General features: G+C 40.3%; 4 protein-coding genes across 7 annotated transcripts; 3 read left to right on the forward strand and 1 right to left on the reverse strand.

Annotated features, from left to right (window-relative positions):
* Window positions 1-15,223: 15,223 nt before the first annotated feature.
* Window positions 15,224-161,739, forward strand: PHACTR2 (phosphatase and actin regulator 2). Of its 2 annotated transcripts, XM_040238607.1 has the most exons (13): window positions 15,250-15,483; window positions 54,332-54,499; window positions 94,908-94,988; window positions 99,760-99,918; window positions 105,388-105,627; window positions 109,515-110,040; window positions 117,416-117,600; window positions 119,166-119,322; window positions 124,572-124,627; window positions 129,657-129,718; window positions 132,670-132,807; window positions 144,199-144,275; window positions 155,062-161,739. In XM_040238607.1, exons 1-13 carry the CDS (start codon window positions 15,438-15,440, stop codon window positions 155,075-155,077), a joined length of 1,911 nt encoding a protein of 636 aa, XP_040094541.1. In that variant the 5' UTR covers window positions 15,250-15,437; the 3' UTR covers window positions 155,078-161,739. The 2 variants fall into 2 exon arrangements, with proteins under 2 accessions (XP_040094543.1, XP_040094541.1); XM_040238609.1 differs by lacking the exon at window positions 105,388-105,627 and having other exon boundaries at window positions 15,224-15,483.
* Window positions 161,740-167,618: 5,879 nt separating this feature from the next.
* On the forward strand, window positions 167,619-184,544 carry LTV1 (LTV1 ribosome biogenesis factor). The gene is made up of 11 exons (XM_040238610.1): window positions 167,619-167,851; window positions 168,824-168,955; window positions 169,820-169,993; window positions 175,673-175,760; window positions 178,435-178,576; window positions 178,928-179,180; window positions 181,202-181,329; window positions 182,217-182,356; window positions 183,085-183,137; window positions 183,326-183,526; window positions 183,650-184,544. The coding sequence occupies exons 1-11, from the start codon at window positions 167,849-167,851 to the stop codon at window positions 183,758-183,760; spliced, it is 1,425 nt and encodes a 474-aa protein (XP_040094544.1). The 5' UTR covers window positions 167,619-167,848; the 3' UTR covers window positions 183,761-184,544.
* A 10,777-nt stretch (window positions 184,545-195,321) lies between these two features.
* On the forward strand, window positions 195,322-225,610 carry ZC2HC1B (zinc finger C2HC-type containing 1B). Its single transcript, XM_040238614.1, has 7 exons — window positions 195,322-195,662; window positions 199,637-199,756; window positions 200,299-200,437; window positions 212,202-212,341; window positions 217,445-217,550; window positions 224,826-224,910; window positions 225,412-225,610. The coding sequence occupies exons 1-6, from the start codon at window positions 195,579-195,581 to the stop codon at window positions 224,894-224,896; spliced, it is 660 nt and encodes a 219-aa protein (XP_040094548.1). The 5' UTR covers window positions 195,322-195,578; the 3' UTR covers window positions 224,897-224,910; window positions 225,412-225,610.
* A 1,940-nt stretch (window positions 225,611-227,550) lies between these two features.
* Window positions 227,551-283,965, reverse strand: PLAGL1 (PLAG1 like zinc finger 1). Of its 3 annotated transcripts, XM_040238611.1 has the most exons (7): window positions 283,645-283,965; window positions 279,270-279,339; window positions 272,233-272,276; window positions 258,110-258,176; window positions 249,604-249,693; window positions 233,499-233,979; window positions 227,551-229,923 (listed from the first exon to the last, which is right to left on the reverse strand). In XM_040238611.1, the coding sequence occupies exons 6-7, from the start codon at window positions 233,648-233,650 to the stop codon at window positions 228,693-228,695; spliced, it is 1,383 nt and encodes a 460-aa protein (XP_040094545.1). In that variant the 5' UTR covers window positions 233,651-233,979; window positions 249,604-249,693; window positions 258,110-258,176; window positions 272,233-272,276; window positions 279,270-279,339; window positions 283,645-283,965; the 3' UTR covers window positions 227,551-228,692. The 3 variants fall into 3 exon arrangements, with proteins under 3 accessions (XP_040094545.1, XP_040094547.1, XP_040094546.1); XM_040238613.1 differs by lacking the exon at window positions 233,499-233,979 and having other exon boundaries at window positions 249,604-249,670; XM_040238612.1 differs by lacking the exons at window positions 258,110-258,176; window positions 272,233-272,276; window positions 279,270-279,339; window positions 283,645-283,965 and having other exon boundaries at window positions 249,604-258,052.
* Between the last annotated feature and the right edge of the window lie 4,393 nt (window positions 283,966-288,358).

Below are 288,358 nucleotides of genomic sequence, written 5' to 3' on the forward strand. Positions count from 1 at the left end.
AAATGGGAATCCCATTTATTATTTTTTATTGTTTTTACTTCAGCTTTAATTCATCTATTATTAATATTGAAATACCAAATTTCCCTTAGTAAGTATTTGCTTAAGGATGTATTTTTCATGCTTTTATTTTCAGCTTTTGCTGTTTGGGATGTCTCTTCTAAAATTGGCAGATAGAGACATGTATTATATTTCTGCTCCCTCCAATCTTTTACTGTCATTAGATATGAGTATTCCTTTCACATTTTTTGCAATTACTGTTTTGGACTTAATTTGAAATCTTAATTTGTGTCATCTCTTTTAGCCAGCTCTTTTTCAAACTTTCTCTCATTTTCTTTTTTCGTTATTGGATTAGTGAAATATTTTTTATTCCCCTTCCTTTTATTTACTGATTTGGAAACTTACTATTATATTTTTCTTATTATTTGAAATAGCACATTTTTCTGATAAACTCAAGAAGTATTTAGTTTGTCTATCCTCCTAATGTCAAAATCAGGACCTCAACATATGTTAAAATTCACTGACTACCTCTCCATTTTGCACAACCAATGGTTTATTAAATTCACCATAATTTTATCAGTTATCCCACGTTGAAGGTCAAGAAGGGTGGCGGGAGGAGATACCCCTCATCCAAGGTAAGGAGCAGCGGCTGTGCTTTGCTGGAGCAGCTGTGAAGAGATACCCCATGCCCAAGGTAAGAGAAACCCAAGTAAGATGGTAGGTGTTGCAAGAGGGCGTCAGAGGGCAGACACACGGAAACCATACTCACAGAAAACTAGTCATTCTAATCACACTAGGACCACAGCCTTGTCTAACTCAATGAAACTAAGCCATGCCTACAGGGCAACCCAAGACGGGTGGGTCATGGTGGAGAGGTCTGACAGAATGTGGTCCACTGGAGAAGGGAATGGCAAACCACTTCAGTATTCTTGCCTTGAGAACCCCATGAACAGTATGAAAAGGCAAAATGGTAGGATAATGAAAGAGGTACTCCCCAGGTCATTAGGTGCCCAATATGCTACTGGCGATCAGTGGAGAAATAACTCCAGAAAGAGTGAAGGGATGGAGCCAAAGCAAAAACAATACCCAGCTGTGGATGTGACTGGTGATAGAAGCAAGGTCCGATGCTGTAAAGAGCAATATTGCATAGGAACCTGGAATGTCAGGTCCATGAATCAAGGCAAATTGGAAGTGGTCAAACAAGAAATGGCAAGAGTGAATGTTGACATTCTAGGAATCAGTGAACTAAAATGGACTGGAATGGGTGAATTTAACTCAGGTGACCATTATATCTACTACTGCAGGCAGGAATCCCTCAGAAGAAATGGAGTAGCCATCATGGTCAACAAAATAGTCTGAAATGCAGTACTTGGATGCAATCTCAAAAATGACAGAATGATCTCCATTTGTCTCCAAGGCAAACCATTCATTATCACCGTAATCCAAGTCTATGCCCCAACCAGTAATGCTGAAGAAGCTGAAGTTGAATGGTTCTATGAAGACCTACAAGACCTTGTAGAACTAACACCCAAAAAAGATGTCTTCTTCATTATAGGGGACTGGAATGCAAAAGTAGGAAGTCAAGAAACACCTGGAGTAACAGGCAAATTTGGCCTTGGAATGCGGAATGAAGCAGGGCAAAGACTAATAGAGTTTTGCTAAGAAAATGCACTGGTCAGAGCAAACACCCTCTTCCAACAAACAACAGAAGAGAAGACTCTACACATGGACATCACCAGATGGTCAACACCGAAATCAGATTGATTATATTCTCTGCAGCAAAAGATGGAGAAGCTCTATACAGTCAACAAAAACAAGACTGGGAGCTGACTGTGGCTCAGATCATGAATTCCTTATTACCAAATTCAGACTGAAATTGAAGAAAGCAGGGAAAACTGCTAGACCATTCAGGTATGACCTAAATCAAATCCCTTATGATTCTACAGTGGAAGTGAGAAATAGATTTAAGGGACCAGATCTGATAGATAGAGTGCCTGATGAACTATGGACGGAGGTTCATGACATTGTACAGGAGACAGGGATCAAGACCATCCCCATGGAAAAGAAATGCAAAAAAGCAAAATGGCTGTCCGGGGAGGCCTTACAAATAGCTGTGAAAAGAAGAGAAGTGAAAAGCAAAGGAGAAAAGGAAAGATATAAGCATCTGAATGCAGAGTTCCAAAGAATAGCAAGAAGAGATAAGAAAGCCTTCCTCAGCCATCAATGCAAAGAAATAGAGGAAAAGAACAGAATGGGAAAGACTAGAGACCTCTTCAAGAAAATTAGAGATACCAAGGGAACATTTCATGCAAAGATGGGCTCGATCAAGGACAGAAATGGTATGGACCTAACAGAAGCAGAAGATATTAAGAAGAGGTGGCAAGAATACACAGAAGAACTGTACAAAAAAGATCTTCACGACCCGGACACTCACGATGGTGTGATCACTCATCTAGAGCCAGACATCCTGGAATGTGAAGTCAAGTGGGCCTTAGAAAGCATCACTATGAACAAAGCTAGTGGAGGTGATGGAATTCCAGTTGAGCTATTTCAAATTGTAAAAGATGATGCTGTGAAAGTGCTGCACTCAATATGCCAACAAATTTGGAAAACTCAGCAGTGTCCACAGGACTGGAAAAGGTCAGTTTTCATTCCAATCCCTAAGAAAGGCAATGCCAAAGAGTGCTCAAACTACCACACAATTGCTCTCATCTCACATGCTAGTAAAGTAATGCTCAAAATTCTCCAAGCCAGGCTTCAGCGATACGTGAACCATGAACTTCCAGATGTTCAAGCTGGTTTTAGAAAAGGCAGAGGAACCAGAGATCAAATAGCCAACATCCACTGGATCATGGAAAAAGCAAGAGAGTTCCGGAAAAACATCTATTTCTGCTTTATTGACTATGCCAAAGCCTTTGACTGTGTGGATCACAATAAACTGTGGAAAATTCTGAAAGAGATGGGAATACCAGACCACCTGACCTGCCTCTTGAGAAATCTGTATGCAGGTCAGGAAGCAACAGTTAGAACTGGACATGGAACAACAGACTGGTTCTAAATAGGAAAAGGAGTACATCAAGGCTGTATATCGTCTCCCTGCTTATTTAACTTATATGCAGAATACATCATGAGAAACGCTGGACTGGAAGAAACACAAGCTGGAATCAAGATTGCCGGGAAGAATATCAATAACCTCAGATATGCAGATGACACCACCCTTATGGCAGAAAGTGAAGAGGAACTAAAAAGCCTCTTGATGAAAGTGAAAGAGGAGAGTGAAAAAGTTGGCTTAAAGCTCAACATTCAGAAAATGAAGATCATGGCATCCGGTCCCATCACTTCCTGGGAAATAGATGGGGAAACAGTGGAAACAGTGTCAGACTTTATTTTGGGGGGCTCCAAAATCACTGCAGATGGTGACTGCAGCCATGAAATTAAAAGACGCTTACTCCTTGGAAGAAAAGTTATGACCAACCTAGATAGTATATTCAAAAACAGAGACATTATTTTGCCGACTAAGGTCCGTCTAGTCGAGGCTATGGTTTTTCCTGTGGTCATGTATGGATGTGAGAGTTGGACTGTGAAGAAGGCTGAGTGCCGAAGAATTTATGCTTTTGAACTGTGGTGTTGGAGAAGACTCTTGAGAGTCCCTTGGACTGCAAGGAGATCCAACCAGTCCATTCTGAAGGAGATCAGCGCTGGGATTTCTTTGGAAGGAATGATGCTAAAGCTGAAACTCCAGTACTTTGGCCACCTCATGCTAAGAGTTGACTCATTGGAAAAGTCTCTGATGCTGGGAGGGATTGGGGGCAGGAGGAGAAGGGGATGACCGAGGATGAGATGGCTGGATGGCATCACTGACTCAATGGACGTGAGACTGGGTGAACTCCGGGAGATGGTGATGGAGAGGGAGACCTGGCGTGCTGTGATTCATGGGGTCGCAAAGAGTCGGACACGACTGAGCGACTGAACTCAACTGAACTGTTGCTCACTGTGGTTTCTTGTCCAGCTCTTTTGAGAACCCATTGACTGTATAGTCCATGGAATTCTCCAGACCAGAATAGTGGAGTGGTTGACATTTCCTTCACCAGGGTATCTTCCCAACACCAGGATCGAACCCAGGTCTCCCACATTGCAGGTGGATTCTTTACCAGCTGAGCTGCCAGGGAAACCCAAGAATTCAGGAGTGAGTATCCTAGCCCTTCTCCAGGGGCTCTTCCTGACCCAGGGATCAAACCGTGGTCTCCTGCATTGCAGACAGATTCTCTACCAGCTGAGCTACAAGGGAAGCCCTGTATCCCACCCTTATTCTGAACTCTTTCTTTCTTGCTGACGAATTTTCTATAGACGTTCCTTTAGTGATTAACCACTTTCAGTGAGTGAGTTTTTGATTTGATGAATAATTATTTATCTGGGTATGGAATTCTAAGTTATGTCCCTATAGCACCAAGAATATATGATTCTACTGTCATCTTGGTTTTACTGTGATTCCTTGTAGTGGCATCTGACTTCTCTACCCACTACTTTCTCTTTATTCTTAATACTCAATGTCCTACGATATATCTAAGTATAGGTTGATTTTTTCCCTTGGTGACATCTAGGATTATTTTCATTCTGTACTTGGATGTCTAATTGAATATTTCAAATTTGAGCTTCTAATTTTTTATGCCAAACCCACCTCACTCACTCTTGTCTCAGACTTAATTAAGAACAACTCAGTCCTTCCAAGTGCTCAGACAAAATTTTGAAGTCATCCTTGCTTCATCTCTTTTCTTCCTTACTCCACATTCAATCTATGAAGAAATTTGGCTCTACCTTAAAAATGTATCCAGAATCCAGGTACATTTCACTTCTCCTATTGCTGCCAACCTGGTGTAAGCCCCTGTTATATCTTGCCTTGCGTATTCTTGTAGTTTCTCCTTGTCTCTCTGCTTCCCACCTCGTCTCTTCTATCCTCTGCTCAGAAGCAACAGTTATTTTAAAATATAAGATAGATTATGCCATTCCTTTGCTCAAAACTGTCATTGCTTCCCCATCTCACTTATAGTAAAAATCAACGACTTTATGGTCAGTTACAAGGTCTTACATGGCTTATAATCCCCTTCCCATCTCCCCTTAACTTACTGTCCTCCAGTCACACTGGCCCCTTAGTGTTTCTCGCAGCATGCTCTCATCTTTATATGAAGTGGTCTTTTTTGCTTAGGATGTGCTTTTTCCAGATAACCATGTGGCTAACTCCATCATGTCTTTTGGGTCTGTGTTCAATGATTGCCTTTTCAGTGAGGACTACTTTAACTATGACATACTAATTCATCTCTCTTACCCTTCCCTGTCTATTTCATAGCACTTTTCATTTTCTAAATTGCTATAAATTTTATGGATTATGTTCATTGCTTATTTTCTGTTCTTTCATAAAAATGTAAGTTCTCTGAGTGCATACATTTACACTTTTTGTTTTAATTCTATATCTCAAATACCTAGAACAGAACCTGGTACAAAGAAGATGCATAATAAATATTTGTTAGATGACTGGTATATATGTGTATGCATGCTAAGTTGCTTCAGTCATGTCCAACTCTTTGTTATCCTATGGACTGTAGCCCGTGAGGATCCTTTGTCCATGGAATTCTCCAGGCAAAATTACTGGAGTGGGTTACCATGCTCTCCTCCAGGGGATCCTCCTGACCCAGGGATTGAAACCGCGTCTCTTGGGTCTCCTGCATGGGCAGGTGGGTTCTTTACCACTAGCACTAACTGGGAAGCCCAACTGATATATGTATATATATGATATGATATATATATATATATTTATCTTCTGTATTTTTACAGAATAGAAATACAGTGAAATATAGTTACAACCCAAATGCTCATTAACTGGTAAATAGATAATCAAAACTTTGATATAGCCATACAGTGGAGCTTGACTCAGAACAAAATACTGATATAAAATACAACATGGAAGAATATCAAAACATTATGTGAAAAAAAAAAACAGATATAGAAAATGTCATATGCTGTTATTCCATTTATATGAAATTTTCAAAAGTCTAAACTATGAAGATGAAAAGCCTGTCAGTAGTTGCCTGATGCCAGGGGGTGGGAATGGGATTAACTCCAAGAGGTGATGGAACTCTTTAGGGTTCTCAAAATTTTCTTAAATCTGACTATGTTAGTGATTGTACTATGCTGCTGCTGCTGCTACTGCTAAGTCACTTCAGTCGTGTCCGACTCTGTGCGTCCTCAAAGACGGCAGCCCACCAGGCTCCCCCGTCCCTGGGATTCTCCAGGCAAGAACACTGGAGTGGGTTGCCATTTCCTTCTCCAGTGCATGAAAGTGAAAAGTGAAAGTGAAGTCACTCAGTCATGTCCAACTCTTCACGACCCCCTGGACTGCAGCCTACCAGGCTCCTCCGTCCATGGGATTTTCCAGGCAAGAATACTGGAGTGGGTTACCATTGCCTTCTCCGATTGCACTATATGTTAACTAAAACTCATTGTTTACTTAAAATAGTAGAATTTAGAGTATGTAAATTATTCCTCAAAAGCTATAAGCAATAAAAAAATTACAATTCATATTAACTGCATATGATCAGAATTTAATTAGGACGCATTTGACAATCTTTAGCTCATCTTCAGAATAAGTTGCCGACTCTGTATTGGAAAGATGTGGACTTAGCAGTTCATAAAGTTCAGAGCCTTCCCTGTAACCATGCAGTGTTCATCCTTTACTCTTGTTGGAACACACCTCTATCACAGTACTCACTGTTATAGTCATTTACTTGTAAGACCCAACACCCACCCTCTACCATATATATATTATATATATATATATATATATATATATATAAACTCCAGGTATGGTCTGATCTTGAACAGGTATGGTCTACCTTGAACTCTAGGGTATGGTCTGTCCCTCACTTATCCTCACGTCCTATGCCCTAGAGGTGTGAGACCCATGGGAGATCCTGAGATAATTCTAGCTAAAGGACTAGATGATTACGAGTAGAATGGCATATAAAAGGAAATTTACCAGTGACAGAAATTGATATTGTCTTGCTATGCAGTCCATATATTACCAAAATCATACACTTATTCCTAGCTGTATTTTTTCATCCATGCTTCAAGCTGCTATAATTGAAGACATCACATAAATGCTTATTCTTTGATTTATCATGTGTGTATTGAGTGCCCTCTATGTGCCACACACTTTTTTAGGTTCTAAGGATGGATATGATAGTTAATAAAACAACGATTTGGAACTTATTTTAACAATTACTTTCTTTAAATTGTATGGTAATTATTAAAGACGTCTTGAGGGAATATTCTCTATAGATTTTGGTTAGTAACTTAAAGATTATTAATTTTATACAGTTGTCAGAGTTTTAAATGCTGTGGATAAGTATTTTGTTTTTCTTGTAAAACGAAGTGTAGCAAACTACACTCTTTCTCCGAGGGTGAGGGAAAGTTTCTGGAAAAGGAAATTCCAGCACCACCCCTCGAGGTATTTATTTTCCAGAGTAAATCTTCCAACCATCCAGCTCAATCACTAAGTAAGCACACATGTGACACACCACGCCCTCTGCAGAGACTCACTCAGGGCAAAACAGAGTAGGTATTTTGTTAATCCTTTTAGCCTGAACAAGCAGTAGAAGAAAAACTCAGGAAATAAATCATATAAAAATATGAGAACAATAGGAAAGAAAAGCCTGTCTTACAGGTTTGTTTCCTGTTCTAATACTTCTGGAATGTGGTTTTCTCTCCTATTAATGCTGAATATAACTAGAATGTCTAAAGTTGTCATTCTTTTCTTAGCCAGAGTTCTCCTTTGTCTGTGTATATTATTACCCTGTTAAAACTAAAATCTCTCAGAACTGTCCAAACAAAAGTTATAGGAAGCATTTGGTGACAGTTGCTATAGGGTAACATTTTTTAAAAAGGTTGCATATACAGAATTTCAACTGAAATTATAACATTCTATTTGCTTCTTAGCAGTTATATGTTTCTAAGTATGCTGACTTTCACAAAATGTAGCCAAGTTTTGGAGTAACACAAACTTTTTTAAAACTGAAAGATATTCTAGTAAAAACCTACCTTAATGCTTAAAAACTTGCACGCCACTGTTTAGTTTCTGAGTTATATACTTTTTTTTTTTACAGGATTATTAGAACCTCTTGTGTTAAAACTAGCCTTCTAACTTAAAATTTTGCCCTTTAGCACCTCCATCAGAGAAAGGGAAAAAAGACAGTTTTCTGTTCTTTAATAAATCTGATAATGGTAGGTAGAAAAAACTGATACTTTCAGATGATCTGTGAGTGTCTGTTGTTTCTTCTGACCATTGTATCTAGAAAACAAATTACATTACATGCTCAGTCATGTTCAGCTCATTGCGACCTCATGGACTATGGCCCGCCAGGCTCCTCTGTCCATGGGATTCTCCAGGCAAAAATACTGGATTGCATTGCCATTTTCTCCTCCAGCGGATCTTCCCAACCCAGGGATCCAACCCGCGTCTCTGACATCTCTAGCATTGGCAGGCGGATTCTTTACCACTGCACCACCTTACTAAATTTTAATTACTAAATTTCCTTTCCTTCCCACTAGGAGAAGGTTTTCTGTGTCTGTAATTCGAATTACTCAGGCAAATGTCGGTCATTCACTAGATCTTCATGGCCAAGTTCAGGAATGTTGTGATGTGCTCAGTCATGTCCGACTCTTTGCGACCCCTGTGGACTGTGGCCCACCAGGCTCCTCTGTCCATGGGATTCTCCAGGCAAGAACGCTGGAGTGGGTTGCCATTTCCTTCTCCAAGTCTAGGAATAAGTGTAACCAGTTAAGAGAGCTTCACCTACTTGTACATGGCCACCACCAACCACTATTCTTCCCGAAGCACCACTGCTCTGATCAACTGTCTCATCTTCTGAGCTCTGCCTAATCCTTTCCCCAGCCCTGCGCCCCTGCCCACCTGCTGGTATCTCAAAATGGGGTCCTAGCAGACATCATCTGAGAGAGAAGACACCCAGGATGAGTTCTCATGGCATGTGTGCTTTGAGGGTAGATCTCACTCTTTCTCCTGCTCCAAGCTAGATTTGGCCACTAGAAAAGCCTGTCAGTGACCTAAGTTAGAGTTAAAGTGAAAGTGAAGTCACTCAGTCGTATCCGACTCTTTGCAACCCCATGGACTGTAGCCAATCAGGCTCCTCTGTCCATGGAATTTTCCAGACAAGAGTACTGGAGTGGGTTACCATATCCTTCTCCAGGGGATCTTCCCGACCCAGGGATCAAACCCAGGTCCCCCGCATTGGAGGCAGACGCTTTACCATCTGAGCCACCAGGGATGGTAATAATGACTGTCCTTATTGTAAACTGTCTCTCTGGCCACCAAATTGTATGTCTACAATTTGGACTTTGACCTAGTAGGAAAGGACTTTTCCACAAATCGATTGCTAAAGTTTAAGTTTATGTCTGCTTTTAACTTTTATCTAATGTAATGAGTGTCTTCCACCCATGAAAAGTGCAAGTGTCACTTGGGTACCCCAGATGGATGAACTTAATAACCCCGACATTGGACAAGCCAGTGAAATCTAACAAGCCAGTTATAGGGGAGAATGCTTGAAAACCTCAAGAAGAGCAATCTCTGTCAAAAGGCAAACAAGTTTCAGGGAGAAAATTCTCTCTAATCCACCCAATTTAATTTCTTTCTGAAGGTAAAGAAAAAAAAATCATAGAAGATCTTTCAGAGGTTGAAAAATATTTAGACTGTATTGTGGAAAAAATCAGTAGATGCTGTCAATCTATATTTTTAGGAAGGTTTAACGTACACTGTTCCACACAGTCAGTCATGATATAATTTGATGACCGCACGCTATGAAAGATGAAATGGTGCTATGCTGAAGACAGCTTATGTAGGCCAGTTGTTATAGTTCCAGAAATTTGGCAAACCAGGTGATATAATCTTGTAAGCCAGTTGACCCTTCATTGAATTGGTCATCATAGGAATATTTATATCATAGAAAAATAGGAAACCAGTTGTTGAGCATTTGCCAGGATATCCCTGGATAAGAAACTGGTTTAGAAATACAGAGCGAAGAGCAAAACCAATGGGATAAATGCTGAAGATTTATGAACAGATAGTTTCCTCTGAGTTAGATGTTGGCACTAATTTCTTTAGCACTTTTATAAATTCTCTGGAAAGAGGTAACACACAGAGAAATGTCCTTTTTTTTTTTTTTTCAGATGACAAACATTTGCACAGTTAAACTATAAATTCAAGGAAATAACACCCAGAGCTCTTAGTAAAATTGTGAATTGGCTCAGTAATAGCAGATGAGCTGTAATAAAACAAGAAAAAGGCAATTGGGGGAAGACTATCTTAGCATACGCTTGTTAGATGATAGATTCTAACCTTTATATTTCGACCTATAAATGAAATTTAGGGATTTCTGTAGACTTCTGTGTTCACTAATATAATTTGTTAGTTGTGCTAAAAAGGATGTTAAAACACCATGCCTCGTCAGAAGCACTGGAAACAGAATAAACTGTCCCACCCTTATAAAGAGATCTTAATGCACAGTTCCTGCAGTTTTGGTTGACATGCTTCAAGGATAATGTAATGGAACTGGAAAAATTTCAGAGGAAAGTGTGTAACCCGATCGAGGGATTATAAGAATCCCAGATGAGGCTAAGATTATATTAACTAGCAAATCATGAAAGGTTTTGAATAAAGTAAATATAGATGGATTTAGCAAATCCTGAAAGACCAGAGCTATAGTGTACCCCTTTGATGTTTGAAATACAAATTTGGAGAAGAAATAAAAGGAAACACATTATTGTTTCTCAAGGAGGAGTAATGATAGCAAAAATAACATTGTACCTCAAAGTTTAGCTTTTGTCAATTTCAAAGAAAATCGTTATATTTACGTATAATGTAAATGTACCAACAGATAGAGCCAACTCATTGGAAAAGACCCTGATGCTGGGAAGGATTAAAGGCGAAGGAGAAGGGGGTGGCAGAGGATGAAATGGTTAGATAGCATCACCAACTCGATGGACGTGAATCTGAGATAGTGAAGGAGAGGGGAGCCTGGCGTGCTGCAGTCCATGGTGTCGCCAAGAACCTGACACTACTTAGTGACTGAACAACAGCAACATATTCTAATATGCAAAATTCACTGTATATTGTCTCTGATCAGTGACCTCCCCTCAGTTAGGCTCTATCGATAGGAAACGGAGTGAGAAGCTTCCTTTTGTCAACCTAGATTGAGAGAACACACAATCTGCCTTTTTATGGTTGTTGTTTTAAGGCGATTTAAAGGAAGAAACAGAAGAGCCGTAGTAATTGTTTTCTCTCACTGCCGAACCCACCAGGTAGAATGTGTTCCCAAAGCACACCAGTTTTCCACTTTATAAGGAAATTTAGTTGGGATTAATTTCATTGTCCTAATTAGAACTCACAGTTTGGTTAATTCTCAAATTCATTGAAAAAAAAAAAAATCAGGGTTTCTTTATGGCACTGATCCACCAGCTCTGCAGTGGCAGCTTGGATGGAGCATTCCCACCCCACCTTTCCTGGATCTGCTCCCAGCCTGGCTTCCACTGCAGCCCCCCTCACCTGCCCTCGGGGTTTGGGGAGAAGGCAGCACCTCTAGGCTAGGTGTTTTTGCTTAGGAAAGATGTCAGGCTTCCTGGGCATCAGGCTTTGAGCTCTACCAAGGTCCAGCTGGCCTGGCACCAGGCCTCACCTAGAGACGTGCCTCGTTCAATGCCTCTGTAAGGGCTGTGTTTGTGTTAATCGCTCAGTTGTGTCCGAGTCTTTGTGACCCCATGGACTGTAGCCCGCCAGGCTCCTCTGTCCATGGGATTCTCCAGGCAAGAATACTGGAGTGGGTTGCATTCCCTTCTCTGGGGGATCTTTCCAATCCAGGGATCGGACCTGAGTCTCCTGCATTGCAGGCAGATTCTTTACCTTCTGAGCCACCAAGGAAGCCCCTGGAAGGACTAGGGAACAATTTTGTTATTGTGTCAACTTCACTCAATTAACTCACTTGAGAAACTAACCATTTTTTACTTTGTCTAGAATGATAAATGTGTAGGTGAGTGAACTTTAGTGCTCCCAAAGTGCCTTTTTTTCTCTGATATAAATATGTTTATAAAGACCTGGTCCAGTGATTCTTGGATGCGTTTGATGCATTGAGATGTTAGGGACTGGGTTTGTATGCAGTGGGGATACAGTCTGAAAGTGGGTCCCCTTCTGTGAAGATGGGCAAGGAGCTCAAAGTGGAGATCTGAGCAGTGGGGTTAAGCCAAACCCCTGAAGTGACCCTTTCCTTGTCACCCAACTTCTCTCAGGTTCTTAGGAGGATGTTTTTCAAAGCCCAGTGCTCCAAGCCTGGTCTCATCTGAGTCCCTGGTAGGTTCATGTGTGAACCACATTAGACCCCAGAGACCTGAAGACTCTGTGTAATTGTTTTATGTGTACACGTGATTACATAAATGCCAACATTTTAAATAATTTGAAAATGTCTTTGTAGCCATTCAAAAGAAATATCAGTTTCTTCAGAGTGAATTAGAAAAAAGGAAGTAGATAATTGATCATACTATTCTAGGGAAAGAGTTTTCCCCACCATAGAGGGTGGGCTATTTGGGTATGAAAAAAATAGGGCAATTTATTTAAATGATGAGACAGATAAGCAAACATCTTTCAAAAAACAAAACTAGGCTCTATGTGATCTTAATAATACAAACTTTAGGAAAAAAATTGCATGTGTAAAGCATTAATAATTTATTATTTTATAAAATAAATATACTATACAGATTTATTTTGAAAACAATTTTATTGGCATATAGTTGATTTACAAATTGTGTTAGTTTCTGCTGAACAGCAAAGTGAATCAGTTGTACACATTCATATATCCACTCTTTTTAAGATTATTTTCCCATATAGGTCATTACAGAATATTAATTGTGTTATACAGTAGGTTCTTCTTAGTTATCTATTTTATATATGGTAGTGTATATATGTTAGTCCCAATATCCCAATTTATCTTTCTCTTTCCCACTCCTTCTCCCCTCCTCCCAGCAATAATTTTTTTTTGATTCCACATATAATCGATACCATGTGATATTTGTCTTTCTCTGACTTACTTCACTCAGTATGACAATCTCTTAACTCATCCATGTTGCTGCAAATGGCATTATTTTGCTGTTTATTATGGCTGAGCAATATTCTATTGTATATATCTGCCACATCTTATTTATGCATTTCTCTCTTAATGGACATTGAGATAACTTCCATGTCTGGACTACTGTAAATAGTGCTACAGTGAATATTAGGGTACGTGGATCAGTTCAAATTATGGTTTTCTCTGGATATATGCCCAGGAGTGGATTGCAGGATCATATGGTAGCTCTATTTTTAGTTTTTTAAGGAACCTCCATACTATTCTCCATAATGACTATACCAGTTTACATTCCCCCATCAACAGTGTAGGACAGTTCTCTTTTCTCCATACCCTCTCCAGCACTTATTGTTTGTAAATTTTTTAACGATGGCCAATCTGACCTGTGTGAGGTGATATCTCATTTGATTTGCATTTCTGTAATAATTACATACTATATAGATTTTTAATAGTTCACAGTCGACTGCCTGCTGCTGCTGCTGCTGCTAAGTCGCTTCAGTCGTGTCTGACTCTGTGCGACCCCATAGACGGCAGCCCATCAGGCTCCCCTGTCCCTGGGATTCTCCAGGCAAGAACACTGGAGTGGGTTGCCATTTCCTTCTCCAGTGCATGAAAGTGAAAAGTGAAAGTGAAGTCACTTAGTCGCGTCCAACTCCTAGCGACCCCATGGACTGCAGCCTCCCAGGTTCCTCCGTCCATGAGATTTTCCAGGCAAGAGTACTGGAGTGGGGTGCCATCACCTTCTCTGAGTCAACTGCCTGGGATAACCTAAAATGTGAAAGCTATGGCAAGTGACCTAAATATATTTTTTAATAAAATACACTTTTAAGGGAAGGGGAGGGATAAATTGGGAGATTGGGATTGACATATACACATTATTGTATATAAAAGAGATAACTAATGGGGACCTACTGTATAGCACAGGGACCTGTACTATATGGGAAAAGAGTGAGTATGTGTGTATGTATAACTGATTCACTTTGCTGTACAGCAGAAACTCACACAACATTGTAAATCAACTATACTTCAATAAAAACCAGTTAAAAATTAAAATATACGCTTTTTTTTGCAATCCCTTCCTGGTCCAGTGGTTAGGGCTTGGCACTCTTACTGCCAGGGTCCAAGATTTTCTCTGTAGTAGAGGAGTTAAAATCCCATAAGCCTCGTAGCCCAGCCCCCTCAAAAAAAAATACACTTCAAAAACTTTTTAATGAAATATATAAGTTCATAAAAATGTACAAATCATAATATATGGTTCAACGAATTTCCACAAAGTGAATCACATTTCTGTAACCACCACCCCAATGCCATATCTATCTCTATGTACCGATCTATAGATGGAGATAGACATGGCATCTAGAGTTCTCATCAATCTTAAATACCAAGAGTATTTACTTTTATTCATATTTTTAAGAAGTTAGAGGTTAAGATTTAATTACAGTAGGATTGTTTAACTTTTATGGAATTTTAGCTTCTAAACTAAATTACTGTGGTCTTCACCTTTAGGACATTTTAAACATACAGTTTCATAGTCTCACAGTGATTCTTTTGAACACAGGAGAGGTGAGCATCGCAGAGTGTAGACGGTAGAGAGCAAAGTGTATCCTTTGTTGATCTGACACATAGACCCATCATTCAGATTCACTGTTCAACCTGATTGAGGCCACTAATACTGCAAAATTCTATTTGTTAAAAGGAAGATTTTTAAAACGAGAAAAAAAACGCACACATAACAGCAATGAGAGGAAGGAACTAACTTTCTAGAAACAAATTTTCTTAAATTAAGTACCGTGACTAAGTACTTTAATTCCTTTTCTTCCAGCCCTAAAGGATCATTTGCCAGTGAACCTTTTAAGTTTAATGGGGAGTCGCCCGAACTCTCTGCTATTGGGGGGTGGCGGGGGTTGCCGGGCTCACAGACCCCGCAGGCGCGGCCGGACCAGCCCGAGCCTCTCCCCTGCCCACTTCCTCGCCCCCCTCATTCCACCGCCCCCGTCGCCCACTCCCCCTCTCTCCTCCCCCGTGACCCTTGACCCCAGCTAATCTGCATAGAGGAATGACAGGCATCCGCTGGGCAGGATCCGCCGCGCCGGCTGCGGCCGGCCGGACTGGGAAACCCGCGAAGGGGGAGAAGGTGAGGGGACTCGGCGGGCAGCTCCGCACCAACTGGGAGATGAACGCTTGGAACTCTGTCTGCGAGCGGACCCATGATCCAAGGACCGAAAGAGCCGCTTGATCGCCGGAGCTGGCCCTGCGACCCGAGACATGGGCCAGACCTCGGTCTCCACGCTGTCCCCGCAGCCCAGCAGCGGTGAGTCCGGGGCGCGCGCGATGCGCTCCCGCCGTGCGGGCGCGGGACCGGCTCGGGGCAGCGGGGGCGGCCGAGGGCTCCGCGGCGAGCCGGGCTCTGCCCGCACCGGCCGAGTCCCTCCGAGAAACCCGAGAGGTAGCGCTCCCCCAAACTCTTTGTCGTGGAAAAGTGGAATGCCTTTTGGGATCCAGCCGATTTTACCTTAAAGGCACAGGCTCCATTTTCTGTCGGAGATGCCTCGCTTTCGGGTCGGTCTGAATCACTTCTGAGCCTGAAATTTACGAGAAACCCCATATGCGTATTGCTTTGTTTTTAAAACGCGAAACTTAAAGAGCAAGATAAACGCGCCAACAGGTTTCTCTGTATTTACACTTGGCTTCTGAGCAGACTAGAACTGAATTCTTTCAAGCTTGTCAACTGATTTATGGTTTGTTTTTTCGGAGTAGAGTGCTGATTGCCCTCTCTTATCCAGGCAGAATGTTGAATACTTAGTAACAGAAAAAAGCTTAATTGTTTTAAATGGTACTTTTTATTAGACAGGCTATAAAACTAGGGGAAACTTTTCATGAACTCAGTTATCTAGTTTTATGGAAACGTGTAATGTTTCTGAGCTCTATTGCCCCGTTTGAAGTATCATTTCTTCATTTTCTTAAAAAAAAAAAAAGGGAAGGAAGGTACGTATGTCTGGCGTTTCTCCAGTAGTGTAGGGACAAACAACCTTTTGGTGGGGATACTTGTGCTTGGACAATGAGACAAGTTTAAAAGGTACTATTTTGACACTTTTTTCCCGTCAAGAATTTAAAAAATCCTCAGAGGGAACATTTACGTTATTTCTTGAGATATTTGATGCACTTTGCAAATTGAGTAAACGTCAACGGGATCTTGCTGAAAGGAAATGACAGGGCGCAGATGAAGTTTTTTTTGTTTGTTTGTTTTTTGTTTTTAATCAGCTCCAGGATGTCTCTAACTCGATAGGATTCTACCATTCCAGCTTCAACCCACTTGGGTTGGTTTAGATTGCAGAACTTCACTCCTTGATATATTATAAGATTTTGCCTCAGGAGAACTAACCCCTCTGCAAAGAAGAGAAATCAGAGTCCAGAAGAAATCACACCTTCCCTTACTGTTCATGACAACGTTGGAACAGAAGAGACTTCATATTGATAGTGTTTGGGGGGATTTTGGAGGGGAGTGTTCATTAGGATCTTAATCTTAGTATAAACTATTTTGTGCAATTAAGACTTACTCTCATTTGTCTTACTTTAAAGCAGTGTGACTTCTTTCAAGAAAGAGTTATATATTTAAATTTCTGCACTGGCAAAACATAGAATTAGATGAGTACTCTGGTACAATAGGTATAGAGTACTGCTCTGAATTTAGTTCTTTAGCCACACAGTATTGTTAGGGTTAATATGTAAAAAGCAAATTTTGCTTTTATAAAAATCAAGGAATGTTACATAAATGATGCTTAGATGCAGAGTAGAATCCTAAAACACAACCTCTTGGGTTGTGTGAGTGTTCAGCTCTATTACAGTCTGCTACCTCATGGACGGTAGGTAACCCCGCAGGCTCCTCTGTCCATGGGCTTTTCAGGGCAAGAATACTGGAGTGGGTTGCCATTTCCTTCTCCAGGGAATCTTCCTGACCCAGGGATTGAACCTATTTCTCTTGTGTCTCCTTCATTGGCAGGTGGATTCCTTACCACTGTGCCCCCTGGTAAGCCCTCCTTCCTCTTACCCAGTACAGCAAAAAACACCCAGATTGCTATAATTCCTAATACATTGATTAATCATGTCAAGAGATTGGGCAGTTTATTAAGACAAAAAGTAACTTAAAAAATTATGCTTGACCATAAAAGATATTTCAAAGAAATATCTCATGGAATAGTGTTATAATTAAATAACAGGTCCTCTGTTTAGTTGATTAAAAGCTTGTATATATTGAAATGTCCAATCCAGACATCATGAGTAGAGGGTTTCTTAGTTTGGTTGGTTTAGGGACGATGGTTGCTATGACTGAAGTTTTTTGATGGTTAAAAGCAGTCCGATTTTCTAATGATACCCGCTTACTTAGGTCCTCTAAGTGTATTATTATCACTCCATTTCCCTGAAGTTTTGCCATCAGATTCCAAATGAAAATGAGAAAAACAACAAAAACAGAACCTGTGGTTGCCATATCTAGGTTTTGTATTCACGTTGGTGTTCTCTGAGTCTGAAAACACCAAACCCTCTACTCTTCCAAGTATCTTGTTGATTCCTTGTTAGCTGTTTGCCAGTGCTTCATGAGTGGTGTGAAGATACTTGTTCCGTGTGATCTCAGTTATCTACTAGGTGTTTTAGTCTAGAGTGGATGCTAGGGATTACAGTGGTGAAGATAATTCCCATGTTAAATGCTTAACAGAATCTGAGTCTAAGGAGTCAATAGTAGCACAGAGTCAGATAGTTTACAGCTGTTACTCGACTTGGGCTTTTGTAAAAATCAACTCTATGGGCCACAGGTTAGCTTGCTTCTCTTTGTCCGTTTCAGACCCTCTTGAACCCTTCAGTTTAGGACCGCGTCTATTTCTCCGGGCTCTAAGAAGACCAGTGATAATTAATTATTGCTGAAAACATGCAATTAGAGTCATTGTTTCTATTTTTTTAACAGCTTTATTGACATATAATTAGCATATCGTTTTTCAGTATTTTCAGTGTTCTGCAACCATCAGTCCTTATTCCCATCCTCCTCAACCCTCCATTCCTAGACCTAATTAACCACTAATCCACTTTCTTTCTCTGTAGGAAGAATATATGTAAGTGGGATCATACAACACAACATGCCTTCTGTGACTGGCTTCTTTCACTTAGCATGATGTTTTCAAGGGTCTGCCGTGTGTAACCTGTATCAGTGCTTCATTTGTTTTGTACTGCCTAATGATATTCCATTGTATTAACGTACCACATTTTATTTATCCATCTGTCAGTTGGTCATTTGGGTTATTAATATTTTTACTTCTTGTCTCTCTGAATAGTACTGCCATGATCTTCAAGTAAAAGTTTTTCTTGAGTGTATTTTCATTTCTCTTGAGTAACGGCAGTATTTCTAGGAGTGGAATTGCTGGGTCATATGTTAATTCTACATTTATGTTATGTTTTAAGGAACTACTTGCTTTGGAGAGTGGCTGTACCATTTTCCATTGCCTCCAGCAGTGTATGAAGGTTCCAGTTTCTCTGCATCCTCATCAACATTTGTTATTATATTTTGATTATGGCTATCCAATAGGTGTGAAGTTATATTTCATTGTGATTATGATTTGCATTTCCCTGATTTCTAATGAAATTGTGCATCTTTTCGTGTGCTTATTGGCCATTCGTATATCCTCTTTGGAGAAATGTCTATTCAGATCTTTTGCCTAACTTTAATTAGCAATTTGACTTCCTATTATTGCGTTATAAGAGTTCTTTGTATACTGGATACAAATCCCTTATCGGATAATGTGATTTGCAAATATTTTCCCCTTCTCAGAATCGTCTTTTCACTTTTTCTTCCTTTTCACTTTTCTGATCCTATGATTTGCAACTGAAATTTTTTATTATGTCCAGTTTATCTGTTTTGTTGTTGTTTGCATTTTTTGGTTTCCTTGCTGGGAAACCATAGCCTAACCAACAACAAGATTTACACATATATTTTCTTTGAAAAGTTTTATAATTTTAGCTCATACATTTAGGTCTGTGATACATTTTAAGTTAGTTTTTATGTGTAGTATGATAGGGATTGTGTTGAACTTGTAGATTAATTTGAGTGATACTGTTATCTTAGCAATGAAGTGTTTCAACCCATAAAGGCAAGGAATGGAAATGGACAGTGTCTTTCCATTTAATTCAGTTCTTCGATTTTTTCCCCACGATGTTTATTATTTTTCAGTGTATTAAGGCTTGTCGTTCCTTTGTTAAATTTATTGTTTATCAGTATTTTTATCATTTTGTGCTAGTTTAAATGAAATTGTGTTCTTATTTCATTTTCAGAATGTTGCTTGCCAGTGATAGAATATACATTTTTATATATTGATTTATACATTGAGTTTTATATATTGATCTTGTCGCCTGTAAATTTGCTGAACTCAGTTTTTTAGCCCTAATAGTTCTTTAGTAGGTCCTTTAACATTGCTATATACAAGATCATATTATACACAAGATATGTAGACAAGGTCGTGTGCAAATAGAGATACTTTTACTTCATCTTTTCCATCTGAATCTCTTTTCTTTTCCTTGTCTAATTGCCCTCACTTTTTATACAGTATAATGTTGAAGAGAAGAAGCAAGAGTGAACATTCTTGTCTTGTTCCTCATCTAAGGAGGAAAGCAATCAGTCTTTCAACATTAAGGGTCACGTTAGCTGTGGGTTTTTCACAGATGCCCTTTATCAAGAAGTTTCCTTCTAGTCTTAGTTTTGAGCATCTTTATCATGCAAATGTTAGATTTTGTCAGAGGCTTTTTCTTTGCCCTTATTGAGATGATCATAAGGGTTTTGTCCTTCATTCTATTAATATGGCATATAACATTAATTTCAGATGTTAAACCAACTTTGTATTCCTGGGATATAAAGTCTACTTGACTTTATTTTATTGAGGATTAGATTTATTATTTCTAAGCACAGGCTAAACAAGTGTGTCCCCAAATAGCGTGGTTTCCGTGCCCTTTAACCTCATGCCTTAGAAGAGCTGAGACTTTTGATAATCTCACTGCCAAGTACAGGGCATAATAGATTGGATACAAAAGAAGTTTGTTGAGCATATGAATTAGTCAACAAATATTCTCAATGCAGTCTGACTACTTTAAGCCAATGATTATGTGAATGAGAGTTTTGTATTATTCTTTTTAACTTCAAAAATTGCATGCTATTCTGGCTCTGTTGTTGGAAGGATGGTATCTGAGCCTAGTAACTATTTCTTTTAGTCTTCAGCCCCACCCCATGCTCACTGTGCAATAGATCAGCTCTTGGGTGTTTTTGCATTACCCCTTGAAAGGGCAGTCAGAACCTCTTTTCTCACTTTCAGGAGATGAGAGAACAAATGAATAAAGTATATAAGTTCATACCTAGGCCATGGTAGAACCTGTATCTCTCTGTGTTTCCGTAGTTTGATCAGAGACTTATTTTTGTCCTGCCCAAGATGTTTATCCATTTCCTTGCAAAGTCCATATTAGAAGAAATCATAAAACAAAAATTGATTGTTTTTCTTAATGAAAATAACATGCATAAAGTTCAGAAGTCAAACTTTACAAGACAGTTCAGACAGGATAAAAGTGAATTTTATTCCTTTCTAGGCCCCTCTGTCCCTTTAAAATTATAACTAAGCATGAACAACTTTTTTTCACTCCAGTTTTATTTCATGTATGTATCTTTATCAAAATACCAGCAATAATAGTATGCTTACTGCTCTAGAGGCTAAGTTTTTTCACGCAATGTAACTTGAAAATATTTCATATTAATGCTTTTAATCTATAAACAATAGTGTAATATGTGGATATATCATAATTTCCTTTAAAAAGAACTCTATTGTGTTTTTATATTTTGTTTGTATTTTTATATTGTTTCTAGGTTGTTTTGTGTGTGTTATTAGAAACAAAGTTGAAATGATCATCCTTATCCAAACTTCTTGCACTCTATGTACCAGTAAAATCATAGCAATGAAATTGCTGGGTTAAAAGATTTATATGTTTTATTTTGATAGACTTTGCCGAATTACTCCCTAAGAGCTGTATCGGTATATTTTCTTGCTAGATGGGATTTCCTTTTTCTGCCCTCTCACCAGCACTGCTATCAGGATCTCTCTTGAAGCACCTGGTCCTTTGTGAGAAATAGAAGTCACTCCCTCTGGGTGAAGCAGTACTGCAGGGATATTGTTTAACTAGCAGTTCCGTAGCAGGACTTCAGTCCCAACTCACTCTCTTGTCTGGTTGTCTTTGCGCAGTGAACATTCTTGCACAATTCTTGTTGTTTAGTCGCTAAGTTGTGTCCGACTCTTTGCGACCCCATGGACCATAGCTCGCCAGGCTCCTCTATCCACGAGATTCTCCATACAAGAATACTGAAGTGGGTTGCCATTCCCTTTTCCAGAGGGTCTTCCCGACTCAGGGATAGAGCCTGGGTCACTTGCATTGCAGGCAGATTCTTTACTGACTGAGCCACCCATATTGGACCACAATATTGTGCATAATTAACTTTTAAAAAATCCTTGTAAATCTATATGTAAAAAAGTGGTATCTCATTTTGGTTATAAGTGAAATAGGATGTTTGTATTTCTTTTTCTTTGAACTGCTTATTTATAGCCTTTCCTTATTTTATATTTTCAAAGATTTGTATGTCAAGATTAGTCTATATCTATCATATATTGTGAATATTTTTCTGTTTTTCTTACCTCATGTTTGTTTGATTTTTTTTAATGTTAAAACTTCAAAATTTTATAGAGTCATACCTATCCTTTTCTTTCTTAACTGGAGTTATTAAGAAACATGTTCTCCTTTGCTGTTTTTCTCATATTTGACATTTAATCTCTGTAAGTGATTCTCATTTAAAGTGAATAATGATATTAAATCCTTAAACTGCCTGGCAAAAAACCATCAGAAAATTGAAAAAGGAGATCATAAAGTTGACAAAAAATGTGCATTGTATATAGAAAACAATGATTAATATTTTAATGTAGTAAGACCTCTTAAAAATCTGAGAAAGAAATCAGTAAGAAAAAGGTAAATACCCAAATAGAAAACTGAATAGAGATCATGAACAAAAATTTTTCAAAATATCTATTGGCCATAATTGTGAATTCATATGAGTCAGGAATTATTCCAAGTGCTTTACTTGAATTAAGTTTTTAATCCTCACAACATCCATATAGAGTAACTACCATTAATATCTGCACTTAAATTTTTAATAGTACATTTTATCTAACGCAATATATCTAGTTATTATCACTCATCATGTAATCAAAATAAAGATATTAGTGAGATATTTTGCATTCTTTTTCATATTAAGTCTTTAAAGACTTGTGTGCATTTTATACACACAAGTATATTAGCCTCATTTCAAGTGCTCAGTAATACCATTCATGCTGTCTTAATAGAGCACATCTAAATGGTTCAAGGAAGGCCTTAGGCAAAATTAGAAGATGCCAGCCCTTTGTCCTCAATGCTCCTCTTCTCTCTCTTCTCTGTTGAGACACCTTCCTGCTTCCCTTCTCGCCCCGTGCTCTTGCCCTTCACACTCTGACTCTGGGAAAACGAGAGCGTAGGGCATGGAAATACGTTGTGATTCAAGCAGCCCTGGATATAAACCCGAAGTGCTGTTTACTAGATCTTGTAACATAACGTAATTTGAGCTTAAAATTCTTCATCAGGACATACCTCGCTACCCTTCATAGAGTTTCATAAAGTTTAGTGCAGTGATATCCGTAAAGGCATTTAACACAGTACTTGGCACTGTAAAAGAACTGTGAAAAAGCTACTGTCAGTTTTGCTTTTAAATCATATCTGCCAGAAGGCAGTGCCCGTTATTTAAAAAAACAACAACAGGATCGTTTTTAGAATTTCAGGCACCAGTCACAGGCTTTAGAGGGTATTCTTTGAGAGGAGGAGAATAAATCAGGGATGTAAACAGATTGTGGGGGAAAGTATGTTACAACAAGGTGTCCTGTGAGATTGGTGATACTTGTAGATTCTTCTCTCCTTCTGATACTATAAAAGGAAAATTAGGTCTTAAATCACATTTCATATGTTCATTCAACATAACAGTTATTTTCCTAGTGAAGACTTATTTTTTTAGCAAAGTATGGAATAAAGTATACTTTTGGTTTAGTTTTTTTAAGCCAAGGAGCATACTGATTTTCCAAACTTGGACAAGCTGCAGTCTCACTAAATATGGCAATGAAATCAAGACAAAAGGACAGACTCATGGATAATCTATAGTTGTTTAAACCTCACAGTTTTTCCTTCAAGGTAGGCACAGCTAAATGCTGCTACATGAAAACAGCATAGTTCATACTGTGAATCACTGCCCTTTCAAAAATGAACAAAAATATACAATTACTAGCTTCCCAGAAAGTGAACACAGCGTTGGCAAATTCAACTATTCGCTGTGAGTCAGTGTTCTTAGGTATTTCCAAGACATACGGTCTCAATTGCAAACATATTGTCCTTGGTCTTCAGCCCATGTGATTGGGCACCAAGTTATCTGACAGATATGACAGGGGCAAGTGATAACTATCTGAGAAGCGCTCGGGGGCTAAACAGTCAATCTAGGCAGACACTAGAATGTGTTTCTAAGTTACTTGGTGTATTAGTTTCCCAGGGCTACTGTAATGAAGTACCTACCACTAACTTGGGGGCTTAAAACAGAAGAAATATGTTGTGTTAGAGTCCTGGAGGCTAGAAGTCCAACATTAGGGTTTGGCAGGGCTACTCTCTAAATCCTGTCGAGGATCCTTCCTTCCCTCTCCCCTAGCTCTTGGTGGTTTGCTGACAATCTTTCATGTTCGCTGGCTTGCAGAAGCATAACTTCAGTCTCTGTCTTTGTGAACACATGGTGTTCTTATGTCGTCCTCATAGCTGTCTTTTTATAAGGATACTGGTCATACTGGAATAGCTACGTTTTGCAGATGAGGACTGCTGAAGCATAAGAGTTAACTTGCCCACGTTACTCAACCAAAGAAGAAATGCAAGCGACCATTTGATATAATGAGTAAAATTTAAGCAGTTCAGTGAAAAAAAATGGATGCTAGTGATCACCTATGAATTTAGTAAAGATTAAAAGGAATGATTTCTGGGAGATGTCTTGTGGTAGTTGAAATTGGTACAGGATGTGAGAGCTGGACCATAAAGAAGGCTGAGCACTGAAGAATTGCTTTTAAACTGTGGTGTTGGAGAAGACTCTTGAGTGTCCCTTGGACTGCACGGAGATCCAACCAGTCCATCCTAAAGGAAATCAGCACTCAATATTCTTTAGAAGGACTGATGCTAAAACCGAAGCTCCAATACTTTGGCCACCTGCTGCGAAGAGCCAGCTCATTGGAAAAGACCCTGATACTGGGAAAGATCGAGGTTAGGAGGAGAAGGAGATGATGAAGGGTGAGATGGTTGAATGGCATCACTCCAATGGGCATGAGTTTGAGCAAGCTCCAAGAGATGGTGAAGGAGAGGGAAACCTGGATGTGTTGCAGTCCATGAGGTCGCAGAGAGTCGGACATGACTGATTGACGGAACAACAACAACAATCAGGAGAGCAGCTTGGTATTATGTATTAAAAATCTTAAAATGTGCATATTATGCTCAGGCCCAGTATTTCCACTTTTAGAAGCATATTGTAAAGGGAGTAATTATTTGCTCACTGGAGCAATGTTTCTCAAAGCCCCAAATCGGAAATACCTGAATAGTCAAACAATATAATTAATTAGTTGAGATTTGTTGTTGTCTAGTCACTAAGTCTTGTCTGACTCTTTTGCAACCCCATGGACTGTAGCCCACCAGGGCCCTCTGTCCATGAAATGTTCCAGGTAAGAATACTGGAGTGAGTCACCATTTCCTTCTCCAGGTGATCCTCCTGACTCAGGGATCGAACCCCTGGCTCCTGCATTGGCAGGCAGCTTCTCTACTGCTGAGGGAATCCCAACTGAGATATAGTCATGTAATAGAACTGGCCAGTTAAAAATGATGTAAAAATATTTTTGTAAAGCGATTTTCATAATAAATAGTGTAAGAATGTGAAAAAGCAGTTATTTGAAGTTATATAATTCTATTTAAAAAATATGTGCATGGAGAAAAATCTATACAGGCAGAGAAAGAGGAAATTCATTTATGCAAAGTGTGACAGTCATGGCTTTCCTCTGCTTTGGACATGATCAAGGCCAGAGTTTCTATGCTCAGCATCCACTGGGACCTCCTCTGGAATTAAAGCCATAGCTGACCTCCAGGTGTATCAGTTTTTCTCTAGCTGTCATGGACTCTGACTCAGCTTTAAGGTCAATGACTGTTTTTCAACCAGTTTTACTATTTCCTGTGAATTCAATGATGAAAACAAAAATAGAGGTTCTATTATAGCCTATAATGGAGAAGGCAATGGCACCCCGCTCCAGTACTCTTGCCTGGAAAATCCCATGGATGGAGGAGCCTGGTGGGCTGCAGTCCATGGGGTCGCTAAGGGTCGGGCACGACTGAGCGACTTCACTTTCCCTTTTCACTTTCATGCATTGGAGAAGGAAATGGCAACCCACTCCAGTGTTCTTGCCTGGAAAACCCCAGGGACGGGGGAGCCTGGTGGGCTGAGGTCTATGGGGTCGCACAGAGTTGGACACAACTGAAGCGACTTAGCAGCAGCAGCAGCAGCATAGCCTATAGTAAACCTGCTTTTTTAGTTTTTTTTCTTTGACTAAGAAAAATGTCAGTCCACTGGAGAAAAAGAAAATGAACACAAATTTGAACCTTATTACTTCTCTTTGGTCTGTTGCTCATCAGGTCTGGCCAGTGAGTAATATCCTAAATGTTTTTTTGTTGTTGTTGGGTTGCTCAGTTGTGTCTGACTCTTTGTGACCCCATGGAATGCTGCACACCAGGCTTCCCCATCCTTCACTACTATCTCCCAGAGTTTGTGCAAACACATGTCCATCGCGTCAGTGATGCCATCCAACCATCTCATCGTCTGTCGCCCCCTTCTCCTGCTGCCCTCAATCTTTCCCAGCATCAGGGTCTTTTCCAATGAGTTGGCACTTCCCATCAGGTAACCAAAGTATTGGAGCTTCAGCCTCAGCATCAGTCCTTCCAGTGAATATTCAGGGTTGAGTTCCTGTAGGATTGACTGGTTTGATCTCTTTGCTACCCAGGGGATTCTCAATAATCTTTTCCAGCACCACAATTCTAAAGCATCAGTTCTTTGGTGCTCAGCTTTCTTTATGGTCCAACTCTCACATCCATACATGACTGCTTGAAAAACCACAGCTTTGACTCTGCACCTTTGTCGGCAAAATGATGTCTCTGCTTTTTAGTATGCTGTCTAGGTTTGTCATAACCTTTATTCCAAGGATCAAGCATCTTTTAATTTCAAGGCTGCAGTCACTGTCAGCAGTGATGTTTTTAACATAAATTTATTTTATCTTCAGCTGTCTGAAAAGATAACAACTGATGGGCGAGTCAGACTTCATCCTTTGCTTACTTAATGCAGGAGGGAAGGAGATAAGAAACTTGAATTGTTGATCCTTTAATTAAGCCTGTTTAATTTAAACAGAGGAAAGGTTCCAACATACTTTTTTGTCCTAGGGACTTTAGTGTAACTGACTGTGAGTTTCTATTCTTGGAAATAAAGAGTCATATTTAGTGAAGACTCAACTTATAGAAAAGTGATATTGAGATGGAAATAGTCTTAAGAAAAGAAACACTTCTTGGTTGCCCCACCCTACCCCCATCTGAAGCAGGGGAACCAAAACTGAAATAGCTTTTGTTTCCCAGAAGGGAATGGGCAGATAATATGACTTCGAAGTCGGATCTGACCATTATCACTTATGTTTGTAAATTACTCCTTCATTTATCTCCATTTCAAGGGACTGGATGTGTTTATTCATGTAAGCCTTCTGTCAGATATAACACTGGAAGCCTTAATACTAGGACAGTTTTGAGATATTCCTACAAATCAACTCATTTTGTGAGGGGATAATGAGGAGAAAGAGTGGCACCTTCATCTAACAAGCAGTTTCTGGAACTGGAGTAATTATGTGTAAGGTACCGGGCTAAACTTTGGGGGAAAGATTCAAAGATAAATCAGGCACAGAGCTTGCCCACAGGATCCAAACCAAGGAGACACTTAGTGAAGATGTACAGAAATGGGGCTGGAAGGGAAAGGGATGCCAGAAAACTGTGGGGGCAGACCTGGGAGGCTAAAAATTACAGAAGAGGAACAAGAATTCAACCTGAGCTGGAGAGGGCAGGAAGGCAAGAGTGCAAGACATGGTGGGGGGCCGGGTGGTGAGAATGATGGAAGGCTTTTTATTAAGTGAGAGAGATGATGAGAGGTTTTCTTTAAAGGGCTGAATTTGCCTGCTGCTTGCAGTACTGATTTTGTGGGGGTAGACTGAAGACAAGAAGCAAGAGGTAGACTTCGAAAATCCAACAAGCTGGAATGAACACCTGACCTGGCGGGGGAGGTGCCTGGGTGATGCCCAGGTTTGTATCTGCAAATCTGCCCTTTCTTCATGCTCCAGGCTCAAATAGACAACTGCCTGTTTCACAGATCTGCTTGAATCCTTAATGCGCATCTCACAAGTGAAGTGAAGTCGCTCAGTCGTGCCCGACTCTTTGCGACCCCATGGATGGTAGCCTGCACCAAGCTCCTCCATCCATGGGGTTTTCAAGGTGAGAATACTGGAGTGGGTTGCCATTTCCTTCTCCAGGGAATCTTCCCAACCCAGGGATCGAACCCAGGTCTCTCACAATGTAGACAGACGCTTTACCATCTGAGCCACCAGGGAAGTCCAATGGAAGACTTGATTTTGCCCTCCCAACTGGTTCTTCCTTTGACTTTATATATTTCACCAAAATACCTCTTAATCACTCACTCATTCTAGCCAGAAATCTAGGATTCATCCTTGGGTTTTTCCCTTTCCTCTTCATGTTGATCTATTAGAATATCCTGCCCATTCTTCTTTGAGAGTACATCTCAAAGTCTACTCACTTCCCTCTTGCTCTGTCTACTGCCACCGTCCAATCCACCGTCTCTCTCTACGGTCCATCCATTGCATGCCTAACCATGGTAGGTTCCCACTTATATCCTGCTTGTGTTCTCAACCTTGTGTAATTCATTTCCCACACAACAGCTAAAGTAATTTTTTAAAAGCATAAATCATGTCATTCCTTACACAAGACCTTCCTATGTCTTGCTGTTGCATTTAGAATGAAATCTGGATTTCACCCTGGCATCCTCAAAGCCATATATGATTCCATGTGATCCCTGATTTCCTCCCATCTCTCTGACTTTCCTGGTGGCTCAGTCAGTAAAGAATCCACCTGCAGTGCAGGAGACCTCTTGCAATGCAGGAGACCCGAGTTTGATCCCTGGGTCGGGAAGATCCCGTGGAGAAGGAAATGGCAGTCAACTCCAGTATTCTTGCCTGGGAAATCCCATGGACAGAGGAGCCTGGTGGGCTACAGTCCTTGGGGTCTCAAGAGTCAGACACAACTTAGTGACTAAACCACCAACTCTTGACTTCATCTCCACCACTTTGCCCCTCACTATCAACCCCAACAATTTCAGTTCCATTTCCCATCATCTCACGAGCCTGGCTCACCCTACCCATGACTTTGGCAGTTGCTTCCTGTAAATCCAGGAGATCTGAGACACTCTGCCTCTGGCTCTTTCCAAAGCTGGCTCCTTGTTTTTAGCTCCTGTATCACCCTCTTCACCGGAACCTCTCCTGCCCACCCCTCAGTCACACTTCTCTGCTCTGTCATTGCACTTATCACTCAGATTATCTTGTTTATGTGTTTGTTTTTTCTTTGCCTCCCTTCACTAGGACCTAAGCTCCAAGAGCGAAGGACTTACCTGTGTTGTTTACCAGCGTGTCTTCTTATTCCTGTGAACACGAGCGTGTTAGTCACTCAGTCATGTCCGACTCTTTGCAGCCCCATGGACTGTAGCCTGCAAGGCTCCTCTGTCCATGGGATTCTCCAGGCAAGAATACTGGAGTGGGTTGCCATGCCCTTCTCAGGGGATCTTCCTGACCCAGGGATCAAACCCTGGTCTCTTACATTGCAGGCAGATTCTTTAATGTCTGAGACACCAAGGAAGACCCTTCTTATTCTTAGATGGGTCTGGACACAAAAAACTGCTGAATAAATGAATAGTCTATTTGACCATGTCATATATTAGTAGAGTGATAGGCCGTGATTGGAAAGTGAAGTGGCATCCAAGAAACGTAGAGTCATTTAAACTGATTTAGTATTTTGTCTCCAATCTCTAAATACTGTGTTTACAATATTAATTATTGGCTGTTCAGCTTGACACATTGCTTTCTCAAACTGTCACCCCTGCCCCCACCCCAGTCATGCATTTCCCATCCTTTGATGATGTTCTCATCTTCCCAACATTTTTCTGTTGTCCTTTAGATTAGATCAGTATCACTTATAACTACATAAAAGCTGAGGACAGCTAAGCCTTGAGGTAAACCATGGTTCCTTTTTCCTTCCTGCCTTGCTTTTGCTTTCCCTACTAATGTTTTGGCTGAGGATCCTGTATTCCCGTCCCCAAACCTTCCCCCAGTTACATAGGTCTCTTCTCAGTGTGTCCAGACAATTTCGTTATTCTTTCAAGTTCTTCTTTGAGAAGTTTATCTGAGGTCTTTGTTCCAATTTGGGCCCTATTTCCTCTAAATAGGAAATAGGCTGTTGCCCTGGGATCTCTCGTCACATCATTCTGGGGATTTCTACTATTTCCCTCTTCTGTTGGATCTCCAGATAGCTAGAGCCATGTCTGACTTTTTCCCTGCATCTGTTTCCTTATTTTGGCCGAGCACACAGATAGCTTCTTGAGAAAAGCTCTTGGGGATTTTCTTTCTTTTATTTTTTAAAATTTATTTCTTTCTCATTTTTGGCTGCACCATCTTCGTTGCTGTGTGCGAACCTTCTCTAGTTGCGGTGACAGGGGCTCCTCTCTAGTTGTGGTGTGTGGGCTTTTCATTGCAGTGGCTTCCCTTGTTGCAGAGCGTGGGCTCTAGGGCGAGTGGGCTTTAGTAATTGTGGCACACAGGCTTAGTTATCCCATGGATGTGCAGTCTTTCCCCAACCAGGAATCGAATCCATGCCCCTTGCATTGGTGGGTGGACTCCCAGCCACTGGACCACCAGGGAAGCCCCTCCCCCTTTTTTGATTATTTACTTGGTTGCACTGGGTCTTTCTTGCTGCCCATCAGCACATCAGCTTTCTCTTGTTGCGGTGAGCAGGGTCTGCTCTTTGTCGTGGTGCGTGGGCTTCTCATTGTGGTGGCTTCTCTTGTTGCCGGGCACAGGCTCCAGATGCACGGGCTTCAGGAGTTGCAGCACCCAGGCTCCGTAGTTGAGGCTTCAGTTGCTCTGCAGCTTGTGGAATTTTCCTGGACCAGGGATCAAACCTGTATCCCCTGGGCAGGCGGATTCCTATCCACTGTACCACCAAGGAAGTCCTCTTCCCCACCCCCCCCCACCCCCACACACCTTGTATTAGTACCTGTTTTTCCTGCCTTCATACTTGATTGCTTGGGTGGGTCATAAAGCTAGCAAAAGCAAACTTACTGTATATGTGCAAACACCCATTGCCACTTATAATCCATCATGATTAACTTTTTCTTTTTTTGTAGAAGACTGTTGTATTTTTTTAGAAGTTTAGCGGATTTTTATTCATTTCAAAAGACTTTCTTGGATGATTGTCCCACAAGAACTTGACTTTGACCTGCTTTTGTTATCACAATGTAAAAAATGTTTTATGAAAGTTTATAAGTTTCATAGATGAACAGACTTATTAAAATATGTTTGAATAGTGAAAGTGGTATTTGCTCAATCATGTCTGACTCTGCAACCTCAGGTAATGTAGCCCACCAGGCTCCTCTGTCCATTGAATTCACCAGGCAAGAATACTGGAGTGGGTTGCCATTCCCTTCTCCAGGGGATCTTCCCAACCCAGGAAATGAACTTGAGTCTCCTGCATTGCAGATGGATTCCTTACCCTCTGAGCAGCCAGAGTTTATTTTGATAATAATCTGCTACCATTTTTTAAAAAGATACATGTTTAAGGTCTGTTTAGAATAACTGTAATTTTCCTGTATTTTGTGCATTTTAAGGATGTGGGATACTGGTCCAAACAGAAACCTAGTGTGTTACAATTAAAGGTTAGTATTTCATGAACTTGTCCAATTGTGAGAATCACCTACATGCTTGCTAAAAACACTCAATTTGGGGCTCTATATTCTAGATGAGCAAAATCAGAATCTTTTGAAGAGGAGTCTTGGAATCTGGTTTTTCAACAAGTGTTCCAGAAGAGTCTTGTGAGAAAGCTCCTTTGGAGATTAGTAATATTCAGAGGGTGGCTTCAGATCAAAATTTCTTTGCCAGCAATGTGTATCTTGTCTTGACTTGAGGTAAAAATTACAGAGCGTCCAGTTAAAAAACACTGATGTTCTGTACCCAGTGCCTTGATGGATTTGCTCATTAACATGTCCCGTTCAGAAGCAAGTATTCCCATTTCCAAGTACAATTTTGGTGAAATCTCATTGCCAGAAAATCTTGCGTACATTTTATTAATATTATTAGCTGCAAAATACTTCATTTCCCACAGTAGTCACGTTTGAGCTAAATGTAGGTACACACGAAGGAAAAGAGGCTTCAGAAGGTCAGTTACTATTTAAGGGAAAGTCACAGAATTTCAATTCCCTTGCCTTTTCAGGAAGACCCCTGTCAACTTCATTGGAGGTCGCTGTGTTCTAATTACTGAAGGAGGAACCAAAGTCAAAGAACAGGGCACTGGATGAAAACAGGTGTTTAATAATGAGTGGGAGGAACTGTAAGAAAGATATGACTGAAACGTATTTCTAAAAAGAAGGCCGAGCCCTTCAGAGATGTGGGCAGCACATTCTGAAAACTCCAAAAGGAAGCAGTCGTTTATTTAAAAATTCTTTTCATATGTTCCTTTTTGGAAACGTTTAGCTTTTTATTTTTGCCTCTGTACTTCAGGGGTCTTTCCTGTCAACGGTGGGCCTATTTGCAGTACCTTGCCCATTGTGAAGTAAATTCTAGTCAGTTCTCTTAAAAGCTTTTTCTAAAGAGTCTCTCAGGCTCTCCTAGGAAGGCCTCCGTTGACTGCCTGAGGTGTTCTGAGGTGGGCCTGCTGAGTTGGCCTCGGACCTTCCTTCTAGAATAAAAATGCTTCTGACCATAGCTGGGTAGCCGCCACAGGGCTGAGAAGGGGCAACGTGACGGGACAATTCAGGATCGCTGTTGCCGATTCCATCTATTTTTGTGTTTTTCAAAATTTCCTCTACATCTGTAAAGTTTACTTGTGCTGATGTGCCAGGCTGTCTGTGGAGGAGCCGGCTGAGGATGGAAACTTGGAAGAAGGAGTTAACAGAGCTCACGTCGAATGTTCCTGTGGGCCAGACTGAGCTGAGCCTCATTTTCCTAACGTCTTCTGAAACGGAATTGTATACATATGTGCGCGACTGGTGTTCTGTCTCTTGGAAAGTACTTGGCTGCCAGTTTTTGGAAAGAAAACATGAAAAGGATAAAATCGAACTGGAGATTTGGAAAAGAATCTAGAACTGTGCACTTTTAGAAAACCGACCCCCTCTTGAGTCATCCAACCACAGAATATCAGAACACTTTATACCTCATTTTCCAAACGATGATGTTTTAATTTACAAAGCCGCCATCCAGTCGGCAGAGCAGGAGTCTTTAACGAAGCTTTCTTTTCCCCTCTTTTCAGTGGGGAGAGGTAGAGGTGAAGTTGAAAGCCATGTGGCGTTTTCATCACTTTCAATGTGTTCCTGGGATTTTTCAGGCAGGAATACTGGAGTGGGTTGCCATGTCCTGCTTCAGGGGATTTTCCCAACCCAGGGATTGAACCTGCGTCTCCTGCATTGCAGGTGGATTCTCTACTGCTGAACTGTCGGGGAAGCCCATGAATAAATAGCTTTACAGACAATGGTAAATGTCTGTGTTAGTTTGCCAGGGCAGCTATAACAAATGGTCAGAGACAAAACAGCCAAAATTTCTTTTCTCAGTTTTGAGTCCAAGAGCTGAGGACTCAGAAATCCAAGATGAAGGTGTGTTTTCTTCTGAGACCTTGTAGGCACCCCCTTCTCCCTGTGTCCTCTTGGGGTCTTTCCTCTGTGCATACACATGTCTACGTCCAAAATCATCTTCTTATAAAGACATCAGTCATATTGGATGAGGGCCCACCCATAGGACCTCATTTTTACCTTAATTATCTCGTTGAAGGCCATATCCAATATAGTCACATTCTGAGGCTTTTGGTGTGACTTCAACGTGTGAATTTGGGGGGACACAATTCAGCCTGTAACCCTGTTCTTGAAACAGGTTTGCAAACTGGGGTCCATTCACAGTGGCCCATAAAGCGCCTCAGATCTGTTATCTTTCTCCTGGTTTCTTCAGTTCCACTCATTAACGGATCCCAGCCTCTTCTCTGCTCACCTCCAGCAATACCACATATTCAACAGGAATGAGTTGAGTGGGAAGATGCGCTGAAGGGGATTTTCAGCAATGGCAGTCAACGAATGTCATGAGGCAGCGCCACTCAGGAAGTGAAGCGTAGAATGTAAAGTGTCTATAGGGTGAAATCGGGAAATAGTCTACGTGAATATTACATTGCCACCATAATTGCGTAGGAAATAATTACCAGTGTCTTGCGACTGGAACACCAACTTGATTTGAGTAACACTGAGAGAGAAAAAAATAGCTTATCAAGATCCTAATTCCAGTGTGGTCATCCACTATATATGTGCTACCTGATTGGTTTCATAATCTTCTTCAAGGCCCCTGGAGGGTGAGGCATGCTATATAGAGAAATGTTTTGTTTCCAAATGTCACTCCATAGATACTTTTTCTTTGCTGGGTTTGATTTTTCTTAGCTGGTATGCTTTCATTGTCTTAGATGTGTTTGGTATCCCGCAGAGTGACATGTCTCTTCACAAAGAGCTGCTAAAATAAGAAAGGAAATGAATAGGGATGCTAAAGAAAGATAGTGTTTAAACACCTGTCAAAGTAAAACCCGAACAGGAATGTTCTCACAGCCCCATTGAATCACGTTGGTAATCCAAAGATGATTCGTGTATGACTAAACACATTTGTGTTATATCCCATCACATTGCAAAATACTCAGAAGGCTTTCATTGATACCTTCCTACCTCTCTTTTTGTTAATGTGTGTTTGTTTTTATTGTGGTAAAAGTCACATAATATAAAATATACTATTTTAACCATAGTTAAGTCTACTGTTCAGCAGTCCTAATACATACACATGCTGTGCAACTCTCACCTTCATCCATCTCCTGAATTTTTCACCTTCCTAAATTGAAACTCTGTTCCCATTAAACACTAACTCATCATCCCACAACAACACCCTCCCACCCCACCCCCGCCCCCCCGCTAGCCAGAAAACATAAACTAGATGAAAAGACAACCCTCAGAAAATATTTGCAAATGAGAAAATATTTGCAAATGAAACAACTGACAGGAAATTAATCTCAAAAATATTCAAACAGCTCATGCAGCTCAATATCAATAAACAACCCAATCAAAAAATGGGCAGAAGACCTTCCTATCCTGTATTAAAAGACATTATTCACTGGGATGCACAGTTGGGTGGACTTGCTCATCACAAATCATGAAGATAATGCTTCAAAAGCACACTCATCTTTTTGAGGTTCAGATTTTCTTAATTTAAATTGAATAGGTCCCTCCAGAGAGTTAAGCACACAAGTAAGATTTGGGTGCATCTGAATCTAGCAATCTGAGGTCCTCTCTGAAAAGGATTTAAAATTCTCCAGTAACCTCAGAAATTATTTCATTGTTTAAGGCATGTTCTGGACCAGGAGTTTCCTGGAATTAAGGTGTGTGTGTGTGTGTCTGTGTGTGTGTGTGTGTGTACACTCAGCCCCTTCATTAGTTTCCAACTCTTTGCGACCCTGTGGACTGAAGCCCGCCAGGCTCCTCTGTCCATGGGATTCTCCAGGCAAGAAAACTGGAGTGGGTTGCCATGCCTTCCTCCAGGGGATCTTCAGACTCAGGGATCAAACTCACATCTCCTGTGTCTTCTCCATTGCAGGTGTATTCTTTACTGCTGAGCCACCGGGGAAGCCCAGAAGTGAGTTAGACCTTGATATAGCTGAGATAGAAAACACTGCCCCAAAAAAGCTGCACAAAAGACCTGGTTCTTTGGGGGCCTTGCTGATAGTGATGGGGTGGAGGTGGGGGCATGCAGAGACTCTTAGCCAAGCCCCCTCTCCCACTAATTGTGACTCTGTCAGTTTCTCATCTTTTAAGGCATTTTGCAGATTAGAATCTGCTAAACACGCAATATAAGGAAGGTTAAAAGTCGCAGAACATTGCTGTCTTCCAAGTGAGAACATTTCACCTGGCCCAAGACCCTGATATTTCAGATGCAAAATTCAGTAGCCTCAGGTTTAGGAATGAACTTCTTATACAATGGAAATAACAGATCAGGATTTAATTAATAATTACTTGTGGTCTCACAGTGCCAGTCTAACTTTATTTTTCTTGCTGGAGATCTGGTCCTAGGGGTGAAGAGAATGGGCACAAGGTTCTGGTTAACTTTGAAATAGGGAAAGGTGCAGAATAAACAGAGGCTTCCTTTGCAGCAATTTCTTACGCAGTCCAGTGGATTACCTGTCCCAGTAAACTAGAGTCCTTAAGGACTGAGCTACCTGTGTTAAACCTAAAGGCCTTAACTGCAAAGGATCTGAGGTTAAGAATCATAAAGCGGAACTTTTTTCCCTCTTTAGATTTTGACATTAGGTATATTTGGAAACAGGAGTAAAATGCAACTTCCTGTGCTTGGCAGCTATAACAGCAACAACAACAAAAGCTAAAGGAACAACTTGTAGCGCTACTACATGTAGGCAGATCTATAACTGGGTTTTCAACATGCATCACTAAGTATTATATTAACCAAGCAAGCAGCCAGTCTTTTGAATAAAACTTTTTTTTAACTCTTTAAATTTTTTGCAAGTTTAAGCATAAAAATAAATTGTGCAAAAATAAATAAATAAATAAATTGTGCAATTTCCTGCCTGGTGGGAAATAGAGCCGAGTCCAGAGCTGGGTTTGTTCTCTCATTCTTCTCGGTGATGTCAGCTTTCTTGCTTTGTTTCTTCCCTGAGTCCAGAGCATTTCTGCTGGAGGATAACAGGGGTCTCCCCTGAGTACTCATTCTCCTCAGCAGCTCCCAGCAATTGTCTGGAGACCAGTGGAGATTGCAGGTGGCTCTATGCAGGTGTCTATTGTGCAGGGAGATGTTTTTGTTTTCCTGGAACCCTCTGGAAGACCAGAAAAATAGCTTTCAAAGACATCTCATTGCTTCCATTGCTCCAGATCAGAAATAATCCATTTCTATCATTTATTCCCCTCCAAACCTTTTCATAGCTCCTTTCTAGTTGCTTGGGGCTCCCCCCATGGCTCAGCTGTAAAGAATCTGTAGTGCAAGAGATGCAAGAGATGTGGGTTCGATCCCTGGGTTGGGAAGATAGGCAACAAGATGCTTGTGGTGTTCAGAGAAGGAAAAAGCAATGCCAGTGTGGTGTGTGTGGATGAGTAGCTTCTTAAAAACTGATAATTTTCACCACTCATGCTGTGTGGTGAAAATAGGAAGTCCTTTTTTGGTGGGAGTTGGGGAGTGCCATGAGGCATATGGGATCCTAGTTCGCCAACCAGGGATCGAACCCACACCACCTGCATTTGAAGTATTGGACTGCCAGGGAAGTCTCAGTAGGAAGTTCTTGAAAGAGAAGTTCACCTCTAAATGATTCCAACTGTTTTCTTTTTTCATGATTTATCTTTAATGATTGTCTTTTTACATTATTTAAAATTGCACAGTAAGCAGCAAGTGTTTGTTCACCTGAAAAGTTTGTCAACAATGTATGTACCATTCTTCTGAGTGTTAATCACCCTTTCTGGTGGCTTTGATATTTTCTTAATTTCAAACTTTAGTGTCTGTTATATTATCTTTCAAAATATTTGGAATTCTACAGGAAAGCGCTGTTGGAAACAATTTCCCCTGTGTGAAAAATCTAAAGACCTGCTAAAATAAATCATAGCCTAGATAGGCCAGGCTTTGTAAATTATTGCCAAACGTTTGTGCATGACTTAGTTATTCATTTTGTAAATATTTATCAAGTACCTTCTGTGGCTTATGTTCAGGGTGGGGGGTATCACCGGGAATCATGGGACTCCCGATATAGCAGGGAAGACTAGTCCTTTTCTTCTTTTTTTTCACGTCCTAACTCTTCAAAGAGGAAATCTTTTTTCCCCTACTCACTTGATAAGAACAGTAGTTAAGAATAATTCTGTGGCTTCCGGGAAGTCTGTGAGTAACACAGACTAGCTACTTCTGAAGCTCAGTTATGGGCATTTTTCATCATTCTAGTACACAGTCAACATTCCTTCTGGCCAGTATTGAAAATCTTAATAAAAATAATATCAGAAAAGGACTTTGGAATCAGCTGGTTGGCTCGATGGTGCCCTAATTGGATTCAGAGGCTTTCTGTGTAGTATTATATCCAAGTCCTGCTGGTACAACTCGTTCTCTGGAATGCTTGCTTAACACACATGTCATTTTCAAGAAGGAAACCGAAATAGAACATCTTGTAATTGGGATATCTTTAGTGACTATATTGGAGGAAAAAAAAATCAACTTTGAAGGCATCATTACTGTAATATTATTTTTTCAAAACACAGCTAATGGAATTCTGTCTTTCTTGTCTCTGGTCTCTGTAGTTAGAGAATTAGGTACTGTTCAAACTAAGGAATGTTAATCCTTTGCTTTTCAGTGAGTTTTCAGTGGTCTCCTGCTTAATTGAGACAGGGTGTTTTTACTTTTTAAGTACTGTTATGAAACTGGGCTAAATCTCTGTACCCCTCAAACAACTTTAATCTGAATTTTAACTCAGAACTGGGAGACCATTTCATGCTATGCCTGTCCCAAGAACTAGTGCTGCCCTGCCTCACTGGAAGCCCCTCAGCCGCCTCACCCCCTGTGCTCTCAGTACCTGCTGTATTTCTGCGCTGGAGTGAATGTTGCCAGGATAATGTCAGCTCCCATCAGAGACCATAAATAAGCGTCCTAAGGGCAGAGATCCAGTCCATTTTTGCTCACTCAAAGCCCCAGTGCATTACCTTGTCTCAAGCAATTAATTACGGATGGATGACTCCATTCCACAGGAAGCAGAGTTTCCTACATCCTCATCTCTTTGTGGACTTCTCCTTCCTCTTCTTTTTTGTTTGATCAGAAACCCACCTCTCCTTGGCAACTCTGCCCTGGTGGAAGAGGCTGTGTTCCTTCACCCCTCACTACTGACCTTCTATCCATTCCTGATCGCCCGCCACTCCTGCCTGTTTTGCTTCTAGTATTGCGTGGAAGAGGAGTTAAGTTGCCCTCCTCCAGGGAATCTTCCCATCCCAGGCATTAAATCCTGGTCTCCCATATTGCAGGTGATTCTTTACCGTCTGAGCCTCCAGGGAAGCTGCTATCGCCTTAATGTAATCATCTTCTAGGAGGTCAACTTTGCTTTTGAAAGTTATTTCTCATTTGAAATATGTGCCATCCTGCTGAGTTTCTCTTCCCACGTCTTTGCTGCTGTTATTTCCTGACTTTCTGGTGACTTCCTGATATTCACCATGTGAGGTTCAGGCTCTGCCCCTCCACCCACGCCTTGCCCTTATCCTGCAGGCGTTCAGTTCTCACATTCTAGTGTATTCTCTCTCAGATCTTCACTTTCTCTCTCCCTCTAGGCTTTCTTCTTAGCCCATAAACACGGTGGAGCAGCATCCCCCCCCCAACCCCTCAACACATACATACACACAGTGTGAATTTAAAAAAATAAACTTTTTCCTTTACCTGATGACTCTCAGTACCAAAGATGTCCAAGGTTTTTGGAATTTAACAAAACATTTGCTTACTTCTCTGGAAGTTTTCATATAGAGCAATGTAAGTATCAGTCATTTCTCGATTTATGTTTACCTGCTTTAACAGACTGGCATCCCAGGAGATATTTGATTCTCAATTGAGAATTGAGATAGAAGAGGTGATGTTTTCTGTTTAAAATGGAACAGTAACTTGTGGGTTGCCTGTTTTAAAGAATGATTCCTGATAATTGAGCATGTTACATTATATAGTCAGATATTTGCCACCAGACACTGGGCTGCTATGCAAAGGGCCTTGTAATTCTACCAGTTTGCAATGTATTGAGTGAATCAAAAGTTTTAAGTAGCAACACATAGCTCAATACCCCTAATAATGTTATGAAAGAATATAACAGGTTTTAAAAAAATGGTTTCATGGTTTTCTAGCTGGTTTCCTAATATGAGAAACTCGAATTCTCATGTGTAATCCCTGAAAAATAGAAAAAACAAAAGCAATTGGATTTTAGCTCCAATTTAGTTAGATACCTTTCCTAGTAAAAGCTGTGTGGGTGTGCTTAGTCGCTCAGTCATGTCTGTGCTTAGTCGTGTCTGACTCTTTGCAACCCCATGGACTGTAGCCCACCAGGCTCCTCTGTCCATGGAGATTCTCCAGACAAGAGTACTAGAAGGCTGCTATCCCCTCCTCCAGGGGAATATTACCAACTCAGGGATCAAACCCAGGTCTCCCGCATAGCAGGCGGATTCTTTACCATCTGAGCCACCAGGGAAGTGACTGTCTCCTTCATGTAATCATCCTCTAAGAGGTCAACTTAGCTCTGCTTTTATTTGGAAAAACCACCCCTAATAACTTCTTTAACTTCACCTCTGTTTTCTTGCTAATATCTAGTGCTGTTAAATGTCTTTTTCTTTTTAACATAGATCAGTTTCTGTAATGGAGAAGGCAATGGCAACCCACTCCAGTACTCCTGCCTGGAGAATCCCATGGACGGAGGAGCCTGGTAGGCTACAGTCCGTGGGGTTGCTAAGAGTTGGACACGACTAAGTAACTTCACTTTCACTTTTCACTCTCATGAATTGGAGAAGGAAATGGCAACCCACTCCAGTGTTCTTGTCTGGAGAATCCCAGGGACAGAGGAGCCTGGTGGGCTGCTGTCTATGGGGTCGCACAGAGTCGGACACGACTGAAACGACTTAGCAGCAGCAGCAGTATTGTATTTACTCACATCTTCCCTTGAATGTTCAGGGTGCTTGAACTCAAGCCACAAACCTTTTCTCTAAGCCTTCATTTATTTACATCCCACTGCATCCTCGGAGAGGTTCAGACCCTGGAGTTGCCTGTGTCTTTTCCAGGCAGCTCCTTGGCCTCCTTACTTCTTCCTGCTCAATGTCTGTTAGAGGCGTCCATCATCTCTAGTCCTTTTTCTCCGCTCCAGTCCAAGTTCAGATGCCTGGGTTGTTACAGTCCCCTCGTTTAACTGAATGATAGGGATGTAAAGCTGAGTGCATTGGGGACTCTTCATGACTAATTGACATAAATTCTCCCAGCTTTCTGCCTTCTATTGTATAAGCCTACAGCTTGTATCTCCTAGTGTCCTGCGTTCCCTTGTATAAGGTTTCATTTCTGCCTTGGGGGGATAGTCCAGAATTTTACATGTGGCCACCCATCTCTTCACAGAACTTGGTGTGACTCCCAGGGGACTGTTGGACTGCAGAGAGGGTTAGTCACAGTATAAGTTGACTCTTATGGATCTTTTGACCCAAAGCTACTAGTCCAGATTTAATGTGTTATTTTAATAATATTTCTATTACATTCATCCTCTACTGGGAAGTTTTTCATAATTTTGTTTGGGGCAAAGTGGATCCAAAATCATTACATTTAAAAAATTTTAATTGTCTTTAGCATATTTTTTATTTAAAAAAAATTTTAAAGACTTTTTTATGTGGACCATTTTTTTAAAAAAAAAGCCTTCATTGAATTTGTTATAACGCTGTTTCTGTTTTATGTTTTGATTATTTGGCTGCAAGTCACGTGGCATCTTAGCGCCCTGACCAGTGATTGAACCCGCACCCTCTGCATTGGAAGGCGAAGTGTTAACCTCTGGACCGCCAGGGAAGTCTCTTGTATTATTTATTTATTTATTTTTATTTTTGGCCACACCACTAGAAATGTGGGGTCTTAGTACCCTGACCAGGGGTCAAACCTGTGCCCCCTGCAGTGGACGTGCAGAGTCTTAACTGCTGGACCACCAGGGAAGTCCCAGATGTTGTTAGATTTTATTTTACAGTTTATTTTATAATTTATATCTAAGGTCTTCCAGCTTCTCTCCTAAAGTTTCCTCCCCAAGTACAAGCTCAGCATAAAGGAAATAGTCACCATCTTCACTTAGAGGTGAGATTCTCTCTTACTTGGCAGTTTGCCCACTGGAGGTGTGTCAAACCTTTCCACAAACACAGCACACCCACCACACACCGTGACCTGCTCTCCACCCCGGTCTCTGAGGGCTGATGTAGGAGATGGCTCAGGAAGGGAAGGAAGGTAGGAAGTGGGTTTGTTCATTTCTCTGTAGCACACGTCTCACTATTCCTAAACACAGCCATCCTGACTCTTTCTAGAACCCTTGACTTGCAGCAATAATAGTGATATATGAAACTTACTATGCTTTTGTTTATATTAAAATTGATTTCCCTTTTGCCAGGTGACCTTTTTCCTGTTCAATCAGCATTTCTTCCAACCCTAGCACGAGTGACATTATTTAATCTGTTAAATGTCCTGAAGTAAGTCTAGGGTCTGTTGTTCATGTCAGTGCGCCAGGTTGTCACACAGCTGCACAAACACGCCCCTTCTGCAGCCCGTCAGCCCGCAAGTTTAAACTCTGAAATTCTCTCTCAGTGTTTGCGAGACAGATGGAAGTCTTTAGTCGCTTTTCCCTTTGGGGGTTTAAAAATAATGGCTGCCTCTGTTAGAAAAACAAGTCCAAAAATTGATGGTATCAAATTTCTAAAATTAATGCTGTGTTAAATAAGGATTCTGTGCAATCAAAGGACCATAGTTATTATAAGCGAAGAGGACACACTGCCTGCAGCCCACGTGAACTTAACTGTGATGACAGTGGGCATCGTTTCAGAGACTAGAACAGTATCTGCCCTGACTCGTTAGATTAGTCCAAAGAAGCAGTTGGGCATAGACTTGAATTATTATTCATCAGGCTTTATGTCTTGCCTTCTCTTAAAATATAGCCGTATTCCCACCCACAAGCCCCTGGCCCATATTGTGCAAGGGACACTCAGGAGGTAGACCATCTGGAGTTTAAATCTCTCTGATGGGCTCTGTGACCTTGGGTAAACTGCTCAGTCTCTCTGGACTTCAACTTCCTCATTTATAAAATGGAAATACTAATACCACCTTACTTTATAGGGTTGTGATGACAACAAGGCAATAATCATGAAGCACTTAGAACAGGTCTAAATGTGACATAAAAGTATATCAATTTTATTGAGCCTAGAGACCCTTTAACTGAATCTGATAATCTCAGCAATGAAATATTGGGGTCTTTGCTCAAGGTCACAGGGCCAGTTAAGTAGCAGAGCTGAGTCTGGGACTCAGTTCTCTTCTCAGATTACAGTGAGCCATCCCAACTGGATGCTCAAAATTCCGAACATTAACTGAGATTTATTGTCTATCCTGATTATGTGATGTCTTCTTTGCTTTTTGCTCTATAAACAGAGTCTTACTGCTCGTTTAGAGGTACTAGGATGTGCTGCTGGTTCACCTTGAGTTTAGCTATCATATTCCAATGAGGACAGCAGGGAGAATGGGAGAAAAGCCCCTAGTCAGGAATCAGATGACCTAGACTATGTATCTGTGGCTAGTTAATGATTTGGAAAGCCACTAACCTTCTTGGGTCTCAGTGTCCCCATATATAGGCCTTTAATACACTTAAGATAGTGGAAGACTCCTGTAATAACACAGTTGATCCTTTAATGGATAATGTTATACTCAGTGTTTCTCTGAACTGCGCTGCTCAGACTACTGCTGCTGTCAGATGCAGAATAAGACTAAAAAGCTGTCATTATTTACAGAAAATAAACTGCTTCTCCATCCCTAAGCTTGTTGAGGTGAGCTTCTAATTTAGCATGGCTTCAGGGCAATCTGAAAAGATGGTTGAACGGTCTATTAGTTTTCTCATAAATCTAGTAAGGCAAAGAAGTTATTATTTATGTTTTCCAGATAAAGAAAGTGGAAATGATATCCTTTCTTAAAAGAAGAGCTGTGAAAAAACTCATCATGTTTAAGTACTCTCCCATCTGAGGTCTTGCTGAGATAGATGGCATACTTTTCATTTTGTATCCAGGTAGCTCTGCTTTGAAATGCGTATGTATTTAGATGAGCCTCTCAGGCCCAATGCTCAGTGAAAGGCACATACAACAAAGAGTAGGTTGTATAATTCCGAGAAGTTGAAGTTCTAGAACAGGTAAAACAAGTGGCGATGGAAGTCAAAACAGTGGTTATTTGGAAATGTGGATATTTCTTGGGCTCTAAAATCACTGCAGATGGTGACTGCAACCATGAAACTAAAAGACGCATGCTCCTTGGAAGAAAAGCTATGACAAACCTAGACAATGTATTAAAAAGCAGAGACTTTGCTGACAAAGATTCATATAGTTAAAGCTATAGTTTTTCTTGTAGTCGTGTATGGATGTGAGAGTTGGGCCATAAAGAAGGCTGAACACTGAAGAATTGAAGCTTTTGAGTTGTGGTGTTGGAGAAGACTCTTGAGAGTTCCTTGGACTGCAAGGAAATCAAACCAGTTAATCCTAAAAGAAATTAATCCTGAATAACCATTGGAAGGACTGATGCTGAAGCTGAAGCTCTAATACTGTGGCCACCTGATGTGAAGAGCTGACTCACTGGAAAAGACCCTGATGCTGGGAAAAATTGAAGGCGGGAGGAGAAGGGGAAGACAGAGGATGAGATGGTTGGATGACATCACTGACTCAATGGCCATGAGTTTGAGCAAACCCTGGGAGATAGTGAAGGACAGGGAGGCCTGGAATGCTGCAGTCCATGGGGTCACAAAGAGTCAGACACGACTGAGCAACTAAACAACAACAACGTGGATGGAGAGGATGGTATTGATTGGGAAGGTGCACAAAGAAATTTTCTAAGCCTGGAAATGACCTAGACCTTGATCTGGATGGTGCTCTCATGTACCAGGTCATTTACTTGCTGTGTGCATATTATTTCTCAAACATTATTTTGAAAAATCTTCGTGTATTCATCTCAATGACAGTGGGAATACTGATTTAATCCCAAACCTATTTAGATAATTATAGTGACAGTGAAATGGAAATTGTCAACTTGGGAGGCAAATGATAGTCTAGTACATAATTAAATAACTAGTAAATAAATATTAGTCTTCCTCTAGAGGGACCAAATTTCTTCTATTTAACTATTACTGGAATGTTTTTCACATTCTTTTCTTACTTGTTTGCATTCTGTTCTTTTACTCTTGCTGGATTTAAAAAGATGATGGCTAAACATTAAAAAAAAAATTTCTAGCCATGATTATTACCTTAATGCTAATTATTTTTAAAGGAACAATCAGCAGATGAAAAGCAGTTTTCTTCTGCATCAACTAAGATCTAACTGATAAAATTCAGATTTTTAATCTGGTTTACATACATTAATATCTAGAAAGTACAAAAATTCTCTATTTTCTTTTAAAATTTTTCACATTTAACCATTTCACTTGTTTGAGGATAGGACTTTATAAATTAGCTTTGTTTTTTCCCCATAAATATGTGTCTGATGATGAGCTCAGCACTGGGATAATAAGAACATTTTTCTTGGCATTACTTAAAGTCAGCCATCCTTGATTTTTCACTTTTAGAGCATTTCTCTTCCTTGATTTCCCCTGCAAAGGCTACTCTCTTGGCAGTCCCAGTTCAAGTTCCCTATGTATTCATGTTCAGTTGCTTGGTCATGTCTGACTGACTGCAATCCCAGGGACTGTAGCCCACCAGTCTCCTCTGTCCATGGGATTTTCCAGGCAAGAATACTAGAGTGAGTTGCCGTTTCCTTCTCCAGGGGATCTTCCCAACCCAGGAATTGAACCCATGCCTCCTGAGTCACGTGCATTCAGTTCAGTTCAGTTCAGTCGCTCAGTCGTGTCCGACTCTTTGCGACCCCATGAATCGCAGCATGCCAGGCCTCCCTGTCCATCACCAACTCCCAAGTGAATAAGTCTCCCACTCCCTGTGAAATCGCCCCAAGCCGTGCCGGCCAGACCTCACTGCTCTGCTGCTCTGCTTTTGTCTTTATTCTAGCACCTTCTCAGTTGGCTGGTGTCATTGACCACTGATCACTCCTGCTTCCCGAACTTTACTGTGAAGTCTTGTAAGGGGACGAATCCTGTCTTACTCTCCATCACTGCCCTGACCTTTACAGGGTGAATCAAAGCACCAAGTTGGTTGGACTTCCCTGACTGCCCAGTGAATAAGACTTCACGCTTCCACTGCGGGGGACACGGGTTTGATCCCTGGTCCAGGAAATAAGACCCTGCATGCTACAGGGTGTGGCCGAAAAGGGGGGGAAAAAAAAAAGCACTGAGTTAAAGGGGACCTTGCAGTACAGTGGTTAAGAGAGCCACCTCTGGAGGCAGGCAGACATCACTTCTCATCCAGATCTCTGCTATTTCATTTAGTTTTGGCCATGTCATGCAGCTTGTGTGATCTTAGCTCCTTGACCAGGGATTGAACCTGTGGCCCCTATATTAGGAGTGCAGAGTCTTAACCACCAAGCCACCATGGAAGTCCTGGAAGATACCTATTTATCCATAATCTAGTTATGTATTTAGTCAATAGATATATATTTAATCTTCCTCTGTCTGAATGTAAGCACACACACAAGTTACCACATACTGAGTTAGATGCTTAGTCTTTGTGTTATAGTTTTCTTGTCTCAGAAATGGGACCGATGAATGGTACCTACCTGAGAGCTATTGTAGGCATTGGCATGAGCTAATGAATGCAGGTAAAGTACTCAACACAATGCCTGGCTCATAGTAAATAATAAATACTAGTGATTATTAATTCTGCCCTTAATAAAGTGCTTGTGAATTTCCACTTTCAGGAGAGCATGAAACCCAGGCTGAGTCAGTGACTCGTTCACTGTTGGTTCTGCTCACCAAACCTTTCACACCAGTGTGAGCTCTGGGATTTCTGTTCCTGAATTATACTACTCTTCTCCCGTACCCATGAATTCAGGGGAAAAAATGGATGAGCTGGAAAAGGTATCCTCCATGATCATAAAATAAACTTCAGTCTTTTAAGTTTACTTTTGATTCCCAAAGAGAAGTTTGTTGTTGAAAATAATTGAGCTTCAGTGCTTTAAAAATAAAGTACAGATAACTTTAAACATTTATTCCTAGATTTGTCATTCTCTGTAGGCAGGTCATGCTACTAACCCAGCACGTGTGCATGGGAATTGCCACTGTGTGGTTCCTCAGTAACTGGGATCAGTAGTTACTGGGCCCACGGTCTACTCTTTTGTAGGATGTTAGATGCCACTTACCTCATTAGAATTCATCAGGTAATACAAAGTGTTGAGACAGCAATTTGATGACCTGTAAATATTGTCTAGTCAAGGCTATGGTTTTTCCAGTTGTCATGTATGGATGTGAGAGTTGGACTGGGAAGAAAGCTGAGTGCCAAAAAATTGATGCTTTTGAATTGTGGTGTTGGAGAAGACTCTTGAGAGTCCCTTGGACTGCAAGAAGATCCCACCAGTCCATCCTAAAGGAGACCAGTCCTGGGTGTTCATTGGAAGGACTGATGCTGAAGCTGAAACTCCAATAGTTTGGCCACCTGATGCAAAGAGCTGACTCATTTGAAAAGACTCATGGTCTTAAAGGTATACTGTGGGGTTATAGGTTTTGAGGTCTGATTCTCATCCATCATATCAAGGGTCCATGCTCTCAACATGACTTAGCAGTGATCAAGTCAACATCCGTCACGTGGCTGAGGCAGTGTTTGTCAGTTTCTTCACTGTAATCCTCCTTTCCCCCACCTTTCCATACTGAAGTCTTTCAAAGGAAGTCACCATGTAAAACCCACACATTTCAGGAGTGGGAAGTTAAGACCCACCTTCTTGAGAGTGGAGCTTTGTATAAATTAGTTGCAATTCTTCCATACAGATGTTATATCCCATACTTATTTATTTATTCACTGTTTATCAGTTTGGATGATAGTCTAAAACTGCACTCTTGCCCAAATTGTTCTGTCTTTGGCCCATGGAACTCTCTGTTGGCTCCTGTGTGACTTTGGCATTCTCTCATGAGAATGTGTTTTGAGCACTTGTTTCCTTTCTGAAAAGGAAAATGCTCCAGGCTTATCTAGTAATTTCCTTGCCCTGGCCCTGGAAACAGCCATTTCTGGAAAGAGGTCTGATTCCTTTTATTGGAGCATGCTGTTAGAAACCAAAGGCTGAGTGCTCACTGGGATGTCACTGCTTCTAGCCCCTATAATGAATGGAAAATACAAGTATGTATACCAAACCATGTGTATACATATGCTTATAATCTATCTATCTATTTCTTTCCTCTCTCCCTCCCTCTCTCTCTCTATTCAAAACAGAAGTTCATATTGATATCTCCAACTCTAATCCAGTCCACATCAATCATTCTGGCTTCCCCCTTTGCTTATCTGTAACCTCCATTTCCAAGAATGAGAAATCTGGCTCCTAACATCTATTATCCATTGTTCCATCCTGTTTACAAGCATACCAGTTTCAGGATTAACTCCTAACCCCATGTAATACCACACATTTTTATTCTTCTGTTCCTTTTCACTTTCCTTCCACTGGTTATTCATCCTTCCCCCCAAAAGCAAGAGATTTGATCCAACCCAAAATGTCGGTGCTGATTAGCAAGAGTAAGGATCTTCTTTTGTGGGCTTCCCAGGTGGCTCAGTGGTAAAGAAGCCGCCTGCCAATGCAGGAGACACAGGTTCAATCCCTGGTGCAGAAAGATCCCCTAGAGAAGGAAACGGCAACCCACTCCAGTATTCTTGCTTGGGAAATCCCATGGCCAGAGGGACCTGGCAGGCTACAGCCCATGGTGTCCCAAGAATCATAGTGCCTAAACAACATCAACAAGAAAGATCTCCTTTAGATGACTGAAGACAAGGAGAGCCACCGGCTTTCCTAGAAACTGTTAGCCAGTTTCATCTGCAATGGCGCATAGCGCCAGTTCCCTCTGACCTCATTGTCTACTTGGTTCTGTGCCCAGAATTGCATGTCTGCCCCTGTCTGACAGCATATTTTTTAACTCACTTTCGTGAGAGAGAGGCCTCACGGAAGGGTAGGAAATAGAGTTAAATGTTCCCCAAGTGCTGCCCTATGTTTCTTTGCTGTGTGTTCTGTAGCTTTTAAAGAGGAAGGTGGCAGAATTATAGTGGAAATGTAAAAAAACTGTAATAGAAATTAAAATGAATATATTTATATATGGTGATAATATTATGTAAGCATAATAATTTACAAATGCACGAAGAGGATAGCCTAGAAGCCATATTTTAAGGAAATAAACATTGGTTTGCTTGTTTTCTTACTTCCTTTAGGTTCTTGATTTTTAAATGTCAAATATTTTTGTACAGTGCCCTTTTAATAGGTACATTCTTTGATACAGTCAAATCACTATGAGTAGTATTGTTAGTGTATACTTAGTACAACAGAGAATTATCAACATTTTTCTTAAAATCACATATGATTTCTCTTTGTTTTTATTATTATTGGGCTTCAAAAATGTATTCTCATTAACCTTAAGATATGTAAGGATTTCAGGGGACAGTTGAGGCCATCTTCACCACTTGTTTTCTCATAGAGTGGCTATCACTTTCTTTAGAATCGGTCCCCAGGAATTCTTTTATTGAGGTTCTTTTCTAAATGTTCTTTCACCTATGAAATCTGCGAGGTGGAATGCTCTGTCACATTTGTCTCACTTTCTCAATGACTAAAATAATTGGAGAAAAATCAGAAATGAGTATCTGGAATATCAGAACTATCAAGTATTATAAAAAGTACAACACACTCTCATATTAAATAGTTCCATTTGTCTAAGAGTCCTTGTCATTCAGTTCTCAAATATCAAAGAAAAGATTCTCCCAAGTCTAGAATTTAATGTATACGATAATTATCTAGCTTCATTTATTTTTTGCTTCTGTGATCACATTAGCACTGCTACTGCTAAGTCACTTCAGTCGTGTCCGACTCCGTGTGACCCCATAGATGGCAGCCCACCAGGCTCCCCCATCCCTGGGATTCTCCAGGCAAGAACACTGCAGTGGGTTGCCATCTCCTTCTCCAGTGCATGAAAGTGAAAAGTGAAAGTGAAGTCGCTCAGTTGTGTCTGACTCTTAGCAACCCCATAGATTGCAGCCTACCGGGCCCCTCCCCCCATGGGATTTTCCAGGCAAGAGTATTGGAGTGGGGTGCCATTGCCTTCTCCCACATTAGCACTGGGATTGCCTAATTGATAAATTTCTGCTTAAATGAAAGAGAAAACCTTCATGTGTTTTCTGGATCTTACTGGTTGGTGTGGGCAAGTTCTGTTAGGAATGGATTGACTTTGGTAGGAAGATAGACTGAGCTGTGTCATTTGAATTGTCTACATTCAAAGAGCTAATGACTGGTTTTAACAATACTTAAATAATATTTAAATTATTTTATAATGTTGATTTTCATTGTGAAAAAGGAAAACCTGATGAATGTTAGGTCTCTCTTCATAACATGTAAATCAGTCAAATTAACATTTAAAACAGGAAATTCAGACTTTCATCTGGGATTTACCTGGTGATTTGTTTTTATCTGTGGGTAAAGGCCAAACTCACTAGACTTGTTGTGAAAACAATTTTAGAAAGTTTCAAGTCAACTTTAATGGTACACTGGCCCAAAAGAAAAATAGTAGAATGATCAATGGTCCTGGCAGTATCGTAGGTGTTTGGGGAAAAAGAGTAAAATTTCTGTTCATATGACTCCAAAGCAGATGACTGTCCCCTTCATGTTCATAACTGAAGAGAAATACCATGGCAGGGTGGCCAGCTATGCCAGTATATGGTTCCTAATTGTAAGTGTGGTTTACTGTCATCGCCCGATAATTACAAAATTATGGGTGGATTCTTTCAATCAGGAAAAAGATATGTGTGTGTGGACTGTGCTGTGGTCATTGGCCCGGGACACTGCCCTGGCAATTTCCAGGGCAGAGATAAAGACTAAAACTGTAAATGCAAAATGAAAAAAGGTATGGCAGTTGATGTCTCGTGTAGCTATGAATTTAACTTTAAGACCTTCATTTTTCATTTTTCAACTACCTCATTCAATCTCCCTACCTGTCACATTCTGTCAACTAAGGAACTATTTAATTTTTGTTTTCATTTGCTTTTCTTTTCAGGAGAAAAAAAAAATAGGTTATTCCTTAGTGGTTCAGATCAAAAGCAGAATTTTGATGGTGTGTCAGGGTTGTTGGTTTAGAGAAAATGAGAACTAAATGTATGTCTGTAGCCACAGTGAATTGGAGATGGTAGCTTTAGTTCCCATGTTTGTAGTAGTCCTTTTATATTTCACAACATTTAAATTGTTTCAAAATTGAATCTTCAGCATAAAGTCTCCGTGAAGAAGAAATATCATACACTCAGTTTTTCCCTGGTTTTGCTCCTAGTTTAAGGAAAGCAGTTGGACAGGAGTGGAAGTGAAGTAAATAAGGATTTTACTTTTAAACTCTGACTTAGCTTTACGATTAGTCTGACCCATCTCTCTCTCTGCCTGCTGCACTGTGGCCAGCAAGGGATCATTTACAAAAGACTCAGTCACTGCAATTCTTGCATTTCTGCCTGAGATTAGAGTCGACGTTCAGAGTGGGAAGAATGGGATTTATCATTCTTGTTTGGAAGGAGAACTCCTAAGGATTTAGGTGTTGGTGATTATCTTTTCTCAGTTTAAGATTTTCCTGGTTTGTGGTATGTCAGGTGATTTTTGATTGAAGCTTCAACACTTTTGTATTGTGTTAGACTGTACATCTTTATGGAAACCCTTTGTTTTAACTGGCTTTGTTTGACACTTCTCCGGGCAAGGAGGCAAAGGGGGCTGCCTCACTCCTGCCAGGAGGTTAAAAACCCAGGTTCACCCCTTCATTCTCTGTTGTTATCTCGTGGCAGAAACAGGGAGAGGGGTCTTCGTTACTCTGGGCATAGTTCGATTTCCAGATCCCCACGTGGTCTCTAGTGACACCATAGTGGATGGAGGTTGTCTTGTTCCTCTGGGCAGTGGTTTGGTGTGATCCCAATTTGGGGAGGGAGGGCGAAGAAGAGATGCCTTGTGCCTGGGTGTGGGTGGAAGTCCAGGCTCCCGTGTGGTCTCCACTGACTCTGTAGACGATGCTTCGTTATAGCTGGCACGAAGGAAGGTTCTGGCTCTCTACTTGGTCCTCTCTGACACCACTCTCTGAGGGGTGTTGGGGCTCCTCATTAGAGCTTTGTGAGGACGGACATCTGATCTCCCCACTCAGCCTTTGTTGGCTTGGGTGGTCACAGTTCCTTCTGTGGTGTTTGTCTGGAGTGGAGCTGCTGCTAAGTCGCATCAGTCGTGTCCAACTCTGTGCGACCCCATAGACGGCAGCCCACCAGGCTCCCCCGTCCCCGGGATTCTCCAGGCAAGAACACTGGAGTGGGTTGCCATTTCCTTCTCCAATGCATGAAAGTGAAAAGTGAAAGTGAAGTCGCTCAGTCGTGTCCGACTCTTCGTGACCCTATGAACTGTAGCCCACCAGGCTCCTCCGTCCATGGGATTTTCCAGGCAAGAGTACTGGAGTGGGTTGCTTTGTTTGTCTGGAGTGGAGCAGTTTTCGTCTAAAAGTTCTCTGTTTTGCTAGCCTGTCCCTTTTGGCTCGTTTGACTAGAGGGAGCAGGCTATTTGTTGGTGACCACTTCAGCTGCAAGTCGGGAATACATGAGACTAAAAAAAAACGCAGGTATCTTACCTCTGTGTTGTTTCTTAGGTCTTGAGGTCCCAAGCTGATCTACTTTCTTTTCAGCTTGTTAGTCTATTCATGGTTTGTTTGTTTGTTTTTGGCCACCCCACACAGCATACAGGATATTAGTTTCCTGACCAGGAATCGAACCCCCTGCAGTGGAAGCATGGAGTCTTAACCTCTGGACCATCAGGGAAAGTCCCTTGTGTTTGTTTTATATATAGCATCCAGGGTATCTTTAGTTGTATTTAGCAGGAGAAATAGTAAAAAGTAAGTCTATTCCATTTTCCTAGAAGCAGAGGTTCTTGCCATTCAATTTTTGTTTTATTTATCCTAGTATTTCCTAATATTTTATTTTGAAAGTTTTGAAGATGGAAGAATTATACAACTAATCACCACACATCCACCACCTAGATTCAACACTTAGCTACATTTTACTATATTATATATTTATCTATCCCCATTCTATCCATCAATTTATTATTTTTGATGAACATCAGTACACTTCATCGCCATTAGCATGCATGCCATTAATTGGACTTTACTATTTATGGTTTTTTAAAGGTAGATTTTACATAAAGTGAAATACACAATATCATAAATACCGTTTGATGTGTTTCATATGCACACACGCTAAGTCGCTTCAGTCGTGCCTGACTCTGCAACCCCATGACCTGTAGCCCTCAAGGCTTCTTTGTCCATGGGATTCTCCAGGCAAGAATCCTGGAGTGGGTTGCCATGCCCTCCTCCAGGGGATCTGCCCAACCCAGAAATCGAACCCACATCTCCTGCATTGGCAGGTGGGTTCCTGACCACTGGTGCCACCTGGGAAGCATGCGTTTTGTGTAGTCCATCCTTTACTGAGATAATTTCTAGGACCCCAGAAAGATACCTCAGATCTCTGCTCAATTAATTCCTACCTCCATCTCACTCCAGGAAACAACATCTGTTCTGACTGTTTTCTTCTTTCTTTTCTCCAAAATTCATGTTGCCTTTTTAAAAAACTTCATATAAATAAAGCCACACAGCACATATTCTTTTGTGTGTCCCTTTTTTTCGTTTTTTTCAGCACGGTGTTTCTGAGATGCATTCATGTTGTAGGTACCAATAGCTCCCTTAAAAAAAATTGCTAAGTGCTGTTTCATTGCATGAAAAATACCATCATTTATTCATTCTGAGTTGCTTCCAGTTTTTTGTCACTAAAATTTGATTGTTGGGTAATATACATTGTCACCATCTTCTTTCAGTTATGAATGTAGTACAAGACAACGTAAAGTTCAGGGCCTTTCTTCTGGTTGACGAAAAGATTGAGGCACATAAAAATGCATTCTATTACCTAAAACATCCACCTTCCTCACATATGTCTTGTCATTTGTGATAGCTATCAGTTTATTTGAAGCTAAAATTTTTTTTGGTAATAGAAGCAAAAGAGTTTTGGTGTGGTAAAATTTAAATTTAGCTTCTCGGCATTAAATTTTATTTTGTGAAGAAAAAAAAGCCTGGTTTCAACTACACCATGACTGTCATATTCATTACTGAGAATGCCAAATTAGTCTCTGGAAGAACATCCTGTTTCACTTACAGTACTCTGCTGCTGCTGCTGCTGCTGCTAAGTCACTTCAGTCGTGTCCGACTCTGTGTGTCCCCATAGACGGCAGCCCACCAGGCTCCTCCGTCCCTGGGATACTCCAGGCAAGAACACTGCACTGGGTTGCCATCTCCTTCTCCAATGCATGAAAGTGAAAAGTGAAAGTGAAGCCGCTCAGTCGCCTCCGACTCCTAGCAACCCCATGGACCGCAGCCCACCAGGCTCCTCCGTCCATGGGACTTTCCAGGCAATACTCTACTTCTGCACAAAAATATAGATGTAGTTGTTACAGATGGATTCAGCTGTGTTTTGCAGACCCTTATTTATCTGGCCTTAACTTTTCTGTAAGTCTTTTGCTTCTTTTCTGTTACCTCAAAATGAGTATATAAAGGACTTTAGTTTCTGAGTGATTGATTTATTGACTGATATTAGAGGAGAGCTCTACCAGCAGGCAAATGGGCAAAATAAACTTTATGTGAAATTCCAGTTAAAGTGGGTATGCTTACTTTGAACAATGCAGGAAGAAATAAATGATGTTGTTTCAAACTTTTATTACAGCTTTTCTCTTACTTGACTTTTCTTTCTGCAGTTGATGGGCTGGACAAAGCTTCTATAGCAAACTCAGATGGCCCAACAGCAGGCTCCCAAACACCTCCCTTCAAGAGAAAGGGGAAACTCTCCACCATTGGTAAAATTTTTAAACCTTGGAAATGGAGGAAAAAGAAGACGAGTGACAAATTTAGAGAAACATCAGCAGGTATGAATATCATAACTTTATTAAAGGATAAATTGTTAAATTTTCCAAAAGGTAAAAGACTGTATTTTGCAGATTTTTTTATTCTGGGAAAAAATTAATCTGTATTTGAAATGAAATTATTTCATTTAAGGGTGATACAACTTGAGGTTCTGATTTGTCTTCTTTTTCTATTCACTTTGGCTTTTTAACATAGTCTTGTTTTTAAATATGTACTTGTAAATTCATATAAAAATTAATGTATAGGGAGAGGAAGACAAAATGGAAAATTAGAAGTGGAAATGTTATTTGTCAGTATTATAGCTGAAAGTATCCATTTACGTATATACACACTCTATTATCTCTGTCTGCTTAGTTCCATTAGCATGATCCTATTTGTTAATTAAGAATTTTCAAAATGTCTTTCAAATGTACTTGTTCTGCGGGCAGACTTTAAATGTCTGTATGAAAAAGAAATGTTGCTATATTTATTAATTTTAAATTTCTATCATGTCCTTAGGACAAATAAATGGTGTGTGACCTGGAGGACACATAGTGGTATTGGTGTGAAAACTTTTTATTGTTATTTTATTTTGTGGATTTGTTAAGCCTTAAAAATTACATTATTTAGTACCTTTCATATGGACTCATGGATGAAGTTGGCTTTAAATCTCAGGCCAGAATTAAGCTTGATTTAAACAAGTGTACAATATCAGTGGTATTGTTTAAGGTAGAAAGACATTTTATCTCTTGGTGTAAGTTCAGCTTTTTCCATGTTTGTTGTCTAAAATAATCCCTTCATCAAAAATTCCTCACTGCCCCAGAATCTAGTACCGTCCATGGATTACAGAGCATGTCTTACCAGTCTGTGCTGAAATAAGAGCTGGCCTTTAGTTCTAGAGCTGTGAAATAAAATGGAAAACACCACCAATAGCACAATGGTATAAGATAGAGACACCAGGATTTCCTAAAGAAAATTGTCTCTGCTGCATCTACAGCTATATCATTTCTTTGAGCATTTCATATTTAAAAAGTAGTAATGATAGGTCTGTCTAGTCAAGGCTATGATTTTTCCAGTAGTCATGTATGGATGTGAGAGTTGGACTGTGAAGAAAGCTGAATGCCAAAGAATTGATGCTTTTGAACTGTGGTGTCAGAGAAGACTCTTGAGAGTCCCTTGGACTGCAAGGAGATCCAACCAGTCCATTCTGAAGGAGATCAGCCCTGGGTGTTCTTTGGAAGGAATGATGCTAAAGCTGAAACTTCAGTACTTTGGCCACCTCATGCAAAAAGTTGACTCATTGGAAAAGACTCTGATGCTGGAAGGGATTGGGGGCAGGAGGAGAAGGGGACGACAGAGAATGAGATGGCTGGATGGCATCACCGACTCGATGGACGTGAGTTTGAGTGAACTCTGGGAGTTGGTGATGGACAGAGAGGCCTGACGTGCTGCAGTTCATGGGGTCGCAAAGAGTCAGACACGACTGAGCGACTAAACTGAACTGAATGATACTATTTCTGGTATTTGTTTTAAAATAATCCTGGAGGGAAGGGGAGGATAGATGAAAGACGATCAGCCATAAGTTGGTAATTGTTTAAGCTGGGTGATAGGTGTATGGAGTTTATTATTCTATCTCTATTCGTGGGTATTGGAAAGTTTCTGTAATAGAAAGACAGGCAAAGAAAAAAGACTTGACTTAGGGGCAATAATGATAGCTTGCTTATTGAATTCTCTTTAGCTCCTAATTGGCTTCTTGGGTTAGGAGCAGTGGGAAGTGATGCACTGAGCCTGGTGCTAGGCAGGATACCTGGATTCTAGTTGAGTCCTTGCCACCAAGATGCCATGTAACCTTGAACAAGTTAGATCAGAGTTGAATGAGTTGAATGCTAATGTGCTTTCAGTCCCAGATTCTGTTGTGGGTCCTAGACTCCTTTGAACTCCTGTCTGGGCATCTTGTTCTGCCTTGTTCTTCAGTTGTAGATGGAATTACACTGGTCTTCTTAAGTACATCCCACTCAGGTTTTCCTAAGCATTGGAGGAATCTGGCTTTTCAAGTCACCATGGAAACCCAAGATGGAAGTAACTCTGGACAGTAGCAGTAAGAAGACATTGAAAAGAGGTGATGGACATCTCTTCAGTTGTCTCTCTTACCCTTTTCCTGAATCTCGTCTGCTAACTTCTGTCCCTAAAGCAGAAGCAGTTACAAAGAACTGCCCTTCATCTTTTTTTGTCACCTCTTTTTAATTATTTTAATAGTAGGGAGGCTGTAACATTTCTATCAACCAAGAATATTTAAGAAAAGTCATTTTAAACAGCACTAAGTGTTGTTTTATATTATCCCATATTTATTGAGGATAGCCTATCCATCTTTGTATTGTTTCCTTTTCAGATTCACACAAGATTTTATATAGAAGTTGTTTATGGATACGCTATTTCTAGTTCCTAAGACTACTGAATTACATTAAAAACCCGAGAAAGTTATTAGATGCCTCACTGGGTTGTTTTTTGTATTTGCATCAAAATTGTGACATAACAGAGTGAAAACAAGCCAAGTAGATGTATTAATAATTCATTGTGAATTTTTCTGCTGCATTGACTCACATCATTTCTTTTTAAACCCATGTTATTACTGATATTTGGCTCAAATTTTCCTAAGATGTTATCAAGTGTCCCAAGTACTTTGCTGTCACTTTATATATAAACATATGTATATATTCAGCTCAGCTCAGTTCAGTCGCTCAGTCGTGTCCGACTCTTTGCGACCCCATGGATCGCAGCACGCCAGGCCTCCCTGTCCATCACCATCTCCCGGAGTTCACTCAAATGTATATATACATATGCTTATTTTAAGGCTTCAATTTCTGCTGAGCTTTTTGGAATGTATTAGTAAAGCCTAAAATAAAGGGTGGAACGAAATGGTATAACATGTTTTTTTCACATTGAGGGAAGATATCACATTTAGAGGAAGACTGATGCATTTGGAAATAACCAAGAGAAGGGTGTTCTCTTCTTTCATACATTGTCCCAGGCTGTGAAATCTAGGCATTTGGATATGACCGAGGCTACCTGCAGTCAAAGATCACCTTACGCAAGATCTACAATATTTGGGGATATGAAAGAAGATTAATTTCTTCCAAGAAAAGTAACTCTTCTTTGTTTTGCTTTCTTCTAAACTCTTGGCTTTAGAGTCATAAGAATGTGAATCTTACTGTCTTCCTTTACACAGTGATTATTACCACTTTTCCTAGTCTGGGTGTCTGTTGTAGGAATTTTCTAAAATTAATTTTTATTGGAGTATAGTTGCTTTACAATGTTGCATTAGTTTCTGCTGTGCAGCAAAGTTTTGTGTGTATATATATCAGTCATACATACACATATATCCTCTCTTTCTTTGCATTTCCTTCCCATTTGGGTTGCCACAGAGCATTGAGTAGAGTTCCCTGTGCTATACAGTAGGTTCTCATTAGTTATCAGTTTTATACATAGTAGTGTATATATGTCAATCTCATATACTGTATATATCCCCATCTCAAATTCATCCCACGTTCCTTCTCTTCTTAGTAGCGTTATGTTTGTTATCTACAGCTATGTCTCATTTCTGCTTTGCAAATAAGTTCATCTGTACCATTTTTCTGGATTCTGCATATAAGTGATATTACACAATATTTGTTTTTCTCTTTCTGACTTACTTCACTCTGTACGATAGTGTCTAGGTTCATCCATGTCTCTACAAAGGCACAATTTTGTTGCTTTTTATGGCAGAGTAATATTCCATTGTCTATATGTACCACATCTTCTTTATCCATTCCTCTATTGATGGGTGGAATTTTAATTGGTGGTAGGTAGGATGCCACACTGATTTATTAATTCCATTGAAATAAATGTCATTGTTCTCACACGTTTATGGCAGTGGAAGTTAAGAAAGGTCCTGTCTTCTGCCTGCTTGATCATCCTTGAGTCAGTTAGATTTGGAAGGCTGTCTTGTCCTCTTAAGGCAGGCTGGGCCTGTGCACTGACTTCAAGTTCTCTGGATTTGTTTTATAGCAGAAATTTACTTGTGTCTTCAGTTCTGTTTGGAACAATCTGTAGGCTGTTTGGTTTTATGGAAGAATAGTCTTTGTCTGTTTACTCTCCCTCAGTGATTCTTTTCTTCACTTTTCATCTCCTGAGTGAAAGGACCCTTCTTGGGTCCCACCTAAGCTCTGTCCCTTCCCTGTCTTTAGAATTCACAATCTCATTTAGACTTTTCCCCTATGTAATCATTTCTTCCCCTTTTTTGGGGGGTGGTGGGGTGGGTAGGTAGTGATGGCTGAGGTTCCTCCCTGCTTTCATCTCCCCAAAGCTGACAATACAAACAAGCCCCCTATCTAAACATGGCTGTTCCTCTTCTGCATGGCTGTTTATGACCGAGACCAAACGTCTTGAAAATCCAGCCTTTTCCTCTGCTTCTGCTTCCTCCACAGTATCATCGCTTTCCATCTGCCGTCTGCCCCTGCACCCAGCACTCACTCCATCCAGGAGACACCAAGCCTCCCAATCCTGACTTTCAGTGTTACTCTCATTTTCATCCATCTCATTCGCCACCACTTGTGCCTTCTCTGGCATGCCTTCCTTCTTTTACAAAACAGCTCTTACTGACTTTCAAAAGATGCCTTTATTTTGGTTGTCTTTGACTTTTCTTTCTCTTTTGTCCCCTCTCTTCCCCTCCCATTTCCCCTAAACCCATGGGAGAGGTTTGGCACCTGTCTCAGCCCTTCTCTTTCTGTGCATGTACCCTTCCTCACCCCACGCTCTTCTCAGTGTGCACATCTCTCAAACCCAGGTTCCAGCGGAGGCCCAGGCACATTGACCCACGTACCTGATGTGCAGCAGTGCCTGAGGACCACGTGTTAACTCAAAATCCACTCATATGGTCTATATAGTTCTATCCATACATTGAAAAGACAGTACATGCCAGGCATCGATTAATTTCCTTCCAGATGTCAATTTTTTAATTAAAAGAAAATCAGATATTTTGGTGAGACTTTTCTTTTAAGAAACATGCATCAGATTTTGCTTTCACACAGTCAAGGGAGACATTCAGTTAAGTTGGACTGTAAGATTGCAGAGTTAGACTGAGAAGTTTTTACAGTGAGATATTTTGATGTCTGAGAGCAGTGCTGTGAATATCTGCTGTATGCCCTGTGGTTTAGAAGAGAGGGTCTGTGGATCTCTGACCACATTCAGTTCTTCCTCAAACTGCTGAGTGATGGGGCAGGTGCCTGGAGTAGTAATCATCTAATTCCATTCCTCCCAAAAGGTATCACAAGATGTGAACAGAGTATGAGATACCAGCAATAATTTTTTGTGAGAATGATTCTTCAATACTGTTTAAGGCAGTGGCACCAGAGATCTTACAACTTGATTCTTTATTCTCTTCAGCACATAGTTAATGCTTAATATTGGCTTAACATCTAAAATGTCTTCACTTTAATATCTTTACTTTTCTGTGAGAGTTGGACCATAAAGAAGGCTGAGTGCCAAGGAATTGATGCCTTTGAGTTATAGTGCTGGAGAAGACTCCTGAGAGTCCCTTGGACTGCAAGGAGATCAAACCAGGCAATACTAAAGGAAATCAACCCTGAATAGTCATTGGAAGGACGGTTGTTGAAGCTGAAGCTCCAACATTTTGACCACCTGATGTGAAGACCTGACTCATTAGAAAAGACCTTCAGTTCAGTTCAGTTCAGTTCAGTCGCTCAGTCGTGTCCGACTCTTTGCGACCCCAGGAATCGCAGTACACCAGGCCTCCCTGTCCATCGAGGCAAAAGGGTGGCAGAGGATGAGATGGTTAGATAGCATCATTGTATCAATGGACATGAATCTGTGCAAACGCCAGGAGATAGTGAAGGACAGGGAAGCCTGGCGTGCTGCAGTCCATGGGGTCACAAAGAGTCAGACACAACTTAGCAACTAAACAGCAACAGCAAACTTCCACATTCAGAAATACTTCTGTGTTTTGGGATGGTATTAAAATACAATTTCAGGAATAGAAACAAATTATTTTTAGTGAAGCGAGGTAGAAAATTTAAAGTTCACTTGGCAGCAGTAGCGGTCACCAGAAGGTTTCATTCTGCTGCTGCTGCTGCAAGTCGCTTCAGTCGTGTCCGACTCTGTGCAACCCCATAGATGGCAGCCCACCAGGCTCCCCCGTCCCTGGGATTCTCCAGGCAAGAACACTGGAGTGGGTTGCCATTTCCTTCTGCAATGCATGAAAGTGAAAAGTGAAAGTGAAGTCGCTAAGTCGTGTCCGACCCTTAGCGACCCCATGGACTGCAGCCCACCAGACCCCTTTGTCCATGGGATTTTCATTATGCTAGCCCTACTTATTTCTATCTGTTTGTTAACTTAAAGAGAGGAAAGGGTTTTAGAGAGGAAAGGGACGACGCCTGGTCTGAATGAGCACAGAGAGGGAGGAGACAGGGAGGGGGAAGTTCTGTGTATAAATGCTTTCGAAACCAAAGCAGACCCCCCGCCTTCCCCAATCTGGCTTTCTTCGGCATCCAGACTTTGACCATGGAGTTCTTTGATCTGTCCTTGCCTGTTGCTGTCTCCTGCATTCTTTCAGGTCCTGAACCGGTGATTTATTTGATTTCTTTCTCCTTGTGCAGGTCTCTACTCTCGGCCTTTCTTTCGGTTTCTCCGTTATCTGGTCCTTATCACTGAAGGTCTCAATGATTGCAGGTTGCCTCTTTGGTCTACTTAGGTATGAGCCATCCTGGCTCTAGAAAGCTGTGGAATGCTAGAGGAGCAGGGAGGGGCTGGGTTCTAGCATTAGGCCTCCCTGTAGGGGGAGAACCTGACCCACCTAGTGAGGCTGACGGAGAAGATTCAGGATGGTGCAGGCTATCAGGAACCCTAGAGTAATAGAACAGTGTTCGGGTTTCAGACCAGCAAATAGGGCAATGGGTCCTTCACAATGAAATGGCACTTGTTCCACCAGGAAGGGTAACAGCACCCAGTAAGAGAGCAGTGCAGGCAAGCTTTAGGAGCCAGTGTGTTCTTTATTTAGATGGTAGTATTCATGGGCAGATGGTGCCGGAACCAAAAAGACTCAAACAGGCCTCACCACCCCCACTTTTTTTTTTTTTTAAGGAACCAGGCAATAGAGTAGGTAATTAGGACAGGAAGTTATCAAAGGATTCAGGACAGAAACTCACTGTTTGAAGTGGAACACGGGATAGGTCTGCAAGAGTGGCCTCCTTAGATGCCAGATCTCAGATACTGGAGCTCCTCTTTTCTACAAGGACACAGCCCAAGAGTTGGGTGGCCCGAGAGATCAGGGATTGTTGTGGATTTGGGACTAGGTGGGGAAATCTCTCCCCACCCTCCCGGATCACCTTGTGTACCACTATAGGAACTCTGCCTCACGTGGAGCTTTGGTCCTTTGCTTCTTGCTCAACAAGTGTGACTGACTCCACATTATTTCCTGAATGAATCCCAGCCTCTTCAGCTCTTCTCAGTGTAATTCAAAATGACCTTTCCTGCCTTATCTTTCTGCTATTAGTCATTTGCTTTGGACTTCTGTCCCCTGGGGTCCCTCACTGAGTGTGCCCTGAGCCTCCGTGTCCCCAGGCCTTTCTTCTTGCTCTTCCCTCTTTCTCTGAGCACCTTCCTCCTACAGCTGCACCTGGGGAAAAGCCAGACCTGCAAGGGTCCCAACTTATCTCTTCTTTCCATAAGATATTCTTGTCCTTGATTGAGCATCGTAGGAACCTCCTCTCTTGTGCTTATCCTTCTGTTAGGACGTGTGGACTTGGACCTCTTTCCTGGTTTAGGTGTCTGCTACCAATTTACTATGTAGATTATTTAAAAGAGGGGACTCTCTCACTCATCTTTGCCCCACTTCCTGTGCTTTACATGATAATTTGAACCTCGTATGTACTCTTAAAATATGCCTTGAGTTGGTTATTTATTGACTCTCCACTATAATGGAAACAGTCCTGGGTGCTTTAGGACTTTATAAAAGAAATTGAAGATTGAAAAAATATCATGTAGAAGGATAACAATAAATGAAAATACAAACCAAAAGCATGTATGCACAATTGCAACTATGTACAACTATTAAAAAACCAATAAAATATCTAGGGGAAATTTTATCTTTTTATCCTTATTTAGAAAGTTACACTCCTAAATGATGAAAATCAAGACAGTTTATTTTCATTATAATTGTGACTTTTATTTGTGTTGCTAGTAATGGAGAGGGAATGCCTGGCTTAATTTTTAGATAACGTTGTTGCAAATTATCAGCCTTCTAGGAGTCAGGGGCTTGCCTCGTGGCTCAAATGGTAAGGAGTCCACCTGCAACGTGGAAGGATCCCTGGGCTTGATCCCTGGGTCGGGAAGATCCCCTGAAGAGGGAATGGCAACCCACTCCAGTATTCTTGCCTGGAGAATCCCATGGACAGAGGAGCCTGGTAGAGTACAGTCGACGGGGTCACAAAAAGTTAGACACGACTGAGCGACTGAGCAGCAGCAGCTAGGAGTCAGAGTAATTTGCTCAAAGTCATCTGGTAAAAACTTCAATTTACTAAAGGTACTCTTACTCCCTGATAATATAATGGCTCCGTTTTTATTGAATGCTATATGTGCCAGGTTCTGCTATCAAAACTTTATTCCAGTTAACTCACTTAATTCTCAAAGGTTATGCAGTTTAAGTGCTGCTATTATCCCAGTTTTACTGATGAGGACACTAAGGCCAGAACATTCAAATGGCTTACCCAAGGAAACACACCTAGCAGGAGGCAGAAGCAGTATTTGAACCCAAGCAGTATGGTGCTACAGCCAAAAATCTGTACCATTACACCTTGTGGCCTCTGTGGAAGATAATATTCATATTCAGACCAGTAAGGATTGATCACTGAAGGATGATCCTAATTCCTGGATATGCTTCTGTTACTGGAGCTTTTGCTTTAAAAAGGATTTGGTCTAAAGAATTATTTTGGATCTACTTCCCCAGCCTGATTTCAGGCTGTGTACACAGAAAAATGGTTGACAAGGATCAAAATTATGTTTGGTTCAGTTAAGATAGTGTTTTTTGTTGTCATAGAGGCATAATGTTGCTTATGGTGTTTAACTCGTATATCTAGAAGGTAGGGCAAAATTAGAGGATTTTCCTGGGGTATTACTTGCTCAGGACTGGTCTGGTTGCATGAATAAATGACAGAATTTTGATTTTATGTCTTGTTCCACTAAGAAGATGGAACTGCCTTCATGGATCATTCACTCTCACATCATACTGGAGGAAGTGAGGAGACTCTCTCACTTTTCCCAACATACAGCAGCACAAAGAAGTTACATAGCTCACAAAGACCACACAACACATCCTGGTCCATGTAGGTAGGGCCCCTTGCTTATATGCTAGACAATACTCTTGCCCTCTCAATGGACGTTTATTGAGCATCTACGTCTGTTAAATGTCAGGCAGTGTTGTAGACTCTTGTGATACAGCAGGAACAAAAGAGACAAACCGCCTTCTCTTATGGGATGTACATTGTAGGAGGCAGAGAGTAAACTCTGTACATTACATGGTGTATTATAACATGAGGGGAAAAGATAAAGCAAAGAGTAAGGAATGTGGGAGGGAAGTTTCAGTTTAAAATGAGGTTGTCAGGGACTTCCCTGGCGATCCAATGGTTAGGACTCTGTGCTTCCACTGAAAGGAACTTGGTTTGATCCCTGGTTGGGAAACTGACATCCCACAAGTCTCCCCATGCAGCCAAAAAAAAAAAAAAAAAAAGAAACCGAAACAAAACAAACCAAAAAAATGGGATGGTCAAGGAAACTTCACTGGGAAGGCAATATTTGAACAAAAACAAGATGGAAAGAAAGAAAAGTGCAAGGAAATCCTATTAAGTGATCACATGAGTTAGAGATATCATGTGTTTTCTTCTACCTGATAATAGTGTTAATACATTGTGAGTAAAATCCAATATAAACTTTATCCAATAATTTAACAGTTAAATGCTTTCACATTCATGAACCTCACGGTTGCTAATCTTGATGTCTGTTGTTGGCATCCTAGTTCTGAAAAAAATCACATAATTTTACTCTACAACTCTACTAGAAGAGGAACAGGAATCCAGGAAGGGGATTTAGCTCTATAATACAAATGTTTCACTATGGCTTCATTTCTTAAATTCAAATCTAAGAGCCAGATTCCGACAGGCGATCAGATAGTCAGCTTCATGGAGTCCAAATTTTGAATCCCTCATATGTTGATATTTTTTTGGTGGCTCCAAATATCAAGTTCAAGATTACCTTTGTACGTCGAAACAATGTGTTATTGCCTCAGTGTTCAAACACCCCTTGTTAGTGATGTCCCCATATTGCTGGGATACAGTACAAGGAATGACAAGTAAATACCCGAAATTAATTTATAAAATTCAGTTTAATCCACAATACACCTGAAACCTGGGACTATTAAGAGTCATTCCTCCAAATACAGCCAAACACTATTTATTGTTACTGAAGCAAGACACCTTCTGAGTTTTCAATGGGAATTTTTAATGGAGAATTTCAGAGTTGTAAAGAACTTTACCAGTCATCTAGGTCTGTCTCCAGGGAATCACTCTTGGCTCCAGCAACCTTGATAATATATAGTCAGTTTCTTCCTGAGATCCTAATTCCTAGCTCTCATTGTGGAGGATGTTTTCTTTCATATTGTCCATGGGATTCTCCAGGCACGAATGCTAAAGGGAGTTGCCATGCCCTCCTCCAGGGGGATCTTCTCGACCCAGGGATCGAACCCAAGTCTCTTTCATCTCCTTCATTGGCAGGCGGGTTTTTTACCATTAGCATCACCTGGGTACTTATCTGTCTATCTGTCTCCTAATCACATTGGTACAAAATGGTCCTCCCGTCTTTTTCTGAAGTTCTTTCATCCCCTTAATCTATTTTCGATTTAGAGTTTCTCACCATTCGAAATTGCCTAATTATTCAAGTAGTTTTTATTGAGTATCAGACCTAATGCCTCAGGTGCTGGGTCATAGAGGGGAACAAGCCTGACAAGCTACCTGCCTTTCATGGAGCCTACAAGGTAGCCTGTGGGTCTAGCCATACCTCGTGTTCTTAGTCTTGACTATTTTAATGCCAAGATAACATAGTAACTCTCCCCCAAATTCCTATTATGGCACTTTACCCTCCACATTTTTAATGTTTAGAATCAGTGTCCAGAAGAGAAATTTATGCTGTTATTAAAGTGGTAAGAATTTGTCAGTAGGAATTAAATATCTTTTAAATGTCTGCTAAGTTGCTTCAGTCATGTCCGACTCTGTGTGACCCCAGAGACAGCAGCCCACCAGACTCCCCCGTCCCTGGGATTCTCCAGGCAAGAACACTGGAGTGGGTTGCCATTTCCTTCGCCAATGCATGAAAGTGAAAAGGGAAAGTCAGGTCGCTCAGTTGTGTCTGACTCTTAGCAACCCCATGGACTGCAGCCTACCAGGCTCCTCCGTCCATGGGATTTTCCAGGCAAGAGTACTGGAGTGGGGTGCCATTGCCTTCTCTGCTTTTAAATGTCTAAGGAATTGAAAGTCCCCCATTGACAGTCTAGATTACATTTATGCTCATTTAAATGATCAATGCAGAGAAATAGAGGAAAACAACAGAATGGGAAAGACTAGAGATTTCTTCAAGAAATTAGAGATACCAAGGGAACATTTCATGCAAAGATGGGCTCGATAAAGGACAAAAATGGTGTGGACCTAACAGAAGCAGAAGATATTAAGAAGAGGTGGCAAGAATACACCGAAGAACTGTACAAATAAGAGCTTCACAACCCAGATAATCACGATGGTGTGATCACTCACCTAGAGCCAGACATCCTGGAATGTGAAGTCAAGTGGACCTTAGAAAGCATCACCACGAACAAAGCTAGTGGAGGTGATGGAATTCCAGTTGAGCTATTTTAAATCCTGAAAGATGATGCTGTGAAAGTGCTGCACTCAATATGCCAACAAATTTGGAAGACTCAGCAGTGGCCACAGGACTGGAAAAGGTCAGTTTTCCTTTCAATCCCAAAGAAAGGCAATGCCAAAGAATGCTCAAACTACCACACACTTGCACTTATCTCACATGCTAGTAAAGTAATGCTCAAAATTCTGCAAGCCAGGCTTCAGCAATACGTAAACTGTGAACTTCCAGATGTTCAAGCTGGTTTTAGAAAAAGCAGAGGAACCAGAGATCAAATTGCCAACATCTGCTGGATCATGGAAAAAGCAAGAGAGTTCCAGAAAAACATCTATTTCTGCTTTGTTGACTATGCCAAAGCCTTTGACTGTGTGGATCACAACAAACTGTGGAGAATTCTGAAAGAGATGGGAATAGCAGACCACCTGACCTGCCTCTTGAGAAATCTGTATGCAGGTCAGGAAGCAGCAGTTAGAACTGGACATGGAACAACAGACTGGTTCCAAATAGGAAAAGGAGTATGCCAAGGCTGTATATTGTCACCCTGCTTATTTGACTTACTTGCAGAGTACATCAAGAGAAACGCTGGGCTGGAAGAAGCACAAGCTGGAATCAAGATTGCTAGAAGAAATATCAATAACCTCAGATATGCAGATGACACCACCCTTATGGCAGAAAGTGAAGAAGAACTAAAGAGCCTCTTGATGAAAATAAAAGAGGAGATTGAAAAAGTTGGCTTAAAACTCAACATTCAGAAAACGAAGATCATGGCATCTGGTCCCATCATTTCATGACAAATAGATGGGGAAACAGTGGAAACAGTGTCAGATTTTACTTTGGGGGGGACTCCAGAATCACTGCAGATGGTGACTGGAGCCATGAAATTAAAAGACGCTTACTCCTTGGAAGGAAAGTTATGACCAACCTAGACAGCACATTGAAAAGCAGAAACTACTTTGCCAACAAAGGTCCGTCTAGTCAAGGCTACGGTTTTTTCAGTGGTCATGTATGGATGTGAAAGTTGGACTGTGAAGAAAGCTGAGCACCGAAGAATTGATGCTTTTGAACTGTGGTGTTGGAGAAGACTCTTGAGAGTCCCTTGGACTGCAAAGAGATCCAACCAGTCCATCCTAAAGAAGATTAGTCCTGGTGTTCATTGGAAGGGCTGATGCTAAAGCTGAAACTCCAATACTTTAGCCACCTTATACAAAGAGTTGAGTCATTGGAAAAGACCCTGATGCTGGGAGGAATTGGGGGCAGGAGGAGAAGGAGACGACAGAAGATGAAATGGCTGGATGGCATCACTGACTCAATGGACATGAGTTTGAGTGAACTCTGGGAGTTGGTGATGGACAGAGAAGCCTGGCGTGCTGCGATTCATGGGGTCACAAAGATTCGGACACGACTGAGCAACTGAACTAAACTGAATGTTTTATATACAGAAAAATATCACCCAGATTCTCCTAGTTGGGTGATTTGTTTCACCTCCTTATAACAGTACATTGTATGCTCTTTCTAAGTCTTCACTTCTACATACTCTCTAGGACGTGTTCCCCCTCAGTTCTGTTGTGTTTTCCCACAGGCATTCACCTAAACTCCCTCCTGACATTAGACCTCTCTTTTCTATCAGATCTGTCTCTTTTGAGCCATCCAGAATCCTGTCCCACGATGCCTCAAAAATTACTTTCTTATGCTGATACCTCATAGCACTTTGTTTTATTATTAATACTCTACTTTCATTGCACCCATTCATACTGTGCCCACTCCTCTGGATGCTATTTGCTCTGAAAACACTGGAATTCTTCACTCTTGTTTTTTATGTCCACACTGCTGTCCTCCAAGGTAGCTGATTTTATGCTATTATCTGAGTTGTTTTTCTTTCATCCTTCATTGAACTTCAGTAGACCAGCTCAGTCAGTCTCCACCCAGTGTATCATTTCTTCCTGGAGCAGACCCTGTGTCCTGCCAGGCCTGGCATTATTGTTTGGTGTTATGGTCCAGAAAATCTGCCCTCGTCTCTAACACTATTCGTTCAAATGGCTGTTCACAGTCTTTGTTCGCTCTTGGCATGTCATGATCTCCAGCCAGAAGAGAAGAAAACCACAGCCAGTCTTCCATACCTTTCTGTTTCCCCCTCAGGACTTCTGTCGAGATGGGGCTTCTGATTGCTTCTAGGAAGACAATTATTCCTATTTAAAAAAAAAAATTAGTAGAGGAAAGTTGGCGACATCTTGGCATGTCCTCCTTTGTGTCCTAAGAAATATCACGAAAAGCCAGCCTTCCGTCTGCTGGCCCACACCGTCCACGCATCAGTAGCAGTTCCTGGGTGCAGTTACTGGCAGTAGTTTCCTGCCGGTTCTCATCTGTCGCCCTTCTTGTTCATTCGTACAGCAAACCTTCACTGATCTACTGGGAGCTCAGATCTGTTCCAGGTGTGGGGGACACAAGAGTTAACAAAAAGTGAAAGTTCCCGGGCTTATGAACTTTGTCCTGTGCTCTTTGCTTTCGCGTGTCTGGTGCCACTGTTCTCGTCTGTCTCTGACCTGCTGTCCAGCCCCAGATCTGCAGAGCCCGTCAGCTTTCCCCTTCCTTTGTGTTAACTTTTTCCTCTTCTCAACCTCTCAACTGCTGTTTTGATTCCTTTTTTTCTTCCTCAAAATAGTTATCTTTGTAACTTCCTTAACTGTATTATTCTCCCATTCCTTCTAGATATTATTCACCTTTTCCAGAGCAAAGGGTGATGTTCCCCAACTCCTTTACTTTCCCTTGTGGGAAAACTGCTTTGTATTTATAGCTCTACCGGTGGCATCTCTCCAAGGAAGAGAAGCAAAGGTCACAGCCAAGAGATCACTGGAATGGTTTCTGCACAGTCCAGACCCCTGGGTCTCAAGGTTACCTGTAGTCAGTTTTTTGGCAGCTCCTCTTGGAAACATTTGCTGTCAACTTTCCCCAACAAACCGGGCCCCTCGGAAGGAGGCTTTTCACAGAGCACTGGTTTGTGCTTGCAATGTCAAACCATACCTCTTTTAGAAAACATGAATAGGATTTTTATTTTTCTGAAACTTTTCCCTGCCTGGCCTCTCTTTTGGACTGTGGTCTTGAGTCAGTGAGCCTGTATTCCACAGGAAGATACTCCATTTCTTCCTGACAGTTGTGATGTTGGACTCCTGAGATTTTCTTAGGAGTGGCTGTAGGAGGCAGATGTACAAAGAAACCACCAGCTAGTTCATACTCTGTCACAGCATTTTTGATCAGGACTTTCTCTAACGAGGTCATTTTTTTGGTCATTCACTACTCTTGCATTTTCTCTGTGTGTGTGTGTGTGTGTGTGTGTGTACAGTGGCAACCCACTCAAGTATTCTTGCCCAGAGAACCCCATGGACAGAGGAATCTGGAGGACTGTGGTCCATAGGGTCACAAAAGTCGGACACGGCTTGGCAACTGAACCACCACCACAGTTTTATGAATTTTTAAAAGGTTTTTTTTTTTTTAATGTGGACCATTTTTAAAGTCTTTATTGAATTTGTTACAATATTGTTTCTGTTTTTTGTTTTGTTTTTTTTTTGGCTGCAAGGCATGTGGGATCTTAACCTCCCTGACTGGGGATTGAACCTCTTACATTGAAAGGCAAAATCTTAACCACTGGATCACCAGGGAAGTCCCAGTTCTGTGAATTTTAATGCATGTATAGTTTGGGTAACTACCACCATAATCAAGATAGATCATGGTTCCATCACTCCCACAATCTCCCCTGTGCTGTTTTTTTTATGGTCATGCCCTACCTCCTCTCTACCCACCCCCTGAACTTCTGACCTCTGGCAGACACTGCTGTGTTTTTCTTCACTGTCATTTTGTTGTTTCAAGTATGTCATTACACTTGTAATCATTGAGCATGAAATCTCTTGAGACTGGCTTCTTTCACTCAGCATAGCACCTCTGAGGTTCATGCAGGTTGTTGCCTGTATCAGTTGTTCCTTGCGATTGTTAGGTAGCATTCTTTGGTATGAATGTTCACAGTTTGTTTATTTGTCCACCTGTTGAAGGACTTCTGGATTGTTTCCAGTTTGGGGTAATTACGAGTAGAACTGCTATCAACATTCTGTAAAGGTTTTTGTGTGAACAAAATTTTTCTTTCTCTAGGGAAAATGTGTGGGAGTCGATTTTGGGTCCTATGTTAAATGCGTGTTTAACTTTATAAGCAACTGCCAAACTATTTCCCAGACTTGTACTCTCCTACCAGCAGTGTCAGAAAGTTCCAGTTGCTCCATATCCTTGTCAGCACTTTGTGTTATCATTGTAATTTTTTTTATTGTGGTGAAAACATATTATAAAATTTATAATCTCAATCATTTTTTTAACTGTACAGTTCAGTAGTGAGACACATTTACATTATTGTAAAGCAAATCTCCAGGGACTTCCCTAGTGGTCTGGTGGTTAAGAATCCATGCTTCCGTTGCAGGGGCACAGGTTTGATCCCTGGTTGGGGAACTAAGATTCCCTCATGCCATGCAGTGTGGCCAAAATAATAATAATAAAGCAAATCTCCAGAAGTTTTCATTTGTAAAGAACTGAAATTCTGTACCTATTAAACAATTCCCCTTTACCCCCTCTCCCCAGGGCCTGGTGATCACCATTCTACTTTCTCTATTATTTGACTACATTAGATACTTCATATAAGTGGAACCGTAGAGTAGTTGTCAGTTTTATAACTGTTTTATTTCATTTATCATGTCCTCAAAGTTCGTTCACGTGGAAGCATGTGACAACATTTCCCTCCTTTTAAAAATAACATCGTATTTCATTGCATACGCATATCACATTTTGTTCGTACAGTCATCAATGGGTATTTGGGTTGCTTGCATCTCTTGACTGTTGCTACTCTGAACATGGATGTGCTGTCATTATTTTTTTTATTTTAACCATTCTAGAAGGTATGTAGTAGAATTTTATCATGGTTTTAATATACATTTCCCTTGTTGTTGTTCAGCCATTTAGTTGTGTCTGACTCTTTGAGGCCTAATGGACTACAGCATGCCAGGCTCCTCTGTCCTCTACTGGCTCCTGCAGTTTGCTCAAATTCATGTCCATTGAATCTGTGATGTATTTCCCTAATGGCTAATTATGTTCAATTTCTTTTCATATACTTACCTGCCATCTATATACCCTTTTTGGTAAAGTTTCTGTTTAAGTATTTTGCCTGTTTTCTGATTGTTTGCTTTCTTCCTGTTACATTTTGAGAGTTCTTTATATATTCTGGATACAGGTTCTTGGTCAGGTATGTGATTTGCACATATTTTCTCCCAGCTGGTCTCTTTGCCTAACCCCAAACCACAAAAAGTTTTTCCTATAAATTCTCCTAAAAGTTTTATATTTTAGTCTTTCACATTTAGATCTATGATCATTTTTATGTTATTTTTTATGTAAGGTATAAGGTTTATGTCAAGTTTCATTTTTTGCATTTAAGTGTTCAATTTTCTCAATAGCATTTTTTGAAAAGACCATCCTGTCCCCAGTAAATTGCTTTTGCATAATTAAAGACCAATGAACATTTTTTTTTCCATATACTCTTCTTTGGTAAAGGTGTGTTCAAGTCCTCTGACCAATTTTTTATTGAGTTGTTTGTTTCCTTAATGTTGAGTTTTGAGAATACTTTATATGGTCTAGATATGTGCAATGCGTTTGTCGGATGTGTTATTAAAGTTATTTTCTGCCAGACTGTAGCTTGTCTTTCCATTCTTTAACAGTGTCATTTATAGAGCAAAAAGTCTTTTTGTTTATGAAGTACAGTTTATCACTTCTTTCTTTTAGGATCGTGCTCTTGGTATCATATATAAGAACTTTCATTACAAATAAACCTGCTGTGAACATTCATATGCAAAACAAAAATACAAAGGACTTTCAGGAGCATTTGTTGAAAAACCTATTCTTTCTCCATTGAACTGCCTTACAGCTTCCTCAAAAATTAATTGACCAGGTAGTCTTTATCAAAAATTAAGATCTATGTTTGTGTGGATCTATTATCCGATTCACTCTTCTGTGCTCTTCATCTGTATGTCTGTTCCTTCACCAATATCTTGTTATCTTGATTGCTGTGGCTTTATAAGCCTGAAAATCAGGTTCTGCCGTTTCTCCAACTTTATTCTTCATTTTCAAAATTGTTTTACTAATCTAGTTTCTTTGTGCTTCATATACAGTTTGCAATCAGCTTCTTTATATTCTCAAAATTTCCTACTGAGATTTTTATTGGAATTACATTAAATCCATAGTGCAATTTAGGTGGAACTGATAGCTTTTCTATGTTGAATCCTCTAATGTATAAACTCATATGTCTCTCCATTTAATGAGCTCATCTGTTTCTTTCATTTGTGTTTAGAAATTTTTAGAAAACAGTATTAGGTTTATTCGTATTTCTTTCCTATTCTTTCTTTTCTTTTTAATATAAATTTATTTATTTTAATTGGAGGTTAATTACTTTACAATATTGTATTGGTTTTGCCATACATCAACATGAATCTGCCACAGATATACACATGTTCCCCATCCTGAACCCCTCTTCCTCCTCCCTCCCCTTACCATCCCTGTGGGTCGTCCCAGTGCACCAGCCCCAAGCATCCAGTATCATGCATCGAACCTGGACTGGCGATTCGTTTCATGTATGATGTTATACATGTTTCAATGCCATTCTCCCAAATCATCCCACCCTCGCCCTCTCCCACAGAGTTCAAAAGACTGTTCTATACACCTGTGTCTCTTTCGCTGTCTTGCATACAGGGTTATCGTTACCATCTTTCTAAATTCCATATATATGCGTTAGTATACTGTATTGGTATTTTTCTTTCTGGCTTACTTTACTCTGTATAATAGGCTCCAGTTTCATCCACCTCATTAGAACTGATTCAGTTGTATTCTTTTTAATGGCTGAGTAATACTCCATTGTGTATATGTACCACAGCTTTCTTATCCATTCATCTGCTGATGGACATCTAGGTTGCTTCCATGTCCTGGCTATTATAAACAGTGCTGCAGTGAACATTGGGGTACACATGTCTCTTTCAATTCTGGTTTCCTCAGTGTGTATGCCCAGCAGTGGGATTGCTGGGTCATAAGGCAGTTCTATTTGCAGTTTTTTAAGGAATCTCCACACTGTTCTCCATAGTGGTTGTACTAGTTTGCATTCCCACCAACAGTGTAAGAGGGTTCCCTTTTCTCCACACCCTCTCCAGCATTTATTGCTTGTAGACTTTTGGATCACAGCCATTCTGACTGGCATGAAATGGTACCTCATTGTGGTTTTGATCTGCATTTCTCTGATAATGAGTGATGTTGAGCATCTTTTCATGTGTTTGTTAGCCATTTGTATGTCTTCTTTGGAGAAATGTCTATTTAGTTCTTTGGCCCATTTTTTGATTGGGTCGTTTATTTTTCTGGAATTGAGCTGCAGAAGTTGCTTGTATATTTTTGAGATTAGTTGTTTGTCAGTTGCTTCATTTGCTGTTATTTTCTCCCATTCTGAAGGCTGTCTTTTCACCTTGCTTATAGTTTCCTTTGTTGTGCAGATTTTAAATAATTTCACAATTTGTATGGAAATACAAAAAACCTCGAATAGCCAAAGCAATCTTGAGAAAGAAGAATGGAACTGGTGGAATCAACCTGCCTGACTTCAGGCTCTACTACAAAGCCACAGTCATCAAGACAGTATGGTACTGGCACAAAGACAGAAATATAGATCAATGGAACAAAATAGAAACCCCAGAGATAAATCCACGCATCTATGGACACCTTATCTTCGACAAAGGAGGCAAGAATATACAATGGATTAAAGACAATCTCTTTAATAAGTGGTGCTGGGAAAACTGGTCAACCACTTGTAAAAGAATGAAACTAGAACACTTTCTAACACCATACACAAAAATAAACTCAAAATGGATTAAAGATCTAAACGTAAGACCAGAAACTATAAAACTCCTAGAGGAGAACATAGGCAAAACACACTCCGACATAAATCACAGCAGAATCCTCTATGACCCACCTCCCAAAATATTGTAAATAAAAGCAAAAATAAACAAATGGGACCTAATTAAACTTATTCTTTCTTTTTTAAAAAGCTGTTGTAAATGACATTTTTTAAATGTCTGTTTGCAATTGTTCACTGCTACTTTCTAGAAATACAGTTGTATCATGCTACCTTGCCAAACAGTCCTAATTCTAGTAAATTTTTTATGATTGTCTATCTAGCTAATTATTAATGTATCATCTATAAGTAGGGAAGGTTTTATTTCTTCCTTTCCAATCTTTATGCCTTTCATGTCATTTTTTGCCCTTTTGCACTAGGTAGGGCTTCCAGTACGACAGTAAGTAGGAGTAGGTGAAGGGGAGAGTCTTGCCTTGTTCCCATTCTTACAAGGAAGCATTTATGAAGTATGATGTTAGCTGATGGTTTTTTTGTGGATACACTTTATCAGAGTGAAGTACCATATAATGCCTGAATTCCTAAGATATTATGAATAGATGTTGAATTTCTCAAATATTTTTTCTGCCTCAGTATATATAATTATGTATTAATAGTTTTTCTTCTTTAGACTATTACAATGCTTGATTACACTGATAGATTTTTTTTGAATATTGAACCAGCTTTCCTAGGACAAACCCCACTGAGTTGTAATTTATTATTCTTTTGTATGCTGCTGGGCTTTATTTAATAATATTTTGTTGAAGATTCATGGTATTGGCCTGTAGTGTCTTGTCTTGTACTGTCTCTGCTTTCTTTGGTATCAGTGTGATGCTGACCCCATAGAGTGAGTTAGGAAGCCCTTCTTTACCCTTTCCCCTTCTATTCCTGAAAAAGATTATGCAGATTTGGCATTATTTCTTCCTTAAATGTTTGATAGAATTCTCCAGTGAAACCATCTGGACTTGAAGACTTCTTTTTAAAGAAGGTCTTAAACTGCAAATTTTATTTCTTTAATTGTTATAGGACCATTAAGGTTATCTCTTTTATCTTGGGTGCATTTTGATAAGATCTCTGGTGCTTTGAATGGAAAACAGAGGGAGGCCCTTCCTCCAGATTTCTTTATGGTTAACCAGCAACCTCATCAAACCAGTCAATCCTAAAGGAAATCAACCCTGAATATTCATTGGAAGGACTGATGGTGAAGCTGAAGCTCCAATACTTTGGCCACCTGATGCGAAGAACTGACTCATTGAAAAAGACCCTGATATTGGGAAAGATTGAAGGCAGGAGGGAAAGGGGATGACAAAGGATGAGATGATTGGATTGCATCACCAACTCAGTGGACATGAGTTTCAGCAAATTCTGGGAGATAGTGAAGGACAGGGAAGCCTGGAGTTCATGAAGTCGCAGAGTCAGACACAACTCAGTGGCTGAACAACAGCAACAATCTCATCTCCTTCACTGAAATCCATGTTCATATTCTAAATTCTCAGTGAGTCCTACCTAGTTCATCCTATGTTGAATCTCTTTTACCCACTAGCAATCTTTTTTTTTAACAGCTTTTTAAAGATATAACTTATTTACCATGCAATTAACCTGTTTAATGTGTAATTCAGTGCTTTTAAGTAATAGTCACAAGCTATGCAGCCATCATCGCAATCAACTTTAAACAGTTTCAGCATCCTGAAAAAACCCCATTCCACTAGGGGTCACTCCCCATTTTCTTCCCAACCCCCAGCTCTATTTTCTGTCTCTATAGATTTGCCTCTATAGATATGTCTCTATAGTTCTGCCTATTCCTGATGTTTCATAGAAATAGAATCATGTAGTAAATATGTGGTCTTTGTGACTGGCTCCTTTCAGTTAGCATACTGTTTGCAAGCTTTATCTATGTTGTGACATGTGTCAAGATTTAATTTCTTTTTATTATCAAATAATGTTTCATTGTTTGAATAAACCACACTTTACCCAGCAGTTGACAAACATTTGAGTTGTTTCTACTGTTGGCTATTATGAGTCATGCTGGTAGGAACATTTGTGTATAAGTTTCTGTGGATGCATGTTTTCACTTCTCTTGATTATATAACTAGAAATGGAATAGCTGAGTCGTATGAAAATTCGATGTTTAACATTTTAAGGAACTGCCAAGATTGTTTTCCAAAGCAGCTGCATCATTTTTCGTTCACAGCAGTCGTGTATGTGGGTTCCAGTTTATCCACATTCTGGGAAGTATTTGTCCTTGCCTATTTGTCTTATTGTTACCATCCTGGTGGATATAAAATTGATCCCCTGGCACTCTAGGTTCCTCTTTTTCTGCCTTAAAAAAAAAGATTTATTGGGGTATGCTTGCTTTACAACGTTGTGTTATTTTCTGCAAAATAAATCAGCCATACGTATACATATATCCTCTCTTTTGGATTTCTTTCCCATTTAGGTCACCACTTAGCATTAAGTAGAGTTCCCCATGCTATTCACTAGGTTCTCATTAGTTGTCTTTTTTATACATAGTCATGTATATATATGCCTTACTTTGTTTTCCATAGCATGTTTTACCTTCTAACAGTTATTATTCTTTCTATTGTTTGTTATCTGGTTCCACTTCATGCTAGATTATAAATTCCATGAGGGTGGGGATTTTCATTTTTGTTTTTTTTTCCTGATAAAATCCCAAGCAACTAGAATAGTGCCTGGTTTATGTTAAGCATTCAATAAGAGTTTGTCAAATGAATGAGTTAATGAAAGGCTCTTGGTGGGCCTTACCCTATCCCAGTATGTGTGCTGTGCTGTGCTAAGTCGCTTCAAGATTGCCGGGAGAAATATCAATAACCTCAGATATACAGATGACACCACCCTTATGATAGAAAGTGAAGAAGAACTAAAGAGCCTCTTGATGAAAGTGAAAGAGGAGAGTGTAAAAGTTGGCTTAAAGCTCAACATTCAGAAAACTAAGATCATGGCATCCGGTCCCATCACTTCATAGCAAATAGATGGGGAAACAGTGGAAACAGTGTCAGACTTTATTTTTCTGGGCTCCAAAATCACTGCAGGTGGTGATTGCAGCCATGAAATTAAAAGACGCTTACTCCTTGGAAGGAAAGTTATGACCAACCTAGACAGCATATTAAAAAGCAGAGACATTACTTTGCCAATGAAGATCCATCTACTCAAGGCTATGGTTTTTCCAGTGGTCACATATGGATGTGAGAGTTGGACTGTGAAGAAAGCTGAGCACTGAAGAATTGATGCTTTTGAACTGTGGTGTTGGAGAAGACTCTTGAGAGTCCCTTGGACTGCAAGGGGATCCAACCAGTCCATCCTAAAGGAGATCAGTCCTGGGTGTTCATTGGAAGGACTGATGTTGAAGCTGAAACTCCAATATTTTGGCCACCTGATACAAAGAGCTGACTCATTGGAAAAGACCCTGATGGTAGGAAAGATTGAGGGCAGGAGGTGAATGAAAGGAACGACCGAGGATAAGATGGTTGGATGGCATCACCAGCTCGTTGGACATGGGTTTGGGTGGACTCCGCGAGTTGGTGATGGACAAGGAGGCCTGTCATGCTGTGATTCATGGGGTTGCAGAGAGTTGGACACGACTGAGCGACTGAACTGAACTGAACTGAACTGAAGTCGCTTCAGTCATGTGGTACCTTGGCAAATAAATTTGTGATTTGGAAAATGCTAGAATTTTGGAGGGGAACATCTATCCTCATTTTCATCTTTACTTCATGTTCATATCATTTTAGAGCTTCTTAAGAGCTTTAAGGAATCTTGAACAGCCAAAATAGACAAAATGAATATTTCACCAAATTTAATGGACAGGGTGAGGGCCCATTCCTTCATGAATGGATGATGAACTTAAGTAAATATTACTGTCTGCACTGTGTGGTAACAGCCTTTTAAAGCTCAATGTGAGGGCATCATTGACAAAAAACAGAGGAGGGTGGGCCTTGTGTTTTAGTTCAACCATTTATATACTTACATATTTTATAACTGAAGCTAATCAGACCAAATGAGAGTTAGAAATTCTGTGAATAAGAGATAATGTATAATAATCTTTCCATCATACTTTCTTGAAATGCTTTTATTCTGTTTTCCTAAAGGTATATGATGTTGTTTAAACAAATTTCCTCTATGCATTGAATGTGAAAGACACTATTTCTCTTCCTTTTTTTTCTCCCAGTAGAATGAATTTTTTCTTGGTTTCAGGCTTACTCACAGATGAATGTGAAGAATCATTATGGCCCCACCTTTTTACATATGGAGCATTTATTATTCATTATAGATCTGTTCTAGGGTAGAACCAATTTATGGGAAAGAGTAGTATACTATGAGTGCTAACTTTTTGTATGTTTGTCATAATTGAAATTAGTGGTTTCATAAATATGAAAACCTTCCATCACAGGTTTAAAATAGCCAGCTGCACAATGAATGACCAAACCATCATGACCCATCTCCTATAGATAACTAGAAACCATGAAACCTTATTTCTAAGGAGTTGAAGAGACTCCTTTGTTTCCTGAACGTTCTAGAAAATGTGATCTTGTTTGTTGAATCCAGGCTGAGCTCTAGGTTTAAATTTGTTGAACTATAGAGCTGACTAGGATCTGAGGCCTCTCGCCTTTTCCAGGGGGAATTTAGGTTTTTCTAGGGCAAGTGAACTCACACAAGGCATTTTTGCTGAGCATCCTATGAAAACATCCTCCAACATGCCATGGATGCTGTCTGATACCTAATAATCAGATTTTGCTAATTATAAATGACATTTAAAAAAAAATCACACCCACTAGCATGAAATATAGAATTGTTAACTCTTGATTCTTTTTTTCTTTGTCATATTTACTTCCTGAGGGGAATGTGGAGGAAAGGAGCAGTGTTCCCATTGATATTTTTAATAAAAAACAGCTTCCACAGGGATGAGACCTAGTGACTTTGTATTGTTTTAAAAGAGGATCTGATTGTTTATATGCCTTACTTGGGTGGATAATTTCCTAATTTCATTTTCCTTGGGAGTGGGGCCACTTTTAAACACTTGTAAAGATACTACAGAGCTCCTTCTGGCCTGGGTCAGAGAACTCATGTCAGGAAAGTCCATTATTTTATTTCCTTTGCATATTATTTCCCTTTGTGTTTTTTTTTTTTTTTCATCCTGTGATACGAATCCGGTCTTTATCACTAAGGGCTAAGTCCTGGAAAGTGACTGGTTTTGGGTATGTTTTCCTGATTTGTTTCCCACTTGGAATATAAATTAGAGCTTAATTTGTATTTCTCTTTGTTAGGTGAAAGGATTTTGCTCATCGTGGTTTATAACTTTTTTTTTTTTGTCCTGAGTTTTCCTCAATTGCTTTCTCAAATTCAGACCCTTTAGTTTTTGAAATAAATATTTTAAAATTTTTCTTTATTTGAAAGTATGTTTACCTAGTACCTATCATAAGATACGGCATGAGAGACTGTGAGAAATGTGTGCTCAAGTCTCTCAGTTGTGTCTGACTCTTTGCAACCCCACGGACAGAAGCCCACCAGGTTGCTCTGTCCATGACAATTTCCAGGCAAGAATACTGGAGTGGGTTGTCATTTCCTCCTCCAGGGGATCTTTCCCACTCAGGGACTGAACCCACATCTCTTGCGTCTCCTGCATTGGCAGGTGGATTCCTTACCACTGCACCACCTGGGAAGCCCAAAATGTGAGAAATAGATGAGAATAAACAGCATGGTTGGAGGGAAAACTGGTTTCTGGAAAAGAGTGAACACATAATAAGTCAGTGTAGTTAAAATTCTTTGAAAATTCCTTCTGATCTCTTCTTCATCTTAGATATGGCTCTCATCCTTAATGTAGTTCAAAAATATCGTACAGTTTATTTTAAAAATTGTGGTAGAAGGCAGATAAAATTTACCACCTTTACCATTTTTAAGTGCAGTTCACTAGGGTCAAGTATGTTTACATTGTTGTGCAACAGACCTCTAGAACCTCTTCATCTTGCAAAAGTTAAACTCTGCCCATTAAACAGCAATTCCCCATTTCCTTGGCCCCTGTAATTTGTCTTAAAAAACCTTAAGCGAATCAAATGTAAAACTTCAGTGACAGGAGCTAAAACATAATCACCTATTTAAATCTGATGTTAACATATTGCTGGCCTTACATAGTCTTTCCTTGTTGTTTTTCAATTCAATGCTAAAAGGTTAACTTTAGTTACTACCTTATGAGGTTGAATAAATGTTCCCTTAGGGAATTCCCTGGTGGTCCAGTGGTTCAGCCCTCACCACTGAGGGCACGGGTTCAATCCCCGGTCAGGGAACTAAGATTACATAAGGCACACCAAAAAAAAAAAAGTTCCCTTGGAATAATTTACTACATGTGTAGCATACAAAGTGTTTTGGTTTTTTTTAATACAGATAAAATAACCTTTATTTCTGTTACTCACTTGAAGTTTTATTTGTGATTAAACCTAAAGGAGGGACAAGAACATGGATCTTAATAATAACTAACTAAGGTCCATCTAGTCAAGGCTATGGTTTTTCCAGTAGTCACGTATGGATGTGAGAGTTGGACTGTGAAGAAGGCTGAGCACCGAAGAATTGATGCTTTTGAACTGTGGTGTTGGAGAAGACTCTTGAGAGTCCCTTGGACTGCAAGGAGATCCAACCAGTCCATTCTGAAGGAGATCAACCCTGGGTGTTCTTTGGAAGGAATGATGCTAAAGCTGAAACTCCAGTACTTTGGCCACCTCATGCAAAGAGTTGACTCACTGGAAAAGACTTTGATGCTGGGAGGGATTGGGGGCAGGAGGAGAAGGGGACGACAGAGGATGAGATGGCTGGATGGCATCACTGACTCGATGGACATGAATCTGAGTGAACTCCAGAAGTTGATGATGGACAGGGAAGCCTGGTGTGCTGCGATTCATGGGGTCACAAAGAGTCGGACATGACTGAGCAACTGAACTGAACTGAACCCTTGTTGAGTTTTTAACCAGATGCTGTATTAAATGCTTGATGTCTTCCCAGTTAATCTGTGGGTCGGTCACTATTATAATCCTCATTTCAGTAATGGATAAACTGAAGCACAGAAAAGTTAAATAACTTGCTCTAGATTCCTTCCATGGATGGAGGAGTCTGGTGGGCTGCAGTCCATGGGGTCGCTAAGAGTTGGACACAACTGTGCTACTTCACTTTCACTTTTCACTTTCATGCATTGGAGAAGGAAATGGCAACCCATTCCAGTGTTCTTGCCTGGAGAATCCCAGGGACGGGGGAGCCTGGTGGGCTGCCATCTATGGGGTCGCACAGAGTCGGACACGACTGAAGTGACTTAGCAGCAGTAGCAGCAGCAAGTTCCTTTGCTTGTGAGTAGAACAGCCTGTATTTGAACCTCAGGAACCTCGAGTCTTCATTCTTGACTCCTATACTGTGCTGCTTTCTAGATCAATAAGCCTGTGCGTGCATGAATAAGCCTATCAGGTAAAAATATCAGAGTATTGTCAAAGGCATACAGATATATAGAAAGAGAAGATGGAAAGCAGAGGAGGAAAATATCTAATACTTATCGGGTCCCTACTTTGTGTCAAAGACTTTATAAGACATTTTAATCATTCTAATGTCTGCGTCCAAGTCAGGCTGCACAACCTCTATTTTCATCTGCAGAAACTAAGGCATGAAGAAGTTGAGGAGTTTGCCTCTGATCACCTGCAAGTTGCAAGGTCTGAATTTGAGCTTGAGATGTATTTTTTGAAGGGCTAGAATATATACTTTCATTTTCTATTTTCTAGCTTTCTTAAGCTAGCTTTATCACCTCCATAATCAGAAATTAAGAACAGAGTGGAAAGAATACTAAAAGGGAGCATTATATCAAAGTGGAAAGTATGCATTGCTATCGGACTTTCAACATTATAGTTCCAGTTACAGTGCAAAGGTTGTTGTCGTTGTTCAGTTGCTAAGTCGTGTCTGACTCTTTGCTCCCCATGGATTGCAGCACACCTGGTACCTGTCTCTCACTCTCTCCCAGAGTTTGCTCAAATTCATGTCCATTGAGTCAATGATGCTATCTAACCATTTCATCCTCTACTGGCACCTTCTCCTTTTGCTTTCAGTCTTTCTCAGCATCAGGGTCTTTTCCAATGAGTCAGCTCTTTTGCATCAGGTGGCCAAAAGTATTGGAGCTTCAGGTTCAGCAACAGTTCTTCCAATGATTATTCAGGGTTGGTTTCCTTTAGGATTGACTGATTTGATCTCCTTGCAGTCCAAGGGACTCTCAAGAGTTTCTCCAGCACCACAATTCAAAAGCATCAGTTCTTTGGTGCTCAGCCTCCTTTATGGTCTAACTCTCATATCCATACATGACTGTTGGAAGAACTATAGCTTTGACCATGTGGACCTTTGTTGTCAAAGTGATGTCTCTACTTTTTGAAACACTGTCTAGGTTTATCATAGGTTTCCTTCCAAGGAGCAAGCATCTTTGAATTCCATGGCTGTTGCCACTGTCTGCAGTGATTTTGGAGCCCAAGAAAAGAAAATCTGCCACTGTTTACACTTTTTCTCCTTCTGTTTGCTGTGAAGTTAAGGGACTGGATGCCATGATCTTAGTTTTTTGAATGTTGAGTTTCAAGCTAGCTTTTTCACTTTCCTCTTTTACCTTCATTAAAAGGTACTTTTCCCCAAAAAAAACTGTTTGGTGTTTTACCTTGAAAAATAAATTTTAGTGAATACTCTTGATTGTCTCTCTGAAGTATCAGGCAGGCATCTGGGTTTAGTCTAGGCATGGACCAGTTTTTCCAGAGAAATACTGTTCTGTATAGCTATTGTTCATTCTGTTGTGTAGGCAAGATAGTTGGTAGAAGAGGTGAATGTTTAAAATGCTCAGGAGCACTAACTTCTTAGTCATTTTAAGGAAGCTGATCTGATTAGATGTGTTGTTGAGTTGCTCAGTCGTATCCGACTCTTTGCAACTCTATGGACTATACCCCACCAGCCTCCTCTGTCCAAGGGATTCTCCAAGCAAGAATACCGGAGTGGGTTGCCATTTACTCCTCCAGGGGATTCTGCATTGGCAGGCAGGTTCTTTACTACTGAGCCACCAGGGGAGCCTGATGTGTACGTGAAAGTCGTGAACGTGGACTTGGGGGTCATGCCTGCTGCATCTTCCCATGGACTGGGTACTCACACCTCTTAATTGCTAATGTTTTAAGATATATTGGTCATGCTGCTGCTGCTGCTAAGTTGCTTCAGTCGTGTCCAACTCTGTGCGACCCCATGGACTGCAGCCCACCAGGCTCCCTCATCCCTGGAATTCTCCAGGCAAGAACACTGGAGTGGGTTGCCATTTCCTTCTCCAGTGCATGAAAGTGAAAAGTGGAAGTGAAGTCGCTCAGTCGTGTCCGACTCCTAGTGACCCCATGGACTGCAGCCTACCAGGCCCCTCCATCCATGGGATTTACCAGGCAAGAGTACTGGAGTGGATTGCCATTGCCTTCTCCAATGTTGGTCATAGGCTAACTAAATAGGTGCTAAATTCCTGAAATTGATATAATGTTGTATCTCAGTTACATTTCAAATTTTTCCCAATTAAAAAAAAGCAGGCTGTTAAAGATTATGGTAACCCCTGTTTAAAAAATATATATATTGGCCTAATGTTCAGATGCTTTTAATCCTGGACAATGGAATTTGATATTTAAATGGGCGAGAATATCTTAATTTTGAATGCACATGTGTGCTCCATTGTTTCCGACTCTTTGCAACTCCACGGACTATAGCCCGCCAGGCTCCTCTGTCCAGGGAGTTTTCTAGGGAATAATACTGGAGTGGGTTGCCATTTCCTACTTCAGGGTATCTTTCTCACCCAGGGATTGAATCCATATCTCTGGCATCTCCTGCACTAGCGGGCAGATTCTTTACTGCTGCACCTTCTTTACTGCTCTGCCACCTGGCAAGCCCCCTAATTTCCTATAGTTCCAAGGTCTCTTTCATATCCGCTCTTGGCTTGTCATTTGGCTACCTGATCAGTGTTAAAATTAGACATTGTCCCATTTCAATCTGTGTCAAATCCCTGAAATGGATAAGACTGTCCTAAAGCAGATTATGGGGAAGTGTGTCAGAATCCGAAGTTCATACTCTAGATGTCTCTTCTTTCACGGGTATTATTTACGATCTTTTAGCTTAAAATATCTCTTCACCATTCAGAGCTGAGATTCATTTTTCAGTCACTTCTCTAACCTGTTATTGGGAAGTTAGAATTTAATTACTCTAGGGATGATTATCATTATCCTTCTTTCACACATCTGTGCCTTTGCTGGTCTCACACTGTTTGGAGTTTACTCTCTTTGAATGTGAAGAAACAAGAAATGGAAACACACAGACTTTCCATCAAATGGGGTGAACCCCCAGGGCACCTGTCTAGTGCAATTTTGCCTCTCATGACTTTACGAGAATCAGCCTAGAAGGGGGAATGACAAGCAGAGTTTCACGTAGCTCACAAATCCTGGCCTCTGATTACTCTCCTGAGATCACTTGTACTTCCTGGCCCATCTGGGATCAAGGACTTGCTCATTGTTCTAGTCCTGAACCTTTATCCCTTGGGAATATACCCCATGAGTCCCTTTGGATGGATTTACCATGACTGTTCTCAGCTCAACCCCTTTGGAAACAGCAATGATTTCAGCTGCTACTGCTGTGTGCACAAGGCAGAAGCCATCACCTCTTCCGTCTCAGCTCTGTCACCTGAAATTTTAGAAGCATTAATAACTGTTCAATGAAAAAGAATGATGCTGAACAGTTTTTAAACGTTCTATCTTTTGTGTAGAAAAGGGAAAAAATTAAAATGAATGTTTGAATTTGCCTAAGAAAGTCTGGGAGGATACAAGGACACTAATAAAAGTGGTTATTTGCTTGTGGAATAAAGGTGAGGTTCAGTTTGAATAGGTGGGGTCAAGGTGAGAGCCAGTAGGGAATAGAAAGAAAGTGAGACTTTTTTTTTACTTGATCCTTTTATAATTTGAACTATGAGAGTGTACTACTATTCAGAATTGCCCATTGAAAATTAACTTTAAAAAGGTTTCCTTCTGAGACGATTTCTGTTACCACATATGCAGAATTTATAAGATAAAGCAAATGAATGTATATTAAAAAATAGAAGCAAACTTACACCTATAGGGAACAAACTAGTGGATACTAATGGGGAGAATGAAGAGGTATGGGATTAAAAGACACAAACTATGTATAAAATTAGATAGGCAACAAGATATATTGTATAGCATAGGGAAATATAGTCATTGTTTTTAGTAACTTTTAAGTGGAGTATTATCTATGGAAATATTGAATATCTGTGTTGTACACCTGAAACTAATATAGCATTATAAATTAACTATACTTCAACTTTTAAAAATAGAATATATATTTACATATGTTTATATGTGCATAAACAATGAAAGAATATACAAATGACCAATAAAAGCAAGACTTCCAAATGTGTACTGTATTTTAAAATTTCTGAATGTGAATATTAACTGTACAAAATATTACCTAGTATTTTCGTAAAATTTAATTTAATGCCTTGAAACAAAGCTATGATAACTGTTCATTTAATTGTTCAGGAAAAAAAAAAAGGTTTTCTTCTGTCTCGTGTCTTAAAGGAAAATTAAAAAGCATTGTAGCTCTTGAGAAATTTGAAATCTTTGTAATTACCAATTCAGGATGGAGAATGCAAGTGGTAGGCTTTTGCTCAGACACATTAGGGTTCAACCAAATTCTAAATCTGTGACTGGAAAACATGTTTGGCTTCTTTTAAGTCTCAGTGTCCTTTTCTATTTGAGAGAAATAAGAATAATAATTGATTAGCCTGTCTTTCAGGAATACTGGGAGGACTGATGAGAAAATAAATACAAAAATGCTATCTAAGCACCAAATAAACATATGACAGCTGTCACGTTTTTGGAGGAAGTTGTGACACTGATTTCCCAAGAGGAAGAAGGGACCATAGACACCTTCCTCTTTCTTAAGGCCTTGAGGGGGGAAAAGAGGGTCTTTATAGTTCTTCTTTCATATTTCTGCCTTGAAAACTAGAGACTTCTTGGGTTCTGCTGGAAGAAAATTTAGCATTAAAAAGCATCTATTTAACACCTTGATTAGTCAGAGCTTTTCACTGCTGATGAATGGTAACAGGCTTTAGCAAATAGGGAATTTATTGGTTCACTTAACCAAGAAGCCCAGGGGCAAACAACCTTCAAGCATGGAGTTGGATCTAGGTCCTTAGAAACTAAGATTAGGAATCTGTCTCCTCCTTTTGAGTCTGTATTCCTCTGTATTGGCTTTCTTTCTTTCTTTTTTTAAGTTAGGCTCTCCTTTTTTTGGAGGCAAAGTGACCGACCACTAGCAGACCTAGGTTCCTGTTCAGCTAGTTCTACAGATCCAGAAGAAAAGAAACACCTTTCTTTCCTGTTGTTACACCAAAGTTCTCGGGCCTGAATCTCACTGGTGCAGTTCGGACACAGCCCCTCTCTGCACCAGTCACCAATGCCTGTAAGATACTGGGCTCTGATTGGATAAGCCTGGGAGTCTTGGACCCCAGAGATGGGATTGGCTTCACACAGGTAACATGGACTCAGAGGGGGGAAGGTGGTTCCTCAAAGGCTACAGATCATGAGGGCTATTTCTAAGATGAGTAGAAAAAGTAGAAAAGAGCTGTAGATATACCTCCTCTGCCTCCTTGTAAAAACAAAACAGAAGTCCACAGTATCTTCTCTGTGCATTGTATCGTTTTTGGCATAGTGGAGGTGAAATGATATACAGAGCTTCCTTGTTAGGGCTTGAACTAGAGTCAGGTGAATGCTCAACTTTGTACACACAGTACACAATCAAAAATGTAGTTCTATAACTTAATAATAATAGTAAGCTAACAGTAGCTAATAACAGTAATAGTAATAGCTAACATTTATTCGGTTAGCTATTTATTTTTAGATTCTAGGTATTAATCTAACATTTCCACTTCTTAACTCATTTAACCTCCAGAAGAACCAGAAAGTAGCAGCTCTTATCCCATTTTATAGATGAGAAGTCTGAGGCACAGATAAGTTATTTAAAACTTCTCTACTTAGATAATACACTTACAGTTACCAAGAGAGAAAGGAGAGGGATAAATTAGGAATTTGGGATTAACATATACACATGACTATATATAAAACAGGTAAACAAGGACCTACTGTAGAGCACAGGGAACTATATTCAATATCTTTTAATAATCTATATGAAAAAACCTTTAAAAGAATGTATGTATATATATGTATATCACTTTGCTGTACACCTGAAGCGAATACAACATTGTAAATCAACTATACTTGGATGGAAAAAAAAGTGCTGTAGGTGCTGGGAGTTATACATTTTACCAACCAGAATAGTGAGCTTGCCATGTAGGGGGCGCTGTTTGAAGAGGATTTAAAATTCAAGCAAGATTTCAGTGGAGAGGGAGAGGGAAATAGCCTGATTCTAGGAGAAGGAAACGAATGAAGGAACGGAGCAGAGGTCGTGCAGGAAGTGTTGAGGAAATGACAAGAAGCAACGGTTGACTTTAACTTTAGGCTTGTGCAAAAGTGAGACCAAAAAAAAAAAAAGTAGGGGGAAGAATGGTGCTTTGGGGCCGGTTATAAAGCTTGGCTGCTGCTCCAAGAGCTGGACTTCTTCTGGAGTCCATAGGATTTGTGAGTAGGGGAGTGGCCTGGATAAACAAGAAAACAGCCAGACCCCTGAGTGTTTTGAGATGGAGATGTTGGCTTTATTTCTCTGCCTGACATTCTTGAGATGTTTTGGAAGGTTTTTGCAAATGTCCCGTTGGGTGGCATTTCAGTGGCTGTAGTTCTTTAAATGATTTAGCTAAGCCTTAGTGAAGGGTCTTTTAAAAAGGAGACCATTTCTTGACATTCTGCTTTCTGTACCGACTATTGGGGAGAGGTAAAGCAAAGCCAGGCGCTTATAGAACACTTTCCACCCAAGACAAGCAGGTCTCTGTGTCTGTCTGTGTTTCACAGTAAGGCCATTCAGTACTCAGGACCAAGAAGATAACATGGTCCGCTTATTTAATGATCTTCTATTTGCTCTTCTATTTTGTTCCGACATTAAACGGTGTTAGAATCGAGAATTAGGACTCTCTTTCCTTGCCAAAAGAAAACACAAGTGGCTTGTTGACTGCAAGATTTATTCTCACAGATACTTCCAGAGTAATATAAAATCTTGGCCAGGCGTCCACAGAAAGGAGCCGGAGGCATATGCCCCAGCCTCCTTCCCTGAATGCGGGCTCAGTGCCCAGAAGGACACCATAAATCACTTATAATTTATGATGAGCCCCATCGTGTGCTACACCCTGCTAGTTGGCTGGTGTCTGTCCTCTACGCACTGTGACCTCCCTTCTTCAGAACATACAGAGACTTTTTCAGATGAGCCATAGGACGGAGAGCGGAGCATTTTCCTTTTGGCTGGTCCAGCCAAGCAGTCCAAGAGGGAGAGGACTGAAGACTCTTGTTCTTAGAGTTTAGCCACAGGTCTCGCCTGTGCTTTCTCTAGACTGGAGGTGGGGAAAGGGCAGAAAATAAGATCTTATTAGCCTATTTTCTTTTTTAACTCATTTTTTAATCCTTTTTTTTTTCCTCTAACAAATACACTTTTTTTTTTTCTGCGTGTCAACAACCTGCAACAACCAGGTAGTACTGGTGATACACCCACCTGCCAACGCAGGAGACATAAGAGACTCGGGTTCGATCCCTGGGTTGGGAAGATCTCCTGGAGAAGGAAATGGCAACCCACTCCAGTATTCTTGCCTGAAGAATCCCCTGGACAGAGGAGCCTGGTGGGCTATGGTCCATAGGGTCGCAAAGAGTCGGACACGACTGAAGCGACTTAGCACGCATGCATGCAACAACCTGCAGAGCACTGATGGGAATACAGCAGTCAACGGAGGCTACATTTATACAGAGTAGTAGGTCCTACTTGCTACTTTGTGTAAGTGTAAGTCCTGCACTTAGGCAAAGTAGTAGGTCCTAAAATGTGTCAGGACACATTCTGTGGGTTAAGGATAAAGATCAGAAAAGAAACAAACTGTCCTCCATCAGGTGTGCAGATAAGGGGACCTTTGAGCAAAGATTTGAAGGAATTGATGAGATGAGCCATGTGGGGTTTGAAAAATCTCATCCTGGTAAGGCCAGAGGCCACCAGGCAGGGATTGGCCTCAGGTGAGAAGCAGCAGGGGCTAGAGCAGAGAGAGCCAGGGGAGGTTAGGAGAGGATCAGTTTGGGGGGAAGGCCATCTTGCGTTGGGGGGCATCATAGAGACCATGCTAAGGAGGTGAGATATTATGGAGTATGAGATGGACAGATGTCTATTAGAAGTGTTTGGAAGATCAGTCCTTTTCAAATACTTGAAAACCCAGAGTTTAAGTGTGAAGTCAGGAAAATGGGACACAGTGCTTCCTTCACTTAGAACATGAGCTGTTGTAATCAGGATTGAACCATCAAAACTTTGAGTCACCCAAGGTGGGGAGTTAAACAGAAATCATGGTTTTGCACAGAGAATTACTGGCCAAGATGTGGAGAAAAGGGAACGCTCTGACACTGTTGATGAAAATGTAAATTGGAGCAGCCGTTGCGCAAAAGAGTAGGAAGGTTCCTCAAAAAACTAAAGTCGAACTACCATATAATCAGCAATTCCACCCCGGGAATATATCTAAAGAAAATGAAAACACTAATTTGAAAAAAAATACATGCACCCCAGTGTTCACAGTAGCATTACTTACAATAGCCAAAATATGGACATACCCAAACGTCCATTAGTGGAAGAATGGAGAGGAAGATGTGGTATATATTTACAATGGAATATTACTTGGCCATAAAAAGAATATCATCCTGCCATTTGCAGCAGTATAAATGGACCTAGAGGTTATTTTACTTAGTGAAGAATGTCAAACAGAGAAAGACCAATACTATATTATCACTTATATGTGGAATCTACGAACTAAAATGAGTGAATATAACAACACAGAAAAAGATCACAGAAATAGAGAACCAACTAGTGGTTACCAGCTGGGGAGAGGGAAGGGCGGAGGGCCAAGATGAGGTAGCAGATTAAGATATAGAAACGATCACGTATAAAAGCACCAAGCAGTAAGGATAGCATGGGGAAATATGGCAATGATTTTGTAATCACTTTAAATGAAGCATAATCTATAAAAATATTGAGTCCACTGTGTTGTACACCGGAAACTAATGTAATAATATAAATCAGCTATATAAAAAAAGGGAAAAAGAAATCGTAGTTTTCCTTGGCCTTGGTGTAAAAAACACATGTGCTTTTTTAATTAGGATAAAAGTGAGTACCTGTGAGCCATTTACTCCACTGGCAACAATACTTTTCATGGAAAAGCCCAGCTATTCCATCCAGTGATCTGTGTCCTACAAGATTCTGGGTATGCTGCTGCTGTGAGTGAGATCCCCCGCCTCCCCAGTATTAGTGCTGTTGTTGCACAGATGAGTGAGAGCTTCAGAGTTGAAGAGCAGCTGGTGGACACTTAGGATCAGATTCTAGGAGGCTCCCATGACACGCTTTGCTCCCAGTGGACCCCGTGTCACCTGTGCTGTTTCCCATTCGCAGGTTACTTGCTCAGGTCTAGAGCAATGGGGAGTGTGGCCTGGATTAATGGCTACAGTTACCGGGATGGAGTGCAATGGTGACTTCTTTGTTCAGTTGCTAAGTCACATCCAACTCTGCAGCCCCATGAACTGCGGCACACCAGCCTTCCCTGTCCTTCATTACGTCCTGAAGTTTGCTCAAGCTCATGTCTACTGGAAAAACCATAGCTTTGACTCTACAGACCTTCATCAGCAGAGTGATGGCTCTGCTTTTTAATACGCTGTGTAGGTTTGTCCTAGCCTTTCTCCCAAGGAGCAGGCATCTTTTAATTTCATGGCTGCAGTCACCATCTGCAGTGATTTTGGAGCCAAAGAAAATAAAATCTGCCACAGTTCCCGTTTTTTTCCCCATCTATTTGCCATGAAGTGACGGAACCGAATGCCATGATCTTAGTTTTTTGAATGTTAAGTTTGAATTCCTTCTTACGAGGAATAAAGTGAGAGTGATGGAGAACTGGAGGGGACTCTGCTGTAAAGGGACCCTCTTGCCTTCAAATATCTTTAGACAGGTGAGCACATCTCAGGAATGTTCCTGAAAGGACTCTTGCTTGGTATGGCATGTTGGACTAGAATGACCTCGCAGATTCATTCCAAAGCAAAACACTTCTGGGCCCATGAAAAACTGTCTTGTGAATGTGTTCTGCAAACAGACAGACACTCTGTAAACATAAGGCACATATTTTAAAAGATGAAGAGTGAGATACTTGTTCTGGGAGTGTGGTGGTTGGAACTTGGTGCCCTGACAGCATACCTTCCCTGCTTAGTTGCCTGCAGTTTGTTCTCCTTGGCCCAGGACACAGTTATCTGCATCTGTGTTAAAAATGCCCTCAGCCAAAGACCAAACAAATATCCAAAGGCATTTTCCTATCAGGGCCCCTTTATGTAAGGTAGAGCGAAAGAACAACGCTGTCAAGTTTGATTCTTGGCAAGAAGCCAAGCTGCCACTTCTAGCTCCAGTATTTACACAGAAGAAAGAGGGGGGATTTTTAGCTGAGATTAAATTTGAATGAAAGCAACAGAAAACTTAACTCTAAAACTAAAGCATCCTCTGGGATCCATAATGGAAAGGCGGAAACAAGGGGATACCTTCTGGGCCCTCTGTTGATTTTTTTTTTTAAGATCAAGTTTGAAAGCTTTTAAAGGTACCCGAAGCAGAGATTGGGCTTCCCAGGTGACTCTAGTGGTCACCTGCCAATGCAAGAGACCCAAGAGACTTGGGTTCAATCCTTGGGTCGGGAAGATCCCCTGGAGGAGGACTTCGCAGCCCACTCTAGTACTCTTGCCTGGAGAATCCCCATGGACAGAGGAGCCTGGCAGACTACAGTCCATGGGGTTGCAAAGAGCCGGCCGTGGCTGAAGCACGCGTGCACAAACAGAGATTACAGAATGGCCTTCATTAGTGACCCAGGACCACCCAATATTTGAGCTGGATGGGCTGTCCTTTAGTGGCCATTGAATCGCATCCCTCAGTTTGCAGCTAATGGATCAGAGCCTTGGAACCTGAAGAGTTCCCAGCGTCACACAACTGGCCGTGGAAGTTCTGGGACTAGAATCCAGGACTTCTGACAACTATTTTGGGTTTTAGGGCACTTTATCGAAGCAGCAAACACAGTGAGAAGCTGTTTCCTGAGAACCAGGGGCAGACAGCCATGATGACTGTTCTGTATCAGCAGTGCCCTCGCTTTCCCAGGATGTGGCCTCATCCGTGTCCAGTGGCACCTGCAGCCTCGAGCTTCGTGCACACAGCTGGGCGGGAGAGAGGGCGTGATCAGGGCCCACCCCCCAAAAGTGGGAGCTGAGACCCTGGCTGCAAGAGGTCTCAGACCCCTTGGAGCCCCAGTCAAGCGTGAATGGGTGGTACCATCCTCAGGAGACTGCAGTGGCGAGAGTCTTGCTGAACCCCTGCTCGGTCTGGGCAGGGCCCCAGCGTCATTGTGGGGGGTGGCATTTGGCTTCCTGTGCTGAAGGGGGTTCTCTCCACTTTGACAAAAGGTTGAACCCACTGAAGCTACATTTAAGTAACAGCACTCTTTTTTACAAACAAGAGGTCCCACTACTCCTGCTGGCCCCCACACCCAGTTAACTTTGTTCTGTTGAAACTGCCAACGTTCCAGTGAGCTGTTGTTCATCTGTTTCTGGAAGGGATGTTGGAGGGTGGCTGAGTGAGCTAAAGGAAGGAGGGCAAGTTCTTTGTGTGTCTTCATGTGAACCAATGAGATGTTCATTATCATTCTTTTGACTTGTCATTCACTCACTCATTCATTTCCTCATTTGTTTACACTGTGATTCTGCCCCAGCCCAAAAAAGTTCGACAAAACTTAGAACAAAGAGCACATATGCTATAAATAAAATGTAAATGAAGTCAGGTCCCTAAGAAGGAGGAAACAGAATTCATCCATGAATTGCCATATGAAATCGGTGGTATAGATCAAGCTTTACTCTGACTTTTCTGGCAACCAGGATACACAATTCCTAGTTATCAGAAAGGAGAAAAATATTCCAGTTTCTTCAAAAGATGCTCAGTGTAGCTCTTCTGGGGTTCATGTCATTGCTTAATACAAAGCTGCTGATCCAAGGCACCCCCGGGTCCCTCCCCACTGCCTCCCCAGTGTCCTAGCTTCAGGCCATCTGGAGCACCCCCAAAAGGCATGTTATTAGTGTCATTACGAGCTCTGTTTGTATGTGCTAAGGATGGCATAGGGTGCTGCAGTTCATGGGGTCGCAAAGAGTTGGACACAACTGAGCAACTGAACCTAACTGATGGCGTAGGGTGATGGGGTTCTGGTTGGGTCTTGAAATTATGTTGTCCAGGGTGACTTTAGGAGTTACAGATTACAAGGCCAGGAGTAGAAATTTTAGGGAGAGTCAGAATCTAGCCCTGCTGTGGCTACCCACTCTCCACCAATGAACCTTTCCTTCTCCCCTAAAGAGTCCTGGCTTGACCCCTGCTCTGGCCCTTTTTTGAGTGCCAAGGTGCTTTCTTGAACAGGGCATCTGGAGGAAATAGAGTATGGCAGAATGCACTGTGAGGAATGTTGATTCAAAGAATTCATAGATGGTTTGACCCTGTTTTAGCTTGACACACCTTCTTGGCCCCTGAAAGTGGGGACTGCAGCTAATGGTTATATGACATGTAAGGTTTAGGAACTAACACTATAAACATCGGGTGACTACTACTGAAGTCTCATCCTGAGCTCCTAAGCTCCATTCTGAAGTTGCACCAGGAATTTAGATTTCTTCCTGAAGAAGAATCACTGTTGAGTTTCCTGTCCCATTACATTCTGTGAAAGCATGAATTGACTCCATCCTCCCAAAACTTGGTATTTGTCAGGGAATACTCCAGAATACTCTAGAACTTGTGAGTATGGCAGGGAAAAGAATTACATAAATGTCGGACTTCTGTAATAGACGGTGTGAGAAACAAAACACTAGGAAAGTAGTCCTTCTGTCTGGGATTCAGATGAGTTACCTGAATGTCTACTGAAAGTTTGTTTTCATGTAAGCATGCATATCCTCTGTATTCATTGTCCGTTCATAAAAGCCTATGTTTTAGAATGCATTAAAAAAGGAATATTTCAAAGTGGGAAGTAGCTTTGGTGCTCCGTACTTGATTTGAGGTAAAGTGTCTGAATTCTAGGCCAAATACCATCATTTGGAAGACAAGACACAGCGACTGGGCTTCAGATGGTCGGCTCGGGTCATTTGCCTATCCTGATTATGTTGATTCCATTCACGTGGTTTGTGGGGCAACTAGAAAAACTGGGGTCTGAGCCCTCAAGTGAACAGAATGAATATACTCAATTCTACTTGGAATGTTTTTCATAATTATTTTAAGCAATGAAGATTCTTACTTGTGCTTATTCTTTTTAAAAGTATTAGAAAGGAAGATTTCTACAAGACAAAGTAGAGAGGAGCTGATAAGAAGGGGAGTTCTTAAGGAATTGCCTGATCAAGGTGAGGAAATTAATCATACATTTAAAGTAATTTGATCCTTCATTCTTTGATCTTTCTTTCTTTCATTTTCTTTTGAAATTTAAGATGATCATGGTCTTTGGGAGATAAAGTACGACAATCTGAGAATCTTGCTTTAATTCAGACAGCCTTTGTGGGCTGCATGGTATCTAAGGTATTCTAAAGAAGAAATTCAATGAACTTTTTGGTGAGTCCTTCACCATATGTCATCCTAAACCTAAAGCTTAACAAAGCTTCTCTGTGGCAGGAGATACAGACAAGATACAAATGCTTCCCTGCTTCATGCTCTGTTCTTGAGCTTCAGTCTGTCTCTACAAGTAAACTCAATTGTTTGAGTAAATGCAAAGTTTTAGCTCAAAGTTTTAACTCGTGCCTTTTGGTTTCTTAAGTATACCAGTAAAAGAAAAAAGACATGATAAACGGACCTCTTGTCCTTTATACTCTATAATACACTCATATACATTCAATAAGGTATGAATGGGCAGATTACATTAGTCTGCTTTATGCATCTCTCAAGTAATTTTCCTAGCTTTGTTCTCCTTTCATTTCTTCAAATCTGCCTCACCTTTTCACTAACAATTATTATTTCCAAGTATTTTATCCCCTACATCTAATCTTCTTCCCTTTATCCCTCTATCCTCCCAATGGGTAATCTTGCTCAAAAAGACAAGGATTAGATAGAAATTGAGATAGACACTCAAAAGAAGATACCGAGATTGGTTATTTCTCCAAATAAATAATAGTGAATAATCGTCATTGCTCCCACTACTATAAAACTTATGAAAATTTTTGTTGCAACATTGTTGGTTTACCTCATGCCTTCCTCACCTCATCCCCTGAATGCTTACTGAGGTAAAATATTATTGTTGTGCTTTTATGGGCACAAATAAAGTGCTATTAATTTAGAATCAAAACAATAGTACTCCTCTTTTCCTAAAATATGTTCCTTGCAAAGAGCTTAACATCTTTTGGCATTCACTATTCGTAAATCCAAATGACATGATATTCAACATCTGAATATTCTAGACGAAGCTAAGAGATGCTTTACTATTTTATTCCTGCTTTAAAGAAAACAGGGAAGTCCTGAATAAATAATGCCATTTTCCTTGAGCCCTCAAAATTTTAGGTATTTTACTTATTATACTTCTCTCACTCTATTTTGGACTCGGACAGTAAAGAATCTGCCTGTAATATGGGAGACCTGGGTTTGATTCCTGGGTTCGGAAGTTCCCCTGGAGAAGGGAACAGCTACCCACTCCAGCATTCTGGCCTGGAGAATTCCTTGGACTATACCATGGGGTTGCAAAGAGTCAGACACAACTAAGTGACTTTCACTTCCACTTCATTTTATGAATGAATTTTTAAGTAGCCCCTAATTTTCTGTTAACCTTGAAGCTATTCATTTTCTGCCTAGGGCTTTTAGAAATAAAAAATGTACATCCTTAATATTTTTGTGCTTGAAGGTGGACTTGCAGTATCAAAGTCTGCCTCCTCTCATCTCCCTGGAAAAGGCAGAGAAATTACATGTCCACTGAAAACTCAGTGTTGGGCGATCACTATTACAGGATGGGCCACTGCACTGGTTTGGTAACCTTTATTTGGAAACCTTTTAAAGGAAGAAAAAGAAGTGGAAAAATTTATGACCAGAACTGTTAATGAATATTAAAGATAGAGACTAAAGGTCTCTTTTTTTATCCATTTAAAATTATAGCTAGAAAAGCATTTACTTTTTCTAAAAACAAGTGGCTTAAGGAAATGCTTAGTATTGCTTGGTTTTTATTTTGCCTAATCTGTTAAGCTATTTGCAAGATAGATTGCAATTGCATTTACTTATTTTCCGGAAGTCTAACTCTGTTCAGTCTTTTTATTTAATGTTTGCAGACTGAACATTATAAGTTTCAAAACATAAAATAACAAACATGCTTAAGCTTTTAACCTAAGCATGATGTAATAGGTTTAATGTTTGGGAAGTCATCAGTTACTGAATTTTACTTTCTACTTTTTGTGTGGCCCTTATATAGAACTACATAAATTACCTAATACTTAGAAGTTCCCGGTGAGGCTTATTGTAAATAGACTCCTTCCCCCCGTTTCAGCCAAGGGCTGTAGAAAATAGTTTTTTGTCATTTTTCCAAAAGCAATTATCTTGAGAATTTCAGTCTGTTTTCAGCCCTAACCAGAGACCGGAAACTGCTTGGTGACAACCTGCTCTCTTCTGCCAGTCAAGGTTCATTCTTTCCTTGATGTTCTTGACCTTGCCTTAGCTCTTGACAGTGCTTGTCAGTTATGCCCTTTATTTGGTCAGCCAAATAGACTTTTAAAATACTGCCAACTACCCTGGGTTTGACCTCGTCCCATTCCACCCCATACCCTTACTCCCAGCTATTATTATTCCTCTTAGATGACCTTTTTTTATACCAAAATCTAACTTCAATCTAAAAATTCAGTGATTGGTCTTCTCTCCTGAGAAGTCCATGGTCTAATCCAAGTTTAGTCTTCTGGTTTTTACCTTTCTTTTCCCTTAGTTTTAACCTGAAGGCATGCAGATGGTTTTGTCTGCATACCAGCCTCCTTTCCTTTTCTCCTGGGATGCCTTTTTTAATGAGTCACTTATCTTCTGTTCATGATTTTCTTCTTGTCTCTGTTCCTCTGTTAACTGTATCCCCAAAGAACCTGTTTACCTGAAAGAGGGAAACCCCTCAAATGCTGTCTTGCTTCTTATTTAACCACTTATTTCTGTATGCTTTATCTCTTGGTTTACTTTAAGCTTAGGACTCTTGTCTGAGTTTTCTCCTTTCTTTGCATACAAATGCTCCTGTAAGACATCTTACTATAACTGGCAGCCTGGCTCAGGACTTATTTTAATTCTAAGACAACACAAAAAACTAGAAAACCTTTTCAGTACACACACCAGTTAATTAACTTTAGTTCTCCTCTGTTTTTCTTCTTGAATTCCATATTTATTACAAACATGGCTCATTTTTCTGTTATTGCCTATACTTTAGCTTTATTTCATATAAATATCTCAGTAAGTATCTTTACACATTACTGACCATTTCTCTTTATCATGTGCTAATCCAGTTTCTTCTTATGCCACAATTATTTAATTTTCTCTCTAGCATTTTTGTTCTGAATTTTAAAAATTAGTTATTTAATCTACTAAAGAATTTTTAATGTAATATGGTTAAAATAGAATTAAATTGTCATTAACATGATTTCAGCATGTTTTTACTACTAGTGAAAGTCATAGAAAACATAAATTTGTATTTGAGTTACCTAAAAACTGAGGATTTTTTATATAAAGAGATGGTTTTCTATTCTGTCTGGAATTTTCCATTCTTAGATTATTTATTTTTTTGAATCTAATACCTGAACATTATATTGTGTCTCCTCTCCCTCTTTTTTTAATAGTAAATTTCTTGGGATCCAGTAATAAGAACCAAGGATCTTTTCTTTTTGATTTGTCTTTTAAAAATTATTACCTTAATTTTATTGACATAGTTAAGATTTACTTGTAATAACATTGCCAGTTATTATCTATTTTAGTTTTATATAAGTATCAGATTATAGGTGCTTAGAAGTTACACGACTGAGGGACAATTATTTGTTCATTTTAAATATGATTGCATTATATGTATTTTACTTGTTAAAAATGCCATATTTGTTTTTGTCAAAAAGGCCAGTGGGTTTTATTGTTGAACCAAAGCAATTCAATCATATTTAAAGAAAAATTAGGAGATGGTCATTCTGTTCAGAATAGTTGCCAAAGTAAAATTAATCAAACTTGCCTAAAATTAGCTCTAATTATACATTTCTTCAAGTTTGCTAAGTGAAAATATTGTCATTAATTTTTTTTCCAATGGTAGCACAGCTTCTTAAAATTTTCCTGGTATGAACTAGTGTTAAATTTTCAAGCATCACTAAATTAAGAGTTTCTGCAAAATCTCTCTTACTTTAGAAACTCCTAGAAATGTATAAACATTCATGGGTGTTAAATTAATTATTCATGGTTTAGATAACATTAAATTTTAATTTCAGTTGTGATTTTTAAAAAATTCCCTCTAATTGCTTTTTTCTTAACATTTTTTCTTAATGTTTTCATATTATTATTGACCCAACTTAAAGACTTTTTGGCCAGCAATATACAACAATTCCCTGAGTACATTTTAATATTTCCATAAATAAGAAAATGAAAATACAGTTAGCCTTACTGACATCTTTCCCTGAGTAGAGTGGAGGGTATACTACTGTGTAAAGTTAACGTGTCATGGAAATAATATTCTGGAGACAGTGGTGCTTGAAAATGTTCATGTCTCCCACTAATCGTTTGTATGTGTAATTGCTTTTCATGTTATTTGTGTATTTGCATTCACCTTGTGTTTTTGGTGCTTGTTAAAAATGTTTATTCCATTTTTCAGATTCCTCCTTTTATCGTTCAGTTTCTGAATGACAAAGAGACTCCCAAGTGTGACTTCAACCAAAACTAAGTCCAAGAAGAGAGGGACTCTCCTGTCCAGGGATATTTTATAATTAGGTTAATCATTCCTGTCTTGAGATGGCATCTGAGTACCCCCTCCATAGCTGCTTTCCCCTAACAAGTTCTTAAACTTCCTAGCTCTTTCATTTGAATGAATTATTCAGTAAAACATGGTGAAAATAGTCCAGAATGTATTTGGTTCCCAGTACCTGAAAAACTGGGCGTTAAGAAAGCCGTCAGAGTTAGACATCTAGGTGTTTCTCTCCCCATTTGTAGATGGAGATGTAACAGTTAACTTTGAAAATTCAAACGGGCACATGATACCCATCGGAGAGGAATCTACCCGAGAGGAAAATGTAGTAAGATCTGAAGAAGGTAATGGCTCTGTAGCTGAAAAAGGACCACCTCTGGAGGAAAAGGCAGAAGATAAGAAAGGTAAAATCAAGAGAAACCCCACAATTCTTTTATAGCTCAAAGTTGAGAAGCAGGTCTCGGGCTCCACATAGTGACCCTGAGACCAGTAGAGAGGAGTTCTGTAAATACAAGGAGAGAAATGATAACTAGCAAAGAGAAATGGGATGGTTTCCTCAGGTAGATACATCCATTTTGTAAGCACATCATTTAATGTTTTATTAAAGAGGGCTGATTAATGGTAAGAATCAGAAGTGGTGGCTTCTTCTATCATTAGAGATGTCTGGGAATGTTATCCTTTCATCAGGAGTTTTTTCTCAGTATCTTCTTTAAAAGAAAAAAAAAAAAAAGCCAGCATTCTGAACCTTTCTCTGTGGGTTACTTGACAGTTATAGCAGCTTAGCTTGGAGAAATAGCAAAACAAGATGGCTCACTCAGCCCAGCACCACCTCTTCAGAAGTGGGAGCTTGGCTGGTAGCATCCACACACCCAACACTGTAGTTCTGATCCAGGCTCAGACATTTCTGGGAGACCAGGAATGGTTCCCAGTAATGCCAGGGATCTGAGTTGCTGGAGTGGCCATAGCCTCTGCCCCATGATTTGTCTGTGCAGTTGGGAATTTTAAAATATGCCAGAAACAATTATGCCATTCCCAGAAGCTTTCTTTTGAGACCTTGGTTTCCCATGTGAAATACTGTGGTAAATTACAGAACTGCAAAATACATGTCTGTCAGGGACCCCCAGAACATTCACAGGTTCCTGGGCACTGATAGACTGCATTATCCATACAACACCTATCACAGCTGCAGGAACCCCCAAGCCTCTTATGCAAGCCTGAACTGAAATGCCCAGTGGAACAGTTTAGATGATTTCCTGCTACAAAGAAATGAATCGTCAGGAAGTAGGCTAGTTTTCCATAATGTCTCCTTCTGAGTTGGATGGCAAAAATTTGTCAGACCTAGTCTGAACTTTCTAGGCATTTTGAAGACTCTTAGAAACTGCTGGAAGGAAACTTCTCTTCCTCTGTTCTTGACCCAGATCCTCCAAAGACAAAGGGAATGAAAGAACATTTGACAGATGTTATAATTTAAGATCATCTCCTCGGGAAGTCCATAGTGCCTTATTATTTGCATGTAAATTAGCCTTTAAAGTTTTTAGAAGCCTCTATTAATAACCTGTTGAAAATTATTTTGCTTTATTCAGTATTAAGTATGGTGCTCATGGAGCTTTACTTTAGTCTTTCTGTTGAACAACTCTGGTTATGCTTAAGAATACTGATTATAAGAAATTACTAGTGTTTTTAGTGATACGACTTTAGTGTTTTTAGTGGCTGGAAAGCAAAACAGACCTGACTAGGTTTTAAGAGCATTAGGTGAAAGCATTAGTGCAGTCGTTTCATTTTTTTTACTTTTTTCTTTTTTTTTTGTTTTCAGTCCAACTGTCCTGTCTCACCACACTGTTAAATTTCAGATCCACCTGTGGTTTCTCCCTGGTCCAGCCTTTTCACATTCAAGGATCACATCCTTCATCGTGTAACAGAGCTATCTCTAGTGCTTGCCTTGTCCATGTAGAGTATCAGTCAATGGACTGGACAGGCTTCAAAGGACGCGTTTCCTTTATCAGCATAATAAAAAGTTGCTGACAGTTTTATGTTAATTAAACCCTCAGGCCTGGACGTTCCAAAAAGATGGCAGACTTCATAGGTTCATGGATATTTGAGAGATGTTTTTGTTTTCTTATTTTTTATTTTGGACTAGTACGTTCTGTTCTTTTTGGTCAAATATAAGGTCCGAGATAGCATCATGCTTTGGCTGGTCTGTGCATGAGGAGATGAAAATGCTGGTCTTGCTACCACAGCCCTAGTAAGACAGAGGAGCCTCCCTTTCACTGTGTGGACGGTGTCCTCACCGAAACCATGCTGAGTGAGGAGAAGCCATTTGCTGACACTGAAAGGAATATCAGTCCTAACCAACATCACCGAGTATCATGTTAAATAGAAAATACCTTTTAAACAAACAATTCATTGCTCGGGAAAGACAGCATTTAATTCTAAAAAAATATATATATATATATATAGGTTAAGAGTCACTCTTATCTCTGTTCCTCTTCTGATCTCACTTCTTAAGTGAGCTTACTGCTGTGCAAATCCACCTTCCCATGTTCTCAGTTTATCCTTTATTTGGGGGTTCAGTGTTCCCCTTCCTTTTGCATTAAATCAGCTTACCCATGAGCTTCATTTCACCTGTTAATTGGTTATGTTTGCAAAACTAATGCCAACCTGGATGCTTATGTATCTTTTTAAGACAGCATATTGACATTTTAATATTTGAAATACCTGCATCAAAGAGAACAAACAAATGGCAAATGACCTTTACCCTACTCTGTGCGTAGGTTCTACTTAGGACTCATGGTATTTCTGGGGCTCCCAAGAGGCTCCCAACCGCCCGATTCTGGAGTTGGAGCAGTGGGGCCTTTTCTGCCTATCGCTGGAGACTTTTCCCATAAGCCTTCTGAGCCTGTTAGTCTCTCATTATTCCTTCTGAATAAATATATAAGAGGCAGAAAAACTGATCTGCAATCTGTTAAATATAGCATGGTATTAAACATGAGAAATCAGAAAAAGTATCAGATATTATTTCTATTGAGTTGTTGTAGAGGGCTTTCCATGAAGTAACAGGTCACTTGTGTGCAGTTGTTCCCCACATTAGCATCAAGATATTGGCCACAGGGGCCAGGGAAAGAGCACAGTGAAAGTGAGAGACATCCTTGCCTTCAAGCAGATCGTGGCCTCTATGGATACCAGCATGTACACAGGCCACTGCAGTACAAGATGCAAAGTGCTCTGGGAGACCTGAGAACAGCAAGCCAGGGAGCTTGCAAGGGGTACCAAATAGGATCTTAGAGGAAGATATTTCCAAACGGAGACCTGGAGGAGCCCAGAAGGAAGCAGTCAGGTGAAGTAGGGAGTTGGGGGCAGAAGGGCATTCTAGGCAAGATGCAGGCTGCCTGCAGTTCTCAGTGTTGTTAAACTTGACTCTCCATGTGGTGGAAGGAGGCAAACCTGGAAGTGTAGTAGTCAGCCACTCGCCTCCAGACCATTGTTGTGACATGTAGTATCCTCAACAAGCCAGAGCACATAGGCAGCCCTTTCTTAACCTCCTCTTGAAAACATTATACTCCTCTCCGCCATCTGTCTTTTCTTCAGATCATATGGTAATAGTAAAAAATACTTCCTGACTTATGTTCATTGTCTCCCAGATACAAGAGTTTGCTCCCTACTGATGTGTGTGTTAATATCTGTCAGCTGATCAGGCACATTCACTGAATAGACATAATGTTTTGAGCATCATGCTTGATGGGATATAACACTTCAGACAAAAGGAGGTCATAATTTAGTCAGAAAAGCATACTGTCTGCATGTATGCGCATGCATACACACACGCACCCATTAGGAATCACCACAGAATAAACATAAACATTGGCTACATGGCAAACACACACAGATAACTGATAGAACCTACAGAGGAAGGAGGATGGACTGTGCTTCTCCAAGAGTGGCCAGAAATTTTGTGTAGTGAGTACATTCTCAATCCAGGAGGGATTGTCATTCCCAGCTGTCATAGAGTGAACCATCTCCTTCTCAAACCCAGTAGCTGGATAACTTTAGAATTTGAAAACCTTTAGGCAGATCTAAAAAAGATCCCGCAGTAATATGGCATAAAGGCAGAGAATAAGCGATGCGAGGATTGTAGCAAGAGAGAATTAAGCTACCAAATGCGCAGATCACTGTTTTTGGCTCTCAGTCTGGACGGTGCGCTTATAGGGCTGAATTATCATGCAGGAGGCTAAAGGTGCAAAGATGTATTGAAAGAACCGTCCTCTACCCTGAATCAAAAGACTAGCAAGTCAATGGGTATTTGTAAGTTTTACATTAAGATGTTTTCAGTGACTGTCAACTCATCTCTTTCTCAGCCCCGACTAACACTTCGTGATGCACTGGTTTGCCGGTTCAGACCAGGTGGGTTAGGAGAGCCATTCCTGTGTTAAAAACTCTCAGCAGCTTAGTTGAGGAGTCAAGATGTGTAAACAGAAAGGCAAACATACAAAGGAGCCTCTGATAAATGTTGACTGAGGAGCTCAGACTATGTGTACAATTAAGTTCATATGCAGGAGGGCTGGTCCATGTGGGCTGTTGTGATGGGTGGGTTTCATGGCTGAGAAAAGGTAAAAGAAAAGTTTTATCCATTACTTACTGCACTTTAAATCACTTTTATGGTAGTTATACATGGATTGATGGGGATGTAGAAAAGAGGGGAGGAGTCGCACTTCACATGCACTGGGGTGAGCAATGAAACGAAAGAGATAATAAAATAAGATGCATTTCAATATTAAAATCCTTTCTTGGTCATTTAATAATAGAACAACATCTTCAGTAAAGGCTTGGTCTTGTCTTAACACTGTCTTATGTTTTCTGTTGTGCTCCACTTTTAAAGAAATGCTGCTTAGCTCTTTGGACCCAAAATGTATTTTAATTTTAATTAGTCACAATGAGAAAAAAGGATATGAAAATATGAATGAACATTCAGCATCTCCACTTTTTTTAAATGACAGACTGATACTCCTCTAGTTATGCAAAATCTTACACGGGGCTTCTATTTGTAGATGTGATTTTTTTTTAATGAATTTTAACCTTTATTTTTTCAAACTTGTTACTTGTGTTTACATGACAAAACAAGTTTTGTTTTGTTTTTTTTTTTTCTTTTGGGTTCTGCACCCTCCACTACCTACAGTTGTGACACTGTTTGAAAAGGTCAGAGGAAGTTAGAGTAAAACAGGAAGCTGCCCGAGTACACTGGAAGAGCTTGAGAAAAATTCAATAGCAGAAAATAGTTTATTCTTCGGTGCATTGTGTTTCCTGTACCAGATTCTAGAGAGTCTCCCTTCGCTTAGAAAATAATTGATTTTTTTGACCACAGTGAGACAGACAAAGGGCACACATCCCTTTCAAGTTGATGGGGATTTTTCTCCTGAGAAAGTCCCTCAGTGGAGGGTAACGTTGAGCCCAGCCGCAGCTGTGCAGTCAGCCCCCACCCCGTGGCGGTGTGTGTAATGCACTGATCTGCCACTCCTTGGACCCTTCAGTTGCTTTAAAAATTTAGCACTCATACCCACATCATCGTCGAGCAACCCCCCATCCAGGTGTCAGCCCCTGATGGTGGACATTTACACTCACCCTAAACCTCATCACAGTCACTTGTGCAACTCTTGTTTTATCACGGGAGTGATGAAGGGACCTAGAGAACACACCCCAGGTTGGTTTTCAGCCTTTGATCCCCTTTACCCCAACCTTCAGCCTCTCTGGTGCAGAAGCCCTGCTGGTTCCCAGGGCTAAGCAGCCACGTGTTTGTATCACTGTCGCCCTGTGCCTTGCTCCTTCTATCTGTATGGTGTGTGTCTGTATCAGTCTGCTTCTGTTCACTTTCTCATTTGTAGAGAACACTGAAAACCACTCTGAAACACCGGCAACTCCTGCTCCATCTCCTCCAGCTCTTCCTAAGCCTAAACCCAAACCTAAGCCCAAAAAAACACCTGTGCCTCCAAAAGGGGCCGCTGCTGGGGCCAGCCCCAAGGGTGACGAAGTGCCTCCTATTAAAAAAAACACCAAGGCTCCTGGTAAGCAGGTCCCCGTCCCACCACCCAAGCCGGCAAGCCGAAATGCAACCCGAGAGGCCGGTGAGTATGCCCTCTGTGGGGCTGAGTCTAGGGTGCTTGGCTCTGGGGTGGGTTCACTGCTTCATCTAGGAACGATAGTCTTTTTGGTGTCTGGCGTCTTTGGATGTAACAGCAGCAGATTCAGTTGTAACACAGAATGTCCTGGAGATTCCTTTGCTGCTATCTCTACCAGGTGGATCTGTTCACCTCATTAGGTTTAGGGTGAACAGATGTCTTTCTTCCTGAGTCTCCACTCTCTGCACAAAACCCAGTAGAAGGATACAGGGAGTTGTCTGCCTGATGAGTAGTGATGATATGATCTGACATTAGTGCCTTCTCAGGGTGCCACTTGTAGTAAAGGACCTGCCTGCAAGTGCCAGAGACATAAGAGGCGGGTTTGATTCCTGGGTCGGGAAGATCCCCTGGAGGAGGGCATGGCAACCCACTCCAGTATTCTAGTCTGGAGAATCCCATAGACAGGGGAGCCTGACAGGCTATAGTCCATAGGGTCAACAAAGAGTTGGACCTGACCGAAGTGACTTAGCATGCGTGATCTGACATTACGGAAATTTCGACTGGCCTGCCTATTGAGTTTATGGGTGGCTCTTTGGCTTGAGTTTTTTCTCTCAAAACATCTCAAGTTTGCACATTGAAACATGACACATCTTTGACATATTTGCTGGATCTTAATGTCTTAAATCTTATAGTCATCTTTCTAATGAGAAAGGGCTCACATCACTTAGTTGCTCCACCCCTCCCCCACTCTCTACTGAAGTCACAACTGCTCAACAGAGTTGGACGTTACATGCTCAGTGTCCGCTTCCTGACCCTATAAACTTCAACATGTTACAAGGGGTGCGGTTGTAAGCTGCCACTGCAGATCACCAGGGGATGTTTGCGTGATTCCGTCACTTCATGTCGTGTGTGTCCAGCTTTCCCTTCCATGTCAGATGTGCTTAATGCAAAGTGGGGTCACCATTCTAGTAAAGTGTAATGAAGAAGCCTCCCCTGTCATCCAGCTTTTAAAAGGATATTAATCCAAATACATATGCTGAGCGGCTTTTTCCCATCACATACATAAAAGTTCTCCATGTTAGAAGGTCTGCTGTGCCTAGCAAACCTTATTCTCCTTAAAACCAGCAGCCACTTTCTCCAAATCAGCTACCACGATATGCCTTGGTGTTGATCTTTCCCCATGGTAATTTATACCCATAATGCTCAGGTTCAGAGAATGGCTTAGGTGACAGTATAACAGAACTCACTGTAAATAGGTTGCTCTCTGCCAGTGTTCCTGTTGTCCACCTTTGACCTTGGTTGTCTGGGTCTCTTCTAATAAGCTCTGAAATGAACATCTCAGAATGCTGTGCCTGCAGGGCCTACAGCCCATTTTCTCAGGGACCAGCTGCCATCACACATCAGCGTCCGCTCCTGTTGGTGTCTATGTGTATCACCCAGACTGCCTAGCTCGCCCCAGGACAAATGCTTCAAGTGAGGCTGTTGCTGATTTATTTCCTGAAGAGAAGCCCGAAAGTCCTACCCCGTTCCTGGGCATGAAGACCCACCTCCCCACGCCCCACACAGCAGCAGCTCACAATAGACTTGGCTTGTCCTCTGTTACTTCAGGAGAGATTTTGAGTTATTTCTAGATATTTTATTTGAAGACTAATTTATTAACTCAGGATGTTCTTAAGAGCAAAGTACAGTCATGTTATCCACTGTATTGAAAGAGGCCCAAGTGGCCCTTAGTGTGAACAAGAAGGTTGCTGTTCTCAGGGTTATCAGAGAGAAACAGGATTGCCTTGAAGTCTACCAAGCCCAGCATGTGAAGATCCATTTATCCAATGTCAGTCATGCTCCTTCTGAATCCTAGTTATATTCCATTTGTAACCATCTGGAACTTTCTACTTGGTAACTTTGCTTTATTTGAGTAATGTTGACATTTCGGAAAAGTTATTTCTAATGTAACTCCCGATTTTTAGTCAGAAGTTTTACTCTGTTTCAAAAAATCTGTTGGTTCAGATTCTTCCTGTGTTACTAAGTTAGTTAGTCCTCCAGATCACCAGATACAAGTTAGCACATTCACCTGCTTTGCTAGTAAAGTAACATCTCATATGTTTTTCTTTCTCGTTGTTATACACTGTGTTAACAACAGAAATATTTAACCGAGAAGAGGTAGCATTTCATTTTTAATTGTAGCCATAATTCAATGTAACTTGAGCAACACATCAGCAAAATCCTCATTTTAGGAGATGGTCAAAGAGAAATATATTAACATGGCGTGAATTTGCACACTAGGCTTAAAAATTGTCTTTTTTCTTAAGCAAGGCTGAAGTTAACTTTGCTGTTAGAAAAGAAAGAACTTTTTAAAAGAAAAAATAATTAGAACTGATGTGTAGAAGAAATTCTGTTCAACTTATCTAAGACCTAACCGAACATGATTAGACAGACAGCAAGTCTTTAGCATTTTGGTTGTGAAAGATAAATTTCAAATGTACTTAGACTCCAGGAGTGTGCTTCCTGTGTTTGTCCAATAAGCAAGTGAAGATTGTTTATTTCAAAGAAACATTGACAAGCCCTGACATGGGGGAGGAGAATTCTTGTAATTACAGGTATCTAAAACAATAAAGCCCTCAAGCCACAGAGACTTGTTTCAGGCCTGCATCTTTACACACACACAGTAAGACTGGCTTTGCTCGGTAGGTCAGAGTTGGTAGAGTCATACATCTCATTGTCTATTCCTTTATTTGTTCTTCTCCTGACCCTCCCAGTTGGCTTCAGTAAAGTTATAACCAGAGGTAAGTTACAATAAATAACATCTGTGTGCAGTGTGGGTTGGCTCCACAGCTAACAAGATTTTTCTAATTTTTCTGTGGAAGATAGTTTGATCCCTCAGGAAGAAGAGGGAATGTACAGCCTTGTCACAGAAGAAGCAATTAAGGGAAATGCATTGATCATAAAGGTCATGAAATACTAGTTTAAATGTATTTCTATGATATAAAGAAAAAGAGGATTAAATTTTATTTTCCCTGAAAATGGTTTGGTTGAAGGCAGTTCTGTCCAGAAATAGACCAACGTGCCACGGCCATGATCATGACCCTGGCTGTCCTCCGATGAGGATATCCTTCTAGGAACCTAAGTAGTTTCAGAAGATCTGAGAATGATACTCCTTCCCTTCAGTTTATTCAAACACTACCCATTTACACATTTTTGTTTTTTTTTTAAAAAAGACTGTTTTCTGCCTCTCGATGTTTTGAAAGGGACTTGTCTTGTATGCGGCTGTGTGTTTTTGTCTCTTTTTTCCTTTGCCCCATCATCCCTGCATGATGAAGAGATAGGGCAGCGTGACAAGCGTCTGTCTCTAACCACTGGGGAGAGCTGGTTTGGAGTTCGCTCTTTTAGCAGTAAGATGAGTAAATTTGCTTTTGGCCATAAAGGAGCAGGTGGAATATACACCAGCCTCTTGTGAGTGTAGGCTGCTCTGTTCCCAGAAGGGCATCATAGAATGTGTATAGTTTGTGATGAGAGGAAGCTTGTACTATGCCCAGGCAGCTGCTGGTGTCTTGTCCTCTCCACACTATAGTATTCCTTCTTTGGAGCATACAGAGACTTTTTCAGGTTTCATAGGGCAAAGAGGTGAGGCATTCTCTTTAGCTCAGCGAAAGACTGGAGGAGGGAGAAGACCTTGTACCTTAGGGTTTGGCCTCAAGCATGACTTGCTCCCTTCTAGGTTAGGGCAGGGAGTGGGCAGAAAACAAGACCACTGTTATTATTTACCTGTTTTCCTTAATGCATTTATTCAGAGTTTTAGGGTTTAAAGGGAACAGTATCATTGGCAATTGCAACTCGGTTATTTGTTTTTAAAATGCGTTCTCTTCTTGGACTCTTAATGCAAAATCTCTCTGCTTCAGCTGGTGCCTCTCATTCAAGAAAAACAACTGGCTCCAAAGCATCAGCTTCACCGTCTACTTCCTCCACCTCATCTCGTCCCAAATCTTCCAAGGAGACAGTTCCTAGCAAAACGGGGACAGTGGGACTCACAAAGGGCAAGAAGAGAACTGGCAAGCAGCCAACATCTCGACTGTCCTCAGAGGCAACCACTTCTGGCACATCTGACAAAGGGGAGCCTTTGGAGGCCAGGGTGGAGAGTCTCGCCCCCGAGCAGACTGTCCCTGGGGCCGAGGAGCAGACCACAGGCAAACCCAAGTCCGCAGTCCCTCCGCCCCCAGTGACTCCAGCACCTCCCACCCCCGCCCCTTCTCTCCCTCTGGAGGAGCAGAGCGCGGTGGCCTCGGACACCCCTGTCGTCCTGATCAGCAATGGAGCCGACCTCCCTGCCTTAGACCCAGGTCAGCTTCTCTGGACTGAAGAGGCGACAGACAGAAACACTGTCCACTCAGGCACTGGCATAAGTGTTAGCAGAGAAAATGGAAAATGGTGAGTCGGGGCAAAAACCCCATATTCTGTCCATGTTACTATGCAGCTGGGAACTAAAGATCACTAACTCTACTGGCAATGAAGGAACTTACTTTGGTTTCTTTTATAATGTTATCTAGTTAATGTTAGGTAAGCACACCTGTAATCCAATCATCGATTTATTTTTCTAATTGAAGTACAGCTGATTTCCAATGTTAGTTTCAGGAGTACTGCAAAGTGACTCATATATATAATATATATATATATATGTATGTATGTGTGTGTATATACATTGTTTCTCAGATTTTTTTCCCTTATACGTTGAAAGATATTGAATATATTTCCCTGTGCTATATAAATAGGTCCTTATTGTTTATCTCTTTTATATATGGTAGTGTTATATACTACCATATATAACACTGTCTGCTTGGAAGTAGTCTGTCTGTTAATCCCAAACTGTTAATTTATCCCTCCCTCCCCCTGCTATTCCCTTTGGTTTGTTTTCTCTGTGAGTCTATTTCTGTTTTATAAATAAGTTCATTTGTTTCATTTGTTTAGATTCCATATATAAGTGATATCATAGGATATTTGTCTTAGTCTGACTTAGCCTGACAATCTTTAGGTCCAACCATGTTGCTGCCAATGGCGTTATTTCATTCTTTTTGTGACTGAGTACTGTTCGCTCATATATATAGATATATGTGTACCACATCTTCTTTACCCATTCATCTGTTGATGGACATTTAGGCTGTGTCCCTGCCTTGGCTATTGTAAATAGTGCTGCTGTGAGCATTGGGGTGCATGAGTCTTGATTTTTCACAGCCCTGCCCCAGGATTGCCAGGGGCTGCTGGAGACAGTGGTCCTACTGACAGATAGACTTCAGACCTGTGGCTTCAAGGACAGTTAGAGTCTGCTTCATCAATACTCAGCAGTCCTTTTTTCTTTTTCCTAAACAATTTCCTCCTCTTAGTGATTATTTTAGATCTTTACCACCAGTGTCCAGATTGCTCCACCCACTCCTGAAAACCATCTTCATTTCAACAAGTTGCTTAGCATTCTCCATCTCCAAGAAAATAAAGAGGATCAGAAAAGAACTCTTTTCCAACTCCTTTTCCTCCAACCTTAGAGTGACTGTCTTTCTTGCTTTCTCAATCCCCAGCCCAGTTTAAGTGGTATCCTTTCTGAAGCCTTTTGATATTCATCCAGACAAAATTGGCTATTACATATACTCTGACAGTGCTTTTTTTCCTCCCAACTATGAGGCAGAACTGGGCTTCCCTGGTGACTCAGTGGTAAAGAACCTGCCTTCCAGGAAGATCCCCTGGAAAAGGGCATGGCAACCCACTCCAGCATTCTTGCCTGGAGAATCCCACGGACAGAGGAGCCAGGTGGACTACAGTCTATAGGGTCACCCAGAGTCGGACACGACTGAAGTGACTTAGCATGTACACACGCCAGTGCAGGAGATGCAGGTTCGAGCCCTGGGTTGGGACGATCTCCTGGAGTAGAAAATGGCAACCTACTCCAGTATTCTGGCTTGGACAATGCCATATTTAGAGGAGCCTGGCAGGCTACAGTCCATGGGGTCACAATAGTCGGACATGACTTAGCAACTAAACACGAACAACAACGTGGGACAGAACTAACCACTGTGTCTTATTTACTTCTTATCTGCAGCAACCAGTACAAAATCTGGTATGACATAGGTATGACATCATCCAGTTTCCCAGAATTCATCGTAGGGTGCTCATTCTCCTCTGCTTTCCAGATCTAATCACTCACAAAGTCCTATAAATTTCCTGCTTAAAGATCAATAAGACAAGTTAGCTCTCCTGTCCCTTGAGTATGAGGAGAAGACTGTCAGAGTGTAGTAGATGTTATTGCCGATTCTGTCTGGGAAAGCCCTGGAGCTCTTAAATCCAGTCTCTTTCTTCTAAGAATAATATACAGATTCACTCTTTGTTTAATTTACTATTTCTCCTTCCAAAAAAAATCTTTGTCATGTTATACTTAAAAAAAAATCATACATTAATTAAATTGATTTGGATCAAGAGACTCAAGTATCAACTTTAATTATTTAATTGCTAGTAATATTGACCTTCATTTACTGAATACTTATTTGATGTCAGGAACTGCCAGTTATTTAATTCACATCCATTTCTCCTGAAGTATTTCTGTTTAATAGATGAAAAAATTGACACCAAAAAAGATAAGAGAGTTTGCCCAAGATCACCCAGGCAGGAAGTGACAGGATGCAAACCCAGAGCTGCACATCAAATTCAGTGCTCTGTTGTTCAGTAACTAAGTCATGTCCGACTCTTTGTGACCCCATGAACTGCAGCACATCAGGCTTCCCTGTCCTTCACTATCTCCCAGAGATTGTTCAAATTCATGTCCATTGAGCTGATGATGCCATCCAACTGTCTCTTCCTCTGTTGCCCGCTTCTCCTCCTACCCTCAATCTTTTGCAGAATCAGGGTCTTTTCCAGTGAGTCAGCTCTTCGCATCAGGTGGCCAAAGTACTGGAGCTTCAGCTTCAGCATCAGTCCTTCCAGTGAATACTCAGAGTTGATTTCTTTTAGTATTGACTGATTTGATCTCCTTGCTGTCCAAGGGACTCTCAGGAGTCTTCTCCAGCACCACAATTTGAAAGCATCGATTCTTTGGTGCTCAGCCTTCTTTATGGTCCAACTCTCACATCCATACATGACTATGGAATTTCATAAGTTTCCAAACCCTTGCTTCTACTTCTTTTGCAGGTTCTTTTGTGTTTGTTTCTATCATTTTGAGTACTATCATTCAAAAGAAAGCCAAGGGAAGATACATAAATGTTAATGTACGATTTTTTTTAATATTTTAATAAATGATACGAAAAAGAATATATTGAAATGAACGCTTATGCTGTCCTGAATACTTCCAGCCAAGAGCAGATGTCTTCATTTAATTATTAGTGTTTGCTAACATCAGCATCAATTCCAGTCTTCAGAACAGAACAGTCATTCGACTGTATATTTTTTGCTTGCCTTCTATGTGCCAGGCAATATATAAAGCACCAAAGATAAAAAAGTGGACAAGACATTATAATTAAGATTAGTTTTTACCTGGGCTTCCGTGGCAGTCCAGTGGTTAAGATCTGCCCTTCCATAACAGGGGCTGTGGGTTTGATCCCTAGTCAGGGAGCTAAGATCCTACATGCCATGTGCATGGCCAAAAAAAAAAAAAAGAGATTTAAAAAAAAAAAAAAACAAAAAAACAAGATTAGTTTTTACCAAAATAATTAGGGAAGAAGATTGAATACATGGATTCACTATTCAGTATATAAACAAACAGGATATAAAATATGAAATAATTCCTCAGATAGTCTCAAGCGCTGAGAAAGCCCATTTCCAAAGGTGACCTGATTCTGTCCAGCTCACTAGCAGAATCATTTTAGGAAGGGCACTATACAGTGCTAAGCTTCATGCTGGAGGCTTAATATCCGTCTTTAGCCTGAGTACATGGAGGATTGACAGACAAGAGAGGTGAGGATCTCTGCTCCATTTCCACTGGGACTGTGATCAGAGGGAGTGAGCTGAGAACATCATTAGACCACAAGGTATTTAGAATAGAGTTTCCTGTCAGTCAGGGTAACTATAATGCTTTCCTAGAAGAGGGCTTGGAGATTTTCTTCTCTGTACATTCTTCAAAATTAAAAATTTAAATTACAGTTCATCCCACAGGGACAGTTTGTGTTTGCTTTTGAGTTAATGAGCTTGGAATAAGTAGTCTCTCAAATTTCCTTCCAAATACTTTCTTCCGTTTTTAAGTGGAGATGTGAATTAGAATTTCTGGCTCTTCGTCTCTTTCTGTACTTAGAACTCTCCCTCAGTTATGTTTAGTCAACGAATGTATGAAAATTCTGTCATTTTATGAAGAGGCTTTTGTTGGGAATGCAAATGTGAACACTTTAAAGAAGACAAGTGGCCCTGTGTAAAAACACCTACTTTTATTCACATAGTGCAGACTAGTAATTATATGGTAGATTTCTGTTTGTTGGTAGGTTCTTTAGTAGTGTATAATTCTGGTGTAATGTAAAGCAGAAACTAATACATCCATTTGAAGCCCATATCCAAATGAGATTCAACTCTTTTATCCACAAACATTTATAGAGTTCACTGTATTTTACAGTGTGCCCAAGAAATGTAGGAGTAAAATAAGAGCCAAGTCATGAATTAAATGATAAAAAGTTAGAGTAAAATATTTAACATTAAATTAAATATAATATATAATATATCAACATAACATATTATTAGGTATGAATTAAAATATAACATCACATTTGATAGGTAGACTGTGAATCTTAATAACATAACATTTGATAGAGTTTTGAGTCTGGGTTGTAGACTGGACTTGCCACCTTGTTTGGGCAGCTCGTTCATGGCATTCTTGGGTTCCATGAACTATACATTACCTGCCATCCTTACACTATAGAACATAGGTCTCCCCTCCACACAGGCCCATGGCCTGTTAGGAACCAGGCCACACAGCAGGTGGTGAGCAGCAGGTGAAGCCAAAACCATCCCCCACTTCGATTCATAGAAAAACTGTCTTCTGTGAAACTGGTCCCTGGTGCCAAAAAAGTTGGGGACTGTTGCTGTAGAAAAATAGTTAAGTTGTCAATGTAGGCAGAAGTCTTTAAAAACTGCAAAGCAGTATAAAATGCAAATGACAAGATTAAAATAATAATCCATATCATGATAAATTAATGAACAGGAATATGAACAAATACTAGGACTCATTCCTGAGGTAGCTTTGTTCTGCTCCTCAGAATGTGTTAATAGTTGGCATATCTTTTTAATATGCTTCAGTCACCCACAGTGGCAGACTCTCCAAGCAAGAATGGCCTCCAGTGGCAGTACAATAGAAATCCAGACTGTGAAAGTTTTTCCACAAAATAAATCTTCTCGTATTTAAAGTGAGATTTCATACTTTGGAAGCAATGTGGTAGTTTCTCAGAAAATTAAACATAAGATTACTGTATGAGTCCACAATTCTACTTCTGTGTGTGTGTGCTTAGTCGATTTAGTTGTATCTGACTCTTTGCGACCCATGGACTGTAGCCTGCCAGGCTCCTCTTTCCACGGGATTGTCCAGGCAAGAATACTGGAGTGGGTTGCCGTGCCCTCCTGCAGAGGATCTTGCTGACTCAGGGCTCAAATTCATGTCTCTTGCACTGAAGGTGGATTCTTTATTGGCTAGTCACTGGAGAAGCCCTCTTCTGTGCATATAACCAAAAAATTTGAAAGCAGGTACTCAAACAGATATTTGTACACCAATGTCCATAGATGTGGGAAGATCCCCTGGAGTAGGTAATGGCAACCCACTCCAGTATTTTTGCCTGGAAAATCCCATGGACAGAGGAGCCTGGTGGGCTACAGTCCATGGGCTTGCAAAGAGTCAGACATGACTAAGCGCCTGAGCACACACACACATCCATAGCTGCGTCATTCGCAACAACCAGAAGGTAGAAACACCCCACATGTCCATCGAATGATGAACTGATAAACAAAATGTAACATATACATACAGTGAAACACTAAGCAGCTTTGAAAAGGACGGAAATCCTGACACATGCTACTACATGCAGGAACTTCTAAAACATCCAAAGTGAGTATAAGTCAGACACAAAAGGACAAGTGTTGCATAATTTCACGTAAAGAAGCACCAAAGACAGTCAGATTTATAGAGACAGAGGTAAAATGGTGGTTGCCATGAGTTAAGGGAGGAGGAATGGACACTTACTGTTTAATGGGTACAGAGTTTGAGTTTGGGAAGATGAAAAACTCTGGAGATGGATGTTGGTGACAGTTGCACAACAGTATAAATACACTTAATGCCACTGAACTAAACACTTCAAAATGGTTAAAATGGTAAGTTTTATGCTTTATGTATTTTATGCAATTAAAGAGGAAATTTCGTATTTCCTCACTTGAAAATAAGAATTTTTGGCTGTTGGATTTTCCTAATAAGTTTAAAATTGACTATTTCAGGCTTATCAACCACAAAGTAGAATTTTCAATACCTTAGAGTCTGACAAAGGTTACCTGTTTTTATCATTCAAACAACTATTTTAAAAAAATTTTTGCAGTGTGAACCACAAGCACATGTTTTGCACTAAATGGTCGTTCAGAAGTGTGACATCCAAATTTGGATTCTTTTTATATCAGAAAGCAGTGTGGGGAGCTTCTGTATCTTAAAATGAAGATTGCATTGTTTCTGATGTGATATGTTTTGATGTAAAGTATTTTTAAAATTCTAGTCTGTGAAATTGGCAAGCTTTGTATATTTATAGTAACTTTAAGTCAGAAACTTTTATCAAGCTAAATAATAGAAAGTCATTGCATCCTTACATATCATCTTTCTTCTAGAGAGGCCACTTGGCTTTCACATTTTCCATCTTGTATTGTTAATATAATCATCAATTCAATTCAGCTACTCAGTCATGTCTGACTCTTTGCAACCCCATGTATCGCAGCACACCAGGCCTCCCCGTCCATCACCAACCCCCGGAGTTTACCCAAACCCATGTCCATCGAGTCGGTGATGCCATCCAGCCATCTCATCCTCTGTCATCCCCTTCTCCTCCTGCCCCCAATCCTTCCCAGCATCTTATGGTAATGTTAATATCATATAATATGACAGGCAGTTTTATAAATGGAGAAATTGAAGCACAAAGAAGATATATAGTTTTTGACAGTACACTGGCTGTGATGAAAAAAAATAGGATTAATTCACATAGCAGTTGAAGAAGCTGTACGTTTCTGTGGCAGGAGCCTTCTAAGTGCTGGGCTGTAAAACAAGATGAGGCCTCCTTGTCAAGGAACTTTGCAGGGTTGGGGAGGCAGACTGAGATGCATGTGCTAAGTGTGCCAGTGGGTGGGCGTCAGGTCACCGTGGGAGCAGGGAGAGGGAGGCAAGGTTGATGGGCAGTGAAAGATTCCTCGGGGAGTTGAGTCTCTAACCTAGACCAGGAAGGATAAGTCAGAGTTACAGACTCAAGAAAAACTACAAAGTCAAATATCCAAGCGCTTCTGGCTCGTTGTTCTTTCCACTGAACCTCCCTAAGGCTAGGGAAAAATACATTTTCAAAATACAGTTTTCCAGTATTCACATACTAAATGTATTGGTCACTACCTGGTCAATCCTTTTCATTTGCCAGATGAGACTAAAACCTTGAGAATTAAGGAAGGCAGTACTGTTGCCCTGTTTCAGCGACTTTAGCTGGCTGGTGTCTGCTTTCTCCTTTCACAGCCCAAAGGATGCTTATGAAACTAGAGCTCTGTCTCCTGTGTTGGCATCTTGCTCGAGGGTTGCTCTGAGCTTCACACCACCCCCATGTGTCTGTGCCTTTCATAGCTTCACCACCAAAGACGAGCTGGGGAAGGCAGCGCCTCGGCTCCTGACTCCTGGGCTGATGGGAGAATCTTCAGAGGACGAAGGCCAAAGGGAATACCAGGCCAACGATTCCGACTCTGACGGACCTATCTTGTACACCGATGACGACGACGATGAAGATGAGGACGAGGACGGCAGTGGAGAAAGTAAGACTTTTCAAGAGGGAGGGAGGGAGGGAGGGAAGTCCACGGTGGCCAGAAGCAGGTGCATTCCGAAAAAACAAAAGCATCGTCAGGAACCAGACACCTGATGCTTTCTTTGCCCTCATCTGCCCTTCTCAGATTAGAAATGTGTATCTTCCGAAGTTTAAGTGTAGATGACAGACCTTTCTGAAAGATGATTCCACAGGGCAGAGGGGTGAGGGAGACAGTCTATGAGGCCAGTATGCCTATTTGAACTTGTCTAAAAAGTCAGACGACAGAGGCCTTTCTCAGGTTGGTCAGAGATGACCCTTCTACCCTGGGACCTTTCTTGAATAATGAGCATCAACGGGGATTCGCTGGATTACGCGTGGGAGGTGTTTGAAAATTTCACTCACTTTTATACTGTGGTTTAAAATGAGAAATGAGTCAAGAATGACTAATACCTTTTAAGAACTAAAAGCAGTCACTCAGTCATAATAATAAAATGGTATGCTTTCTAAGAAGGAATGATAGTAAAGTAGATAAGGCCGACCATGTACATATAACGTAGGCAACTGGAAGGATGCTATTCTTTAAAAAAGCTTCTGAGAAGGATGACTTGGGAGGGATTCGCTATGGAATTTACAGTTTTTGAAAAGTTATTAATATTTTCATGATTAAATAGCAGTTTGTCAAATTCCTTCTAGTTTGTACTGAACAACAATAAAATCAAGCAACAGCAAAAATCATTGTCATCCTTTGGTGTTTACTATCCTCTGAGATATCAGGGATTCTTGGGTAATTTAGGATTAAAACATTGGTATGGAAGATAGGGGCCTGCCAGGTGGCACTAGTGGTAGAGAACCCGCCTGCCAATGAAGGAGACAGAAGAGACACAGGTTCAATCCCTGAGTCGGGAAGATCAGGGAAATGCCAGCCCGCTCCAGCATTCTTGCCTGGGGAATCCCATGGACAGAGGAAGCCTGGCAGGCTACAATCCATGGGTTCACAAAGAGTCAGAGACAACTAAAGTGAATTAGCACACGTGTGTCCATCAGAGATAGACTTCTTTTGGTGTGGTTTTCTGAGTGAAAGCAGGAAAAGAGAAGACAAAGATTTACTATGCAAAATAAGCAAGGAGGCTAGGTTTTTAAGACTTGAAAAAGAAAAGAAAAGGGTATTATGCATTCAGTGATTTCCATGATATGCTGTCTCAGCAGAATAAACTTCAGATACCACTGTCTGGTTCCATGGACAGAGGTGCCTGGTAGGCTGCAGTCCATGGGATCCAAAGCGTCAGACACGACTGAGCCACTTCATCCATCATCACTGTCCAAATGATGAGGTGATAGTAGCAGGTTTTTCCAGAGTTTCCCAACTTTTTTCAGAACATTAAAAAAAAAAACAGTTTTTCAGCATGAATTGCATCTAACGCAAAACTTTTTTTTACTTTAGGTTAATTGAAATTCTGCTCTTGCATGTGGATAAAGAATTTGGTCTGGCTCTGTTTAAAAATACTCTGCCATGTGTAACCTGAGGGCCACTTGTTAAAAGCCTTTCTCTGCGCTTCTGCCTTTTCTAATCCTCAGGTGCTTTGGCAAGCAAGATACGACGAAGGGACACTCTTGCTATCAAACTTGGCAACAGACCGTCTAAGAAGGAATTAGAGGACAAAAACATCTTGCAGTGCACATCTGAAGAAGAGAGGCAGGAAATCCGACAGCAGATTGGAACCAAGCTCGTCAGGTAATTGCTGACGTTTGGGAAGAGCTCTGATGAGTTCTTACTTTTCCCTCTCTTGCAATTCCCTGCCTGACTGAGATCACTGTGAATTCCTCCTGGAAGGGCATACTTGGCCTCTCTGATCTTTTAAAGTTGGTCTTCAGTGGTAGATAACTTAATGAGCCTGGCTTAAAAAAAATACTGTTTTTTATTTTTTAATTTTTTGGCCATGCCCTGTAACATATGGGATCTTAGTTCCCCAACCAGGGATCAAACCCATGCCTCTGCAGTGGAAGCTTGAGGTCTTAACCACTGAACCACTGAGGAAGTGCAAGGCACCTGCTTATTGGTCCAGCTAGCCAGTTGGCTTTGAGGTTGCCAAAGCCTGATCCAAGTAGGGATAGGGTCTTTCTATAAAGGACCAGTTAGTAAATATTTTAGGCTTTGTTGGCCAGACAGTCCCTGCTGCAGCTGTTGGACTGTGCTGTTGTAGCATGGAAGCAGCCATAAGCAACACAGAAATGGATGAGTGTGGCTACATTCCAAGAAAACGTTCTTCACCAAAACAGGCAACAGGCCACGTTTGACCTGCCACCCACAGTTTGCCCAGCCACCCATAGTTTGCTCATCTCCTGGTCTGATTCATGGACTCCCTAACATTGCTGTGATTGCCTCAAGGTTCTGCCCTGGGGGCTGTGAGACGATAGAAATATTAGTTAGTGTCAGTGGCCAATTACATCCAAGTCAGGGAACCATAGCCCCTTAATGAAAACTTCCCACTTTTTACTCCAAATAAATGGTCTCTGACTGTACTTCCTGCTTTTAGCCATTGTAGGATGTCTACTTTGCCACTTGTGTCTTCGGGAGCCCATGTAATTGGCAGGGTTTTTTTTTAATTATTATTTTTATTGGAGTTATTTATTTTATAATTGCTTTGCAACGTTGTGTTAGTTTCTGCTGTACAACAAAGTGAATCAGCCATGTGAATACATATATCCTTGCCCTCTTGGACCTCCTTTCCACCCCATTCCCCCCATCCCACCCCTCTAGGTCATCACAGCATCAAGCTGAGTTCCCTGTGCTGTACAGCAGCTTCCCCTAGCTATTTTACACATATTAGTGTATATATCCTAATCTCCCAGTTCGCCCCACCCTCCCCTTCTCCTCCTGTGCCCACATGTCTGTTCTCTACGTCTGCATCTCTATTCTTGCCCTGGAAATAGGTTCATCCATATTGTTTTTCCAGATGCCATGTATATTCATAACTGGCAATTTTAATAGCAGTGAGTGCTGAAGCTCTCCTTTTTATTATCAATATAAGCTTATTTAAGTATTATTTTGCTACCTTCCCTCACGCTGCATTAAAAAACAGGTTGCATCAATTAGGGAGAAGAGAACAGTCTGAACCACCAGAACAAGATTTGGAGGTGGGAGAGAAGTCCTCCCCTTGCTTGAGCGTGGGAGATTTCTATGACTGTGATGTACCTGCAGAGTTGGCCATGAAGGTTCCAGAAGCCATTATCTGTTTTACAGATTGGGGCCAAGCCCAGCGCTTATGCTGGTAAAATAAATGGTACACTGAAGCCATGGATCCTAGTGAGCACTTAATACAATTAAGTATTTTTCATTAAGTTAAATTATTATGTATCCCTTAAATTGGTAAAACACTTTTAAACATTAAACCCAATGTCAGCAACTTTATGAAAAAATAGACATGTCTACATTGCTCTAGTTCAGTGTTTCTGAAGAGCGACTTGATATGAGAAAATAATTCTAAAGCAGTATTTCTTTACATGATAATACTATCTGGAAGGTTTTATAGAAGAAGGAAATAATCCAACCAGGGGGAGAAAAAAAAACCCACTATATTTTACAAAGATATTTATTTCAAGGGTATTTATAGCAGTGACAAATTAAAACAGACCCCAAACACTCCAAGACAGGGACTGATGAAGAACATTTTGAGAAGTTGACACCATGAAACAACCATGTTGTTGCTGTTCAGTGGCCCAGTGGTGTCCAACTCTTTTTGACCCCGTGGACTGCAGCACACAGCCCTCCCTGTCCCCATCATCTCCCGAAGGCTGCCCAAGTTCATGCCCATTGCATCAGTGATGCCATCCAGCCATCTCATACTCTGACACCCTCTTTTCCTTCCGCCCTCAATGTTTCCCAGCATCAGTGACTTTTCCAGTGAGTTGACTGTTTGCATCAGATGACCAAAATACTGGAGCTTCAGCTTCAGCATCAGTCCTTCCAAAGCGTATTCAGGGTTGATTTCCCTTAAGATTGACTGGTTTGATTTCCTTGCTGTCCAAGGGACTTTCAGGATCTTCTCCAGCACCACAGTTCTAAGGCATCAATTCTTTGGCATTCTGCCTTCTTTATGGTCCAACTCTCACAACCATATGTGACCACTGGGAAGACTGCAGCCTTCACTATATGGACCTTTGCTGGCAGAGTAATGTCTCTGCTTTTCAATGCACTGTCTAGGTTTGTCATAGCTTTCCTGCCAAAAAGTGATCGTCTTCTGATTTCATGGCTGCTGTTACTGTATGCAGTGATTATTATCTTTACGTTGATAAGTTCTTTAATGTTTAATTTAATAGATGTATAATTTATGTGGGGCTTCTCTGATAGCTCAGTTAGTAATGAATCTGCCTGCAATGCAGGAGACCCTGGTTCGATTCTTGGGTCGGGAAGATCCCCTGGAGAAGGGACAGGTGACCCACTCTAGTGTTCAGTATTCTTGGCCTTCCCTTGTGGCTCAGCTGGTAAGGACTCTGTCTGCAATGTGGGAGACCTGGGTTCGATCCCTGGGTTAGGAAGATACCCTGGAGAAGGGAAAGGCTACCCATTCCAGTATTCTGGCCTTGAGAATTCTGTGGACTATTGCAAAGAGTCAGACACTACTGAGTGACTTTCACTTTTGGGGGGGCTTCCCTAGTAGCTCAATTGGTAAAGAATCTGCCTGCAATTCAGGAGACCTGGGTTTGATTCATGGGTTGGGACGATCCTCTGAAGAAGGAAATGGCAACCCACTCTAATACTCTTGCCTGGAGAATTCTATGGACAGAGGAGCCTGGTGAGCTATGGTCCATGGGATCACAAAAGGTCAGACACGACTGTGTGACTAGCTTTCACTTTTTCACTTTCATAATTTATTTAGAACCATTGTAGAGGGATAAAGAACCAGGAGCCTTTAATAATTTATGAGATTTCAGTAGGCGAAGAAGGAGAGAAGGGCATTCTAGATAAAGAAAGTCCATAAGCAAGAGAAGAACAGTGTCTTTGGGGGACAGTATAGTACAGATATGTAATATAGGATACATGAATGGCACAAAATTTGGCTGGCATACATTTTCACTGGGGCTTCCTGTGGGCTCACATATTAAATGAATTTCAGGATAGCTCTGCTGCTGCTGCTAAGTCACTTCAGTCGTGTCCAACTCTGTGTGACCCCATAGACGGCAGCCCACCAGGCTCCCCCGTCCCTGGGATTCTCCAGGCAAGAACACTGGAGTGGGTTGCCATTTCCTTCTCCAATGCATGAAAGGGAAAAGTGAAAGTGAATTCGCTCAGTTGTGTCCGACTCTTCGTGACCCCATGGACCACAGCCTACCAGGCTCCTCTGTCCATGGGATTTTCCAGGCAAGAGTACTGGAGTAGGGTGCCATCGCCTTCTCTGTCAGGATAGCTCTAATGAAGATTAAATGTTAGACTTTTTAATGAGTTATTCAAGATAGCATTGATTTTAATTCTTCATACCATTTCTATACAGCCATAAACAGAGTTGACAGTATCTTGTACTAAGATTGCCTTTCATGTATAGTAGTTTAATTTGCACAAATTCAGTCTACATCCAGAGGAAGTTTTTGTCAGTGATTAACAACAAATTAATAATGTAAGCAAGACCAAGACCAAGGGTTATTAGGACATTGAGCTCTTATGTATAAATGGTTAGGTACTAATCCCAACTGAGCCTGGCTTTTCTCAAAGGTAGATGGAAAGGGCTTATGTAGCCCGAGATAACTTTATATGTATTGTAAAATTATTTGAGATCCCAAAGCAGTGTTTTCCTGAAAACACTGTACAATAGAGATTGATCGTCTCATGAGTTGTTATGATCCCTTGAGCAGCAGCCTTTTCTTAGATTCTAATGATTTGTAATGTTAATTAGGGTACAGGCTAACCTGATCTGAAAGAAACTGTTAGTTGCCCATTCACGTCTGATTCTTTGCGACTCTATGGACTGTAGCCTGCCAGGCTCCTCTGTCCATGGGATTTCCCTGGCAAAAACATTGGAGTGGGTAGCCATTTCCTTCTCCAGGGTATCTTCCTGACCAAGGACTGAACCCGAGTCTCCTGCACTGTAGGCAGATTTTCTACCATCTGAACCACCAAGGAAGCCCCTTAACAGAGATCAAAACATGCTGTGGTCCAAGCAAGGCACTTTGACGTGTTTGTTTCTTTTTGACATCGCAGTGTAGAGAGAGGCGGGCTGTCCAGGGTGGGTGAGGTATGCAGCTTCTGGCAGTCAGACTGGTTCCCAGGTTCCTTCCATCTTGTTGCTCTTTGGTCTCCATGATATCCCCATCTGTATAATCCGAGCTGGCCCACATGACCATGTTCAAGTTCTGGCCTGTGAAAGAAGGAAAGAGAGAGAAGGGAATACACTCCCAGTCATTTTAAGGGTAAAAAGCAGACGTTACAAACACCACTTCTGCTCACATCCCAAATCACAAGAACTCAGTCACGTGACTGTACCTTGCCACTGGGGAGGCAGAAATTTATAGTTGTGTGTTTAGCTAAAACTCTGGGAGTTCTGCTTCCAGACAAAAGAAGGGAGGATGTGTAGTTAGCAGTCTTAGCCACAGTCTCCAGTCTCCAAACTAATGGAAAGGAAGCTTTTATTTTGTACACTTAAAAATGGATTTTTGTGAAACATTGCTGGTGATCCAGTGGTAAAAAATCTGCCTTGCAGTGAAGGGACTTGGGTTCAATTCTTGGTCAGGGAACTAAGATCCCACATGCTATGGAGCAGCTAAGCCTGCACACCACAGCAAAAAAAAAAAAATCCCCCATGACTAAATTAACATCCCATGTGCCACAACTAAGAGCTGACACAGTCAATCAAATAAATAAATAATTTTTAAATGGATTTTTGTTTCTCAAAACATGAAAAAATGCAGCTTTGCTTGTTGCTTTATTTTGCATCTCCCACTAAGGGGACCTTGTTTGTAACCTGCCATGTATCTGTTTTGTCATCATAGGAGACTTAGCCAGAGGCCCACCACTGAAGAATTAGAACAGAGAAATATCCTGAAGCGTGAGTATCATGTACTACACAGTGAATTCCTTGGGTAACCATGAACAAGCTCCCTCTAGAGACGATCCATTTATCAACAGGGAACCTTAATATATTTATTCACAAATGATTGAAATGACCCATTTAGATCCCATTTTAATACAATTATTTATTTGTCACGTTAAAAATAATTTCTTGAAGTATGAATTTAATTTTATGGCTTGAAGCCTGATATCCCCCACAGCAGTTGTGGTTGTGACATTTGTTTTTAAAAAGCATGAAATATATTCCATGTATTCTTTCACCTAGATACTAAATAGAAGAAAATGCTTTAGTGTGCTTGCAACTAAATGTCAAAGAAAAGGCCTAAGGATCCACAAGGAAATAAATCAAACATTCCTATATTATTATTAATAATACAGTCTGTTGCCAGGTTTAACAAATGACTCCATTTAAAACAGGATTTTGGGAAAAGGAATTTTTCAATCCATCTCATTTTCCTTTGTTATGATAACACTTATTTCCCTCCTGAGTTATTTATAATTTCTCAGCTCCTAAGGAGTTCTCCATTCATTTTCCTACTTCATTTTCCCATTCTCTTTCCCCCTTTATTTTCTTTGACTTCACTTTTTACTCATCGGTCTGGTCGTATTTACGTTACTGGAGTTCATATGTTGAAGCTATAAAATGAATAGAAGCAGCTTGTCCTGCTGTAGTGGATCGATGTGGTTACTAACCACAGTGAGTTAAGTAATGGATATTTTTAAATTGAGCCTAGCTGTAGTTTTATATATTATTAGCCCAGTTTCAAAAGAGCTTTTTATTGTATGAAATATCAAAGAGTAGGGCTGGGAAGAACTCCAGAGAGTACTGTAATAGTAATGAGTCGCCAGTGTGTGGGAAATCTTTTTCAACCAGGCTTTTAGAGTCAAGGTGGCCTGTCTGGATGATCCCCATTCTCCAAGTGAGTTGTTTTCTTTCCCAAAGGAAAAGAAAGATTTTTTTAACAGCATATGTATTCTACAGTTGCTTTTGCTAAGAAAACCCAACTATGAAGACTGTCTATGAGATTCTTTCCTTGGGAAGGTTTCTTGCTGGCTGTGAGCATAACTGAAATGGAACCCAAGGACTTAAGTGACCATCAGTGTGTAGAGGAGCCAGTTTGGAGATGGAAAAAGTGACGGCTAGATAAGAGAAAAAAAAAATTGTGTTTAGCTTTCTGAGGAAGAAGAATGAAAGCAACGTCTAATTTTGACAAAAAACCTAAACCAAAAAGATTCATGGCTTTTGATAATAGGTTCCTGGGAAATACTGGTGGAATTAAATTGTAGATAAGCTCAAATGTAGTCCATAAGCTCCTGAAACACAGAGTGTGTCTTATTGGCTGCCTGATGCAATACCTAGAAAAAAAGAAAGAGTGAATTCTGGGTAATTCTTTCCTGCTCCTGGGAGACAGACTGTGCCAAACCACATTGGTGTTTGGTTATTTGAGGAACTGTTTCATAGATCTAGAAATTTATCACACATTGATCTTAAGTGCTGTCTTGGCGTTTATACTGCATTTTCCTGGAGGTTCAGGAAAGAGTGAAACGCCAAAGTCAACTTCAGATTTGACTCCAGCCCCCTTTTTTTAAACTTCTTTCTTAGTTTGTCTGTGCATGCTTATTCTGGAAACAAAAGACACGTTTCCAGTCTATAGAGGCTGATAAATGGCTTATGATCTCCTGGCACAATATTGTGTGGCCAAGGGAAGCAGAAAAGAGAACTGGTGGAGGTGGCCCAGAACATTCTTCTGAGCGGTCCCAGGGAACCAGATGGCTTCGTTTTCCCATTCTCTTTCCTCCTCTACTTTCCTTGACTTTACTTTTTACTCATCAGTTGGGTCATATTTATGTTCTTCCATGCAGATTACTCTTGTTTGTTTCATCTCCAGCTTTTTGTTCAAGAGAAATATGACTATTTGAAGAAGAAGTGTGTGTGTGTGGTGTGATTTTTAAGGATACATACTTAACTGGGTCATCCTTTCTTGACAGATTAGGGAACTAATTCACAGCATAAAACATTCAACAGTTCTCAAATCCAAGCCTGTCACTAGATTCATAAACATGAATCAAATGGCACACAATACTCATGGCTTTAATCAGAGACCACAGGACAAATTTTATTTCTTAGTATCATTCCCAGCATCACACCTAACTTGATCTCTTTCTTATTTTAGTGCATCTAGGTGTTTTTTAAATATATATATATATATTTAAGTTAGACTTTAATACTAGTTTCTTAATATTGTTAAAATAGAAAACAATTTTTGGTGCTTGAAAGGTCAGCTTTTGCTTATCAGGAAAAGAGATGTTCATGGGACACCTTTGACAGGGTAGGGATAAAATATTCAGATCTTCTTATACTATTTAGTTATGACTATAATTCCAGCTCAATCTTCCATAGAAAAAACATGTGTTAAGTCATTGAGTTCTACATGTGTTTTTCCCTGGCATTTTGTTATGAAATTTTTTAAGCATACAGAAAAGTTGAAACAATTTTACAGTAATATCCATGTATCTACTATCTATATTCTACCATTAACATCTTACTTTGTCACACATCTGTCCATCTATGAAGTCATTTTGGTTTTGGATGCATATCAAAGTAGGTTTATTACTGCATTCTTATTTATTAACAGAACCCATAGAGAAACATAAAACAGCACAAAGTGAAAACAATCTCACAAAAAATGTTTAGCTTTTTTTGAACCCATCTTGTCTGGGTTGGTGAAGAGTATCATCTCTCCAGTTGCTGGCACTTTGCTGCTTCTCTGTTTCTCCTCTTAGCTCATCTGAGGTTCTGGGCAGCACTTGGAGGGCAGGTTTCCTGCAGTGTACACTGATGTTCAACTGCGTGTATTGTTTGTGGGTTCACGGCAAGTGCTTCCTGTGGCTGTTCTGATATCTGCCCCTTTCTACTCTGATGAGCTACTGAGGGCAAGATTTGTCAGTGACCCAGCAGCTTCCTTCATGAGCATTCTTCCAGTCTGTTTAATGTGACATGTTTACATCCTACTTTATAATTAACCCTCTGATAATTTTTTTTTTAAGTTCTAGAAACTTGGTGAATTTTTTCAAACTAAGCTTAAGGTTTAATTTTGACTCTTGGTAAAATATTTAACAATGACTATTTAACACATTCAGAGGAAGAATCACATTAGGCTTCTTCCACATCTCACCCTCTTCCTCTAATTTCTTTCAAAACATAATTTCAAAAATGGAAAATGTAAGGAAGTCAGTTCCTGATGTTAGAGAGCAATTCCCAACTGGTATATAAAGTCCTGTGTATTTAACTAACTACAGTTGGCCCTTCTTTTTTAAAAATATCACTGGCTGACACCTAGATGTGCAGTGTGCTTCACAGAGCAAAATTAGGTAATAGTCTCTTCAAGGAAATGAAATTTCATATATTTAATGAAAATTGGGGCATTTGTTAGCTCTGAGTCATATTAGATGATGAGTATTTTGTCTTTGAAAAGTACTTTTGAAAATTGTAGCATAATCATTGTGTAGGAAGAATGACTAAAAATGTTTTAATGATTATGTTTTTTTTCTTAAAATCATCAAATGCCTAACCTTGTAAAGTCCTTGTTTGGATCACGTGAACCACAAGTTTGGTGTTTGTCTGTTACAAGTAATTTATAACCCACATGCCTTATCCAACTCATATAAAGTATTTGACCCTAAGGATGTATTTTAAGGCTATCAAAGGATATATATTTTGTGAAGCAATTAGAAAAATCTACAGTATTTTCAGAAGAAATCTGAATTATAATCAAATTTTATTTGGCTCTCTCAGACACTTAATGAAAACATACTAACTAGTCATTTCTTGTCTTACAAGGTGATTTCAGTTTATGTCCACTCTCTGTCTAAACAACCAGACAGATTGTCCTCTTTCTTATGAATTAAAACTAGCATTTCAGAAGAATGTCAAAACTTTTCCCTGTCCAGATAAGGAAAATTAATAGAGAATTTAGCATGCTTAGCAAGCAAATACAAATGTTGCAATATTGAATACTGATATTATATTCACAGTAAAAGCAGTCTTAACAGTAAGAAGTCTATTTGATTTTTAAAATTGTAGAGGAGACTTTTTCAGCTCTTTGGTTGAGCCTTTATACTAAGTGTGACTTTCCTTCAGTAGAATTCATTATGGCACTTTCTAAAAGATAATCTTTCATAAGCATTGGTATCCGAGAATCTGTGCTCACTTACCAAACAAATACTGAGCTACAGGAAGCAACCAAGAGAAGTTCATCAAGTAGCAAGCATTAAATCCTGAGCAGTGTTTATTTCTTTTAAAGTTCTGGACATTTTTTTCTTAATCCCATCTGTTGGACAGCATTCATTTGAGTTGGCCATTAAATTGTACTACTTGGTGAAGCACTGGATAAAGAGAAGACTTTGGAAAGTTAGAGTCACAAGAAAATAAATCATCCACATCAACCAAACACCATAACCCCATTCAGAACATTCTGGTTTGAAAGCAAAATCCAAAGAAATGATTACATTCTGCTTCTATGGAAATCAAAGCAAAAAAATCAAGTATTTTGCTTGGATTTGAATGGAAATCAGCAACTCAGACATGCATCAGATGGTTTTAATTTATTCTTTTGATGTGATTCAGATTTTCACATGAAGGCTAGATCCAGTAATAAGTTTTTATCTGAATTCAGATAGATTGTTCTATGAGATGATCAGCAGTGAGAGACTTTCACCAGAGTATGGGCATTCTTGGGTTTTTTTCAGAAGAAAACAAGAAATCAGGAGGCAGAAGTTTTACTGTTAGTAAATAAACCAATGCTGTAAGGAAAAAAATAATATATCTATAAATTAATGATCAATCTTTCTGCAGAATCTTAAACAGCCTTTTAAAGATGTTGGTGGAGTGTTTGATCAATGTGAAGTCAAATACCTGGCCTGATCTACTTTTCTGATTATGTAATCTTTTATAGTAACTAAATGTTCATGCCTTTCCTCCCCTCCCCCACCCAATTAATAAACAGAAAAAAATGAAGAAGAAGAGCAAGAAGCAAAAATGGAACTTAAACGCAGACTCAGCAGAAAGGTAATGAAACTATGACTGTTAATGAGCATGTGTATTTTGAGATATACTTCATTTTTAAAATGTAGATCAGTGCTCTACATGTAAATCTGATATTTAGGAATATTCCTATTAACCTACTAACCATAAACATTCCTATTAACCTGCTAACTAATCACAGACATTAAAATAAATGTAATGCTTATAATGTAAATTATGTTTATATTAATAATTGCATAATATGCTAATTTTGAAAAGTTGACAATCAAAAGTTCTAAATTACATTTGCCAATTATGACAATAGCATAATCTGTGTGAAAAAATTTAAACACCACAAGAAACAGAAAAGACTGGAAAATCATGCAAATATCTCCCATTCATAATAGCCATTATTAACATTTCAGTCTATAGTTTTAAAAAATGCTCACACTTTCCACATGGTCTTTGAAATACTGAATAAATATTTGGTTATTACTGAAGATTCTGAACTGAGTGAGTAATTTATAAAGTGAACTTAATCATCCAGCTTGCCTGCTGCAGTGCTACCCAAGTTGACAAATGGTTTCGCTCCAAAACTCAGTCAGTTGTTTCTACTGATTTATGAAAATAAAAATCTGATACTAAGGCCATAGCTTTTTTCTTTAAGTATTAAAATAGGAATAGTCTTCAGAAAAATTAAGCACTATCAGAGTTTTCATTTATTATAAACACCTTATTCAGACGTTCTTTAGATAAACCTTTCACACCTGAATAAGGCAGGAAGAGTAAAATATGACATCTGCAGCAAAGTATGTGACCTGACCCACATTTAATCTGGGCTGGCTGTGGAGTTCACAGCAAAAGCATTCACAGGCAGGTAGAAGAAGCACTCCATTCCCATTGGAAGGGTGGAGACTGTATTTTGAGAGGTTTTGGTTTTGATTTTTAGGGCAAAAGATCCTTAATTCATCTCTTTTTTCCCTCAAAGAGCCTAAACATCAAATAATCAAGCTGAGAAAGATGCTGTAAGCCATTCTAGAGATGGCTCTTCTAGCAATTCATGGCCATTAAGTTACCAGCTCCTTTGGAAGGAGGGTATGGCAGCCCACTCCAATATTCTTGCCTGGAGAATTCCAGGGACAGAGGAGCCTGGAGGGCTACAGTCCATAGGGTCACAAAGAGTCAGACACGCTAAGGCAACTTAGTGCACATGTTACCAACCACAGATGAGCAATAGCCCCTCTCTCTTGCTCAGTCCACTCCTGTCATACATATGATCTTTTCTCAATCCGTTTGGGGGTTTCCAGGAGACAACAGAGCTGCCCTACCTCCAATTGCCTGTACTGCACAGAGTTCCCTCCTACAGGTGCAAAACATTCCATAGACCTAATAGCCACCCTGGGACTGGCACAGCCCTGAAGGACAAGACTGGATGGAGAATTTCTAACCTGTGTGGCCATTGGTTACTTTCCGTTTGGGAAGTCACCAGAGGCAAGGGTTTCTCTACTTCCTCAACCGTATCCATCCTGGAAAGGCAGTAAAAAGCTGCTGCTAAGTCACTTCAGTTGTGTCCAACTCTGTGCGACCAAATAGATGGCAGCCCACCAGGCTCCTCTGTCCCTGGGATTCTCCAGGCAAGAATACTGGAGTGGGTTGCCATTTCCTTCTCCAATATATTTATATAGGACAGTAACTGAGACAATAACTAAACCACTTAGATTGTTCCTTCCTTTGTCCATCACATACCAGGGCTTTATGAATATAGAAGGAGCCAAGTTGCCATATCCCAGGTCAAATGGGTTCAGGGTGTAGACCCAGACTATCTAAGAATCCCTTAATGCCTTGAATGTTAGAGCACTGACAGTTCAGCCTCTGGTTTTACTCAGGAGGAAGCTGAAGAAAGGGAATATTTTTAACTACAAAAGCATCCATTTTTTGGTGAGCATGCTTAATTTTTCCAAAAATTGAGCCCATGCAAATAAGGAATGATTCCAAAGAGGTCCACTTAGATCATAGATAGTCTGGCTGTGTATATATATATATATATATATATATGGAGAGAGAGAGAGAGAGACTGAAAATGGACCTTTTCTGTAAAACAGAGGACTGAGTCTACCTAACTGACAATACTATGACACCTCCCAACTGAGAAAGGTTGCAAAATCATGAATCTTTATATTGAAGAGTGGATGATACCTGTCAACCAGGGGCTAAGTTTCTTTAGTCTCTTAAGAACCATTTCTGTCTTATTCTTGGGCTTGAGAAGGGTCCAAAAGAGGAGAGCAAATGCACATAGGGTATGGTAGATTAAATATAACTGTAAATTTGAATTTCACAAAGACCACAGACAGAATCCACCTAACTGGAAGTATCTTAAAGGTTGCAGCTGGTTTTAAGCAGTTGTGACCTCCCTAAAGTGCAGTTTTCCAGTAAGTCCCCCCTTCCTCATTCCTGCACATCAGTTTCCCTGGCCAAGGGTAAATGTCAAATCTTGGCCTGGGTCCTTAGACTCTCATAGAAGACTGTTGTAGGCTCACCCTTCACTGGACTATTTCTTTGTTATAACTTTGTGCATCTGTGAATATGCAGGTATAATGTAGAAGGAACAGAGATTTTTATTTTCATTTCTACAGTTTGTAGGGCTTCTGTCTTAATAATTCAATCTTTAAGCCAGCCATTCCATATCTGGATTACTATTGTGTCTGTACTGCTTCCTGTTCCCCATGTCAGAGATGCCAGGCAAGGTGGGGAAGGTAGCACAATGCAGCCAGTTACCAAAGATTGTGACCTATCTAACAAGGATGATTTTTATAGCCTCAAAATTAGGGCATACTGCTTTCTAGTTCTCATTAGAAACTCCCAAGATGCTGCTGTCTTTTTTTTTTTTTTTTATCTGAAAGTGACCTTATAACTTAGAAGTTCTCCATAGAAAAACATGCCACCATGAGGCTGTAAATGGTTTATTGAACTATCCTTTTTTCTTTATCCTCCTGCAGCTCAGCCTGAGACCCACAGTGGCAGAGCTGCAGGCTCGAAGGATCCTGCGGTTTAACGAGTATGTGGAAGTCACCGATTCACCTGACTATGATCGACGGGCAGACAAGCCCTGGGCCAGGTTAACACCTGCAGACAAGGCAAGACTTCAGTGGCATGAGCCATGACTTTATTTATTTATGATTTTATTGCTTTTCTGAAATTGCCAGTACCTACTTACCCTCTGCCTTTGATTATTTAAGCCACTTAAGTGATATATTTAATATTGACATAGTTCTTTCAACTGAGTTTCAGAAAAAAAACTTGTTCTTAGTTACAATGTAACCCATCTGCAAACAAATCTGAATTGGGGTGGGAGAGTGCTCTCCCACAACCATTATTTACCCTTACTCTTAGAAAATATACAAGTTATTCTTGGAAAAGGTATTGATGTGTATTGAGGCTGGCACACATTTTCTATAAATGGCCAAAAAGTCAATATTTTAGGTTTTGTAGGCCATCCAGTCATTATTACAATGGCTCAACTCTGCCTTTGTAGCAGGGAAGCAGCCATAGACAATATGTAAGTGAGTGGATCTGTATGTGGTCCAATAAAACTTTATTAAAACAGAAGACTTTATTAAAGCAGAACACTCGATGATATAAATCAAAGCAAGATCTTCTATGACCCACCTCCTAGAGTAATGGAAATAAAAACAAAAATAAACAAGTGGGACCTGATTAAAAGCTTTTGCACAGCAAAGGAAACTACAAACAAGGTGAAAAGACAACCCTCAGAATGGGAGAAAATAATAACAAAGGAAACAACTGATAAAGAATTAATTTCCAAAATATACAAGCAGCTCATACAGCTCAATACCAGAGAAGCAAACAATCCAATCAAAAAGTGGGAAAGGGACCTGAGGAGACATTTCTCCAAAAAAAACATACAGATGGCTAACAGGCACATGAGAAGATGCTCAACATCAGTCATTATTAGAGAATGCAAATCAAAACCACAATGAGATACCACGTCACACCAGTCAGAATGGCCATCATCAAAAAGTCTACAAACAATAAATGCTGGAGAGGGTGTGGAGAAAAGGGAACCCTCCTGCATTGCTGGTGGGAATGTAAACTGATATAGCCACTGTGGAAGACATAATGGAGACTCCTTAAAAAGCTAGGAATAAAACCACCATATGACCCAGCAATCCCACTCCGAGGCATATACCCTGAGGAAATCAAAACTGAAAAAGACACATGTACTCCAGTGTTCACTGCAGCACTATTTACAATAGCTAGAACATGGAAGCAACCTAGATGTCCATCAACAGATGAATGGATAAAGAAGCTGTGGTACATATAGATATTGGATTACTACTCAGCCATAAAAAGGAACTCATTTGAATCTGTTCTAGTGAGGTGGATGAAACTAGAGACTATTATACAGAGTGAAGTAAGTCAGAAAGAGAAATATGAATATTGTATTCTGACACATATATATGGAATCTGAAGAGATGGTACTGATGAATTTATTTTCAGGGCAGCAGTGGAGAAATTGACATAGGAAACAGACCTATGTACATGGTGGGAGCAGAGGAGGGAGAAGGGGAGATTTATGGAGAGAGTAACATAGAAATTTGCAATACCAAATGTGAAATAGATAGCTAATGGGAATTTGCTGTATGACTCAAGGAACTCAAACAGGGTCTCTGTGACAGGCTGAAGGTTGGGATGGGGAGGGAGATGGGCGGGAGGTCCAGGAGGAAGGGGACATGGGTGTATCCCTGGCTGATTCTCCTTGACATATGACAGAAAGCCACAAAACTCTGTAAAGCAATTATCCTTCAATTAAAAACTTAAAAAAAAAAAAAGATCGTGGACCACATTTGCCCTGTGTGAGGACCACATTGGTCCTCAATCTCTTTCATGCCTTACGGTTCAGAAAAACTGCAATATATAGAGGGTTCCATCATGAAGAAAGACAATTTTATGAGTATTATGGTTACATAGTTAAAGAATTTTGCCAATCAGTTGTTTGTTTTTACATTTTTCATTTTAAAGTTTTCCTGATCTCCCAAATAATGGTTTCTAATTTTTGTCTCTGAACAAAATTTGGTATCAAATAAACCCATTTCATACCCAGTCTTAATATTAGATCTAGGCGTTTAGTTATACTCTATGCTGACACCATTTAATTGAATTCATTCTGTAAAGCACCTAGTATGAGTCAGGCTCATATTGGAGATATAGAGTCAGTAATTCTTAGCTCAGAAGAAGTGAAAACTAGGAAGGAGTAAAGTTACAAAGGAAGAATGTTCCGAATGAAAAGGGAATTCCAGAGGCTGAGAAATAGCGCCCAAGAAAGCCAATCAGTCCCTCACTGAAAGGACTGATGCTGAAGCTGAAACTCCAGTACTTTGGCCACCTGATTCAAAGAACTGACTCACTGGGAAAGACTCTGATGCTGGGAAAGATTGATGGCAGGAGGAGAAGGGGATGACAGAGGATGAGACTGTTGGATGGCATCACCGACTCCATGGACATGAGTTTGAGCAAGCTCTGGGAGTTGGTGATGGACAGGGAGGCCTGGTGTGCTGCAGTCCATGAGGTCACAAAGAGTTGGACACGAATGAGCGACTGAACTGAACTGAAGCCAACATGAAGAGCCATTAAAAAACACCAAAGTGAAATATCTGTGAGGTGGGGAGAGAGAAGAGTTAGCCCAGCAGCCTGGGGAGGGGAGTGTCAGCTCACAAGTGATTGGTTACGTAGTGAGAGGAGGCATTTTAACAGACTGACAGGTGGAAGCCTGACTGTGGTGGGAACCCTGACAATAAAACACAGTCCCAACAGTCTTGCTGTGAAGAAGTATAAGCTAGTCACTTGAGGGAGAATGATTGGGGATGCTGCAAGCTTGAGTGAGTAGATTTGGCAAATAAGAATATCAAGAGAATGATTTTTTTTCTAATCTGTGGGAAATACTCGAGCCATCTTTTATGCCATGAGAAAGGAGCCGAAAGAAAGGGAAAGGTTGCCTCTGGGAGAAAAAATCAGTAAGTGATAGAGTGGTGCATAATCAATGGAGCAGCAAGTCACTGCTTATGCAGAAAAGGTGAGGAGAAAACCCTTGAGGGCGGGATGGTCAGCGAGGCGGAGGAAGGTGCACTGAAAGAGGAGGCTTTCCCAGGCAGGTGGAATCACGCGGATTGAGGGCAGCCATGAGGGCGTGAAGGAGACTGTGATACTCAGGTCCTGGGTCAAGCCCACCATCAATCACTACCACGTTTCCTGAAGGAACTAGTCAAGTTTATGGGTTTCCAAGAATTGCCTATAAACTACTTAATGTGGTCTCTTGCCCTTAAGCAAGAGAGACTCAGGTCATTGACTGTTACTCAGCTGACAGATGGGCTTCTGTGGAGGGTCTGAAGTGGCTTGTTTACATGTCGGGTGTCTTGGTGCAAAGTGAAAAGAATGTTAGTAACTCAGTTGTGTCTGATTCTTTGGGACCCCATGAACTGTAGCCCCCCCCCCCCCCCCCCCCCCCGCCCCCTGCCGAAGCTTCTCTGTCCTTGGAGTTCTCCAGGAAAGAATACTGGAGTGGTAGCCTTTCCCTTCTCCAGGGAATCTTCCTGACCCAGAGATCAAACCCAGGTCTCCTGCATTGCAGGCAGATTGCTTACCATCTGACAATGTCTCAGAGGCTAGGCTTAGCCCTGGGCTCAGCTGGGGCTGTCCACCAAACCACCGACATGTGGCTTTTTCAGTGTGGTGGCCTCAGAGTTGTTGTCAGATTTCTTATATGGTGGCTGGCTTGTCCCAGAGCACATGCCCAGAGAGAACCAGGTGAAAGCTGCGTGGACTTTTCTGACCCAGCTTTAGAAGGCACCGAGCCTCGCTTTCCCAACATTCTCTTAGTTCTAAGCAAGTCATAAGGTCAGCTCAGATTCAAAGGGAAGGTAATTAGCTCTACCTTTCAGTGGGGGGAATGGTGGCAAGGTCAGACTGCAGAAGAGCGTGTGAGCTGGAATTATTATTGCTGCCATCTTTGGAAAATGCAGTTTGCCATTTCCACCATTCCCAGTTGTTATGTTACTCAAATGCTGAACTTCAGAAAGGCAGGTAGAGGGTAGCCAGGTAAGTGAGTAGAAGTCACATGCCAGTGCAAAGTGTACAAGCAACGAGAATCTAAATGATTAACCACCCTCGTGTGTAAACTGCATTTTCCCATATGCTCGAAATACTCCTTCCTAACTCTTGTCTGTTATTGGAAGGTAAAGTTTATCCACCTCGAGCTATAATAACAGAGAGGGTTTCGCTTTTAAATTTTGTTATTGAAACAAAAATAGATTCTTGTGCTGAACTTGTAGGCTGCAGGGGAGATGTATTTGGTCAGGTTTTCTTCTGCAGGCTTAATGCCTGTTCATGAGTAACTTGAAAGCGTTATGACATTCACATCTCCCTTGCCGATTGAACCCTGAGCGGCAGAGCTAAGCCAGGGGCCTCTCTACCCATACACGAGACTCATTTTCTCCCTTTGGCATTTTCTCTCCCCTTAACCCTGAGATTTCCGAAGGTCTCGATGACTGCGTTTTTAGAACTGGATTTGTATTGTAGGTTTTTTTCCTTCCTTAAAGAAAAATAAGAACAATTTCTTTTTAGATAGAAAAAAATGTTGTATACTTTTTAAAGATAGAAAAAAAAGCAATTTAAAATACTTCTTTTGCTGTACACCTGAAACTAACACATTGTAAATCAACTGTACTTCAACAAAATTTTTTTAAAAGAAAATAAAAATGCTTTTAATGTATAATACTTTGTATACACACAAGTGACTCATGTTCATTGGCAGAAATCAGAATATTCAAAAATACAAGATGAGAAAATAACAATTACAGTACACATCAATGCATGATATTTTTAAGAGTTCCTAAAAATATTGTTTTTAACCTAACACGGAAAAGATCATTTATTTTCTCTTGATGTTAAAAGATTTGTATAGTGAAGTGTTACTTATTGCCCAGAGATACTAAAAGTATCAACAGTCTTAGGATATATTTTATTTTAGAATGAAAATGTATGCTAATTATCATTATTATAAAAATCATTTCTGGATTTCTGTTGCTTTTTACCTTAAAACATTTCATAATATATAATAAGATTTATAATAATATAGTTTTAGTTAATTGATAATAAAAACTTGTATCTACCTTTCATATTAAGAAGTTTTGCATTTGAACTATATATCCCATTAAAAAAAAAAAAACTATTGAAAGTAAATATTTCTACTTCTGCTCTCAGAATAAACACTGAACTTCCTGCCAGGCTAAAGAAGCCATCCTTTCTCTCTCTTTTGTTAGTGCTATTTTCTTAGCCCCACTAAGATACCACTTTGCATTTAAAATTTCTTTGAACTTCAAATGTAAAGAAAAGGGATCAGTGTCAATTAGTCAATAACCAATCAATGCCCAGTCTATGAAAACACTGTGCCAGGTGCTCTGGGAAATGTCGTAAGTCTGGTGTGTGTTAGTCACTCTTTGCAACCCCAGGGACTGTATGGCACAGCAGGCTCCTCTGTCCATGGAATTCTACAGGCATGCCTACTGGAGTGGGTAGCCAGCCATTCCCTTCTCCAGGTGGATCTTCCCAGGCCAGGGATTGAACCTTGGTCTCCTGCATTGCTGGCAGGTTCTTTACTATCTGAGCCACCAGCTGCTGCCGCTGCTGCTGCTTAGTCACTTCAGTCGTGTCCGACTCTTAGCGACCCCATGGACTGCAGCCTACCAGCCTCCTCCGTCCATAGGATTTTCCAGGCAAGAGTACTGGAGTGGGGTGCCATTGTCTTCTCCGATCTGAGCCACCAGAGAAACCCTTAAATCTGGTAGTCATGTTAAACTGCCCACAATGGGAAAGAGAAGTGGAGGGGGAAATGCCTTATTAATTGTAAACTCAATGGAGCTTAAGTCACCTTTAAGGTAATATTTTTTATTTTAGAATATCTGTGCTCGGGTAGGTTGTTTGGTTGCTTAGTTGTGTATGACTTTTTGTGACCCCCCCCCCCATGGACTGCAGCATGCCAGGCCTCCCTGCCCTTCATCATCTCCTGGAGTTTGCTCAAAACTCATGTCCATTGAGTTGGTGCTTGGGTAGAGCACTAGAAACAAATACACATATAGTAAGATATATGTGGCCTATGTAATCTACATATGGCCTATATCAGTATCTGTGCTGAAGTAGATGAACCCTAAGGTGACAAGTAGAGCCAGAGAAGGCCATCAGCTTGGCTTGAAGACCAAGGCTCACACAGCAGTTGCCATTTCCCTGGGGTTGGCCATGGAAGCTCCATGGGTGGGGAAGGCAGGCTTTAGAGCTGGGTGCATATAGATTTGATTCCTGCTTGGCCACTTGGTAGATGTTTGACCTTGGCCAAGGCATTTAACTTGGGTTTCCTCACTAGTAAAGTAGATCCAATTAGATCTATCTTAAGAATTAGGTGGGTTATTTGTGAAGTTTCAGCTCATCAATAAATGGTAACTCTTACCAGTATTACATTCATGGTCAGGCTTAATACTTTAAGCTTTGTTCCCCACTGGTGACATTTTCATTACTCATTGAAGCCTCAGTTTACAGTCTAGTCTAAATGTATCCAATGAAAGAGAATCCAGAATTTTTCAGATGATACATGGGTTTGTCCAACAAGTTACCTAGTAGTCATTTATTAAAAACCTCCTAATATATTAAGTATTATCTTAAATGCTGGGAACATAAGAATGAATAGAACATACCACCCTTCCAGGGATACAGTGTCTAAACAGGTCCTAGGAAAGACTGAGATTTTAATGCCATACGGAGATACTCCTTGGCTTGTTCGTGCTTACCCAGACAGCTGAGTATACTTACCTACCCATGGCATTGATCTTGACGAGTAGTCAAGAAATCCTCTCCATGTTAAATATCAGATTTTTATCAAAGAAATAAACAAAAGACATGAAAATGATGGGAGTTCTAGTTCATCCTGGCTTCACAGATTATGTTATTTGAGAAAGCAGCAAGGTCTGTGTATTCAGCAAATCACCTGTTGCCTCTGGCCAGGCTGACCCTTGAGTGGACTGGGAGTGATAAATAGATGTTCTGTTACCAGTCATCACAAGTAACCAGTCATCAGTTTTAAACCTAGTTCTAGTCTTTTTTGTTTTTCTTTGTCCTTTCGTAATCCTCATGGTACCAAAAATTACTACTTGGTGCCAGTACTGTCTTCTGTGGGCTTGATTTGTTTCAATCTTAGAAATACGTAGTTTTGGCTGAATGACTTCCCATGGTTGATAGAACTCAGCACCATTCAGGCTCCAATCCCACTAACTCTGCCTACCTCTTCCTGTCCCATTATCTTTCAAAAAAAAAAAATATCAGTCCCAGGACTTCCCTGGTGGTCCTGTGGTTGAGACTCCATGCTTTCAATGCAGGGGGCATGAGTTCGATCCCTGGTCAGGGAATTAAGATCCCACATGCTGCAGGGTAAGGCCAAAAACAGACAAACACACACAAAAAAACAACTCAAAAATATCAGTCCCATTTATATCTATGTGAATAGTTATTAGACTTCAATTCTGGTCTCATTTGTATAGAAAGGAGTTAAGATTATTGTCCATGCATTTCCCTAACATAAAGGACATTTAATTACTTTTTTTTCCTTTCAAAACTCTCTCAGGAAACTTTCAATGATAAGAGGGAGTAACTTGTGGAATAAAGCCGTGGTCTTTCTTCCGTAGATTTTTTAAATGAGTGTTGCATTCCTTTAACTGCCTAGAGTCACCTCTTCCTGATGTATATTTTCAAACAACCAGCCCTTGTAATTTCCTATCATATTCATTGCCTGTAATTGACTCGGCATTTCTAATTATAACCAGCACACACAGCGTAGAGATCTGAGACAATTATGTGGATGACATAGGCCCTGGAGTTCATTTTATTAGAAAGAGTGTGGGACTTGAAGTAAGAGGGCCTATCTGTCTCTGTACAGAGTCGTCACAATATTAATGACTGTATCCCTGTGCTATACATTATATCCCTATGACTCATTTATTTTATAACTGAAAGTTTGTACCTCTTAATCTCTCTCACCTATTTTACTCATCCTTCTTCCTACCCCTCTTACCCCTGGCAGCCACCAGTTTGTTCTTTGTATCTATGCATCTGTTTCTGGTTTGTTATGTTTGTTCATTTGTTTTTTTAGATTCCACATATAAATGAAATCATCATACGGTATTTATTTTTCTCTGTCTGACTTAGTTCACTTAACATAGTACCCTCTAGGTCTATCCATGTTGTTGCAAATGGCAAGATTTCATTATTTTTATGGCTGAGTAATACTCCATTGTGTATGTGTGTGTATATACGTGTGTGTGTATACTATATGTAGTATAGTATACATACATACTATATGTATGTACATATACTAAATCTTCTTTATCCATTCATCTATCAGTGGACACTTGAGTAGATGAAGGGAAGCTTTTTGATAGATGTTAATTGGTGATGAGTATAGAGAGTCTTTGCTCTTTTAAATATCTGTTTCTTTTTTGGCTACGTTGGGTTTTTGGTGTTGCACTCAACAGTTAGAACTGGACATGGAACAACAGACTGGTTCCAAATAGGAAAAGGAGTATGTCAAGGCTGTATATTGTCACCCTGCTTATTTAACTTCTATGCAGAGTACATCATGAGAAATGCTGGACTGGAAGAAACACAAGCTGGAACCAAGATTGCCGGGAGAAAATATCAATAACCTCAGATATGCAGATGACACCACCCTTATGGCAGAAAGTGAAGAGGAACTAAAAAGCCTCTTGATGAAAGTGAGAAAGGAGAGTGAAAAAGTTGGCTTAAAGCTCAACATTCAGAAAACGAAGATCATGGCATCTGGTCCCATCACTTCATGGGAAATAGATGGGGAAACAGTGGAAACAGTGTCAGACTTTATTTTTGGGGGGCTCCAAAATCACTGCAGATGGTGACTGCAGCCATGAAATTAAAAGACGCTTACTCCTTGGAAGTAAAGTTATGACCAACCTAGATAGCATATTCAAAAGCAGAGACATTACTTTACCGACTAAGGTCTGTCTAGTTAAGGCTATGGTTTTTCCAGTAGTCATGTATGGATGTGAGAGTTGGACTATGAAGAAGGCTGAGCGCCAAAGAACTGATGCTTTTGAACTGTGGTGTTGGAGAAGACTCTTGAGAGTCCCTTGGACTTCAAGGAGATCCAACCAGTCCATTCTGAAGGAGATCAACCCTGGGATTTCTTTGGAAGGAGTGATGCTAAAGCTGAAACTCCAGTACTTTGATCACCTCATGCGAAGAGTTGACTCATTGGAAAAGACTCTGATGCTGGGAGGGATGGGGGCAGGAGGAGAAGGGGACGACAGAGGATGAGATGGCTGGATGTCTTCACTGACTCGATGGACGTGAGTCTGAGTGAACTCCGGGAGTTGGTGATGGACAGGGAGGCCTGGTGTGCTGCGATTCATGGCGTCGCAGAGTCGGACACGACTGAGCGATTGAAATGAGCTGAAATGAACTCAGCCTTTTTTAGCTGCAGTGAATGGGGCCTGTTTTTCCTTGCAGTGCACAAGCTTCTTGTTGCGGTGACATCTCTTGTTTTAGAGCACAGGCTCTAAGCGTGGGCTTCAGCAGTTGTGGCATGCAGGCTTAGTTGCCCCTCAATGTTTGGGATCTTCCCAGACTAGGTATCAAACCGGTGTCCCCAGCATTGTGAGGTGGATTCTTAGCCACTGGACCATCAGGGAAGCCCCATTCTTCACTATTTTAGCTCCTGGTTCTGGGTCTCAGCTTTTACAGTGAGTAAAGAAGAGTGTCCTTTCTGTTGATCTCATTTGTGAAACAAGATATGTACTCTTATCACAGGGGACTTGGGCCCTGAAATATTTCTCTACTGGATTCATCCTCTTTCAAAAGCCAGTGGCAAGAACCGTGGGCACAGTTCCCAGCCTCAGGTTCCTCATAGAAACTACAGGGACTGAGGAATAGATTTGGAGAGAAAAACAATCTGTGACTATAGCATTTAAACGTAAGATTGAAAACAGCATTGGGGAAAAGCTTATATATTGCAGAGTGATAGCTAGCGACGAGAGAAAGCCAGAGAGAAGCCTCAGGGATTTCTTCTGTTTTTTTCCTTTTCTAAAATACATCATTTTCCAACCACAAAGTGTGTATTCTGGGCTCCGTCATTCAGTCGTGTCCAGCTGTTTTCTACCCTTTGGATTGTAGCCAGCCAGGTTCTGTGGGATTTTTCAGGCAAGAGTACTGGAGTGGGTTGCCATTTCCTCCTCCAGGGGATCCTTCTGACCCGGGGATCAAACCTGCATGTCCTGGGTCTCCTGTATTGTAGGTGGATTCTTTACCTGATGAGTTAGTGGGGAAGCCCCCCAATCACAAAGTAGATTTTCTTATCACCGTGGTTTGTAACTTCATTCTGTGTTTCAGCTGAGAAGTCCGTTTCTCAGAGGTTCTGAGGATGCTTTTATGAGTATTTTTTCATTATAAAACTTATTCATAAGGACTTCCCTGGTGGTTCAGTGGTAAAGAATCTGCCTACCAATGCAGGGGACTCCGGTTCGATCCCTGTTGCAGGAAGACTCCACATGGTTCAGAGCAACTAAGCCCGTGAGCTGCAACTACTGGGCCCATTCTCCATAACAAGAGAAGCCACCACAATAAGCCTGTATACCACAACCAGAGAGTAGCCCCTGCTTGCCGCAGCTAGAGCAATCTGCCCACTCCCAGCAACAAAGATCTCAAGCAGCTGAAAAAAAAAAAACTTCTTCATAGAAAAATTAGAAAATAAAGATAAGCGTAAAATTGAAACCAAAAAAACCATCTGTGATCTAGCCAGTATTGTTAGTGATAACCGGTGTTAACATTTGAATGAATATCTCAGCTTTTCAACCTGTAAGCATCTCTTCCAACCCCAGCATGTACATGGCTTGGATGATGTATTCCGTAAATAATAATGGAAACAGCATTCTCCTAGATATTTTCTTTGAGTGGCTTTAAGTGCTGTGCTGAAATGTTTAATTCTAATTGTCTAAACTTTCAATACCAAAGAATAAATAGCAATTGCCTTCTCTGTAGCTCTGTGGCAGCTTGTCAAAGCCATGTTGCTGTGGGTGGTATGAAATGCAGAACTTTCATAGGAAAATGATACTGTTTCTCAGAAAAACTCATGACCTGTACTATCCTTGTGGTCATCGAGGATGCGGTGGGTGTGTGACTCATAGATCAGGCCCCAGGGTGGGTTTGGCAAAGGCCCCCTTCCTCTCTGCCTTGTCAGTGACACTTGCAGAGATCTGTCCTGGTTTTTGTTTGGCTGTAGTATCGATACTACATTTATCCCATCTTTAGAGGTAGGAACTCAAAATTCCTTTCTTCAAGATACTTCATAAAAGAATGTCTGCTTCATTGATTCTATATATGCTGAGGAAATGTGTGCTCTAACCAGAAATTCTGTTTATCTATTGTTTCCTACTTAGGCAGCAATAAGGAAAGAACTAAATGAATTTAAAAGCACAGAAATGGAAGTTCATGAAGAGAGTCGACAGTTTACCAGGTAGGTATGCAGTTGTGCAAATTAAAAATGAGTAAGATGGTAAATTTTATGTGACATGTATTACATCACAATTTAATTTTTAAAAAAATATAGGTTAGCACAACACCATCTAGTGAACATTTCTGAAATTAAGTCCTTTTTGTTTGTTTTCTTCCAAAGAAGTCTAAATCATTCTAGACGGCTGTGTTTTGGTTTCTTTCTTAGTTTTTTATATTCTGGTCCAAAAAACAAGCATCAGCATCATTTATTCTGCTCTTAAAGAGACTCAGTTGAAGTTTTATGCCCAGAACAGATGCTGGTGAAAGTCAATGTGGGGCACAGACATGTCTACGACTCACAGTAGACATAGCTTAGAAAGGGTAGAAGCTCAGTTTTTAGAAGGCATAGCTTAGAAAGGAATCTGATTTTTACTGATGCCACAGAAGCTCACTATAGTCCTACCATTTTTTTCTGCCAACACACTTCAGTTTCACAGGCTGCTAAAACTGGAAGAGGCTTGAGTGATCATATAGTCTGACCCCCGTACTTCATAGGTGTTCTGTTTATTTCTCTCGTATGGGTTTAAGTGCTTTGCTATATGTATGTGTGTGTGCTCAGTCGTGTCTGACTCTTTTGCCACCCCATGGATTAAAGCCCGCCAGGCTCCTCTGTCCATGAAATTTTCCAGGCAAGCTTCTTTTCCACTACAAGAATCTTGGAGTGGGTTGCCATTTCCTACGCCAGAGGATCTTCCAACCCAGGGATCAAACCCATCTCTTGCATCTCCTGCTTTGGCAGGTGGATTCTTTACCACTGAGCCACCTGGGAAGCCCCTTTGCTATATATACATAATAGATGTTCTATAAGATTTTTCAAAGAATTTGCATGTCAGTCAAATCTTTGAAGCCTGTTGTTGTTCAGTCACTAAGTGGTGTCCTACTGTTTGCAACCCCATGGACTACAGCATGCCAGGCTTCCCTGTCCCTTACTATCTCCCAGAGTTTGCCCAGGTTCATGTCTTGAGTCAGTGATGCTATCCAACCATATCATCCTCTGCTGCCCTCTTCCCCTTTTGCCTTTAGTCTTTCCCAGCAGTAGGGTCTTTTCCAGTGATTAGGTGGACAAAGTATTGGAGCTTCAGCTTGAGCATCAGTCCTTCCAATGAGTATTCAGGGTTGATTTTTTTTAGGATTGACTGGTTTGATCTCCTTACTTTGAAACTTAAATTGTTAAAAAAAAAAAAAAAAAACATACTGGGACAGATGATTACATGAAGAATACCATGGGAGATCTTTCTGGAAAGCAAATACTGATCCCCAAACTAGAAACAGCCTCTGTAGAGCAGCCTTACATCAGGGTGTGATGGTATCTGCAGTGGGTTTTGTTTTGTTTTTTTTTTTTTTTTTGGTAACAGCTGATATGAAGGTAAGCTTTAAAAGTTTTTCCCACAATATAGTGGTTAACACTCTTTAAAATGTCTTTGAAGACATTGGTGGAGGAGTGGGTGAATTAGATGAAGGGGATTAAGAGGTACAAACTACCAGTAATGTTACAGCAAAGTAATGTACAGCAGAGGAAATATAGTCAATAATATTGTAATAACTTTCTACAGTGACAAATGGTAACAGACTTATCATAGTGATCACTTCATAATGTATAAAAATACTGAATCACTTATGTTGTATACCTGAAACAAATATAATTCCCAGGTAACTCAGCTGGTAAAGAATCTGCCTGCAATGCAGGAGACCCCCCACTCTACCCCTGCTTGATTCCTGGGTCAGGAAGATCCCCTGGAAAAGGGATAGGCTACCACTCCAGGATGCTTGGGCTTCCCTGGTGACTCAGACTGTAACGAATTCGTCTGCAATGCAGGAGACTTGGGTTCAGTCCCTGGGTTGGCAAGATCCCCTGGAGGAGGGCATGGCAACCCACTCCAATATTCTAGCCTGGAGAATCCCCATGGACAGAGGAGCCTGGCAGGCTACAGTCCATGGGGTCGAAAAGAGTCGGACATGACTGAGCAACTAAGCACACACAAGTCAATTACAGTTCCATTTTCTAGAAAATTAAATTTTCAGAGAAGGAAAAAGTGTTCATATCATTGAGATAAATATTCCTTGCTTAGGTATTCTTTAAAACTTGGCAGTAAAGCAAATGTCTCCTGGTATTTTTCCATTAATTTATATTACATCATTAGTGTTGCATTATGGTTGAGATATATTTAGGCTCTGAAACTTATAAAAATAATACTTACGATTTTCAAACTGTTTTCAGTATTTCTTTAAACAGTAAGAGGTTTGGTAAATGCTGCTGAGTCTTATCAAAATAATACAAACATATGATAATGTTTTACCTTTAGAAAATTGCTCATATGGAAGATTATGGTGTTCTTAGCCCCAGCCATCCTTAGAGGGAATAAACATGCCATGAATCATGACCTGGCTCTTTAAATGGAAACCGACATAGAGCAACTCAATTATTCGCCTTTCTCATTAGTGCCAGGCGTTATCTGCTTATAAGAGGAAGCCTTCCCTTCAAAGTCTAAACCTATTAGCTGCCTGCGGATTTAGGGTGGTTAATAAAAGGATTGAGACAGCACTGCTTCGTCTGTCCAGGCACCTCCTTATCCAGAGATAATCTCCCACGTAGTGGTGTGTTAATCAACTCTAGGAGGACCCGTTCCCACGTTCCCCATTCCCTTCCTTAGCTCTGTATCTCCGGAGAGAGTCATAAAAAGCTGGTAACATTGGTTGTCTCTAGGAGGGAAATTAGATGACTAGGGGCCAGGCACGGTGGGGAGACGACACCACTTACCCTTCTGAACCTTTTGGATTTTTGAAACATGAGAATGTATCACCTTGTTGAACATGTTTTTAAATTAAAAAAAAAAAAATGAAGGATCCATTTCCAAAATTGTCTTTCTGTCAATGAGGTTTCCAGCATGGTGGTTTTTCATGAGTAGTGTGTGGCACTACTACCATGACATGCCTGCTATTGGTGTACCGCAAAGACACTTCTAAAAACTCCGTCATGAGTACGTTCTCTGAACGCTTGACCTGAAGATGGATTGTAGCCCATCCATCTAGAGTGGAAAGGTCCACTCCTTCATCTGATTCTCTGTTTTACAGATAGCTCTTGAAATGCATTCTAGGGCCATATGAGAAGCACGAGGATAAGTGGCCCGTATAAGAGTGCATCCTTTGGCTTGCAAGGTACCAAGCTCTGACCTCTGTTCTTTAGAACATTTTCAGCTTGTCCAGCCACATACTGTTTTTTCTCCCCACCCCAGCAGCTGCCCACCTGGTCCACTGTTCAAACCCCAAAAGACCATTTGAAGAGCACTGTATTATTAAATAGGGCCAGTGCATTCTGGAAAGAAATCACCATGGCAAAGAAAACCCACTTCCCTTTCCAAAGTAAATGGGATTGCTACAATTTTAAAGTAGTTCTTTAAATTATAAAGACATGTAAATTGTTTGAAAAGACTTTACATAAAAAACTAAACTTTAAAATGGTTATAGCTGAATGGTAGGATCTATGACTAGTTGTAACCTTTGAATATTCTGTTTTCCAAATTTTTTTAAATGTCAACATATCTCAGACTCATAATCAAGAGAGAATATTGCTTTAAAAAATAAACATCGAATTTTGTAAACAAGAACATTTTTAGAGTGTGCAAAATAATGCTTTCATATGTATAATTCTCTGTGGGTGCATGTGTGTGCCTGGGTGCTCAGCTGCTCAGTGTGTCTGACTCTTTGGGATGGTAGCTTGCCAGGTTCCTCTGTTCATGAGATTTTGCCAGCGAGAATACTGGAGTGGGTTGCCATTTCCTCCTCCAGGGGATCTTCCTGACCCAGAGATCAAACCCACATCTCCTGCATTGCAGGAGGTTTCTTTTACCACTGAGCCATCTGGGAAGCCCCTTATATAATGTTATTAGTTTCTATATTATTTGCTTAATATATTAAGCAAAGAATCATTAAATTGATAACTCTTAGAATCAAAATGGGCCTCAAGAGATTACTGGCATAATGTTGAGTGGAAAAATCCAGATACTGACTAAAGTATACGTATATAGCAGTGGTTTGTTTTAAAATTCAGATGCATAGGGAAAAGATTGGGAAATAGCATTAAAACATCCATAAAAAGAATGAAATATTGCCATTTGTAGCAACATGGATGGCCTAGAGAATATCATATTAAGTAAAGTAAGTCAGACAGAGAAAGACAAATATTATCTGATATCACTTATATGCAAAATCTAAAAAATACAAATGAACCTATATACAAAACAGAAACAAACTCAGACATAGAAAACAAACATGTAGTTACCAAAGGGGGAAAAAAGGGTAGAAGGGACAAAATAGGAGTGTGGAATTAACATATATAAACTACTATACATAAACTAGATAACAGTGCTGCTGCTGCTGCTAAGTTGCTTCAGTCGTGTCCGACTCTGTGTGACCCCATAGACAGCAGCCCACCAGGCTCCCCCGTCCCTGAGATTCTCCAGGCAAGAACACTGGACTGGGTTGCCATTTCCTTCTCCAATGCATGAAAGTGAAAAGTGAAGGTGAAGTCGCTCAGTCATGTCCGACTCTTAGCGACCCCATGGACTGCAGCCCACCAGGCTCCTCTGTCCATGGGATTTTCCAGGCAAGAGTGCTGGAGTGGGGTGCCATTGCCTTCTCTAAAGTAATTATATTCAGTATCTTTTAATAACCTATAATGGAAAATAGTCTGAAAAAAGTCTTTATATGATTGAATCAATTTGTTGTACACCTGAAACACACTCAATATTATAAATCAATTCTACTTCAATAAAAATAAATAAATGAATAGATAGATAAAAATAAGTAATGCCAAGTGTTAAGGGAAAAAAAACAACTCTTAATGGTGTATCATAGAGTGGACCTATAGGGGGTTTTTCTCTACTTTTCAAGTTTCCCTAATGTAGTTATGTTGAGAAGTGTGTTTGTGCATGTGTGTGTGTTTAAAGTAATTATCTAGGGACTTCCCTGCTGGTCCAGTGGTTAAGACTCTGTACTCCTAATGCAGGGAAATCGGGTTCAGTCCCTGGTAAAGGAACTAGATCCCACATGCCACAACTAAAATAATACTGCATGCTGCAACTAAGACCTGATGCAGCCAGATAAATATTAAAAATAAATATTTTTTAAATACAGTAATTATCTCATTCTGTGCCATCTTGAGCTATTATAGCCTATGTAGATTTACAGATAAACTACCCTTTGAGCTTTCTACACAGGCTTATCAAAATGCAACATGGCAAGAACTATACTTGTGACCTCAATAAACATTAATTCAGTGACTTCCGTCGTGGTCCAGTGGTTAAGACTGTGCGTCCACTCAGGCAGCAAGGGTTTGATTCCTGGTCAGGAAACTAAGATGTCACATGCCGTGCAGTGTGGCCAAAATAAAAAAAAAAAAATTATTAGGGGCCCTCCACAGAGAATGAGAAGGAAATGGCAAACCACTCCAGTATTCTTGCTTGGAGAATCCCATGGACTGAGGATCCTGGCAGGCTACAGTCCATGGGTCACAAGAGTCGGACATGATTTAGCAACTAAACCACAGAGAATGAGAAGGCTGCTTCTGTAGAGATACTCTCTTGAGGGCTCCATTTCCTTGCTACCTGGACAGAAACTGAAAAGAATTGCAAAATGTTGCTTAGACTACCAGAGTTGCAAGCATGTCTTCATATTTGGACTCACGAATTCCCATCCAGCATGTGATCTGACTTCAGTTGAACAAGGAGCAGTGGTCTAGGAGAACCTCCTCATTTGTTTAACATAACTGTATGTGCCTTGACCATTGAACCCTTTTAAATAAAGAGGAAATTAATTACTCAGGATTTCTGAATATATCAACTAGGAAAGTACAGGAAAGTAATGTTTTACACTTAGAGAGATATTTCATATTTTATATTATCTGAATTTAGGAAGGTGAAGAAATTTTTATGTATTTGTGGAGGAGCCATTATGGGAAAGAGTTATTTCTACCTGAATTCCATGACTTAATTAGTTTTTTGCTCCTATTCACTCTCTCTCAAAACTATGAATATAAGAAAAAAAAATTATTGACGTTTTTAACACGAAGAAAATATAGGTAGCTTCCAAGTTTGAGTTTCAGGAAAGTTCTGAAAAAAAGGGTAGATGAAAAGCTTAAGTATCGTGAGGGCACAGTAATGCTATTTATTGCTTCATCAACTTGAAGCCTAAAGCCAAACTGTCATTCTGTCAGATAGGCAAACTTCCCCGGAGGTAAAGCTGAACTTCGTGTACCTCAAAATGAATGCAAACCACTGAGTGGTACCAAACTTAAGAATAATTTTGCATTTTCAGCACCTCTAACCATAAAATGTTGGAGTTGATTTTGAAGATAAGATGCCTAATTTAAACAGGATATAAATGTTCCTTTCTGATTGGATAGTGTAAGAAAATATATGGGTATTTTGACCAGATCTGGGCAGTGCTTATAAGGAGAGGTTACATTTCTGACCGCCCAGCTTTGTCAGCATATTACCGCATTCAGAGTATTGGTTAGTTGTCATCTTCTCCTCCCCAGTCTAGACGCTCTGCTGATGGCCTGACTTTCCAACAAAATCCAGTCTGTGAACTCATTCTGTAATGGGATCCATGGGCAAATAGTGTCTGCAGAAAAACGCACAAAAAATTTGTAGTGTCCTGCTAATTTTTGGAAATTAAAAGCAGGACACTTTCCAGGAAAATGCTGGGTTTTAAAAGGTTCTAAATCTTATCTGGTCCACTGGCTACTCCCATTGTTGCCCAACCCAATTTCTTTTTAAATATTTCTTTATTTATTATTTGGCTGCACCAGATCTTAGTGGCAGCATGCAGGATCTAGTTGCCTGACTAGGGATCTAACCCAGGGCCGTTGCATTGGGAGGTCTCACCCAACCCTGTTCTTAATTTACCGTCTTCCTCCCAGAGACATTACTGATTGAAGAGAAAGCCTCTTGTGTCAGCTTTCCCCACACTTGTTCTTGGAACCCAAGACCAAGTGAAGATTGGGACACTATGGACTGATTGGTCCTGCAAATTTGGAGAGACCTTAGAAAATTGCTAAATTGGATGAGTTTATATTTAATTCCCAGGGGGCGGAAATGAATCCCACGAAGAGGGATCTTTGCTCGGTCAGGGTGTGAAGACCCTGCAGGTGTGGTATGTTTGTGTTACCAGGGCTCTCAGGGCCGCTCCTCCCTCCCTCCATGTGGGGTGGGTGGTGCTCCTCTGCCCTGCTTCTCATTTCACTCTCCCTGCCGCCCCCCACCCGAGGACATCACTGGCCTGGCTTTTTCTGGTAATGGAGAAAGTTTGTGCTGAGCCCATTTTCATCTAGTTCACTGTGTGGCAAAAGGCAAACGTGTTTGAGACAACTGTAACAATCAAAAGTGTAGCCTGGAAACATGGACCAAGATTTTTCTCTGGTCAGAATTGATCAAAACTGGTGGATGTAGAAATCCAACTGATTATGTTTTCCATTCCATTCTACCCAGAAAGCAACAAAAGTACCCTTTGAATGAAGGCATGGATGACAACTGAAGAGACTTAGGATGCATGCATGCATAGATTGACATGTTTTAATCTCATAGTCTCACATAGGTTAGGAATACAGAGTCTAGAGCCTTGCCTTCAAGCTCTCTGCCTTGAGTGCATGACTGAGCATCCCTGTGCCTGTGCCTCAGTTTCTACATCTGTACAAAAAGGATACAGGAGTACTTACCTCATAGGATTATTTTGAAGATTACACATAGTAGAATTTAATGTGTGTGCTCAGTCATGTGTGACTTTTTGCAACCCCATGGACTGTAGGCTGTCAGGCTCCTCCTCTGTCCATGGAAATTTTCCCGGCAAGAATACTGGAGTGGGTTGCCATTTTCTCCTCCAGAGGATCTTCCCGACCCAGGGCTAGAACCCTCATCTCATGTCTCCTGCATTGGCAGGCAGATTCTTTACTGCTAGTGCCACCAAACTTAATAGTTAGGTATTATTATTATCTGCCTTTCTTTCACATTTTATATGTTTGATTTTAAGAGGTTTTTCAATTGCTCTTGAGACATTTTTATACCATTTCCATAGTTTTCCTTCAGGTTATAATTGACTCTTCCTAGACAGCAATGGGTTATCATGGATTAGTATATTACTCAGTTATAATTAATGTTAAGTGAATCTCATGATTAAACTCTTCAGTTACATAGAATTACTTACAGAACAAGTAATCAAATCACCAAGTGCACCTGTATATACGTACTCAGTCGTTCGTGTGTTAGCAAGTATTTATGGAGCACAGAGTGAGTCATACTTTTCTGGACCCTAAGAGTTTAGAACATGTCAAAGTCCTCACTCACACATGCTTGTGCTCTAGTGAGGGAGACAGACCGTTAGCAAGTAAATGAACAAGTAGACAATAATCATGTCTTTTCTTTTTAAAAGGGTGGGTGCTCTTTTTTATTTTAAATATTCATTTACTTGGCTATGTTGGGTCTTAGTTGCGGCACATGGGATCTAGTTCCCTGACCAGGGGTCAAACCTAGATCCGCTGCATTGGTAGCACGGAGTCTTAGCTGTGGGACCACCCAGGAAGTCCCTAGACATTTCAGACAGTGCTAAGTGCTATGAAAAAAAAAAAAAAAAAAACGGTAAAAGGACGCTGTGCCAAGAGTGAGGGTAGATATGGATAGAATGGCTATGAATGGGGTCTCTTGAGGAAATTAAACTTACTCTGTGATTTGAATGACAAGAGGAAGTTGTCAGCACTGTTTGGGGAGAGAAAAACACTTCCCCTAAGGGTATCAGCTAATGTAGTGGGGAGAGCTGCTGCAAGAGGCCTGAGTGGCAAGGATTTTGCATGATCAGAGGGAAGGAATAAAGCTCAGGCAACTGAAACAGTCATGTCCCTGTGTAACACTGTAGAACATGGAGGTTCACACACCTGCCCAAGGTTGTGGACAGAATAGAGTCAAGAATTGAACTCACGGTGGACACATCCCTACTTGAATCACAACGTGTTTGCTCATTTTGGAAAACTCGGTATAACCTATTTTTTTGACTTCTGTCGAACATGCCGAAGTAATGTCATGTCACAGGCTCCATACATCCTTCATATAGCTCCAATTATCAACTTATAGCCAATCTTGTTTCATCTGTTATGTCTTTAATTTTTCATTTTTAATGCTTGATTCAACATAGCAACATTTATTAAGTAATACCATATACTAGATATTGTATTCTGTGAGTATATGAAAGTAAGCCCAAGTCTTTTCTCAGCATCTCACGATCTAAAAGGAGATACACTCATACACGCACACACACGTACACAATGATCAGTGACTGGTATAAACCAAATATTGTGGGCACACAGAATAGAAGCAATTATTACTTTTCGGAGACATGGAGGAAAAAGGAGTTTGGGGACTCACAGAGGCAGATTGTAGGAGATGGAGATGGGAGGAAAGATAAGGGTAAAGGAAAAAGTGGAGAGCCTTTAGGAGGGCAAATGATTGGCATTTAGGGTATTTAGGGAGTGGTTGTGAAGTTAGAAACATGGGCTGGGTCACATCCTGAAAAGCCTCAGCCATTACTTTAAGAAATTTAAATTTTATCAATAGTGGGGAACAGTGCAATGATGTTAACAAAGATCTAGGATGATTGGATCAGTATTTATGGTAATAATGCCAGTGACAGTGTGGAGCATAGATTTGATCTCCCAATCTATGAGCCTGAGAGGGAAATTAATTTGGAGTCTGGGCAGATGAACATTAGATTTTACTTGAACAAATGAACATGAGAATAGGCAAGATAAATGAAATACCAAGTAGAATTGCATAATTGTGGAATCACAGAAGTAGGCTGAAGAAGTGAATCAGATAAGGGCTTCTGGAGAAGATGGCTTTTGACCTTGATCTTAGATATGAAAATATATATGGAAAATGAAGGGAGTGATTGCAGTATTAGAGAGGAACATGTTCAAAAGCAGAGGGCTACAAAATCACAAGGACTGTTTAGGAACTCTCATGGAGGGGCATGAATCCAGCCAGCTAGCTAGCATACTGTTAGTATCGTTAGTAATTTCAGCAAAAGGTGGTGAAGGCTTGAATGAATCCAGAGACAGGCAGCTGGGGCAGGACTTGGTGACTAATGAGATGTGGAGGGTGAAAGGGAGAATGTTGCAATCTTAGGCTTCTAGACTGAAAGTATTTTTAAAGGTACAACATTTAACAAGATAGAAAGCATAAAGGCAGGTTCACAAGGAAAGATAATTTGTATATCTGTATACATGCTTAGCATGTTGCCTGTGGAACATTTGTAAGGAAATGCCTGGGAGGTGTTTGAAAATTCAGGTGTAGAAAGTACATTTGGAGTCTTCAGCGGCAAGTGAAGAGAAGCTGAAGCTAATGTAGTGACTACATGATGGTGTTTTCCTTTTTGTAATGACAATTCAGGTGTAACCAAATCCTTTATGAAACATCTCACTTTGTTCAATATAGCTTAGAACATGACCCTCAAGATAGTGATGTTTTTGTGTATTGATTGCTCTCTATCTCGGATGATAAAACCAGCATCTTTTGCAGAGCTGTCTCTGTTTTCCCACATGACATTTATATCTTCTGTTATGACAGTAATTTATTAAGAGAACAGTAATTTGGTTGGGGATGCTAGAGCTGCTTTTGATCATAAACAACACTGTACCATATTCACGTCACTGAATAGAGTTGTGTTTCTCTACCACATCACAGAGTTTCTGTTTCGTATTTCAGGTTTCACCGTCCATAATGAAGCATGAGACTGTTGGGAAACAGACTGATCATCTTGGGGGGGAGCCTCGCTTCCTGAAAACCTGATATTGCACTGGGATTTGAATGTGTGTGTTTCTGTTTAACTTGTGGTGAAGGAAGCGTCTGGAAAGTGCTCCCCACTTGTACAGCCCGGGTGGGCCAACAAGCAAAGGGGATGGTTCAGCATCCCTGGCTGTTCAGCGACCCTGCTGTCCAGCATGTGGACTGATGGTAAGGGACACCATGTTTATGCCAGTTATTCTTCATCAGGAGTTTTAATCAAAGAAGATGAGCAGAAGACAATCGCTGTTGCCAGAAAGCCACATTTGAGAATGTGGGTTAAAGAATGGGGAATGGAATTTCTGAGCACTGGAAAGGGTTGCGGGGTGGGGGGGGAGGGGGGTGATGAAAATCAGAAAGCAAGAGAAATACTTCATTACGTTAATGAAAAAAGGAAATCGAAGCATAAATGTATTTTTGAAGAGGCTTTGGATAATTGAGAACTTATTAAGGAATTTGGGAGTTTAATCACTCAATGTGGATTTCTTAGACCTGATCCCAGAAGAATATTCTTGTTTCACCATTATATTGGTACAGCATAGTACCATTATTTTCTTGTCATTGTGCCAGTGAATCCAGTTGCCAGAAATAAGTCTGTGTTTTCATGTATCTTTTTCTTAAATGCAAGAGGCTTTTACTGACTCTTAATAAGCATGCTTACCCAAATTTTGTTGCATGCTTCAAGTAGCATAGCTATACATACACACTTTACATTCTTTTAAATACTCCTTACCTAACGTACCAATCTTCTACAAGGATAACAGGACTGGGAATAAAGATGTAATGCGACCCTATAAATCTGTAGCAAGCTTTAGAAATGAATCTTTTGGTCTTTCCCTAGCTTAATTATCTCCAAAGTTGAAACAGTCCTACTTGATTTAAGGAAGATACTATGTACAATCATGGCACCTTTTTAAAAAGTCTGAATCCAAAGTTAAACTTAAGCAAAATACAGGTGTTCTGCCAGCAGTTGGCTCTGAATGGGAATGGAAAGAACTACTTAGTTTTCATGCTGCATTAAGTTGGATTGCTGCTATTAAAAAAAATAAAGCACATGGATTAAAAAAAAAAAAAACTCACCCAAAGACTTAAAAGAACAGAAAATGTCTGCTAAGTTGTTAAGTAAGGAGAACCTTGTTTAGTATTTTAAGAGTCTGCAAATTGCATCCATAAATACAGAACTGACTTTCAGTACAAAAGGATCAGTGAATTAAAGTTACAAAAGATTTCCCCATGAGCCTACAGTCAATATTGTTTACATTAAGAAGCCATTATTGTCATCTTGCTATTTTCCATGGAGTCATGGGCATAGCGTGGCTTCTGCTCCCAAGTACCTATGACCACGTGTAAATACTACCATGCATCTAATTGTTCTTTCACAATTATTTTGTGCCCCTTTTATTAAAAACACATGTGATGTAGAACAACACGACAAGATCTAAAGAGACTATTTTATTCTCAGAGTTTGGACTACGATTTTCTGAAGTGATTCTGGTTCATTGTATGGAAAACTGTAATTTTCTATTCAACCAAAAGCAAACATTTAATCTAATGGGTAAATGTGGGTCCTGCCACTCATTTATATTTTAAAGAATCAACTTAAAATTGGATTTGTAAGAAATAAAAAATGTCATCCCACTTGGCCTATTACAAAAAGCCAGGACCATTTTTAACTAAGAAAAGTAGCTGGCATCATTGCATCTCCTGCTGTACACAGCTGTGTGCATTAATACAATAAACCTAGAATTTTGCACTATTGTCATTTATTTGATAGAATAACTTATTTTTGCTTTGAAAAAATTTTTCTGCATGTCCTAGTGTCTTTAATCTGGTTGAAATTTTGTTCATTTCATAGTGTTTAAATCCAGCCATAGATATTAACTATGTTCCAGGTTTTTTTGCTGAAGTCATGTTTTTCCTTTTGTATTGTTTTATTGTCATTTTAGTGTCTTAGGAAAAATACCAAGGCATGTAATGTTATTTTAATTTTCTATACTTATAATCTTAGAACATTGTCTTGATTTCTAGTCAGAAGGCTCCTGTAAAAATGGCAAATATAAGACATTTATCACTGTTTTATCACTCAAGATGCATGTTATAGAAAGTCTCTATTTGGTTGATAAAAGGAACAATTTTTTTCCCCCTAGCAGTACATGTGATATAATTTTTTATTCCCTATAGTGAGATGCACTTAGTACAAAAAATAAGACTCTGAAAAAGAAAATGAGATTCTGGGTCCTCAATATATTATTTTCCTTCTATGATATGTCAGATTTATGAACTACCCATACTTTCTCTTCTACTGATTGATGTGTCTAGGGAAAAGTTTTAAACTTTTCTTTTTTTTAAGAAAATGTAAAAGTCAAAAAAAAAAATTAACCACTACTAGTTTAAGAATTGAAATCATGAATTATTTCATTGGAATGATCCTTTAAATAAAAAGAATGGAAGGATTATGAGCTAAGCTACATTCACAGAATGAGGCTCTGTTTTAATAGCTAATTTTAAAAGGCAGAAACGCTGCATATCCACATCAGCAGCCCATCCAGAGGTCTCTTGCAAAGCAGCTCTGAAAGGATACAAGGATATGGACCAGCCGCCATAGAATTATGTATCAGCCTAGTGCCAGCATTTCTGCAATCCAGCCAGTAAGCTGTGGTTCTGTAAAAATAAATGTGTGTGTGTGAATTGGGTTGTTCCAGTACAAAATCAGGGTTTTTCCTATTTAATGTGCGACATTAGGCTGACATAGAAGTAAGTGGTTTTTCTGAGTCCCTAAGATATGATTAAGGAAGAAAAACAAGTCCAGCTCCAGAAAAGTTCAGGCACAAAAGAACTAGACAGACTAGTTTGGTTTTGTAAAAACCAAAGTGGTCATTTCCATCTTTTTTAAAATGGAGAAAATGAACCTTAACATTAAGGTAATAAGAAGATGCCATGAGCTTTAGCATTATCTTCATGGTCTGACAAAATTAGTTCTCTGATGATTAGTGTTAATTTTAGGCAGCCTTGCCTGATAATTTCCTACATGTGTGAAATAGCTTGCATTTTTTTGTTGTTCAATATAGTTTACCCTTATGATAATTCCTAAAATCTATTGTAGAGAACTAGTTTGAATATTTGAACAGCTGTTTCAAATTGAGGGGGAAAAAAAAACACATTCTATCTGATTTATCCAGAAAAATCAACTTTCTGCTTTCATTTTCATGTCCTATATTAGCATACTGATTGAGATCACTTATCTTTCTCTTACATTAGTAAATATATTGTGTTAGGAGAAACTTGTGAAATGTCAGTGAAAATCTTTTTAAGGAAATAGAGGCACTGAATACACTCCTTAATAATCATCAAATTTTGAAAATGAGAGATGAGTCCTTAAAACTCATAACTCAAGTTTTACAACCTGCAGTTAATTCAGTGCTGCATTGGCACTTAAAAAAAAAAAAAATACAATAGCTTACACCTAAAAGAGAAAAATCTGCACTAACACTGCATATCCTAATGTGTACCACATTTTAACACAAAATAGGCTTTGTATTTATCCTTAATAGAAGCAGACACAACTGTCACAAATTATACTGCATTCACAATAGAAGAAAGCAACCTTGTCTATCACATACAGTGTCTCCACATTTAAACAGCTCTTCAGAAACGTCAGAGTACTTCTTTAGTGGTTCCAGCAGCACATTTTACATCTAATGAGAAATCTTCAAAGGAGGCAAGGTGGAATCAAGCTAGTATAAGACATAAATTTATGTCATTTCATCAGTATGGTAGCCTTAAACATTCCTAGATACAATCATATTATGAAGTCTAACCTTACTAATGAAAATATATATATTTTGAGACAAGAATTAATTTCTTCACATGGTTAGAGAATGTTATAAGCACTAAGGAACCACTAAGATAACGACTTATTTACAGAATTTTCCCTTGGCCACTTGAACCAGCTAGTCTTCCACTGTTGCGTGTTTAAGTGTCTGTCACAGTATTTCACTTGCCAAAGCAGAATGAACTTTTCCAGCTGAACTATTTCCTAGAGGGGAATGCAACAGCAAAAGTAATCATCAAATTAATAGGACCATCTTTCTGAGAGAAAGCACATCTCCAGATAGAGGACACCCACTTTTCAAAGAGCAGCATGAGGTGCTATTATAATTTGTTAGTGATCAAAGGGTAGTAGAAATAGGGTGGAATACTCCCAAACCATTCTCATTTTCACTTTCTGTTTACTTTTTGTAACCATTAAGCTTAAACTCTTTGTGGAAATGGCAAACCACCTGTAGCATTTCTAGAAAACAACCCCAAAATAGTCCACTTACGCTTTTTTGAAGACAGGGTCATCCCAAATTAAGAAATCCTATTGTATACATGGTAAGATTTCTGGCACCAAAAAAAAAGAGAAAGAGAGAGAATCCTATAGCAGCTATTTGCACTGGAAGCCAACCCTCAACGCAAGGGTCATTTTTTAGCCATGCTAGGATTTACTACAGAAACAATGTCATTTAGCTGGCATAGCTGTGCATGTAAGCAGAGCACTCCATCCGTGTTTCTCAGTAGGGCTGCTGCTGGCATTTGAGCTGGGCAATTCTTTGTTGTACAGAAATGTCTCACGCGTTGCAAGATGTTTACTCTCCCAGGCCCTTGATGACTAAATGCCAGTAGTATGCCCAACTGTTGTAAATACTAAAAGTAAAAAGCCCTCCCGCATGTTCAAATGCCCTCCTGGGAGGGCAGTGCCACCTCCCTTAAATACCACTGTCTACTGCAATTTGGGGACACAGGAAAAAGTGTCTATCTCAAAACCTCATCTTGACTGCCTTGCATTTCTTTGGGCCCTGAATCATTTTTCCCTGTCATTTTTCTTGCCTTCCGCATCTAGCCTTCTGATGGCAACGTTTGTTTTCCAGTTCTTCATGAAGGAGGTTATTGGGTAGGCTTGGCAGTTCCAACAGGCATCATCACTTGGTTAGTCCCTGTATGTAAAGGACAGAGTTCACATGAAGCACACTTTTTTTTTCTGCCTCACAATTTTACCTCACAACTATACTGTTGGTCATAGCCCTAGTCAGTGTCATAAGGATCACTGCATGGCTTAACCACAAACACCGACTGCTAACTACCCACACATAAACAAAACTGGTGGTCTCTGAAAATCACCATTTAGGTTTCACCTAGCAAGCTGCATCCCATGAGTTCCTAAACAGTCTCATTTATCCTGTTAAAGAAGCATTTAATTGACATGCAAATGCTTGCATTTCCCCTGCAGAGACAGTCATGCAGTTCAACTTTTAGATCTGTGAATACTAAATTATGAAGGAAAGAAGGGTGAGCTCTGGATTGCATGCATATTGTCCTCCATACTTCAATGATGGTCATTCACAAAACGAGTTTTACCTGGGGGAAATATTATTATATTAACTATACATAAACATACTTGTTCTCTTTGTAACTTTTTATCATGAAAACTGAATGATAAATGTGTCTTGAAATCATTGAGTGAATTGTGACTAGTGGATCAAATTAAGTTAGCTACTATAATTTTTTTTCAATATTAAAATTTCTAAAATCTTTTTTGAAGCAGAGTAACTCAGCCAATAAAAGTGGTTATATTGTGAACTTTAAGATGGTGCTTAAGAATTCTTGTTAAATACCAATTTTTTTTTTTTAAGAATAAATTGAAGGGAATAAATGAGGCAGAACGCCACTCCACCCTCAGGTCAATTTTGTGCTGTGTTAAAATGCCAATAACATTTGTGCCACTTGCCAGTTTGGGGGGCTTTTCCCTTACTGGATGTTTTATTATAGTTTGACTATATTACATTGCTTAGAGAGCTTCCACATGAAGAAGTCACCGTGGCAGTGCTAACTAGCATTCATAAACAACCTGAATGAATCTAGGGTCAAACCACTTTCATCACTAAAAATATAGGCACTAATTTTTTATTTTTATTTTTAAAAATATTTCTTCTGTGGCTTAGAGATGTGCCAGTGCATTCAAAACATTCTGCACCAATTTCACCAGATTGAGTACCTACTAAAAATTCAACCTAGTCATTTTTTTTTCTATGTAACAGTGAGGTTTAAATAAAGAACTATATGCATTCTTCCGTTATTTCAAGCTTTGGTGAAAGTGATAAGAATGGTAAGCTGTGATCGTTATCAGGCTGACTGCTTTCTAATTTCCAGTGAGTGATCTTACCCTACATATTACACAGGTATAATATCTGTGACTGTAAATAACTGGAACTGTATACTGATTAACATGACAGTTTCTCTTTTTTGTGTGTTGTTCTGAAACCTGTACTGTATCATAGTATGTGGGTATAAATATCTACAAGTATACACATATATGTATATGTAATTCCACTATTATAACCTGAAAGAAAAACTATGTATTATCTTTTTTATTCTGTATTGGTGTTTGTGTTATTTAAAATGCAAAATTATGCTCTGTGTAGTTGTATGATATTATAGTATGCTTTGCCGTGCACAATTCCAAGTGCCTTAGAACATTGTTTAGCTTTCTTAAGTATATATAAATGCATATATGTATAAAATTGGGAAAAGTTACCTCAATAAAATCATTGGGAAATCCCAGCTTTAATTTGTTCCAATTTCTGTTGTATTCAGACAGGGCTCAGTATTTCTAAATTAAAAGCTCAGAGTCCATACCTGTAAAGCAAGAATAAGATAGCTTTTCTAATTGCCTGTGATTTCAACTCCGCCTGACTTAAAACTTTTTGTATGCAAGTCCTCACGGTTTATACCTCTAATTAAAAATATCTGTCTAAAGAATTACTGCTTTAAACAGCAACTTACAGTTTATTTTTACATTTTATTTAAAAATAAGCTGTCTTTTTATGTCTGTCTTTTTTACATCTGAGGAGATTTGAAAATGCTATTTTCATTCACATTATAATGTGTAAAAACTAAGATAGTCTCTTTAGAGTTAGTAATATAAAAAATAAACAGACTTCATTATGCCTACTATTTAATATGTTTACAAGCAAGGAGAGAGCTTGGGAACATATTTTGACTAGAAAAGGAATTGCAATATACTTTTCCTGTTTTTCAGCAGTGGTTAAAAATTATATGTGAACCTCCCTCATGCTCTAAGACAAGAGCAAAGGTATGAGATGGAAGTTGAAAAGCAATTTTGTGTACCTTTATGACAAATGTCCATCTAGTCAAAGCTATGGTTTTTCCAGTAGTCATGTAGGGATGTGAGAGTTGGACCATAAAAAACGCTGAACACCAAAGAATTGATGCTTTTGAACTGTGGTGCTGGAGAAGACTCTTGAGAGTCCCTTGGACTGCAAGGAGATCAAACCAGTTAATTCTAAAGGAAATCAACCCTGAGTAGTCATTGGATGGACTGGTGCTGAAGTGGAATCTCCAATACTTTGGCCACCTGATGCAAAGAGCCATCTCATTAGAAAAGACCCTGATGCTGGGAAAGAATGAAGGCAGGCGGAGAAAGGGATGACAGAGGACGAGATGGTTGGATGGCATCACCAACTCAATGGACATGAGTTTGAACAAGCTCTGGGAGATGGTGAAGGATAGGGAAGCCTGGTGTGCTACAGTTTCATGGGGTCACAAAGAGTTGGACACGACTGAGCAACTGAAATAAAACAACCCTAGAGAGAGGACTTGTAAGAGAAAAGATGGGGACCAAAAAAATAGAGTAGGTTTGAAAACTGGACCCAAGTATGCTATTAAAACTTAGGAGTGCATCTCCAAGGTAGGTGTAGTGGTTCAACAACCACTTTTCATTTTTCTCACACAAAACCAGGTTCTACATGGAACCATTGCTTTCTTTTTTCCTCATAACCAAAATGTTTTATTTCAGGTTTGTAGGGTAAGGGAAAAGAGCCAAAAGAATCAGTAATGGAAACATTACTTTGTGAAACCTAACAGAGGGACTTCCCCAGTGGTTAAGACTGCACTTCCAGCGCTGAGGGTGTGGGTTCAAGCCCTGATCTGGGAACTAAGATCCCACATGCTGTGCAACACAGCCAATAAATAGATAAGATAAAACTGAATGGAGGTTAAGAGACAATTTTCTCATTTTCTGCAGTGCTTTCATAGCATCAAATTTATGAAATTTTATTAAATTTGACTAAACTCTTCGTGGGACCTAAACTCAGACATGGCATGGAGTTGCTGCCAAGCACTGCTGTCCAGACAGCCCAAGTCCTTGTCCAGTTTGTGAACTTTGAAGTCTGTCCTGTAGAAAGTGGACGCTAGTAGTAGAATGCATAAAACTCTAGAGAAAGGTTTAAAATGTAACATTTGTGTAAAGGTTTTTTGCTCTTTAGCTACAAGTGGTGCCATTTCTAGGAACCAAATAGTGGGAGAAAAATTTCAGTCTCTCCTAAAAGGATGAGTGGGATGTCACACAACAGAAGAAAATTCCAGTTGGAGAGAATGATGTAAACAAAGTAATGCTGAAAGAGTCCATGCTGTATTTGGGGGGAAAATTGGTCTCATTCAATTTGAGTGAAAAATAAAAGGAAGGTAGTGTGAAACTGTGGTCTGTGGTGAAACTGCAGAAGATCTTGAGGGCTGACTAAGGCCCCTGGGAGGTACTGAATAGGCAGCGGAGACTCACTGGGAAATTCTGAGTCAGAATAATATGAGAGTTGTCTTTAAGAAAGAATAATATGGTTGCAAGGTTAATAAAGGTTGGAGAAGACTCAGTGAGGCAATGACCAAGATTTCAAAGGAATCAGGGACTGAACTAAAGAGCTAACAAACTTATTCAACTGCGGGAAAGGATCATTTATGGCTTGAATTTGAACTGCTGAGTATACCTACAAGAACAAATAGGGGCAAATTATTTTCTACGTTGAGGACTCCCTATTCCAGATTGTCTGACTTGGGCCAACCAAAGTTAAAAGTTCATCCAGGAACACACCATTAGGTCAACGAGCACTGAAAATGCCAGTTCTTCTCTCTCTAGAGTATTTATTCAATTATAAAAAGTTAGCATCTACAGCTAGATGCCAATAGATGTACAGTTGGATCCATGACTCTCAAAGTCAGGGAAAAGGTCTGGGCTGTAGAGAGGAAGATGAGACTCATCAGCGCATGTAACGGAAGTTGTGGAAAAGGATAAAAACACCCCCGTTAGACAACGTGGCCTAAGACTATTAAGAAAGTACTACAATGAAATTTTAATAAACTATTTCTTCATCACCTGACTTTGTCTCCAAAACTGTAAAATCATTTCATTTACACATCATCTGAGTGCTTTGAACACAACAGAAACGTACCAAAAAACACTCAAAAATCATTTGTAATTGGAAAGATATAGTAAAGAAAATTAATTTGGATCAGTCTTTCCAAAGTGTATTCACCAATGAAATGTACATACTTGTGACTGTAAGAACAGGAGTCAGTAAGCAGAAAGCCAAGCAATATCAATGTTGAGTTAAAAAGAATTTTAAAGAACATACAATTACTATGGACTAGAAGCAAGTAAAAAATCTATGCATGTAATCTAAGTGACATGAAAGGTACCAGAAATGAAAGGAAAGCAAAAGGATTAGGATTCCAGGAAGCCGATAGTTTGGGTCAAGATGCAAGCTTACAGATTCCTATGATGTGAAATGTGAAGTGAGGCAAAGAACATACTCACTGACAGATCTCAGATGCTGAAGGCCCTCGTTTCAGGAGCTGGTGATTCTAAGGCAACAATGATGATAGGTAAATAATTACACTTAGCTGAGATGAGAACAATTGCTCACCTTCATGGAGCACTGATCACAAGCCATGAACAGGTCCATGCATTTCATGTGTGGTTTCTCACTTAACCCATCAACAATCCCATGAGGTAAGTGTTAATAATATTCTCATCCCATTTTACATTCAGGTCAGTAAACTGAAGGTGTCTTGCCCCAGGTTACACAATAAGAGTAAAACAAAGACCAGAAACCAATTTCAGCTAGTATACCAAGTATATTACTATTATTATTCAATATTATAGGGGGAAATTTGTGCTTCAGTGGAAAATGATGCATGTTTTTAGACAAGCAAACCCATCCAATTCTGATTTGACTTGCTTTGACTCAGTGTTTATAGTAGTACCTCTCTCATAGTGCTATGGTCAGGAAGATCTAAGATAATTCAGGTAAAGTCTCAGAATGTTACTTCATTTAAACAAGTATTTATTGAGTGTACCCGCCAGGCACTATTTTAGGTCCTGAAGATAGATAAGGTAGTAAACAAAACATTAAAACAAAACCTTCACTCATGAAGCTTAATTATACTGAATATGTAGCACATAGGAGTGTTTCTGTATTGATAGTATCCCTGTTACAAAGAATTATTCCAACACAAGTTCTGTGATCCTAAATTGTCTGTAATTTTCACTGTAATAAAAGTATAATATTCCATACAAATTTATAATAGCAATGCATGGGGTGCTCAGATATGTCTAACTCTTTGCAACCCCATGGGCTGTAGCTTGCCAGGCTCCACTGTCCATGAAATTTTCCAGGCAAGAATACTGGAGTGGGTTGCCATTTCCTCCTCCAAGGGATATTCCTGACCCAGGGATGGAACCCATGTCTCTTGTACCTTCTATATTGGCAGTTGGGTTCTTTACCACTGCACCACCATAGGTAGGATATAAACACACAATTCAAGGAAACTTAGACTTTGGAAAGACACCAGCAATTGGGAAGAGGAAATATAGATTTGAAGAAAGGGCTGCTGATAAAACTTAACTACATTACCAACCTCTTTTGCCCAGGAAAAGCTCTGAGAGTGGGCCAGCACCCGTCTGAAATCTTGTGGTGGTGATGGGTAGATATGGTGGTGGTTGTTTAGTTGCTAAGTTGTGCCTGACTCTTGCCACCCCATGGACTGTAGTCTGCCAGGCTCCTTGGTTCATGGAATTCTCCAGCATGAATACTGGAGTGGGTTGCCATTTCTTTCTCCAGGGGATCTTCCCCACCCAGGAATCAAACCCTGGTCTCCTGCATTGCAGGCAGATTCTTTACCTACTGAGCTACGAAGAAAGCCCTAAGTAGATATGCTTATAACCTTTGCTTAAACTATGACAAAATGTTTGAGGGATAGCTTGAAAAATAATAAACATTAGTTTCCACCTCCTAAGCTAGGGTAGGCAAACACCAAAGAGATTCTGAATATATTAGTCTGAATGCCTTGACTGTCAACAGAGTTGGGGATAAAGGTTGTTAACTGGATGTTTGAACACAGTTCATTAAGTGGAAAATAAAGACCTGATTAAGCCTAAGTGCTGCCTAGAATAGCAAGGCCCCATTTCATGAGAAATGCTGGACTGGATGAAGCACAAGCTAGACTCAAGATTGCCAGGAAAAAATATCAATAACCTCAGATATGCAGATGACACCACCCTTATGGCAGAAAGTGAAGAGGAACTAAAAAGCCTCTTGATGAAAGTGAAAGAGGAGAGTGAAAAAGTTGGCTTAAAGCTCAACATTCAGAAAATGAAGATCATGGCATCTGGTCCCATTATTTCATGGGAAATAGATGGGGAAACAGTGTCAGACTTTACTTTGGGGGGCTCCAAAATCACTGCAGATGGTGACTGCAGCCATGAAATTAAAAGATGCTTACTCCTTGGAGGAAAAGTTATGACCAACCTAGACAGTATATTAAAAAGCAGAGACATTACTTTGCAGACAAAGCTGTCTAGTCTAGTCAAAGCTTTGGTTTTCCCAGTAGTCATGTATGGATGTGCGAGTTGGACCATAAAGAAAGCTGAGCACCAAACAACTGATGCTTTGAACTGTGGGACTGGTGAAGACTCTTGAGTGTCCCTTGGACAGCAAGGAGATCAAACCAGTCCATCCTAATGGAAATCAGTCCTGAATATTCATTGGAAGGACTGATGCTGAAGTTGAAACTTCAATACTTTGGCCACCTGATGTGAAGAACTGACTCATTTTAAAAGACCCTGATGCTGGGAATGAGTGAAGGCAGGAGGAGAAAAGGATGACAGAGGATGAGATGGTTGGATGGCATCACCGACTCCATGAAAATGAGTTTGAGTAAGCTCTGGGAGTTGGTGATGGACAGGGAAGCCTGGCGTGCTGCAGTCCATGGGGTCGCAAAGAGTAGGACACGACTGAGCGACTGAACTGAGGCTCCTCCGAGGGAACTTGAAATGTCGGGAACCCAGGGGAGTGGCCACCTTTCTTTTGTGTAGTTTGTGTGTTCTGTTTGTCTTGTTTACGGCGAGGAATAGGCAGGAAATACAACTGTCAATGGGGATGCCAGATCCGTGGCTTCTGTTCTCAGCAGAGGGCGATATAAAAGCAAGTTCGCCCATAAACAGCGACCCACTTTCGCGCCTCATCTCGCACAGGCGCCCACGATTCCCTTCCCCAGCTGATTTAATTACGAACAGAAAAACCCCGCCCTCCCGTGAGTGGAAACAGCCCCACCCACCAATAGCTTCTCGCGATCCTTGAGCCGGCGTGAGCTTTGCGTAATTTCCGGTCGTGATCCTTCAGCCTTTCGGCGATTGGTCCGTTTCCACGGCCTGCTGAGTGATTTCCAGCCGGTTCCTGGAGCCGCACGTGTGGAGTGGAGTTAAAGACTGGGCGGTGAGCTGATTCTCAGAGGCGTTCGGGAGATACCGTGTCACCGTCCGTCTGACTAGGAGAGTGCTGTCGTCCCTGTTTGGCGTGAGCGCCGCGCGGCTGCAAGCATGGTAAGTCGGAGTTGGGGCGCCCTGGTTTGGCAGAGGCCAGGCTGGGTCCCCTAAGCCAATGGCTTCTCCATCCTGGAACTGGGATGGCACGTCCGAAGGTAAAGGCAGGCGGCTTTTGGCCCCTTGTCCGGGTTTGGGTCAGCCTCACCACCGCGGGCATAGTTTTCAGTTTAGAGCGGGGCTTCTACGGCCTAGCGTGCCTGTGGAGTAGACAGAAGAGGATGGCCTACCCTTTACCCTCCTAGAGGCCTAAAAACCTATAACAAAGCACACAGATGCGACACCCAGTGCTTCGTGACGTCAGGCGGAGAGGGGTTTGCTTGTTTCTCCAGACGTTGCAGTGACAGGTGTCTGCTCATCTGTCTACTCTGGGGAAGAGGTGCTTCTAAGATTGGGCCTACTCAACTGGAATGATCTTTCAGTGTATAAACTCGAGGTTGAGCAGTGAAACGAGAAGGTAGAACGATGGTGAATCGTGTATTTCAACTTCAGCTGGTTGTGTCATGGTTTTAATAGTTGGTACAGGAAGTGTTTCTCCTGCTTGTAACTCTTCCTCAGATTTTCCTGTGGTGGACTCCCATTCTGGTTCAGACTCTCAGGGACCTTCTCCGAGCCCCCACTTTAAAGTAACTGTTGAGTCCTTACCCATCCCTGTGTTTCGTTTTGCTTGCCTTCACCTGAAACCCGGTTCTCGGTGATTTGCCTGTGGAGAACAGGAACTTTAACTTTCCCATTGCCATATTCCCCGTACCGGTAACTAGGTTTGGCACGGAGTACCTCCCCAAAAAAGGTTTGTTGAAGGAAGGTAGTTTTTTTTTTTTTTTTAACATAGGTGATGTTGCCTGCCCTAAAAGTGCAAGTTTTGACAATCTGTTGATCCTTACCATAACTTATTGAAGATGCCTGTGGAGGGTATAATCAGTGTTTTTTGTTGTTGTTCTGATTTATTACTGTGATTCTGTTTCTTTGAAGCCTCACAGGAAGAAAAAGCCCTTTATAGAGAAGAAGAAAGCTGTGTCTTTTCACCTGGTCCACCGGAGCCAAAGAGATCCTTTAGCAGCAGACGAGACTGCACCGCAGAGGGTTCTGTTGCCTACACAGAAGGTGGGTCCTCTTCTATAGCCAGTAAGTTTGTAGTTGGATTGTTGATCGTTTTTAATTATGTTAGTCAGCTGCTGTTCTCAGATAACTGATCTTCTGGGAAACAAAATATGTGATTTAACTCTCAGTAAATATGTTCATTTTTACATCATGCATGTTTATTTTGTTGAGAGAATATTTTTATTGGAGATGTTTAAGTGAGCAGTCTTGTAGAGTAATGGAAAATATTTACTAATCCATCAGCAACAATGCTTTATGGTGTTACTTTGGGCACAACCATATGCTCAGTCTTTGCTTTCCATGAGATATTGGCATTTCATAACCACAAACTGTATTATTGCCTCCTGGTCATCTCATGAAATGTAAAACTCATGAGTTAGCTTTAGAAAATGCAAGGGAGCTTTTAAGAGGTTGATTTGGTAATTATCAGTCAGAGTATAATTGTTAAGTGTGGGTAATGTGAAAGGAAGTGTTGGGGAACCCAGGCATATTTAGCTTTGTTGTAAAGCCAATTGGTCTTATGCCTTGAGAAGTTTCTTTGCATATAAATTCAGGAAATAGTACTTACCTTTCAGTGCGCCCTAGTCTTTTAATTCTCCACATAACATGGTAAAATAGTGTGTGTGTGTTTCTTGGCTTGAATTGTTGCACAGAAGTGTCTAATGGAAGGAGGAACTATTTTCATTCCATTTTAATTTTATGTGGCATCCTGTGTTTCCTGAGTTTGTCAAGAAGTCTTTGTCTCATTCCTATCAGCTAGAGTGTTCATGGGTCATCTGCCCCATGTTCTGAAAGTTGTGCTTATTGGAAGTTTCCTGGGTTTTATCCTTGGAACAGGTACTATGTCCATTTTGTTTATTACCCTAGATAAAAGATGAAGAAAGGCGAGCGGAGCAGAGGAAGTATGGAGTGTTCTTTGACGATGACTATGACTACCTACAGCACCTGAAGGAACCATCTGGCCCCTCAGAGCTCATTCCCACCAGTACCTCCGGTGCACCTTACAGGGAAGATGGGAGAGAAGAGCCTTCAGTCACTTCAGTAAGGCTTTTTAGCAATTTGAGTGTGAATGTGTGTGAAGGGCCGTGAGGGAGTAAACCATCACTTTTAAATCAAGGTAACTGTTTGAGGCAAGAATTGGTGTCAGCTAGAGAACTGAATCTGCGCTCAATAGTTGGTGCTCATGGGCTCTAAGCACGGGCTTAGCTGATCGCATGGCAGGTGGGATCTTCCAGACCTGGACTCAAACCCATGTCCTTTGCATTGGCAGGCAGATTCTTACCCACTGTACTACCAGGGAAGTCCTTACTTTTAGTTTAGTATGAGTGTATAGTAAATTTCCCTGTGAAACTTTTATATCACTTTTCGCACTTAAAAAAGACGAATATATTGGGCTTATGGACAGAAAGGAGAGATACAAAGAGCATCAATTTCCCCTGTTTCTCATCATGAGTCCTGCCATGGTCTAGACTTTTTCCTTGGGGAAGATGTGATCATAAGCTCCTCCAGTCCATACTTGTTGCTTAAGAAAAGTCAAAAGGGTTAGGCATCAGCATGTTATACCGAAGAGTTATTAATAATAACTGTTCACCTGATCATTCACTCACTAGGTTGTACTTTCTTGGGAGGCCACATACCCCATTACCACATCTTTACCAGAACCTATTTCTCTACACCTTCTTCCCCAAGCCTGTTATATCCGGAGTAGGATATGTATCTTATTGACTCATTTCCTTCCAATGACCCATTAAAGGAGGGAAAGTGGCTCAATTTCTTTATCCTAAGTAATAAACGTTTTCAGTTTAGTTCAGTTGCTCAGCCGTGTCCGACTCTTTGCAACCCCATGAATTGCACCATGTCAGGCCCCCCTGTCCATTACCAACTCCCAGAGTTTACCCAAACTCATGTCCATTGAGTCGGTGATGCCATCCAGATATCTCATCCTCTGTTGTCCCCTTCTCCTCCTGCCCCCAATCCCTCCCAGCATCAGGGTCTTCCAAAAAGTCACCTCTTCCCATGAGGTGGCCAAAGTATTGGAGTTTCAGCTTCAGCATCAGTCCTTCAATGAACACCCAGGACTGATCTCCTTTAGGATGGACTGGTTGGATCTCCTTGCAGTCCAAGGAACTCTCAAGAGTCTTCTCCAACACCACAGTTCAAAAGCATCAATTCTTCGGTGCTCAGCTTTCTTCACAGTCCAACTCTCACATTCATACATAACCACTGGGAAAACTATAGCCTTGACTAGACGGACCTTTGTTGGCAAAGTAATGTCTCTGCTTTTGAATATGCTATCTAGGTTGGTCATAACTTTCCTTCCAAGGAGTAAGCGTCTTTTAATTTCATGGCTGCAGTCACCATCTGCAGTGCTTTTGGAGCCCCCCAAAATAAAGTCTGACACTGTTTCCCCATCTATTTGCCATGAAGTGATGGGACCAGATGCCATGATCTTCATTTTCTGAATGTTGAGCTTTAAGCCAACTTTTTCACTCTCCTCTTTCACTTTCATCAAGAGGCTTTTTGGTTCCTCTTCACTTTCTGCCATAAGGGTGGTATTATCTGCATATCTGAGGTTATTGATATTTCTCCTGGCAGTCTTGATTCCAGCTTGTGCTTCTTCCAGCCCAGTGTTTCTCATGATGTACTCTGCATAGAAGTTAAATAAACTGGGTGACAATATACAGCCTTTGCGTACTCCTTTTCCTATTTGGAACCAGTCTGTTGTCCATGTCCAGTTCTAACTGTTGCTTCCTGACCTGCAGATAGGTTTCTCAAGAGGCAGGTCAGGTGTTCTGGTATTCCCATCTCTTTCAGAATTTTCCACAGTTTATTGTGATCCACACAGTCAAAGGCTTTGGCATAGTCAATAAAGCAGAAATAGATGTTTTTCTGGAACTCTCTTGCTTTTTCGATGATCCAGCGGATGTTGGCAATTTGATCTCTGGTCCCTCTGCCTTTTCTAAAACCAGCTTGAACATCTGGAATTTCACGGTTCACGTACTGCTGAAGCCTGGCTTGGAGAATTTTGAGCATTACTTTACTAGCATGTGAGATGAGTGCAACTGTGCGGTAGTTTGAGCATTCTTTGGCATTGCCTTTCTTTGAGATTGGAATGAAAACTGACCTTTTCCAGTCCTGTGGACACTGCTGAGTTTTCCAAATTTGCTGACATTGAGTGCAGCACTTTCACAGCAGCATCTTTCAGGATTTGAAACAGCTCCACTGGAATTCCATCACCTCCACTAGCTTTGTTCGTAGTGATGCTTTCTAAGGCCCACTTGACTTCACATTCCAGGATGTCTGGCTCTAGGTGAGTGATCACACCATCGTGATTATCTGGGTCTTGAAAATCTTTTTTGTACAGTTCTTCTGTGTATTCTTGTGAAGTCCTAACATTTTTCTGGCTAAATTGTATTGGCCAATAAAAGATTGTTTAATTCATTTTGGATAAAAGTAACCACTATCTAATTAACTCTTCTAACAGAATAAGACTGTTGAAGGGCACTTCAGTGATATTTATAAGGATATGTGGATTATGTTGGAAAAACAAGTGCCATTGGTTTTCAGTAGCATGATGCAAAAATATGGATGGGTCCCGTGTGTTTCTTCAGCTGTAACGTGTAACAAACCACCAAAGTGAGTAAACCAGGAGTACTGAATATGCCCTAAAAAAAGAAAGTAAAGCAGTACAGAAAGGCAGTGAAGAAATTAGTAATGTGTGATCAGTCCCTGAATTTTTCATGAAGCAAAGCAGGTGCTGTCATAGCAGAGAGCAATTCAGAATCGTTGCAACCACTAAAAAAGTGACAGGCCTTTATCCAAAATGTAATTACTATCTAAACTCTATATATGTGATTCTTTTCTCCAAAGGTAATTCATTGAGCACAAGCTGATCTTCCTCTTTTTAACCCCAGAGTCCAAGGATAGATAATCACAAAGTTTTTTAAAAGTACATATTTTACCACAGTTTTTAAAAAGTTACTGTAATATGTACCAAAATTATTAAATTATGCACTTTAAATGGCTGAACTGTGTAATATGTGAACCATATCTCAGTAAATCTTTTAAGAAATAGGATTCTACAGCAGAAAGCAGATCTTTGCCCATGTTTATGCTCCTGAAAAAACTCTTTAGAAGCCCTAGGAGCTTACTAGATAGGCCCTTGTGCTCTTCAGTGGCTTTCAGCAGGTTCTGTCTGTGAGCTGGTGAGAGTGTGCAACTTGGCTTCCTGCCTGCTCCTTGACTGAGGATGGGACAGTTTTGAGGTCCAAGAACACATTGTAGTGACTCTTACATTATCAACTGTGTGGTTGAAAATATGCAACTAAAACTTAGGGACCAGTCAGAAAATATGTGCCAGCCCATGTTGAAGTAGATTGTATGGTGTGCAGAATGAGAGAGTTGACACAGTAAAGTTCCAGAACAGTAATCAAGAAGAGTTTCATGGAGAACAAAGAAACTGAGCTGGCCACTAAAAAGGGTGGATTCTAGTGAAGAGAGAAGGATCATTCCATTCAGAAAGAAGGGACATGAGGTAGTATTGTGGGTCATTGTGTCTAGCACATGTGTGCTCCATAAATTGCTTTGAATTAGTCCATGACATAAAGAACTGGACTTGATTTTATGTGGAGGTTCTATTACTGAGTAACAGTAAGGAATCTGGACACATAGAGTAGACAAGGAGTTTTAATCTGGCAGTAATAGCCTTTGACTATGTGGATTACAACAAACTAGAAAATTCTGAAAGAGATGGGAATACCACACCACTTGACCTTCCTCTTCAGAAATCCGTATGCGAGTCAAGAAGCAACAGTTGGAAATGGACATGGAACAACAGACTGGTTCCAGATAGGGAAAGGAGTACGTCAAGGCTGTATATTGTCATCGTGCTTATTTAACTTATATGCGGAGTACATCATGAGAAATGCTGGGCTGGATGAAGCACAAGCTGAAATCAAGATTGCTGGAAGAAATATCAGTAACCTCAGATATGCAGATGACATCATCCTTATGGCAGAAAATGAAAAACTAAAGACCGCTTGATGAAAGTGAAAGAGAAGAGTGAAAAGTTGGCTTAAAATTCAGCATTCAGAAAACTAATGGCATCTGGTCCCATCACTTCATGGCAGATAGATGGGGAAACGGTGGAAATAGTGACAGACTTTAAAATTTTGGGGGGCTCCACAATCGCTGCAGATGGTGACTGCAGCCATGAAATTAAAAGACGCTTGCTTCTTGGAAGGAAAGATATGACCAACCTAAACAGCATAGTAAAAAGCAGAGACATTGCTTTGCCAGCAAAGATCTGACTAGTCAAAGATACAGCTTTTCCAGTAGTTACGTATGGATGTGAGAGTTGGGCTATAAAGAAAGCTGAGTGCCAAAGAATTGATGCTTTTGAACTGTGGTGTTGGAGAAGACTCTTGAGAGTCCCTTGGACTGGAAGGAGATCCAACCAGTCCATCCTAAAGGAAATCAGTCCTCAATGTTCATTGGAAGGACTGATGCTGAAGCTGAAATTCCAATACTTTGGCCACCTGATGTGAAGAACTGACTCATTTGAAAAGACCCTGATGCTGGGACAGATTGAAGGTGGGAGAAGGGGATGACAGAGGATACAATGGTTGGATGGCATCACTGATGCAATGGACATGAATTTGAGTAAACTCGGGGAGTTGGTGATGACAGAGAAGCCTGGCATGCTGCAGTTCATGGCATCTCAAAGAGTCGGACACAACTGAATGACTGAACTGAATAAAAGATTGGACTAGATGTAGATTAAGCAACATCTAACTATCATCTGTGCCCTGGTTAGCCATGAGTAAGATGGTGCCCAGAAAATAGATGTGAAGTAACTGTATGCAGAAGTTCAAAACAGTAAGTGGGTAACAATGATTTATGATCTTCCTAGAATTTAAGCAGCCAATTCAGAGAAAAGTTGTGCCAATACCAGAGCTGAGGACATTACCTCTGGTTTAGGTAGGAGGAGACTAATTTTGTTTTGAACTTTGAAGAGTGGCTTTGTGAGACCAGGATTTGAATCCCCCAAACCTAACTTAACTAGTCTGAGGCAGTCATGCCATTTAACCTTTCATAGCTTGTGTTTGACTAAAACATGCTGACAACTCATGGAGTCAATAGGATTAAGTGAAGTGATACACTAGATTTAAGTTTTGTGAAGTATTACAGGGAAGTTGCTTTTGAGATGATGGGGATATGCATGTTCAAAATTGGCAACTGGAGTATAAGTGAGACAATGCAGAATATGGTTATGTTAGTAGAATTGCCGTAACAAATTACCACATATTACCACTGGGTGGCTTAAAACAACGGGGATGTATTCTGTCACAAGAAGTCTGAAAGCAAGCTTTTGGAAGGTTGTTCCTTCTCGGGGCCTGACAGGAAGAATCTTTCTGTGCCTGTCTCCTAGTTTCTGGTAGTTGCCAGCAATCCTTAGTTTTCTGTTGCCTGTAGGTATGGCACTCCAGTCTTCCTCCATCTTCATTCTCCCTTGTATGTCTTATTGTCTTCATGTGGCCTCCTTATAAGGACACACCATCATCCAGTATCATCTCATCTTAACTAATTACATCTGTGAGGAACCTGTTTCCAAACCAGGTCACTTTCTGAACTGGATGGACATGAATTTGGGGGGCACTTCAACTCTTAGTAGTTCAAAAGTATTTCTAAATCTAACCATTGCATAATTTATTTTTCAAGACCAGTGGAATTAAGTTGCCTTCCTCAGTGTTTGCATCAGAGTTTGAGGAAGATGTTGGATTGTTAAATAAAGCAGCTCCTGTTTCAGGTATGTATATTTTAACTTCCAAGTGGACAGAGCTTTATTTTACAAAAAGCAACATATAGTAATGATACAAAGTTTTTCTGTACCTGATAAAGTATTGGAACAATTGAGATGTGTTTGAATTCAGATTAGAAATCATTAAATTAGGAAGGGTAACTGTGATCAGCATCTCTTTATTGCCATCAAGTTCTTAAATCTTTAAAGTTCCTATTTGGAGAGAAAAGTGGAAAAATTATTTTTGGTGATCTAGTAGGGGAATTTTAGCCTTGACCTAACCTCTCACAAAGGAAACAGTGATAACTCAGTTAGCCTTACATTCATGTTGTGCAGTCATGAAAATACTTAATCTGTTTGCGTTCAGAATTTATCCCAAGAGTGTAGAGAAGTATTTTATAGAAGTCCATCTTACCGTTTATTCTAGATACACCAAAAATTAATAATGTTTGGGTTCTTTTTTGCAGTACCAGGACTAAAATGAACAAACAGAAGTCCACAGATGTGGTGTTTGATATTTCTTACTAAACTGCCTTAATTATTGACCAACACTTGCCATGTGTCATTCATTCATTTAATCCATTCTGCAAATTTTTTAGTTTCACTATGACCGAGTTTGGGTTAAATCAGAAAAAAACATTGTCTCTGACCTCTTTAATTATCATCAGCTGGGAGAGATAGACAAAGAATGGGAAATTACAATCATAGTACAAATGAATGAATTGTTGTAAAGCCCCAAAGATGTCGTGATTGATGTCTTAGGTAGAACTTAAGTAGGTAGATGGAGGTGGGGTGAGGAAGAGAGGATACTCCAAGAAAAAGCATAAATATAGGAATCTGCACACCTTTTATCTGTAGTAGGCCTGGAAGGAAGGGTAAGGGTTAATGTGAAACAAGGCTCAGGTCAAGTAATGGTCACTCTGTGAAGGGTGTTGAAAGCCATGTCAGTTTACAGGTTTGAACTTGAAAGTGTTTCTAAGACTAATATTTTTACATATAGAAGAACACAGCCAAAGAAACAGGTTGGGATTTGATAAAATCTCATAGTACAAAAAGTCTGAAAAGACAGGAGTTTCACAGGCTACAGATACTTGTTAGGTTGGTGCAAAAGTAATTGTGATTTGCATTATTGAACTTTGCCCTTTGATATGGGAATCCATTCTTTAGCAAAAGTGGTTATGTTATACATCATTTTAATGTGCATTTCCTGCTTTATGTGTTTTTTTACTAATGACTTATTACTTGCTGTTCATTTCATGTTTATTTTAGACTGTAGAAATGATGTTAGACAAAAAGCAAATTTGAGCGATTTTTTTTTTTTTTTTTTGAGTTCATAACTGGGTCATGGTCATAAAGCAGTGGAGACAATTCACAACATCAGCAACTCATTAGGCCCAGTAACTGCTAAGAAACTTACAGTGCAGTAGTAGTTCAAGAAGTTTTGCAAAGGCGACGAGAGCCTTGAAGATGAGGGAGCATAGTAGCCGATGAGAGAAAGTTGATAGTGACCAACTGAGAGCAACCATCACAGCTGATCCTCTTACAGCTCCACAAGAAGTTGCCAAGAACTCGGTGTTCACCATTCTACTGTCATTCGACATTTGAAGCAAATTGGGAAGGTGAAAAGGCTTGATAAGTGGGTGCCTTGTGAGCTGACTGAAACTCAAATTCATTTTGAAATGTCTTTTATTGTATGCAGCAGTGAACCACTTCTTGATCAGATTGTGACATACAGTGAAAACGTGGATTTGATAACAATAGCTGGGGATGACCAGCTCTGTGGTTGAATGGAGAAGCTCCAAAGCAATTCCCAAAGTCAAACTTGTACCCACAAAAAGGTCATGATCACTGTTTGGTGGTCTGCTGCTGGCCTGATCCACTGCAGCTTTCTGAATCCCACCAAAACCATTACAGCTGAGAAGTATGCTCAGCAAATCAATGAGATACACCAAAAAATGCAAAGCCTACAGCCAGTATTGGTCACAGAATGGGCCTAGTTCTCCACAGCAACACTTGGTCACATATCACACAACCAACACTTCAGAAGCTGAATGAATTGGGCTACAAAGTTGTACTTCATATGCCATATTTGCTTGACCTCTCACCAACTAACTACCACTTCTTCAAGCATTTCAACAACTTTGCAGGGAAAATACTTCCACAACCAATAGGATGTAGAAAATGCTTTCTGAGTGTTCATTGAATCCTGAATCATGGATTTTTACACTATAGGAATAAGCTTATTTCTCATTAGCAAAAATGTGTTGATTATAATGGTTCCTACCTTGATTAATAAAGATGTGTTTGAGCCTAGTTATAATGATTTAAAATTCACAGTCCAAAACCACAACTACTTTTGTACCAGCCTAATAATTTGTTTCTTCTAACAGGTGAAGTTAAAGCCCAATTTTTTCCTGCGGGTAAAAGCTTTGAATTTTGCTAAATAGACAAAGCTTAATATTTTAGATCTGTGTTTTACCAGTGGGTATTTGAACCAGAGGGACTTTTTCTTTTTTAAATTTTCTTGCAGTTATGTTTTTATTCCTGAACTTTTAAAAATTTTAATCACTGTTTTATCCTTAGTATATAGAGTCAGGCATGTAATAGCTGCCGAATTATATTAGTTAAGTGAATGAATCATGCTTTCTTGGGAATTACTGCTCAATTTTTGTTTTCCTTTTAGGACCTCGGTTAGATTTTGATCCTGACATTGTTGCAGCTCTTGATGATGATTTTGATTTTGATAATCCGGATAATTTACTTGAAGATGATTTCATTCTTCAGGCCAGTAAGCCAACAGAAGAGGAAGAGGGAATGGAGATACAGTACGTGTGGTTTGTTTTGAAGCAGGAATGCCCTGTTGCTTCCATAGGACGATAACCATTAGTTATAGCTGGAAGAGACCTTTGAGAGCATTTAGTCTGAGTTCTCATTTTAGGATAGAAAATATAAGACTTGAGGTCCCTACAAGCCATCAATAGATGGGGCTAAAGTCCAAGTCGCTTGATTGCTAGTTCATTGCTTTTCCAACCAAATCATACAGGTCAAGCAGCACAGCTGTTCTTGCCTAAACAAGCATCCTGCCTGAAATACCCTCAAATTTTACTTGTGTAAAGTCATTTGGTTCTGTTGTTTTTCAAGTTGTTTTGACAGTTAATTTATGGCTCTGACTTTAGGAAATCTGAGGCTGAAGATGACAGTGAGTGGGAAGATGTGGATGATGAGGAAGGAGGTAGTGATGACAACAGATATGACCATGCAGGCTCATCAGATGAGGATATGTCTGCCCCTGGAAAACCTCTTGGGGCTGTAGAAAATCACTTCTTCTGGGAAGAGGAAACAAAAAGTCGCTTTACTGAGTATTCCTTGACGTCCTCAGTCATGAGGAGGAATGAACAGCTGACCCTACATGATGAGAGGTTTGAAAAGGTAAGGTTTCCAAATGGGGAGCCTTTTAACACCAGTTCCTAGTACACATTATGACAATGGAACCCAAAGCTAGAACTTTCAGTGTTAGAAACAGACTGTCTTTTAATAACAGATCATAAAATGGCCCCAGTTTTCATTCTGGAAAGAATGTGTTTAAGTCAGAAAGTGACTGATCAAACCTCCTGACATTCCTCGTAGAATCTGATAATTTGATTCTGAACCTCTCTGACCCTAATCTCTAAGAGTATGTTATCTTTAAGCATTGGCCTGGGCATAAACAAAATTCCATTTTTTTCCCTTTTCTTTTTTTTTTTTTTTTTGAGTGTTTTTCTTACTGTTATATCCCAAGACCAATATAGTATCTGGCATATGGCAGGAGTTCAGACTGTTAAGTAAATGATGAATAAATTCCTTCAAGGAATACCTAAGATAAAGGTTCTAACTGTCTTTTCAGTGAGTATTCATTTCCCTCTTTTCTCTGAGAAATAGGCAAACTGTTACTAATAACCTCACTTTTCAGGAGTTACATCACCCCTTGCTTAATTCTTTTACAAACCCTGACAGTGTTTACAGCATTTGAATAATACAGTAAATATCATCTAAACAAAGAGTGAAATTTGTGCATTAACACCATTTATTTACATAATCTATTAGCTTGCATAATCAGTGAATGTAGAAGTATCTGAAATATTCTGAGGTAAAGATTTCTGCCTAGGATTTGTTCAAGCTGAACAGAATAACTGCCTTTCTTTTTAAAAATTAAACTATAGTTGAGGTACAATGTTATATAAATAACAGGTATACAGTATAGTGATTCACAGTTTCAAAGGTTATATTCCATTTATATTTATTATAAAATATTTATAGTTGTAAAATATTGGCTATTGTACAGTATGTCCTTATTTTATACCTAATAGTGTTTATGCATCTTAATTTGCCCCTATTTTGCCCCTCGTCCCTTTCCTGTCCACTGGTAACCACTAGTTTGTACTCCATATTGAGTCTTTTTTGTATTCACTAATTGATTGCATTTTCTTAGGTTCTGCACATAAGCAATATCATACAGTATTTGTCTTTCACTTAGCATAATACCCTTCAAGTCCATCCATGTTGCTGCAGATGGCACAATTTCATTCTTTTTTATGTCTGAGTAGTAGTCTTGTGTGTGTGTGTTTATACATATGTATACACATACCACATCTTTACTCATCTGTTGATGGGTGCTTAGGTTCCTTCTATGCCTTAGCTATTATAAATAGTGCTTCTGTGAACATTGGGATACACATATCTTCCCAAGTTAGTGTTTTTCTTTCTTTCAAATATATACCCTGAAGTGGAATTGCTGGGTCATATGGTAATTCTGTTTAAGTTTTTTGGGAAGCTTCCATAGTGTTTTCTACATTGGCTACACCTATTTGCATTCCTACCAACAGTGTACAAGGATTCCCTTTTCTCCACATCCTCACCAATATTTGTTATTTTTATTGTGTCTGATAGCCATTCAAACAGGTGTGAGGTGATACCACATTGTAGTTTTGGTTTGCATTTCCCTGCTAATTGGCAACTTTGAACATCTTTTATGGCCTGTTGACCATCTGCATTTCCTCTTTGGAATAATGTCTGTTTATGTCTTGCCCATTTTTCATCAGATTATTTGGGCTTTTTTTTTTTTTTTTTTAATGTTGAGTTTTATGAACTGTTTGTGTATATTGGGTATTAACCTTTTAACGGTCTTAACATTTGCAAATATTTTCTCCCATTGTGTAGGCGTTTTTTTCTTATATCAGTGGTCATTTTCATGTTAAATGGAAGCCTATTTTCAGTCTTGATGTCAGTTTTAGAATGCTGAATAGAATGTCTTCCATATCATATTATTATGATGCTAAATCTCTCCTAATACTTGATTAGTTGATCTCATAGTAGTGCTTAAATATTGTACAGGAGTAAAATGTAAAATTAACATTTAAATGCTATAGTCTTTACATTCACTTTTCATGTTATGTTTTCTCTTTACATTCAAGTTTTATGAGCAATATGATGATGATGAAATTGGAGCTCTGGATAATGCTGAATTGGAAGGTTCCATTCAAGTAGACAGCAATCGCTTAGAGGAAGTTTTGAATGACTACTATAAAGAGAAGGCAGAGAAGTATGGTGACTTTTCTTTGACTTCTTGCTTGTTTTCATTTTCAAATAGTCTGTAATCGCACAGCAGAATCTCAAAAATTACTCAGTCAGAATCCGTATTTTGAAAATAATACATTTTCCCTAACCTTTCGCTTGTATTTTGCTATTAAGAGTCCTGAAGCCGAATATAACAGTAAGTGGAAACACTGAGAGCCACTTTCTGTAGCTTTGACCTGAGAGTCGTGATGGAATAACAGGATTAAAGTACAAGGTCACGTACACTTGGAGGATATGGTGCTTCTAGCCTCTTCGGCTGAAGAATCATTCTGACTTCTCAGTATATATACTCTTCATCTTCATGAAAAGGTGTTCTGAGAAGTCGATCAGAGTTTGTCTCTTCAACCTGATTAGCATAACTTTCTAGCTGAACGTTTGGTAAATCATCACCCACATCAAGGTGATTTCTCTGAGAGAAACTAATGAGGTGTTTACATCTGCTCAAAAGGTCTGAGTTGCCTGATGACTATCATATGAAGATCCCAGTGCAGGACAAGGGTTACATTTTTTGAGTTATTTGAATACTTTGATGAGACAGATGGGCTAATGCTTTTCAAGGCTTTAAAAAAGGTAATGTTATATAGGAAGATCTTCCATCTTGTTTAATGTGCTAAAACTGTGTAAAGATACAGATAGGTTTTTCCTCCCTCTCAGCAGAGTGACAGGGGAAAGGGACGGCTGGATAGAGCTGATTGTGACAGGAAGTAACAGATGGGGCAGATGAGTTTGTGAATTTGAAAAGAGGCTGTTGTTTCCTTGGCTCTTTAGTGCAGTTTCAGTAACATATAGTGTAATAATAAGTGGTATTTTTTTCCCCTCCTCTATCTTCATTTTGGAAAACTCAACCAAAAGTTGTGTAAAACTGAATACTCTTGAACCCTTCGAGGATCAGGACCTGCCGGTGAATGAGCTAGATGGGTCTGAGGAGGAAGAAATTGTTACTGTAGTTCTTGAAGAAGGCAAAGAAAAGTGGGATTGTGAATCTATTTGTAGTAAGTATCTTAAGTATCTGTTTTACTGCTGAAAGTATGGTAGTAATTTTAAAGTATTGAATACATTGACTTTTGGAAAAGTACATATTTTGGGAAAGTATTTCAGTTTGTTTTTGTTCAGTCACTAAGTGGTGTCTGACTCTTTTGCAACCCCATGGAACTGCAGCACACCAGGTTTCCCTGAACCCTCATTCTCTCTCGCAGTTTGCTCAAACTCCTGTCCTTAGTGTTTCCCAGCATAAGGATCTTCCCTAGTGAATCGGCTCTTCACATCAGGTGGCCAAAGATTTGGAGCTTCAGCATCAGTCCTTTCAGTGAATATTCATTTCAGTTCAGTCGCTCAGTCGTGTCCGACTCTGCGACCCCATGAATCACAGCACGCCAGGCCTCCCTGTCCATCACCAACTCCTGGAGTTCACTCAGACTCACGTCCATCGAGTCAGTGATGCCATCCAGCCATCTCATCCTCTGTCATCCCCTTCTCCTCCTGCCCCCAATCCCTCCCAGCATCAGAGTCTTTTCCAATGAGTCAACTTTTCGCATGAGGTGGCCGAAGTACTGGAGTTTCTTAGTTGTAAATTGAAATATTTAAAAATGTAGCAGACACAATTGTTATTTTGAACTATGAAAACACTAAAGAATATAGGAGGAACTCAGTAATGTTTTCACTGAAATGAAAGTGAACTTGTTAATACATGTTTTTTGTGTGTTTGTGTTTTTTTTTTAAGGTACATACTCAAATTTATATAACCATCCACAACTTATCAAATATCAACCAAAGGTAAGGCATAGTGTTCTGAGCTATTTGAAGTATGCAGTGTAGGAACTGGAGTGTACAGATTATTTCCTCAGGGCTTTACCTCTTTGTGGCTTTCAACACCATTGTGAAAAGCAACAAAACGTGCCATTAGTGAGCTGTTTTCTAGTAGGAGTGGAAAAGAGCCCGATTCCATTTTATCTTTCTTTCAGCCCAAACAGATCCGACTATCTTCTAAAACAGGAATACCTCTCAATGTCTTACCTAAGAAAGGACTCACAGCAAAGCAAGTTGAACGAATGCAGATGATTAATAACAGTGATCTCCCTAAGATGTCAACCCAACCACGTTCTAAAAGTGAAAGCAAGGAGGACAAAAGAGCACGAAAGCAAGCTATCAAAGAAGAGCGCAAGGTAAACTAATCTTCTCAGATGTAAGAGCTGGGGCGGCGCAGGTATGGTCACGGGGAGTTTCTTTTGTAAAGTTAGTCTACATCAGCGTGAAGATCTGAATAACATGAACATTTTCTTGCACAGGAACGGAGAGTGGAGAAGAAAGCTAACAAATTAGCCTTCAAACTGGAGAAAAGAAGGCAGGAAAAAGAGCTGCTGAACTTGAAGAAGAATGTTGAGGGTCTAAAGCTATGATAGTGGAACATTTAAGATAAGGTGCTTTCCCCATTAGGGACTTAAACATTAAAAAATGAACGAGGATCTTCAAAGAGAGAAAACTGTTCATTCTGCCATTTTTATTGGCAGGTATTTTTAAAAAAACAAAAAACAGTACAGTATTTGTATTTATATCATCAGGTTTTCTCTGCCAACTGTCTTATAAATATTGTAATATTTTAGAATTTAATATTATGGGCTTAAATTTGCTTAAATAAATAACAGTGGACATGAAATGTTTGGATAAATTAAAGGGAAAATGTCTTCGTAACTTAAATGGAATTGATTTATCCTTCATTTATTTGTACAGTTGTCCCAGTTGCCTTTTGCAGATGTTCTCAAATATTTCTTTGAAAGCTTTCCACTCCTTTTCAAGACTTAAGTGGTTTGATTTCCTGTATGTTGAAAAGTAACCCAGTTAAAAATTCAAATTTGAAACAAGAGTGGCAAGAAGAGCTTCCTTGAGAAGGTTCCACTGGTTGGAAGCTAAATTTCCTATTGCTGTATGCAAAGGGTTATTTCAAAAGGGTGGTAAAACAATATCAAGGTCATTGGGACTCAGTTGCTGGCTGACTTGTTTTTGGAATTTAGGCACAGTGAAGACAGGAAACAAGAAATAATCAAGAAAACTTCCTTGGCTTCAGTGAGTACCTGGCTCAAAATCAGAAATATTTACTTAAGTTCAAACTAGAGAGCTTGTCTTTTCAGTATTATTTAATGCTTGGGACCGTTCATACTGATTAAAATACATAGTTGAAAAAACTCCCTGTCTTTTGGTGAGATTTTTTTTTTAACTTTTTCAAGGCTCAAGCAATGACACCATCACAATTGTTAATTATTTGGTAAGCTGTGACTTTCTTGCAACAGACAAGTTGTTAGTGATCCTTGTTCATGTGTCTGACTAATGCTTTGTTAACTGGACTGTTCTGAAAAAAAAAATCTGGACACTGTTGGTCTGAGCAGGGTACAGAATGGCTGGGGCCCAACCATTCTTAGCAGGTAAGCTATATTTGATATCTAAATTATTAGGAAGTGCCTTCATCTGTAATTTGATTGTGGCTTTTCCTAAGCTGATAGGTGTTATCTTTCTCTGTATGTTATGTATTCTAAATCGTAAGTAATTACTGTAGAATTTAAAAAGAGTTGTGGAAAACAGTAGCATTAGGTGCTCTACTGACATTGATACAAAAAAAATTTGGCTGAAGAGCTTGTTTTTACAGAAGTAGAAAACTGGAGAGCATGAATTTAAATGCCAGCCTGTAGAAGCAAAGGGCCAGATCATGATTTATATTTGTTTTGGGAATGTACTAAATCCTAAAGAGATGACCATATATTTTGGTAGCTATCTCATTTGGAGGTTTTTTAAACCACAAGAATCTTAACAAGATGTGGAATGTTACTTTGACTTGGTGGTGTTCACACTCCATCTGTGGAACTTCTAATTTTACCACACCTGACTCAAATGGTTTAAGTCAACATGTTATATATTTTGCAGTTAGGAGAATGTGACTAAAAGCCACTAGTCTTCCTGAGAAACATTGTGATTTGGGCAGATGATCTTCCAAATATGAAGATCTTGATTTTAATCAGGAAAAAAGTTCTTAACATAAGTTCATAACTTTTTGGAATATTTATGATGTGAGTCATGTATAAACAATGGTTGGAAACTTCAGCTCTGTTTAAATGTATGGTGTCCTAAGTAATAAGGGAGTTTCACCTTCAAGGACAGCATTGTCCAAGGAGGCAGGGTGTGTGCAACAAAATATGACCAGCAATGTCAAGTCACTGCGATAAGTATCACTTGAAATGAGAATCTTGGTACTTGCTGTTCCCTCTGAAGTGCCCTTAACTGTAAATAAATCTTCCTTAAGGGTGATGCTCAGTTGTCACCTACCCCATAAACTTTTCCCTGACCATGTTTTTCATAATAGCTCAAACCTTTCTCTGCATTCTTTATGTTCCTTTCTTTCTTTATGTTCTCTGTAACATCTTTTGGCATCTGAGATGTTATCTTTTCAGTCTCTTACTAGAGCACACTGAGGGCAGAGTATTTTTCTTTACAGAGTTATCCCCAGTGTCTAGAACAGAGCTTGGCATTCAGTAAGTGATTAGTAAGTAATATAAAACGAATGGCTATTTGGACAGATATTTCAGAAAAGAATTGCTTAAATTTAAAAGGACCTAGATTCAGTCTTAGCCAGAAAGAAGGCCTCAGGCATCCCAGATAGTGGGTAAAAATTACTTAAGAATTTGCCTGCTGTATTTTAAGAACCTATTTTGTTTAAACACTGTCTGTAATTGGTATAAAGTCACTATTTTGGATACTTTAGAACTTATTTTACAAGTCAGAGTATCGAGAGCTATTATAATTTATGCCACCTGTGATGTATCCACACATCCATTGTGATGTCATCAGATCACTTCAGGTGAAGTACAGAACTTTATAAAGATTGTCAGTAACTTTGAATTATCAATACTTTTATGTTCCTTCTTGTGTGTTGCCATTAGTACATTTTATTCAGCTTACTTGTTGCAGTTAAAGGTCAGAAGAAGGTAAAAATTCTAATGGCCTTGATTTTTACTTGTAAAACTTACAGGAGAATGTATAATAAACATTCCAGTTATTCAGGTTAAGTAGAACAAGTTATTCAAGTTAAGAAATAGAACACAGAAACCACCTGTGTGTTTTTATTCAATTTATTCTTCCCTTTGGTAACTCTTACAATCTAGACTTTTATATTAAGTGACATCTGCATGGTATCCCTATGAACACAATATCTTGTTTAGCTTTGAACACCTGAGAAGCACAAGTCTAGGTCAGTGACTCTTTGATCAAGGCATCCTTGAGAAGATAGCTGAATAGTCTGAGTCTTACTTCAGCTCCTAGAGTTTTAAGGAACCCCATGTGTAGATGTCTGAACTGGGTGATGAGTGAGTCCTGGGAACACCAGTCACCACAGTTGGAGTGTCCTGGATCTCCTGCCAAAATAGGCTTAGCGGCTGCTTCTCCACTTAGCATGACCTCTCTCCATCTCTGAAGAGATGAGTGCACAGCCTTCCTGTGGAGTGAGATGAGTCTCCTCAGCTGATTTAGACATCAATATGAAGAGCAAGCAGGCACTTTTCTGGGATTTGGTCAAGTAAAACCAAGTACAGAACAGAATGAGAGCCAGATAAATATAGGAAATAGTATCCTTAGATTACAAAGGCTGTGAATATCTAGGTTCTGACTACCTTCAGCATATCTGTGTCTTTAGTCACTCTCCTCCAGTCTGAGCTGGTTGCTTCTCTAGTTCTGGGGCCCAGCTGTCATCCTGTCATCCTTCTCTCCCCCTTGTGTTGAATGCCTGTTTGCTGTATCATTTACTCACCATGTGGAGTATATATCCTCCACTAATTCTTGAGACAGAGAACATAGGATGTAGTCTTTGAAGGCTTACTTGTCTGGAAATGTGTTCTACCCCCATATCTGACTGGTAGATTGGATGGGTATGAAACTCTAGATTGCAGGTTATTTTCCATCAGAAGTTTAGAAAATTTTTCCCTGCTTATTTTCATTTTTACTGTTTGTGAATCTGAAGCCATTCTGACTCCTGATACTTTGTAAGTTAACTGTTTTCTAAGTCAATAGAATCTGTCTCCAGTATTATAAAATTTTACAATAATACTTGCTGGTACAGATCTGTTTTCATTTGTGCTGTATCTTAGGAGACTGATGTCCTTTCACTTCTGGAAATAGTTTAAAATTATTTTTATTTTCTTCCTTGTATTTTCTCCTTTCTCTCCTGAATTTCCATTTTGGAGTAGGACCTTCTGGACAGGTACTGTAATTTGCTTATGTTTCAGTATTTCTGTGTCATTTTACTCTACTTTTAGGGAGACTCCACTAATTCTGCCTGCCAACCTGCTGTTGAGTATTTCTCATGTAAGGCTTTTAATTTCTAAGAGCTTTAATTCTCCTTTATAGCGTTTACTATGGGCTTACCTGCTGGAGACTTCCCTCAGATCTTTGGAAATTCCTGTCTGTTTTTCACAGTTAAGATTGGAGGAAGAAAACACTGGAGACTGAATGGATGGGTAGCATCAGATGATTTTGAGCTTTTATTGTAGGGTGGTCTGGGGTGAGCTGTTTCTTGAATCTTCCTAATGTCAGTATCTTTAGCTCTTTCTCCATGGAATGATTATATTCTCAGGAAAGCTTGCATTCTGCCTTGAGAGTAAGGGTCTGGCAGGCAGAGTTCTGTGAGCCAAGTAGAGGAAGGTGGGTGTGGGAAATTTTCTGCTTTCAGCATCACTGTAAATGAGATTAATCACTAGATTATGCACACATATATCACAAATGCAATTAATCCTCATTAACCATGGAGTTCCTCTGCAAATTGACCTACTCAATAAAATTTATAACCTTAAATCAGTAGTCAAAGGTACTTTCACGGCCATTCACAGCCATGTACATAGCAGTTTAAAAGTTGAGTCATGTAACACCCACACTCCCAGGTAGGGTAGCACGATGTGATGCTCTGCCTCCTTGTTTCAGCTGTCCTACTGTAAACAAGTGGACACTTTATGGTCTACTTCATGCCATGCTTTTCATAATGATGTACTTTTTCTTGATGGTTTCACTGTTTAAAAGGCTCCCACGCATAGTGTTGCAGGGCTACATATCTAAAATATGTTAGATAATCTTCATGCCAGCTTGAAGTATGTGGTTGGCTATGACTTCAATGTTGTTGAATCAAGTACATTTAAGGTGTCTTTGAACAAATACAAAGAAGGAGGTTAAAATGTGACCCAGAGGCTCACAGGAGCTTAACTTTGTATTTCCCCCAGGAGTAATGTCAGTATTTGCCCATTTAGTGCTTGCAGGGATATATGGAATGTTACTAACACAAATATTGAGAAACAACTATGTGTATGTGAGTGGTGTCTACCTACCCATGCCTTCAGTTATGCCTCATGTTGACTCGTACACAGACCTTCCGTCTTATCCTTTCTGAAGAGTAGTCTTCTGCTAGAGTTGGAGAAAGGCAATCACGCAGCAGCTGTGGGATGAAGGGAGAAGAGTCTAGGAATCTCTACCTCTTTTTAGAAGACTTTCTCCCTGATTCTCCATATTTTTGCAATCTCTTCTTCCTCATGTATCCTGTCCCTGTGTCAAAGGTATGTCCTGCTTCAGAAGTTTCTATGATTTTGAAGGGTTCTGTGTGTAAATCTGGATGGTTCTCAGTTGTTGTTTTTTTTTTTTTTCTGCCATCAGCTTGGGAAGTGGATTTTGATGTAGTTTTATGTCCTCCAAGTTGGTTACCATGTCCTCAGCTTTCCAGATCCCAGTTTTTTGGGTTTTTTTTTGTCCTCATTCCTCCCTGTCCTCAGGGTTCTCCATGTTTCTAAGTGACCTTTACCATAGGATTTGGGGAGAAAGCAGAAAGAAAATGGGGTGTTCTCTGCCATCCTAATTTCCTTAGTCTCAATTCCTTTTATTTTATAACTCATGTTCCTGAGATAATAAGTTTTGGCTAGTATGCCAGCCCCTTTGCTGTAGGGCCCAGAAAGATGTCCGTATTGCTCATATTTGCATGTTCTAGACTGCAAAGGACTCAAGAGTTTTTGATTCACTGACAACTAAATAATTTTCCTTCTTTGCAATGTCTTTATAAGGTGCAATATAAGTAATGTGGATTGATAAGTGTCTCTACAAAGCATTCTTAACTTCCAGCTCAGAAAGAGAATGTCTACTCTCAAGTAGAATTTTTTCCAACTTCACTGCAGCCATAATCCTCTCTAGGTTTCTTATAAAATTTTTGAACTGAGATTTTGTAATGCTTATTTATCATTGTTAACATGCTAGACAAAACTGTTGATCGCTTCCAGATCACTTTCCTCATTTTAAAAATTGTCTTAAGATTGTGAACCAATGTATAAAAACAATAGCCACTTTAATAGTCTCCTGAGACTCCAGTTAGGGTAAAGTTAGAAATAGGTAAGTTAATGTCATTGTTTTAGAATCGTTTATAACAAAAGTTTTTTAAATGTCATTCTTTCTTTTAAACAGCAATGCATAATGTATATAGAAAAATTGAAAATTTAGGAAACTCAAGTTTTACCTTTTTTCTTCTCACTCTAGGTAATTATGTGTTGTGTGTGTACCATATATATATGTATATATATCCTTCCAGTCTATTTGTAAATACATGAATAAAATGCATCTTAAAATTTTCCTATTATTCTCCCACAAATCATTTTTAATTACTACATTTTCATTCACTCATTAGCAACCTACTTCTGTAAAGGCCAAAAAGTATTTATAACTTGGCTTTGCAGACTATTTGGTCTCTGTTAACAACTACTACACAACTCTACCTCTGTAGTTTGAAAATAGCAATAGATATTATATAAACAAATGGGCCTGGCTGGGTACTATTAAAACTTTATTTATAAGATCATGCAGCCTCAAATTGGGCCCAATGGCCATGAGTTGCCAACCCAAATGTATTTAAACTTTTAATTTTGATGCAATTCATAAAAAATTGTGGAGATTCCTGCACTCTTTATCTAGTTTCCACCAAGTTACATCTTAACTACAGATGTTAAATCCAGAAAGTATACATTGGTACAGTGAGTGTTTGTAGTGCCATGCCATCACTTCTCAGCTAAGATCAAGTGTAGTTCCATGCCATGTTACTACATGCATCAACACCACAGGAAAGATAGAGAACTAGCCCATCACCCAAAGGTCTTCCTCATTCCACCTCCCTCACTGACTATCCCTACCTCTTGGCAATCACTAATCTCTTTTCCATCTCTACTTCTGTCATTTCGAGAATGTTTTACAAATGGAATCATTTGTGACCTTTTGAGAACAACTTTTCACTCAGCAATGAGATTGAATCAGGTGGTTGTATCAGTTGTTGTTGTATATGTATCAGGTTGTATATGTATCAGTAGTTGTTCAGTCTCTTAAATTGTGTCCAATTCTTTGCGACCTTATGGTCTGTAGCATGCCAGGCTTCCCTATCCTTCACTATCTCCTGGAGTTTGCTTAGACTCTTATCCATTGAGTGGGTGTTGTCATCCAAGCATCTCATCCTCTGTCACCCTCTTCTCCTTCTGCCCTCAATCTTTCCCAGCATCAGAGTCTCTTTCAATGAGGCACCTCTTCCCATCAAGTGGCCAAAGTATCAGAGCTTCAGCATCAGTCCCTCCAGTGAATATTCAGGGTTGATTTCCTTTAGGATTGACTGGTTTGATTTCCTTGCTGTCCAAGGGACTCTGAAGAGTCTTCCCAGCACCACCATTTGAAAGTATCAATTCCTTAGCCATCAGCCTTTATGGTCCAACTCTCACATCCATACATGACTACTGGAAGAACCATAGCTTTGACTATCTGGTCCTTTGTCAGCAAAGTGATGTCTCTGCTTTTTAATACACTGTCTAGGTTTGTCATAGCTCTTTTTCCAAGGAGCAAGCGTCTTTTAATTTTGTGGCTGAGGTCTCTGTCCACAGTGATTCTGGAGCCCAAGAAAATAAAGTCTGCCACAGTTTCCACTTTTTCCCATCTATTTGCTATGAAATGTTGGGACCAGGTACCATGATCTTGGTTTTTTGAATGTTGAGTTTTAAGCCAGCTTTTTCACTGTCCTCTTTACCCTCATCAAGAAGCTCTTTTGTTCCTCTTTGCTTTCTGCTGTTAGAGTAATATCATCACATATCTGAAGTTGTTGGTATTTCTCCTAGCAATCTTGATTCCAGCTTGTGATCCATCCAGCCCAGCAAGATGTACTCTGCATAGAAGTTAAATAAGCAGGGTGCCAATATACTGCCTTGACATACTCCTTTTCCTGTTTGGAACCACCCTGTTGTTCCATGTCCAGTTCTAACTGTTGCTTCTTTACCTGCATATAGGTTTCTCGGGAGGCAGGTCAGGTGGTCTGGTATTCCCATCTCTTGAATTTTCCACAGTTTGTTGTGATCCACACAGTCAAAGGCTTTAATGTAGTCAGTGAAGCAGAAGCAGTTTTTCTGGAAGCCCCTTTTTTCTATGATCCAGTGGATGTTGGCAGTATATCAGAGTTCCTTTCTGTTGCTCAGCAGTGTTCCAGGGTATGAATGTATCACAGCTTGTTTAACGATTCACATATTGAAGGGCATCTTGGTTGTTTCCAAGGATTCTTCTAAGTTTCTATTGATCTCCATGTTTGGTTCTCAGTGTTTCCTTTTCTCCTTGTTGTCAAGCTTCCAAACTGAATGTGTTTCAGAACGTGGTGGTCCATCTGTTTCAGGAGTTCAGTTGAATCATATTGTGTTTGTCATTATTTCACTCACTGGACTCAAAACTCAACTGATTCAAACCAAAGGCCATTGATCTTCCAGGGACTTCCATCCATTTACTTTGCAGGTTAGTACTGATACAGTGTATTTATGGCGATGGTTGAGTAAATAGTCTTAATACTTGGGGAGACAGAGACTCAAGTTTGAGTCTCACTGTTAACACTTACTACCTGTTGTCCTCAAGAAGTCACCTAATCTTGAACCTTCATTTTCTTATCTCTTAAGGGGAAAAAAAAAAAAAAAAAGGAACAACCCTATCTCATAGGATTGTTGTGAGGATTAAATGAGATTATGTAGGAAAAGTATTTGGGGACACCCTACGAATCTTACTGTAATATTCGTAAAAGTAAAGCATCCTTCACTAGTGTTTTAGAAAAGTTTTATAATTAGGATGAATGTTTTTAATGGGTAAGTATGTGGGGGAATGGGACATCCTTGCTGAAGAAAGAAAGTTATGACCTAGTTTTTACAGAGTTAGAAGGCCAAAAGAAGAATGGTATTTCTGTATGCTGCAATGGATGACCTGTGTTCTAATACAATACCATCTGGCAGATGTGAGAAGAAATCATTTAAATCAACAGTGTCTGTAATGAGCTACCATCTGATTCCTGTTAATCAAGACTTCCTTTCTCAAACTGTCTTCCCATGGTTTCCATGACCCTGTTCTCTCCTGCTTTCTCCTTCTGGCTTATCATCATCATCTTCTTGGCCCTTAAATATGGAGTTCCCTAGGGATCATCCCTGTACTTGTCTTTCCATGACCTCTTCCCTGGCAATATCATGCCTTTACATCACTCTCCAAACAAAGCCTACATCTGTGTCTCTAGCCCTGACCTCCCTCATTTCCATCCTGCTGGCTGGATGACTCTATCTCAGACTCAGTATTTCCAAAGCTGAGGTCATTTTTCTTACAAGATGTCCCTTCTTTTTGAATTATTTCTTTCTCTCCGTAGTCCTATTGTCTTTTCAGTCCCTGAGCATTCTTCTCTCGGTCACCTCCTGCTGCTGCTGCTGCTAAGTCGCTTCAGCCGTGTCTGACTCTGTGCGACCCCATAGACAGCAGCCCACCAGGCTCCCCCGTCCCTGGGATTCTCCAGGCAAGAACTCTGGAGTGGGTTGCTATTTCCTTCTCCAATGCAGGAAAGTGAAAAGTGAAAGTGAAGTTGCTCAGTCATGTCCAACTCTTAGCGACCCCACGGACTGCAGCCCACAGGCTCCTCTGTCACCTCCTAGTATCCCCCAAATCCAGTCATCATCTTATTGATTCTTTGGCCACAGTGTCTCTCATTTCCTCTTTCCTTTCTGTTTCAGGTTTACACCATTAGCTTTTTAACTAAAATCCCACTTTCCATCCCCACCGCTATCTGTTCATCCCTCCTCAGCTTTGTCACATGAATCTTCTACAGTGCCATCCAGGTTCTTCCTGCTCAATGTCCTCAGTTGCTCCCCTTATTTGTATAATAGAGATTAGCTGGATGGTTAGTTGAATGTAAAATATTCCCCGTGATCAAACTGCTTTTTTATGATCTTTATATTTTAAATATTTACTTATGTTTTATGAATTTATTGATTTGGCTTCACTGGGTCTTAATTGAGGCATGCAGGACCTTTTTTTTTAATTGATCTTAGTTCCTTGACCTGGGATCAAACCTGAGCCCCCTGCATTGGGAACACAGAGTCTTAACTGCTGGGCCACCAGGGATGTCCCTGCTTTTTAAATCTTTATTCTCAACTCCAGATGAACTGAAAGGCAGTAATATGAAACAAAACTTTTTTCCACAATGGTTTGCTTTTCCAACTTCATTTAAAGTAATTTATGGGCATACCTTCTCTCCTTTTCTATGCTGGACCCATGTATAGTTTCTTTCAATATCCCCACAGAGTTGCATATAACAGGTGTTTACTTATTGAATGAATAATTGGTCCTATGGTAGAAACTCAATTCTCATTTAACCCATACATCCAACAAGTAATTATTGAGAACCTTATTGTGGGTCAGGCACTTTGAGACATTGGGACAGAGTGGGCAGAGTTTTGTATGTTTTTTTTTTTTTTTTTTTAGATATTTTGAGTTTATTCTTCATTTAATTTTGAAAACACTATAACAATTGAATATTTTTTAGAAAAATAATAGCAAGTAGTATATTATTACTGTAGTTCTTCACTTATTCTCTACTACATATAAAATGTTTTCAGTGAGTCTTCTTCACAGACCCCGTGAAGAGATCGGACACAGAAGCACCACACCTGGGGTGATGTTCGTCATTCTCACGTGCTTCTTTATTGTAATGGCTTTGTCTTTCCTAGTTTGGAGCAAAGCCCACTGGTTCTACGTGGCCCATTTCATCCTCCTACTTCCTTTCTCTCAGGTAGTTTCCTAGCAAAGAGATTTGTTGAGAAAGCCATTCTCAGGAAAAAGTTCAGTCTCTCAGTCTTGTCTGACTCTTTGTGACCCCATGGACTGCAGCACGCCAGGCTTCCCTGTCCATCACCAACTCCCAGAGCTTGCTCAAACCCATGTCCATTGAGTCAGTGATGCCATCCAACCATCTCATCCTCTGTCGTTCCCTTCTCCTCCTGCCTTCAATCTTTCCCAGCATCAGGGTCTTTTCCAATGAGTCAGTTCTTTGCATCAGGTGGCCAAAGTTTTGAAGTTTCAGCTTCTCAGGAAAGTTTACCTTAAATTCAGTGACTAGGCAACCCATTTCATACTGTCCATGGTAAACTGGCATGCCTTCATTTAGCACACACATGATCTTGCGTTCTAGCAGCAATGTTAAAGATGTTACCATTGGATTATTTGTGACTTTATACTAGAGTATCAGCTTTGTTTGTTATTTAGTCACGTAGTCATGTCTGACTCTCTTGTGACCCCGTGGACTGTAGCCTGCCAGGCTCCTCTGTCCATGGGATTTCCCAGGCAACAATACTGGAGTGGGTTGCCATTTCCTCCTCCAGGGGACCTTCCCAACCCAGGGATCGAACCCACTTCTGCACTGGCAGGTGGGTTTTTTGGTGGCTCAGTGGTAAAGAATCTGCTTGCCAAGCAGGGAGGCATGCGTTCAATCCCCTGAAGAAAGAAATGGCAACCCACTCCAGTATTCTTCCCTGGGAAATTCTATGGACAGAGGAGCCTGGCGGGCTACAGTCCATGGGGTCACAAAAGAGTCGGACGTGACCTAGCACTAAACAACAACAAATCAGCTTTGTACTTAGTGCTGGATAGCTTTCTTTAGACATTAGTTTAATGATATATTAAATAATTGTACTCTAGTTGCCTGAGCATATGGAACTTATCTGTTTAGTGAAGTGAGAAGTCTGTTAGGAAAACATGGGTGAGTTTTACAAAGGATCTTCCTAAGAGAAGGAAGTCACTGGGTGATGGGGGGAGAGTGAGGATATCAAGCTATTGAGGTCTCCTCCACTTAGTCATTTCTTCTTGGGCAGGCAATTCCACGAAACTAACATAATGTGCTTTGGATCCTATACAGATGGCAATCAGGAATTATTTCCCTGTGAAGTCTGTGGAAGACGCTTTGCAGCAGATGTTCTGGTAAACATAAAGACATTTTGTAGATGTGTTTCATTGGAGTTAAATGAACTGTCAAGTTAGTGAGGAGGCCGCAGTGGCAAAGATTAAAGACAGATGTGGAGGGAAAGCAAGGAGAGAAAAGTACATAACCTACGGCTGGCAGGCCCCGAAGACACTTAGGTAGGTTGATGCTGCCCCCTTCGAAAGAGAGCTTTTTAAATCTGGTCCTCTTACTGAAAGGAAGCCAGATAAAAGTGTCTTGGCACAGCTGATCGTCTCTTGAGAGGTTTTGGCTCTTTCACCTTTTCTATAAGCATCAAAAATTCAAATTTTAAGGCCAAAGCACCAGGGAAATTAGCTAGTCAAGAGGAATGAACATTGAATTTGGAGCATCTGGAAACTTGGCTTTTAGCCTCAAATTTGTCACTAATTCTGACAAGTCCTTTAACCTCCCTCTGTTTCCTGCTTTGCCACGTATAAAGACAGAACTCTCCAGTTTCAGGGATTTTATGTAATTTGAACAAAATGGGTGTTAGTCCTCTTCCAGGACCTAATTGTTAATTAGATTTAAGCTAACTGCATGTCAAGTCCCCTGATTAATGCCCATAAAGTTGAATAAAGGCTTGATTTATTTTAAAATTAGGGAAACAAACTTCCCATATTATGAAGGAGTTCCCAAGAAAAATTATTGTTTAAAAAAAATCTAAGTAGATAATGAACTATTAGCTGGGACATTTAGATCAAAGAGACTTGTTTTCAAACTTAAAGAATTTGGACTATAATCCTGACCACATTTGGGGTGAAAGACTACCAAATGAGGCTGTAGGTTTTATTTCTCTGGGGAATTTAAAAATAGAATATCTGTTCTAGTTAACTGCAGCTAGAGTTTCCTGGATCTAGAAGGGGAACTCACAGGGTCTATTGTGGCCCAATAATCCCCTAGGGAGCTGCCTTTGCTAACCCAAGACTGCACCCCATGAGACTGGATTTGAGACCTAGGGAGGTACCTTTGAAGAGAGATCACTAAATGCTAAGTATTCTTGAGTCCTCTTGAGTTTTACTTCGTTGACCTATTTCTAGGCTACAAAGAGCATTTGATCAAGTGATCTGCTCTTTCTCTTCTCCCCTTCAGTTTTAAAATGATATGGCTTGTTCATCACCAGGTGCAGTGATTTTCATGGATCCTGTATTTTTTGGGTCTGGACAAAGTAACTAAGTAATAGCTGCTATGAGTTCCATGACCATGAATGAAGAGCACTTAGAGTGGAAGCCAAAGATTGGCATAATCCTTTAGTGGTACAGTAACTTTATCAAGGTGGTACACAGGCAGTATTCTTGCCTGGGAAATCCCATGGACAGAGGAGCCTGGCGGACTACTGTCCATGGGGTTGCAAAAGAGTCAGACATGGCTTAGTGACTAAATCACAACTACAAACAACACAGGCAAAGCTCTATGTGCTGCTTCCCTGGTTTTTGTACCAGAAATGCTGAGTTTTTACAGGTCTACTGGCTGGAGTCGTTTTCTCTGCCAATGGTCTTGTAAGTATTGTAATCAATTCAATTCAGTTCAGTTGCTCAGTCATGCCCGACTCTTTGTGACCCCATGAATTGCAGCACGCCAGGCCATCACAAACTCCCAGAATTCACTCAGACTCTCATCCATCGAATTGGTGATGCCATCCAGGCATCTCATCCTCGGTCGTCCCCTTCTCCTCCTGCCCCCAATCCCTCCCAGCATCAGAGTCTTTTCCAATGAATCAACTCTTCATATGAGGTGGCCAAAGTACTGGAGTTTCAGCTTTAGCATCAGTGCTTCCAAAGAACACCCAGAACTGATCTCCTTTAGAATAGACTGGTTGGATCTCCTTGCAGTCCAAGGGATTCTCAAGAGTCTTCAACACCACAGTTCAAAAGCATCAATTCTTCGGCGCTCAGCTTTCTTCACAGTCCAACTCTCACATCCATGCATGACTACTGGAAAAACCATAGCCTTGACGAGACGGATTTTGTTGGCAAAGTAATGTCTCTGCTTTTGAATATGCTATCTAGGTTGGTCATAACTTTCCTTCCAAGGAGTAAGCGTCTTCTAATTTCATGGCTGCAATCACCATCTGCAGTGATTTTGGAGCCTCCCAAAATAAAGTCTGACACTGTTTCCACTGTTTCCCCATCTATTTCCCATGAAGTGATGGGACCAGATGCCATGATCTTTGTTTTCTGAATGTTGAGCTTTAAGCTAACTTTTTCACTCTCCTTTCTCACTTTCATCAAGAGGCTTTTTGGTTCCTCTTCACTTTCTGCCATAAGGGTGGTGTCATCTGCATATCTGAGGTTACTGATATTTCTCCCAGCAATCTTGATTCCAGCTTGTGTTTCTTCCAGCCCAGAGTTTCTCATGATGTACTCTGCATAGAAGTTAAATAAGCAGGGTGACAATATACAGCCTTGACGTACTCCTTTTCCTATTTGGAACCAGTCTGTTGTCCATGTCCAGTTCTAACTGTTGCTTCCTGCTTCCATATAGATTTCTCAAGAGGCAGGTCAGGTGGTCTGGTATTCCCATCTCTTTCAGAATTTTCCACAGTTTCTTGTGATCCACACAGTCAAAGGCTTTGGCATAGTCAATAAAGCAGAAATAGATGTTTTTCTGGAACTCTCTTGCTTTTTCCATGATCCAGCAGATGTTGGCAATTTGATCTCTGGTTCCTCTGCCTTTTCTAAAACCAGCTTGAACATCTGGAAGTTCACGGTTCATGTACTGCTGAAGCCTGGCTTGGAGAATTTTGACCATTACTATACTAGCGTGTGAGATGAGTGCAATTGTGTGGTAGTTTGAGCATTCTTTGGCATTGCCTTTCTTTGGGATTGGAATGAAAACTGACCTTTTCCAGTCCTGTGGCCACTGCTGAGTTTTCCAAATTTGCTGGCATATTGAGTGCAGCACTTTTACAGCATCATCTTTCAGGATTTGAAACAGCTCCACTGGAATTCCATCACCTCCACTAGCTTTGTTCATAGTGATACTTTCTGAGGCCCACTTGACTTCACATTCCAGAATGTCTGGCTCTAGGTGAGTGATCACATCGTGATTATCTTGGTCATGAAGATCTTTTTTGTACAGTTCTTCTGTGTATTCTATATTTTAAAGTTTAATATTATAAGCTTAGGTTTGCTCTAAAATAAATGACTTCATGAAAAATGTTTGGACACACTAAGGGAAAATGTCTTCATAACTTAAATGGAATTGATGTATTTTTCATTTGTCGTATAGTTGTCCCAGTTGTTTCTTGCAGATGTTCTCAAATATTTCTTTGAAACCTCTCCACTCATTTTTTTCAGGAGTTAAGTGGTTTGATTTGCTGTATGTAGAAAAGCAGCCCAGTTAAATTCAATTTTGAAATGTTGAGTGGTAAGAGTTTTTCTGAAAAGGTTCCACTTGTATAAGAAGCTAAGTTTCCCCTTACTTTGCATACTTTTGTATGCAGAGAATTACTTCAAAAGGATGGAAAAACAAGGTTGTTGGGACTCAATTCCTGGATGACTTGCTTTTGGAATTTAGAAACAGTGAAGGCAGAAAACAGAATAGAATAAGTAAAGAAAATTTCCTTGGCTTCAGTGAATACTTAGCCAAATATCAGAGATAATTTATTTCCATTTAAACTAGAAAGCAAGTCTTTTCAACATTGTTTAATGCTTGGAACTATTTACTGAGCCCAAGTGGTAACGTTAAATATGTAAGACTAAATTTTAAGTCAGTTTCTTTAGCTGTAGAGGCCTTTTATTGACCTTGCCCAAACACAATATCTAGTTATGTGTAACATGGGTGAAGAGAGCCAGATGGATTTGCTCTGCTGTGATTTGAGAGTTAGAGAATGAACTTGGCTCTGAAGGTGCAACCCAGTCCCTGCAGTGGGGGCTGCTTGAGTACACTGAGCCATTACGAACTCTGTGATTGTACATGTTAAAAATTTTAATCCCCACTCCTTCTTTTCTAGGAAAGACACGGACCAATTTGTAGAAAACTCTTCAACAAAAAACGTAAACCTTTCAATTCCTTAAAACAAAGATTGCAGGGCACTGACATTCCCACTGTGGGAAAGGCGCCTCAGTCCAAGGTACTATCGATATCTTCGTTGCTGTTCTTGATTATGTCCTTCAGTACATGAAAGCCTCTTTCTGGCTCTCTGCTTTCATTTTTGCTTGATAGGGCAATGTAATGTCATGTAAGTATAATCCACCTTTACTGTTTTCTTTTTAATCATGCTCACTTAGATTTCCAAATGTATTTCAGATACTTTCCAGATGTGGCAGAAAACAAATCTCGTTTATATTTTCATTAGAGTAGCATTAAATCCAGCAATTAACTTGGAAGACAGTCACTTTTAAGGTTACATTTAAGTCTTCCTTTAAAGTTTTGTAATTTCTTTGTTTTTTGTGATTGTTGTTTTGTATTTTCCCTCACTACTGTGACTTGAAAATTTTTATTACTGTATTTTCCAAACCTCTTTTAGTGTTTTTGGAAAGCAAATTTCTCTTTTTTATCCAAATTTCACAGTTCTGTTTCTTGTAAATTCAAATCCCAGCTTTAAAAAAAAAGATTATAACAGTGAGATATATAGCCTAGATTAGTATATGTTGGTTTAATTTTTTTTTACAGCCACAGCCCGTGAGAAAATCTAACTGGAGACAACAGCATGAAGACTTCATTAATGCAATTCTGTCAGCAAAGCAGTGTACACTAGCCATTAAAGAAGGCCAGCCTCTCCCACCTCCACCCCCTCCGACCATCAACCCAGGTGTGTGGACAGTTTGGTTTGCTTTTGACATTTTACTCTTAACCAGTTGAGGCTATGCTTGATTTTTCAGCCTAGTCATTATGCCTTGCTTTCTCCTGTGTACTCTAAAATTTTAAACATTAGCAAATTATATAAAAGTAAATTATATAAAAGTAATTTTACCATAAAAATTATCTTATCCTATTTTTTCACCTCTGTATAAAGATTCTGTGTTTGCTCCTAACTTTAACATGAGATCACCACTGTACCCAAAGTTATGGCACTACAGAACTACGGGGGATGCTGTTCATGTCCAGGTTGATGATAACGGAGCTAGGCAGAGCAGTTTAAGCAGTTCTGTAATAACTCCATAGTATCAAATACCCACAGCTCTCTATTTTTTTGAGATCAAATTCCATAATATAAAATTCACCATTTTAAATTGTACAGTTTAGTGGCCAACAGTGTTTCTACACTAAGCTTTTTATATTGAACATTTTCAAATTACAGAAAAGTGGATGGAATTAGTACAATGATCACTCATATACCTTCCATTAAATTTGACAATTTTGACATTGTCATATTTTCTATCTCTTTCTCTTTTTTTCTATGAGGGGGGCAGAAAGATTTAAAAGTAAGCTTCAAACATCATAACACTTTATAACTATTTCAGCATGCATTTCTTAAGTACATTTCCTCTGTAACTACAATACTATTATTGCACTAAGTATTAATATATCATATTTTCCCAGTTATGTTAAGAATGTCCTTTGAAGCTCTCTCCTCACCACTCAGCCATAATCCAGGATTCAGTCAAGATCTGTGCGTTGTCTTTTGTTGTCTCTTTAGTCTCTTTTAATCCTGCACAACACCTCTGCCAGCCCAGTTATTTTATAGAACGTTTCATGTACTGGATTTGTCTGCTGCTGGGCTTCTCTGGTAAAGAACCCACCTGCAATGCAGGAGACCTGGGTTTGATCCCTGGGTTGGGAAGATCACCTGGAGAAGGGAACAGCTACCCATTCCAGTATTCTGGCCTGAAGAATTCCATGGACTGTGCAGTCCATGGGCTCGCAAAGAGTTGGACACGACTGAGCGATTTTCAGTTAAGCCATATCAACGTTTAACTTGTTCTCCACCTCCTGTCTTTGTAAATTGGAGATTAGGACTAGAGGCATGATTCATCAGTCGCTCAGTTGTGTCCGACTCTTTGCAACCGCATGAATTACAGCACTCCAGGCCTCCCTGTCCATCAACAACTCCCAGAGTTCACTCAAACCCACGTCCATCAAGTCGGTGATGCCATCCAGTCATCTCATCCTCTGTCATCCCCTTCTCCTCCTGCCCCCAATCCCTCCCAGCATCAGAGTCTTTTCCAATGAGTCAACTCTTAGCATGAGGTGGCCAAAGTACTGGAGTTTCAGCTTTAGCATCAGTGCTTCCAAAGAACACCCAGAACTGATCTTTAGAATGGACTGGTTGGATCTCCTTGCAGTCCAAGGGACTCTCAAGAGTTTTCTCCAACACCACAGTTCAAAAGCATCAATTCTTCGGCACTCAGCTTTCTTCACAGTCCAACTCTCACATCCATACATGACCAGTGGAAAAACCATAGCCTTGACGAGACGGACCTTTGTTAGCAAAGTAATGTCTCTGCTTTTCAATATGCTATCTAGGTTGGTCATAACTTTCCTTCCAAGGGGTAAGCGTCTTCTAATTTCATGGCTGCAATCACCATCTGCAGTGATTTTGGAGCCCCCCAAAAATAAAGTCTGACACTGTTTCCACTGTTTCCCCATCTATTTCCCATGAAGTGATGGGACCAGATGCCATGATCTTCATTTTCTGAATGTTGAGCTTTAAGCCAACTTTTTCACTCTCCTCTTTCACTTTCATCAAGAGGCTTTTTAGTTCCTCTTCACTTTCTGCCATAAAAGTGGTGTCATCTGCATATCTGAGGTTATTGAAGATAGTTGCCTATAAAAATTACCTGAACACATAAGATAAAATGCAGAGATTGTCAAACTGAATACTAAAGCAGAGTTCAATTGTATGCTTTCCACAAGAAACACTTTAAAGACACAATTAAGCAAGCCACGAGGTAACAAGATGGGGAGGTGAGCCAGGTGGGTCTAGAGAGGCCACACCTTCCCTGAGGGGCAGTTGCTCCTGCGCTTGTATCATTTTGATCTAACTGACATCTGTAGCTATAATGTGATACACAGTGACAGCAGAATATAATTGTTATCAAGTACACATGAAACTCCAGTACTTTGGCCACCTCATGTGAAGAGTTGACTCATTGGAAAAGACTCTGATGCTGGGAGGAATTGGGGGCAGGAGGAGAAGGGGACAACAGAGGATGAGATGGCTGGATGGCATCACCAACTCGATGGACGTGAGTTTGAGTGAACTCCGGGAGTTGGTGATGGACAGGGAGGCCTGGCGTGCTGCGATTCATGGGGTCGCAAAGAGTCGGACACAACTGAGCAACTGAACTGAACTGACACATGGAACATTCAACCAACACAGACCATGTGCAGGACCACAAAGTAGATCTCAATAAATCTTAAAGGATTGAAATCATACAGACTATGTTATTTGAGTACAGTAGAATTAAATTAGAAATTAATGATGAAAATATATCAAGAAAATTCTTGAATATTTGGAAATTAATAAATAATTTCTAAATACCCCATGTATCTAAGAAGAAATTACAAGAAAAATTAGAAAATATTTTGAACTGAATGGTAATGAAAACATACCAAAATCTGTGGGATTCAGCTAAAGCAGTGCTTAAAGGAAAGTTTATAGCTTTAAATGCTTGCATTAGAAAAGGGGAAAAAGGTTTAAGTCAATTGCCTTAAACTTCCTCTTTAAAAAGTTAGAAAAAGAAGGACAAATTACACTTAAGTATAAGGAAGAAAATAGTAAATGTAATTCATCATATTAACAAAATATTTTTTTCAAGTGTATGGTCATCTCAGTAGATACAGGAAACGCCTGTACAAAAAACAATGCCTATACATGTTTTAAAAAGAAAAAAGCTCTTAGAATGTATGGCAAAACCAATACAGAATTGTAAAGTAAAATAAAAAATAAAAAAATAAAAAAGCTCTTAGAAAGGTAGAAATAGAAGGGAACTTCCTTAATAAAGGACATCTCTGAAAAATCTATAGCTAACATCAACTTAAAGTTGAAAAGCTGAATACTTTCCCACTGATTTCAGAGCAGAAGAAAGTATATCTTTTCTGACCACTTCTGTTCAGCACTATCCTAGACATAGTACCCAATGTAATAAGAAAAAAATTACATATTTTATACACACAGATATAAATTTAAAGGTTGGAGAGGAAGAAGTAAAACTCTCCTTATTTACAGACAGCATGATCATGAAGGAGTAAATGTAGAAAATCTTACAAAACTACAAAAAATGCTACTGAAATTACAAGTTAATTTAACAGGCTTTCAGGATATAAAGTCAGTATACACAGGTGAGTTGTATTTCTGTATACTAGGCATTGGAGAAGGAAATGGCAACCCACTCCAGTGTTCTTGCCTTGAGAATCCCAGGGACAGGGGAGCCTGGTGGGCTGCCGTCTTTGAGGTCACACAGAGTCAGACAAAACTGAAGTGACTTAGCAGCAGCAGCAGGCATGGGTGGGTTAGTTGCTCAGTCGTGTCCAACTCTTTGCAACCCCATGGACCACAGCCCACCAGGCTCCTCCGTCCATAGAATTCTCCAGGCAAGAACACTGGAGCGGGTGGCCATTTCCTTCTCCAGATACTAGGCATAAACAGTTGAAAAAAATGAAATGAAAAATGACATTACATTTATGTATATATTTAACAAAATATGTGTAAGACTTGTAAAATGAAAACCAGAGGACCAAAATAAATAGAGATATTTACCATTTTCGTGGTTTGGAAGACTCATGTATTGTGTTACGAAGTCAGTTATCCCCAGATTTATCTGTGGACAAAATGTAATTCCAGTGAAGATCCCTGTGAGTTTTCTTGCCAATGGGAATTGACCAGCTGATATTAAAATTACACAGAAATTCAAAGCCATGTTAGTTTTGAAAAAAGAATCAAATCGAGAACTTACCTATCTGATGTCAAGACTTAAAATAATATTACAGTAATCATGACAATTTGGTATTAGAATATCAACTGAACAGAAAAGAGAATCTAAATATAGACCTCCCTCCAATCAATTTGTTAATTGACTTTTAACAAAAGTAGTTCAGAGTGGGAAAAGAGAGTCTTATTAACAATTCATGCTGAGACAACTGGATATCAAAATGGCAAAAATGAATTTTGATCCTTCAGTTCAATTCAGTCGCTCAGTCGTGTCCGACTCTTTGGGACCCCATGAATCGCAGCACGCCAGGCCTCCCTGTCCATCACCAACTCCCAGAGTTCACTCAGATTCATGTCCATCGAGTCAGTGATGCCATCCAGCCATCTCATCCTCTGTCGTCCCCTTCTCCTCCTGCCCCCAATCCCTCCCAGCATCAAAGTCTTTTCCAATGAGTCAACTCTTCACATGAGGTGGTCAAAGTACCGGAGTTTCAGCTTTAGCATCATTCCTTCCAAAGAAATCCCAGGGCTGATCTCCTTCATATACGTACACAAAAATTCAGAATGAATCATTGACCTAAGTGCTGTAACTGTAAGATTTCTAGAAAAAAACAAACATCTTTGATCTAAGAGCAACAAAGATTTTTTAAGCTGGATACAAGATACAGTAACAATTTTTTTTTAAGGAAATTGATAAATTGGGCTTTGCCAACATTAAAAACTTTAGTTGTGAGAGACACCATTAGGAGAATGCAAAGGTGAGGTATAGGGCAAGAGAAAATATTTATAACACATGTATCTGAGGGAGGTCAAATATCAAGAATATTTAAAGAAGCCTTATGACTTAGTAATAAGACAACAACCCAATAAGGAAAAGGCAAGAGATGTATTTGAACAGAATGTCACAAAATAATGGTCAATAAGCACATGAAAAGATACTCAACATCATTTTTAACAGGGACATGTAAATTAAAACCACAGTGAGATACCAGTACACACCCACTTGAATGGCTAAAATTGAAGACTGACAATACAAGTGAGGGCTAGGATATAGAACAGCTGGAACTCTCATATGCTGCTACTGGGAGTCTAAAATAGTATAGTCACTTTGCACTGGTATTTTCTTAAGTTAAACATACAGTTACCTATACAGCAATTCCATTCCTAACTATGCAAAAAATGGAAAACATGTCCTTAAAACAGACTTACACATTAATGTTCATAGCAGCTTCCTTTAAATAGCATAAACTTGGAGCAACGGAAAATGACCATCAGCAAGTAGATGGATAAGCAAATTGTGGAATATCTACAAAATGAAATACAACTGAACAGTAAGAAGAAAGTGTAGCTATACACGTAGCACCGTGGATGCTCTGTTATAGTAAGATATACAAGGGGTAACACTCATCTTTAGTGACAGGAAAATAGGAGTCTGGGTTTGGGAGAATATTGACTGAAACAGGGGCATGAGGGGACTTTTGGAAGTAATAAACTTGTTCCATATTTTAGTTGGGTTGGTTACACAATTGAATGTATTTGTCAGAACTCAAATAGGTGCATTTTATTGTATGTAAATTATTCCTCAAAGTTTACTTTTAAAAGTAAAGAAAAAAGAAAATTCCCTTGGCAGTCCACTGGTTAGAACTCCACAATTTTGCTACCACGGGTTCGTTCCCTGATTGGAGTACTAAGATTGTGCAAGCCACACAGCACAGGAAAAAATAAATAAATAATTAAATTAGAAGTAAAGTCACAGTGTAATACTATAAAAACCATCCAAAAAAATCATCAGAGCCTCAATACCAGAAAATACTCTTAATAACTGCTACACTTTTGCTAGGTGCTAAAGAAAATATGACCTGGAATAGTCTGTTGTCTTAAGATGTTCCATAGAAAGATCTATGGCTGTAATTTTGATAAGAGTTTGGCAACAAGCTTTGTACAATAAAAGCATCTTTTATGAGAACTGCTTCATTTTATAGTAGAAGCTGCAGGGTTGATGGCTACTTCTAGTTCTGTAGTTGAATAGTGAAAGCATGTCAGATGTCCCACTGTGTGAATTTCTCTCTAATTTCCACGTTGGGTTTAAAATGTGAGGATTATTGTTTCTTTAAAATAAATAATTCCCTTTGTAAGACCTCATCAAGTGTACAGTTTATTTTCCTGCCCTTTAAATTTTTATGCTAAAATATAGTTTTATAATTAAATTCTTCCCCATGCCCTTATTATAATTTTATGCACCAAGCAAAATGATTACCTCCAATAGCACATTTTCATTATGATCCAATTATTTTGATTGCACAGGGATTTTATATTAGCCCATATATCCTCCAGCTTAAATACTTAGAAAATTTATACAGACTTAACTAGAGTTATTAATCATATGGTCTAGTGTATATGGGTTTGGAAGTAATTTCCTTTTTTTTTCCCAGCATGATTCCCTATTTTGTGGCCCAATTTTTTGACATGCATATATTCTAATTCTTTTGACTTAAGTGAGTTTGCAGTCATTCAACTTTCCAACATTATGTGACAGCTTATGGGGCAGTGATATAGAATATTTACAATTGGGATTTTCAGTGAGTCCTGGGATATTTGCTCACCGTTTGACAGGGCTACATGTTGATACATGGGTATTCAACAAAATACTTGCATTTTCAAATGATGCTTAATTTTCCACTTTAATCTTTCATGAGATCTGGAGTAAGACTTTAAAAATCATTATCTGTTGAAATAGCACATCATGATTTTATGACATTATTGGCAGAGGAAGAGGAGACTGGATTGAGATGAGGGTAGAATGTGTAGCTCAGTCATGCTGTGTTCAAACTATTGTTGCAGGAAGAAAACCTCTTCCATTCTCAGTGTGTTTGATCTTCTCTTCCTCTGCTCGCTTTTTTTTTTTTTTTTTTTTTTTTAATTTATTTGGCTGTGCTGGGTTGCTGGGTCTTAGTTGTGGCATGTGGGATCTAGTTCTCTGACCAGGGCTTGAGCCCGGGCCCACCACATTGGGAGCACAGACTCTTAGCCACTGGACCACCAGAGAAGTCCCTTCCTTTGCCCTCTTAAGGCTGGGCTTCAGGTTCCTCCTGTGGTCTCCTGGAGGACATAGAGCTTCCTCCTTTCGGAGCTTATTCCACAAAGTGGTAATTGTCTTCCTAGTCCTCTAGCCATCTCTGAGATTTTTGTCAGCAGGAAAATACACTTCAGCTTGGTTGTCTCCACAGCGGGATATAGTGAGTGCCAAATCCCTAGAAAGGTGCAATGAATTGAATGACAAGTCAGATTAAGGAAGCAACATGGTCACTGCCGTAATCATTGCCTTTGACCAAACTGTCTCGCTTATGGTAGCAGTATCTGTGATATAAACCATATAAATTGTAACTTTGCAGTTGGTAAAACTAAAGAAATAACCACTGAACCACAAACTCAGTCCTAGATGGTTTTCTACACTACCATAAATGAGTTCTGCATGCTAATGGCACTTTCTATTTTAGTTTTCATAAGCAGTTTCTCCCTTGTTTGATAGTTGGAACACAAGCCGGCTGGGCCTGTTTCCTTATAGTAAGAGCATGTTCCACTCGCCCACTGTGCCACGCCCCACTGTGGATTATCATAGGTAACTTTCACAACACCTCAATGAAATAGGTGATATGTAGGTGCTGGGGAAATTGAAGCTTAAGGAGGTTAAGTAACGTGCCCAAGTGTACACACGTAATAGGTGAAGAGCTGGGGCTCAAAACCAGTCAGGCAGGCTGTAGAGCCTTCACCATTTCCCAATGCTGTCTTCTTTTATTTTGCTCAAGGAATTTGTCACCATGGGAAAATTTTTGTTTCTGTGTTAGAATGCTTAGCCCATGATTACAGAGACATTGTATCCTGAAGTTACTTGGAGTGTAATAGGTATTCAGTAAGTATGGAATTAATAATGAAAGGTCCATATAGTCAAAGCTATGATTTTTCTAGTAGTCATGTATGGATGTGAGAGTGGACCGTAAAAAAGGCTGAGTGCCAAAGAATTGATGCCTTTGAACTGTGGTGCTAGAGACTTTTGAAAGTGAAAGCTCTGTAGCTCAGATGATAAAGAATCTGCCTGCCATGCAGGAGACCCAGGTTCGATCCCTGGGTCAGGAAGATCCCTTGGAGAAGGGAATGGTGGCAAGCTATACAGTCTGTGGGGTCAAAAAAAGTCAGACATGACTGAGTGACTGACACTACTACTACTGGAAAGCAAGCAGTTAAAACCAGTCAATTCCAAAGGAAATCAACCCTGAATATTCATTGGAAGGACTCATGCTGAAGCTGAAGTTCCAGTACTTTGTCCACCTGATGTGAACAGCCAACTCATTGGGAAAAGACCCTGATGCTGGGAAAGACTGAAGGCAAAAGGAGAACAGGGCAGCAGAGGGTGAGATGGTTGGATGGCATCACCAACTCAATGGACATGAGTTTCAGCAAACTCAGGGAGATGGTGATGGACAGGGAAGCCTGGCGGGCTGCCGTCCATGGGGTCGCAGTCGGACATGACGGAGCAACTGAACAACAGTAAGGGAACATTTCACGCAAAGATAAGCCCAATAAAGAACAGAAATGGTAAGGATCTAATGGAAGCAGAAGAGATTAAGAAGAGGTGGTAAGAATGCACAGAAGAACTGTACAAAAAAGGGCTTAATGATCTGGATAACCACAATGATGTTGTCACTCACCTAGAGCCAGACATCCTGGAGTGTAAAATAAGTGGGATTTAGGAAGCATTACTATAAACGAAGCTAGTGGAGGTGATGAAATTCCAGCTGAGCCATTTCAAATCCTAAGAGATAATGCTGTTAAAGTGCTGCCCTCAGTATACCAGCAAATCTTGAAAACAGTGGCCACAGGATGGAAAAAGGTCAGTTTTCATTCCAAAGAAAGGAAATGCCAAGGAATGTTCAAACTACCGTACAATTGTGTTCATTTCACATACTAGCAAGGTAATGCTCAAAATCCTTCAAGCTAGGCTTCAAAAGTATGTGAACCAAGAAATTCCAGATGTACAAACTGAATTTAGAAAAGGCAGAGGAACCAGAGATCAAATTGCCAACATCCATTGGATCATAGAAAAAGCAAGGGAATTGCAGAACAATATCTGCTTCATTGACTATGCTAAAGCCTTTGACTGTGTGGATCACACAAACTGTGGAAAATTCTCCAAGAGATGGAAATACCAGACCACCTTATCTGCCTCCTGAGAAACCTGTATGCAGGTTAATAAGAAACATTTAGAACCAGACATAGAACAACAGACTGGTTCCAAACTGGGAAAGGAGTACATCAAGGCTGTATATTGTCACCCTGCTTATTTAACTTCTGTGAAGAGTATGAAATACCAGGCTGGATAAATCACAAACTGGAATCAAGATTGTTGGAAGAAATATCAACAACCTCAGATAATGCAGATTATACCACCCTAATGGCAGAAAGTAAAGAAGAACCAAAAATCCTCTCAATAAGGGTGAAGGAGGAGCATGAAAAGGCTGACTTAACCCTTACATGACATACACTGAGGAATAAAGCCACCCCCCCTCAAAAAAAAGCTGGCTTAAAACTCAACATTCAAAAAACTAAGATCATAACATCCAGTCCCATCACTTCATGGCAAATAGATGGAGAAAAAGTGGAAACAGTGACAGATCTTATTTTCTTGGGCTCCAAAATCATTGCAGATGATGAATGCAGCCATGAAATTAAAAGACACTTACTCCTTGGAAGAAAAGCTATGACAAACCTGATACTGTATTAAAAAGCAGAGACATCACTTTGCCAACAAAGGTCTGTATAGTCAAAGCTATGGTTTTTCCAGTATTCATATACAGATGTGAGAGTTGGACCGTAAAGAAGGCGAGTGCTAAAGAACTGATGCTTTTGAATTGCGGTGATAGAGAAGACTCTTGAAAGTCCCTTGGACAGCAAGGAGATCAAACCAGTCAATCCTAAAGGAAATCAGTCCTGAATATTCACTGGAAGGACTGATGCTGAAGCTAAATCTCCAATAGTTTGGTCACCTAATGCAAAGAGCCAGCTCACTGGAAAAGACCCTAATGCTGGGAAAGATTGAGGGCAGGAGGAGAAAGGAGCAACAGAGAATGAGATGGTTGGATGGCATCACTGATTCAGTGGAGATAAATTTGAACATACTCAAGGAGACAGTGAAGGACAGGGAAGCCTGGCATGCTGCAGTCCTGGGGTCACAAAAAGTTGAACAACAGCTGCCAAAGTGTGAAGTAAAAGTTAAGTGTTAACTATTTCTTTTATTTCAGTTTATTACATATTCAAATTATTTCATTTTATGAGTATTCATTTTAGGAAATGATCTGTTGAAAAAAAAACTCTCCAAACTGCTTAAAAAGATGCCTTCAAAAAAATCTTTAGCTTTGAACATATCACTACTTTAAATATCTATTCACAAATGTAAGGGTTTTGACTATACACTAAACCAAACTTCTATGCAGAGCTTAAGATGGTACTATCTCATATCCTTCCGGGGAAGAGAGATAGTTATTATCCTACCTCTTGAATATCCACTTTGTCATCCCTTCAAGGTGCCTAAAACAAAACAACACAACCCCCGCCACCCACCTTGGAAGGAAGAGGCTACCACCTGGCTTCAGAACGTGTGATCATCTCCCTGATCTGAGAAGACGGGATCTTTCCCACTTCTCCTTTCTCCGGCTGTCTGTGTGTGCGCATGCTCAGTCGTTCAGTTGTGTGCGACTCTGCAACCCCATGGACTGTAGCCCGCCAGGCCCCTCTGTCCATGCAATTATCCTGGCAAGAATACTGGAGTGGGTTGTCATTTCCTTCTCCAGGTTTTCAAGAATCGAACCTGTGTCTCCTACATTGCACGCAGATTCTTTACCACTGAATCACTGGGGAAGCCCCTCCCACTATCTAGTAATTGCAGGTTGGACTGACTGAGACGACCGAATACAGCCCAGAACCTCAGAGGATTCCAGGCCCTAGCAGCTGCCAGAGAAGTTCTGACACTGGAAGCTGGAGTCCTAGCATCCCTTATTTCCTGTTTGTCTTTTGGAACCCTCACCTGTTCCCTTTTCTCTACCCCCTTTCTGAACATATGAATGTCTCTTCACTTAGGAATTCAGTAGGAAAATGTAGTTGCTGCTGAAGGAGAGTGATGTTGGCTTCAAATTCCACTCCCTTCCCCTAGTCATTTGGGCTTTCCTGCTGGCTCAGTTGGTAAAGAATCCGCCTGCAATGCGGGAGACCTGGGTTCAATCCCTGGGTTGGGAAGATCACCTGGAGAACGGACAGGCTACCCACTCCAATATTCTGGCCTGGAAAATTCCAGTCCATGGAGTCCTAAAGAATTGGACACAACTGAGCGGCTCTCACTTTCTCAGTCATCAATGCCAAATTTCATCAGTACCACAAATATAATTAATCTATTTTCTAAAAAAGCATAGCATGTAAACATTTTAAGGGAACACTCGTAACTGAAATAAGTACATAGGTAGAAAAATTTTCCTCCACCTTGTCCTTTATCCGAGCCCTTGCATGTCTCCCTGTCTGGAACAGGCTGTCTCAAACCAGAGTTTGGTACCTCACTCTTTCACGTTGGAGCAGAGTTCATATTCTATATAGTCCCTCCCTTCCAGAGTTGTTTTTGAAATGTTAATTGCCTTTTCATTGTTATCTTTACTTTCAGATTATATTCAGTGTCCATATTGTAAGAGGAGATTTAATGAAACCGCAGCCAGTCGACATATTAATTTCTGCAAGGATCAAGAGTCTTGCCGAGTCTTTGATCCAGCCCAGACAGCAGCCAGATTGGCATCCAGAGCACAGGTAAGTCTCTCACCCCAGTTGTTGGCTCCTGTGCCCTTGTCTGCCTGGGGAAAGCAGGTAGAATTTGCAAGGGAACCTAAATCACCTGTCCTGAGAACTGTAAGGATCAGGACAGCCCATCTTCATGGGACTTGGCTACTTTTGAGCAATACTTTCCAGCTAAACAGCACCGTTGGATGTTGTAGAAAAAAATCTCTACGGGGTCTGAAGGTTCTTAGGTTGAAGACTTAGATATCTAAGTGTTGCTTCTATACTGTTATGGTAAGACTCTAACCAATGGTGATTATCATCAGCTTTAACTGCCTCCAATAGTATTTGGAACCTGAAATGAAACTGGCATTAAGTGGAGGAAACTGTCACAAGGAGCTTGTTCTACAGGTTTGTGTTTGCTCTATGGAGAAGGGTCTTCGGCCTATTCAAAGCCACAGAATCATCAATGTAAAATAAATAAGTAAAACAGCTATTATAAATTGGAAAAGACCCTGATGCTGGGAAAGATTGAATACAAGAAAACAATAGGTTTATAAAAACAACTGGAAACAGCAAACAGCTCCATACACATCAAAGGTACTGGAGACATAGCTTACAGTATACTATGAAAACTGTTAGTTCCATAAGATTGTTATATTGTTCAGGCACTAAATCATGTCTGACTCTTTGCAACTTCCATGGACTATAGCACTCCAGGCTTCGTTGCCTTTCACTGTCTCCCAGAGTTTGCTCAAACTCATGTCCATTGAGTCAGGGATGTCATCCAACCATCTCATCCTCTGCCTTCCCCTTCCCCTCCCGCCTTCAATCTTTCCCAGCATCAGGGACTTTTCCAACGAGTCAGCTCTTCACATCAGGTGGCCAAAGTATTGGAGCTTCAGCATCAGTCCTTCCAATGAATACTCAGGGTTGATTTCCTTTAGGATTGACTGGTTTGACCTCCTTGCTGTCCAAGGGACTCTCAAGAGTCTTCTCCAGCACCACAATTTGAAAGCATCAATTCTTTGGCACTCAGCCTTCTTTATGGTCCAGCTCTCACATCTGTATATGACTACTGGAAAAGCCATAGCTTTGACTATACAGATCTTTGTTGGCAAAGTGATATCTCTGCTTTTTAATATACTGTCTAGGTGTGTCATAGCTTTTCTTCCAAGAAGCAACTGTCTTTTAATTTCCAAAGAAATAAGAAAGCCTTCTTAAATGGCTGCTATCAAAAAGTCTACAAGCAATAAATGCTGGAGAGGGTGTGGAGAAAAGGGAACCCTCTTACACTGTTGGTGGGAATGCAAACTAGTACGGCCACTATGGAAAACAGTGTGGAGATTCCTTAAAAAACTGGAAATAGAGCTGCCATACGACCCAACAGTCCCACTGCTGGGCATACACACCGAGGAAACCAGAATTGAAAGAGACACATGTACCCCAATGTTCATCGCAGCACTGTTTACAATAGCCTCAGGACATGGAAGCAACCTAGATGTCCATCAGCAAACGAGTGGATACATATACACAAACGAGTATACAGCAAACGAGTGGTACATATACACAAGGGAATATTACTCAGCCATTAAAAAGAATACATCTGAATCAGTTCTAATGAGGTGGGTGAAACTGGAGCTTATTATACAGAGTGAAGTAAGTCAGAAAGAAAAATACCAATACAGTATATTAACACATATATATGGAATTTAGAAAGATGGTAATGAAAACCCTGTATGTGAGACAGTAAAAGAGATACAGATGTTAAGAACAGTCTTTTGGATTCTGTGGGAGAAGGCAAGGGTGGGATGATCTGAGAGAATAGCATTGAAACATGTATATTATCATATGTAAAATAGATTGCCAGTCCAGGTTCGATGCATGAGACGTGGTGCTCAGGGCTGGTGCACTGGGATGACCCTGAGGGATGGGATGGGAAGGAAGGTGGGAGGGGGGTTCAGGATGGGGAAACATGTACACCCATGGCTGATTCATGTCAATGTATGGCAAAAACCACTACAATATTGTAAAGTAATTAGCCTCCAATTAAAATAAATTAATTAAAAAAAAGAAAGCCTTCTTAAGTGAATAGTGCAATGAAACAGAGGAAAACAATAGAATGGGAAAGACTAGAGATCTCTTCAAGACAGTTAGAGATACCAAAGAAAAGATTAAGTAGGTCCGAATACTTAACAGTAGAAGATTGTTTAGAAAGATTTCCATGATATCCAACGTGTCATGGGAAAGGGACCCTCGCTAACAATAGCACACCCTACCGACTATGGATTCTGACCTCCACATATACAGTGGAGGTCACATGTATTCAGACAGTTCCTGAATATCTACGCTGTACCTGCTGCTGCGTCAGGTACTGGTTGATCAAGGATTTGTGATTCAGAGGAGGCGGCACCCTTGGAAGCAGTGCAGTAGGAAGATGTTGTGGTTGGCATGTACAGGAGCATAGTGGAGGCAGAGGCCACTTGGGATTCATGGAAAGCTTCAAGTAGGAGCAAATACTTTCCCCAAAGTATCAAATGAGTTTACTGGTTTAAATTTGAAGTTGGAAAGGACATTATGCACTAGATGTCCAGCCCGTGACCTGAGGAGCCCCCCATGTAGAACTGAAGGACAGAGAGCCTGTGGGCAAGTGACAGGGGCTGGGACAGGCCAGGTGAGCATCAGAGTCAGGAGGGCTTTAAGCCAAGTGGGCTCAGAGAGGAGAAAAAGGGATTAAGTGGATAGATGCCTTAAATCTGAGGCCGACCAACCTGAGGGCCTGGAAGCAGGATTGAAAGTCTCCAAGAACCCCAGAAGTCCTGTCCATCTTTCCTTCTTGTCTCTTCTTCCTACTCCACTGCTGCTTCATCTTCTCTCTGCAAAACTCAGCCTTTCTGTCCCGTTGTCCATCACTAGCCTCACACATCATTCTATGTGCAATGTAGACTGGTTGCATAATGCAGACTTGAGTAACATGGAATTGGTGTCTTAGAAAGATCACCCTGGTGGTTAGTGTTCAAGATGGACTGGTGAGAGACCAGTTAGAGCCATGCCAACCAAAAAAGAAAATGAGGGCCCAGAGTCAGAGAACTAATGTGGGGATGTGTGTGTGGGGTGTTTGTTTGGAGGGTGTGGATTTAAGAGATAATTGTTGGAACTGAGAAGCTGATTGGAATATAAGGTAAAAGAGTATCAGAGTTGGCAAAGAGGCTTTTAGCTCCAGAGCAGATAACACCACACATCTAGATGAAAGAAGACAGAAGGCAGCAGTGGGGAGGCAGTCATTTCGGTGGGTCAGGCAAGGAGCCCATGATAACTGTAGTTGCAGAGATTTAGTCTTTACACCTGAAATAGCATGGGAAGTCAGAAGAACTTGGATTCTACAATCAGTAGTCAGGGTTTGACCTTCAGTTTTATAATATGCTATCTGTAGGATAGTTTCGACAAGTTCTTGAATTCTTTGAGACTCACTTTAGCCTGTGTCTGGCTGAGCTGTTAGAGGGATCACAAGTAACAGCAGTACCACACAGGCCCCCCTACCTTTACCCTCTCAACACTGTCCCCGACCCCCCTTCCCCTCTCTGACAGTCCTCTCGAGTGGGGCAGGCACCACAGTTTGGGGGGAAATATGACTGCTTTGGACTTATGAGAGTAAAAATGTTAGCCGCTCAGTTGTTTCGGATTATTTGCAACCCCATGGACGGTAGCCCACCAGGCTCCTCTGTCCCTGGGATTCTCCAGGCAAGAATACTGGAGTGAGTTGCCATTCCCTTCTCCAAGGGATCTTCTCAATTCAGGAATCGAACCCGGGTCTCCCACGCTGCAGGCAGATTCTTTACCATCTGCGCCACCTGAATTCAGCTTAATTTTGGGGCAGCGGGGGGGAGTACAACTCTACCTAGACTTTCTAAAGCAGTAAAGGGTGCATTCTGTTTCTTCGAATGCTTCTAAGCAGTCCACGAAGTGAGTCAATGTTCGTGGGGCCAAGGGGAGCAGAGGGGGAAGCAGTGGACGGAAGTGCTTTTTATTCCTGAAGAAGGCCAGCTGGCTGTCCCGAGCGTAACCAGCAACTTGGCCTGGTTCCTCTCCTTGTCTTCCAGAGCGAAGTGGTGATTGGGAACACAGAAGAAAAATTGCTTGCTTTCTGAATTGCTTGCTTTCTGAGTAAACTCACTGTAGAGTGTATCTGAACAGCAGTGCTGTTTCCCCCATGCCAGCTTCGCCACTCTGGGGCCCTGCCTCATAGTGGAGCTTATTCAGAGGGAGAACAAAAAGGGAGGTGTTGTCTCAGTTTGGAAGGGCTGTTAACAGCACAGCTGAAATGTGTTTCTATTTTAAACATAATCAGCTTTAAAAAATGTGTTATACCCTTAACCAAAAGAGACCATGATGGGTTCTCTGAAAATAGCTTTCTTTGTTTGCCTGGGGATGAGCTGCATGCCATCGCCTCGCAGCAGGCCCTGCCCAAGTGAGGATTCTCACTTGGAGGAACAGGTTATCTTTGTACTGGAGTTGCCATGGAAATGTGGAGGGATCTGTGGCAAGGTAAAAGGGAGGGCACAAAGGAACTCCCGAGGAACCTTTCAGTCCTTCTTCCGTGTTAATACAACTCTTCTGCTACCGCCACTCAGTAGGGTGGGGAGTGGCGCAGGGATGTTGGAATTCCATGTTTAAAACATTTGGTGCCTGCCAGGGTCTGTTTTTCTTCTCTGTGCATGTACTTAAAAACAAAATCATCTTCGAGTGTAATGAAAAGCCCAAATGCTCCATAACTATCCTTATTGACATTAAGTGATTTCTTATGTCTCCACACAACTGATCGAACAGGATTAACCCATCACCACTCCCCCAAAGCGCTTGATTGTGGAACGAAAGCTCCAAAACCCAGACACGGTTTTGAGCCACAGCAGGGAGGACAGGAGCCAGGTTACTGGGGCACAGGGTGTGTGGGTCCCCCTCCCTCGGGGGTCAGGGGTCCTGGGCATGACTCCACCCTGCTGCTGGTGCATGGGGGACCACACTACCTCCTGCATGCTTTCCGAGTGACAGAGCTCTTCCCTTCTCCTCCCCAACCCCCCACCTCCCCGCTGGTCTCCCTCTCCCTCCATCTCCCTCTCCCTCCATCTCCCTCTCCAGGGTAGAGCGCAAATGAGTCCAAAAAAGGAACCGACTGTAACTAGTGCTGTGGGAGCTCTGCTACAGAATAGGGCCCTGGAGGCCAGTGCAGCGCCAACCAGGCCAGGTGAGTTGGAATGAGCATCTCAGCTATCGAATGACGGGGTCAGAGGAGACCACTGTTGGCTCTGGGATTTGCTGGCAGTCAGCAAAAGCTATGACATCCAAAGTTGCTTTGGGATATAAAGATATGTGAGTTTGTTTGAGGTTTAGAGCTTATTTGGCAAGAAAGGATATTTCCTAATTTACCAAGATTAGACAACTCTTGACAGTATACAAAATCAGATCTGATGACAATAGCTGGGGCTAGAACCATTGTTCCCAGGTCTGGTAAAATTAAGAAGAGATTAAGGATGGGAGATGGCAATATGTCAGGTTTTGTGTTGAAAATAAGGGAAGAAAATCAAATTGTGGTCTCAGAGGGATATCTGTACTTCCATGTTTATTACAGCATGTTCCAAATAGCCAAGATACAGAAACACCCTTCATATTCATTGATGGATGAATGGATAAAGACGGGGTATGTATACACAATGGAATATTGTTCAGCAATAAAAAGAGAAGGCAATCCTTCCATTTTCAACTTCATGGATAAACCTTGAGGTGAAATAAGTCAGAAGGAGGACAAATACTGTATGATCTCGGTTATGTGCATGCTCAGTTCAGTTCAGTTCAGTCCCTCAGTCGTGTCCGACTCTTTGCGACCCCATGAATTGCAGCACACCAGGCTTCCCTGTCCAACACCATCTCCCGGAGTTCACTCAAACTCACGTCCATTTTTTCGGTGATGCCATCCAGCCATCTCATCCTCTGTCGTCCCCTTCTCCTCCTGCCCCCAGTCCCTCCCAGCATCAGAGTCTTTTCCAATGAGTCAACTCTTCGCATGAGGTGGCCAAAGTACTGGAGTTTCAGCTTTAGCATCATTCCTTCCAAAGAACACCCAGGACTGATCTCCTTTAGAATGGACTGGTTGGATCTCCTTGCAGTCCAAGGGACTCTCAAGAGTCTTCTCCAACACCACAGTTCAAAAGCATCAGTTCTTCGGTGCTCAGCTTTCTTCACAGTCTGACTCTCACATCCATACATGACCACTGGAAAAACAATAGCCTTGACTAGATGGACCTTTGTTGGCAAAGTAATGTCTCTGCTTTTCAATATGCTATCTCAGTTGGTCATAACTTTTCTTCCAAGAAGTAAACATCTTTTAATTTCATGGCTGCAGTCACCATCTGCAGTGATTTTGGAGCCCCCCAAAATAAAACTGACACTGTTTCCACTGTTTCCCCATCTGTTTCCCATGAAGTGATGGGACCAGATGCTATGATCTTAGTTTTCTGAATGTTGAGCTTCATGCTCAGTCATGTCCAATTCTTTACCATCCCATAGACTGTAGCCCACTATGTCCTCTATGGAATTTTCCAGGCAAGAATACTGGAGTGGGTTGCCATTCCCTTCCCCAGGGCATCTTCCCAACCCAGGGATCAAACCTGAATCTCTTGCATCTCCTGCATTGGCAGGTAGATTCTTTACCAGTGCACCGCCTGGGAAGCCATGTGTGGAACCTTAAAATGTCAAACTCAAAAAAACAGAGAGTAGAATGGTGGTTGCCAGGGATGGAGGGTAGGGTGGGAGAAATGGGGAGATGTTGGTCAAAGGGTACAAACTTCCAGTAATAAGATGAATGAGTTCGGGGAATCTAACATTCAGCAGGGTGACTATACTTAACAGTACTGTATTACCTACTTAAAAGTTGCTGAGAGGATAAATCTTAAATATTCTCACTACACAGACACACACACACACATACACAAAAGTAACTATGTGAGGTGATGAGGGTGTTAACCAATCTTACTGTGGTGATCATTTTGCAATACATACATGTGATAAATCATCACATTGTACACCCTAAACTTGCACATTATATTCAATTAGATCACAATAAGGCTGGAACAGAAGAGAATGGGGAAGAATTTTCTTCCTAGAATGAAACAATGTCTTGAAGTAGGAAAAAGGAATGCCCACCGTTTTAGTACTTATAAAGCTTGATCATTTCTTTTAATCTTCACAATAATCCTCCAAATGTTTTAACCTACGGAATCGGAACTGAGGCTCAGAGAGGGCGAGTTGTTTAAGACACACAACTGGTAGACAGCAGAGCTGGATTAGATATCTCCTGTGCTTTTCCTCTTCACTGAGCTGCACTGCTAATAATGAACATTCTTCTTTATGGTCAGCATAACTATGAAGGCAGGGAATGAAATCATGACCATATTGGCACCTCTGGTCAGGAGCCTTATTCTGAAGGTATTATCAGAACAAGAATAAGAAGTGTCAGTCTCATAGTCCATAAGGTAACAGCACCAGAAATCTTTATCACTAGTTTTTAAATTCCTCCTGAGTTGCTTATCATGGGAGAAAAATTGAATTGATATTTTGAAAATTCATGGCCATCTAAACTCAAACCACTAGTTTTTTTTTTTTTTTTTTCATTATCTGTAGAAACAACTCATCGTTATAGTTTTTACTAAGGAAAAAAATAATTCAAATCATTTATGTATTCTTTGGTAAAACTTCCACTAACAAGCTTTTTTTTTTTCTAAAGTAAAATGACTAGTGTCCTTGAAAAAAGACAATTTCTTTATATTATAGTTTCTTCTTACTTTTTCAAATAATATATTATAATGGTTCCCTTTCAGTGAAAAACATCCTTTTGAGTTTGTTTGTCAAGAGGGACTATTTCTTAATTCATTGGGATTAGATAACTCTGACAGTGTGCCAAGTCAAATGCAAGTACAGCCTCAGAGTCTAGGACCTTCACTCCCCGGTTTAGTAAACCAGGAAAGAGACTGGGAATGAGGGAAGACAGGCCCAGTATTGAAAGAGGAAAAAAGTTTCCTTCCTTGAACTCCATAGCTACAGCAGCAGCAAGGTACAAGTGGAAAGGTCCTGAATCGGGGCAGCAGTCCTGTGTCCCAGTGTATGGCAATGAGCAGGACGATACACAGACACTGTTCTGATACACTAGGAAATAGATGAGCAGGCCAGCAGATTTAAGCAAAGTATATCATAGTTGTTGTTTGTTAAGTCGTCAACAGTGGTTTGTAGATCACTGTGATGTTAAGTAAAAGGCAGAATCCAACACAGCCCAAACGAGGTTCTGTGCCACCAGCTGACCGCACTGTCCACTGTCTCCTATCCATCCAGTTGGAGCAGCCTCTCTTGCTCCTGCTCACTCCTGGCTCAGGGCCTTTGCACTGGCCGCCCCCTCTGCTGAAAACCAAAACATCCCTCAGTGATCTACCCTGCTGTCTCCTTTCCTCCCTCCAGCTCTTAGCAGAGTGTCTTCCCAGTGGGCCCCACACCCGCCCAACCTCTGTGTTTCAAAGTAATCAAGCCCACTGTAATTCTTTTTGTAGTTTCCCAAAATAGCAGTTACCATCATCTAATATATCCAATACATATTTATTTTCTTTCTGTCCCACCCACTATGCCAGAAAAGGGGATGTGAGAGTCAAGAAGGCAGGAACCTGTCTACTTGGTTCATATTGTATTGTACTGCTCGGGTTCAATCCCTGGATTGGGAAGATCCCCTGGAGGAGGGCATGGTAACCCACTCCAGTATTCTTGCCTGGAGAATCTCATGGACAGAGGAGCCTGGTGGGCTACAGTCCATGGGCTCGCAAAGAGTTAGACACAGCTAAAGTGACTTAGCACACACACATCTCTACTTGTTAGAATTGTTTGTGGCATTTATGAAATGCTCAGTAAATACTTTTTGAATGAAATATATTGGACAAAGTGGGTATCTTGAGTCTATAATTTCTCACTTAAATTACTGAAATATGAATAGTCATGTTAATTAGCTTTAAGAGATAGCTTTTTCTTTTATTTCTGGTTCAACATGCTTTTTCAATTTTAGTTTCTGTTCTTATCTGTGGCCTCACCTGTTAACATTTAAAAATAAAATCACCAAGGTTAGTGTACTTTTAAATTAGTCACATTTCATTTGAAGCCATTCTGGAGAGAAAGCAGAAGTACATTGAGGGGAGGTGAATTTTCAAAACTGTTTATGGCTTGGAGAAAAGCCTGAGTACTTTTTACTAATGTAAATAGGCCGATGTATGAATCAGATTCTCATCTACTGGCCATTGTTTTTGATCTGGTCAGTACTAATCTATTTGTAATAAGAGGATCTTTAAAAAACTGTTGGTGGTGGTCTAGCTATCTTTAGATTGACAATCCATCGTTTAGGCCACTTGATGTCACTTACCTTCCGCGTAAATCCTATTATTGTCTTTCATCTAGCTGGTAGTTAGCCCTCTAAAACCCAGGCTTTCATTCTTTGACTCTCTTGAGTAAAACAAACATTTAGAATCTCCCATTCATAACCTTTTGTTTTAAGTTCACAGTGAGGGAAGATGTGTGTTAGGCACAATCCAAAGTCAGTAATCATTATATCTAATGTTTAACAGTGGGATATAAAAGTCTTAAGGGATTACAAGAAAGAGATCTACTTTTCCCAGGAGGTTTTATGGAGGAGGTAATGGTCAGAGAGAGAAAGTTTCATAGAGGTGGAGGCTTTGGGGATGAGCTAGATTTTAACCAATGGAGAAAAGTTGTGGAAGCAACAGAGATACGAAAATAAGAACACAACACATACTCAGGGGAGAAAAAAAAATGGTCCATTTGGCCAAACTGGGATTAAAGTTAGAATGGAAGGCTGGCGCTAGAGCAAGGAGGGCCGTAAATGCTCAGCAAGGTGTCCAGACTCTGTGTGATTAACGCCGTTGCTGGTGCCACTGCCCGGGACACGCGTCTGAAATGCTCTTATGATGACCTCGGAACTTTTTGGTTCTATAGACTTTAAGTTAGCCTGCCAAAATGTCTCTTGAGAAAGGACATTTTTTAAAAAGTTGCCATGGGAAAAATTAACGCTTACTCTAGAAGATCTTAGAAAATGGAAAGTATGAAGAGAATAAAAATTATCAATAATTCCATACCCTGACATGTCTACCGTTAATATTGATACCACTTTCAACTTTTTCTCTTTATTCGCCGCCTCTTTTGTTTTCTTTTGATCTAAATTAGGATCATAGTCACATGATCCATGTACACATCTTGATTTTTTTTCCCACAAACTTTGAACAATTCCCTATGGCAAAGAGTTTCTTTAAAAACATTATATGTTTTCAAAGATACACATGATATCACAAAAAGACAATATAACTTGTCTATTTTCCTGATGTTGAATAGATAGGTTGTCTCTGCTTTTTTGCTGTACCGAATATTTCCCTTCTTCATGGACAGAGCCCATGCTTAATTGTATGCTCTTCTAAGCTCTTCAAATATGAATCTTCATTAATCCTTATTTAATCCTCACAGTAACACAGAGGAGCAGACATGCTATTCATAACCCTGGTTTGCAGGTAAGGAAAGCACAGAGAGGGGCAGCAACTTGCATAAGGAGTTTGTAACAGAAAATGGTAGAGCCAAGCAAATCTTCATCTACTTTGGGAAAACTGGGTCAAAAAACGTTAAGGAGATAATTATATAAATATATTTATTTAGTACATATTATATACTAGTATCTCACAATTGAGCTGAACTGTAAAGAAGGCAGAATGCCAAAGAACTGATGCTTTTGAACTGTGGTACTGGAGAAGACTCTTGAAAGTCCCTTGGACAGCACAGAACTCAAACCAGTCAGTTTTAAGGGAAATCAACCCTGAATACTCATTGGAAGTATTTTGGTCATCTGATGTGAACACCTGACTCATTGGAAGAGTCCCTGATGCTGGGGAAGATTGAGGGCAGAAGGAGAAAAGGGAATCAGAGGATGAGATGGCTGGATGGCATCACCAATGCAATGGGCATAAACTTGCACAAACTTCAGGAGATGGTGAGGGACAGGGAGGCCTGGTATGCTGTAGTCCATGGGGGTCGCAAAGAGCTGGACACAACTGGGTGACTGAACAACATATACTAGTATATTAGGCTTCCCTGGTGGCACAGACAGTAAAGAATCTGCCTGCAATGCAGGAGACCCAGGTTCAATCCCCGAGTCAAGAAGATCCCCTGGAGAAATATGTATATTACTTAGTAGATATATGTTTAGGAAATTATTTTAGAAAAGGATATGGCTCTTCTTTCTCACAAAGATTCTAATGTTCAGATGAGAACTGAGTTTATAACCTAGTCAGCAAATATCTACATGGCTATTTTCTCAAGGGATTTGATATAGGAGTGACAGATTGATAGGGAAGGTACCTCTGGGCAGCAGCTTCTCCAGCACCTTTATACAGAGAGACTAAGACCACCGTGAAGCTTTAGTTCTGGTTTCTGCTTTGGTTTCTGGAGCCAGTGGATTTGATCAAGTTAAGCATCCTGCCTGCCTGCACTAGCCTCCCCTTGTTATGCTTGCGTGCTCAGTTGCTCAGTCATGTTCTACTCTTTGTGACCCCATGGACTGTTGCCTGCCAGGCTCCACTGTCCATGGGATTTTTCAGGCAAGAATACTCCCTTCCTTACCTAACTTAATTGTGTAACAAATGTAATGAGTATTGAAGGGTCAGTAACTGATTCCTTGGAAAAAACAAAGCTTGTAAATCTTTGGGTAATATGATCAATGAGTTCTGTCCTGTGTCCTTTGATATTGATTCACAGTTTCCTGGGGGTGGTTTGGTCATTCTTCCTTTGTAAAACACTGATTAGAAAAGAGGCCTCTAGGACAGAGAGCACTATTCTTTTTTCTTTTTTAATGATTTCTCTGAGAATCCTGTTCCATCCCATGTGGTCCAGCACAAACTGTGGCGTGTTATGCCTATAGATTCCTATATCTCCATTCCTAGCAGTGCTGCTGAACACAGAGGAAAAGAGTCCCGTTTGGGAAATGAGTCCATCACTGTGTAAATAACCACTGGGAGGGAAGGCCTCTCATGCTTCCATGAGGTTTATCAAACCCTTTCTAGCATGAGAGCAGGCAAAGAATTTTGTGAAGATGTGGAACATTCTCTGGGTACATTTTGAAATCTGGGGCTATAGTGGGGATCAGGTGTTGAGGGTCAATTTGTATAAATCGGGGGGGTCATTGAGGTGGTGGGCCTACGGGCCCATCCATGGGTAAGTGAAGGCTTAAGGGTAGAAGACAGAGGGCTTCTAACACAGATTCTGTTTTCCTTATTATCTGGCCCAGGATAGGGACTGAGAACTTGTCTATAGCTCCAAAACAAAAGAAAGAATAGAGACTTTTGAGTCTAGTGTGAGAATTTCATAATCATCCCTTTTTTCTGTTGTTGCTAATGTTTGCTTTTACATAATAACAAATCTGTTTATGTCTGCAAAGGATCAGCAGTGGACCCTGCTTCTGGAGCAAAACTCAGACAAGGATTTACTAAATCTTCTAAAAAAGATTAACTCCTAGAGGTCAGGTAAGGAAAACAAAATTTTAACTTCTACGTGTTGCCAATCATCTAATGGGCAAGACAGTTAATGAGCCTTTAAGAGAATGAATCCACAGCAGGCCAAAGAGGAATTTGGGCAAATCCTGATTTGGGTTACTAAAATGTATGCTCTTGAAACTGACTCTTTTGTTAAACATATAGTTTGAAATGATGTTCAGTTTTTGCTTCTCGGATTTGACAGGAAGCAGGAATAATTTTTCATTTTGTTTCTTGGATTTAACAGGAAAGGGAAATGATTCTTCATTTTGACCAGGAAGGTTACTGCCCTGTCCCTTTTTCTAAACAAAGACAGGTCCCTGAGATTGACACTGAATAGTCACTGAATAGACACTGCTATGAAGCTGGAAAACTCTTGATATTGTGAATTGTTAAAAACAACGAACAATTAAAAGAGGCCTGTATTACTTAACATTCTCAATGTGGGAACAACAAAGTTCCAAAGTAAGTGCCTTCTCTTTCTGCCTTTAGCCTGGCTCCCTAACCGTCTTCAACCTGGATGGTCATACCCAGGAACTCCACCTAAGGTGAGGGAACTGGAGGCATCTGTTTACACGCCTCAGATTTCTTTGGAGACACCATGTAGAACAAGTGAAGACTACATTCAAATTTCCTTATCTACTCCCTTCAAATTTTCCCCTCAAATCATTAAACAGCGCATCAACCTGTATGATAACGCTTGATTTGAAGATTCATTTGAAGCTTTTTTCCCTTGTGCTGTACAGTAGATTCTGATTAGTTACCTGTTTTGTACACACATGCTCAGTGGCTCGGTCGCGTTTGACCCTCTGGACTATAGCCCGCCGGGCTCCTCTGTCCATGGGATCCTCCAGGCAAGAATACTGGAGTGGGCTGCCATTTCCTCTTCCAGGGGATCTTCCCGACCCAGGGACTGTCTCCTGCATTGCGGGTGGATTCTTTACCAGCTGAGCCATCGGGGAAGCCTATTTTATGTGCAGTAGGGTATATATGTCGATCTCAGTCTCCCAGTTCATCCCATACCACCATCCCCCTTCCCCCGCTTGGTGTCCATACATTTGTTCTGTCTGTGTCCCTATTTCTGCTTTGCAGATAGGTTCATCTGTACCATTTTTCTAGATTACATATATATGTGTTAAGCTTTTTTTTAAGTGGACACTTTTTAGTCTTTTTAAAGAAAATGTTGCTTTGATATTAGAAACTTTTGGTGAAACAGTCTTTATTACTTCTTAGAAAAATCTTTTTTTTTAACCTAGTTTATTCTACATAATAGGCATGAAATCTCAGCTTGGATAAACTTTGATGTTTGCTTCTAATGAACATTAAACTGTCAGTAGTAGCTACTCCTAGTTTAAATGTCCATCTATATGCCGTGTAGAATTGTCTCAAATACACCAGTGTCTTGGGGGAACACTACAGTGAAAGGAACAGGTTACAAAAACCTTCTCACCCTATAGAAAGGATCCTCTAAGTGAGCTCAGGCCATCTACTTATCATGGCCAACTTGGAAGTCAACTGTTCATTACACTTTCAGTTCATGTAGCTCTGTTGGGAGGTGGTGTCTCAACTATTTTTTCCTCTTGATCATCCTAAGGGTTGGCACACTTTTTTTGTAGAGTTATTTATACTTAATTCATGCTTCTTAATCAGAGAATTTTATTAAGGTCAGGGAACTTTATTTAGGAATAAGCCATTTTTTTGTCTAAATAAGAGCACCAGCCTCCAGGTATAGCAAGCACAACATCTGAAAGTATTACAATCTATACTTTGGGGACCAATTGCTATGTTTTATGCTCAGGTAAATCAGGTATGTGTTCTGGAACTGCCTGAAGACATGTAAAAGTGTTTGTGGAAGCTTCTATAAGTGGAAAATGGAAGCTTTAGCCAGGGTGAGCTGCCTCTCTGCCCCTCTCCACCCCTCTCCACTTGCTCTGAGAGCCTGCCTTCCCTAAGTGAGAGTTAAGAGTGGACACGGGAGCTTATACATCCCAGAGTGGTGGAGTCCTACTGACCAGGTAACCTGTGTTCCATTGTATCATTTCTTTTATGGTCAAAGCTCACTCCTAAGGACTGTGTTGAACCATGGTTTCTCACATTTGGCTAATATGCTGCTTTAATGGGACAAATGAACTCAAGGTTCCCTTTTCTCTACCCACCCCCACCCTATTTGGAGGTTAAACAAGCAAAAATAAACAGTATTATGGGCCTTAATACTTTTTGAAGACATCCCAATAAGAAATAATTTATAATTTGTACTGGAAACTAATGGTAAACACCACTGTAAAACTGGATCATGGTAGTCCAGTATAGATGAAACTTCAGAAGCTAGTATTCTGACCTATACATCAGAAATAAATTACACAGCATCCTGGAAGAATTCACAATGTCATACAGTAAGTTTAGAAATAAGCTCTTTACTCTGTGAATTTAATGAAGCATACAAGCTTCAACCTTAAAATTATTGTTTTAAAAAGAGTTTCTAATCGATGCTGAATAGAGGTCAGAATAGTTGTTTCTGTAGGGGATGTGATGACCAGGAGGGGGCATGACGGAGCAGACTGAGGAGCTGGAAATGTTTTCCATCTGTGTGGAGAGTCGGGGTGTGGTTGTATATAAAAATGAATCAAGTCATTTGCTGAATTTGTACTTTATTTATTATATGTAAGATATATCTTCATATTGAAAGCCTCTAAACACAAAAGACAGAGGAGCTTTAAAAAAAGAAGGTTACGTTTTATAGTTTAAAAACTCATTAGATACCAAATTCCAGAGATAGATTATAGTTACATTGTAAAATGCTATATTTTTTGAATAAAACTAATATTGACTTAAATGATGAATTTTAAAATGCATTTACTTATTGGTGATTAAAAATACTTAAGCAGAGTAGTATTTTAAGCCAGATAGAGCAGAGCAAAAGAAATTCTTGCTTAATAGATAGATATATATATATTTTTAAATTCCAGTAATATTCTTAAATTCCTGTTAAAAATATAATCAATATTAAAGTCAGTAAAATGCTTATTTTGACTGACGGCTGGATTATTTTACCACTTAACCTGGTTACACAGTGATTTTTTTTTTTTCTGTCAGATATAACTGACAGTTTTGTCTTTAAGATAAATGAAGTGATAACTCACATTGTAGCATCCTGTGGAAAATATTCAAACTACATTTAAAATGCTTTAAAATGAAGACGTCTATTATTCCACAAGAAATTGTTTCTGTAAAACTACAGGTTGGCTATGGCAATAGTAACTAAACTACATCCAACCCTGAAAGTAGAAAAATCCCTGAAAAGAAATACACAGCCTAGTGATAATATGCGATATAAAGATTACTTTATGTTAAAAAGCCTCCCATTTTGGAAAAATCCAAACCTTTCCATAGTTCCCTTACTAGGCAGTGCCACATAAAGTTACTTAGCTAACATTATTATGATCATGGCTTACGATTAAGTTGACAAACACCAATATATAGCTACACTAATATATAGCAGCCCTCTATAAATGTCGGTTATGATAATGGTTGCAGTTCCATTGAAGAATACTTGCTTATTAAATTTGGTACAAAGCGTGAACACTCAGGACAGATTGGCACAATACATGCAGTTCGAGAACTCTCTCCTCTCAAGCCAGTCATCACTGAATAAGCCATATTCCAGTCCTGCTTCCTAAATCTTTCCTTGTATTATCATAGCTGATGTTTAAAATGCTTCGCAAAATATCTTTCAGAGTAAGAAAAGTATGCTTAAAAAAAAAAAAAAAGACCATTCATCTGAACGCATGGTGGAAATGAGGCAGGATAGCCGAGCCAGTGCCAGCTGGGAAAACATGGGGGATGGGCGGGAGAGGGAGCTGGCCCAGGCTCATAGTGCTCATGGCTAGGGAGGGGTCTTGGGGCTGCTGCCCCAGACAGCCCAGCCTATGCGGCAGAGCTTCCCCAGCCCCCAGGGCGAGACCACTACTCCCAAAGGCATTCTGGGTAGCAGGAGGGGGCAGCTGCCAGAAGCCCAACAGAGGGGAGAGGTCCAGAGAGGCAGGTAATATGTTCACAGCATCTGCAGCTAGCTCTTTGGGCAGGTTTACTTTACCTGCACCTCCCTTAGCCAGGTCAAAACCTGCATTGAGCTTGTGAGGTGACTGAGGCTCTTGCAGAGGCAAGTCCTCAAGCAAATTGGTACTGCAAAATCCTTTAGTATCTGTTTTGAGGGGCAGGCCTGCCAGTGGGGGGTATGAGGTAGAACCGGTGTTGTACTTGTGATTCTGGAGGGGTGCGGGGGGAGAGCTGGGGGTGGCCATGGGGTGGAGGGGGGCCAGGAGCTCTGACAGCACCGGTATAGGCTGGGTGGGCTGCTCCAAGGCATTGAGGGTGTGTACCTCAGCTGGCAAGCTACCTGCAAGCCCATTCTGCACAGGGGCCCCTATAGGAAAAGGAGACAGTGGGGCAGCCTTCAGTTGGAACTGGGGAGAGAGAGCGTGGAGAGTATTCAGAAGGTCTCCAGCCTGCAGGCTCTCCTTCATCAGCTCCTGTGGGTGGGTCTTCTTGGTGTGACGCGTGAGGTGGTCTTTGCGCCCGAATCTCTGGGCACAGAACTGACACAGGAAGTCCTTGCAGCCTGTGTGGACCACCAGGTGGCGCCGCACATCCTTCCGGGTGTAGAAGCATCTCTCACAGTGGTCGCACTGGTGCTTCTTCTCCTTGGCTCCAGTCGAGGGCTTCTCTTCGGCATGGGCTTTGAGGTGGTCGAGCAGCACCTCAGTGCTCCCCAGCTCCAGGGCGCAGACCCCACAGGTGAGGTCGCCACTACTGGCCGCGTGGAGGGCCAGGTGCCTCTTGTAGCCCAGCAGGGTGTTGTACTTCTTCCCACACTCCTCGCACCCAAAGGCCATTTTGTTGGGGTCGTGCGTTTGGAGGTGGTTCTTCAGGTGGTCTTTCCGGTTGAAAGTCTTCTCACAATAAGCACACTGGTGAGATTTCAGGGGTGAGTGTGTAGCCATATGCCTAGGGACAGACAGAAAAAAATTCACAACAGACACAGTTTTTTAAGAGCCAAAGAAACATATAGAAACAATATTAAAATGTTAGTAGTTTTCTCCAGGTGGTGGTATATAGATTTTAGTTGTTAAAATACTTTTCTATGTTTTCCAGATTTCTACACATAAACTTTATAATAAAAGAACAAGTACTACTTGATGCGATGCAGCCGTCACACCTGTAAAGAACATGCATTAACTTATTTCCTAATCTATACACAGATTTCTAAACACAAGTATATACAAGTATTTTAAAATATATGATCACGAAGAAATAGTTTTCAGGAAGGGGTTTAAATGACTATTCTATACTCTTTAAAATTTCTGAATTTCCAAAAATGATCCAATTTGCCTTCTACACAGAACTCTACAGCGACCCCCACCCCCACCCCCACCCCCACCCCACTGTTACTGTTTCTAGTACAATCTCTGCTTTATCCTGAGAGAAAGTTCAGGCCTTAGACATAATGCTAAAAAGACTATCCTTAACGTCAGAGAAAGTGTCTATTATGTATTATGGACCCAGAATGGCAACCCCACCACGTGTTCTCTGAGCTTCACCCTCATGCCTCCCAGGAGAACGTTACAGTGAAGTCTTAAGTTTCTGCTGTTTAATACCTTCCAGTGAGCTCTCATGTCAGATGCATGAACCCCCTGTCTCCATTTCTTTAAGATCCCTCTTAGATGCTTCCAACTCACTTCCTAAAGGTCACTGGTAATTTCACTGGCAAAACTCAGAAGGACTTTCTCTAGAAGCACCAAGCTGCTGCCCATGGACACCAAGAGGGAACCAGACACCGACTGCACACAAACAATGCTGAGCAACAGGGGCCAGTGCAATAGGTATTTGGGGTCTGAGGTGATGCTGGTCTCTCTGAGTTCCAGATGTATTTAAATACATTCACAGGTTGCAGAAAGGGTTTCTCGAGCTGGCTAGAGGGCAAATAACAAACTTGGCATTTAAACAATTTTCTCTCTGGGCCATCACTAGTGTTCAGGAACCTAAAGCTCTGTGATTGATCTTGCCCCGCTCTGCTTTTGTCTCTGTGGAGGATTTCTATCTGATCAGATCTCATCTATCAGCCATGTATAGATCAATGCCAAGTGAGAGGCTCTGGACCTGCTATTTCCTGTCCTGCTCTTGTCCTGTGAGAAAGGTTCAGGGGGACACAAGTCACACTTGAGCAGGAACACCACTTGCCACATCACATCCCACGAGCTTCCAACCCCTGTTTTTTCGTTTTTTACTTTTTCCTTTGCCTGGCATCCAGTTCTTCTCCATGTAATTTACTCCTCACTTGTTCACACAACAATCCCAGTCTAGAACATGATCACCTTAGAGCTAGAATGACTGCCACGTCTTGCTGCCCTCCCTAACTTCTCTTCTCACCTCACAGCCCAGGAAACCACCACTTCCGGTCTGTCCTGTAGCTTCCAAACCACCACCATCTTTGGGTGTCACCTGGGCCACGTCAATGAGCTTAGAATGCTTCCGGGGTTAACTGCTGGCCCTGGGACTTCCATCTGCCTTGCCAAATCGTCTGTTCCTGCCTTTCGCTGTCTAACTGCTTTCATCCTTCGCTATATTAGGTCCCATGTGCTCTTTTCTAGTTAAGCAAGTCCGTTACTTTCTTCTTCAACCTTTGCTTATGAAATGGAACTTTTATGTGGCAACTGAGACACAGGATGGAATGCTACCCTTTAAAAAAAAAAAGGCATCCTGCCCTCTTCCTTCCCTTTATTAGATCACTGCTTCAGGCCAGAGAGGCAAGACATGCTGGTGGCTATGGCAGGGAAGGCCATCCTTGCAGAAAGTACACTGCTTCACTTTTTTGCCTCTCTTCACACCCTTAGCTGAATAAGTTGTCTCCCTTGCTCAAAACTACCAGCTCCTAAATATTGCTTAAGACATCTCCTTCAGTGCGGTTTACCACAGTAATCCCACCTAATTCCTGTCATTCCAGTAATCTGTCGGCGCCACTGTCTGTTCCAAATATTTATCTCCTATATGTATTTTAGTCTTTACCCACAGTTATAGTATCCTCACTGTGGCTTAACTGCAGCTAACCCTGCCTTTCATGTTCGGGTAAGGATAATTACTGTGTACACATAAGAAGCGTGCTGCAAAACAGGAAGCCTCTGCAACAAAACTGGTGCATACAGTAGGCACTCAATACTTATATTTATGGCAACTAGAGATTGGCTGATGTACAGAACACATTTGAATTTTAAGCACTTGTAGGCTTATTTGAACAAATCAGCTTATCAACGATCTATAACAGGGCTACTCATAAGGGCCAGGAACATAACTTTTTTCTCTAACTCTCCCCAGTGCCTTCCTCCAGGAGCACTCCCAAATTTGATCATAAGGTGGCCCGTGCTCATAGCTTACTCAGATGGAAGTTGTCTCTCACTCAATTCTCACCCTCACTTATGCACTTATCTGCTGGTCTGAAAGTTAGTTCGTTACATGAAGATTAGAGGCCAAAGATGCATTTCCCTTAACCAGGTATCCAGACAGGCATGCGTTCATGGGAGCTCTGTGTGTATAGCTCTGAGTGTATGGTATACAAAGCACACGCACAGCATTCACTGTCAATCAGCCTACCGTGCAACATACTCATTATATCTTGAGTACTGTCTTTCTATGATATAAAAATCCTTTATAGGCAGAAACTACATCTCATATACCATTTCTCTCATGGAAGTAAGACGATCAAGAAATAATTCAGACTAAATGTTACTGTTTTTTAAAAAAGGGCCTATCTCCACAAAGTAGTTTTTACCCTTTGTTGAATCCCTCCCCCTCCATCCTCACTCTTGGGGCCTGGAGAGGCTCTCCATATTTCATATCTGGACTGTTCACGCAACAATCCCAAAAGTCTACTTGCCTCTTTCCCTCTTCTCCAAATTACTGCCAGAGCCATTTTTCTAACATCCTGATCAAATCATGTTGTTCAGTTCCTACACTCCTCAGAAGAAAACAAGCCTTTTAGGACGGTAGACATGGCCTGTTCTGAGCGGCTACCCTCTTGCCTCCAGGTTGGGTCTCACTCCGAATCCTCTTCCAGCATGTCCCTCTGTCCACATGTGCTTCCAGGCCAAGGCTTAGGGCTTTCCCAGAACCTCCTCTCTGTCCGCCTCCCATTCATTCTTCTTATCACAGCTAAAGACCACCACCCTGACAAGCCTCCCCAGGTCTCACCAAGCAGTGGGGAACAACTCCCACCACTTCCACAGCTCTGTGATCAAAGCCCTTGGATTACATTTTAATGGTGTTTCCACGACTATCTCCCCAGCCACAGGTCTTCTCATCTTTCTGTTCTTAGGCCTGGCTTATTGTAGGAACACAAGACATACTTGTTGAAAAAGTGAACTGAACACTGCAGAGCACAACTGTCGTATAAAAACTATAGTAATCACTGGAGATACAGCCTTAAAGGCTAAAAGGCATCCACTTTCCCCTGCAGCGTCCGGTCTGAGGGCTAGCAAAGCCTTTGAAAGGTATGTGGAAAAGCACATACCTTTTCTGAAGCCTCTCACCTCATTAATTTATATCTGGAAATGAAGGCTTTGCCACAGTCTGGCTGCAAGCACTTGTAAGGTCGCTCCCTGGAGTGGGAATAACTGTGGATAGTGAACTTCTCCAGGGTGAGGAACATCTTGCCACATAACTGGCAGGGGTAGGTAGCCATGGGTTTTGTCTCTCTCACTTTCCTTTTCAGATGCGCTGACCAAATGCTGTGCCATTTAAGTGCAAATAGAAAGACAGGACTGTGCTGAGCACATCAGCAGAGCCCCAGCAGCCGACCGCCAGGCCCAGGGGGAGGCAGTGTTGTGGTCCCCGACCTGGATCTACCCAGACATGGGCCTCTGGGTTACCACTATCTCTGCTTCCTGCATCCTACATCCCAGTTTCCACGCGGTCTCAGGCTGAGAGGAGCAAGTCTGAGGCACAGATGATGTTCCCGAGCAGAAAGGCAGACTGCATCACTAGAGCTGGGGCACGTCCTGGGTCACCAGACTGTGGAGAGAAGAGGAACAGTTTCTGCGCATTAGCCGTCGGCAAACCACGCTTCTCGTCCACCCGTTCAGCATCGACTACCTGGACTCAACGTGTTCCTTTAAATGGCTCTAATGTGGCACACCTCTCCATCTTCCCCTGTGCTTTAACAGGTCCTTCTGCATATGGATGCACCTGTCTGTGCTTCTTCAAAGTGGCAGGAGTCAACTGCACAGTGTTCTGATGGCGGATGAAGCACACTTTCCCTTGTAATAGAGACAGCTATTTCCACAGACTTGGTATCATCTACTTCAAGCCATGATTTCAGGTCAGTGTGAAGTTCAGTCTGCCAATTCAAAGGGGGAAAATAAAATACACGCACACACCCCCAGTGTGCTTGAGTGTCTTATTGGTACAGAAAAGGGACGCATCCTTGCTTATTCAAACCATTGGCTATTCCTCGTCACTCACTGTTGGCAGAACATAAGTTGTTTATCACACCTGTTTAAACTTCCAGGGGATGAGACGAAATCATTTGTATATATCTAAGTTGATTTGTTTGTGAGGTTACCGTGCAGAAGGACTCAAGTCTACGACGTAAACAAAGTGGGAATAAAGCTAGTTTCATTCACTGAGGTGTTGCCTTTGAAGGGGAGATGAGATTCACACAAAAACAAGAGTGATGACGGCTGGGGCAAAGCTCAGCACATTCTGGTATGCAGGCACCATCTTCCAGGAAACCGTCCACTCCTCTTTTTCCCTTTAGTCTGTGGGAACACTTCCTCATTCCCCAGCCCCACCCGGCAGGGGTGCGGGGGTTGGGGAGCTACCTGCTGGAAGGCCACTCCTAGGAGACGGGCTTGCCACCTTAGCCTGTCTGCAATCCCAGTTCTTACCATCCTTGCAACCCAGGCAGATCACCTAAGTCCAGGCTTTTCTTTTTCTGCCAACAGACCCATCACTTGGCAGCCTTAAGAGTCCAAAACAGCATCATGAACACAGCATCAACAACAACACAGGAAAAGCCTGGCTATCTAGAAGCCCGTGCTATTCTAACAAAAGAGAATTCTCACGCAACGGATGTTAACCTTTCAAGTGCCGATACTAAAAAAAAAAAAAAAAAGGGCATACTGTCTGCTACTGTCTGCTTACTTTAAACACACTGGAGTAAAGTCTGCACACAGGCCAGCCTTTTCTGAACTTTGTTAAGTGAACAAGGCATGTGTGTGAACCTGACCAATCTCGGCAGGACTTCGAGGCGTCTAGTCCCTGCAGTCATGCATTTATTGCCAACTCTTTCAGAGCTGCTCTTTACTGTTCAGTTAATTTTTACTTACCTCTGAAGCTATTTTCAGGTCAGAAAGCTGGAGTCTAGCTAGATGAAGTTTTACGATAGTAATAGTTCAGGCATCTTTATATTAGCACCTAGCACATGCACATAGACAAACACATTCCTTTTTTAAGGGGCAAAAACTGCAGGAAACTTTTCGTGTTCCTCATCAACTAGCTCAGATGTTTCTCATGTCTGGTCAGAGTTCACAAGGGGCCGGCACCGGGCAGACGCCCCTCGCCATCCTGCCCCACCTGCTCGGAACCTTCAGAGCTGACGTGCGCACTTTGACCTGAAGCTTCAAGCACTGATCCAAAGCTGGGGACACCGGCATTCTCAGCCAGCATCTTGGCACCAAGCCTCCTTTCTGATGGCAGCACACAGAGACTCCTCTGGGACCAAGGATGATCTGAACTGAGCCCCTGTCCCCGCCCCATCCAAGCCCCTCTCCTCCAACTCCCCATTCCCTCACTGTGCACCAGTTCACCCCATGGCCCAGCCTCCAGGCATCCCAAGCACCCTGGCCACAGACAGGGTAATTCCTTCCAGGAATTCTATCCTGTGTGGCCGAGTTTCTGCTGCCAGGATTCATGGTGTGTCCTACTTCTCCATCCAGCCTGAGTCTGGCCATAACACTGGCCCAGCCATAAAAGGCACAGAATTTATCATCATCATTAAATATACTCATTCACTTGAGATTGCTGTGTTTTCCAGGTCTATTTTAAGAGATTAAAATGTATACACAATATGAAGCTTGAAATTCATTTTTTTTTTCTTGTTCTCTTTATAGATGAACTCAAAATAGCATTAGTCACTCAAGAGAAGGAGCTGGTCTGGTGGTGAGATTTTATATTTTCTCATCTACACTAACCCCCTGCATATATACTCTAAATTGATTCTCCCCAACTCCTGCATTTATGAGAAATGACCAGTGTCCAACAGAACTGTGATGGAAATGAATGGCTACTGAACACTCAAAATGTGATGCTGAGAAACTGACATTGTCATTTAAGTAGCCACACAAAGCTAGTGGCTGCTGTGCTGGAAAACACAGGAGCCACAAGAGGTGAAGGTAAGGCTAACATTTTCCTCCAGACACAACTAGGCTCTGTTCACCCTCATGCATTTCCCTGAAGCACAGCAAGTGTATATCCAGCTCCAGTCATTTGCTTTATGAATATAGTAGACAGATTCCCTGGTTCAAATTCCAGCTCATCCATTTGTTACTGCCTAAGTTTCAGTTTCCTCATTTGTAATATTTACTTGATGCATGTAAATGAGCCAGTGGGGACAACCAACTGAAACAAGATTAATCTTGAAAGCACTCTAATCTAAAAACACACCATACAAATATATGGTAGTATTTATAAACACTGAGATTAAAAGTAGAAACCATCAGCTGCAAACTGGCACACAGTTTGAACCACTCAGCTATGGATGTAATGGAAAAGAGACACGTTCTCTCCCTGCATATACTTTATCATCCGTTACTCATAGTTGGAGGAGCCAGAAGCCTGGATAATACACGTGATCAACACACACAGGACATAAGAAGTTGCAAGTAAAAACTGGCCCGAGGTCTTTGTTTCTCAACAGATACCAATGTTTGCTCACCAACACACCAAGAATACAAAGGAAAAATCAGATTTTTTCAATTAAAAAAAAAGTATCTGTCCATTAGCATTGAATAAAGCTTCCCAAATCCACTTTCCAGTCACTTCCCTAGATTCAAAAGTCCAACAAGTTGTAGATGTCACTACATTTCCCTCGGGCCTTCAAAGACGGTGGGTATACAATCAAGACATTTTAGACATAACTATACTGTATTTAAATGTGAGACATTTCCTCCAACTCTTTCCCCATTAAACTTGCAAAGAACAACATAACATTAAGTCACATAAATATTTTTACACTTAACTTACTGCATTAATGTCTTTGCCCAAGACTTTTCTTATCTTTTTAAGTTTTAGGTCTCTGTGTTAAATGCACCCAGTCTAACTCCACATGCAAAATTGGTCCTCAAATGTTGAACTCAATTACTTTATGACAGTAAGCATTCCTTAGTTTCTTCAGGAAGGCTTTTTATTAAATGATGTATTCAAATTCACTAGTAGTTATAACATTTCATTCACCATAATTGTGTATTTCATTAATATGGATCTTCAAATATAAATATTTGCACTGTTTTCATGATATAATCACAAACTTCTATAAACATAGCCTTTCTCAGCAGATTATAAATTCATTGTGGCTGAGGATCAAAGCCCAGCTATTTTTAAAAAATAAGCTGTGTGGATAATACAACATCTCCCATCACCATGTACTTGATCAGTACTGGCCGGCTGCTGCCGATTCCAATCTTTCCTTGAAACCTGATGAGCTCTGGCCACACCCTTAAAACAGACTTGTGATGAACTTTCTATTATTTGGCCAACTGCCAACAATCCTAAACAGAGAACTAACAAAGGGATGGTCCCAATGATCATCAGTCTGCCCTGTGATCTGACATACAGATTGAATTTGAGTCTTAAATATGGTAATATTTCAGCACCTGTCACCCTGGAAAGAGAGTAAGTCTTCCCCCAAAACAACTCAGGACATAATTTTCAATCCCCTTGATTCTAAAAATACTGAGTGAGTGATACAGATCTGCCCGTATGCCAAAGAAGCCTTGTGCCATCTGCTTCATTCTGTTCGTGCTGATTATTTTGGGGATGAGAGAGGATCAGATTGGAATAAGAACATATATATATGGCAACAGCCAGGAAGGACTGTGTTCCCTGAGGGCTGGTGGTATATGGCGGTGGAGGGAGAGGTCAGAGCACAAGTGGAGTTCCAGGACGTCCCCAGTGCAGCGTAACACAATCAGCTAATGGGGGACAAATGTTTTACAACATTCTTAAAATAAACTATGACTTCTGGCTTCTATTTCCATTGTCCCCAGTGACACAATGCAAGGCCCATTTCTGGGAGGAAATTGAATTTCCATTTTTAGTCTTCCAACATGGGTACTCTTAAGTTTTTGTTTTTTTTTTTTTTTTTTTTACTCCATTCACCACCACTCCTTGTAGATAAGAAGGTTCTATTCTAAACATTTCTTTTCCACTCATACTCCTGAAACCTAGGATGGCTTTTATATAAATGTGTTAAGGTCAGTTTTAAAAGTTCTGTTTCTTCTTATACTCACACAATATGAAACAGCCAATCATGGAGCAGGGCAGGTTGAAATTCCCTGTTTATTTGGCTCCAGGAAGCTTCTAGAGAGGTGCTGCCCTCCATATTTGAAGGACTCTAGTAGCAAGTCTCTATCACGAAAAAGCCATCCAGAAACATTAGCAGGAGGAAGAAGATTCTCAGAACCTCCAAGTGGCTGCTACTGCTAACTTTCTATTGGGCACATGCACTGTGAAATGTGATAGGTCTTGTACCTGAGCAAGGAGATGCCAGAAGAGGTGGGGCTCATTATCTGTCTAATTAGTAAAAGGGGAGCTCCCAGGGCTGGACTCATAACTTGGCTGAGGATTATAGATGTGAGGCCTGTTGAGTCCCCTACCAGAGGGCTGTGGCTGGGTTTTTAGCCTTCACTAAGAACAGAGGTTTTTAAGTGGGGCCCATGGCAGACCTTCCAGGGCCCATGACTCTGAATTCTCCAAAATTCTGTGGAAAATTTGGAGGCATGTGTATTGCAGTTCTTGCATGGAGAGGGACCACAGCTTTCTTCAGATTTTCTAAGGGATTCTAGATTTAAACAGATTAAAGGACACTGACTTAGATGACAAAAGAGAAAAATCTCTCTTTGTGCCATCAGTTCAGTTTGACTCTTCACAAAGTCAATGACTATTCCTAAGGCACAGGCCATATATTTTATGCCTCAATCACTGCATTTTATCAGGTGAAGGTTAAAAAGAGAAAAGGAGGGGAGGGCGCTATAATAATGTTCTTTGGAAATTCAAGCAATAAACACTTTGTACAAATCTCATTTCAAATAGGGGTACAGAAGATAATATAATAGATCCTATCATGTAAGACAGGCCTACCTTTTGACTAGAGGGCAGGATGCCTTCTGAATCACAGGGATTCATTTGTCAGCATCTTTAAAAATCTGTTATCAAAATGTGTATGCGTGTGCATATCCTCAATAAAGTACTAACAGACCATCATCAAAATCCACAACACCTGAGCTGAAATACCACTTGGAAGAAGCTTCCTGGGTAGGTTGCATTCTAGGCTGGACCCTCAAAGCCTGTCACCCTGCCATGTCTGCAGACCTCTGCCCCACAGTGGCCCAAAGGCAACTGAGGCTGCAGATCAACCCACTGGCTATTTGCTTAACATACTCAACATCACTCAGGCTTCTGTCTTTTCCACACCATGCCACTTCCTGGACTGTCGTGCCACCCAGGATCTACCTGGCCAACTCCTGCTTCCCTCGTCATTCCCGGACAGAGGAATGAGCGTCTCTTCCACATGGTGAGATGGTGAAGTGGGGAGACCGCTGAGGAAGCGATTACCAAAGTCCAGGGGAGCCCACAGGGGACTCGGGCTAAGGTGGCCATGGTGGAGGTGCCGAGCACGGAAAACCCAGGCTCAGAAGGGAGGACTGGTTTGGTGAGAAACTACTTCCACAAAAGGTTCCTCTGTGTTCCCTCCAGAACTACTCAACACCGGGTACACATGTCCACTTCAAACGTTTGAGAAAATCTGCTCTTGATGGCGGGAGGCACTGCTCTTACCCCTTTCCATCCCTGCCCATCCTGCTGTGGGAAGCGCCATGTGCAACGAGGCCCCACCTCCCCAGCCTGCCAAGCCACCAGCTTTGCTGCCTACTGACTCTTTTAAACTGTCACCTGGAGAGACTTCACTTTGTTAACCCGTGACTAAGCTCTTATTTTCTTAGAAATGAGGCCTAAAATAAGCCAGAATGCTGAAGTGAATTGTTTATCTCATATTTAGAGAGAAAATTATACCGCAGCTTCAGAACATCAAATCTACACACTAAGAAAAATATGAAAAAGGATAGGGTGCTAACCTTCTAGTCACAAGTAATGGTAATAATGTCAAGTTAAAGATGGTAAACTGAATTAAAGTATGCAGCTTCAGTCTCTCCTGAAACTCTATTAAAACAGTATTAATGAAAGTGTCTAATGGTGTATGATGTCTATCTTCTTTGTGAATTGTACCTTTTATCATTAAAAATATCCATCTTTGTTTCATTTAAAATAAATTAATTTTAAAAAATAGTATTAATGAGAATTTTTTTTCCCACAAAAAACACAGCCTAAGATAACAGGAAACGAGAAAAGAGCAACAACGTTTTGGAAAGTAGGTAAACAAGCAGGAGCTGATTTAGCCACCCCAAGAAAGCTGAATGCTAAGGCAGTGATGGAAAGCTATGAAGCAACCATCAAAAGGCTCAAATTTAGGCTCCAGGAACTTCTGGAAGTGGGGATGCATGTGGGCATAGAAACAGAAAGAGTGGTTTCGAGTCTGGCAGTGCATTCAGCCCTCTGACCCCCTCCCGACAGAGGGTATGAGAAGTGGGTACTGTGCTGACACAGGGCGAATTAAGTGGAAGTTTGCATACTTCCCCTATTTGGCGATCAGAACAATGGCAGCCAGGCCTATTATACTCTCCAAGACAGGAGACTGAAAGAGTCTTCTCTGGGAAAGCTGACTAGCCCAAGAGAAAAGAGCTCACGACAAGGACAAATGGCGGTCCTGAAGGGTTTACCCGTATTACCCTACAACGAAGCCCTTGTTGACAAAGCCTATCTAAGTACACAAAGCTCCCATCAGCTTTTTTATGGCTCCACTCACAAGCCAGGCAGCTGAGGATCACCAGAAATCAGAAGCAAGCACCTACTAGGAAAAACCGACACATAACAAACAGAAAAAAAGCAGCTAGGTTAAAGAAGAAGAAGAAAAGGACTGTATGGAGAAAAAAGAAAACTTTAGAAACAACTAGCATTAATATTCTAGAGAGAATCAAGAGATCCCTAAATGAAGAACAGGATTTTAAGAAAAGAAAACAACAAACAGTAACAAAAAGGGCAGTGACGAGTGCAAGACCCCAGGGGCAGGGGTAGGCATTTGAGTCAGACTTGCTGGGGGAACATCCGAGAATCTGCCATTTGAATAAACTCCTGATGACTCTAAGGCACCGTTATGTTTGCCACTGGGGCCTCTTTTGATGGTACCTGCTATTTTTACATCTTTGTTAGTTCCAGTGCTCACCTAGTGATTAGCACCATGAAACAATCTTTTATAACACAGTTAATATAACCCAGAGACTAACTAAAATTATCCATAGGTTAAATGGTTAAAATATATATCATTAGACCAAGAAACAGGAAAGAGATAATTTTTAAGTTAATGAAACAGTTTAGCATCTTTGCTATATGAAAAAGGTGCCTATTTATCACCATTTCTTGTTAAAGATTTGTATTAGAAGTTGTGGTTCATACAATAAAGCAATAAAAAGGCAACACTGGAATAGAATAAATATTTCGATATTTACAGATGACTGTCTATACAGAAAACCCCAAAGAATCCACACATAGAATGTGAGAATTAGGAAGTCTGACAAGGTATTTGGTTACAAAAGTCAAAATACAAAATCAATTGCATTTCTAAATGCCAGCAAACAGAATATAATTTAAAATTAATTAGCCACAAAGCAAAGATATCTAAAATAAGTCTAACCAAAGATAAACAAAATAGTTATGGAGAAACTATAAAATTCTACTGAAAGACATAAAAGAAAACCTAAATAAATTGAGAAACATACCATGTTCATGAATAGAGATATACAGATAGTATTATTGTAATATTCAGTTATCTATTTATCTTCATATTAATATACTGATTCAGTGAAGTTCTAATAAAAATTCAACAAGGTTCTTTGTTGGAACGTGACAAGATCATTCTAAACTTTTATACTGAGGAGGAAAAAATCAAGAGTAGTCAAGACTTTCCCCATTCGACTGGATCAAACTCATCATCCTATAAACTGATCAAAGAGGAAATGGTGAAAGATAACAGGTAAAAACATTTTTTAAAAAGCTACAGTAATTAAGGCAGTATGATATAGGCATAGGATTAGACAAGTGGACCAATGGGAGTAGAATGAACAGCCTAGAAACAGATCCCCTTTTGTACGGAAACAATATACAACAGGGCTGGCACTGCAGTCACTGGGGAAAGCACAGACTCCTTAATAATTGGTTATCCGTAAGGAAACTGGATTCCCACCATACATCTATATAAAGTTAATCCCAGAAAGATTACAGATTTAATACTTAAAACAAAACTTTAAACCTTCAAACCCTTCAGGCAAGAAAAAATAAAATGGTATTTCACAGAGAAATTCAAAGAGTCAATAAAACAAATGAAAATATGTACAGTTTTATCCAGGTTTCATCTCTTGTTCCATCATTAAAATCATTTCCCTTATATATTTTTGGGAAATCTTTGGGTCTTCCCTCTTCTTGACTGGCAAAACTTCAATCCTGATTAATTTAATCTGGGACCAGCTCTAACCTACCCCTGGCACACTTTATGCCTCTGTTTCCTGCCTTTCTTTCTTTTCTTGTGTCATGCACTTATCATATCTGACATTTTTTGTTTTATTTCTTAACACTCCCCCCCCCTCCGTCAATTAGACTGGCAAAAAAACCAGAAAGTCAGGCAAAACCAAGTAATGCCCAGTGGAAGGGAAAGAGACAAGACCCAAGACTGGAGTGAGGCTTTTTGTATTCGAAGATGCTCTTTTCCTTAGGAATTAAGATATGATGCAATTAAACTGCTCTATAAAGACTCACACATGAAAAAAAAGTGAAAACAATCATTGAAACTCAGAATGGATAAGAATTTATCCAGATTTCATCTACTGGCCCACCATTAGAATAATTTCCCTTGTACATTTACTCTATGATTGTTGATGGAATAACTTCTCTTTCTTGGGGGATAAGGAGAAGTTTCATGGAGAAGCCAAAGCTGAGCCGGCAACTTTACCTGGCATTCCAGGGGAAGTGGTCTATTTCAGGCCAAGGGAATGAATCAACACAAGGTATGTGAAAGTAACTACTTCAGTATGACTAGAAACGAATGTAAACATGCAGGCTCCAGGGACAAACAGGTTGGAGAGACAGAGACCAAATCATGAAGTGTTAGTGATGTACTTGCTCTGCTGCACTGAGAGAAGGTGGGCTTCTTTGCTGTAATATTTTAGCAGACTGACTAACCTACTTAGTCAAGGGACTAACTCCAGGTTTATGTGGAGGTAAGAGTGAGAGAGGTAGAGAGAGAAGTAGTAGAAAAGGGTAGAAAAATGCCAATGAAACACTGTCTCAACAGGAATAGGAGGCAGTGATGGGAAAGGCATAAATGGCACAAGAATCTAAGCCTCCGAGAGCTACAAAACCAACAGGAGGCCAAATGGCAAGGGGCAGGGAATCCCAGGACTAGTGCCCAGGGAGTGGGGCCACAGGAATCTATTCCAGTCAGCTCCCTTATCCACAGGAGATACGTTCAAGACCCTCAGTAGATGCCTGAGACCACTGCCAAAACTTATGTTTTTTTCCTATACATACATACCTATGACAAAGCTTGATTTAGAAATTAGGCACAACTAGGAATTAACAACAATGGTAAAACGGAACCAGTATAACAAAACACTGTACTCAAAGTTGCATGAATGGGGTTCCCCTCTCTTTCAAAATATTTTCCCCAAAATATCTTAGTGTACAAATGTCGTGTCTTTTTCTAAGCACGTATCGTGAACCGCAGCCCTAATGTTTGTGGTTTTAAGTGCAACAGCAAAACCAGCACGATTTTTTTTTCCTTCCTCCCAATTTCAGACAGAAGATTTCATCTTAACAACCTAAGCATATGATTTTTCTCTTTATGAAATTATAAGTTTCATCTTTTCACTTAAAGGAAGCACTTTATGGTTTCTTGTTCGCTCATCCAAATTGCCAGCATCATCACTTTTGTGCTTATTAAGTCAAACAAGGGCTACGTGAACACAGGTAACTCTGTGATATGCACAAGTCGGTCTGATAACTGAGCTGGCAGCTAACGACCAGCAGGCAGGATACGCTGGGAGAAGGAAAGATTCGCATTCCAGGTAGAATGAACAGGCTGGCACCACCACTTCACCATGCTACTCAGAATGGTGTGCAATTTAAAACTGATGAATTACTTGTTCCGGAATCTTCCATTTTCAGACCAAGGTTGACTGTGGGTAACTGAAATCGTGGAAAAGGAAATCTCAGACAAGGAGGGGCCACTGTAGTCAAGTAAGAATTTAGAAAAGTTTAAAGGAAAGAGGGGGAGAGTGATGGTGGAGAGGGAAAGATAGATCAAGACACAGAAGAAAAACCTAGCAAAAGCAGGAATTTGGAGTTTGGTTTTAGCTGTGTTGAGTTTAATTGTACCTGCTTCCCTGGTGGCTCAGAGGTTAAAGCATCTGCCTGGAATGCTGGAGACCTGGGTTTAATCCCTGGGTCAGGAAGATTCCCTGGAGAAGGAAATGGCAACCCACTCCAGTATTCTTGCCTGGAGAATCCCATGGAGGGAGGAGCCTGATAGGCTACAGTCCATGGGGTCGCAAAGAGTCGGACATGACTGAGCAACTTCACTTTCACTTTCTTTCACTTTCAATGGGTATTTGGGGCTTCCCTCGTGGCTCGGTGGTAAAGAACCCACCTTCCAATGCAGAATACCCAGGTTAGATCCCTGGGTCAGGAAGATCCCCTGCAGAAAGAAATGAAAACCCACTCCAGTATTCCTGCCTGGGAAATCCTATGGACAGAGGAGCCTGGCAAGCTACAGTCCATGAGGTCACAAAAAGTTGGATATGGCTCAGCTGAATGATTAAACAGCAGCAGCAGCAGTAATGGGTATTCAGGCCAGCAAGGAGAGCTCCAGCATGGAGGAGGTGCTGAGGTTATCTTCCAACTAACAGCGAATGGTACCAGTGGCTGCAGAGAAGTGGATACTATTCTGAGTCTGGCTTCTATTAATGACTTTATAAACTACCCTGGGCTCTGCGTGGGTGTCCTTAGTCTGTCAGTAGCTCACATGCTCAACCTTGATCATCCGTGTTGGTCTTCCCTGGAGCAGTCTGGCGTGTACAGTGGGGTGTCCGTTTGTTTTCTCTGCAACAGGCTGCAGCTAGACTGATCCCCTCTTAAGAGATCTACTGTGCACTGTGGGGCCTGAGGGAAGCAGGCTTGTAGGGGCATGTAATTCTCAGAGGCTTCAAGAACAGAAGCCTTCTGCCTTTAAATTCCCTCAGTTCCTCTTAGGTAAGACAGTGCAGTGACAAGTCCATGGTGATAAAAAGAAGCAAAATGAGAATTCAGTCTGCATTTTAAAAAACTTGATGAGATGTTCCAAATAATTTCTAAATGGTGATAGTACAAACCAAGACCCTAACAGCTCAAAAATCCTGTCTGGTTGCCCACTTTCTCCTACTAGAAGAGGCAGGCCTTTTTCTTTTCTTTTCTAACAGAGAGCCTTTTGTTGTTATGATGTGTTTAGCAGATGGAAGATAACATGTAACTGATTTTGTCAAGACTAGCCACTCTACACAAAGGTGGAGAGAGGCACAGGCAGACACAGAGAGGAACGCCCGTAGCTCTACCTTGACTGGGAGGGGAGGAAGCACTGGAAAAAGCACAAGCCCAGGAGTATGAGCCTCAATGAGCACAGAAGACAGAAAAACCAAATCACCAAGGGCAAAAGGGGACTGCTGAGCGGGAGCCAGGCTCCTAGAGGTGTCACGTGGAAGCAGCCTGTAAGGACACCACTGCCTCCTGCACCTGTACAGAGCGGAAGCAGGGGGCTCACACGGCTCAGGGCCCCCCAGCCAGGGCCAAAGCACCTCGACGGGATGGCCATTCAGCTTAGCATCCATCAGGCTGAGGGGAGGGAAAGGAAATATCTTTACAGAGTCTGAAATCCTCCCCATGCCTCCCCGACCCACCTCTTACACGGTGTTTTTAAATATGAACATTTAGGAAGAAACAGACAAAGGTCGCCAAGCAAGCAAAATAGGTATGTGCATCCCGAGAAGCAAGCGCAAGGCCCAGGCCTGCTTCTCAAGCTGAGATGGGACGGAATGTTTCAGGAAGACTGTTAATGAACTCTAGGTAGCACGTTGGGGGAGGTGGGGGGTGGAGCGCAGACTTGAAATCCAGACAAGAGCCTCTGGTATTAGGAAAAGATTTTCTAGTCATTAAAGTCAGTGGCAGGGATACTCCTTTGTGACAGCTGGAAATATATCCCCCTCCTCCCTCCCAACAAAGCTGCAACTATCCCCCTTGACACCCTTTGGGGTGTGTTTCTATAGCTGACAGTGGCGATCTTTCCTAGGACTCTTACGAGTAGGCCGCCCAGAAACCCAACGTACCTAATTACCAGCCGGGTCTATGGTCCTAACACAGTGCCTATTCTAGGGAAGAAAAAAGCCCAATTCCTTCCCACGAAGTGTGTGAGGGCAAAGGCTCACGCTGAGAAGAGAAACAAGGAAAGCGCAGGGGTCACAGGGGCGATGGGAAGCCAGATTCCGGAGTTCAAATCTCTGGACAGAACCTTGAAAGTTACGAAGTGTGATCAGGAAAGCATGCTGCAGACTTGAGTGGACAGTTTTGTCCTAAAACAACAGTCTCTAAATTAAAAAAAAAAATTTAAAAAGGGCTGAAAGTACAGAAAACAATGTGTCAGCAAAGGGCTGCTGGGGGCCAAATTAGAGAGGACTCTGTTGTTTCTCTCTGAAAATCTGTACTTTCCAAGTTTTCATAATTTTGACTACCTACGCTGGGTTTAGAGCAAACCAGGTGGAGAAAAGGGAGAAGGTCTATTTCAGGCCGAGGGAAGACAATGTGGAAGCAGAGGGGCCTGAAGCAAGACAGGGCAGTGTGGATCCCGCGGTCTAGTTTGGCTGGAAGGCAGGTGTGAGCGCAAGAAGAGCAAGAGTCGGGCCTATAAAGGAGGCATGTCCGGAACACGCTGCGGGGCGGGGAGGGGCTGGTGCGCCAGGCAGAGGAGCCCGGGAGCCAGAGACAGGGAAGATGTTGCACGGACAGACTGCTGTGCCCAAAAAAGGGAACAGTGATGACGGACTCCTCCCTTAGGGATAATGTATAGCACACGGAACAGTACTGTTCGCAAAACCTAAATGGTTCCTTTTTCTTCCCCACAAGGAAGTCCTGAGACCTAATCTGATTAACTGAATGGACACAAACGTAACCGGCAGTTTTAAAAGACAATTTACAGCTTCCCCGCCCCCCAAACATTTTCAATGGAGGAACATCCAGAACTCACCTGACCATAAATTGTGTACACAGTCAAGGGATAAAAAAGTGAACCTGCTGCACCCACGCCAACGCTCACTCCCCTCCCTCCAGGAGCAGAGGGCTGCCCACCTCTGCGGCCACCTGCCTTATTTATGGGACAGAGTTACTACCCAGTGCTTGAGTGAGAACTTTCTCTTGCCCATAAATTCAAAGGATGCCAAGGCGATTATTCACCCAGAAACACTTGGTTAGAAATATAAAAATATGTATCCCTATTCCTTTAAGACGACCCCAGTTTCTCATTTTGTCTTTGTAAGGGGATAGACATTTCCTCCCATTTCCAATTTAAAAGGAAATGGGGTTGGAGACCCAAGGCGGTAACTTTGCAAGTTACCGCACTGCCTTCTCTGAAAGGGAGAAAGGAATGTTGAGGAAATGGGGGAGAAAGCTTAAAAAGAGTGGAACACTAACAAACAGGGCCTCCTCTCCTTTTCACCTAAGTCTTTTCTCTCCCCCATTCACAGCTTTAGGTCCTTTGTTTGTTTAACAAACCATTACAATCATAGCTGGTTCAATGGGGAGGAATGTGAACCTCTCTAAGTAGCTGTCCTGGCAATCCACATGTGTGGTCCATCCCCAGCCCATCCCGGGAGGGGCTTCAATGTGCTGGTCTGTGCTCCTGTCGCCCCGGGGGCCAGGCACCTTCCTTACAATAAGGCCCAATTTCCCGCCACATGCTTGCTGCTCCTTCCCAGTAGCCTAGAGTGATGCCTCACTTCCCTCCCTGCCTGCCGAGTGAACTGCCCCATCCAGGCTGCCTGGGCTTTGTCCCACTCAGCTGCAGCACAGGGCCTAGGCTGTTCGCCACCTCTGTCTTCAGCCCACGGACTCACCACCCAATACCTGGCAGTCATATTCCAGGATCTAGCTGGTTATCATACAGTCTACTGCACCATGACCAGAAGATAAAACGGCAAGACCTCGCCTTCCCGCCCTCCCCCCACCAACTAATTAGAACTGCCTTTCTCAGTTCCTAGTAGATATGTTAGCCATGTTGGGATGGATTTCAATTTCTCGGCCAATAAATCAAAATATTATTTAGTAAGACAATTCTACTTCAAACAGAACCAAAATAACTTTTAGTAAAACAATATTAGATTTCAGTTGAATTCAAAGTCCTCTTATGCTCCTTTGTCTACTAATGTCCATCTGTGAGACAGACTAGAAAGGCATCTTTATCCCCACTTAATAGGTGAGGAAACTGAAGTCCAGAGACTAAAGTTCTTTGTGCATAGGTACTAAGAAAAAGATACGACAGGGGATGTACTATACCAAGCAAAGCACCCAATGCACAGGTTAACTTCCCTTCACGTCATGACTGCTGACAATGGGTGACCAGAGGCCTAACCCGGGTGTTTTGAGCTGAGCGGAACATTCCCCACTTCCACCTTGCCGTTGCCCCCAGCTAAGCTGTCTACACAGCCTCTGACTCTGGCAGTAGCTTTTACAGCAGTTATTTCCCAACAAAGCCTAGGAAGCTGGAGTCCCTAGGGCAACTTGTACGTGACTAGCATCTTCCTTAGGCTTATCAGTCAACATCTTCCACAGATGGGAGGCAACCTTTACACCTCTTCTTATGTACACAAGTTGGGAGTGGAGATAGGGCAGCTTTAAAGCTTTTGAACTGATGGGTTGACAGCAGAAAATTCCAGAGATTTGCAGGTATTATCAGGGCTGTGGGTAGGGGACAGCAGAGGATATGAGAAGTTGCTAATTGCAGGATCTGATTCCCTGAAACACAGAGAATCCTAATGCTGTTTAAAAAGAAAAGGTTAAAACAACTCCATTCTAAGGTACTTCACAGCTTGAGGGGGAAAGGTATTTAGCTTTTTTGAAGTACCTTGAACCTCCTGCACATCCGTGACTTACTTGACTATGTGCTTCCAAGCAGCTACTAATACACATGTTCAGATAGAAGTAACTTTTAAAAGCAATCATGGCTTGCGTACTTACTCGGTGACAGGAAACGTCAGCTCCAAGGCAGTCAGGGAGTCCTCTCAGAAGGTTTGAGGCCTCAAACCTGTAAGAAGAGATCTCGCACACCTTCAGTGAGTGAAGCGAGAAAAACAAACCCCCCCCCCAACGCCATGAGGCAACTTGAGCTTGCTTACTTCAAAAGCACACATGCGCGCACACACACACAACTGTGAATGTACAGAGGACATTTTCTAGTGCTTTTTAGGTATTTTAATAGATGATAGATCAATTTCAAATTTTAAAATCCTAGGGTATAAGACTTCAATAGACCCACCACCCTTAATTTTAAAACGTCGCAGATATACCACATGGTAAAAGTCTGATATATTTAAAAGGGGTGCTAAAGTTCATAATATTGTAACGTAAAAGATCTCATATAATCTTGCCCAAGAAGATCTTTAAGTATTTATATTATAATCTTTGTCCTACTTGTAAGTGGATTAGAAAAACCCTGATGTTTCTCCCTGCTTTCTGCAAGTAGAGAAAAACACATGAAATTGCTTACATAAAATATTCAAAAGAGCACTCAGAGGAAATGGCATTTTTTTTAAACCAACAGTATTAGAATACCATAAAACAGGTATGCAAATCCATGCAATAACAGAGCCTAAAGCAAATTATGAATTGAAAAAAAATCAGCAACAACCAATAGGTACTCATTTTCAACAAAAGCTTCATATAAAAAGCTTCCTATCTTCATACAGATTTATCAAATGTGCAGGGTGAAAAGGCTGAAGTCTGCAATTTGCATACATGATTCAGTGGTTACCAAACCCGACTATGTTAGAATTACCAGAGCAATCTTTTAGAAATGCACATTCCCAGGCCACAGCACAAACTAAATACAAACTGACAGCAGCACCGGGGCCCTGGGAACTTAGGTTTTCGTAACGTCTCCAGAAAAAGTCTACAGCCAGCCTCACACCACGATCCCTGATGAGCACTGGGAAATAGGTATCTCTGTTCACCAATTAATTATAAAAGTCAGCTTCTTCCAGCTAAGGCTATTCCAGCCAGTTGATACTCTTAGAGGCAAAGCTTTCTGGGATTTTCTTTACCAGTACAAGGGTAAATCTATTACGTAACAGCCAATTATATCTCACCTAAGGGATTTATTCACTGGGTTGCCCGTTTTCTTAATTTGATAAAAAAGGCAATGTTCATTTATTATGAGTAACCTCCTTGTAAGTTACAAATGGAAAAGTTAGGGCCATTTTCAGACAACAAAAGTCTAAAAATAAGCCACCACAATTTAGGGAAAAAGCTGGAGGCGAGTAGGTTCTCTGAATCATCCAGAGTATTTGTTTTAAATGTATTCCTTGCTTTGCATGTATAAACATGTCACAAATCGTCTTCATGGTCCATCCCTCATCTCAAAATGCTCAGCATTTATTGCGGTGGTTTTATTGCGGTGGTTTAATTGGGTGGTCTCCAAAGGCCTATATTAATTATTTTAAGAGCTTGAGAAAAACATGAAAGCAAGAGAGCAGAATTCTTCTGGATGACTCCTCCTTTGCTCCTACCCATCTCACCCATGGACAATGCCAATGTATGAATTCAGAGAGGCAGGGGCTCTCTTCGGCTTCACTAGAAAGGGCGCACATGACGCGAAGTACGCAAACCAGGCAGCGGAGTAGCTTAGCTGCATTGTCAAAATATTCAAATTATCACTAAGAGAAAGCGATTCCTTTCTGAATTCAACAATGCCCCTCGGCCTCCGAGGGCTCACACAGGAGCTTATTCTTAAGCTGTTCAATGTAAGCAGCACCAGTGAAAGCGGAGAACTCTGGCAGGGAGGAGATCAAGTCCCTCGGCCTTTCCCCCCTGCCATCTCAGCCCGGGTCTAATGCTTAAATAGTTAACAATGCAACAGAGAACCCAAAAGCATGCTTGGCCCCGGGGAAAAACCATGTGCAGTCTACAACAATTTAATAAAGTGCAGCGGAGACAGGAAAAATAACACGTAGACATTTGACAGTACGCCACTTGCAGGCTGGTTTTCAGGTCTGAATTTTAGATTTCAAAAGTCAGAGAAAAAGCTTCTAATAGGTGGGTTCTATTTAAAATAAAAGAATACAGTTTTTTAATGAACCTGTAACATAAAATATTTCTAACTATACTCATTTCTGAGCTCCAGAGAAGCAGGAAAAATCACATTTTTCTAGAAAATGGGATGGATGCACAGTAAACAGATCATGTATGGTGAACGGTCTTAAATAAAGGGGAGATATTCAGGGGGAAGTGATTTGTTTATTCAGCGATGACAAAAACTAAAGTTTCCTGAATCTAGAGCGTTCGGATTTCTAGAATGCATTTTTGGCTGTCACAGTCTGTTTTTCTAGGCATTAGCTGCTGAGGGCTGCGTTTGAGAAACACGGCTTCTTCTCTGTTAATGAACTGGTTTAGCTGCCTGCTGAGCATTCACTGAAACCCGAATTGAACAAAGGGATTTCCCTCCAGTTTCAGCTCATTCACTTCAAGCTACTCCCGATTTCACTTAAGTAAATTCTTCAAACTGACTTCCCCCCCCCGCCCCAAATGATTTGAGTGGGAAAGAGCTGGGCAAGTCCTGACACTGGGAGGCCTGTCCCGGCTTTCAGTGAAAGAGTCCTCTGGGTGGAGGATGTGCAAGCCCTGTTTTCGAAAAGCCTCTCAGATAAGTTCTTCCCCTCTCCCCCCGACCCAAGGACTGTAATTCCTGATGGAAAGGAGCCCACCTTTCCATCAGGAATTAAGCCCATCTTAAAATTTGGTAGATTTTAGACAAGTAAATCCTACTTCAGTGAGCTGATTACTGCAACTGAGATTATACCTCTGGAGTGGAGGCTGTAAACTGGATATTTGTATTCATCTCACAACAACCGAGTCGTTCTGAAGATGACCCCCGAGACCCATGCTGTGAAAGAGTAACTGGGAGTGTGAACAGATCTGTGAGCTTGGCACCTGGCCCCCTACCTGCTGACACAATCCCTGGGGGGCTTCAGTCACAGCCCAAGGTTTCAGCTACTTCTCGGGGTCTTCAGTCCTGAACCATCTACTATCTATCTTCTTCAACTATCAATCTATCTACTACTGCCTTCAGCCATCAATTTCTTTCACATTTCAGACGAATCCATGTAACTTCTCCTGCAACTCTCAGCTTAGATACTGTCATTGGCCCTGAAGGCCCCCTGTTCTAAAGCGGGGGCTCCACACGGCTCACCCTCCAGCATCACCATTTTAGCTACTGGCACTGCTACGTAATAAGAGCCAACATTTAGTGGATGCTCACCAGGTCATGGCTGTTTTTTTTTTCATGGCTTTACTTAATGCTCCAAAGAGCCAAATGAGTAGGGAGCATTAACCCCACCTTACTTATGGGGAAACTGAGGCTGAGGAGCTATGTCAGTCGGCCTATGGTGGCATGGTCAGTGAGCAGCTGAGCTGGGCTTTGCATCCCAAGCGTGGCCTTTGAGAGTCTACATTAGTAACAGGTCACTCTCTTCACCATGTTGCTTTCTGGCTGCTCCCAAGTCAGAAACCCTGGAGGCATTCTAGATTTTTCTCACTGACTAAGCTTCACAGTCTTCGGGCTTATTGTCTCTCAGATGTGTTTCCTTCTCTTCATTTCCATAGTTACCAGTGTTTGGGTGGTGTTTTGCCTTCATGACAGAGTCCAAATCAGTGCAGTAGGACAACTCTGGAATTTTACTTTGTTTGTCCTCCCAACAGTTTTCCTGTCTAGCTCATTTAAAACAGGTGCAGGCTTTGTAATTGCTTGTGTTTCAGCCCAGATGACGGCAGAAGCAGTCTATCCTTCTTAATGTCTAAACCCAGTGAGGAGGTTCTGCCCAACTTCAAGGAGGTTAAGAGGGTGAGAAAAAGATACTCTCCCCTAAAGGAAGGGGTGGGGGCGGGGGGGTCTTGCACAGCTCTGTCCCCAAGGCAGGACAGAACCTTCTAGAGGACAGTGGCGGCTGTGCTCAGGGAGCCCAGGCCTGGGGCAAGAGCGTAGGGCTTCAAAAGCTACTCTCATCATACACCAAAGGCCAGCCCTCACCCACCAGGGCCCATGGAAACCTTCAGGCTCTGGGACACATGCCATGAGAGAAAGGGAGACACCGAAGAACGACTGCAATGAAATTTCTCTCTAGGTTGATGGAATGATGAACACAAAAGGGAGTTTACTTTCTGCATGCTTGACACGGAGGGGAGTGAGAGTCAGACTTATGAGGGCGCCTACAGGGCAACGCCCTCAAGGTCATGCGCATCTGTGCTGCAGACTCGTTGCCACTGCTGCAATGCTTGAGCCAGGGTATTTCTCAAAAAAATGCTACCCCTCTGCTGCAGAGGCGAAGGGACTCTGCAGAGGCGCTGGGGTCTGTGCTTTGTTCCCGGGGCTGACAGAGAAGGAAGGAAGGAAACACGGGCAGATATTAGGAGTTTACTCACAAGATTAATGCCTCTGATTCCCTATGCAAATACCTAGAGAGGGAGAGGCAGAAAAAGTTATCTTTAAGGCCTTTATCTTAAACTCTGAATTGCTTAAAACCAAAGGAGAAAACATAAGTCTACCAGGGATTAGGAAGTGAGAGGCTAATGCTGCTAGACTCCTTGAGGCCCAGGACAGCCCTGCTTCCGAGCCTGGACCTGGTCCCCCTAGACCAGCCCACTGGTTCAGAGTGGGATGTTGGTTCCCAGAAGATGGAAGTGAAAGTGTGCAGGAAACTGAGGTGTCAGAGAGGAGAAACCACATAAATGTGACTAATCTGTTGATTCAAAGACACTGCGGTAATCGTAGGTCCTTGTGGCACCAAATGTCTACAGGGATTTGGACCCCGAGGTCAGTCACGTCCTCAAAACAAATTCTACTTAAATCCTGTGGCTGAACATCTGAGACTTCGGAGGAGGCTCATAAAGTCCCTGATGAAAACCAGAGAGGATTCTAGATAAGCAGAGATGTTATCAGCCAGGATGCTGAGATTAGAACATTTAGAACAGGGAGCTCTGGTTGGCCGAATGTCAGATATTCAAGGATCACCAAACAGGGGACCCCATCTTCCTGGTGCACAAGCACCCACTAAGTCTGCCTGGCATGAGGGGCACGTCCAGAGGGCAGACAGACCTCAGACAGAAGGAGCCATCTGGGGAGCACGTGCCCCATCACACAGGCTGGGCGGCCAAGCCAGTCCCCACTCTCTGCTTTGGTTAGTAGGAAAATGAGTATTTTCTATTAAATGGTACGCAAAAAGAGAACCCACAAATGGGGAGCTTGGAAGTCGGGGTAAGCTGAGCAAGCAGATAGACGTTTGGAAAAACAGAGCACGGGGCTACTCGGCTCTCACAAGGGTCTGGCCTCTGTTGACCTTGCTTCCCTTCTCACACTGGAAGGGGGGGTGAGGGAAGATTGGAGGGGGCAGTCAACAAACACAGGCCCAGCCCCAAACCCTCACCACCCACTTCCCAATCGGTGGCACCCCAAAACTGAGCGGGGATGAGGGTATGCAGCAGAATGGGGGCCCAGCCCACTCTACTGGCCAAAACTCAATTTTCATGTGGCTGCCTTCAAATGACTACCAGCCTGGCAAATAAAGAGCTCATACGTGAAGGGACATTTCTACGTACTGGAGACCGAGATCCCTACGGACTCCTCAGTCTTTCTGTTCTCAGACTGGCCCCCCTTCACCCTTCATTCTGGTCACGATGCTGCTGTCAGAGCAATTCTTCTAACATGCAAATACGGTCCCGTCACTTGGCCGTTTGGAATTGTTCAGGGGTCCCATTAATTTCTGTCAGTTGCAACCAAGAGTCCTGACTGATGCACTGCAAGTTTTTAATCAGGACAGCAATACGCTCAGGCTCGAGTTACAGAAAGAGACCTTAGACAGCAGAGGGACAGAGTAGCTTCTGCAAGTACCCGTTCTATACATTCAAATCAGTAAAATAGTAATTCCTTGGGAAGAAACACAGCCAACAATTTTGTAAAAAAAAAAAAATTGCACACAAAAAGTCTAACTGCAGTAACTGAACACTGAAGCTTTTCTGTAAAACTGAGTGTTCACAGGGAGCTCTAAATCTCTCCTGAGTCGGAACTTGCAACACTTTTGCATACTTTAAGTTGAATATACAGGGCAAACTGGAACCATTTTAGGAAAACAACAAAAGATGATGATCACCCTAATGTGGTTCTAATTTACATGCTGGTTGTAAGTATGTGTGTTTTTATGAATCACTTTTAATTCCTGTGCTCAAACAAAAAGGAAAAAATTACCTTGGTAATGCCACATAATGGATCAATTAAGTTATTCCCCAAATAAAGTACACTTTGTTATAGTATAAACATGCATAACTGCTAGCGCTATTTTAAACACACTGATAGAGAAATGTGCTTTATTTATTCGTTGTAACAATAATATTTAATACTCTCCTATATTATGCCCCTGCCCTCAGCTCCCCTCAGGCCTTGACTACTTTCTTTTTGGAGAGTCAAGAAAGTGGAAAAAAAAAGTTAATACTATTTCTTAGATAGCAACTTTCCTTACCTAAAAGTGATGTATGATAACGAGTTTTACTCTCCCTTATTCTTTTACTAAAAGCATACTCTACCTAATACAGGTTGTGGTTCCTACAGTTAGTTAAAAAACATTAACCAAATGATAGTATCCTGCTGGACACAGTCTAGGAACGGATTGGTGGGTGCAGAGAGGACCGGCTATGGAATCAGATGGCTCTGGGTCCAAACACTGGCTCTGCTACTTGCCAGGTATGTAACCTCAGGCAAGTTCCCTAAATTCTCTTTATGCTGACATCGCTCTACCTGGCAGAGCTGTTACGGGATGATGCGTTACAGATGTACACACAGAGGCACAGTGATTGGGGCAGAGTCTGAAGTTTATGTACAAAGGAGATGTGGCCTGTTAATAAGTATCAAGAGTGCTTTTACACACTGGATATGCTCACAATTAGGAAATATTAATAATCTGTGTCAGGATACAATACGTCTAACAGCAAGAATGTAAGTTTTTGATTCAGTTCAATAATCTTTCTTTGATTTGGACCACCATGACACACTTCTTTTCTAACATGTTCTTGTAAAAGAAATTTCTAATTATTTCTCACCTGCTTCAAAGCTTTGTATGTGACATAGTCTAGAGACTTCTAAATTCTTAAGCAGCATAATATTATTAGCTGGGCTTTTAATGGCAATGTCACACTTACTGGAGAAAACAATTACAACTGGACCTTGCATGAACTGGTCTTACACGTATCATGAAGCTACACAAATGACATATAGAAGTGATTCTGGCATCTTTAGATTTTGCTAGAATTTTTCTTTTGAATGTGTGGGTGGGGAAGTGGACTAATTTAAATTAGAACCATTTGGAGAATAGGAACTTAAACACACATATCTAATATTCTCTTGACTTTGGCCTTTCACCTGGAGCAGCTGTGGGCAGCCTTTCTAGAAGTCAGTCCCAAGAGTAAAATGAAATTGGAAGTGGTTTATCTAGTTTAAGACACACACAAAAAAAAAACCCCTTAAGTATAAAATGGGATATAAGGAAACTTACAAAGAAGATTAGAATAAAAAAAATATGGCATAGTACAGTCAAGGACATTTTGCAAAAAAATCTGTGGAGAGAGGCCAACAGTTGTGGTTAAGCAATACTGTTAGCACCAGAGCTGCAAACAGGAGGGTTCCTTAAGGGTGAAGAAGACAACGGGCTTAAACAGAGAACTAATACATTTTACAGGAGAAAAACAACCAGAATGTTGGATATGAAATTTAAGGCTCGAACTAGGTGTCATTATTTTGAAATGGGTGTTTAAAACAAATTATAATCTCCACATGTATGGTGGAAAAAAATAAAAACTTCCGATAAATATCAGGGATCCCATCAACCATGAGTTCCCACAAATTTAGGTAACCACCACTGGATTTAGCAGCATACTTATGTCATAATTTTAGGAAATTTGGACAGAATATATGCAAACTGAAAAGCCACCTCATGTTACGACGCTGGAGCATGATTTAGAGACCGAGATGTAACGTATGCAACATTCTAAATATGATTCTAAATGGAGGATAATGCCCCCCACCCCAGCTCCCCTAGTATTAATCTGTTTTCATTTGAAAACATCTTTGTAATTGTCAGGGAGGGAGGTCACAAGTTTCTAATAAACAAGTCATGATCAATAAAAGTCACTTGTATAAAGCCCCTTATTTCTAAAGTTACATGAATGAATAAACATTAATGACAGTTCTTAGCATGTTCTCTTGATTTTTCTAAAGAGTGAAAAACAGCCTTTTGTATTCCCCAACCCTCTTTTTTCCTTCAAGGCCTACAGTTCCTCCAGTGAGAAATCTCAGACAGCGAGTGTTCTCTGGGACATCAGCCCCTCTACTGCAGAAGGCTGTGGCATGTGCTCTAAAGTAGGACTCACGCTGGCCAGGGCACGCAGCCTGGGCAGGAGTCAGAGGGTGCCGTGGGGAAACACTTACCTTTTGGGGTCCAGAGGAGTTTCCGATGTGACCTGAAACAGAGGCCACACCAGATGTGAGAGCAATCCTAGAAGAGGAGAAAAAAAAAATCAAAAGGTTAAACAAAGAAAGGCATTGAGGGAAGTCACACTGAATACTGTGTAAGGAGACATTGAAACTCGGGACGCAAGTTCAGGAATGCCAGTTCAGGAACGCCAGGATCAAGCCCTGTCTGTTCACATACCATTATGTCATAGCCCAACCTTCCAGAGACGCATCTCTGAGTTCTTACAGAATTGTTAGTTTGAGAGATGCAACGCACCGACGTGAGGAGCCACAGCCATGGTACCAGAAGGCCTATGTTCAGACCCAGGTGTCACCTGGAGCCACCAGAAACCTCTCACCGCTTGTGGAACAGCTCCCTGCCTCGGCTTCTCACCTGCAATATGGAGACGATCACCGTACCTACCCCCAAGGGCCTTCTGAGGATTAAAGGAGTCAGTGTGAGTGAAGTGCTGAACACTGCACCCAGGAAGCCAGCAGTACTGGTATATTTGCAATTCTTTTCCAGAGGACCCCAACTCAAGTGAGAATGTCTCAGAGCTTCAGGAAGCAATCAGATGATAATCAGAACCTTTTGTAAAAGGGTCAACTAAGAACACTATACTCTAGGAAAAGGGAGTGTGGACCCACCGGAGCAGGGCTTGAAGGGGCAAGAGGGGAAGACAATGTCAAAGAGCCAGGATAGATCATTAAAAGGCCAAAAAACAAACAGCCAAACAAACAAAACAAAAACCTAAGACCAAAAGGAACCTTTGCTGAACTCCATTTTTTTTTCTTTCTTCAAAGACAAGGTTACTACTCAGAGGAGAGGCCTGAAGGACAGAACTTGTTGACAATAAGTGTACCTGTCTTTCTTGTCATTCAACCTAACCCACAAGGAGGATGTCTCCTTTCAATGACTAGGTAAGCCCCTAATAGGTCTGCTTTGTTTGTTAGATGGATGAAAACCATCTGAGAGGGAGGATCTGGTATCTTTCTGCTAGGAAGTTTGCTGATGGAGGCAGACACACACAAAAAACATGAAGACTTCATATATGCTGATCCCCAAACTTATTTTGAGGGCTTGACTCTTATTAAATTACTTGACATTCTTCTTCCTGTATATGACAACAGACTTCAGGCCTAAGAAAAGGGCTCTTTTCATGAAGGATGATGCAGTTGACATTAACTGGTACTATAAATACAGCAAGAACACAACTTTTAACTGCAGTCACCCCCCTGGGGCGCGCATGTCATTCTATCAGTGGGGACAAGATATGCCTCATCGCTTTTAAGCTGAAATATCCAGCGCAAAAGTGTTGTTTGACTCCCCACTTCTCCTTCCACCCTCCATCCCCCCCGCAACTTAGGTATGATGTCACACGAAATTACTTCCAGAAACTGGGAGGACAGAGCAGCCAAGTTATAAAACCTAAGTCCGAAGCTTATAGCTTTCTTATCTACAAGTTAATACTTCTGGGGGCGAGAGTCTATCAATGATCAAGGCCACGGTAATGTTCCTGTTTCGTAAGAAATCTAAAATCTCAGCAGAAACACAATCTGCTGACTCAATCACATTTGTACAGCCCACGCAAGTGCCTATCCCTACACAGGACGCTCCCACGACTCACCAATATGTACAACTGTTTTTTAAACCTCATTCCTACTTTTAATCAAGACAGAAAATCAAATAGATGTCTTTGGACATCATCTTGGAGTAAAAATAAAACAAAAATAACATGGAGAATAAAATATGAGCCAGTTCCTATACTTGTATGCTTACTTTACCACTACCCCCTCAACATTTTCTAAAGTTTTCCATTATGATTTTAAGATGTCATTTTTTTTCCCTAAAGATATTGACAACTATTGCCCACTTATAGCTCTGGTTTAAAAAGCAGTTGGGTTTAACTGGAGAATAATTCAGAACTGGGCTGGTCTTAGGCTCCTGTGAAATCACGGGAGTTAGTCCTCTAGGATCAAAATTTCCTTTACATTTTTCACTGAGAGTCAAGGGGTTCATAAAATACAGTAGTAGTAAAGCTAGTTACAGAAGCTGTCAAAGGTTTTGTTTTGCGTTATTTAACATTCCACCATAGAATTAAATCAAGTAGAATGGAAGTCTGTCCATCTCAATCACTAAATCTGGTCATGTGAAAGTCTACAAAACTCTAAAATTTTTTTCATCTTCTTACTGAAATTATCTAAACACTATGTTGAGACATAATTTTTAAAAAGAATATTATAGGAGAGAGCTTGGATTTGAAAAGAACACCACCGTACACTTTCTATGCCTCCTGTTCGCAGGCTGATGGACTGCCCAACCAACTTGCCATGCTGAAAAACTGTTTAATAATTCTCCATAAAGGAAAGATTTTAAAAAGCTATAGCACCAATCAGGTAACAACAGATCAATCAGGTTTTCCCAAAATGTAGTATTTGCCACTGAAGCCTGCATAAGTAATTACATTCAAAGTAATGTATGGGGAGCTATCAATCCCCATTCATTCAGCATGCATTCACTGAGCCAAGAGCTTTGCTGGGCTTGGAGATATAAAAATGAATACAACACAGCTGCTTTACTTCCAGCTAAAAGAATACACCTAAACAAAGAGCTACAGGGCAATGTGTTAAGTACTATAATAGAGGTGTGCGCAAAGGGCTGGGGGCCAAAGGAAGAAGCTATAAATTCTTCCTGGGAAATCAAGCCAGTGAGGGGAGATATAAAAGAAGGTCTGGTGATGTTTCCTTGCGATAAATTCGACTTTTTCTTTACTGTGTTGTCAAAAGTAAGGCAGTAATTTTAGGATTTATGAACTGTTCTCATAGCAAATGCTAAATTGGTCTAGAGTTTTATTTATGTTTGACACAGACTTCCGGTTACAATATCCTAAGAATATACATTTTTAAAAATAACTATGATTTGTTGTATTCCCACTCAACACACATAATCCAGAACAGCATGAATAGTTTGAATAGTTCCCATGAATGAAACTTAGATACAAAGTTCAAAGATGTTTCAATATGTAAGTGAATAAAAGTCACATTCTAGAAACTTGGTAATATCATATTAACAATGTTTATTTTCAGTATCAATTTTTTTCTCTTCTTCTGAAAGCAAAAATAAAAGAACCACCTGATTATATATCATGGCTAACATCTGCCTTTCTCTACTTCTGTGTTTAAAAAAACAAGGAGGGTGTTGAATCAACTTCTACTTAACATCATTTATTATGCATATCATATTCCTACTTATAACACAGTTGTGACAGAACCTCCATTGTTCATTACACACTAGCCCCAAACTCGAGTAATTCTAATGTAAGCATGAGAAACCACCGTCTCCTTTGGGGTGAATTTCCAAATTCCTCTGTGTTAAATTGAGGTCTAATTTTCCCTGTGCCTGGTTTTCACATGAAGGTCCATTCCACCCCATGTGCTCCTTTTCAGCTGTCAATAAACAGAGGCAGTGAATTCCCCCACGGCTTCACAAAGCTAGTTAGGCAGAGCCATTCATTCCTTCAGGAAAACAGGGCATTGATTTCAGCGAGTTCCCAGGGAGCAGCTGCAACAAAGAGATCAAAGGCCCACCTCTCTTTCCCTCCATTGCTTTCATTACGCCAGGCCCAGACAAACAGCGACAGGTTTCCTCGAGACAAGGAGAGGGCCCGGCAGACCACCTCATGGTTCAATTCAAATTCATCCGTTTCCTACATTCCAGTGACAGTCCAGAATGCTAACCATGACAAACCAGCACAATCAACCGGCATAATATACTGCTCGCTAGTTCATCCAAGGTCAGAGGGAGAAAACAAGCAGGGAGGGAAGCCCTCTGCCTCTAGGACCCGCTGAGCCGCCACGGCCCCCCGACATTTCATAAATAAACTGCACCCGCTCACTCTCCCTTTCTTTCTCCACCATGCGATCCTACAAGCAATGGTCTCACTTAATCTGCAATTTCTTTCGTGTCACCGTACCCAATCTACTGGGACACTCTTTTCTAAGCGTAATGGGGCTCCTGATGACAGGAGGGTGGCCACACGCACGGCCCTTCTTCATTCACACCCAGGAAACTGCTCCCATACGATGAACTGAGAGCTGTAATTCCTGGGGCTTCCCTCAGGCCTTCATCTCCAGCTGATGCCACACGCCCTAAAGAGAGACTCGGCGTGCACAAACTCTTGTCTGCAAAACACACACCCAGACAGAGACAGAACAGTTAGCTTTTTGATGGGAGCTAGGTAATCACGGAAACTACTAATCCAAGCTCTTAAGTTGACGGTCTGTGTGTGAATGAGGTGTGTGTGTGTTTGTGGGGAGTGACGAAGGTTAGTGAGGGGGAGAGGAGAGCCAGAGGGAGGAACTAGGAAAGAAAGTGGATTATCCTGACTGGTTCCCTACACTGAACACACAGAATTAAAAGATTTCCAAAGTCCCCACTGAATCCTGAACGGCTGCCTTGACTGGCTACCACATTCATGAAAGCCTGGAATAAAATGCATTCCTTTTATTGTGGTCTGTTCCATTTCTGCCGCTAACCCTGAGTAAACAAGGGAATACATGGGTTAAGTTTCAAAATTCCTAAACTAAAAAGAAAATAAACAAGATTGGAATGAAAGGTATGGAGAACTCATTCCTTGACACAGAACACGACCTTCCCACGTGTCCATCTTAGGAGCTTCGGGAAGGAAGTGGGGGAGGAGGGGTCCCTTCACTGATTATTCATTTGACTGCCAAAGAGGCCATTTTGTGTAGGGTAATAAACAGCCCTCAAAGTAAAGACTTTTGACTTTTCTCAAACTGGGACAGATATAAACTTAAGAAAACACAGAACTCCCAACTGTGCACAAAAGGTGGCGGAATTCTTGGAAACTCAAAGCTGACTCTGGCGCTAACTCACTTTGGCCTCTCTGCCTCCCTTCTCTTCCAAAATGGAGGCAGAAACATCTGTGAAGAATTGTTTTACAAAGTATTGTGAAATAACCGTTCCTCAAAAACAATGTACCTCATCGAAGAAAGCTGGTCTAATGAGTTATTCTGTAATAGATCTGTAGAATGCAATCTATAACAGATCTCATTTTATAACAGATCACTCTAATTCAACAGAGCTGCTCTGGAAACTGTGTCTTTATAAATCAAATCACTTTTTAAAAGCACTCAGAAAAGTTGCCACTTGAAGACTACAGCAAATGATGAAATACACTCATCAATTCATTTACATACCTTTCAAAAGCATTTACAAAGCACTTAGAAACATCAATTTGCTCTTCACTATAAGCAACTGAGATAGATGGTTTTATGAATTTCTATTTTTGTACAAGGAAAACAGCCTCAAGAGAGGTAATAAATTGATTTGCCGAAGTCACAGAACAAATAAGTAGATGAGTCACAACTTTAAATACTTTTTCTAAATCCCATGCTATTTCCATTGCACCTAGCTACCACCTCTGCATACAATTATTCACTGACATTCTTCATAATTTTATTAAATAAGTCCTCAGAATCCATCTGTAAGCTCAATGCATTGTGCTGCCCATTCAAGGAGGCAGTGTTTAAGAGTATAGGCTCTGCTATCAGGTTCAAGTTTTAGTGTCAACTTTTAGTAGTTTTGTAAATTAAGCAATTAACACTATTTCCAGAAGCTCAATTCCCCATCTGTAAAAGAGGAATAGTACCTTCTTTCATAAGCTTCCCTGGTGGCTCAGTGGTAAAGAACCTGCCTGCAATGCACAAGATGTAAGAGATGCGGGTTTGATCCCTGGGTTGGGAAGATTCTGGGAGAAAAAAATGGCAACCCACTCCAGAATTCTTGCCTGGAGGATCCCATGGACAGGGAGCCTGGTGAGCTACAGTTCACAGTGTCACAAAGATTTGGACGTGACTGAAGTGACTTAGCACACACACATACACCTTCTTTCACAGAGTTTGCAAAGGATCAAACTGCTAGTAGGACATAAATTAAGCTTTGACTAACCAATATTTTGAAGTGTCTACTTTAAGAAGACCTTTCTATAGGTAAGTAACCTAAAGAAAGCACCTAGAGCAGTATTAGCATATAAGAAATGCTCAGTAACGGTAGCTATTATCACTGATGCTGAAAATCAAACCAATATAAAACTTGTTAAAACGGGGGAAAAGATACTTATTTTTCAATAAAAGACACAAAATTTAACTTTCAGCGTCCAGATTACATGATTCCCTCCAGCACTAAAAATTTAGCCCTCAAGTCTATATTTTTATGGGGTCAAGTAATTTTAAAACCAAGATCAAACTGTCATAAAAGATAAGCACCTATTCAAAATAGAGAGACTAATTGAGTTGTCTTGAAAAAATAATAACTGAAACAAGTGCCTCGTTGCTATAAAGCAACAATGTGGTTTTTCTGTAAAATTTTATAGAAAAATGCAAGTTTTATTTCTTGCCATTTAACCATTTTAAGTAGAAATGTATTGGTGATAGGCAAGAATTCATTGCCACACAAAGAGAAAAATACCTAAGAGGAATATTTGCTTTACATAGCTAGTGCTTCAGTAAAGATTTGACCCTCACACTAATCATTAGAAGAAAATGGGTTGACTTCCGAGCATGGAAAAAGACTGCCAGTGGTAAATGGCAAATCTTACTTTTTCCTCTTTGTCTCATTTTTCGTAACCCTTAATTGATAGATGGTGGGATGTGGATGCTACAGCGAAGAGTACACAAAATACTATGGGAAGACAAAGACAGGCCAATAAGTCCTACAGAGCCGGAAGAGGCTTTGGAAAGGAGATGGGTTTATCCAACTTTTACCAAGTATGTAAGCATGTCTAGAATATTCCTGGTTGTCCTTGAGCTTCATGGGATTTTGTCCGAATTCTAAATATGTCATTTAGTGATTCAACTGTCCTTCACTGCTTTTGCTGATGTGCAAAATTAGATGGACCCCCCCCCCTTAATTTTACTATTTATTTATTTGGCTGCCCGGAGTTTTAGCTGTGCCATGCAGTATCTTTTAGTTGAGGCATGCAAATTCTTAGTTGAGGCATGTGGGATCTAGTTCCCTGACCAGTGATCGAACCCAGGCTTCCTGCATTGGGAGTATGGAGTCTTAGCCACCGGACCACCAGGGAAGTCACTTTTTTGTTGTTTTTTAATCCAAGGCTTTGATATTTTAAAAGGCAGAGAATTGAGGCTACATTTGTTTGACTAAACATCACTTAATGCTCCTTCTAATTCTAGAGTTTTGTGATTTTAAAAACTACTGCTCATTGCATTACCTACTATATAACACATCAGTTTAAATGTGTTTGTTAATCTATAGCCTACTAACACTGAGAATTTTTTTTTCCTTCACTACCATTTATCTCAAAAATTAATAGTTGGGAAGAACTCATAAGAATGTTTATGAGAAATATGTCTCACAAAGAAACTGAGTCCATAGCTGTGAAAGTTTGATAGCTATTTCTTTCCTATGACGGGCTAAGAATTGCCTTTTTATAACCACCTTTAACTGTCTTTCCAACCATATGAAACAAACATATTTTTAAACAAAAGACATTCAGATATTTGAAGACAATTTTAACAATCCTTTACCTTGAGTCATTGATACTGTTCTTTCCTAGTATAAGTACCTAGTGCTATACGTTTGCCTCTAAGCACTGCTATAGGTGCGTCCTATTTGGAAACACATTTCATTTCTATTTGGTTGAAAATACTTCCCAATTACTCTTTTCATTTCTGTCACGTGGGTTATTTGGTAAAATTCACCAGTGTGCCCATCTGGGCCTGGGTGTTTTCTTTTTGCAAAGTTTTTGTTGGTGGTGATGATATTGTGTTTTGAATGTATACTATTAATTTGATGTATTTAATAGATATAGGGCTGTTCAGATCATCTATTTCTCCCTGCATGAATTCTGGTAGTTAGTGTCTTCCTAGGAATTGGTCCATTTCATCTAAGTTCTCAAATTTATGGGCAGAAGCTATTTGTAGTATTCTCTCATAAGCCCTATAAAATCCATGAGGTCAGCAGCCATGGGCTCCTCCTTCCTTTTTGATACTGATAATTTATGTCTTTTTTCCTTGGTTAGCCTTGCTTTAAGTTTATCATTTTATTAATCATGTTTAGAAACTTTTCATTTTGTTGATTTTTATCATTTTCCCATTTTCATTATTTTTTTACTTCTCTAATTTTTATTATTTACTTTCTTCTGCATGCTTGAAGTTTAATTTGCTCTTCTCCAGTTTCACAAGGTAGAAACTTCAGTTATTGATTTTAGGTTTTTTCCTATGCTAATTTCCTTCCAGGCATTATCTTAGCTGCATCCCACACGTTCCTGGTGGCTTAGTCAATAAAGCATCTACCTGCAATGCAGGAGACCCAGGTTCAATCCCTGGGTTGGGAAGATCCCCTGGAGAAGGGAATAGCTACCCACTCCAGTATTCTTGCCTGGAGAATTCCAAGGACAGAGGAGCCTGGTGGGCTACAGTCCATGGGGTCACAAAGAGTCAGACGTGACTGAGTAACACTTTCACACATTTTTATAGACTATATTTTTACTTTTTGTTTAAAAAAGTATTTTTAAATTTTTCGTGAGACTTCTTTGATGCATGCATTATTTGAAGTGTGTTATTTTCCAAATATTTGAGAATTTTCACACTATCTTTTTGTTATTAATTTCTATTTTAATTCCCCTGTTGTTTGAGAATGTATTTTGTATGACTGCCATTCTTTTAAATGTAAGTTGTTCCATATGGAATGTGCCCCTGGGTTATTTAGAAGTGTGTTATTCAGTTACAATATATTTTTCCAAATATATTTGTTGTAATTTAATTCCATTATGATCAAGAACATTCTTTGTATGATTTCAACCCTTTTAAATTAACTGACTTGTTTTCTTACCCAGAATATGGTCTATCTTAATAACTGACCTGGGTGTGCCAGAAAAGAACATGTATTCTGGTTTTGTTGGGTTGGATAGTGTTATACATACATACATACATACATACATACATACATACATATATATATATATAGTGTCATGTGTGTGTGTTAATCACTCAATTGTGTCTGACTCTTTGCAAACCCACAGACCATAGCCCACCAGGCTTCTCCATGGAATTTTCCAGGCAAGAATACTAGAGTGGGGCATTCCTTCTCCATATAGTGTTTTATATATATATATATATATATATATATATATATACACACACACACACACACATACATACATATATATAGCATTCTATAAGTATCAATTAGGTCAAGCTGGTTGATACTGCTGTTTAAGCCTTACACATCTTTATTGGTTTGTTTTCTACTTGGGGTATATATCTTACAAACCCCAACTCCATTGTTATTTTTACTTAAATAATTATCTTTTTAAAAGATTTAAATTAAAAAGAGCTTATACCTTTTCACGGGTGGTTACCATTTCTGGTGCTCTTTATTTCCACTTGGTATTATTTTCCTCTTTCTGAGGACTTTTAACATTTCTTGTAGTGTAGGTCTAAAAGTTAATAATTCTTTAAGCTTTTGCATGTCTGAAAATGTTTATTTCACTATTTTTTGGAAAAATATTTTCACTAATTAATAGATTTTTCTAAGTTAACAGTTTTTTCTTTCATTAAAGACACTGTTCCACTATTGTCTGGTTTGCACTTCTTTTGATGAAAAGTCTGCTGTCATTCTCTGTTCCTCTAAATTTATAGTTTCTTTGTTCTCATTTTAAAATCTTTCTCATTATTGGTTTTAAATTATCTGACTATATTGTGCCTTGGAATAATTTTCTTCATCTTTTTCTTCTTTGGATAACTGCTATACATTTACTGAACCACTGAGTTTCATGGACTTACGGTTTTCATCAAATTTACCAAACTTTCAGCCATTTTTAAAAATATCTTTCTTCTGTTCCCCTTTTCCCTTGGATACTCTAAGTATACATATATTTGGCTGTGTAAAGTTATCCCACAGCTTACTGATGGGCTTTTTCCCCCAGGCACTGTGTGTGTGTATTTTATATAATTTATATTGCTGGGTCTTCAAGTTCAATATCTAGTCTGCTGTTAATCCTGCCCATTGTATTTTTCATTTCAGATGTTTGTTGTCTCTAGAAGAGACAGTTTTATAGCTCTCATGTCTCTCCTTAACAGATTAATGCTTCCTCTATTATCTTGAACATACAAAACTAGCTTTAATCATAGTTCTAATATTTTCATTTAGTGAATATGTTTATTAAAATCTTATTAAATAAAAGTCTGGTTATTAAATTTGTTTATTAATAGCTGGTTATTAAATCTGTTTCATTTCTGAGTCCATTTTGTTGACTGAATTTTCTAACCACTGAAATTTCCTGTTTCTTTGCATATCTGGTAAATTTTGATTCAATGCTAGATACTGTGTACTTTATCTTGTTAGGTACTGGATTTATGTGTTTCTTTAAATATTCTTGAGCTTTGTTCTGGGCTGCATTTGAGCAACTAGAAACAATTTGACCCTTCATTTATTTAATGTTTTGGCCATACCATGTAATATATGGGATCTAAGCCTAACCAGGGATTAAACCCATGCCCCCTGCAATTGAAGCACAGAGTCTTAATCACTGGACCACCAGGGAAGTTCCACAATTTGACCCTTTGAACCAGGAGTCCACAAATTATGGTCCATAAGTCAAATCTGGCTCACAGTCTATTTATGTAAATAAAGTTTTATTTTAGAATACAACCACCCCCATTCATTTACATATTGCCTATGGCTGCTTCATCATTACAATGGCAGAGCTAAGTAGTTGCAAGAGGTCATATACGCCTGCAAAACCCAAAGTATTTTCATTTGGCCCTTTATTAAAAAAGTTTTATGATTCCTCTTTAATGGCTTACTTTTAAGATTTTTCAGGTAGGAACAGAACAACCTTTTGTCTAGGATTAGTTCTACCTCACCACTGAGGCAGTACTTGGGAAGCCTTTTCCCAAGACTTGGGGAGTTCTCTCCTAAGCATGCACTAATCAGTACTTAGCTCAAAACTCCAGGGGAACCTGCTAGAGATCTCCAGAACTCTCTCTTTGTGTAACTCTCCTCTCATCCTCTGTCCTGAAAATTCTAGCTGCCTCAATCCCCTGAATTCCCAGTTCTATCATCTCAATTCAGGGTGACTACTGAGCTGTGTTTGGGTTCTCCTCTCACACTGTGTCCTTGGGTACATTTGTTTCCTTTATCTCATGGTTAGCTGTCTTATGCCATTTGTCATCCAAAGTCTGAAAATCTTTTGTTTCACACATTTCATGGAGTTTTGTTTGCTTTGATAAGGCAGGACAGTAAATTCAGTTCCTGTTCCTACATCAGGTTTCAACTCCTTACATTTACATTAGTGCTTTATATTTACAAATTAAGTACTGACAAATCTAAATTATCTCATTTCATCCTCTTTATACTGCTAAAATGTAGATATTACAAAAAAATGCAAAAAATTGTCTGGGGTCATATTATAGAGCAGTCCGTCTCTCCTAGTTATTTTCTCTTCCATAAATATATATAATTTTTCAAAATTTACTATACGTAATGATGTAAATAATAAAAGATTGTCTTCTGTACAAAGTATACTATAAAATAATTTATTATGAGCATCTCACACTTATAATACACCAAGCAAAACTGGATTAAAGAATTATTATTATTTTTTTAAGGAGTAATACATATTAATATCTTTTTATTGTTTTTTAATTTTTTTTAACTTTATTTTGCTTTACAATACTGTATTGGTTTTGCCATACATTGACTTGAATGTTCCTTCACTGGGGTTTTGATTAAAGAATTAATAGTTACTGAATGCTGCTAATGGCTAGGTCTATCACCTCAATTAATCCTCATAAGCCTCATAATTATTATTACTGCAATTTTACAAAAGACAAACTGTGACTAAGAAAGCTTCATTAGGTTGCTTATAGCATACTCATTGGAATCACAGCCAGAATTCAAGCCAGGCTATGCCTGGTTGGAAAACTTGTGCTATCCACCATGCTGTCTGCTCTCTAATTTACAGCTCTTAAAAAGGGCACTTATGGAACTAAATTCTGATAGAACACTAAATCTTCAGCAACAACATGACATTAGGAATCATTTACTAAAATTATCAAGATCTATTCATTTTTACCAAAGAATTTCTAATCAAATAAGCACTGAAAAGAAAGTGAAGCATATTCTCGGAACAAATTTCATACCTAGTTTTTCTCCCAGTCATCCTTAGAAATATACAGGTGATGGACATTTTCATTACCTTTTTTTTTTACTTACCTATCTTTGTGGTCAGGAGACAACAAGAGAAGGTTGTATTGGGCAAAGTCAGTAACTACTACACAATCCATTTCCATCCCACTTTCCCATCTTTGTAAACCAAACACACAAAAATGCCCACCCTCATGGAGTTCATCTTCAAGTAAAAGGGAGAACAACAAGTAAAATGTATACAAGAAAGTGGTTAAGAAAAATAAAGTACTGTAGGGAAGGAAAGTACTAGAGGTATAAGGCAGGGAGAAACAGGGGTAATTTGAAATAAGCTAGTCAGAGAAGGCCTCGATGAAGCAATGACAGTTTTGTGAAGATCTGAAGATAAGAAAGCAAGTCATGTGGCTATTTGTGGGAACAATACCTGCAAAACCCCAATGAAGGAACAAGAATATTGGTGTGGCTGAAGCAGTGAGTGAGGACAAGCAGGGATAGGTTGGGTTAGATCAGAGGTAATGGGGGCCCATATCATGTAAAAGTTGATAAGCCTCTGTGAAGAGAGGCACTGGAGTCACTGGAGCAGAAAAGTAACATGATCAGACTTAGGAGTTTTAAATAATTTATCTGGCTGTCATCTGAAGAATGGATTATAAGGGGAAAGCATAAAAGCAGGGAAGCCAGTTAGGAGGCTATTTTAATAAGATGAAGGCTTGAACCAGTATGGTAGTGAAAGACGTGGCAAGCAGCAGTCATCTTCTGGATATATTTTAGGTAGAGTTGACAGTATTTCCTGATACAGGGGATGACTAAAAAATGTAATGATAGTGTCATAAAGACTATGTGAGCAACTGGATAAATGCAGTTGCCATATACTGAGACAAGGAAAACTAATGAAAAAGTTTGGCTGAAGTAGAGAGTATTTGGAGAAGGCAATGGTACCCCACTCCAGTACTCTTGCCTGGAAAATCCCATGGACTGAGGAGCCTGGTAGGCTGCAGTCCATGGGGTTGCTGAGTCGGACACGACTGAGCAACTTACTTTTACTTTTCACTTTCATGCATAGGAGAAGGAAATGGGAACCCACTCCAGTGTTCTTGCCTGGAGAATCCCAGGGATGGGGGAGCCTGGTGGGCTGCCGTCTCTGGGTCACACAGAGTCGGACACGACTGAAGCGTCTTAGCAGTAGCAGCAGCAGAGAGTATTAGCCATTTAATACTGTAAATGTTTTCAGTGATAGAGGAAATAATTCATTTCCCAGGTTAAAAATATTTATTCGAATCTATCTCAAATGTTTAGATTTCAATGAATTAAAAAAAAAAACTACCACGAAACAGGAGATCTTCATGTTTTTCTTCCATATGCTACAAAGAAAAAGTTATCGAACAGAAATATAGCTACTCCAAATGATAAAATGAGAATAAAGCTAAATGCTCCCAATCTGCAGTTCTCCATTCATTTCTTCTATTTGACAGATTTTCACAGATAAATGAAATAGAATTTGTTATACCTCATTAGTCAAACCATTCACATTAATGGCTTTCTCCTGGGGTGCTGTGCCCCTCTTACCATCTGCCACAACAATGTGAAGACTGTGATGCCCAACAGGATGGATGTATGTACAACCTCAGATCCATGGATGGCATTTTGCCCCTGCTAATCATAACCCTGATAGGAAGTCACTCCAAAGAAACAGATGGCTCTAGCCCAAGATGTGTAATTCAAACTTTCTCAAAAACAATTATCACCTAACAGTATCAGAAAAAGTGAAACCATCCTTAAAAAATAAGAACCAAGTAATAAAAAAAAAAGTTTTGCTCTAAAAGTTCTCTAGAAAAAGATTTTCATGTAATTAGAAAATATAAAAGGTTGGAGGTGAAGGACAGAAAAAATTAAAATACCAACTTACAAAAGCCAATGATGACTATGTTCCCTCGAGTAGGCAGGGAAAACCTAAAAACAAAAATAAAAATTATTAGTTCTATATAGTAGTTGTGTGCACATTTTAAATTGTACCTTTACTGAGATAACTGCAAATTCCACATGAAGTTTTAAGAGAGATCTTAAGTGTCCTTTACTCAGCTTCTCCAGTGGTTAACATTTCACAAAACTAAAGTACTATATCACAATCAATATACACGTGTGTGTGTGTGTACATACATATATATTATACAATATACTGGTCTCTTGAGATTTCCCCAGTTTCATTTTACCGATTTGTAGTGTATTTAGTTCTACAGAATTTTATCACCTGTGAACTCACTGATCCCTTCTACAGCCAAGACACTGAACAATTCATCAACACAAGTTTCTCTCAGGTCATCCTTTCATAAGCATACCTATCTTTTTTCCTACAACCTCCCTCTGTCCCTAACACTAAAATAACATTCACTTGTGAATAATCATTTCACTCATTATGTGTTGAGTCTACTATGTAGTTATATGTCAAATCATAAATAAAGAATTCTGTCCTTCTGCATTAAAGAGTAAGTTTCAGTTTAAGGCAGAAATTCTCTAGAGAGATGTTTTTTCCTTGTTACCGTAACATACACTACTCGTTTCAAAAATCAAAAGGTAAAAGGTAAGCTAAAGTAGGGTCTGCACTCAAAGATTCCACAATTTCAATATTTATTTTAAAGTATCCTTTTTAGAGCAGTTTTAGGTTCACGGTAAAAATGATGCAAAGGTGTTTTTAATTTCAAATTTCTATTTGTCTATTGCTAGTATACAGAAAAGCAACTGGCTTTTGTATAATAAAATCTGTATCCTACAATGTTACTGCAATTATTTATTGGTTTTGGTAGCAGGGTAATGCTAGCCTCACAGAATGAGTTTAAAAATATTCCCTCTATCTTTTGAAAGTAATTATAGAGAATTGGCATAATTTCTTTTAAATGTTTGGAAGAATTCACCAGTAAAACCACCTGAGCCTGGTGCTTTCTGTTTTGGAAGGTAATTATTTGAATTATTTAATTGAGAAATCATCTTCAATTATCTATTTCTTCTGTGTTTTGGCAGACTGTTTTCTTTAAAGAGTTGGTCCATTGCATCTAGGCTATCAAATCTGTGGGCACTGAGTAGTTTACTATATTCCTTTATTATCCTTTTAATGTCCAAGGGATCGGATGTCCCCTCATTTCTGATATTAGTAATCTGTATCCTCCCTCTTCTTTGTCTCATTAGAGACATCAATTTTACTGATCTCTCAAACAAAACCAATTTTGATGTCATTGATTTTTTTTCTATTGACATCCTATTCTCAATTTCATTGATTTTTCTGCTTATTCTTTTCTGCTTACTTTAGATTTAGTTTGCTCTTCTTTGTCTAGTTTTTTAAGGTAGGAACACAGGTTAATGGTTCTTCTTTCCTAACATATCCATTTCCTTCTAAGCACTTCTTTCTCTGCAACCAACACATTTTGGTAAGTTTTATTTTCATTTAGTTTAAAATATTTTAAAATGCCCCTTGAGATTTTTTTTCCTTTGACCTATGTATTATTTATATGTATGTTATTTAATCTCCATATATTTTGAGGATTTCCCAGATGTCTATTATTTCTATTGTAATTTCATTATGGTCTGAGAGCAGACACCATATGATTTCTATTCTTTTAACTGTGTTAAGATGTGTTCTCTGGCCCTAAATGTGGTCTATCTTGATCAATGTTCCATGTGAGTTTGAGAAGAATGCCAGTATCCTTTTCAGGTAAGACTCCTGTTCAAGGTTGCAGACTGATAACTTCTTGTATTCTCACATGGCAGAAAAAAAAATAAAAAGGTGGCTAGTTCTCTGGCCTCTTCTCATAAGGGCGCTAATCCCACTCACAAAGGCTCAACCCCTCGTGATCTAAATACCTCCCAAAGCCCCATCTTCAAATATCCCCACACTGGGTGTAAGAAATTCAACATATAAAATTTGACTGGATATAAACATTTGGTCCATTGTAATGAACTTTTATAGACATGAAGACAATTTAGTCATTTCTGAAAGACCTCTCTCTACAAAATCTCACACCAAAACAACAAGAGCTAGGGGAGAAAGCTGGGTAGACTACTCAAACCCTATATAACTTGGTAATCAGAGAGCTAACCAAATAATTATGGATACCTTGACTTACTTGGACAGCCACAAGGCAGCTCAGTGTAACTACAGAGTGCTCAGGTAATATTAAAAATGCAGCAAAACAACACAGTGGAAAGGCTACTGCAGGAGAAGTGGGGTCTCACAGCTAGGGAGAGTGACATTACTGTAATTCTGTCAATTCAGACTCAGCTGCGTTCCATAGCCTCCACAACAACTCCAGAATCTTCCCACATCTTATTATGTACACTTTTGCCACTACCTTCCAAATGAAATCTCATTTCCCACACTTGCAGATACAGCTCTCTCTGCCAACATCCCTACGTCATGCTTCTTGAGAGAGAAAAGGAAAAATTACTGAACGGAGCATCTTATCTTCCCAATGCTAAATCTACAAACTACCCTTCCTAGCACAAAGACCAATCCCAGCTCTCCATCCAAAGCTTTCTCTCCATGATTATCCTCTCCCTTTCTACTAAAGGTGCTTTTCCCCAACATACAATCATGCTCTGGTATTTAATAAACAAAATTTTCACTGACCTCGAATTGCGTTCTAGGTTCCACTGGGTTTCCAAACTAACTTTCTCAAATCAGCTTAACAGAAAAGAATTGAAAACCGGTAATCCCCATTTCCTCACCTCCCATTCACTTTCCAACCTATTCCCTTGGCTCTTATCTCCAACACTCTATCAAAGGATCCTTATCAAGGTCCCCAAAGCCAATTCTCATTATCCTCATTTAAAAAATCAAGACACTGAAGCTCAAGAGAGATTATTAAGTTGAGAGAGTAAAGATACTTACCTTCCCCTGGAGATAAGCAAGAGCCCAGGGCTGCCCCAAAGCACCCTTTACAGGATATTAGACTGAGGTCTTTATCGTCCAGCGACTCCCACCTCTTTCCTTCCTCATGTCACCTTCCCTATATTAAATATCTGATTTATTCCTTGAAATACCCCATTGCATTTCATCATTTTAATAGAGAAAAAGTCTTTGCTTAACCTATGAATATGTTCTGTGTAGGCCACTTAGTGTATACTATATTGGTCACAACAACCTGAGAATAGGTGGTTTTATCCCTTTTATACAAGAGAATTTTGGCTCAGAAAGAATAAAAACTTTTCCAATATCAGACAGTTTATTAAGAAGTAGAGCTAACATTTGACCTCATCACCCAGATTCTGCACCCCAAGCTGACTGCCCTTCATGATGGTTAGATCTCAGAGTTTCTTAGTTGCTATTACATGGTAACAAGAAGTCACTCACAAGGAAGTACATACTACTTGGTTACCTCTAAAGTTCAAAAACAGACAAAACTAATCTACAGTGATGGAAATCAAAAGAGTTTACTTCTAGGGGAGGTACTGGCTAGGAAGTGAGAGAATTTTCTCTTTCTGGATGGATATAATATTGTCTGTCTTCATGCAGTGATTATACAGGTGACATACATTTTTAAAAATCATCAAGCTGTATATTTAAGACTGATACACTTTATACATTTCCCCTACCCAGGTAGTATTTCATACCTCAGCAGAAAAAGTAGCATACTGTTAATGTAAGTGAAGCAATTTCAATGTTGTGTTTTATTAAAAAAAATACATCTGTTTAATAATTTTACTTAACTATTTATTTTTAGTACCAAGGTGGGCTGACATAGAAGAAATACCAATAACTTTTGAATCAGACAAACCAGTTTTGCCACTTACTAACTATACTGTTGTCAGGCAAGTTTCTTAATCTCTTTGATACTGAGTTTCTTCACAATTTAAAACTGAGACAATACTACTTACTTTGCAAAATTGTAGCACAATTATAGTAGGTATTTAACAGTGGTAGCTATTTAGCAATAGCTCTTTGTATGTAAGTATCACAGCAGGTACAAGAACCCTATCTCTAAGAACCTGACCAACTGGAAGTGACATTGAGATATAAAGATTAATGATGAAAGGGAAGAATTTAACAAGGGCTATGGATTACAAATTACAGGGTTCCTATCTAGCTAGTAGGATTGTGGAGTGAGTGTTCTCTGAACAGAGCCTGAAATTTTTCAGGAAATTCACTTAAGGCTGAGGAAATTGCACAAAGATAAAGCATAGCCTCATATACAGTGCAGTGACTTCAGATTTTAATGAGCAGTTAATATCAGTTGTGTCACTGGTCTAATTCTGAGTGGCAAGACTATAAGGCTAGAAAAGCAACCTGGAACTAAATAAACGACCACTGTCAGGCTAAGAAGTCGAGAACCTGTTTTTTTCCTGAAGTCCTGGGATGTACTGAAAGAAAATCCCAAGGGAATGACCCCAGTGGTTATTACACATGATAGGGAAGGAAACTCTCAATATGGAGGGAGGGTAAATAATCGTTCAATATTAAACTGTACAGCAAAGGATGGGAAGAACTAGGAGCTGAACTCAGGCAGTCTGGCTCCTGAGTCAGAATTCCAATAAAAATAGAAAGAATAAAAGAAATGGAAAACCACCACTAGAATACTACAATAATAACTGCTACAGGCAAGGTCAGTTAAATACTAAAACAGTGGATAAGACTTTTAAAGAGAAACAAGGCATTTACACAATCTCAAAATGAATCCCTCAATATATTTATTAATTATTATGGTAGTTTTAATATATACTCACAAGTCATTTGATATTTTTGCCTCTCTTTACCTTGAATGTTAAGTTGCTTCTAACAGAAAGAGTGTAAAAAACGAAAAATAGACATGTTACAATGGAGAAGCCTGGGAGATGCTACTTAAACTATGTGATCAAGATTAACGTGTTGATATGGATATCATGTGTCCTCAGATATGATGCAATAAGGATACAATATTTCTTTGGTATGCTTCTTTTGAAGTCCATAACCTCAGTCTAATTGTGAGAAAACATCAGACAAACCCAAACTGATGAACCCTGTATAAAATACTTGACCAGTACTCTTCAAAAATGGCAAGGTAATGAAAAACAAGAAAAGACTCAAAACCTATCATGGATTAGAGTAGATTAGGGAGACATGGCAACTAAATGTAATGTGGTATATGGATTATATCCTGGTAATGTGGTGTATGGATTATATCCTGGAACAGATTGGTGGAAAAACTGGAGAAATGTCTATAGTTAATAGTATTCTGCCAACATTAAATGCTTAATTTTGGTAAATGCATCATGGCTATGTAATCTGTTAACATTAGAGGAAGCTAGGTGACACATATACAAGAACATTCTATACTATTTTTGCAACTTTTCTGTAAATCTAAAATTATTTCATAATAAAAAGGGTTTTAAAATTTTGATACACCTTTGTGAAAACAAATTTCAGTAAACTAGAAATAAAAAATTTCTTACTTTGGTAAAGAGTATCTACAAGAGAATGTCCAGTAAACATCATCCTTAAAAAAGAGATACTCTCCTCTAGGATTAGGAAAACGCAAGGATGTCCATTTCTAACATTTTTGTTAAAGTCTGTTCCAAGTTTTCTAGCCAGTGCAATAAGGCAAGAAAAAAAAAAAAAAGGAACAGAGATTAGAAAGAAAAATTTAAACTTTTTTAATAGATGACATGATGGTACATTTAGAAAATTTGCAACAATCTACAAACTAGGACTTCCCTTGAGGTCCAGTGTTAAGACTCTGGGCTTTCGCTGAAGGGGCATGGATTTTATCCCTGGTCTGGGCATTAAGATTCTGCATGCTGTGTGGCAGAGCCAAGAAATAAGGGGGATAAAAAGGATCTACAAACTACCAGAACTGAAAAGTGAATTTAGCAAGACCCAAAAGTGAGGACTAAAAGTATAAAGCTTCTACAGGAAACAATAAGTAAATGTCTTCAGGATCTTGATGGAGGGCAACAATGAAGGTAGAAGAAAATTCTGTGGACAGGATACAAAAAAGTACCTTATACCCTTTCTACCCTCCCACCCCCCAAAAAACACTGATACGTTGGACTTCAAAAAAAACAGATCTGCTCATCCAAAGGCACTATTAAAAGGATAAGAGAGGTAGAAAACATATGCAAACATGTACCTGATTAAGGTTTCCTATTCAAAACACATAAGGAGTTAAAAATCACTAACAAAAGATAACCTAATTAAAGTAAGTGGGCAAAAGACCTACGTAGACACTTCACAAAAGAAATTGGAATGGCCAAAAAAGATATAAAAGGATGTTCAACATTATTGTTATTCATGGAAATGCAACCAACTTACCCAAAGACCATCAGTTCAGCTCCCTGGTACATATCCAAGGGATAAGAGTATATATATTCACCAATGGCAGTTTCAAGAACATCTATGACAATTTTATTTATAATGGTTGAAATCTGAAGACAACTCCTATGCTTATCAACAGGAAAAAAGGTAAATAAATTATAGTGTATGCAATGTTATAGAAGAGGCATCACCAAACTTTCTCTGCAAAGGATCATATAAAATATAGGTTAGGCTTTGTGAGCCATATGGTCTCTGTTATAACTACCCAACTCTGCTCAATGGACATGGCTATGTTCAATAAAATCTCATATATGAAAATATATTATGGGTTGGAGCTAGCTCATAGTTTGCCATCCCTTGCAACTTTTACATGCAAGCCATACACTTTATTCTTATGTCTTCATTGTTGGTAAATTACAGCTCAATTTGAAGAAGAAGAAAAAAAAATTAGACAAAGTTCAGAATACAGATCTGAAGAAATTACCTAGAATTCAACATGAACAAAAATGTATAATATATAAAAGGTATGTTAAAAGAGATGGACGACAGAGTGACAAAGTCTAATAGAAGTCTAATCAGAGTTCTTAAAGAATGGGGAAAATGGAGGAAAAGCAATACTGAAAGACATAAAAGGTAAAACTTTTAAGAAGTGATGAAAAACAAACCTTAGAGACAGGAACACAAAAAATCCAGGATCAATGAAATGTCCACACCGAGACACGTTCTGTCACAAAGCTGTAGAGAACAAAAGAGATCTTAAAATCAGCCAAAACAAACAAGTTACCAACAAATAACAGTTATTTGAACTAACTGTAACATTCAAAGTAGAAGTCACTGGAATGTCACCTTCAAAGGGCTGAGAAAGATACTGCTGGCCGGGAAATAAATGTCTAACAAAACTATCAATTCAAAAATGAATGCAAAATAAAGCCATTTTCAGATAAAGTTTGCCATCAACTGTCCCTTAATAAACAAGCTTCTAAAATACAGGTTTTAAGAAGAGAACGATCTGAGGTGCAAGAAGGAATGACAAATCATGAAAAAAAAAAAAAAACAGTAATGCCAACATTTATAGGAGAAAAAAAATCAAGATGGAACTAAACTCTGGAAGACAACATTTAAGCTGGGAGATTAAATGGTTATCAAGACAACTTATGCTTCTTGATTTATTTGTAAAAGGAAAAAAATTGATAAATTTCAGATTAAGTTGGTACACTAAAATTTTGAATGACACCACTAAAATAAATATGTGATTTTCATACTAGTGGAGAGGGAAGAAAATAGAGTAAGAAAAAATCCAAAAGGTAGCAAAGAAGAGGAAAAAAAAAAAAAAAGATAGGACAAAAACAACCATAAAAGATAATGCTAACGTTCATCTTAAATGCATCAGTTACTACGTTAAATTCAATTGGACTGAAGATCCAGTTAAAGGACAGACTGTCAGAGTGGATTAGAGAAAACTATCAGGTTTTACCTGTGAAAGAGATATTCTAAGCAAATGCTAACTAAGAGAGAGGTGTGACTAGGATATTATAAAACAAAATGGATCTTAAGGTAACAGGCATTTGGGTGAGGAGGCATAGACCACCACTACAGAATGACAAAAGATCTAATACACAGAGAATAAAAAGAAGTACGCACTCTTCTTGTATGCGTGTAACGTGTATGTACCTTCAACTTTTATAAAGCAAAGTTGACAGAATTGCTAAAAGAAACTGAGAAAATTCATTATTTTATTGTGACATTTTTATTATACCAATCTCAGTAATTAAACAAACCAAAAATTAGCAAGGTTAAAAAAGATTTGAACATTACAATTTTTATGCCTGACCTAAGACATATATATGTGTGTGTTCATTTACTTATATACCTACCTTGCCCCAAAAGTCTGTGAATATATATTCTTCTCAATCATTCAAGGAGCAGTTGAAAAACTAACCGTGCGGCCACAAAGCAATTCTTAAATTTCAAAGAACTGGTAGCACAGAACCCTAATTTGCTGACTACATTGCAAGCTTTAAAAAAAATCAATAACAAAAGGATAACTCATAAAACTTTCCACATTTGAAAAATGAAAATACTTCAAAAATCTCATAGGAAAAAGAAAAAAATCATAATGAAAAACGTTTTTAATTCTTAGAACTGAAAAATATACTATACATAAGACATAAGTAAGGAAAAAATCTATAGTCTTTGCCGGAAGAGACAAATAAATGACCAGAGAATCCAGAAATGAGCCCAAGTATTTCTGGAAATATGTATATGAGAGAGGTGGTACCGCAAACCATTGGTAATGTGCATGGGAAAAAGCAAACAAATAAATATGTTCATTTACGTATACATATATTTATCAGATAAATTAAAGAAATGTGAAAAACGCAAACTTTAAAACTTTTAGAAAAAACTTTCAACATATATTTCCTTAATAATAAAGAATATCTTAAGACACAAAAGCACAAAGAAGAAATTGCCTGCAGTTTATGCAACCGAAGGGCCTGTATCTTGAACTGTTTTCCAACAGAAATTTCTGCAGTGATGGAAATGTTCTGTTATATAATACAGCATAATATAAAGTAATACAGCATAATAAAATATAAGAGCCACTAGTCACATGTAGTTACTGAGCACTTGAAATGTGGCCTAGAGTGACTGAGGAACTGAAATTGTTGAAGTAAATATAACAAACAGCATGTTAGCATTTTAAACTCCTTGTAGAAGATGTTACATTTTCATATACTTTTCAGTATTCAATTTTTTTGTATAAAGAATTTGATTTTAGCTTACATTACTATATAAACTATAACTTCAATTTTGTAAAAATACATAAAAGTTGCTTTCTAGAAAGCAAGCACACTAAAACGTTCACAGTACTATCTGTGAATGATTTTTATTTTCTTCTAAATATTAACAAATTATTAAAGATATAAAACATATAAAGAATTTAATGAACACTGATATATCCACAGAGTTTATGAAATAAAATATTATTAATATTCTTTAAATTCCCTAAGTACCTCTCTCTGGTCAGGACTTCTTTAAAGGAAAGCTGGGAAGCTTCAGGTTTCTTCATTTTGTGAAGCCCATGTTTTAATATACTTTCAGGAAAATTTAACATACAGACATATGTAGCACTTGACAAAGAGTTATAAAGTAAACACCCATGTAACTACTGCCGAGGTCAGGAGATACACCATTTTCAGCGTCTCAAAACCTGCCCCGGGCCAAAACCTCACAGTGTGTTCCTTCATAGTCACCCCTAAGAGATGACCACTAACTTGATTTTTATGGCGTTAATTGCTTTACAATTTTTCTATACAGTTTTTAATGTCTACATATGCACCCCTAAACCACACCTTTATTTCATTGGGTTCTGAATTTCATGTAGATGATATCATACAGTCTTCTTCAGCAACGTTTTTTTTTTCTCAACGTTATTAAGATACATTTGTATTAAGACACAAAACTACTTTATTCACCACTGTACTGGGTGGGCTCCATTTTAGGACTGGAGTATAATTTATCTTCCTCCTTGAGATGGACACGGAGGTTGCTTCCAAGCTTCTGAGTTTTACAAACAACACCATAGCCAAACTTCTTGTACACGTCTGCTTGTGTATATGTATGAAAATTTATCTAGGGCAGTGGCTTTCAAACTTTTTCGACCATGACTCATCCTAAGGAATGACGTTTTACATCATGACACACATCTGTGTGTGTGTATAAAACTGAGAGAAGGAAAAAAAAAAGTTTCATGAAGCAAATACCCTATGACCTGAGACACATTCTGATGATTTTCTATTCTCTGTTAGTTCTCGTTTTACAAATTCTGATCACTCGCCACTTAATTGTTTTCATGACCCACCAAATGGGTTTCAATCCGGTAAAAACATCACGGCTACAGGATAAATACCTAGCAGTGGAACTGCTGGGACGTGAAGTCCGGACATCGGACGTTGTCAACTTTTCTAGATCCTTAACTTTAAGTAAACGTTCTTATCTAATTTACCACTCTATAATTTCAGGGCTAAAACTGTGAAGCATCAGCTCGTTTTATCTTTTCCTTTGGTCGTTAAACAGTATTAATCACTTACCATGTGCTAAGTAGTCACTGGGCTCCGAGCGAGACTGATGGGTATTAACACGCGAGGTGGGCAGAGGGAGGACATAGGGACCAGGACCTTAGTGAGGTCCCAGAAAGCTCACAGGAGGGGCCTCCGATCCTGCCTGGGGAGGGAGGGGTTAGAGAAGGATTCCTGGAAGAAGGAGGACCTAAGCTGAGTGTTTCTATTTTTAATTTTTATTGGTTTCCTAAAACATAAAAGTAACACATTTGTTGAAGAAGAAGGAAAAAAAAAAAAGGAATCAAAATTACAGGAGTATATTAAGAAGTAAAAATCCCCGGCACTACCCTGAAAGTTTGATGCTGAGCATAAATAACCAAAGTTGCGTTATCAGTTATCCTAATCATCTAGGAAATTTTCAAGAGCCCGCATTTTAGAATCGTCTTCGATGCCTACCTGATAGGGTCCATAGGTCTAAATTTTGCATGAATCGAATCACATTTTCCATCATGGATGTAAACGCAAACATTTCATGTTTAGTCACATTATTACTTTGAAAAGACTTTCGCCCCCGGGCCCCCCCCCCCGCCCCCCCCACCCCACCCCACCCTGGCCTTTGAGCAAGGTTAGAGTACCAGGTTTCAAAAACCGAGTCTATTTACCGCAAATCAACTACACGCAAGCGTTTCAAAAAGTGGCATGAAGAACAGCCGAGGGGGAGAAGAATTCGTTCTCGGAGCCGAGCTGGCTTGCCCGGAGACAATTTGTCAAGAGTTTCACGCCGGGTCCCGAGGAGCCCGGACCCCCTCACGTACGCGGCGCGGCGGCACCGGCACACCCTCTGGAGCGCGGCACGGAGCCCAGCGCGGTGCCCGTTCCGCGGCAATGTTGCCGCCCCGCAGCCCCAGGCTGGCCGCGGCCCCTCGGTTCCCCCTCTCAACTCGCCTGGAGCGCGGCTGCGAGCCTCCCCACGACCTACCCTGCGGGGTCCGGAGCCCCCCGGAACTCAAGCGCGGCAGCTCGGGCGTGCCGCCTCCGCGGCCATGACGGCGACCCAGGGAAGCGCCCCGTGCGCCAAGGCCCCGCGGTCCGAGCGGCTGCAAGGAGAGCCGCCCCGTCCGCCCGTCTGTCTGTCCGCTCTCCAGGAGAGTGAGGCCAGAATCCGCCCCACACGGGCTTAAATCAAGGCTTGGGGCGGTACCGACGGGCTGAATGACAAATGGCAGATGCCGTGGGTTTTTGCCGCCCTCCGCGGCCGCGAGGATGGCTGCGCCGAGGAGGCCGCGCACAGGCGGAGCCCGGGAGCCGGAACGGCGCGGCCGCGGGGAGGGCGCTGGGGCCCCTGGCGGGGGCGTCACGTGGCAGGAGGAGGCCCCGCTGGGGAGCCAGGGGGTCGGCGGCCTGGGCGGAGGAAGAGGACCGGCGCCCAGACGCCTGGCCGATGGAGTCATCTGTATGGGGCTAAGCCAAGGTCGCCCAGGTGCAGAGCTGGCGCAGGTAGACCCGAACCAGCCTGGAGCCCCATACCGTAGTGGGGATGGTTCACTCAAGTTACCCCCAGGATGAACCGCCCGGAGCCAAATCAGAAATGAGAAACACGACAGATGCTAGGAGAATGCTGCCATAGGCCAAACTTACCTCCTCTCTCCGTGCTGCGTGGAAATCATGGCAGCCTAACTGTGCCCACTCGTCCTGAGTCAGGCAGTGTGCTAAGCACTTCACAGGTAAACACACAGAGTCCTCACGACCCCCTCCCGGCAGAGAAATACTCCTCCTCCCGGTCTCACAGCTGGAGACAACCAAGGCACAGAAAAGATTAGAAGGAAATTATTTTACAGTTATGGAATCATACTGGGTGTGCTTGAAGTCATTTTAAAATGGTCTTTGGATTGGAGAAACAAGCAAACCTCCAGCGGTTGCTTTCTTCCCTGCAAGATACACATTGCTAAAAGAGGCCTATAAGCATTAAGTAAAACGACTTAGAGAGGCAGTTCACTAGGTATTTCAGACTCTCTCGTAGCTCTGAAATATGTTAACAACATTGTCCACGTCTATCCATCTTCTCCGCAGTCTCCGGATTTCCATCGCTTGTATTACTTTCAGCTTTGAGCACTCAGCACATTTACAAGTGCCCGACCATCTTCTTCTCCCAGATGTTCACTCTTAATTCTATATTTAAATGAATTCAGTGTTCATCCTAACATATCCGTTCCTGAATTATTTTATTTCTTGAGGGACTGCTCTCTTTTTTCAAGCTGTTTTCTTAAGGAGTACTTATAGAGTAATGTTTTATCTGTTTATCTCTACACATTAAACAAACAAACAAACCAAAAACTCGGAGTGGGTAAATATTTTGGATTCACACCTCTCTTCAAAACCTAACAGAAAAAGAAGGCAATTTCTTCACTGATTTTTTAAATTAGGAAAGTATGATAACACATTCATAGACTTGGAAAATACAGGAACAAAGTTATATATAGTTCTACAATATATTATAATCGTTTTTAAGTAGATAAATTAAGATTTTTAGAGTTTTAATATCAAACTCTCAAAAATTAATAGAATGAATAGATAGAAAAGTAGGATATAGTAGACCTGAAAAGCACTATGAACCAATTCAACATAATTAAGATTTATATAATTTTCACACAGCAGCAAGATATAAATTCTATTCCCATAGACTATAAACCAGAAGACACTCGAACATATCCAGGAACAGAAAACAAGGTACAAAAATCTCACTGTTTAAAGATATTGAAATCATAACAGAGTCTGTTCTCTTATCACTGTGGAATCATGTTAGAAATCAATATCAAAAGATATTTGAAAATAATTCACATATTCTTAAGTGCAATGTGACATTTACCAAGAGACTTAACTATTGAAAGCCTCGATAAAGTTAAAAGACTGAAAAAAACAGAGGGTGGTTGAAGAGAAAATACTTCACTGATTTTTGACATTATAGATTTCTGTGGAGAGAGCTGAATCCTGTGTGATTTTCCCTGGGGAGTAATTTTATTTTTCTGCTTGGATAAAGAAAAGAATTCTTTATCATTAAAGCAGCTGTATATCCTTAATTGGGCTATATCTTAGTGTCAGTTTTTCTGTATCAATTCTCCCCCAATAGATAGTATGATCTTTCAACTTACGGATTTCATTCTTTTTAGTGTAGTATCCCATTCATATTATAGATCTGAATAAATTTATCTTTCATTCATTGGCCTTTTCTACTTCAGAGTCACCCGTTAGTCTTATATTTGATTTTTATTTTCTATATCCATCTTTTGATTTGCATTCATTCTGATTCTCTAAACAATTCTGGTCTTTGGTTTTTCTAGCTTATTGGATTTTAAAATCATGTTCTTTTGAAAAATTGATTTTCTTAGCAATGCAATTTCCTTTTTCATCACATTCTTGTCTTATCCTTGAGCTACTTCGTGGAATCATACTCTTTCTCTGGTGAGTCAAACATATGTAAGGAGTATAAATATCTGTTCCTTGGTTGTTTTTTCTTCCAGTCTTGCTTCTTCATCCACACAGTTTCCCTTGCTTCCCATTTATAACATGTTTACATAACAGCTATGTCATATCTTTTATCTTAACAACAGACCTTGTGTTTGCACTAACAGAGTGAATTCCCGGTGCACTTTCCTCTTCACCTGAGATGTGTTTGTCTTCCCTATCCAGAGCTTCAGTTTCAGGGCTGAATGTTATTTCTATCCATCCTTTCTGGGACTTGAGGGTTTCAGGAAGAAAGGGGACTGAGGAACTCAGATGGACGGTGAATACAGAGCCTTCTGTGGGAAAGTCAGCCATCACTTCTGAGGCTCCTTTAAGTCCTCACCAGCCCATTTTCAAGCCACTCAAGGGAATACTCCATGTCTATAAGCATCAATTCATTTGCCCGATTCAGCACAGTACTCCAGAGGGTGGCAAACTTTCTTGCTTTGGGCAAGACCCAACAGTGGTTTGTAAAGTTTCCCTGATGTGTCACAAGGACGCCACTTTCCCAGTTGGAGGATGTCTGTGAAAATTCTCAGACTTTGATCATCTTTTTCCTCAGTATGTCTTGCAGGAGAGTGGAAGGATATACACCACACATCTATCACAGAGTATTTGGTGTCTTTGCTTTGCCATCACTTCTCTCATTTTACATCACAAGGTTGTACTTCTTTCTTTGGTTGCTGTAGTTGAGGGATTTTGTTTTGTTTTTCTGCTTTCTTTTCTTTGTGTGGTCTAGGGTTTTTATTTATTTATTTTAGTGCTTCTTTGTCCCTTCTTTATCCCTAAGCCAGTCAATCCGCTTCTCTCTCTTGTTAGTAATGAAATATATGAAAAATCCTTTTTTCTCTTTTGGTTATTTCCACAAAGTTCTCTTTGAACATGAATATTGTGAGCTGGCAACTGTGATGCCCTCGTTTTCTCTAGATTTTCCCTGAATGACACGTGCCTTGGCGTTACAATGTGCCCCCAAAATTCTAGAGCAAAGGCTGTAAACTCAAATCGATATGGAGTTTAAAACAAAAAAGAGCAAGACTATGTTAAAGTAAAAAGAACATTTTTTTTGTATAAGGGGCAGATGCTTATACAAAGCTTATACTAGCTCAGGCCAGCATTGCCAAATGTATGCCATTTTCAGCCATGATATATAGTGTTTCAATATCAAATTCCTTAATTTTGGAAGCATTATGGAAGCTAACTAAATTTATCTCAAGGCCAAACTGAACCAGTGTGTCACCAGTGTGGTCCCTTTTGTAGAGAACTTATTCAGGATAAATCTTAAAAATCACCATTTGTCTCTAAGTATTTTGAGATACAGTTTTATTCTGATTCTTCAATGAGTTCCTAAAATGTCTTTAGCAAACATAAAGCTAGAAGATCCATGCTGACATATTTACAGTTTGAAACAACGTGTCAATACCCAACACTTTCACAAATAGGTGTTACTTGAGTAACAGCTTTGATCATACTACAATTAATATCATGAGAGCAGAGTTTATATAGATCATGACCACAGTAACAAAAGAGGAGGAAAAAAATATTTTTCAGTTGATGCAGAAAAGGTATTTGAAAAAAATCCAAAACCCATTCTTGTGGGGCAAAAAAAAAAAAAAGCTCAGAAAAAGAAAGGAACTTCTTCAACCTGATAATAGATGCATTTGTCTCCTATGGGTGCTACAATAAACTAACCATCACAAATTTGTGGCTAAAATGAGAAATGTATTCTCACAGTGCTGGAGGCCAGAAGTCCGAAATCAAGGTGTCAGCGAGGCTTCACTCCCTCTAGTGGCTCTAGATGTGAATCCATGTCTCGCCTCTTCCAGCTTCGGTAGCTGCTGGCATTCTCTGGCTTCCTTGGCTTCTGGCCACATCACTCCAGTCTGTGCATCTATTTTCACATTGCCTTTTCATCTGTGAGCGTCCTGTGTTTTTCCCCGTGTGTGTCTATCTTATAAGAATACTTATCTTTGGATGTAGGATGCACATGAATAAGCCAGGATGATCTCTCTTCATCTCAAGATCTTTAAATTATTACATCTACAAAGACACCCTCCTATTTTTCCCCCAAATAAGGTCACATTCACAGCTTCCAGGATTAGGATATAGATATATATTTTGAGAATTCATCTTTCAGCCCTCTTATAATATGCCAAATCACAGTACCTTTGTTGTGGAAACTGACAAGCTGACTT

This window comes from Oryx dammah, unplaced genomic scaffold, assembly GCF_014754425.2.
Source record: "Oryx dammah isolate SB20612 unplaced genomic scaffold, SCBI_Odam_1.1 HiC_scaffold_4, whole genome shotgun sequence".
NCBI classification, from domain to species: domain Eukaryota; kingdom Metazoa; phylum Chordata; class Mammalia; order Artiodactyla; family Bovidae; genus Oryx; species Oryx dammah.

What these genes read in the sequence shown, in the direction of transcription:
- PHACTR2 (XM_040238607.1), top strand. Translation starts at nt 15,438, where the DNA reads ATGGGCCAGACCTCGGTCTCCACGCTGTCCCCGCAGCCCAGCAGCG. An exon ending in AGCAGAGAAAATGGAAAATG is followed by an intron (nt 110,041 to 117,415) that starts GTGAGTCGGGGC and finishes TGCCTTTCATAG; the next exon opens with CTTCACCACCAAAGACGAGC. An exon ending in CGAGGACGGCAGTGGAGAAA is followed by an intron (nt 117,601 to 119,165) that starts GTAAGACTTTTC and finishes TCTAATCCTCAG; the next exon opens with GTGCTTTGGCAAGCAAGATA.
- LTV1 (XM_040238610.1), top strand. An exon ending in TATAAAGAGAAGGCAGAGAA is followed by an intron (nt 181,330 to 182,216) that starts GTATGGTGACTT and finishes CTCAACCAAAAG; the next exon opens with TTGTGTAAAACTGAATACTC. An exon ending in CTATCAAAGAAGAGCGCAAG is followed by an intron (nt 183,527 to 183,649) that starts GTAAACTAATCT and finishes TTTCTTGCACAG; the next exon opens with GAACGGAGAGTGGAGAAGAA.
- ZC2HC1B (XM_040238614.1), top strand. Translation starts at nt 195,579, where the DNA reads ATGTGCTTTGGATCCTATACAGATGGCAATCAGGAATTATTTCCCTGT. An exon ending in GCTTTGCAGCAGATGTTCTG is followed by an intron (nt 195,663 to 199,636) that starts GTAAACATAAAG and finishes CTTCTTTTCTAG; the next exon opens with GAAAGACACGGACCAATTTG. An exon ending in TGCAGCGCCAACCAGGCCAG is followed by an intron (nt 217,551 to 224,825) that starts GTGAGTTGGAAT and finishes ATGTCTGCAAAG; the next exon opens with GATCAGCAGTGGACCCTGCT.
- PLAGL1 (XM_040238611.1), bottom strand. Translation starts at nt 233,650, where the DNA reads ATGGCTACCTACCCCTGCCAGTTATGTGGCAAGATGTTCCTCACCCTG. An exon ending in TCCAGATATAAATTAATGAG is followed by an intron (nt 229,924 to 233,498) that starts GTGAGAGGCTTC and finishes GTCTGTCCCTAG; the next exon opens with GCATATGGCTACACACTCAC.